This window comes from Oreochromis aureus, linkage group 3, assembly GCF_013358895.1.
Source record: "Oreochromis aureus strain Israel breed Guangdong linkage group 3, ZZ_aureus, whole genome shotgun sequence".
Lineage (NCBI taxonomy): Eukaryota > Metazoa > Chordata > Actinopteri > Cichliformes > Cichlidae > Oreochromis > Oreochromis aureus.
The window spans coordinates 6,448,548-6,691,204 of NC_052944.1; the positions used below are offsets into that span (position 1 = coordinate 6,448,548).

Here is a 242,657-nt window from a genome sequence, read left to right on the forward strand (position 1 = left end):
CAGCTCCAGAAGACTGTACTGCTCATCTGTGATCAGGTTCAGCTCCTGAATGAAAGCAGAACCACCACACTGACATGTTGGTTCTCCAAGCCCTCTGCCCAGTCCAGAGTGAACTTCTGCACTGAGAAGGTTTTTCCAACACCAGCCACGCCGTTGGTCAGAACCACTCTGATGGGTCTCTGTTGGTCAGGAAGGCTTTAAAAATGTCCTGGCACCTGATTGGAGCGTCATGGAGGGCGTCCATCTTGGAAGCTGTCTCCAGCTGCCTCACCTCATGTTGGTATGAACCTCTTCACTCTGTCCCTCTGTGATGTAGAGCTCAGTGTAGATCCTGTTGAGGAGGGTTCTACTTCCTGTTTCATCACTTCCTTCAGTCACACATTCACATCTCCTCCTCAGACTGATCTTATGTTCATCTAAAACCTCCTGCAGACCAACATCTGCTGAAAGAAAGAAAAAACAATGAGACTAAAGAGAAAGAAAACTCTTCAATGTCTGAACAACACAAGAAGTCCAGTTTTCAGAAACGAGTCCATCAGCAGACAGATGTTCAGTCTTACTTTGTACACAGCTGCTCTGACTGGCTGTCTGCAGTCCAGCTCTGCTTCTGGATCTTTCTCCACACTGTGCAGAAGCTCTGATGGTGACACAGAAAAGTCAAAGTGGAGATACTTCTGTCCACCTTTGATTAGACTCATTATAAAAAGGAAAAGTTTGAACACAGTCATGTTTCCAGTTCACTGACTTACATTTATTCCATGGACACTCACTCTAACCTGAACCACAGCTACAACCCAACATTGTTGAGGCCTCATCTCCTCCTTTCCTGACTGTAGAGCTTAAATATGCAACAACCAACAAATAAAAAGAATTTGGTTCATTTCAAAGAAATTCACACGGTGACCAAGTAAAGTAACCGTAGTAAAGGAGACAACATCCCATTGATGGTGGGATTATTTGAAAGATTTGCTTTAGTCACGTCACCAAATGCAGTTGAACCACCCGTGGATCCATGTTTGACCATTCTACCACTCTGAGCTCTGCTTTTTAATCATTTTATTATTATCATCATTCATTCATTCATTCTTTGGAGGGGGGCTATTTCCTAATGCCGCCCTAATAAGGTGATGTTCAAGAGGAAATATAACAGAAACTCTTTCAGTGTTATTCATGAATAAATTAACAGATAAACTGTGAAGAAGAAAAAAACTAGGATTTAAAGGAGAGAGTGAGAAACTTGATCATCCATCCTGATAATCCATGTTTATCAGTATCTGCTGTGACCATCCTGCAGTAATAACTACAAGTCTACATTTCTGTGACTGTTGATCAATCACAGCAGGAATCTGAGCTCATCTCTGCACACAGAGCAGCTTCAGCTCTGGGATAAACTGCTCGCTTCACGTCCTTCTCAGCTCACAGACACTCATCCTGATATTTTCCTTTAACATTTGATGGTATAATTCATCTGAGTTTACACTTTATCTGCATAAATACAGAAAAACAGACCCAAACACCATAAACCATCAGTTTCACCATGTAGAATATATTGTTGTTTCCTTGCTTTTAATCCAGAGAAAAACTCTGACTTTGATTTTCTCTGTTCTCTTTGCCACAGCCCATCCCAGCAGCAGCTGAAGCAGCTGACTGTCACAACACTGAATAACACTTTAGGAGGAATTTCAGAGGTCAGTAAAGCTCCAGTTTCAACATCAGTTAATTCATCATAGTTCATCATAAATGTTAACCTGGCTGGCACACATGTTAATGTTAGCCATTTAAATATTAGCAGTTAGCTGAGGCCACAAGAAGAAGAGGCCCTAGAAGAACAATGGATGATAAGATTAGATTTTCAAGACTAGGCAGAGACGTGTTTTCCTTTACTGTCTCTTACAGAGGAGGGAGCAGATACCAGACGAGGTCACGGAGGTACGGGGAGGATTCGCAGCAGACAGCAAGACTGCCACGTCCATGCGAGAGAGCGATGGCTACCATAATCTCTGTTTTTGTCTCACTATATAATGTTGTACAGCCCATTTGAGGGTTATCCTCTCTGTGGACCAGATGCTTGATTTCACACAGAGGTCCACCAACTCAATTTGATCAGTTATGGAACGATTTACCTCGACAGGCTCCTTCACTCGCTGCTTTTAAACCTCCTTTAAAACACACTTTTACTCCCTGACCTTTGACCCAGTGTGACATGTTGACTCACTGCCTCAGAAAGCTTAAAAATAGTCTTTTTGTTTTTTGGTGCTGCCTAAAAGAACCGTAAAATATCTGTCCTATATACAGTTATGTTCATATATTTTTGTACTACATCAGGAAACTCAAAAATATAGTTTGTAATATTTTAATCCTTATTTTTAAATTGTTTTTGTCATTTTTCTTCTCCCATTGCATCAAAAATCATTATTTACACTGAATAAATGAGTCAGCAGCTCTCTTACATTGTTGCTGCAGGTTTATTACTGAAGTTTGGAGATTTATCTTTGGACCAGTCACTCCTCACAGAGACACAGCTGGATGCTGCAAATCCTGCTCCATCCTTTTCCTCCATCTTCTTGATGTCAGGGTGGAGTTAGTCTGAGAGGCAAACACACACACTCAGAGGTGCTGTTGTACTGGAAGCATCACACTGACGGGTTTCTAAAGTTCTCATTGATCATTTCATGGAGTTTCTGTGGTAAACACTGTCCTGTGACGTATGTGTTATGGTGAGGGTCATGAGGGCTAACCAGCCCCACTCCTTACTCCTCATATTTCAGCCTGAAGCACAAGAACAGCCTCAACCTAACCAGGAGGCTGTAACCTCAAAGGGACTTCATGGTTAGAAATAAAGGTTCAATGAAATGAAGCAGATCATAAAAACATGAGTTCCAACTTTAAAAGAAGCATCCACACGATGACGGCACAGCAGAGGAGCACTTTCTCTAACACACTGATTCAGTTCCACTGACACAAGGACACACACAGGAAGGCACACACACACACACACACACACACACACACACACACACACACACACACACACACACACACACACACACACACACACACACACACACACACAAGCCTCGCTTGACTTGTCAATCCAAGTCCTTAGCCCATGAGCCCGCGGTATCACACCACAGATATTCCCTTACTTTGAAAAAATAAAGACAGTTTTCAGAACAGACCTGATGTTTATGCTACAGACTGTTTACCAATATAATCAATATTTGCCCACTGAATACATTGCAAAGTATTCAGTGGGCACTTGGAGTACACTGGCTTGTGGCCCCTTGTGCCAGCATTAGTGCTTTCCTCCTTTCTGCTGCTCACAATTCACCGATCACACTTTGACTATTTCCATTAAAACAAGAGTCAGAAAATTTAGCAACAGAGCTACGATACTTTAAATGTTAAAGTTTCATGATTCACATGTGGATATTGCATAAGAAAAGCATGATGTATAAAGCATAAGTGTTTTTGACCAGTTGTTCATGTTCCTTCATTTTTCCCTGAAATCTATCAAATGCTGTCCAACAGGCTGATGGCACAGCAGTGCAGAGGCTGCAGAACCTGCGTCTGAAGCCTCTGGTTTAAAATAGTTCAAATAAATAATCCAGCTATAGTTGTCAGTATTTCCACTGCTGCACAGGGAATAACTTTATTATAAAATAAATAATAAGAAATAAACTTTATTTTTCAAACACAAGCTTTACACAACTTGTACATTCACACAAGCACGTTTTCCATGTTTCTAAGTGCTTCCTGTCTAACATTCACACTCTAATGGATGCATCGGAGAGCAACATGGGGTTAGTATCTTGCCCAAGGACATCATGCAGACTGGCATTAAACCACCAACCTTCTGGTTAGCAGGTGACCTGCTCGACCACCCAAGTTACAGCCGCCTCATCAAAGTGACCAATCACATTAGAATCTTGTCCTGCTTTGGGCTCCGCCTCCAAACCATCCAAAGCGGGTTTATTTGCACCATGTATGCAGGTAAACTCAAACATTCATTCAGCTGCTTCAGAAGGAAAATGTCAGCTTGTGGTTTCAATCACAGGAAACTCACAGGTTAGAGTCCAGCCAGAGGGCTGCTGTTGTTTATCTGTAAAGTCTTTACATTTACAGAAATAAATAATTATGTGGACACATCTGGATCATCAGCAAACATGAAACCAGGCGACCACCAGGACCAAGCTGACTGCTGACACAGAGTTCATACTCTAACTGCTAGCTGCTCTGCTAGCTAAGTGAACTGATGTTAAAGGTCAGAGTAAAGAAATGACGTGATGCTGCTGGGAGTGACACCACAGACTAGCAGCGTTTAGTTACTCAGCATATAATGCAGTTAATCTGAAATCTCTTTTTCTCTTTGAAACAAAGTGACAGCAGACTGAGTCAAAGACAGAAACCTTATTTAAACAGCAAATATTCACCGGCTTCACTTCCTGATCCAGGATTCAAAGAGGACGTTGCACTTACTCAGCTTCTTCCCATGAACGTCTTCACTCTGCAGCTCTGCTGTCTGGACCAGGTCTGTGTAGAAACAGAGACAATCTTCTGCTTCATCAGTCCTCTGTGTCTGCAGGCTGAAGTCACATTAAACACTTCACACCAGCAAAGAGTCTGAAGCTCACAGGTCAAAGGTCAGCTGCTGCACCTTGTGTGATATTGTTTGATCAATAATTAACCTGCAGCAGGTTTCTGCTCCAACTCCAACACACTGAACAACCCTGAGAACAAATCAGATGATGTGGGTGTGTCTGCAAGCTTCAATAGTATTAAACACCTCACACCAGCAATGAGTCTGAAGCTCGCAGGTTAAAAGTCAAAGGTTAGCTGCCACACTGTATATAACATTGTAATATGTATACAACCTGACTGTGGGCGTGTGTGCAGCCATAAACAGTTTAAACATTAAACACTGAACCATAAAAGAAGCTTGAGCTGCAGCTCACAGGTCAAAGCTCAGATGCTGCAGCCAGTTATGACTTTACATAAATCATCATGTTTTCCCTCTCAGCACTTGGGCTGTTTTGACTCAGCTACACTATGGGAAATGGCCAATGGTTCCACAGCTGTTCTTGTTCACAGCATCATCCAGTTAGAGAGGAAACTGTATAATGCAATGATGTTGCTCCTCCTCCACATGCTTACCTGCCACAGTTTAACTCCGCCTCTTAAACAGTCATGTCACCTGATCTGCATGTTTTGTTATACGATGACGTCATCTTGACGTTGACGAGGAGGGCGAGAAAAACTAGTTTTGTCCTGCAGATGGCGATCTTGCACCGTGTTCAGAGAGCCGACACTTTGATGGTGCTGGTCTACTCAACTTCCTTTTAGCCTGGGTTGGACTCTATATGAGCTGCTTCCACTCTGGTTTTCACTGTTAAATACACTTGTTTGATTTCACGTGTAAAGTTGGAAAATAAATATTAAATTATTTGTTGGTACATTTTTTTTGCTTCATTTGAGGAATGAACTGTTAAGGTGGAGAAATGAATCAGGTTAAAATAGTCGTCCTTTAAATCACTGCAGATGTATAATGTAATTTAAATGTTGATAATGGTTGTAGTGGGCTTGTAATGTAAATGTGTCTGATTAAATGTGACATTAATGGTGACGCTGCATAAACCTGATAAAACAGGTCTTTTAGTGGGTCTGTGTGAGCAGCATCAGTGGGTTAAGGTCAGGCCTTGACTAGTAGAACGTCATGTTGGTGTATGACAACACATGAGCCAACATCAGACTCCGAGCGCTACGATGCTAAAGATCAGAAGATCCAGTGTGACATCATCGTTACCTGGCAACAGCAGCCCTCATCTGACTTTATTGGAGGATATTTACACCAGCAACACTGTTTAGTTTGATATGACGGATTAACAACATGCTGTGATATCCAGTTCATCTGTAATAGATACTGGATCTAATCAGTCAGCAGATATTTGATCACATTATTTATAACTATACTAGAAACAAATACAACTGTGTTGGTGATTCATGCAAACTTGCATATCAGCCTTTTAAGGTTTTGTAGTATTGAGAACAAAGAGGTTGTGTTAGGGCTGAAAAGCCCGACTTGTTCTCCTCTGCAGGTCATCAAATGCACCACAGAAGTTTGTATTTGCACAGCCTGTATATGTTTGATGGCTTTATTATTCTCTGTTCAAAGACAATAAATGTGGAAAATGTCTCATGTAGTATCATCTTCATTTAAAAATCACTGCAAACATTTAGAGAACATGTGCTGCTGTTTGTCCTACATTTCAACACTGAGTTATCCCTGAAAACGTGATGGCAGGTGGCAGATTGGAGTTCACATGAAATATCGGCTGTATGAAGACTGGAAAATATAGATGATACAAACATGCAGCCAAACATTTGTGGACATGGATAAACTATCTGATCCAAGAAGCAGGAAGTGACACAGCTAGAAAATGAAAGTGTGTAACAGCTGAAGTCAAATGTAATGCAGAGTTGAATCTGCACTTGGATCCATGTGTGAAAGGTCCACATGTAGGGATCACATGAGTCCTGATGTTTGTCAGTCCAGCTTGATGACTCCATCTACTGTGGGCTACATATACTGGGCTGGTAGCTCCATGGTGTTTGACAGAAACTATTCAATGTGCATATTTTAAAATCAGAGGCTCTTCTAACACAGGAGCCATGTTGAGTTTAGATCACAGCCGACCACCAGCAGTCTGAAATGGAATGAAGCCCATTGACAGCCAGCAGGTCTGAACAGGAACGCACCCATGGATAATACACCACTTTATTTGAAGACATCTGTAGCACTGCCTCAGTTCTGGATGTTTCCACAGACTCCTCTGTGCACCTAAAGAAAAGGTCAAAGGTCAGCAGCACATGTAGTTGGGACAATTCTTCATTTACAAACAACAGTCGCACAAACGATACAATTATTTTCCTCAAATGACGACTTTTCACTTGCAGAAATGGTTCTTTGTGATTTCTAGGCTGTGATATAAAAGCTAGTTCCTAATGGCAGCGATTCACTCAGTAAACATGTGTTTCCTTCACCAACCTCACACACAGATCCAATAAGAGCAGGAAGTGGGCAGTATAGTACAATATGTGTTATTTTGTACTGTACTGCCCAAACTAAAGATCTGCTGAAGTGTTGGAAATGATTCAGATGTTTATTTTGGACGATACAGCAGAAGATCAGACATGAAAGTGGAGATAACACAGAAGACCTGCAGCAAAGGGTCAGAGGTCAGACTGGGCCACGTGATTCAACAATGAGCCAATGATCATCAAGTAGTGACTAAAGCAGAGCCCTGACGTTCTGACATTTATCACACAGTTAGAACAAATGTCTGCTGATGACTTCATCTCATGAAACGACTGATAGATGTCAATTCATTGATCAGCTGAGCTGCTGATCTTCATCGTGCACAGAAACATTCAGCTTGTTAAAATCTCTTCCACGGTTTCTGTCTGAAGTCCACTCTCTGTGTCGGATCCACAGGAAACAACAAGATCTTATTAACATGGTTTTCAATGTGTCTCCTTCCAAAAAGTCCAACCAATGAACAAATGTGTATATTTGTGGAGGCCGAACAAAAGCACAACACATTTCTCTGTTTCTATAAACTGGTGTCAAACACAAATATGAAGAGTTTCATTGACAGACTCCAAAATGCCCCCGCAGTGAATCACAGGGAAATCCTACAGTGTGGCAGAGAATCTTAATGGCTCCAACATCAACACATCCACAATGTTGGATCCAGTTCTACCTCACAGAGTTACTAAGACACACCCTCTGCCAGCATTACAACAGCTCCACCTGCTTCACCTGCCTCCTCAGCCTCTGTACACCTGAAGAGAAAAGAAAGGCTCCAAAAGCTCAAATCTACAAAGGATTCATGAAGTTTCATCCAACAAGAACATGTTTGCCTTCCACAGTGTGCTGTTAGACACCACTGTACCTCTGCCATTTCAAAAAGAGCAGCTTGGGAACATTTTGGCTCCAAACACTTTGTGTTTAAGTTCCTAATCTTTGTTTTCTTTGTGAACAACATCTGGAGCTTTTTGACTCATAGAAACATCATTTTGTTCTTTAGATGACAGCAGATTGGGACTGAATAATGTTGGGAAATCAGTTTTACCCCGGTTCTTTTTATTCCTCGGGCCTCCAGAAATGCACCGGAACTCAGTAATTATTTTTACAAAATCTTTATTCATCTTTATTTAAGCATGCACTTCTAGAAGGGAAGACGAGGCCGGTGTCCCTCTGCAAAATCTTCACCCCTTTGTTAGTCACATCCAGCTTTATAGTAGCAGCCCTATCATAAAACCCCCACAGAGTGCTCCAAACTCTGTGTCTGTGTCTGTGTGCACGAGCACGTGAGTGCCTGTGTGTGCGCGTACCATGTGCCTATGTGAGTGCACGTGAATGACTGTGCATGTGGGTGTGGGTGCGTAAATTAAAGCACTGTAGGTGTGTGTCTCAATGTAGTGCCTTCCCGGATGTCATAAAAACCCATCTCCGTTCCAGACCACCGTTATCAAGTCACAAATGTTGAAACCCCCACCTAAGTATACCCTGAGGAATTTCCACTTAACATCAACTCCTCTTTGTCTTAGTTTCACAGCTCAAATGGGGGAGGGCCTCCTAAAATCTACTTCTAAGTTCATGACACAATCAGGCCTTTATTACATTGAGGGCAGTGTCAGTGTCTTTACAATAATTCTACATTCTAACTAACACATTCCTAAACTTCTAAAATAAGCTAAACATTCCTACAATAATCAATCACTATCAAACCAATAAAGACAAAAATGCTGATTTTACAGGAACTTTGTTGGAGAAGCTGTAAAGACATGAAACTGGTGGAGATCCCAAACCAGTTGATAGTGCTGATTATTCCAAATAAAGCTGTTTTCCATTTGAGATGAAATGACTTTCTGTCCTGATATATAATAAAGATGTTAGTTGTTTTTGAGCCCCTGTATTAAAAGTAGATCCAGTTTAAAGTCAGCTTGAGTTTGATGTCTTTATGTCAAAGCTGCTCATGATGTTGAGCTGCTGATGGAATAAAAACAGTGAAAAATCTGCCTCAATATAAAAGCATGTTGTCCAGACTTACATGTAGCCTCTTGTTAGCTGAGGTCCACACACAGTGTTTGACAGTGTAAACTGTGTGAAAGGGCTGCTGGTGGAGCTCACTAGGATGAGCAGGTGACCATGTGCCACGAGGTGGAGAGCAGCTGGCCTGGGTTTGATTCTGACCCGGCCACGTCCCTTTCTCTCCCTCTGCTTTGCTGTCACTTATCTTCACTGCTCTGTCCAATAAAGCTGAAAAAGGCCCCAAATCAAAGAAATCTGCCTGCAGCCTCTGAAATGTCTTCTGTTTCCTTCCAGAGGCCGACGGTGAAAAAGCCGTCGGCCTCTGGAAGGAAACATACATGAAACTATCAAAGCTGACATTCATTTCATTCCAATAACATCTAATGGTACATATATATATATATATATATATAGACACAGGACTACAAGTAAATGGCTCTCAGCATCTGGCTGTGGGAACAAAAGAGTCCCTGTTTGTGTTCAAATTGTGTGCATATTTTAGACGTGTGTCACATGTAGAAACACAAAAATCCCACAATGACACAAAGATTGTTTGACACAATTGTGCAGCTGTAAGTTGTTTCTAATGATTCATTGAAGCTCTTCTAACATTCTGGAGACAATCAGTACATGAATCTGTTCAACACGACAACAATTTGACTTCAATGTGAACGTTTGCCATTAAACAACCTTCTTCATCCAGCTGACAAGCATCCTTCATTCTATGATATTAACAGTTCCTCCTGTTGATGACAAACCTCTGACATGATCTGCTTGAGGAACTTTTTCATGTGAAGCTCTCTGAGCTCACAGCTAAGCTGCTGTGTTTCATCTTTAAGAGCTGCTGCCTCCTCGCCGTACTTGTTCTTCTCTTCTTCTCCTAATGACACCATTTCTGCTTCAGATCTTTCACTGGGCCTAAAAACAGATGCAGAGTATATGTACTGTTGTTCACTGTTTGTGTAAATATGGAGAAATATGAAAAGACAACCAAAGACAAACACAGCACATACAGAGAAATGTAGACAGAATGTTCACCCAGTGCAGTAAATGGCCTCAATATCAGCTCTTTAGAAAATGATCATGATGAACATGAAACTAACATCAACATCATGAGAAACACAGCTTCCTTGTTTCATGTACAATAACAATAAATGAAGAGCTAATAAAGAGCTATTCTATTGTAAAATGCTGAGATGATTATTACACAGAACCCAGCGGCTCATCAAAAGCCTGCATTGAAAATCTATATTAACCCTTTAAAACGTACCATAGAACCAAGTCCGCCAGAGTTATCTTTATATTTTAACATGCTGTAATAATAATAATAATAATGGATTGGATTTCATATTGCGCTTTTCAAGGCACCCAAAGCGCTTTGCAATACCACTATTCATTCACTCTCACATTCACACACTGGTGGAGGCAAGCTACTGTTGTAGCCACAGCTGCCCTGGGGCAGACTGACAGAAGTGCCATTTCTGGGAGCATTTCAAGTTGCTATACATCAATATAACAGTGATAGCCCAAATTTTGATCATATGTATGCATTAAGTCTATAATAACTACATAAATTGCAAAAAAGTGCAATAAACTACAAAAAATTGAAAATCTCTTTGTTTTGTTTACATATATTTCTAGTTAGAGAAATTTAAGAGGTTTGTTCCTCAAAACTGTAAATACAAAAAAGTTGCACAAAATAGTTTCGAACAACAGGAAAGTTATTTTGAGTGTCTTCATAGTTTTATTTTTGAGATGCACCAATTCTTATATACTGCTGGAAAAATGAAAATAAATATTATAATGCAAATTTGCAAAAAAAAGCAGCATGTGCATCAAAATCAACTATTTTCAGCAGTGCAATTTGAGTCCTAAGCATCCCAGAAACTATTCAGAAAAGTATGAAGTCAAACATGACTTTTAAAAACATCAGTACAGACTGATGAGGCCTTGAAGGTAAAAAAACAAACAAACAAAAAACTACATTTTCCGCAAAAATGACATCACTTCCGATTTTGGCCAGGAAATGGTGGACACACGATAGTCCGCGCTGACGTCTGTTCCAACGTAGGAAGTGTTACGAACAGCTGATCAGATCGGCAAATCGTGTTTCTGGAATATTGTGTTTTTGTTGCTGCAAGTGCTTTTTATACAGGGATTTAAAAATAGTTACGCAAAACGGAGCGTGAGAGAACCAAGTCTGTCAAATCTCTTGATCCAACACAAACTATCAAACACATTGGGCCACAGTCGGCTTTGTATGGATGGTGTAACAGGAGGCTGGGAAAGGATGGTGAAAGCTGGATATAATACAAAACAATAACATGAAATATAATAATGTAGCAAACATGATCTTCAACAGGCACACTTCTATTATTCATGATCACAAACACAAAGAACTCGTGCAGCCCTGATATCAGCCCTAATACATGAGTGTGTTTGAAACAGCATCAACATGACAGCTGTAGCACTCTCGTGTGATGCGACGAGCCAATAATCACTCAATATGTTAGTCCGCTATAAAACTTTAATGCGTACTCCAGCACACGGTAAAACACACTGGCCGTACCGGAAGAACAAAACTGCCCCCACCATACTATTCTGGTTGGACTAGTCCCCCACAGTTATGGCAGGTCTGCATAAACAAATGTTGCTTGGTGATCATTTAACCAATGATCTACAACAGCTATAAGAAATCTTCTCTCAGCCTTGTTTGGCAGAAGATCCCTGCAACAAAGATTGTAGCTGAACGATGACGTGTGTAAAGTTTGCTCTTTGGGAGGGTTGAGGCTGTTTTTAGAGCTTTGATAGTTTCCAATCCAGTTCTGAAAGACAGAAATAAACCAAAACAACATCAATAAGATCAGATCATGGAGCTGTTTTCTGCCTTGTTTCTATCTTCAGATTACAAGACTTTACTACAATAAAGATGCTAACATGTATCTGTAGGAACAACATCAAAGAATCTATAACATCCAGAGCCAAACCAGTGGCCTCTGCTGGTATCACTGGTGAGCCAACACTTGTCCTTCCTTGTTGGATGCAGATTTCAGGGCTTCCTTTTGCTCCTCCGTTATAACTGTTCTCTCTTCTCAACACATGACGATGTTGAGACAACGCCGGTCTCTGCGATTCTTTTGGTCCTGGTAGAGATTACTCTGAGATGTTTTCAAGTATCAAGGCATCACTTTATTTCCCAATCCCAATACAAATGCGCATTTGGAGATCAACACTACATCCTATGCAGTCCTATTCTAAAGTTGATCTGAAGAGTTTTACACAGCAGCTACAGTTATAGTCTCTGGTCTCCTCCTCCTACAGTAAACCCCCACAGTGGAAAAACACTGGTACAGTGGCCAGGTATGCTGACACCCTGACCCCCATCTCCTTTTAAGGAAATGTCCATTCACCATTGTCTGCCCCTCACCCTCAGTAACTCTTGCTACTGTCCTGGGGGTTAGATGCCTCACTGCCCTGCACCCCAGTTCTTTGTTCCCCCCTTCCAGGGCCATTTTTATTTTGTAATCCTATTCTATCAACAACAAAATCTTACTATGACACCCACTAATAAACTACATCCCCTATGACCTCAATACCTAATAAACAATCTATTATTTCTACAACGACACAAAAGAATCAGCAGTGACAAAGATGATGCTGAAGAGAAGCACACATTTCACACATATAACAGACCAGTCCAGTTACACACACCTCTGCTTGGCATTAGGCCGAAAACAAAGACACAAAACACTAACTTGACTCTAAATAGAAGAAACTCGCAGCTTTTTCTGGTATGTCCTTATTTATATTTGACGCACATTGTTAAAGTGAATTGTTAAATGTTGTCATTTTTATGCTTACCGTCTCTACATTGTTTCAAACTGTGTGATCAAAGACGTTCCTTTGTCTCTGACCACCTCAAAGCTACTCTGGTGCTGGGGGAGGTTTTTTGTAAGCACATCCTCTCTGAAAGATCTGTTTCTTGTGTGGTAACTTCCTGCTTTTATGAGCCTGTTGGTGAGCAGGAGAACACGCACACACACACACACACACACACACTCTCTCTCTCTCTCTCTCTCTGGCACATGCATACACAAGCACACAGGTGCTTTCACATACACACACATTGTGCCTTGTCTTTGTAACCAAGGGGGGGTTTACGGTGGGAGGTGTCAGTTTGTCAATAAAAGGCTACGAGGAGGGCCGCTCTTTGAAGGAGCTGGGCTGGAGACAGGTGAGGAGCGTTAAGCTTCACGAGCAACCTTCCCTGTCTTGCGAGTAAAAGACCGGTTGAAGATGTTCCGTCTTGTTTTTGTCCTTCACGAGAATACGTTTCTAAACTAGCAGAGCCTGCGGAAACACAGACTCAACATTTATTTGGTCCTTCCGAGCCAGAACCCAACGCATTGCGTCCACCGAGAGGCAGAGGTGGGTAGTAACGAGCTACATTTACTCCGTTACATTTACTTGAGTAAGCTTTTGAAAAAAATGTACTTTTTAAGTACCTTTTTTGCACGATACTTTTTACTTTTACTTGAGTACATTTATGAAGAAGAAACGGTACTTTTACTCCGCTACATTTGCAAAATTCGACTCGTTACTTTAAAATTTTTTTAGTTTAACACATTAGATAACATGCCGTCAGTGGAGTTTCCGGTAACTTTTTTACCAATGATACGTGGCCATACAGTCACATGACCAGTTTGAAACCGTGGCGGGCAGAGCGGCCCAAGCATTTCAAAGTAGCGGACACACGGAAAGAAGAAATATGATGGCAGAGTCTACGCTGGAGCTGAAGAGGCTGAACACCTTTGGCCTCACATACAAAGAATGTTTCGCTTAAAAGCAGCACAAAAGAACAGCTGTCTCTGCAGTGTCGGTGTCTTCAGGGAGAGCCAAAACAAACCAACTTTTCAGCGTGAAACCACTGAGGAAACGGTAAGTTTTCTCTAAATATCTTTTTAGCTGTGGTTAGCTGGATGTCAGTTTTATGTTACAGCAGCTGTGTCGAGGTCGAGCTGCGAGTCATATTTTCGGCGCTACGTTGTAGTGAGATAAGTTTGTGGGTGTTTTGTGCGGCTTCAGCTTTCTTTTGAACTGCTTGCTGGTTAGCTAGCGTGAGCTATAAGCTAACAGCTAGCCTGGTTAATGACGCTAGAGTTCCACGAACATGCAAACAGCTCGTCTCTACTGCTTTAACTGTTAAAACAGACGGCAATACTGCGGCTGACAGGGTTTATTATGTGAAACAGCAGCTTGTTTAGTTTAAACAGTCTGCATTAAGCTGGGCAAACACTGTGCGAGTTTTTTTCAGTCACGTTGTTCCGCTCCTGCTCAAACTGTACAATTAAATCGCAGAGGTTAGATGTTCATAGGTCAAGATGCAGGTCTCACACTATACGGCCTGATCCTCTGATGCGACCTGAGTGCTCAAACTGTGCGTCCATAACATGAAGCTTATCATACAAAATCTGTCCCTCGCTCTCCCTCTCTGTCTTTCACTCACACAGGCACACACACCATCAACTTTGCTAAATTACAAAACATGGACCAGGCAGCTGTGATTGAGCAGCAATGTCCATCCAGCTCTTTTCCTGGTTGTTGTAGTCGTGATAATTTTGTGAGGCCACATTGAAAAGCCTCGGATACGGAAGCGTAGAGCTGCCACCGGGGCAAAAGAAAAATATGTCACGTTATAACGTGAAAGGTTTATTGTTCTAACAATATACTGTTCATGTTTGAACAATATAATATCACGTTATTGCAGTATATACATAATTATCACGTTCGTAGAATATAAATATTGTTCAAACGTGAAAGGTATGTTGTTAGAACAATAAACTGTTTACGTTATAACGTGATATAGCTCTATTTTTCTTTTGCCTGGGTGGCAGCTCTATGCTTGCGTACTCGGATGAGCTTGCCTCATCCTACAAGTTGTGCCTCCATCTCTTGTGTCCAGATCACACGCTGTACTGCCGTGCCGCTCCACCTTTCCTTTGATTTCTGTGTTTGTGCTGCGCAGTGTGAGAGGCGACAGGATTTCAAACCTGTTTGATTATCATGCAACCATACGATTGATGATTGGGAGCTGGTCGTGAGGGGTTTACTGCATATCGTTACAACATGTATACTACACGATGCACACACGATTAAGGCAAAACACGGCCGATCCCCAAAACAGTTGTGCGACTGAAAAATCCGCTCAAAATGGGCCAAAAATCGCACAGTGTATGGGCAGCTTTTGGAGGCTTCCTCCAAACAAACATCTGCAGCTTGGCAGTGTATACAGCACTATAATGACCAGACCTAATTCTTTTGAAACCGTTACATCTGTCCACAGGTCTCCTCTTCATCAGACATCACCTAGACCCCGAGCTGGGTGAGGCCAGCACAAACAGCGGCCTATTCGATGAAGATGATGGATCCATGGGGTCAGGAAAGCCAGTAGCAGAGGAACTGGAGAGGTACCTTTCATGTCACTTCACTGGAGGTGTGGAGCTATTGCATGGCTTTCCTCACATCAAGAAGCTGTCGATCAAAGTTAATACAGCTCTTCCTGCATCTGCAGCCTGTGAGAGACTTTTTAGTCATGCAGGACTCCTGTTCACTGCCAAATGGTCACAGCTTCACAGCAAGAACCTTGAGAGCCAACTGCTGCTGAAGCACCATTTCACTGACTGAAGAAACAATTTATGGTAAAGTGAGCCATACACATATGTACATCCACATAGTGGGAATTTGTATTTGTCTTTTATAATTAGTTTTACTCTGATTTCAGTGTTTATTTGTGAGTGTAGTTTTTACATATTACATTGTGTTAATCCACTGTCTATACTTCAGGGTATTTTAGTATACAAAATAAGTTTTGTTAGAATGCCTATTCCTGTGGAATTTTAGCACAGGTGTGTTGTTTTTTTGTTTTTTTTTTATTCCTGCTGTCCGCCTTGGGAATAAACTTTTCCTGATTATACCTGTTGCATCTCTGTGTCATTTGTTTCTGATTTACTTAATCCCTCCTTGTATTTAAAAGAACCAGCCCTAGTATGACATTCATCAGCTGTAGTCTGTTATGTTGAAGCTGCCTCGTTCTAATGTTTTCTCTGAGGCTGCTGTAAATGCGAATATATTTACTGTGGGTTTTGCTTGAAAAAGCTTCACGTTTTGAAAAACTGAAATCTTGAAATTAGAATTGTTGTGCCTTATTTTGTGGATCTTTTTACGCATATTCCTTTTGAAAATACTAAAATTTGTATATTTATTTATTTTTGTTTGTCTGATAGCATTTATTTATAAAATAAATCGGACATCTCAAACAGTTACTCGCTATTTACTCAGTACTTGAGTAGCCTTTTCACCAAGTACTTTTTTACTCTTACTCGAGTAACTTTTTTGACAACTACTCTTTACTTTTACTTGAGTAATAATATTTTAAAGTAATGATACTCTTACTTGAGTACAATTTTTGGATACTCGACCCACCTCTGCCGAGAGGGAGGGAGATGACGCTGCCGAAGTCTGCTAGCAGCGAGACGTCTGTGACGCCTGATGAAAGACCTGGTGCTTAACTTTGTCGCCAGGCCGGCGAGTTTGCGTCTGAACTCCCCTGAGGTTGGATGGATTGACGGGATCCAAAGACTTTTCCCGTGAACGAAACAACACGAACAGTGGCTGTGTCCAAATTAAGGGTATGCACGCTTGAAGTACGCATTTCAAGTGCGAGTACGTCACCGCCACGCGACGACGGCTGTCCCAATTCGAAGTGTATTTCAAATGCATACTCCAAATGCGCCGTTGATTTCCCCAAATATCAAGCCTGGTCCGGTGCACGCTTCGTGGTCTAATATATCCCACAATCCATAGCGCGGCGGTGGGTGTGGATAAATTTGCCGCAAAATACGGCAGAAAGGAGCGGCCGAAGAGTGAACTGTCAAAAGTAAGTAATGAATATGATGTCACTTATTTATGTGCGAATGTTTAAGAACATTAAAACATTACTGTTGGCCACATGTCGGCAAAGTTATGAGACATTAGTGATGTTTGTACCTTCAGTGGTAACTTGGTTTTAAAGCCTTTAAAATATAATAATACAATAGTTGACCTTAATCTTACAGAGAATGTGATGATTTTATGGATAATTAAAGTCAGTCATATATCCACAAACACAACAAGCTGAAAGTCAGTGATGCTGCTCGGTTTTCAGTCCTGAATATCACGGCACAAGCAGGATTCACTGCACTGTTAATGTTAGCTATGTTATATTGCTGCCTCTGTTCGGTGGTGTCGAGCCAAACGGACTTTAACGTGTGTTTGAACGAGCTGACGGTTCACTTGTTAAGCTGAAAGAAAGATGCTTTAATCACAGGAGTCACACATGTGTCCACTGGACCATCTGGGAACTCTTCTTGTTTAGCACTCGTAATAACACAAACACTAAATCCTCCTTCTCTTGTGCTGTTTTGTAGCAGTGTGTACACCTGAGACCGTCTGTCTGTCTGTCCTGCACTCTCTCTCTGTTTCTTTCTCTCTGATTGTGGAATAAAAGTATGAACATGTATTTATAAGTTACACTTGTGTTTGAATCCTGCAGCTTATCACACATTTGATTTCCATGTGTGACGACTGCAAGTGTCCAGAGTGAGGACAGACTGAGGGACCCACTGCTGCACATCATCTGTGAGGCTTTGCACCCCTGATGATCCACCAGGACAAACTCAGCAGTGTGTGAGGAAGAGGAGGAGGAAGAGCCAGCAGCAGCTGACAGATGGAGAGAATAGACAGACTGTTCCCTGTTTGTGAAGGACTGCTAGGAAAGTTTAACATAACTAATGTCTGTCCTGAATCAGTCTTATTAGGTAATGTTCAAATAATGTTATCATCCCAGTGTTTTCAGTGTGGGAGAAAGTACTCAGCGCCTTCAGGTTACACACTATGAAAGGCAGCAACAAGTTTAATATTCAGAAACCTAAAGTATGTATCAGCAGCAGGATGGAGCTAAAAATAAATGTTTGTTTCCGTTCTATGAAGCTTTTGAGTATTTTGGATTAGTAGTACTGCTGTGTTTGTTGCATCATATTGCTGTAACTGTTTATATGCTTTATATATTCTGAGCTAAGTTGATCTATAGTGTTACATCATATTCTATAAGGATGTTATGTGTTTGTATACTTTCTGCCCAGTTTGACCCATTTAGCAGAAGTCAGCCTGTTTAAGGCTCTGATATCTATTCTGTGTGACTTAAAGCAGTTATGACATGGTCTGATTTTCTCACCCAATAAAGGGATATTTAATATATCAGTCTACTCTTCATTTTATCAGAAACTGTTTTCACAGCTCGTACATTCATTTTCTTTTTACACATATATGTAAGCATTGAGCCAAATTTAGTAATGCCAACATATTAAAAGAACAACATTTGTCTCTTATATATAAAACATCTACATATACACTGTCAAAGATACTTGTTTTTGAGTGAAGATTTAAGGTGATAGGACATATAAATAGCTGCAACTTGAATCTTTACTGAAGCTCAGTGTTAGACACAGAGTTCACTCACATGAATTTCACTCACATGTGCTGTACCAGTGTACCTGCACATGTGATGTGACAATAGAAGTGATTTGATTTGAGAGTTCAAACTCACTGCTGTAATAACTAATAATGATTAATATAATAAGTATAATGTTGGCCATATCATATTTACACTGACTTTAGTCTCATGAACAACATTAACTATTTGTTATTTACTAGCTAATCTTATATGACTGTTCAGTACAGAAATGAAGCCCAACAATCATGTTTTACAGTCCTGTGGTCTCAGCCTCAGATACTTTTCAAATCACACAAAGCTCATGTAGAAACAAACAAAATATGTTCTCCTTCATTTCTGTCGACCACACGTTTCCAGCTATCATGGTTGCTTAGCAAGCTGGGCAGCGCAGCAGAGGCTAGACCGTCCCATTTCACAAGCCTCGCACTTCCGGCCTTAGCGGTCTTTGAGTACGCGGCCCTTGAGGACCGTTGAGGGTGCGTACTTTAAGGCTGCAGACCCTGAATTGGGATACAGCCTATATGTATGTGTTATGAGAGTGTGAGTAATGTGAATGTCTAAGTTGTGGGATAAAATTGAGGCACAGGCAGCCAGAAGGGGACAGAGGGGGGGATGCCTCCCCTGCACCCTGGTGACACACCTTTACCCCAAGGCCCTGCATGTGTGGGTGATTGTGGTGGAGCGGGAAGAGGGAGGCAGCTGGAGATAGGGAGGGGCAAGGGGGCCCAGGCCCATCCGGACCGGGGCCCAGTTCAGCAGCGCCGCCCGGCCCCACAGAGCCCGGGACGGCCCACCCGATCCCACCACAGAGAAAACTGCACCCACCCTGTCATCCACTTATCCTCCAGGCTACACAAGACAATAGACACCCAGGCTGAGTTCTTCCTCCACCTCTCCTGTATCTCCCCCACCTGCAGAGTGAGTTCCTGGAGAGAGGAGACCTCCTGCAAGATGTAACAGCCTCCCCCACCAGTCTTCCATACAAATGTTAGACATGCAAACACTTAACACAGTAACACTGAAAGCATTTGAGTGTAAATTTCTTTCAAATCAAACTTTATACACAATCACAATAATGGAAAAAAGTCTAAATATTAAAACACTACAACCGCCGAAGAAACAAATAAAACCGATCACAATCAACATCAAAATATGATCATAGAAAAATAGAAGAAGAAGATGACAGCTCCAGCACCGCCCACGACCCTGAAAAGGATATGTGGAAGCGAACGGATGGATGGAAAAATAGAAGAAACATATCACACAATTCATATACGTTCATGTGATATCTTTGGGTTCAAAAAACCCAATAACCTTGAATCCTTCTTTTAAATTACATTTAAATTTCAGCTGGTAGCAAAGAAATTAATCAGAAATTAACCACAATTAATCTGCAGCTTCATCAATGTGATGCTGAGTTTCTGACTGAAATTCAGTCTGAACATGTCTGACTCTGTTAAACAGTCAGAGTGTTTCTCTAACAGCAGGAGCCTCTTTACACTCAGCTTCACACAGACGAGCTGAGGAACGATCAAGCAAACTTCTTTTTCTGTCATTTTTAACAGCAGCTTGCATCCAAAGATGTTGAACTACTGCCATCTCCTGGCTTTTACTCTTACTTCTCTTCCAGATCCTCAGATCATCTTGATGAGATCAGTATTTCTCAAAAAATGAAAAACCGCTCCTTTCACCTCATCATGACTTAACTGATTAACCACTTTTTCAAATGTAAGTTTCATTTCACCACCAGTTCCTACCCTCAACACTCTTTGACTTCTATACTTCCTGCAACTAATAACCACATGTTCAACCGTCTCCATAGCATTACACCATCACATAACCCAGTCGGATGTTTCCCCATCATAAAAAGAGAACCATTCAGAAAGCAATGACCTGTTTGTATTCTCCTGCTGCCTATTTAACCCACGACTCCTCTGAACTTCTATTGTGTTTTGTACCCCATGTCTCCCTTTTGTTCCATTATCCCATGCCATTCTCCAGAAATTCTTACTTTGTGTCCAAACTATTCTTTTCCCTCAGATTTCAACAATGGTATCTGCACATCTATGTCTACTGTTTTAACAGCTGCTTTAGCCAACCTATCTGCTCTTTCATTACCCACAATACCTCGGTTGAGGGGGTCAGACCAGCACAGTCTCTTTCAGCACACATGGATAGTTCCTCAGTCTCATAGACACTGAGAACAATTTGTGTGTGAGACTAAAGAAACAGTCCACACATAATTGACCAAAAGGCCTCTAAAGATCTGTGGTTGCCACATTTCCGCATGACTGTTTAATTACAGCAAAAACCATAATTATAATTATCTTGATTGATATTGTAATCTCAGTTTTCAACACAATTGTTCATTAACTTAAACAATGTTACAAGATAAATATATATTCTTAGTGCTTATTTTCTGATTAGATGGTTTTATGTATTTTAATAAGAGAGGCCTTTATAAACCAAGCCCAGATGTGAGAAAAAAATAGGTCAGAGGTTGACAGGTCGCCTAGCAACAGAGGTTTTAGTAAGGGGAAGTTAAGAAACAGGAAGTTTAGTGCAGAGCTGCAGAGGCATATTAATAAAATACAGGAAACCAGACAGAAAAAGCGGAACTAAGTAACACACACATTAGTCAGACCAGAAGGAGTTGTTTTGATGGAAACTGTGTGTGTCTGTGTGCAACACGTTCTCACTCCCTAAGCGTAACATTTTACGCTAGGTGACAAATCGTCAACATATTACGTTTTCGGGCACCCAACGCGTTCCTACGTGACGACATCGGAAAACTGCGGACACATGAGAACCGTTTGCACTCAATCTACACATCTTCGCTTTTTCCCTTAAAATCGCTTGGGAAAACACTATTTCATGTCATTAAAGTGCTGGTTAACGTTAGGAATAAGGTTATGGTTAGGTTTAGGGATAAGGTTATGGTTAGGTTTAGGGATAAGGTTATGGTTAGGGATACGGTTACGGTTAGGCTTACGGATAAGGTTAGGTTTTGAGCTGCAATACAGGGCTGGAACCCGCCGCGTACTATAACAACGTGGAAGGTCACCTTTCGCGTTCCTCAGGAACGCCGCAGGACGTGACAAAACGTCGGGATGTTACGCCTCGGGAGTGAGAACAGGCTCCTGTGTGTGACCTATAGCAGAACTATGTATGCGTATTTTGCCTGGCAATGCTTTTAGAACTGGGGTACGTGCTCGTGGCTGCAGGTGTCCATTTCCGGAAATGTACAATAAAGATCATTTTTTGAGCTTTCACCACTCTGAGTCGGAAGTCTTTCTCTGTCGCCAAAAGAATTCAAAAGAACGGAATTTAATAATTGGTGCCAGTGACCCGGATTCTTTTGCGGCTGAGAGGACAAATTCGGCTTAAGGTGGGATCTGATATGAGGTGAACAGGAGACCGGTCTAAAAAGATTTAAAGGTAGGCACAGCCTGTTCAAAGAAAAAAGCCAATTGTGCACATTGGATGAATTCTAAATTATCTGTTCGCCGAGCTGATGATCTTCACCATTAAATTGGCTCAGTAGTGGTGAAATTAAAGTAAATTATAAAATCTGTTAAGTAGATTTTGGGTGACATGCCCATGGTGATTTTGGGTAATTTGTGATAAATAAAAAGTAAAGTCTGGGGAATATTTGATGAAAACTTATTGTTGTTAATGCTGGGGTGAATTTTAAAGTTGATGTGACGTGTGCTTAAAGTTGATGTGTTAGGGGCGTGTCAATTGTGTTACGTCAGCCAAGAAAAGAGATTAGATTAGGACATTCGGTTAAGGGATTTAATTCCCAAATTGATTATAGGGTTGGACCCGAGCATCAGATAAATAAACTGGCGATTACAGTCCACAGTGCTGCTTCTAAGTGTATTTAAATTGATCTAGGACTGGGGTTGGACTCCTAGGAGCACAGTGTTCAGCGTGTGGTAACGACTCCTGATCGTAGACGCGCGGTCAGGCCTGGCGACGTCCAGTTAGCCCGGGTGGTTCCCGCGGGGATTCAAACTCCTGTTAATAACCAAGTGGTCGAGGATCACTTCTTTCCTGTGGTGTTTGAGCGAAGAGCTTGGCTCAGGCGTGACCATTTCAATGCGGGTGACAGGTAAAGCTTTAAGTAAAGCTTCAGGCGCCAGTTAAATACTGAGACACTGGTTAAGTGGAGCTTCCGGTCAAGCTGCGGGGAGCGCTTTTAAATTAATATAGGGCCTAGAAATTTGACCGTTATCGGTGACGGCGTTCCCGAAGCGGGTTGATTTGACCAGCAAGGTTGGACCTGGGCTTAGAGGCTTTTAAATTTGTCAAAATTGTGTAAGAAAAGTCTGGTATCAGCAGAAGGGGCATAAGGGTTGGACCCGGGTGTTGGACACCAGAAAACCCCCGTAGGGATCATGGTGTTTGTGTCTGTATGTACTTGGGTTGTCTGATTATTGTGTATTGCTGCAAGTGTGCAAGAATTCTGCTAACCATGCTGAGGATTTTGATCTGAAGGGTGTCGTTTGGTTAATGTTTGCAAATGCAAAGAGCTTCGTATATGTGTGTGTGTGTGTGTGCTGAGGGTGCATTCTTTTTATATTAAAATTAGTAGAGTTACAGAGGGTATATAGAGTGTGATTCATAAAATAAGAGCTCGATTAGAAACGGATGAAAATCCAGTAAAGTGAAGAGTGTGTGTGTGTGTGTGTGTGTGTGTGTGTGTGTGTGTGTGTGTGTGTGTGTGTGTGTGTCTGGCAGGAAGTGAAGCAGGAAGTCTGAATATAGCTTGTGAGCTTGTGAGAGACGTTTCAAAATGAAAACAGAGGAATTAGAGAATGAAAGTGCAAAGTAATAGTAATGAAAATGATATTAAATAAATGTCTTAGTACAGGTCTTAATACAGGTGCCCATGGACTTGCTCAACCTCCTGGAAGAATACGGCGGAAAAATGATAGATTAACAGAATTGGGACGAAAACAGGCTTTGGTTTAAAATTTCACAGCTGCACCTCTCATCCTGTCCTTATCCTGAGAAGAAGCTTAAAGGACAGTTAATCTCTTGATGAAGACAGAAGACAGACAGAACAACACCGTGGACTTGAAGAATTAACAGCAGGCAAAAAGACACTGAAGGGTCCAGCAGCATGTATGTTGATGGAAACATGCGCTCTGAATTACAAGCTGGAAAGTGTACCAGTGACATGACTGTGTGAAACCACTGGATGGGACTGTCTGAGTCTCATATTTGCCATGCTGGGAGTTAAGCGCCAAGAAAAGACTGAAAAGAGGAAGAGAGAATGAACAGAGAAGAAGAAACAGCTGATTTGGGCCTGTGTTTGATTTGGGAGGCCACACAGGAAGTTGAGAGAAGAGGGGACGAGGACCGGTGAGAGGTGAAGGCTGGACGTGTTAAAGTGACAGCAGGAAAATTGGGTTGAACATTGAGGCTGAATTTGTGGGGTTTAGAAACATCCAGAGCATCACAACAGATGTTTTAGTATTTGACAGTGACACCAACTGTGCCATGTGTGCAACAGCGAAACCACCCAATCCAGGACCCTCCATCACTGACTGGGTATAGTGTTTTTAAAAAATAGTTTTATGTTATCTACAACAAAGTATTTGACTCTGTGTTGTTAAGGATTGTAATTTATTAAATCATAGAATTATTTACTTCATGTGTTTATGAAAGCTCATATGTTATTTGTTTACAGCTTCAGTGTGATAACTGCAACTGCTGGTTCCATTCTGAATGCCTGGACATGACAAATGAACAGCTCAGCAGTGCTCAGAAGACAGAGTGGAAGTGTGTGCTTTGTGTAACCTAATTCCACATGCAGTGAAAGCTACTAGAATAATCTGCTTATAGTTATTATTGGTGTTTTGAGGAACACATGTGTAAAACACAATATGTATAACATTCTTGCTTTGAGCATGTATTTTAAGTATTTCCTTTTTGAGTTTTTGGGTTGATTTGTGTGATGACAGATAATGAATAATAATATATCAAAACTGTATAATAGTAATCTGAGAAATCAGTAATATGAGAAATGTAATTTGTCACCCCGACCGGTCGCGGCAGATGGCCCCGCCCCTCGCTGAGCCTGGTTCTGCCGGAGGTTTCTTCCTGTTAAAAGGGAGTTTTTCCTTCCCACTGTCGCCAAAGTGCTTGCTCATAGGGGGTCATATGATTGTTGGGTGTTTCTCTATATGTATTATTGTAAGGTTTAACTTATTATGTAAAGTTCCTTGAGGTGACTATTGTTGTGATTAAGCGCTGTATAAATAATGTCTAAAACTAAAGTTGCTACTTGAGGTGGTGTGTGAAAATATTTTCATAATAATGATGTTTTGAAAATTAAAATTTTGTGTGGAAATATATTTCTTGTTTTTAAGCAAATACTTGAATGAACTCATTTTGTTCAGTAATGGATTAGGTTATAATTTTATCAGAAAACAGTAATTTTGGGTGTGGATCACATGGTGAAGAGTGGGGGTCACCCAGAGTCAGAATCCAGTGAGATAACTGTGTCACCTCTGACAGTTTTCCTGTAATCTGAGCTCAAAGATGAGAATATATAGAGTACAGTAGAGTAAATTAGGTAAAGTTTACTGTTGATTTTCTGGAAAACCGTACAGTAATTTGGGGTGTGGATCACAGGGTGAAGAGTGGAGATGGCCTAGAGCAGTGGTGCCCAAACTTTTTTTTTTGCTGGGCCCCCCTTTGTTTTACAAGAAAACTGTTCGCGTGCCCTGCGTGCACGCACGCACGCACACATAGGCACACATCCTCCAACCACACACACCCATATTTTGCTCCATTGCAGTTTATTTCACACCTCTAACATTTAGTAAACAATCAAGCAAATACAAGTAATCTGCAATAAATTACAGGTAGTAAGAAAATAAACTACTAACTAATTTACGCTACGTCGCATAAACGCAGCTGTTTTCGTCCACACGTAAACGGCATTTTGAATCACCGAAAACTCTTTTGCGTTTACGTGTGGACAAGGAATACAGAGTTCATCACACAACGTCAAAGGTATGCGCCTTTTTTCACGTCACGCTGTGCACCACGTTATTGTTTACATGGGATGAATTGCAGAATGGCAGATAGAGACAAAATACTGTTAATCTGACTATCTGCAGGTTTTACACGCTAACATATACACACGCAGTTACTGTCCCTCCGTTTACAAAGGCAGAGGCGTCACGATGTGATTATTTGACGTGTAGTTGTTTTTTCCTGTGTAATAATATTCAACATTGCTATCTTTTCATTTTTCATTTTTCAAAAAATGTCTCTCTGTACAAAATAGGTTTAAAAACATAAACAGCTGTGGGATACTGTTTGTCTGTGATTTGAACCGGGGGAACAAATCGTGGCAGGATCAGCCTGATATTATTTGTATCCCAATGTAACTTTACTGTATAAAGTATAGTAGAGTATGTATATCTCCAAAATGTCAGTAGTTAGTCATTACAAGAAGTCTTTGTGAACTAAAAATCACAAATGTGGGATACTGTTTATCCGTGATTTAAACAGCCCAGCGCTGCTCCCGACTAAGGGAAAGCCAATTCTGCAGGGAGACCTACCTCGGCACCTGTGCAGGTGAAGCCAAAGGGCAGATATGCTTCACCACATTTTCTAGTCTTTGGCTTAGAATGAAGTTGATTTGGAAACATATTCAGCGATGCTTCATCTCCTGCTTTGCGTTTCTGTAGGCGCCCCATGCTAGCAGTGTCCAAGCGTTTTGTTTTTTCTCTCCCTTTTCATCCCGCGCCCCCCCTGCCATGGCTCTGGCCCCAGACTTTGGGAAGGTCTGGCCTAGAGTCAGAATCCAGTGAAATACCTCTGTCACTTCTTACAGTTTTCCTGTAATCTGAGCTCAAATATGAGAATATTCAAAGTACAGTACAGAAATAGTTACGATTGGGGGCGATCGTGGCTCAAGAGTTGGGAGTTCGCCCTGTAATTGGAAGGTTGCAGGTTCGAGCCTCGGCTTGGACAGTCTCAGTCGTTGTGTCCTTGGGCAAGACACTTCACCCGTTGCCTACTGGTGGTGGTCAGAGGGCCCGGTTGCGCCACTGTCCGGCAGCCTCGCCTCTGTCAGTGCGCCCCAGGGTGGCTGTGGCTACAACGTAGCTTGCCATCACCAGTGTGTGAATGGGTGAATGACTGGATATGTAAAGCACTTTGGGGTCCTTAGGGACTAGAAAAGCGCTATATAAATACAGGCCATTTACCATATTTCTTTTGTTTTCTCTGAAATCGTTCTGTACTTTGGGCTGTAAGGCAGAGGAAGAGTGGGGGTCTCCCAGAGTCTGAATCCAGTGAAATATGTTCATCACCTTCAGAAAATCTTTCCAAATTGGAATAATAAGAAGATCAAAAATACAGTAAAACAATTTTATTTAGTTGGGGTAAGATCAGGGTGAGAAGACAATTCTTTGGAAATATATTGTCAGCTCTTACAGAATTTAACATTTGTAGTGTAACAATTATCTCTCTCTATCATATATCTGATATTTCTAAAGTTAAAGTGGATTGAGCAGTAAAATAACAATGACAGGATACAGAGTCGTATTTCTAAGCCAGTCGGCACCCGTACCGTAACTCGCGTAAGAATAGTGCAACAACATTTTAGGTGCGGCTGGCGGTGCGGCTAGCTTGACTGTGACTTCGTAAGTGAGGGTTCACTTGACCGCAGACATACGTGCTATGTAACGATTCGCTAATTCTTTCGCACATCTGTAGGGAAGCCTGCCTATGAAATGGATCAAACAAATCCAGACTGGGTACCAACGTTACACATGGGGCACTCCGAAATCCGAACGTCGCATTCAGACCGTCTCAGGAACAACAAATAGCACTAGTTGGAGGTAAACAACAACCCCACCTCCAACCACAATCCATCATTTTAAAAGTTGCTCTTAGTGTCTGTCAATCAACAAATACATTTTGGAGGATTCATACGGCCTTAATGTGTAAACTGTTTAAAAATTCCCTTGTGTGTTTGCACTCTTTGCGTTGGACAGGCTTTCATAGTGGAGCAGAAGAGTGTGAAGGTGAGGCCTCAGCAGAAGTTATGGCAGAAGAGCAGCCAGAGATGGACACGACAGAAGAGCAACACCATAACAACCCTGTCACTGTGGCTGAGGGCCAGATTTGTGTTGGACATGTAGAGGCAGAGGTAGTGGGTGCAAATGCAGAAAATGGTGATCTGAGAGAGATACAGACAGAAGATCAAAGACCGACAAATGGTTGTGTGCGCTGTGTACAGAGCAGAGCAGAAATAAACCGGCTGCTGGAGGAGAACAGAAAGCTTAAATCACTGTTGGACAAGGCAGAGATGAATGAAAACTTTTTAAAGGGTGACACAGAAAAAGTGAAATATTACACTGGTCTTACTTGTTTCGCTATTTTTATGTCCGTGCTCGACAATGTAAAAGCTTTCCTACCAGCATCAGAGAAACTGTCGCATTTCCAAATGCTTTTACTCACACTTATGCGTCTTAGACTCGATCTTCCTGTCCAGCATCTTAGCATCTCTATTCAATGTCTTCCACAAAACTCTTTCTTCTGTCTTTGCTGATACAATTGACGTTTTGTATGCCCGCTTAGAAGTATTGGTACACTGGCCAGAGAGGCACTGTTTGCAAGCAACAATGCCTCCACGATTTACGGAAACTTTTGGAAATTGGGTAGCCATCATTGTTGACTGTTTTGAAATTCGTACAGAACGACCATCTAATTTAAAGGCTCGTGCTCAAACGTACTCGCACTACAAGGGTACACACACCATGAAATACCTGATCGGGATTACCCCACAAGGTGCAGTTTCATTCATTTCTAAGGGGTGGGGGCGTGCATCAGATAAACACATCACAGAGCAATGTGGCATACTTAACAAGCTGTTACCAGGGGATGTAGTTTTGGCTGACAGAGGCTTTGACATCAGAGATGCTGTGGGAATGATGTGTGTGGAGGTTAAGATCCCAGCATTTACAAGGGCCTCCTGTCAACTAGATGCCAAGGACATTGAAAATACACGAGCCATTGCACACCTAAGAATCCATGTCGAGCGAGTAATCAAGTTCAAAATGCTACACACCACCATGCCAATCCGTTCTCTTCTTCCATGTGAGGGTGAAGACGTTACCTATCTTGGTAAAATTGTGTGTGTGTGTTGAGTTTTGGTTAACATGTGCCCCAGTGTGGTAGTGAAACCAGACACACATGAGACTTGTTCTTGTTAATTAATGATTGTGAAAACTTTGAGTATGTCTCTGGAGACATAGTACTAGGAAAACCTTTTTTTATGTGTAATTGTATGAACACACTGACATTACGTCATGTAACCATTTCTGTATCTGTACACTATAATCGACAGTTTATCATCGCTTTGAACTCTTTGTTTCACTAAAATGATGTTATAATAAAAGCCAGATAAAGACAAATAACTGCATTTGACTCTTTATTTTACACTTTGACAATTGTTACATGGTAAGTGCTGCAGTGTTGAAATCAAGTTATACATATTTCAATGCACTTCTGACAAAAAACTAGACACCAGAAAGAAAAACGTGGCTGCATTTCGCATGGAGAAATGTTTTCCTACTAGTTCAGGAAGGCACACCTTCTGAAAGAACTCCTGAGCTTTCTTTAAACGCGATTCCCAGAAGTGCACATCAGGGAAGATGCGTACAACTGCCATGTCTTTTTGTGTCCATACCACGAGGTCACAGTGCTTTGCGTTGGCCACAAAGACCTGTGTTTGCACTTGTGAGTGAAAGTGGTGTGTCTTCTTCAAGTTAAGTCCATTTGCTGTCAACTCGAGGCAGAAGTCTTTGTCGTGCTCATCCAATGTTTGCTGAATGCTGTCAGAACTGTATTTAAATGGACATTTAATTTCCAGGCAGCCCTTCCCACAACATTCACACGTGGTTAGTCGACCAGGAGATGCTCCTACTTCAGGAAAAGCCGTGTTAACAAGAAAACCACACATACGGACCTGTAGGTTTTTGTGACACGCTGACATTTTCTGGGTGTAGGCGTGTCGAGCGTCCTGTTCACGCTCCAGTCCCCAAGTTGTTTGCACATAATAGACAGAGCTAACAGGGTAGCAAACACGATTAACCACAGTAATGGCGGGTTTTTCTACAGTGGTGGCACACACAGCGTGCATCATTGAAGCTGTGATTCTCCCAGCACGTCACACATACCATTGAGGGCTCCTGTGTTGTAGTCTTCTGCGTACCTCAATAGCTTCTGCCTGTTCATTAGTAACTTTTGCTGCGTTTACGTACTTTACACAGTGCAGTTGTAGCTCGGTAAGGCCAAGGGACTGTGCACCTGTGTTGTGCAAACACGCCAGAGACAGTGGTAATGTGGATGACTGGACAGTGTGTGATGTGCAGTATTTCTCCAATCCAGACAAACACACTGCTTTATTGTGTTTTTGAAGTGTGTCTAACACTGGTGACAACTCCTCAAACGTAGCAGAAGGAATCTTTCTTTTTGAAGGACGGCTTCTTCTGCCTTTCACCACAGACGGTCCGTTTATATTTTCATCAAGAGTCTTTTTTTGTGCTGCTGAAGATGTAAAGTCAATGTTATGGCCAACCTCTGGCTGTATCTTGATTGTGACAGTCTTTGTGCCACGGATCCTCACTGTTGCCTCCACTTTAAACAGAAGTGCAGCGACATGGGTGCAGGTCTCCGCAACTCCGGCCATACAGGTGCAGTGTGCGGCTTCGACCTTCCCCGTGGTGCTTACAATTACCCATGGCCGTAATGCAGGTTCATTCAATCTTTGGGAGTGCAGTACCTGGAACATACAAGGACAAGGTTGATGTAAAGACAATAAATGAAATGAGACAGGGAGGACACAAATTGGCTTTAAGTAATAATTTGCCCGATTATCAATGTGTTAGTTTGAATCTACTTTACATTTATGGGCACATGATATGATAACGATATTTTAGCAGTTCAATGATAAAAGTATAACATTAATTATGGTGGGGGGTGGACAATGGCTATTACACTCGATGCACTCCAGCTGACTTACCTTGGTATGAATGACGACGTACTCACAGTTTGGTGGCTTGAAAATAGCCAAATCTTGCACCCAGCCATTTGTAAATTGGATGTGCGCCTCCAGTGACTTGTAATTATGAAACTGGTTCGCAGTGTAAGCGCTTACTCCACTAACAAGATACGTGAAGATATCAGGGTAGGACAGTGGCGGTAAGTCGTCTGGGTCTTTACTCCACTGCTGTATTTCATATGGGTCCAGATTTGCGATGCACTCTAATTTTTTCAAGTACTGCTGCTTCGCCTCAGGACGCAATTGGTCTCTATACCGTCTGTTTTCTTTTGAGCTGCTTTTAAGCATGTTTCTTGTCGTCGTCATTCCAACACGGAGCATTTGTTTTGATTCGTGGACCCGGAAAATGGCGCAATACATTGCGGCGTGAACCAGGTGTAGGACTGAACTCTCCCACACACACCACATCACTATAAGACTGGACTCTCACACACATCACATCACCACACACACTCTGGTTTTTCTTCATGTACACTTCCTTATAATCTCTTTCTGCTATTTGCACATTTTTACTGTAAATTTCTAAGTTAAATCTGTAAATTTTGTAATAACCTGTAAATTGTAAATACTGTAAAACCACTGTCATTTAATGGTCGGGCATTGCACAGCTACAAGCATTTCACCTCATGTCATACTGGGTATGGTTGCGTGTGTGACAAATATAATTTGAATTTGAATTTGAAAGTCTTTCCAGGTGAGTTTGATCCAGGAGGGTCTGAAGCCAGAGTCAGACAGAGACTGTGCAGAGACTGTAGAAGGACAGAGCAGCAGCAGAGCAGTCCAGATACACTGATGATCCTCTGTCAGATCCAGAGGGACACACAGGGATGATGCTGGACTCTACAGTGGAGCTGTTCTCAGAGCAGTTCACTCTGCAGCACTGACAGTCATCTGCACTTCATTCCTCTGTCAGTCACTGCTGGATGAAGCTCTCCTCTCCACCTCCCAGTAACATGGCCCAGTCAGAGCGTCTCTACACACAAGCTGCTGCTGCTTCAACCTCTCTGGATCATCAGGACACAGCTGCTCCTCTCTCAGCACACACACCGTCCTGTTTACCATCAGCACCTCCACCTGCAGAGAGAAGACGGAAGAGCAGAGGAGATAAACGAGTGTTTCCAGAGACTCTTCATCAGCTGTCAGTCAGTGATGCTGCACATCCAGTACAAAGAGCAGCAGGGACTTCAGTGCTGGGACTGTACTAGGACTCATTGTTGCTTCACCTAAGATTTTTATTGAAGTTGATGAAAATGTTTTTCCCTCCTAGTTTGAGTTTGGACTTTCATTCATTAGAAGAACCTTGGTGTGTCCACTCTGAGCTCTGTAGGAACCCCAACAACAAGCCCAACAATCCAGATGGACGGTTCCAGCTGTTAACTGGAGGAATTCCATCCAAACATCTGCTCTCACTAAATTCTTCCTCACTTACAGACTGTGTTCTTCACTGCTTTAAACTTGGAAATGAATGCAGTCATTGGTCTGCGTGCTGCTTTGTTCAGAGAGCTGATTGGCTGTTGACAGCGTTTGATCAGAGCGTGTCAGCCGTTACTATGGTGACCATAAACGTGACAAAAAGGCAGAAACAGGAAGTGTTTGTGTCCAATCCTGAAGCCTGTCACCATTCTCCTCTCACAGCTTCACTGAGAAGCTGCAGCTTTACAGGAAACACTGGATCTTTGTTTCATACTGACTGTGTTTAGTACAATACTGCTGACAGCACCACCCACTCACTCCATCACTCTACTGACCTCAGAGTCTCCAGTCTGTAGTCTGGACTCTGCTGAAGATCAGACAGCTGCTTCACATCTGGATCCTTCATGTTGTTTCCGTGCAGCTCCAGCTGTCTCAGATGGGAGGGGTTGGACTTCAGCGCTGCTGCCAGATAATCACAGCTGATCTCTGACAAACCACAGCTCATCAATCTGTATAAAGAATGAAAGATGTAAGTTTATTAGACAAAGTGTAAGCTTGAAATCATTCAGTGTTTCATCATCTGTTCAGAGCTGAAGAAGGTTCAGAATGTAGAAGTTTAGAAAATGGAAACTCCAAACAGCTGAAGCCAACAGGAAGCAGCTTCAAACAGGAAACTGTGCAGAGTTTCAGACTATATGTCCTGATGCAGCCAGTTGGATTTTGGAGATTTTAATCTCTGTTCTGTGTGCAAGTCCTTGAATCATTTCTTCCAGTTGTTCCAACAAGACAGACTAAGTATTGGACATGTGTTGTGGCTCCATTAGGGGAGCTTCTACATGTGATGTGATGGCCCCTCTGGGTCTGTCAGGTCACAGGACTGAAGAGAGCTCAAACTGGGCACACCGTTGTTCCAGTCTGGACCAAAGACTCTATACTGGGACTGAGGGACTGCTTTGACTGCACCCACTGGGACCTTTTAAAGGCTCATGTTCTCACTTAGATCATCGATTTCTACTTACATTTCTTTCTGGGAAAAATGGGGATTACTTTGAAAAAAGGAAGTATTTTCCCCAATAAGCAGCCCTGGATTAGTAAATCACTCCAACATGTTCTCAGGCAGAAGAAGCTGTCTTGTTATGAGGGAGAGAAGAAAAAGACTGAGGCACAGAAACTTGTTGAAAGAGAGATAAAGCAGCTAAAATCAGGTGTAAAAGTAAAGCAGAGGATGAGCTGAATAAAGGACACTCAAGTCTGGCTTGGAAAGGAATGAAGTCCATGGTGGGGATGCAGAACAAGGAGCAAAGATGAATGTGATGCTGAATCAGCAGAAGACTTGGACTCATTTGATTCCAGCTTTGATATCATTGATTTTGTGGAGGTAAGCATCAACGACACAGAGCTCTCAGTTCTCACTCCTTCTTTATTCGTCTCCAACATCAACTGAACATATCGCGCCACAAAACACAGGAACACACTTCCTCAACACTGGGTGTGAGTGGAGCCCTCTAGTGGTCCACCACACATGCCCCCCCCGAACACCCAGCAAAACTAGTCCAGGACCCGGGGCTTAAGCAAACGGCCGGAACGGCTGAACCAGGGGGGTGGGGAACTGACAGAGGGCAACCCAGCCCGCAAGCGAGGCTGGCACTGGCGGTCAGAAAAAGCTGCAGGCGACTCAGACTCCGTTGATTGTGCATCGTTCCTGGGGGAAAAAAACAGAATCCATCAGCCCGGTGGCAGGTGGGCGGCCGCGGCGAGGGGCCTGGGCTGGGACCACCTGATCCTCTTGCATAACATGTGCAGGCTTAAGTCTGTCAACAGAGACAACCTCCTGCCGACCGCCAAAGTCCAAAATGAAATGTTTGCTGCCTGGTTTAAGAACCTTGTATGGCCCGTCATATGGTGGACGCAGCGGAGTCCTATGGGCTTCATGCCTGACGAAAACGAAACGAGCAGAGTCCAATGAACTCGGATCAAAAGTGTCAGGCAGGCAGTGGTGCACAGGACCGGGAACAGGAAATGAGTCTCTCGGGGGGCGAAAAGGCAACAAAGAGGCATCAAAACATGGGGGAGGGCGAAAAGGCAAGAATTCCCCGGGGACCCGGAGGGGCTGGCCGAGGACCAGTTCAGCCGGGGAAACCCCGAGGTCTTCTTTAACCGTGCTACGCAATCCCAGCAAAACCCACGGAAGACGGTCGACCCAGTCGCCACCTGTTAAGGAAGCCCGGAGCGCGGCCTTAAGAGACCGGTGAAACCATTCGCACATCCCGTTAGCCTGCGGGTGGTATGCTGTGGTGCGGTGGACCTTGACCCCCAGGCCGTCAGCCATAGCAGACCAAAGCTCAGAAACAAACTGGGGGCCCCTGTCCGAGGTAATGTCAGCAGGGGGACCGAAACGGGAAACCCACGTCGACGCTGTCGTGGACGCCAGGGGTACCGCCTCTGGCCACCTGGTCGTGCGGTCCACCACAGTCAAAAGGTGCGTGAAACCCTGTGACTGCGGCAAGGGACCAACCAGGTCCACATGAACGTGATCGAAACGCCTACCGGGGATACGGAAAGGTTCGAGGGGTGCCTGCGTGTGCCAGTGGATTTTCGAGCGTTGGCATGGGATACAAACCGCCGCCCATTCTTTCACCGTCTTGCGAAGGCCCGGCCAAACGAACCTGGCGCTGACCAGCTTGACCGAGGCCCGGACGCCGGGATGAGAGAGGGCATGCACCGAGTCAAAAACACGACGACGCCACGAAAGGGGAACCACCGGGCGGGGGTGGCCGGTGGAAACGTCGCAAAGAAGGCGCGGACCGCCGTCCCACACTGGGGTGTCCTCCAGGACGAGGCCCGTTTTCGTTGACTGAAGGGCCAGGATGTCCGGGTCAGCACGTTGCTCGGCGGCCATAGCAGCATAGTCGACGCCGACATACACCGGAGAAACCAACACACGTGACAGACAGTCAGCGACGTGATTGGACTTACCAGCCACGTGCTGAATGTCTGTGGTAAACTCCGAAATGGCCGCCAAATGGCGCTGCTGGCTTGCGCTGCATGGGTCAGAGACCTTGGACATCGCAAACGTTAAAGGTTTGTGGTCAACGTATGCAATAAAGTTGCGACCCTCGAGGAAAAAACGAAAATGTCGTGTCGCGAGGTGCAGGGCCAGCAACTCCCTGTCAAAAACACTGTACTTGCGTTCGGCATCCCGTAGCGTACAACTGAAAAAGGCGAGCGGTTGCCAGAGACCTGAAACCCGCTGTTCCAACACCCCACCCACTGCCACGTCAGACGCGTCGGTGGTCAGCGCGATCTCCGCCGACGGAAGCGGGTGTGGCAGTAGGGCGGCATCAGCCAGTGCAGACTTGGCTGCGGAAAACGCATGGACGCGTTCTGGCAGCCAGTCAACCGGATCTTTGGCTGTCTTACCTTTTAAGGCAGCATAGAGTGGCTGTAGCAGGTGGGCAGCTCTGGGGAGAAAGCCGTTTTAAAAATTTATCATCCCCAAGAACTCCTGCAACGCTTTAACCGACGTGGGGCGCGAAAAAAGCTGAAACGGCCTGGACTCTGTCGGGCAACGGAACCACACCTTCAGCGGAAATGCGGTGCCCGAGGAAATCCAGAACAGGCAACCCAAACTGGCACTTGGAAGGGTTGATGATCAGGCCGTGTGCTGCCAAACGCTGGAAAACCTGGCGCAGATGGGACTCGTGCTGGCTCGCTGAGCAGCTGGCCACCAATATATCGTCCAGATAAACAAAAACGAACGGCAGCCCACGCAAAACTGAGTCCATCAGCCGCTGAAAGGTCTGGGCGGCACCTTTCAGGCCAAACGGCATGCGCAAAAACTCGAACAAGCCGAACGGGGTAATGACAGCGGTCTTAGGAACGTCTTCGGCGCGCACGTCAACTTGGTGATACCCCCGCACCAAGTCAATTTTAGAAAAAAAATCGACGTTCCGGCGAGATTGGCAGAAAAATCCTGAATGTGGGGGATGGGGTAACGATCATTCTCCGTGGCATTATAAACGGCGGAAATCTGCGCACGGCCGCCACCGACCGTCCAATTTGGGCACCGTGTGAAGCGGAGAGGCCCATGCACTGTTCGAACGCTGTACAATGCCAAGGCGCTCCATGGCAGCAAACTCTTCCCGAGCGATGGACAGTTTCGCGGGGTCGAGGCGACGCGCGCGCGCGAACACCGGGGGCCCGACCATGGGAATATAATGCTCAACCCCATGCTTCGTTACCGTGCCAGAGAAATCAGGGACAGACAGCGATGGAAACTCTGAAAGCAAACGCTGAAAAGCATCCCCGGAGGTCACTACATTAGCCCGAATTACGGGTTCGGCGGCCCGAGTAAAACACGGTAGGGAAGAAAACGAGAGAGCATCAATTAAACATCTGTTAGCAACATCGACAAGCAGTCCATGAGCGCACAGAAAATCAGCACCTAAAATAGGTACAGAGCTAGCGGCAACAACAAAGTTCCACTGGAAATCCCGGCCATGAAAACAAACAGTCACCAACCTTTCCCCAAATGATTTGATGGGAGAGCCATTAGCTGCCATGAGCTGCGGCCCACAGTTCGCTGCTAGTCCGTCGGCAGCGGTAGGGGGAAGGAGGCTCTTCTGGGAGCCGGAGTCCACGAGAAAACATCTCCCAGAGCGCGAGTCCTCTATGAAGAGCAGCCTTTCTGTGTCGCCAGTGGTCGCGGCTGCTACGGCGCGCTGGCGGGTCCGTTTCCCTGGGCTGTGAAAGCGCAAGGCGGCAGGCAGCGACGCGCTCTGTCGCCAAAACGCTGATGGTAGAAACAGATGTTCTTTCCGCGGTGCCGGCGTGTAGGTGGAGCAGTGGAAGGCGCCGCCGGCGAGTCCGTAGCCAGGGCGTGAACGTTGAAAGTGCGGCTAGCCAGGAGAATGCGATCCGCTTCTTCAGCCAGGGAGCGATAATCCTTCACAGGCAGAAGCGGGGAGTTTGCGAGGACAGCTCTCACGGCGGCCGGTAGCTGGCGGAGGAAGAGGTGGGCGAAGAGGAATCCCCCGTCATCCGGCCCGAGCAACGATAGCATGTTTTCCATGAGCTCGAGCGCGGTACCGCCACCCAAGCCTGACAAGTTGAGGAGCTTTTCGGCTCGTTCAGCGTCGGAGAAGCAGCTCTTTAAGGGCGGCGTATTTCCCTTGGGCGGGTGGGTCCCGGAGGAGCGTCATCGCGCGACGGGTGGCCAGCGGGTCGAGCGAGGCCACTACATGGTGATACTTCGTGTCGTCAGCCGAGATGCCGCGAAGGGCGAACTGAGCCTCCACGTGTACGAACCACGACGGGGGGTCATGGAGCCAAAAGTCCGTCAGTTTCAGCGCCACAGCGAACGTAGCTGCAACAGGAGGCGGAGGTCCAGCGGCCGCTGATGCCTCCATAGCGGAGTCTGCGTTATCTGCGGTCACCAATGTGGAGGTAAGCATCAACGACACAGAGCTCTCAGTTCTCACTCCTTCATTATTCGTCTCCAACATCAACTGAACATATCGCGCCACAAAACACAGGAACACACTTCCTCAACACTGGGTGTGAGTGGAGCCCTCTAGTGGTCCACCACAATTTCAATGAAGAGCTTTGTGATTGTAGCAAAGGGCTGGTAGCTCTGAGAGTCCCACTGATGAGGTGTTTGTGTGGAAATCTCTTAGTGGGATCAAAGAGAGAAAAAGCCCTGGTCCTGATGCTGTGGGAGGGGAATGAAGTGTGCTGTGAGGAACTGACTGGGAGGGTTTCACACATTTTCCAGTGCTCCTTGGAACAACAGGAAGTTCCCAGCATATGGAAACAAAGGTTAAGTGTCCTATGGCACTCAGTAGGTATGTGTACCGGTATCCGGTGCCATTATGGCACCAGTTCTGACTTAAACGGTAGTAATGTTGGGATTTAAATATATATTCTTAGTGCTTATTTGCTGATTATATTGTTTTATGTATTTTAATAAGAGAGGGCCAGCTCTGAGTAGAGTCTGAGCCAAAAATAAAGATCATTTTTCGAGCTTTGACCACCCTGGGTCCAGTCTTTCTTTGCCACCAAAAGAATTCAAAGAACGAAATTTAATAGTAACCAGACTGAAAAGCAGCGCACATTTTGGTGCTTTTTTTCCTGAGCTGTGATACACTTTAGATTCTAGCCAATCATTTTACCTTTCCAAGGATAGTAGGCGGGTCCAGGTACATAAGTTCTTTTAGAGCAGAGCTAAAGATTAAAAATGCCCAAGGCGAAGTCTGGCTGTACTTCACAGCAAAAGATGCAAACAAAGCATCCTGCAACAAGTGCTGATACTGTGCAAAGGAGGTAACACCTTGAATCTGATGAAACACCTGGCGACGCATAGCGTTTTTTTAAAAGCCGAGAAATGCACCGTATTTGATAGCTTGCTGCAAGACCGAGTGCATCTACTGCGGGTGTGGTGCCTGTTATCGGTCCCGGAGTTAGCAACATCCCCCAAAAACCCAAAGAGGAGAGTCCTGGCCCCTAGCCCTGCCAGTGTAGCAGAAATGATGAGGATGATGATGGCAGCAGCAGCCGTTCTTCTCTGTGTGAGTAGCTTTATGTTGTTCGTGTGTAATTTATACTGAGTAGGCTAACCACGTTATTACATTAATGCATGTACGGTGAACTAGCAAACACCGTTGTAGTTACATGCGGCTGTCTTCTTGTTTGATGGCAGATACTCCCTTCACCCTGGCCAAAAAGTCTAAAATGACCAAAGAAAAAGTGGAAAACAGCTAAACATGAGAGGTTTTTGGACAAAGTCTGTGTTCTCCATTCTTTAAGCACTGGCACCGTTTCAAAAGTACCGGGTTGGCACCAGTATTGGATAAAACCTAAACAATACCCATCCCTAGCTGTGTTCCCCACCACCTCCACCTCTTTGTAAAGGAACTAACTGTCATCCGAAGCTTCAAATGGAACTAAGACTTCCTCCACTAGGTGGCAGTGTCTGATGAGAAAGTTTTAGTGGAGCTGGCCTGGAGTCAGAAACAGGAAGATGCAGGATTTGGGCTGAAATGGGGAAAAGTGGTTGGCACTAGTGCCTTAAAGCAAGAAGGTTGTAGGTTGAAGCTTGTTGGCCTTTCTGTGGAGGTTGGATGTTCTCCCACAGTCCAATGAAATGCTGCTTAGGTTCATTGGTGCTTCTAAATCGGCTGTAGGTGTGGATGTGAGAGAGTGCTTCTCTGTCTCTCTCTGTTGGCCCTGTGATGGACTGCTCACCTGTGCAGGTGGACCACGCCTCTTGCCCTATGACAGCTAGGGCACAGGCTGCAGCCCTGTGAGCCTAAGCTGAATAAACAGTTAGCAAAAATGATCCATAGATGGCCTGAAATCCCCAGTTAGCAGTTTGGTAGATAGCAATGACATGCTAATCCCATCCAGCAGCTGTATTCTACCTGTAAGCTGATCCCTGCTGAGCCAAAGCACTTTTTCAGATACAAATTACAACCTTTAATAGAAACCTATTGGTCAGCATCTTATAAGCCTGCTGTTAGCTTCATTCAACAGAAAACTGAGAGAAACTAACAGAGTTGATAAAGAATAAAGAGAAATGTGCTGATTTAAAGCCTTTGAAGTGCTTCAGATGATCTGTGTCCACTTCTGTCCACTCATTCATTCATGTAAGCTTCTAATGCAGCTTTGATCTTCACAGTCTGCTTCATGAAACTCATTCTAACCCTGAATGTCAGAGTGTTCCTCCTTCTCTTCCCATCATTCATGCTGGCAGTGGAGGAGATTTGGATGTTGGACTGTGTTTTGGATGATGTGTGTATGTTTGTGTTGGACTGCTGTCTGTAAAGCAAACGCACATTTTGCTTTGGATTTCAGTGTCACACAGACTTTAAGTTGGAATGAAGAGTTTGAGCGTTTCACAGTGAATTATCCAGTGGAGGATTTTTCTTCTTCTTTGAAGGTTTGAAATGTGAACATTGCTCTGCTGCAGTCAATGGACTAAACCAGAGAAGAAGAAAACAGACTTTACCATGAAGATGCTCAGTGTGGATCAGTATAATATCAGCCTGATGTCTGCAGTTTAGTGTCAGCACAACTTTCACATCATATTCATCTCAGCACAACTAAAACATGCTGACTGACCTCAGAGTTTCAAGTCCACATCCTGGACTCTCCAGGAAACCACACAGATGCTTCACTCCTGAATCCTGCAGCTTGTTGTTGTCACTCAGCTCCAGCTGTCTCAGATGGGAGGGGTTGGACTTCAGTGCTGCTGCCAGATAATCACAGCTGATCTCTGACAAACCACAGAGACTCAATCTGTATAAAGAATGAAAGATGTAAGTTTATTAGACAAAGTGTGAGCTTGAAATCATTCAGTGTTTCATCATCTGTTCAGAGCTGAAGAAGGTTCAGAATGTAGAAGTTTAGAAAATGGAAACTCCAAACAGCTGAAGCCAACAGGAAGCAGCTTCAAACAAACACAACAAGAGAAAAAACTCTGAATGTTTCACATTAAAGTCGTACATTTATCATAAAAACAGGAAAAAGACTTGAAAAAGTCGTGTTTTTCCTTCCAGGAACCACAAGGCTTCACTTTTAAAGGTGAAGTGTGAAAGAAATGGACATATTTGAAGTCCAACACCTTTTTCCAGTCACATGATTAAAGCAGACAAACTACAAGCTCATTTTCATTCCAACAAGTCATCTTCTGACCTGGACTAACAACACTGGTCTCTATGTGCAGCTGGCTGTGAGACCAGTGCTCAGGGAGCGTCTACAAAGTGCAACACTGAAAGAACATCACACACTCATTTGCTTCCATCATCCAACCTGAAGAGGAAACAGAGACGGCTCCCTTCAAAGTAAAAGCTGCTCCTTTTGGACACAGTATCAAAGAAAGTCTACAGTATAACATAGAAAAGACAGAACAAAGTTTTGGTTGTTTTTAAATTGTGCAGAAATGAAACTACACTAAGCTCAATTATGTGACAGACATTTCATCCCATGTCAGTTTGGCCTCATCCTGGGCCGGATTATCCAGCACACACTCTGACCACAGGCCCAGGGGCCACGCACAGCTGGGCTCCATCCAAGAGACAGGAAACAAACCAACACAATAATAAAAAGCACCATTTGATCTTCTTACATCTTCAAGACAAACATAGTAAAAACATGAGCACATTTGTTTCCTGATAAAATGATGTGACAGGTAGAACAGAGTACAGTGGTGGTGTTACAGCCTTTCTCCCCTCTGCTGCCGAGGGTGTTAGTCTCTCCCAAACTCAGCTACAGGACTTCCAAAAGAATGAAAGCAGCAGAAGTGGCTTTACAAATGAAAGAGGAAGAGGAGAAGAAGAGCAGAGGGAGGCCACCTTGACCATCACTCCAGCTGAAAACATCACACTTCCATTAAAGTTGGTGAGAAAATGTTGAGCAGGATGAGCTGCTGGCTAATCTGGAGGCTGTAGCAGCAGCTCACAGTCACAGTGGATTTCCACTCATGAAAAAGCTCTGGCTGCTTCATTTCTCATCTCATATCAGAGACTTTAGTGAAGCTGTACTGTGATGCTTCCATATTCCAGTGAGGCCTCCAGAATGATTTCAGCTGCTCTGTACACACACTGTGTGCCCTGTATGGCTCAAAGTCTCTGCAGCCTGTTTTTATCTGCTATCATCAGATCTTCATCATCCTCATTCACATCCCTCACACACTCTACAGCCTCATCAGCACTGACTTCATCTTCACTGACTGATGGAGCACAACATGAACCTGTGGAGGCTGAAACACTGTCCTGTCAAACATCTCCCCGTCACCACTCCACTTCTGTCAGCCTTTAAATGAACCCTGCTCAAGTCTGTCACTTCTGTTTGGAGCCAAAAGGAAAAACTGTTGTTCAGTCGTTTGGAAAGACACAACATTTCTGAAAGCACTCAAACTTCTTCACATTTGTCTTCAGACACATCCTAAACATTTAGGAACTAAAGAAAGTTTCAAACATCAATCAAAGACCTGAAATATAGAAAAACAACAACAGCCGCAGTCAGTGAACTCACCTCAGAGACTCTAGTCGACAGTTTGGACTCTCCAGTCCAGCACACAGAAGCTTCACTGATGGATCCTGCAGGTTGTTCTCACTCATGTCCAGCTGTGTCAGATGGGAGGGGTTGGACTTCAGAGCTGAGGCCACAACTTCACAGTGAGACTCTGAGAGTCGACACTGAGTCAGTCTGTGATGATAGAAAATATAAATGTGTTATTATAAAAGCAGAAAATCTGCATTATAAACACAGACTGAATGTATATGAAGACAAAACAGAGTGAGGTCATAATCTGATGAATCTGCTCTTCACATCTGTGCTTCAGCTCCTCTTACTGTGTTTGACATGACACAACGATTGAGTCTCTCTCAGACCTGCAGACTTTTAATGAGAATCTTTGTTTGGCTTTAATCTGCAGATGAAGGAGGAAGATGGTGTTAAGTCTAATTGTGGAATGTTGCCATTGTGTTTCTTAAATTTCTACAGTTTTAGTTCAAGCACTAGGATCAAAAGCCATTCCTTTGATCCTAACCACCTCTAACCACTTTGTGCTGGGGGAGGTTTTATTGTAGATACATCCTATCTGAAAGATCTGTTTCTTGTGTTGTAAGCTTCCTGCTTTTATGGCCCTTTTGGTCAGCAGGAGGTCACACAAATGCACCCCCAAAACACACACAAACACACATATGCATACAGTGCCTTGTCTTTGTAACCAAGGGGGTTTTGAGGGGAGGTACTATTGTTTTGTGTGAACTGTGTTCTCAATAAAAGGAGGCGAGAGGAGGCTGAATTTGGGGTCATTTTTGTGTTGGACACAGATGAGGCCTCCCTTGTGCAAGTAATCGATCGATCGCGGACTATCTTGTTTTCTTTCATGATGAATAAGTCTCTAGAATTAGCGGGTTTGTGGGAACAGACCCAACAGATGGTGTCACATTTAGGCTTCCATAACGTCCACAGTCTGTCACTGAGATCTGATCCAGAGTCAGAGTGAAGACACACATTTGGACTGTTTCCTGTTTTGACTCCAGAACATTTTGAATGAGTTCAGCTCAGTGAAGAGTTCCAGCTGGAAAGATGATCTCTGTTTGCTACCTGCTGTCAGGTACGACTGTTCACGTCCACACGCAGGAAAAACCTGCTGACTGTTACCAAACGGAGCAGAAATCTCATCACTGGACAATAATGATGAATGAACTCAGAGCTGCTGATATCAGATCTGATTTCAGGGGAACTAAACACAGGAATGATTGGCTCATTTTAACTTTCTGAGCCATTATCTGCTGGTGTGTCGCTGGTTGGCAGAAAATGATTTGTATTCCTGTTCAGGGCTTCAGTGTTTATGAGTCCAGATCCAGGTGACAGCAAGTCAAAATGTCTGTGTCACACCTGTCTGTGTCCAGCAGCAGCCTGTATTCACTTTGAATATTGTTATAACCTGACATGGATCAGTTTGTCTTTGATTGGTTTGTGTAGAATATAGGGATATTTTGCTGCTATTTTTTATAATCATCATTACCATTCTATTAATAACACTATGGATATTGCATTCAGATGTTTAAATATATTGGTATCATATAAGTCTTTATGACAGGTCCAGTGAGAACCACTTTAAACTGTTGGGCTGATTACATTGCAGTATTTGATTATTTGAATATAATCTGGGCCTAAAAGTCTTCACAGGAAACTGTAGGTTTGCAGAGTGTGCAGGGCAGGAAGTGAAACCGAAAGCAGAGTCTGAGTGGAAGTATTTTGAGTAGGTTATGAATCTTTAGTTTCTTTTATGTATCTATATCTTTTGATTAAGCTTTTAGTAGAGGTTCTTGATTAAAACATGTATTCGATATATTACATATATAGTTTCAGTTGTGTACGTGCTGGCCTTCTGTCCAGTGGAAAAGTTACAAGGTCTAGCTGGTGAGGTGAGAGGTCAGAAGTGCAACGGGTGAGATGAGAGAGCATTTAAGGACGAGACACACAAACACACACATACAGTTAGAGAGGTTCATTTATAGGTGCAAGTTTAATCATGTTTTGCTTGCAACTGCAAAATTGTGCGTGCATATGTGACAGTTTGTGCAGAACGTGGGCCTGATGTTCCAGAAGATAACCCCGGGCAGGATGGTGACAGGAAGCACCTGGCTTCGACGCGAAGACAATGTTCTAAACTGTGTTAAAAGTTGTCTACAGAACATTTGTGGTTTTGAAACTGATGCATGTACTGACGTAGAGAGGGCGTCATTAAACATACCTGGTTGATATAAAAGCATTACTGTGTCATTACTGGGCGGAGATCTGACTGCTGTTTGCATGCAGTGTCACATCTCCCCACGCTGCATGTGTTCATTAAAACCTATCGTCTGTATTCACCCGGCCGGACCAGTGTTGTTATTTGGATTTCCAGTATATCTCCCCGTAACTTTTGAATCTTAACATTTGTAAATGTCACTGTCTCCATTGGACCTGAGTGACGGTACAAAGACAGAGAGGGAGAAAAAGGAGAGAGAGGATGGAGACAGCAAAGAGAGAGCAAACACAAACAGGTGAGAGTGGACAGGTGACCAAGGTCAGCAACCAATCAGAGAGCTTCTGTTTGACCCACAGTCACTGATGATGACTGCACATAACCAAGCAGTGTGTTACTCTGATATCAAATATGGATCCTGCTCTTATAATAATGATCATCAGATGATATTATTGTGTTATTTTGTAGCTGAATACGATGTTTGTGTGATTATCAGTGAAAGAAGCAGTGAGGAGGATGGAGAGAGAGAGAGGACAGAGGGTGAAGTTAGAAACACTAAAAGGATTTTTCATGGATTTCATGGATGATTTGAGTGATTTCCAGCAGGACACTTAAACATGTCAGTGGACGTCCTAAAGAACATATTCACTGATATGAAACGTGTCATTGAACAGGATTAATATCAGTGGAAACATGGTGGAAACAGCTGTGACTGCATGGATGTGACACACTTCAAATCTGTTCTCCACTCTTGGATTTGGGATCCATTGAGCTGCTGCTGAGTCTGTACAATAAAGGATGATGTGGAAGGTTGCAGCGTACGGACACAAACACTTTGTGCTTACAATCTGATTTTATTTTCAAAGTTAAACTACTAACCTACACTGATCAATGATGTTAATGATCACATCTGGACTCACCCAGCCTTTCTGCAGTTCCTCACAGCTGGAATCAGTCTCTGTCGTCCCCGCTCTGATGTTTTGTACTTCTGCAGGTCCAACTCATCCAGAACCTCCTCTGACATCTGCAGCATGAAGACCAGAGCTGAGCACTGGATCTCAGAGAGTTCCTTCTTTGATCTGTTCTCTGACTTCAGGAACTCTTGGATCTCCTGATGTACTGAGAGGTCGTTCATCTCCATCAGACAGTGGAAGATGTTGATGCTTCTGTCAGGAGAGATTTCATCACTGTTCATCTCCTTCAGATTGTTGATGACTCTCTGGATGGTTCCTGGACTGATCTTTGTCTGACCCAGCAGACCTACTAAGAGTTTCTGGTTGGACTCCAGACAGAGGCCATGAAGGAAGCGAACAAACAGGTCCAGGTGGCCATTTTTACTCTGGAGGGATTTATACATGGCTTGTTTAAGAAAATCATCCAGAGATGACCCACTGTACTTTTGTCCCAGGAAGTCCTCCAACACCTCTGTCTTCCTGTTGGTGTGACAGTGGAACATGTAGACTGCAGCCAGAAACTCCTGAATGCTCAGATGAACAAAGCAGTAGACTGGTTTCTGGAAGATCACACACTCTCTTTTGAAGATCTCTGTACAAACTCCTGAGTACACCGAGGCCTCTGTCACATCCAGACCACACTGCTCCAGGTCTTCTTGGTAGAACATGACGTTTCCTTTCTCCAGATGTTCAAACGCCAGCCTCCCCAGCTTCAGAAGAACTTCCCTGTCAGCCTCCGTCAGCTCCTGAGGACTCGTCTCATGTCCCTCATGGTACTTGTTCTTCTTCCTCTTTGTCTGAACCAGCAGGAAGTGTGAGTACATGTCAGTCAGAGTCTTGGGGAGCTCTCCTCTCTGCTCTGTAGTCAACATGTGCTCCAGAACTGTAGCAGTGATCCAGCAGAAGACTGGGATACTACACATGATGTGGAGGCTCCTGGATGTCTTCATGTGGGAGATGATTCTGCTGGACAGCTCTTCATCACTGAATCTCCTCCTGAAGTACTCCTCCTTCTGGGCGTCAGTGAAGCCTCGTACTTCTGTTAGCCTGTCAACACATGTAGGAGGGATCTGATTGGCTGCTGCAGGTCGGGAAGTTATCCAGACGAGAGCCGAGGGAAGCAGATTCCCTGGATGAGGTTTGTCAGCAGCTGGCTGACTGATGACTTCTGTGTGACATCAGACAGCAGCTTCCTGTTGGTGAAATCCAATGAAAGTCTGCTTTCATCCAGGCCGTCAAAGATGAACAAAAGCTGAGAGACAGCCAGCTTCTCTGCTGTGACCTTCTGTAATGTTGGATGGAAAACATGGAGCAGCTCCAGAAGACTGTACTGCTCATCTCTGATCAGGTTCAGCTCCTGAATGAAAGCAGAACCACCACACTGACATGTTGGTTCTCCAAGCCCTCTGCCCAGTCCAGAGTGAACTTCTGCACTGAGAAGGTTTTTCCAACACCAGCCACGCCGCTGGTCAGAACCACTCTGATGGGTCTCTGTTGGTCAGGGAAGGCTTTAAGATGTCCTGGCACCTGATTGGAGCGTCATGGAGGGCGTCCATCTTGGAAGCTGTCTCCAGCTGCCTCACCTCATGTTGGGTATGAACCTCTTCACTCTGTCCCTCTGTGATGTAGAGCTCAGTGTAGATCCTGTTGAGGAGGGTTCTACTTCCTGTTTCATCACTTCCTTCAGTCACACGTTCACATCTCCTCCTCAGACTGATCTTATGTTCATCTAAAACCTCCTGCAGACCAACATCTGCTGAAAGAAAGAAAACAATGAGACTAAAGAGAAAGAAAACTCTTCAATGTCTGAACAACACAAGAAGTCCAGTTTTCAGAAACGAGTCCATCAGCAGACAGATGTTCAGTCTTACTTTGTACACAGCTGCTCTGACTGGCTGTCTGCAGTCCAGCTCTGCTTCTGGATCTTTCTCCACACTGTGCAGAAGCTCTGATGGTGACACAGAAAAGTCAAAGTGGAGATACTTCTGTCCACCTTTGATTAGACTCATTATAAAAAGGAAAAGTTTGAACACAGTCATGTTTCCAGTTCACTGACTTACATTTATTCCATGGACACTCACTCTAACCTGAACCACAGCTACAACCCAACATTGTTGAGGCCTCATCTCCTCCTTTCCTGACTGTAGAGCTTAAATATGCAACAACCAACAAATAAAAAAATTTGGTTCATTTCAAAGAAATTCACACGGTGACCAAGTAAAGTAACCGTAGTAAAGGAGACAACATCCCGTTGATGGTGGGATTATTTGAAAGATTTGCTTTAGTCACGTCACCAAATGCAGTTGAACCACCCGTGGATCCATGTTTGACCATCTACCACTCTGAGCTCTGCTTTTAATCATTTATTATTATCATCATTCATTTATTCATTCTTTGGAGGGGGCTATTTCCTAATGCCGCCCTAATAAGGTGATGTTCAAGGGGAAATATAACAGAAACTCTTTCAGTGTTATTCATGAATGAATTAACAGATAAACTGTGAAGAAGAAAAAAACTGAGATTTAAAGGAGAGAGTGAGAAACTTGATCATCCATCCTCATAATCCATGTTTATCAGTATCTGCTGTGACCATCCTGCAGTAATAACTACAAGTCTACATTTCTGTGACTGTTGATCAATCACAGCAGGAATCTGAGCTCATCTCTGCACACAGAGCAGCTTCAGCTCTGGGATAAACTGCTCGCTTCACGTCCTTCTCAGCTCACAGACACTCATCCTCATATTTTCCTTTAACATTTGATGGTATAATTCATCTGAGTTTACACTTTATCTGCATAAATACAGAAAAACAGGCCCAAACACCATAAACCATCAGTTTCACCATGTAGAATATATTGTTGTTTCCTTGCTTTTAATCCAGAGAAAAACTCTGATTTTGATTTTCTCTGTTCTCTTTGCCACAGCCCATCCCAGCAGCAGCTGAAGCAGCTGACTGTCACAACACTGAATAACACTTTAGGAGGAATTTCAGAGGTCAGTAAAGCTCCAGTTTCAACATCAGTTAATTCATCATAGTTCATCATAAATGTTAACCTGGCTGGCACACATGTTAATGTTAGCCATTTAAATATTAGCAGTTAGCTGAGGCCACAAGAAGAAGAGGCCCTAGAAGAACAATGGATGATAAGATTAGATTTTCAAGACTAGGCAGAGACGTGTTTTCCTTTACTGTCTCTTACAGAGGAGGGAGCAGATACCAGACGAGGTCACGGAGGTACGGGGAGGATTCGCAGCAGACAGCAAGACTGCCACGTCCATGCGAGAGAGCGATGGCTACGATAATCTCTGTTTTTGTCTCACTATATAATGTTGTACAGCCCATTTGAGGGTTATCCTCTCTGTGAACCAGATGCTTGATTTCACACAGAGGTCCACCAACTCAATTTGATCAGTTATGGAACGATTTACCTCGACAGGCTCCTTCACTCGCTGCTTTTAAACCTCCTTTAAAACACACTTTTACTCCCTGACCTTTGACCCAGTGTGACATGTTGACTCACTACCTCAGAAAGCTTAAAAATAGTCTTTTTGTTTTTTGGTGCTGCCTAAAAGAACCGTAAAATATCTGTCCTATATACAGTTATGTTCATATATTTTTGTACTACATCAGGAAACTCAAAAATATAGTTTGTAATATTTTAATCCTTATTTTTAAAATTGTTTTTGTCATTTTTCTTCTCCCATTGCATCAAAAATCATTATTTACACTGAATAAATGAGTCAGCAGCTCTCTTACATTGTTGCTGCAGGTTCATTACTGAAGTCTGGAACTCCTCCTTTGGACCAGTCACTCCTCACAGACACACAGCTGGATGCTGCAGATTCTGCTCCATCCTTTTCCTCCATCTTCTTGATGTCAGGGTGGAGTTAGTCTGGGAGGTAAACACACACACTCAGAGGTGCTGTTGTTCTGGAAGCTGTCATGTAATTAATATATTCTTAGTGCTTATTTTCTGATTATATTGTTTTATGTACTTTAATAATGAAGGTTTGTAAAGCAAGGCCACTTTTGACTCACAAACTAAGTGCTCAGCCAGACTGAAAAACAGGAAGTTAGTGTAGAGCTATATGTAACAGAGTTAGAAAATAGCTTAATGAATTTCCTCAAAATTGATGTGCTTTGTGAATAGTTGGAGCCACCTGGTGGACAAATACCGCAACTGCAACTGTTAAGGTTCCAAATTGCTGCACAGCGCATGCCTCAGCAAAGGAAAATACTCCCGAGCTGGTGGTAGGTGCTTGTGAGCGACACTGTTGTCAATTGTGTATGTGTATTAATTAAAACATTCTTATAGTGGTAATTGTCACTTATGACATGAAATGCTGTGGTCAGCAGCTCAGCTCATAAACCAAGGGACTGGGAGCAGCTGCTACTGAGTGTTGCTGGACTTCCTGTGCTGTTAGATCCTCATCCTCTCCACGCAGCTTGGAAGTAGGTGAAGTTGTGCCAGAAGATTTTTTGTTGTGGTCAACAGTGTCAAAGGCTTTTGATAGATCAATAAAAAGAGCTGCACAGTAGTTCTTTGCATCCAGCGCTTCATAGACTTTGAGAACTTTTATCGAAGCAGTTCCAGTACTGTGCAGTTTCCTAAAACCAGACTGGAAGGGAGATGAAATCATATTTTCATCCAGATAACTTTGAAGTTGATTATTTACCAGCCTTTGAAGAACCTTAGATGAGACACAGAGTTTGGAAATTGGCCTGTAATTATTAACTGTTGAAGAATCACCAGCTTTCAGTGGGGGAGTACAGAGGCACGCTTCCACATCTGTGGTAAAGCCTTCTGTTGTAGAGAAAGATTAAAAATATAAGACACTGGCTCAGCTATGATATTTGCAGCCAAGTGCAAGAAGGAAGGAGAACGATTGTGAGGACGGGCCGAGTTTCTGGTGTTGTGGCTGTTCAAAGCCTTACAAACCTCTTCTACTGTGACAGGTGTGAAGGAAAAGGTCTCAGTAACCAGGAACTACGAGCAGAGTTGTGTGCAAGAGGTTTACCATCAGATACTGTGCTGAACAAAGAACAAGAAGCAACAAAGTGTTTGTTAAAGCAACATTTCAGTTTTGTGTGACACAGGAGTGGAGTCGATATTTAAGTGAGGAGGCAGCTCTGAGGAGTCACAGCTGGCAGAGACACTTTATAGTTTGCCAAAACCTCCTACGGCCGTTTGGATGTCAGTCGTTAAAGTAAAAAATAGTCACATTGGATCTTGATGATGGAGGCAGTAATCTGATTACACAGCTAATGGAAACGTAGCCAATCAGCATCAGAGCCAGACTTCCTGCCCAGGTTTCTCTCATGTAGGAGATCGGCCGGTACTGAAACAAACCAGGCCTGTCCCGACCTTTCACCCTGACCTGGCAAAAAGGGGCGTGTCTGTCCACAAAGTAGACACAACTCTCCTGTAAATATTCCCAAACTGACATTGTCAGCCTGTTTAATACGACCCCAGTTAAAGCTGATGCGGGGCTCGGAGCGTGAGATTTTAGTGTTTCTCACAGCACCAACTATGCAGTGATCACTCAGCTCGTTGGCAAAAACTGCAGATGTGGAAAACTTACGCAGCATATTAGTTAAAAAAGGTCAATAAGAGCAGATTTATCTGGGTGTTTAGGATCAAGGTGTGTGAGGCTTTAAATAATTTGAGTTAGTTTTAAAAACAAGCAGCGTGCCTTAAAATCATCAGACACAGAAGAAAGCCAGTCCCAATGAAAATCATCCATCTGAAAGACGTCGTTCAAATGCAGTTCAGATGAAAGTTGAACCAGAGACGGTGATGTGCTGGGGAAAGCAGATGGAGGCTGATAGCAGCCAACAACAGTCTGATTTCCAAACAGATCAATAGTTAAGGCCAAGATTTCAAATCGCTGAGGTGCAGATCGAGAGAACAAGACTTGAGCAACAAGACAGAGCTTCACATAAACTTCCAGACCTCCGCCTTTTCTGGGACAGTCTGAGCGCTAAATGTTAAATCCATCAGTTGCTACGTTTTCATCCAGTAAAGATTTGGAAAGTCTCAGAAACAACAATGATACCAGCACCGGTTGAACAGGCCCAGATTCCAATCATATCCATGTTAGGAAGCACACACGCCGTGATGCACGTGTAACCCAGACAGTTTTAACATCTGCTGGTGTTTCACATTCAGCCAGAGGCCCAGGGTTAGGTTGGATACCAGACAATAATAAAAGCATCGTTATTAGACTCTAGAGCTCGTATTATAGCTGACACCACATGTAGAGTTTAAGTTCACACAGAGACGATGACATTTTTCTAAAACCAGCAAACAATGAACAAGAAATGTAACAAGAGTTTCAGAAGAAGCTGTTTTACAGAGAAATGATTCCCTGAAGACAAAATTATTATTATCATCCTTTATTTCTCCAGGTGAAAATTTAATTGAGATTAAAAATGTTGTTTTCAAGAGAGACCTGGCATCATGGCAGAAAGAGTCAAAAATACATAATAATTCAAACAAATACAAAATAGGAAAAACATAAACTTCATAAAGTTTTTATTAACAGACTTTGAACAATGGACTTCAAACTTCCCCCCAAAACAACAGACACACATTTGAAGATAATGAAAGACATTTATCCCTCTAAAGAATGACTTAGACTACGATTTAATATGAATGAGAACATGTTCATAAATGGATGAAACCAAAGATTTCATCAATCCCTGATTTAGAAACAACAGAACATTTGGTTTGATTTCACAAGATAAGAATGACGACTGAGTTGGAAGATTGTTTTATGCTTAGTCAAATCTTTCATACATAAAGTCGGATTACAAAATCATCCCCTAAGTTTGTTGTTTTATTCAAGGAATTGAAATTATAGAGAAAATCTGTGAAATGACTTAAAGTAAACAAACCACACAAACTCTATGATACTCTAAACCCCCTGGTTTAGGTCGGCAACCTTTCTGATGACGAGTGCATCTAAAATTTCCTCAGAAGTCAATGTGCCATATGATTGCATTAGCAATAAATTACACACTATATAGCATTATATTTATTGACAGATGTTTGCAGCTATCAGCGAATAGTTATCAGCTACTTTAAAACAAAAAAAGACTTTTTATCCATAACAGCAAATGAACTGTACAACAGAAAATACAAATGCTATTTATGGTCTCCTCACAACAATGATAAGAAAAATAAACTGGGCCAATATGGCATGTTTGTTAATACAGAGACACACATGTTAATGTGATCTCTGGTCTCCCACTCAGAGACACAGGTCTCCGAGTGTCCAGCATTCAGACCTGAGGACTCTCTTCATGTGAGGATCTGCTCACACAGATCCTAAAAGCTAAACCTGTTTCTCCATCACCTGTTCAGCTCTGATGATTCAGTAAGGACATCTCCTGGTTTCATCTGCAAGATTAAAGAAAGCAGAATCGGCTGTTCAAAACCCCACAAGGCTGCCCGCTGGGATTGAATCGATGGGACGAGTGGTGAGCTCTCAAAATGGGCTCATTGAGTGCAGCACAGATAAGATCTTGGAGAAGCTTACGGCTGCCGTGAACACTCAGAATAACACCTCTGAGCGAAAATTGGATCACATCTTGGAGCAGCTCACTGCGGTCGTGAGTTCTCAGAATCGGCTCTTTGAGCACAAGAATGACAACATCATGGAGCGTAAGTTTGATAACATCATGGAGAAGCTCGCGGCTCTCCAACGGGAGATTGAGAGACCAGTGTTGGACTGTTAGAACAGCTTTGAAATTCATATGAGTTGTTTGCACTAAAGTTAAAACCATCATCACTTCATGTGGCTATCCCTTCGGCTCCAGCTGTGGTCTCAAGGCTGGAGCTGAACAACAACACCCTGATAACAGACTGTGTTTAGACTGTTTCTTCCCATTCTATGCAAGGCCACCTGGGTTGGCTGGAAGACTGTTTACTTAGCCTGGCAGGGCGAAGGACACTGTCTCAGCTGAACTCAGCTGAGTAAACGAAGATGGCGCCTGTGTGTTTGGCATGCCGTCAACCGCTCTTTTTTACCTGTTTGATTTTATTGTTTTTAGCTAATGTTGTGCAACATGTCAGTTCAATACTGTCGTATGATCGCCAGACTTTATTGGAAATCGGCTCATCCACCAAAGTTTCAGTTTGGTTTGGTAAAGATAGCCAGGGTTTTCTGCCTCCCTACCTGGAAGCAGTACCATTGCGCTGCCATCCCCTACCACTGCCACCAGATATGCGGAAGCGACGCAGGAGACGGGGTACCCGTGGAGGTCGCCTCGTTAAGCTGAGAATCCGGATTTCTTACTTTCCTCACGATCTACGCTCCGTTCGTCAATCTTTCCCACGACTCCTGGTACCATTGCGTGCTCTGGATCCTGTGGATTCCTGGTTGGTTCCGTTGTCGGCTCTATCGGGAGCAGCCCTGTTAAATCATTCCCTCTTCGGCATCTGCGTTGGAGGGAATCGACCGATCAAACCTTCGATCGGTGGATCTGGTTGTCACTACCCGGAGGTCTCGAACCAGCTCCCCTCAGGTTGGGCTTAATAAATGCCAGATCGGTGGCGAATAAGACCTTCATCCTGAAGGATTTCTTTTCTTCCCATGCATTGGATTTCCTCTGTTTGACTGAAACCTGGACTTCACCCGGTGAGTTAAGCGTTTTTTTGAACTGCTGCCCGCCGGGCTGTGCTTATTTTAGCGCTCGAGAGTTTCTGGTCGTGGCGGGGGGTTAGCTGTTGTTTTTAAATCACACTTTGAGTTTAAGCAACTATCCTCATGGACACGCCACACCAGTTTTGAACTTTGCCTGTGTGAACTGGGCCACTCGCCTTCATTGCTGTGTGCAATAGTTTATCGGCCTCCTAAATATAAAAAGGAGTTTTTATCTGAGTTTTCGGAGTTTCTCGCTGACTGTGCATCCCGGTATGACCAGGTCCTGCTACTCGGTGATTTTAATATACACGTATGTTGCCCAGGGAAGCCCCTGGCTAAGGAATTCATGGACCTGGTGAACTCTTTTAATCTTGTTCAATCTGTTAAATGTGCCACTCAAGAACGTGGTCACACATTGGATTTGGTGTTGTCATATGGGTTATCTGTCTGTAACTTACATGTGGAGGATGCTGTATTCTCTGATCATATGCCCATTTTATTTGACGTTGTTCCTCTTAGTCCTGTTGTTAAACGGGCTGCACCGACGCGATGCTATCGTGCCTTCGGCTCAGATACTGCTGAAGATTTTCAACACTATTTGAACAACTTATGTCCAGTCCCTCTGAGTCGTCCTCCGTAGATGGATTACTCTCTCATCTGGACTCTGTTTGTAAATCTGCCCTTGATGTTGTTGCACCTCTAAGACTCAGGCAGTGTAAACCCAAGGCCAGCCCTTGGCTAACCGATTTTACTCGAGCCATTAGAAGAGAATGTAGGAGATGTGAAAGACGATGGAAAAAGGACAGGCTGTACGTCTCTTTGGAAGCTCTTAAGACGAGCTGGAAAGCTTACCAGAGGGCAGTAAAGACCGCCAAAAACTCCTATTTTTCACAACTTATTGCTGCTAATTCACATAACCCTCGTGTTCTGTATAATACCATTAATTCTGTACTGAATGCAGAGGATCATGTTCTTTTGCAATCTTCTGAGGTTATGTGTAATAGGTTTCTCAATTTCTTTGTGGATAAGGTTGCTAGTTTGAGACCCTCCACTGTAGCTTCTGTTGACCCGGCTGTGCATGTTCCCTGTTTAAATTTGCTTATTGCTTTCCAACCAGTTGTTCTACCTGAACTAGAGAAGCTTGTGTTAACTGCTAAACCGTGTGGTTCTCCGAATGATGTCGTTCATCCCCGTTTTCTGAAAGAGGTGTTTCCTACTGTTGGACCACATATTCTGAACATAATCAATACCAGCCTCTTGTCAGGTCAAGTACCAAGTGAGTTTAAGCATGCAGTTATTCATCCCTTACTTAAGAAACCAGGCTCAGATATTTCAGTAATGTCAAATTTTAGACCCATCTCTAAACTTCCTTTTCTGAGTAAGATCTTGGAAAAGGTTGTTCACACTCAGCTGATGGATTATCTAAACAACTTTCAAATCTTTGAAGTTTTCCAGTCCGGCTTTAGGCCGCTTCATAGCACAGAGACAGCTCTCATAAAGGTTATGAATGATATTCTGGTAGCGACAGACTGTGGTAAACACGTAGTGCTTATACTACTAGATATGACTGCTGCATTTGATACAGTGGATCACAACCTGCTGATCTCTCGATTACAGCATTGTGTGGGCATTTCTGGCTTGGCACTCCTGTGGATAAAATCATATCTCTCAAACAGGAGCTTCTGTGTTAAGTTGGGCTCGTCATCGCCTTCTGTGGCCCCTCTGTCATGGGGTGTACCACAGGGATCTATTCTTGGGCCATTACTGTTTTCATTGTATCTCCTGCCACTGGGTGCGATCTTTCGTAAACACAATGTTTCATTTCATCTATATGCTGATGATTGCCAGCTCTATTTTCCTTTCAGTCATTCTGATAGCTCCTCAATTAGACTCCTGCTTGATTGCCTTAGTGATGTTAAGTCATGGATGGCTCAAAACTTTTAAATTTTAATGAACGTAAACGGAAGCAATTGTGTTTGGCCCGAATCGTTCCTCTGATATCCCTGATGTTGACCTTGCTGCTCTGACCCTCACCTGAAGAGCTCGATTACCAATCTTGGGTTAAAAATCGATTCTGCTCTTACCTTTGATGGCCACGTGAATGGGGTGGTGAAATCGTCATTCTATCACCTCAGGCGTCTGTCGAAGGTTAAACCTTTCCTTTCAAGGCGTGACTTGGAGACTGTCATCCACGCTTTTATAACCTCACGCTTGGATCATTGTAACTCCCTTTTAATTGGGGTTGGACTGGGCACTCTGACACGCCTGCAATTAGTACAGAATGCTGCGGCACGGTTTTTATCTGGTAAAAGGAAATTTGAGCACATTACTCCAGTTCTGGCCTCCTGCACTGGCTTCCAATTGAATTTAGGATTCATTTTAAAGTTCTTTTATTGGTTTTAAATCTTTAAATGGTCTGGCACCTGCATATATGTCTGATTTGCTGAAGCCCTATGTCCCCACTCGTTCGCTCCGGTCAGCTGAGCAGCTGTTGCTCTCAGTCCCCAAATCACGGCTGAAACTGAGAGGCGACCGAGCGTTCTCTATTGTGGCTCCTAAGCTTTGGAATAACCTTCCTCTTCACATTAGGCAATCGACATCAGTGCTGGTTTTAAATCCAGATTGAAAACGCATTTTATTCACTGGCTTTTGACTCAGTGGTTGACTGACTTGTATTTACTTATATTTTATTGTTTTTGCTATGTTTATTATGTTTATTATTTTTATCGTATTTATTATTCTTATGGTATCTATTATGTTTCTATTGTTCAGCACTTTGGTCAGCCTTGTGTGTTTTTAAAGTGCTATATAAATAAACGATGATGATGATGATGATGATGATGATGAACTCTGGACACACACACACACACACACACACACACACACACACACTGATACACACTCATCCTCCCTCCCTTTCCAAACGCCTTCGATGCTTGTCCCCTCCCGGGGAAGATGGCGGTCGACTGGACCAGCGCAGACATGCTGCAGGACTGGATGCGCTGTCTACACCGGCTCTCTCTTACCCTTTACCCGCCCCTGTTGCCTGTCTTGTGTTTCTATGGTGTGTTGACAGTCATGTGCTTTTGGTGCTGAGGTGTTTTTTTCTGTTATCAAACTGTTCTCCCACTAGGAGCTCAGTCTGAGTGGAGTTTTTTCTCCTCCTCTCACCTCATGTTATGTATTTTTGTTGTTTTTTTCCTATCAGCCTACCTCTCTGACATGTCTTCCCAATGTGATGTTTGTGTAAAGTTTGGTCAGAGGGTTCCTTTGTAAGTGCGCGTGCGCCATTAGCGTGCTGCCTGCTGTAACCCTGATTTCCTTCGGGATTAATAAAGTATTCTGATTCTGATGATTCTGAAGTTGCAACAGCAGAGAGAGGGGGAGAGAATGAGAGGAGAAGAGTACGGTGGCCCTGAAGTGCAAACCACAAAAACAAATCACAAAACGCACAACAAATTGAAAAGCGCAAAAACAAATTGAAAAGCGCAAAAACAAATTGAAAAGCGCAAAAACAAATTGAAAAGCGCAACAACAAATTGAAAAGCGCAAAAACAAATTCACTTAACGCAAAAACAAATTGAAAAGCGCAAAAACAAATTGAAAAGCGCAAAAACAAATTCACTTAACGCAAAAACAAATTGAAAAGCGCAAAAGCAAATCACAAAACGCACAACAAATTGAAAAGCGCAAAAACAAATTGAAAAGCGCAAAAACAAATTGAAAAGCGCAAAAACAAATTGAAAAGCGCAAAAACAAATTGAAAAGCGCAACAACAAATCACTTAACGCAAAAACAAATTGAAAAGCGCAAAAACAAATTCACTTAACGCAAAAACAAATTCACTTAACGCAAAAACAAATTGAAAAGCGCAAAAACAAATTGAAAAGCGCAAAAACAAAAACCAAACCGGAAGAGGTAGGTACCAATGCTGCAACAACAGGCATCACTGATTGGATGATGGATCCGGTAGCCTTTTGAACCGGAAGTTGTTCTGTTCGGAAGTTTGGTGACTGCTCTACCAACTTTTTCCACAACTTGGACAAAACATGTTGGCTGTATCCCAATTCAGGGTCTGCAGCCTTAAAGGCTGCATTTTAAGGCCGACACGCCACAGCGGCGCTACCAAGGCTGTCCCAATTCAAAGGCTGCTCAAATGCGGCCCTCAAATTCGACCTTCATTTCCTGAATTTTAAGGCTGTGGCGGTGTAGACTTCGTGGCCCAACATATCCCACAATTCATAGCGGCAGCAGTCACTGTGGATAATTTTGCTGCAGACGGCAGAAGCGTAGCGGCAAGAGTAAACTGTTAAACGTAAGTACTGAATATGATGTCACTTATTTATGTGCAAATGTTTAATAATGAGGAACATTAAAACATTACTGTTGGCCACATGTCGGCAAAGTTATTTGCCATTAGCGATGTTTGTACTTTCAGCGTTTACTTTGTTTTAAAGCATTTAAAATATAATAATACAATAGTTGACCTTAATCTTACAGAGAATGTGATGATTTTATGGATAATTAAAGTCAGTCATATATCTACAAACACAACAAGCTGAAAGTCAGTGATGCTGCTCGGTTTGCAGTCCTGAATATCACGGCACAAGCAGGATTCACTGCACTGTTAATGTTAGCTATGTTATATTGCTGCCTCTGTTCGGTGGTGTCGAGCTAAACGGACTTTAACGTGTGTTTGAACGAGCTGACGGTTCACTCGTTAAGCTGAAAGAAAGATGCTTTAATCACAGGAGTCACACATGTGTCCACTGTACCATCTGGGAACTCTTCTTGTTTAGCACTCGTAATAACACAAACACTAAATCCTCCTTCTCTTGTGCTGTTTTGTAGCAGTGTGTACACCTGAGACTGTCACCTGTCTGTCTGTCCTGCACTCTCTCTCTGTTTCTTTCTCTCTGATTGTGGAATAAAAGTATGAACATGTATTTATAAGTTACACTTGTGTTTGAATCCTGCAGCTTATCACACATTTGATTTCCATGTGTGACAACTGCAAGTGTCCAGAGTGAGGACAGACTGAGGGACCCACTGCTGCACATCATCTGTGAGGCTTTGCACCCTGATGATCCACCAGGACAAACTCAGCAGTGTGTGAGGAAGAGGAGGAGGAAGAGCCAGCAGCAGCTGACAGATGGGGAGAATAGACAGACTGTTCCCTGTTTGTGAAGGACTGCTAGAAACATTTAAAATAACTAATTATCTGTCCTGAATCATTATTAGGTAATGTTCAGATAATTTGATCATTCCAGTGTTTTCAGTGTGGGAGAAAGTACTCAGGGCCTTCAAGTTACACACTATGAAAGGCAGCAACAAGTTTAATATTCAGAAACCTAAAGTATGTATCAGCAGCAGAATGGAGCTAAAAATAAATGTTTGTTTCAGTTCTATGAAGCTTTGAGTATTTTGGATTAGTAGCACTGCTGTGTTTGTTGCATCATATTGCTGTAATTGTTTATATGCTTTATATATTCTGAGGTAAGTTGATCTATAGTGTTACATCATATTCTATAAGGATGTTATGTGTTTGTATACTTTCTGCCCAGTTTGACCCATTTAGCAGAAGTCAGCCTGTTTAAGGCTCTGATATCTATTCTGTATGACTTAAAGCAGTTATGACATGGTCTGATTTTCTCACCCAATAAAGGGATATTTAATGTATCAGTCTACTCTTCATTCTATCAGACACAGTTATCACAGCTCGTACATTTTCTTTTTACACATATATGTAAGCATTGAGCCAAATTTAGTAATGCCAACATATTACACGGACAATATTTGTCTCTTATATATAATACATCTACATATACACTGTCAAAGATACTTGAGTGTCTTTGAGTGAAGATTTAAGGTGATAGGACATATAAATAACTGCAACTTGAATCTTTACTGAAGCTCAGTATTAGACACAGAGTTCACTCACATGAATTTCACTCACATGTGCTGTACCAGTGTACCTGCACATGTGATGTGACAATAGAAGTGATTTGATTTGAGAGTTCAAACTCACTGCTGTAATAACTTATGATTAATATAATAACTATAATATTGGCCATATCATATTTACACTGACTTTAGTCTCATGAACAACATTAGCTAATTGTTATTTACTAGCTAATCTTAAATGACTGTTCAGTACAGATATGAAGGCCAACAATCGTGTTTTACAGTCCTGTGGTCTCAGCCTCAGATACTTATTAAATCACACAAAGCTCGTGTAGAAACAAACACACGAACAAAATATGTTCTCCTTCATTTCCGTCAAAGCTGTATGAAACGTTTCCAGCGGTTGGTGTTATGGTTGCTAGGCAACCTGGGCAGCGCGACGGAGGCTAGACCGTCCCATTTCACAAGCCTCGCACTTCCGGCCTTAGCGGTCTTTGAGTACGCGGCCCTTGAGGATCGTTGAGGCTGCGTACTTAAAGGCTGCAGACCCTGAATTGGGATACAGCCGTTGACTGCTCTTTCTCATAACCACGTTCGGCAGAACAACTTCCGGTTCAAAAGGCTACCGGATCCATCATCCAATCAGTGATGCCTGTTGTTGCAGCATTGGTACCTACCTCTTCCGGTTTGGTTTTTGTTGTTGCGCTTTTCAATTTGTTTTTGCGCTTTTCAATTTGTTTTTGCGTTAAGTGAATTTGTTTTTGCGCTTTTCAATTTGTTTTTGCGCTTTTCAATTTGTTGTGCGTTTTGTGATTTGTTTTTGCGCTTTTCAATTTGTTTTTGCGCTTTTCAATTTGTTGTGCGTTTTGTGATTTGTTTTTGCGCTTTTCAATTTGTTTTTGCGCTTTTCAATTTGTTTTTGCGCTTTTCAATTTGTTGTGCGTTTTGTGATTTGTTTTTGCGCTTTTCAATTTGTTGTGCGTTTTGTGATTTGTTTTTGCGCTTTTCAATTTGTTTTTGCGTTAAGTGAATTTGTTTTTGCGCTTTTCAATTTGTTTTTGCGCTTTTCAATTTGTTTTTGCGTTAAGTGAATTTGTTGTTGCGCTTTTCAATTTGTTTTTGCGCTTTTCAATTTGTTGTGCGTTTTGTGATTTGTTTTTGCGCTTTTCAATTTGTTTTTGCGCTTTTCAATTTGTTTTTGCGCTTTTCAATTTGTTGTGCGTTTTGTGATTTGTTTTTGCGCTTTTCAATTTGTTGTGCGTTTTGTGATTTGTTTTTGCGCTTTTCAATTTGTTTTTGCGTTAAGTGAATTTGTTTTTGCGCTTTTCAATTTGTTTTTGCGCTTTTCAATTTGTTTTTGCGTTAAGTGAATTTGTTGTTGCGCTTTTCAATTTGTTTTTGCGCTTTTCAATTTGTTGTGCGTTTTGTGATTTGTTTTTGTGGTTTGCACTTCAGGGCCACCGTAGAAGAGGCAGAAGACACAGAATAAATCCAGCTTTGTGTCTTTTTTCCATTCTAGCTGAAGTCCGGGACAAACTGCATTCCCTTTCAGCTCAATAGGAAACGCGTAATATTTTCTCTGAATACGAGACGATTCCGATTTTTACAGGACGGTTAGCAACTCTACTAAAATAAAGTTCACTATCAGTAACATCATAGCACCACCCAGCTGTATAGAAACTCCGTCATGCTAGCTAGTACGCAGTACGAGTTATTGTAACTGACAGTAAAAAGTCAGCATAACGAAAATAAACTCCACCTAAACTTGGTTTATATCTGACCCGGACAGACTGCAGGTCATAACTTCTTACCTGAAGTTCAGTTCACCTGACACTCGGACCGGCGGCCGCCTCTGGTCTCTCCTCCTCCTGCCTCCCCTTTCCCTCATCAACACGTTCTCACTCCCAAAGTGTAACATTTTACGGTACGTGACAAATCGTCAACATATTACGTTTTCGGGCACCCAACGCGTTCCTACATGACTACATCGGAAAAGTGAGGACACATGAGAACCATTTGGACTCAATCCACACATCTTTGCTCGCTTGGGAAAACACTATTTCACGTCATTAAAGTGCTGGTTAAGGTTAGGCATAAGGTTATGGTTAAGGAAAGGGATTATATCGGGTTTTTGTGTGCTTGTGGGAGTAAATGCATTGACTTCATTATATTAAGGCCTGTCTGCTTCCTTCTTAAATGCAGTACTTGTTTTTAACCAATGCCTGCAAAGCTGTTCAGCCACAGGAGCAGCACGCATGTCACACATGTCAAATAAAAGCTGAGTGTCTCTCTTTAGAAACACTAAGCTGTGGATCTGCATGGAGTACTGCGGTGGAGGCTCCCTGCAGGATATCTACCATGGTAAAAACACACACATCTAAAATTCATGTCAGAACACGACGCATCTACTGTCCTCATAAAACTTTGACAGGGAGCAGTCACAGTGCAAACGAGCATTTTTGTGCAAGTTTTTATTGCACTTAACAAGTAAAGTCAGCAGTTTGTCCTCGATCAGCTGAATTCACAGCTATGACATTGGCAATGACAATAAGCATGTGATTAAATTAGTGTCGTCCATTGTTAGTAATGAGGGCCAGAATGTACCTCACGTGGATTGGATACGAGAAAGGATTGTCATTAAGGGAACTGTAATTAAATAATTAGCAGTCATAGATTTTAGTTTGTCCTTCTGTGAACTAACTAATATGTATTAAAATAAAAACAAAGACTGCTAGCCTAACATATAAGTGGTGAACTACTCAAAGAGAGAGGAATAAGAGGAAATGTTTCCTTTCCAGGACCAGGAATTATTTTTAGGCACTGCAAAGCAAGAAACAACTAAAAATCTAAAATCAAAAACTAAAGCTATATGTTCCATTTCTTTCTGTCTTTGCACTTTCCAAATGAGCCAATAAGGATGAATAAGACCATAGTGGAGCTGTGTAAACATAACTATATGAGTACTGTTTCCACCCGATGAGTCTGAGCGAGACAGCTGAAGTATTTCCCTGCATCTCCAACTGTAACTACCACTTTGACGCTCAGTCATTTGAATAGTTGGTATAAAGCAGATGTGGAAGTAGGCACAATGATCCCTGACAGCCAGTTCCACTCTTACTCTCATGTCTCACAGCTGTTAATCAGACTCTTTTCCACAGTGACGGGCCCACTGAAGGAGAAGCAGATAGCATTTGTGTGCAGGGAAACTCTCCAGGTAAGGCTTTTCAGTCCAGGAAGCTTGTTACTGTTGCACTGCAAAGTCTTTACAGACACCCTGCTGACACAATGAGTCATGTGTTTTTTCCCAACTTCAGAGCAGCTTCAGTCGTGCCAGACCACTAAGTGCACTGTAGATGTTCTGTATCTGCCTCTGCAGTAGAACATGATAAATGGTCTGGTCCTGATATAGCTCTTTTCTTTCTAACGAAGTGCTTTTTGCTACAAGCCACTTTCCCCTATATACAGTTGTACTGAAAGCTTTGTTGGATGATCAGCTTTGCAGACTGACAGCAAAAAACACCAGAAAAAGTGCTGCCAAAACTTTCACCAGTGTTGTTCACGATCAGTGTACTAGTCTGCATTCAAAGCACATAAAGGTTACAAAAATCAAACTAAGGAAACATAGAGGTATTGTTTCTGATTCATACAAGACTAGATGAAGATGGGGATCGCACCTCTGTGGAGAGCATGCTCTCCTGCTGCCTGGGTGGAAGGCTGCAGAGGGTCATTAACACCGCCCAAATCATTGGCTGCCCTCTGCCACCCCTGGAGGCCATCCCCGCCCCTACCCACTCACTTCACCAATCAGAGCCATGGTGTGAGTAACCCTCATCATTTAGGCCATTTGAATCCTTTATTTAACCCAAATGCTGCACAGGTAGCAATGCTCCTCACCATTTATTGAAACTCAATTTGAATTTGATGCCACTTTTCTGGAAACAGAGTCGTGCTTGTATTTTACGTTCAGCCCTTGCATTTCATACCAGCACATCTCACTGAGTCTGACCCTGTGGTTATAGGTGTGTCAGCAGGTCAGTAGAGAATTACACAGTGTCATAGTTTATTAATGTTCAATACCTCAATGTCAGTCTGATCCTATGTTACAAATTACTAATGTTAGTCAGTCAGTTCAGCTGTATTTTCTCTCTCTTCCTGGCTACACCTCTTCCCAGTTCAGTGTTGTAAACCATGACTTAAGCAGTAATTAAATACATTCTCACAGTAATCAGCTGATTTCCATCTTTTCCAGGGCCTGTATCACTTGCACGAAACTGGTAAAATGCACAGGGACATAAAGGTACAGCTGTTTAGTTGTTACTGTTAAATAGTGACGCTCAGACTGTGGATCTTGTGAACAAGCTTGGATCTGTGTGTATTGTCTTTGCAGGGAGCCAATATCCTTTTGACCGAGCGTGGAGATGTGAAACTGGGTCAGTGTGATTTGCAGTACTCATGTAGGCTTAGGTAAGCACGATGTTGGATTTTAGCTGCACTGTGACCCTGCGTCTCTCCTCTGTGTCTCAGCTGATTTTGGGATCGCAGCAGAGATCAGTGCCTCTGTGGCCAAGAGGAAGTCCTTTATTGGAACTCCTTACTGGTAAGATGAATATATCACCACTAACCCAAACCTTACCAAACCCTGAGCAAACAGTGTCTGTCTGTGGATGGTGACACAGACCTCTCTGTTTTTCTACAGTGCTGCTATCACTGTGAGCTTGTATGCTGCCAGTGCTCTTTGTCTTTATGCTCAGCTGTAGGTTCATCTGTTGTGCTTTTGTGTAACAATATCAGTCAAGTGTTCTGCTTTCACTTTAGCTGAATTCAGGTCTGTTTTATAGCCTCAGTTCAATACATCAGCCTATTTAAGGTTAGTGTTTTTAACCTCATACGTTATCAGAATTAACCAGACAAATCGATCCTCATAAGAGCGGGCTTGCATCAGCAGCCACAGAATGGAGGCGGAGCATCAGTCCCGTCTGTGTCTGCTGGGATGAGCTTTCCTGTGCTCGTACTTTTATGGCATGTCTGTCAGTCTTTGAGTTACCTACTCAGAAAAGCCTCTACTAAACCAGAGTCCATGAAAAAAAAATGTGCAAAGGACAAATTTGTTCTAGTTCGATTTACAATAAAGTGATAAAAAACGCACGACCTGTCTTTCTCTATATGGGTAAACATATTTATCTTTAGGTGAAGAACTGCACTGCTAAACTAAAGAGACTACAATTATTGCAACGATACCCGATCACTTCAAAGATCAGGTTTCTAACAAAGCCACAGACCACTCGCAGTCAGCTGCCATCTTCAAATATTGATGTTTCACATATTTATCATTGGATGTAAAACAGAATAGACCTGTTTGTGAATACGGCCAACTATCTCTTCCTTTCTGAGCAGGATGGCTCCAGAGGTGGCTGCGGTGGAGAAGAAGGGTGGATATAATCACCTGTGTGATATCTGGGCCGTCGGCATCACTGCCATCGAGCTGGCAGAGCTGCAGCCGCCCATGTTTGACCTGCACCCAATGAGGTGAGTCAGCATTAACAATGGGGACTGGACAAACAGTTGGAGACAGACAGACTTGGCAGACTCTGGGTGATTGCTGCTTGGACATTTTCCAGTCCAGTGACGTCTCTAACAATGTTTTTCAGAGCGCTGATGCTGATGTCCAAGAGCAGCTTCCAGCCTCCAAAACTTAAGGATAAAACCAAGTGGTAAATGTGCTGCTGATGGTCTGAAATTCAAGTGCATAAGCACCTGTGATCTGATCAGTGTCTTTTTCATTGCTGATACATGTATCTTTGTCTTCCTCTGTCTGCAGGTCTGCTGGCTTCCATAGCTTTGTGAAGATGGCTCTCATTAAAAGCACTCGTAAGCGGCCCTCAGCTGAGACACTGCTGCAGGTTAGTTTGTCACTAAAAAAGGAAAAACGAACCAACCGTCCGTCTTCACATTGGCACTGTTGTGTGTGCAGTAGCTGTAAGCGCATCTTTCTCTTCTGTTTTTAACATGAGCACAAAGGGAGGTGGTTGGCCGAGGCTGGCTGTTTGGAGAATGACTGGAAATGATTGCATTGCATTTGTACAGTTTATACTGGGAGCTATTCAGTAAAATTTCACATGCTGATAAACATGTGATATTACACAAAACCTAAATGTCACATTTTGCTACAAATATTACAGAGCTCTCAAATCAGCGTAAACAGATATCAAATGATGTACCATCAAAAACATCCGAGCCCTCAGTACGTGGGTCGCTTGCTCTGCTGGTGCAGTTATAGTTCTGTCCATCTCCATCCAGTTAAGGGCTGTGGGGAATGGGAGGTGGGGAGCACCCGTACAGGAAGGAAGCTGGAGTACCCAGAGCCAGAAAGGCCACAGCTGCCCAGCTGATCTGAGCCCAGGACCTTCTTGCTGTATGGCCACAGTACCCCAAAATGACATTTATAGCTAATTGAGGTTTTTCTATGTAGCATGTTTTGCAATGAGACTGGCTGCTGTCACCTGTTACCAAAGTACTTTTTACAACATTCACCTGCAAACATGCTCATACCATTTGTGTTATGTCTTTAATTTCTTTCATACACAGTCGCATATGTCCTGCTTTTTTAATTGGACCTCATAGTCGGTTTTGAAATAATACAGAAGTGCACAGATTTATGAAAATTTCATTTTTTAAATGTTCCCATTTCCCATTTTGGGAACATTTAAATGTTTTAAATGTTCCCAAGTGCTGTTAAACAGAGTAAGGGCTTTAATACAGCATTTCCAAAAATCCTAGTTTCATTGTTACATTATTTGCATGTTTGCATTTGTTACATTGTTACATTACTTGCACACAGAAACATAATGTCTTAGGCTTTAATCTTAGTCTTTGATTTTGCACGTGTTTCTCAGTGAGTCTAGCAATCTAAACTATTTGTAACAATTAACAGTGTCAATGTTACGGCCATGTAGAGTTCAAATATGGACTCAAGGGCTTCAGGCTTTATTAGAATTTCAAATAAGTGTACGTGTGACAAGAGATTTCTGAAATGTATCGAAAGTCGACCGCAGGTTTGCAGTGGTCAAAGGGCAGAGCCAGTGTTATGTAAAATGCTGCTCTCTTTCACTTGTTGCTGCACATCAGACATACGAAACTTTATTTTCTTTGTACTGTAAGACAAAAACAAAGCGAAAGAGAGACCTGGGATTAGCGCCATCATTTCCCGTTTAAGGTGTGTGCCTTCTTTCTTTAGCATCCGTTTGTGACACAGCTGTTGACCCGTAACTTGATCATTGAGCTGCTGGACATGGCCAACAACCCCGAGCTCCACGCTCCCCACACAAACACCATGGATGACATTGAGCTGGAGGTCAGTTCTCAGAGCGTAGCTAAACTCACTGGATAAGTACATTTGATTTTGTACACTGTGGATTTGAAACCAAACAATCAAGATGTTATCAAGATGTTACCTGTTTAGGGTTAGTGTCATTTTTAAACATAGTGTTCCATTTCAGATGCTTAAGAGTGATTGAACACATGTGTTTCCACACTATTTCACAATGAGTTAAACAGATTAAATATCTGGAGTTTTCAACATGGAGCATTTGGGTTCCCTTCACTGGAAATCAACAATCTGGTACTTTGGTAAAAGGAAACCTACCCTCTGCAAGAACACTATCGAAGAGGTCGTCTTAACATTGTTTTCAAGAGAAGCCTTCACGAATGGAAATACAGAGTTTACAACAAGATGCAATCCACTGGTTACACTCAGGAACATGAAGGCCAGATTAGACTTTGTCTGAAAACACATTTGGAGCATGTCCAGTCTGGAAAGATGAACTTGTACCAGAACAATGAGAAGATGAAAGTATAGAGAAGGAGATCGGTTGCAGTTGAGTTTATTGATGATGTGACTGCTGGATGAATTCAGAAGTGCACACGCTGCAAAACTAACCAGACAGAGCTTCACAGTGCACATAATAACACCGAGCAAACTGCTAAACCCAAGAATTCTCAAAGTAAAAAAAAAAAACAGGAAAGATTTCTAATGGTCAAGTCAGTCACCTGATATCAGCCCCACAGAGCGTGCTTGTCAGTGACTGAAAACAAAACTACACGTAGAGAGTGAGCAGCAAAGCAGCAGCAGAACGTGGCTGCAGTAAAGGGCTGACAGAGCATTGGAGGGAGGAAACCTGCATTTAGTCTCAACTTCATCCAAGAATTCCAAACAGTCACTGTGAGCCTCTGAAGATGGGGACTGAAAATCTGCACTTTAATCACATCTTGATTGTTTGATTCCACTGTGATGATGTACAGAGGTGAACTTACAAAAATGCTGGGATTGACTTGTTTCCACAGTGATTTGTGTCTGTACGGTTTCTGCTGTCTTGACAGGTTGGGGTAATGGGTCCTGACAAGATCCAGTCAGCAGGGAAACACCTGTCTGTGGAAAGGACCCCGTCTGAACAACAATGTGAGTCCCACCCCTTCCACACACACGGCACACAGTGGGTGGTTCCTTACATATAGCAGGATGAGATTCCTGGCGTCTCGTCATTACAGTGAGGTCACCGGCTTTGTGCTAGAATGGAAACAAAGGAAATAAAAACTGTGCAGCTTGTCTGTGATGTACTACAGTGTGCAGTGCACTCGATGGCTGAATGTGTGCCTGTGTGTACATATGTGTACATATAGTATATGTTGGTTGTACTGGGAGAGTGGTTTCATTGTCTCATTGTATTCAGCGAAGCAGCTTGTAGAATATGAATAGAAACAAAAGCCCCTCAGTGAGCGTGCTGACGGCCGCTCTCGCTCTGTAACCATCCACACGTGTGGGACGGAGGCCTCGTCAGAGGATGGCGCTGGGAACATGCCTGCTGTCTGACTTCATACTGCTCAGATGCCAAAGGGCTGCTTGTGTTCCTGGTGTGACAGACTGTGTTCACACACCAAATCATAAATCAGTCTGGTGTTGACCTCAACTTCCCTTACTAGTGTAGTCTAGTGTGCTAGACGCAGCCCGTAAGCCACAGACACCTGCACTGCCCTTTGACCAGTATGGTTTTAGAGGCTTACACTGCTGCTACAAGGTATCATATACTGTATATGCCATTGTCAACACTGATACAATGTATATTGTTAGCGGAATGGTCTGTGTATTACACCTCTGTGCTTTTAGTATTGATTAAATAGTATCAGAAACAAGATTACTGTTTTATTTAGTACAGCTAGTTCATGTACATGAGTCTGGGGAAGTATAGGAAGGTCATTCAGTCTTACTGCTACACTGTGTCCCTCCGGCTTTTGCATATTTGAATGTAAGTTGTGTCGATAAGCGTGCAGTTTCTAATGTATTTACAACTGACGAGCCTGAAAGGACTTTAAGAGAAAGTGTAACAACTGAAAACCAATTTTCTCGACTTTGTTCATCCTCTTCTTGTTGCTGCCGTCCTTTGCTGAGCTTGGAGAAATCTCCTACATTACTCAATACAAATAATGAGTTGAAAATACAGTAATGCAGTAATTAGCCTTCACCAAGCCCTGCTCTGCAACAGTAAGGTGTTGGTGTTCTGCTGCATGTTTCTGCACGATGATCTTCATGCAGTAACATGACTAACCATGACCGTTAGGTATGTGGAAAAATTGTTTCCAAAGTATTCACTTTGTTGAGGTGATTGAGTCAGAAGATGAACTTTTGAAATATTGAGAGCATTTTTTTAGACCTCTCCTTTGATCTTATTTTAAACAGAAAAAACTTTGGACTTCTTATTCTAATTCACTTGCAGGCGTTCAGCAACACCTTATGAAGTAACTGAGCCGAAACGTATCAGCAGCTTCTGCTTTCTGGTTGAGTCATTTCCTCATCTTCTGCTTCAAAGCGAAATGATCATGTGATCGCTGTGCTTCCTCCTTTCACATCACAGTGAAGTCATTAGAGAAACTGAGGCAAGATGCTAATAAAAGCTGTTCTGCAGATCCTAGTCGCAGACCTTGCACGCTGCCAAATGTGTGCAATTTATAATTTCTTTACAAACAAACTAATGACTAGCTTAAAAGGATATTAAAAGAAAGCGCTGCTAACTAACTATCTGATTACTATGGAAACCAGTGTTTTCAACTTGTTCCATCCTGTACAGTAATGAGACATCGGTGTCATCACAGTACTGCGTACCACATGTACAGCAGTAGTAGCTGAGATTCTCCACTTGAATTGGGAGATATAAAAAGACAGATTTCAGTTAACTGCAATCTAATGACACCTAGTGGTGAGATTTTATACATATCGTGCCATTACTTGATGTTTTGACCTGTTGGCTGTTGGTATTCCTATCATCTTGGACTTTTAGTTTAAATTGCAAACACCCTAAAACTGACTGAATACCATCAGTGAAAACATTCTGTCTTCAGTCCACTGCCCTTTTCTTTGTACCTCACATTTCTATTTCTTATCATAATTTCAGTGTGATTTTTACTATTTTTGAATTTGATGTTTAATTTTTGGATTTCTTTGGCTGGTGATAATGTTTTTTGCACCTGGCTCCATCCCTGTTTGGGCCCTGACTCAATATCAGTGTACATTTGATACATTCTGTAATCACAGAGCAAGCATATGGTATGTCCATTCGATATGTTACTTTGCCTGACCTGCAATCAAAAATGTCACTTTGACTGAGCATAAAGACTCACACATACTTGGTAATACAAATACTTCTATTGAATTGAAGGAGGCGTGTCTTCTTCCAGCGGTACTGTGATGCATGTCAGCTTTCACTCCCCACACACAGGCGTGTTCCAGGCTTTAACATTAATGATAAATGTCATACTCTGATATACTACAGGAAGAATAAGCCATCTAATGTCATTTTTAAAAGCTTTACTATGGGAGCTTCTAAAGTAGCTGTTATCTTGTCTCCCATTTAAAACCAGTAACTACGATTTATCAGCTTATAAACCTTATGATTCTTCCAGATGTTTTTGATGGTGCTTTGTTTATGGTGTTGTTCTCAGACGTCTCTTCTCATTGACACTTTCTCATCGAGTAAAAATGTAGTTATTCTCTGATATCTGTGCTCAGCTGATGTGTGGGGTCAGGGCTGCAGACTGCACTCAGCCCTTGTTCACTGCTGATGTCACAGATGGTCTCCAGAGTGCACTCCGATGGGAATCAGTGCACTGTAAACACTGTGGAAGTACCAGGATTGTGTGTAAATGTGTTGGTCTGCCATTGTTAGCGTGCTAAGCCCAGTGTTGTTCTTTTTGCAGTTGACCAGGTGAAGTTTGGGCCTCCACTGAGGAAAGTGACAGAGCCTTATCCTGACTTGGTAATGCATGTTTCCTGCAGGTATACTGATGGCATACAGTCCATGACAGCACATGGATTTGACCAAAGGTTGTGTTTGGGTTTTTCTTTCTGCAGGCCTGTTATGATGACTGGAGTCTGTCTGGAGATGAAGGAACCTCACCGTAAGACCTTTGTATCATCTTTCTTCAGTTTCTTATGAAATATCGTTGTTTTTTGCTGTTGAGGTGTCACATTGGCACACTGCACACTGTAATACAACAAGATGCATTTAAAAAGTTGCTAGATTGGATCAGCTGGGTGGAAGTTGTGTTCTGCTGTGGTTGATTGTTACTCTGTCAGGTGCTGATGATCCTATTAAGAATGGGAAAAGATCGTGTGGTAGCCAAATCAGTCATTTGTAGACTGAGCTAGGCTAACTTGACTGGATTTTTATGTTTTTGTTTGGTTTTTTGGGGTTTTTTACAAAATCCTTTGCAGCTGATGGGCAGCATATATAACTTTCAAAACTTCAGAATTGCAATTTTTAAAAAACTTTGATATGAAGCATGAATGGTTTAGCAGGTGTTTGCTTTGTTCAGCCCAAACCTCTACATTTTTCTACATAAAAAGAAAAGGAGCAAATTCACAGAAGTAAAAGCTGGAATCATGTCGGTATTTTTTCCAGGATGCAGCACCATAAATGGAAACTCATAAAAGTATACATGTGGTTCCTATGTGGTCAGAATGCCAGCGTATCCATACAGTATGAGAACAGTATTACTGCAGGTTCAGCCACGGCCAAAATTACCAAGAGAACATCTGGGAGTATCCTCCCAGAGTAATGAGGAGTAACCTGTAGTAAAAACAAATAAACAAAAAGAAATTTAGTATGATTTATTCTAACTGCATAACTTTAAAAAATTTAACTCTTTGCAGTAAGAGTGGATGAATCGATTTACACCAACAAACAAACAAAACACAAATCAGCTGCAGACTCTGTTTAGTTAGTTTGTGCCTCTGCCCTCCAGCTGATCCAATCTAACTGTGCGTTTATTCACAGATTGTGGGAATGAAGTAATGCTACGTATGTCTGGATACTTCCAGGTGCCAGTTAAAATAATGGAGAATATACTATTGGCCCTTTATCACGTACACGTTGGTAGTGCTGTGTTGGACTTCATGCCAAAGATTCAACAAGGTGCTGAAAACATTCCTCGGAGACTTTGGTTCATACTGACATGATAGCATTACATGGACTGCTGCTGCACATCCATGATTGCACTGATTGCACTTTGATAGTGGAGCACAGTGAACTCGCTGTCATTTATAAGACAGTTATCCTGCTGAAGCAGCTAAAAATGGGTGCACTCGTTTCACACGTCACTTCTCTTCCTGATGCTCAGTTTGAACTTCAAGCCCAACAGATGTTTGAATTAATGAGCAACGACTGGTGAAAATTGAGTGTACCCACGAGTGTACCTAATAAAGTGGCCAATAAATGTATATTTATGAAAAAAAGATGGTTGCATAATCTATTTAATTTCTTTTTCATAATTTAATGGTTTTTAAAATGTGCACATAGGAGTCATTTACAGTTGTGATCAGATGTTTACGTCCACTTTGGGCTTTTAATGATTTCTTTGTTCTTTTGGAAGATTGTACAACACAACACAACAACATCTTTAATGACTTAAAAAACAAACAAACTTGGATTAATTTTTTATTTTCACTAATCCACATAGAGTCAAAGTATATATGCTGGCTGCATACACAGTTGTGTTTAAATATTCCTTAACAAGTTGTGACTGGACACGTTTGGTTGCCATCAACAAGCTTCTGGTGTAATTCTATCTAACCACTGTTCTTGGAAAAATTGATAAATTGATTGGTTTCCTGTTGCGGACCCGACCTCGGTTGAGGTCAGAGCTTTGGAAAGGTGATTTCATAAACTTCGTGTTTGTTTTAATTCTAAAACCAGTTTTCATGTGTGTTTGGGATCATTGTCCTGCTGTCTTTAATTCTCAACCATCTTGCTGTTGATTTGATGTGAAGTAGAAGAATTTGGGGATAGTCTACCTCGTTCATTATTCCATCCGCTTTGTGTAGCAGACCATTAGCACTGGCAGCAAAACAGCCCCAAAGCATGATGCTATCACCACTACACTTGACAGTATTCTCGGGTTTGAAAGACTCAACTTTACTTCTCCAAACATACCAAACTACCTTTCTCTAGAAGGCGTTTGGCTTGTTCATGTGTGCAGCTGCAAATTCCCTCAAGCTTGTGTTGATTTTGGAGCAGGAGCTTCTTGCTTGAAGATTCCTTGAAGGGTTGAATTTTGCTGTGATGCTGAAACAAATCCCGCTAGTGGAACTGATCACAGCCACAGAAACAGCAATTCGAAACGACAACATTGCAGACATGGAGAGGAACTGGTTTCAGCCACCAACATCCAACATCAGCACGGAGGAGAGGAAGGCACTCACATCACTTAGTAATGACAACAACATTGTCATCCTTGCAGCAGACAAGGGTAGGTGCACAGCTCTGCTAAACCAGAAAGACTACCATGAGAAAATTTTTGTCACTGCTCAGTGACGAAAATACTTACGAGCCCCTGAAGCGAGACCCAGGAAGTGGCTACAGGAAGAGGGTGATAGACTGTTTGAAGCAGTTAGAACAACACAATGCAACTGACCAGACCTCATACCACAGGTCACAGGCTCTCTGTGAATGGTACTCATGGTCTTTGACCAGTGGTTGTTGATCAAGGAACTGACCTCCCAGCCCATTGTTCCTTCAGTGCTGCTGGTTTCAGTCATTGTGCAAATGTGCTGTTTATACGTTTGGGGAAATCTGCAGTCAGCTGAGACTGAAGATGATGACGAAACGTTTCTCCCACTGAAAACATCCAGATGAACAGAATCAACTTTTTGGGATTTCCTTACCCGGATGATTGAGCATGCATCAAGACCACTTTGTTTCAGGCGGCCACATCATGAAGCTCATTGAGAGAAAGCCAAGTGTTTGCAGCACTGTCAACAAAGCAGGGTGGCTACTTTCAGAAATCTAAAATATAAGACATATTTAGAATTTTTTATCAATTTTTTTCTTTGCGACATAATTCCATGTATCTTGCTTCGTATATTTGATGTTTTCAGTTTGTAACTACAATGTAGAAAGTCGTAAAAATAAAGGAAAAACATCAGATGAGAAGATGTGTCCAAACTTTTGCCTGGTAGTGTATAAACTCTGACTCTGTGTGCATCTGCGAAAATCCAAAGATTCAAACTTGTACGCCCAAATCTTCTTTTTTTTTTTTAAGTCATTAAAGAAAAGAAATCATTAAAAGTCCATTAAAAGGCATTCATGCAAGAGATGGGCACGTGTAAACGTTTGACCACAACTGTATATAATCCCTGCTGCAACTCTTCAAGCATATAACTGGGTGAGTTGTGTTTGATGGTAGGTAAACTGGAAATAACCCTTGGCACAAAAACGAGTGCTCTAAGCCTGAGTTTGAAATGATAAAAGGTGATGTAAGTGGACCTTGGGTTAATTCCTTCTTGGGCCATTCAGGCCTGTAGTCAGATAAACACCAGGTCTTCCTGTTGCAGGAGCCTGTTGGAATGTGTGGAGCAAGCTCTCGAGCTGAGGTAGGCCATGTCCATTAACTCTAGCCTTTCCTAACACCAATGTCTCCCCATCCCACCTGAATTCACCTGAAATAAGCTGCTTGCCATGGAATTATTCTTGATGTGAAAATCAACCATTGTCTGTATGTTGGGTTTAATCAACAGGTTTGTGTTCAATCTTATCTAATCCCAACCTCCATGATCTGGAGTTTGGGAGCACTTTTGATTTAGCACAAATGTACATGTTTTGTTTTGTTAACTTCTTTGGGTTTGTGTTACTTGTCACTGATGTGGTGCTTGTGCTGATTCCCTCACATTATGTGGAAAACTGACTAGTGCTAGATTTCAGACAGTGCGGGTTTTTTCTTTTTCTTTTCTTCCAGAACCATGATGTCATTGGGTTTAACAGGGGAACCGCACGTTACCTACATAGTGTTTGGTTCTAAAATGTTTCCACACCAGCACCGCGTCAGTGAAAGTCTGGTGTTTGCTTGCTTTGTTGTAATGTTTCCTTCAGATTTTTGTTCATGTCCTGCTCTTAGCCAACCCTCAGCATCTCCAGCACCTGCCTTTATGTCCGGCTTGTTTCCGTTATGCTTGATATGGATTTCATTATAAGACGTCTTAGCCTTTTAGAGCATGACCATTGTTGCTCCTTTGTCTTTCAGGAGTTTAACCATCAAAAGAGTGCCATGTGCTGATGTGAGTGTGAATCATTCTACCATAAACAAAATCTCTGTCGCAGTTAGTAGTTCATATATACTGTCTGTGTGTATCTTCAACTTTTATATACTAGTTTATATATTGCCAAAGGTATTCACTCACCTGTCCAGATCATTAAATTCAGCTGTTCCAATCACTTGTATAGAATCAAGCACCTAGTTGTGCTTCTACCAACATCTGTGAAAGGATGGATCACTCTCAGGATCTCAGTGAATGCCAGTGTGGTGCCGTAATAAGATGAAGGTCTGGTCTTCATGCCAAATCTCCTTGGGCAAGACAAGTTACTCTCCCATCCATTGGAGTGTGAATTCAATTCAGTTCTATTTATAAAGCACCAAATCACAACAACGATTGCCTTAAGCCGCCTCAATGTTAGATAGAAAGCACAAGTGCTTGTGAATGGGTAAATGTGGCGTGTTATATACAGCGCTTTGAGTACTCAGGTAGAAAAGTGCTATATAAGAACCAGTCCATTTAATATTTACACCTGTGCAACACTGCCAGTTGTGAAGTTTCCTCTGGAGTGACAAATCATGATTCTCTGATGGCAATCCAATGGAGCAGTGCTGTTTTGGTGGTTAACAGGAGAACAGTACTCAACTGACTGACTGTGACGAGTGTAACGTTGGATGGAGGACGGCATTGTGGTGTGGGGTTGTTTTTCAGCCCCGTAGCCGGGCTCGGCCCTGAGATTCCAGTGAAAGGAACTCTTAATGCTTTGGCATACCGAGACATTTCATGCTGCCACCATTGTGGGAGGTTTGAGCATGACGGCGTCCTGTTCCAGCATGAGCAGACGTGGCAAAAGTACAGACATTCTGTGCTTGAGTAGAAGTACAGATAGTGTTAAAAATACTTCAGTAAAAGTTCAAGTACTGGTGCAGCTTATTTACTCAAGTACAAGTAAAAAGTACCTGTTTGGAGGATGTTTCTGTTTCTAACAGCTATTCTTGTGCAAAGCTAAGAGCCTTGTGCTATATTAATTTAATAATACAATGATATTCTAAGATGGGAATACTAACTTTAGTCTAATTTTTAATTCAAATAGTGCTCCTGATTAGAAGGAAAAAGAAGGACCATAAAAAAATCTTGATTTTCTTATGCCTACATTAGAGAGTGTGAACAGGAAAACGAGCACAGTCAGGGGTTAAAGTAGGATTCAGCAGGTGGGGGAACCCTAAAATCAGTTGTCGCTGTAAAAATGTCGGGAGTAAAAGTAAAAAACCAGGAAAAAAACTACTCAAGTACAAATACCTGAAAATTCTACCTAAACAAAGTATTCCTACTTCGTTACTTCCCACCTCTGAAAATGACTGAGCCCCAGTGCACAAAGCAACGTCCAAAAAGACATGGATGAACTCGTCCTGGCCTCAACCCCACAGAGCAGAGAAGCCAGGCCTTCTCGTCAAACATCGGGTCTGATCTCACAGATGTGTTTATGGAAGAATGGTCAAAATTTCCCCCAAACACTCCTAAACTCTGAGGAAAGACTTCCCAGAATAATTGAAGCTGTTTCAGCTGCTGACATCACATTAAACTCAATGCATGAAAAATTGGATGTCACTCAAGTCGATATGCGTGTGAAGGCAGATGAGCAAATACTTTTGGCAATATAGTATATGCAGGTTCTACTCTTCTATACTAGATTATATATGTGTTCACCTAAAGATTACAAAAAATGCTCTAAATGCAAAGTAGCATAAATGTTTTAATGGAAGATGAAAATTGTGCAATTTAAACTAAACAGTGTAAAGTTTAAATATGACTTCCCATCAGTTTCCTGCCTGTTTTCTACTAACTTTAAAATTAAATTAGCCTTCCTCAAATTCTACGTTTGCCTCAGTACAGTATTATTCATACAGAAGCAGGTTATTTGTTCCAACCAGCCTCTAGGTGGCGTAGTTTTACAGTGGGTAATGCTTGTTCAGACCCCACCTGGGGTCTTTCTGTGTGGCACTGGTGCGCTCTCCTCCTGCCTCTTGGGGTAACTGGCTTCCTCCCAACATAAAGACATGCACGTTAGATTAACTGGCAGTTCTAAATTGGCCATAGATGTAAAGGAGATAAAGAGTAAAGAAGGCTTACTTAGCCAGCTACTTACCCCCTCAACCAGCTAAACCTACTCCCATGTACTGAATCTGTAAATGCTTGGGAATGTCTCTCAGTGATCAAACCACGTGTCAGTCCAAATGTATTGTTGCTTGTCTAGCAACGGTTCAATTCAGTTCCAGTCCAGCAGGATCCAGTCCAGTACCCTAGCACAGACCTTCACAGGGAGGCTAGGGACTCAGAGGCCCCTGAATTTTGAACATACCCTAGGGTGCCCTAATCTCCCAATCCAGAGGCACCTTCTCAGCTGTATCAACTAGGATGGCTCCAAATATCCACCCCCACCCCCCAGGAGTTGACCACTGCCCAATCCACTTGCCACTGAACCCGTTGGCTTGACTACCCCCCTCCTCCCTAGCATTGGCTGCACCTCTCATAGGGTTTTTAATCACTTATCGTCTGGTCCAGTTTTAGCAGCGGTAAAATGCTCTTGACAGCTAAGGTCCTGGGAACAACCTCTAATGCCAATTGAGAAGGGGGGAAACACCATTACTCATTACAGACCTTTTAGTTTTGGTTGTAATTATTGGCAACAGAGGCATTATTCCATCTGATGAACATGCAGAAATGTGTTCAGTATAAAACCCTGGGAGCAACATTCCCAAGCACATCAGCCTTGTCACATACAGTAATGTGTATTTGTAGTTAGTAACATGTTTGATGGTGTTTCTCAGGGAGGCAGAAAGAGCAGTGTGTTCAGTCCGTCTACGGCCTCACTGCCAGCCTTCAGCTCGTTGACTCCCAACACAGAGGACAAAGATCTTACACCGAGACCGACCTGTACACTGGGCCCAGACAGCGCTGTCACGGCCGACTCCACCACAGGTACTCATCACAACATTAGACCTCAGCTATGCCTTTAAACAGACACTTTTTCTTCTAACTTCTGTTCTGTCCCATATAATGTTGCAGTTTCAGATGTTTGTATCAGACTATTTCAGACAGTGAGGTAAACATATGTGATCCCGGTGATGTCTTTATATACTGGGTAGTGCGTCTTGTTAGGCTTCTGTAAACGTCCGCAGCTTTAAATAAAGCTCCTTCAGAGGGGAAAGTTATACTAACTACTATATTAACTTTTGACTGTGCAGTTGTTAAGGATTATTTAATGAACGTCATACAACATGTCAAAGTAAAAGAGCTCTCTGTAGTTAAAGTATCCAGTCAATGATTCCAGAACGGTCACAATCAATGACATAAACTACCAGTCAAAAGTTTGAGAACACCCCAGTTCTTCCAGTTTGTTATTGAAAATTATGCAGTTTAATGTCTGATTACACTCTGAAATGAAAGCATAGTATAAATAAGCAACTGGACTTAAAAAAAGAAATCATGGAATAAAGTAATAGACCAAAATGTGTTCTAAACTTTGACTCATCAGTCGCCCCCTTTGGCAGATAACAGCTGAACACAGCCGTGGCATTCTTTCTACAATAGAAATCAAATATTCTCCCATATCTGCTGCAGAAGGTCCCATAAATGTGGACCTTGTAGGTTGCTTTGCTTTCCCAAACCAGCTCATCCCAAACCAGTTACATGGGGTTTAAATCTGGAGACTGTGCTGGAGACTCCATTGTTTCCAAGCTTTCAAGTCTTCTAAATAAAGAGAGGGGCAGAATATCCCATCGTGTTATATCTTTGTTTGTCTAATGAGCTTATTGTAATTGGCTTCAAATAATTGCTTGGATTTTGCTGTGAGTGTAATTCCCAGATACCTAAATCCTTGTCTGGGCCAGCAGAAGGAAACCCTTTCATTCATTTGCATAGGCCAGTCCCCAGATATCATCATTGCCTCTGATTCATTGTATCCTGAGACTGAACCATACATATGTAGATTTCATAAGTGTTGGAATAGAAAGAAGTTGGTTATTCCTCCTTCCTCCTCTGTTCTTTGGATTTGTTTATTACAGCGTATGGCTTCGGCCAGGGCTTCTATACTTATCGCAAAGAGGATGAGTGATAAAGAATCCCCCTGCCTCATGCTCCTTTCTATTTTGAAGAAATCAGAGTAGCATTCGTTAACTGTGACCTTTGACCCCCTAGGATCTTTATATAGAGAGTGTTGATCCATGTAGCAAATGTTTCTCCAAATCCCATTGTTATCAGTGTTTGTTCCAGCAATACCCAGCCCACTCAGTCGAATGTTTCTCAGCATCCAAGCTAAGAAACATTAAAGGCGATTTGTAAATTAGAGCTTTCCTTATATTGTTGGCAACTTGATGGCTGTTAATGAATCCCATTTAGTCCCGTTTCAGTAGTTTCTTTATATAGTTTTGAGTTCTGGCTTAGATGGATGTTAAAACTTTGTAGTCCATACATAACAGGCTCATTGGTCCCACATAACCTGCTAAAGCTTTATAATACATGTGTGGAGGGTTATATGTGGGCAGGCAAAAGGCCGTCCTTCAATCAGTCCAACGTATATGCTGTCAGAGATAGTGGCGGGTTACCATTATTCAAGGTGGACTGGTACCATTATCCATTTTCTCTCTCTGTTAGTTAAGATGAATAACTCTCCTGAGGGGAAGTCGTCATAGGTGGTGATTGAGGAAAGCTTAGTGCCTAGTGACCTTTAGAGGCCTTTTTCACTCAGAGGGGAAGACCAGCAACGTTTAAAGATCCAGTTTAGGCTTTTGTACAAGAGGCTTAGTTTAGAGCTCACCAGTACATCAACACTAATCCCTGTCTTACCTCTCGAGCCTCTGTCTGGTATAACAAGAAATGATTAATTGGCAAGAAAGCGTTCAAGTGGGATGCGTGGGCTAGGGCAGGAATTCATCAGCTGGACCTTGATCTAATCTGAACACTAACCCAGACCCTCCATCGAGTATCCAGGAGTTATTCCAGCACCTGCTGGAAATGTCAGAAAGAAGCCAGGACTTTAGTTCATATGCTGTATGCATGTGGAAAACACATGTTAACCTTTTGAATGATCTTTTTCATCCTAATCTCTCTAAGTCTCCAGCTTTGTGTGTCCGGGGTCTGTTACCTGACAGCATTAATCTTTCTGGAAGACGAAGGCTCTGGGTGCGTCTGGCTGTTATGACAGGTTGCAGGATAATACTGCATCATCTAACTCGTGTTGTTTTAAGGAATGGACTGAACAAACTACTAAAATGGCTTCATATGAACAGGACACGTACAGAGTTAAGGGGAGAGAAGATGTCTTTAATCAGGTCTGGGGTCCCTTTTTGCGGTACATGATGTTCTGTTTCAGATAATACTTATTCCACAAATAACACAGGTCTGCAAAAAAATAATAATAATTTCAGCTGCGTGGGATATTTCTGGTAAATTTTTCTGTTTTTTAGGGTGCTGAATCCAAAAATGGTCTCCATTTCCCTCCATCACGTAGAGTTTTTTTGCAAAGCATCAGGAGTCTTGTCAATTCGGCTCCATCTTTAAAAAGGCCTAAACCTAAACTAGATCATTAAGCTCGCTCTGAGAAAATGTTTGGGGTCCCTCATCAACAGAAAAATCTGAGTTAGATTCGTCCAAACTTGAAGGTGGGCGTGGAACAGGTATTTCTGAGGTATGAGGCACTGGACGGATAGCTGAACTAAGGTTTGGGTAAGATATGTTCTATTTATTTTTAGTGTTAAAGCCTCTTACATCTACCAATCAGTAGTGTGGTTCTGCTGTTCTCAACACATCATAGTTTTTCTTACCCTTAAACCACAAACGAGGATCTTCCTCACGTCTTCTGCACACCTTGTGAGGAGCCTGTGGTTTGTCTCATTCCCAAAGTTTCAGCTTGAAGTAAGCAAAATAAACTTTCTTCACAAAATCCCTTATGTTCCTTTGTTGACTTTTAACAGTGTATTCAGCACAAATAAAAGAAAAGTTGTCTGGAGAAATGACACAACCTTGGAGCCATAAAACAGAACTAAAACACGAGTGTGGCTGATACAGATGCATGAACAAATCTGATAGAGGAGTGTTTATACTCACTCCTAATGCCACAGCAAACACGTCAAAACATGCTTATAGCAGCCAGTGAGTCCTTACCTTTCACTATGAACAAAATAAACCTGTTGGCACGTGACCATCTGAGCTCCTCCCACCGCCAAACCCCCCGACTGACACCCCTCAATTCCTCGCATTTTCTGTTTGTATTTCTCTTGAGTCTCACGCTTAGAAATATTAAATAAATGTACAAAATCATTATTGGATATGGTTTTTGACTCAAGTATAGGATACCAGATTTCAGTTTAAAAAGGAAATTGTACAAGAAAACCTGACATGATGGAATTTTTAAATATTTTCCGGTTTCAGTGAGTAAAAATCTATAAGAAACAGTCAAAAATCCTATGCAGTTTTTGGGTACAGACCTGTGTAACCAGTATCACACTGCTGTGTTAAAGAGGTCTCGTTGAGTGTAATCCACTCATATTAAACCTAAACGTCTCCTCCGTCTGGACTTTATGAAATATATCGTTTGTTAATATGGGACATTTTAGTATCTGAGACGTATCTACATCGATGTTTTGGCAGAAACAAAACATCCATTGTATGTTGTGTGCGTCTTACTTCTTTGTCTCGATTTCTTCTTTCTTTTGTCCCTTTCTACATATCAATCAACATATATTCAAGTCACTCTGGAATTTAGTTAATTTAGAGTTCTTCCTGCATAAGGCCCTGAGGATCTGATGCTGACAACGCTGCCTCCCTGTTGCTTCTCCAGCCTTCCTTCAGCTCCTCTTCGATGCACTCTCTTTCTCCACGCCCTGTTCTGACTCCGAGCTCTTTCAGCGGCGGTGCGGCCTCTGTTAATGTTGCAAAGGTTTTCTCTCGGTATCCAGTTTTATTCTCAGCTTTGCGGATATAGACTATTTGCCGCCACATTTATCCTTTTAAGTTGGCTTCTCTCTCCCAACCGGTGGCAGCAGATGGCCCCGCCCTCCCTGAGCCTGGTTCTGTCGGAGGTTTCTTCCTGTTAAAGGGAGTTTTTCCTTCCCACTGTTGCCAAAGTGCTTGCTCATAGGGGGTCATCTGATTGTTGGGGTTTTCTGTTTTATCTGTATTATTGTAGGGTTTTTTTACCTTACACTATTAAGCACCTTGAGGCAAATGTTGGGATGATTTGTTGATATACAAATTAAATTGAATTGTTACAATGTGGCTGCATCAGCAGAGTTAGACTGCAAAGCAGTGACACAGAATTAGACAAATCTAAGGACGAAAGTATCCTAAGAAAACTCAAAACATAACATATAACACTTTAACAAAAAAGTAAATCAACCTTCTAACTCCACAATATCATCACATAATAAAAAGGTTTTTTTCTACCTGGGATGTTGTATCTTAAAGTCCTGCTTTACCACAAAGTAATCGTATCACCATCGTTTGCCTTTCCGTCACATGGTGCGCAGCTAGTGATGCTTGGTTGAGTCATTTGTTTGGTTTACGTCTCAGATTCCAAACCGCTGGAGTCTGCTCCTTGTGGGCCATCGTAATCTGGTTGTACTCGAGCTAAAGGTGCTAAAGGTTTTTCCACCTTTAGCAGGAGCAGTTTTCTTACGTATTTTAGTAAACTCTGTACTTTGTCAGAGTATCTGCTTTTTCAGGTTGACACACTGTGCTTTCTTGTTGTTTTGTACACTAATGTTGTATTTATTATTGTGCGATCTATTGTACAATATAAAGCGCCTTGAGGCGACTTTTGTTGTGATTTGGCGCTATATAAATAAAATTGAATTGAATTGAATTGAATTGAATTAATGAATGTAAATGCATGGTTTTGCTATATCACTGATGTCGTGATGTGGAACTTTAATATTGCTATTATTGCAGACAGTTTGATAGGGCACAGAGTCAGTAGTTGCTACACACCAACACTGGAAACGTCATCACACTGTTCACATTTAAAACCCTCCAAATGTACAATTAAGTTCAGCTATGGTAAATGGACCCCTTTCATCTTATTCGTCCAAGCAGTTTTCTCTACCCTGTGCTGTCTGTGTAACATTCACACTCTGATGAACACATCAGAGAGCAACTTTGGGTTTAGTATCTTGCCTAATCAGAGTGGAGCATCAATCCTCCAATTAGTGAATGGCGTGCGCTACGTCCTGAACATGCTGACCTCAATATGCAAGTAAACGTTGAATCCAACTATTAAATACGTTCGCAAATATAAGATGAGTAAACGCACTGTTGTTCTCCTGTAGGGGAGACAGGAGGACCTCAAAGAGACGAGAGCTAACAGGTGTTTTTTCAGATACACTATAAAGTGGTGGTCTACATCAAGGCGCCGTAAAATAAGATAGAACTGGAAACGTCCGTAATAGTTCCACTTTAAGCTGACCAAGCTCAGGATGAGTCCCACAAAAATCTCTTTCTCTTTTTAGCCTTGGCCAGGTGCTCGGCCACTCAGGACATCACAAAGGGCTGCAGTGAACCGTGTCGGCCAGCGGAGGGCGCTGTCACAGCAGAGTTGGTTACTACTGCTTCCTCACCCAAACGAGAGACCCCACTGTCACCAGAGTGGAGCACACTGAGGAGGAAGACGAAGGACGATGTAAGTGGAAGCCAAACGTCTCCCTCGGCATATCAGCCCGTGTGATTTGCTAACCTTATAACTTCCTAATGGTCGGATCCTTTAAAGGTGTCAGACTACACACCGTGTAACAGTCAAAATGCTGATTTGTGACAAAAAAATAATAACATTTTTTATGTGTAACCTTTGACATTTTAGAGCGCTGATTGTCATGGCCTTCCTCCCACCCCTCAAGTCCATGTAAGTGTGAAGTTTAACATTTTATGCCCTTCAACAAAGCTCTCATGACTAACGTGATGTGCTTCCTCACATATAACAGTGTGTTTTAATGGCTGCGCCCTGCCAGCAGATTCCACAAACCTCTGCACCTTCTCACTACTTCCTCACTTTTAGAGTAACTCATGTGCAAACTGGTTTGTGATCTAAGGAGCTTGAAAAACAAAGAGTTGTGATGTTGCATCTCTCATCTGAGAAGCTTCTTCAGTTCTAAGAGCAGTTGATGGAGAGTCCCAGATTTTTAAGCCCTATTGGGAGACAAAGCTCCTTAGATTACCATGACCTGGATGACTGTGAACCTTCACAGACAAAATAACTTGTGCAACTTTGAATAAAAGCATAATACAGTTTGGTTTTGTTGGAAAGATAACATACCTGAACTCAGTCAGTCTAAACATGCCAGACCATACGTGATTCAGTTGCTCTGCTGCTTCTGTAGATGGGAGCCTGCTTCTCTAAAGTCTTCAATGGCTGCCCTCTAAAAATCAACTGCGCCGTCACCTGGATTTTTCCCAAAACAAGAGGTCAGTGGTTTGGTCTATGGTTCTATTTTTACTTCATAGTGGAGTAATGAGAGCTTTTTCTCAGAAATCTTACAGCAGCAGGTTTATTGCAGGTTTACATTAATGTGAGGAGACAGTTCATTTATGCAAGGTACGATGAAACAGAGACTTCTTATTGAAAGGAAAAGTGTAAGTGACTTAAATGTGGCTGTGTTCTCTTTAAAGATGGTCTTGTTGTGCAGAGATGCTCTTTAATAAAGTCACTTTCTTACCAGTTACGTGTGCACGTTTGACACATGCACTGAACTCCTTCAATATGTCACAATAAATGTGATGTGACACTGTGGCCAGGTGCTGGCACACACCATGGGTCATGTGCGTGCTGTTGTCTGACATTGTAGCACAAAGAGACAGTCTTAATGGGGATAGCAGCCAAAGTGAAAGCAGGTCTGGTGTCTGTTTCTGAACCTGGTGTGATGGTAATGGTGTCTGTGTTTGGTGCTGATGGAAATTTCTTTATATAAACACTTTTCCTACTTAGATCAGTATCTTATTCTTGGGGCAGAAGAAGGCATCTACACACTGAACCTTAATGAACTTCATGAAGATACATTAGAGAAGGTAAGTTTGTAATTCTCTCACATGTGTTTAATGCTTTTACAGCCATGCTGTCCACTCAAGTTAACTGGCCTTAATCCTTTATTACATGTCCTGTGTTTAATGAGTATAACTGGTAACATTTTAATACTTTTCATTGTTCTCCATTCTGGTCAAGTTATTGGAAAGACGACTTATTTGCAAAGCACCAAGGGAAAGGCAGCAAAGCAAAACCAAGGCTTTAACTTTAGCTGTCCACAAAATTAGCCAACAACAAAACAGAATCCCAAAATGAGCACAGAGGCAGGAGCTGTGTGTGGAAGACACGCTACATGCTACAAAACAGGGATTAGAACAAAGATGAACAGATGGGGATCAAGATACTGGCTAAAATGATTGGACACAGATGACGGTGATGAGAGGAAAAGGAGGGAAGACGGACAAAAACAAGACACACCAGAAAACCGAGTAACACATAGACGAGACAGAGATCAGACAGGGGAAACATCGGGGCTACTAGTAACACAAGAACATTAGAAACACGAAGGAAAGTCAGCTAAGACTAATACTTTCACAATATCTTATACTGAAATGGGTCAAAGGTCAAGTGGCTAGATTCATAGCCGACTATCTGTGCACAGACATGCAGGAGGAATAACTCAGTCCAGAGCAGGTTAGGTCTGCAGCATAAGTTACTATGACAATATAACCCCAGTAAGGAGCGACCCTCCTTAAAACCAGTCTATGCTTCGCTGACTTGTGACAGTAGTAACTGTGGTAATGTTAGAAACAAGCCAGAACACAAACATGTGAACAAATAACACTGCAAACCCTAAATCTGGAAAACTTCTCCCGATGCTTCCACTGAAGGGGTTGGAAGTTAAAAAGCACTGAAGGTTAGGTTTGGAGTAAATCATGGATATGTGCACGAGAGTGTGCGCATGTGTGTGCACGTGTTTGTGTGCAGTTTGTAGTGCAAACGTGCGTGCAGAATTCATGCAGACATGTGTAACTGGATGTGAATGTGAAGTAGAATAGAGTGATGTGCGGTTAAGCTGGTAGTTCAAAAGTGTCAGTCAGAGTAGAAGAGCATTGTATAAAAATGCAAGTAATAACAGAAAAGTGCAAGTCATTAATTGCATCACCCTGAAAAATCTGAGTAAGGAGTGCAGCTCCTGATGAAAGGAGGAGCACTGAAAACCAGGAAATGGTGTTTCTGGAACAGTCTGATGAGTGAAGCTGGATGTTTGAAGTGTCAGTGAACTGCTTGTCTTTTCCCTCTCCCCACAGCTCCTCCCGCAGCGATGTATATGGCTATATGTTATGAACAATGTGCTGATGTCCGTATCAGGTAACAAACAGCGTGACACAAACGGAGAACATTGTGTCCACTCGATAATATGCTGCTCTAAAAAGGCTCCATCCTGCAGGGAAGTCGTCCCAGCTTTACTCGCACAGCCTGCCAGCTCTGTTTGAACAGAAAGGACATCTGCACAAGAAACACAGCAGCCTGTCGCTCAGCACCAACCGCCTCACGGAGCGGATGAGTCTCAGGTACGACACGCCATCACAGATGCAGGGAAACAGGAGCTGTAGGTGCAGCAGTATTAATTATGTGATGTATGATTTTGAGGAAGGAGGATACTGTAAACCCAAATAGTGGGATTTGTCTGCTTGTTCTGACCTGGATATTCTCTGTTGGCCACAGAAAGTTTGCCATATCTGTAAAGATTCCTGACACTAAAGGTTGTAGGAGGTGCAGTGTAGGTAAGCAGTGCTGAGTTACTCTGGTCAGTCTGTTTGTTCACGGAGAACAACTGCAGACACTTAGTCCTGCTCTCTGTGTTTCAGCAAGAAACCCATACACAGATAGCACATTTCTGTGCGGGGCTGTCCCATCTGGCCTGGTTTTACTCTTGTGGTACGAGCCTCTTCAGAAGTTCATGCATCTAAAGGTTTGTAAAGATATGTTGAACTTGCCACCTGAATAAATGTCTTCCTTTCTAACTCTAACCCTATTTCCACAATGCAAACCAGTCATTAGACCTGAATACATAAAAGCAGACAGACAGCATATCAGAATCTGAAGCTGAAGAATGTCATTGTTTTTTTTAATAACATATGCATACTTTTTATTCAAGCCCAACAAGATTTTAGAGACTAAATAAAAGAAACGCTGTATAAACGCTGTCCAAAAACACCAACAGCACCTTCTCTGGGTCCAAGCTCGTGTAACTGAATGGTTACCATGTGTTTTCTGGGCTACAGGAACAGTGTTATCAGCACACAGTTCAAAGCCAGCATGCACCATTAGGTCACATAGCAGACTAAATGACAGGTTTTTTGTGCATGTCTTGCATATTTCATGAAGACAACGTATGTATTGTGAGAACAGAGCTCTGTGGTAAGCCTGTCTGCAGTCCTAACACAGTGCTGCTAGGAGAAACACGCCTGTGTCACAACATTATGGCAAAGTGGCATCAGTCCAAAGACGTGCAGTTAGTGGGGACAGGTTCATTGGAAACGCTAAATTGCCCATAGGTGTGAATGTGTGCGAATGGTTGTCTGTGTCTATGTGTTAGCCCTGCCACAATCTGGCTACCTGTCCAGGGTGCACCCCGCCTCTCACCCTAAGACAGCAGGGACAAGCTCCAGCCCCCCGCCACCCTGAAAAAGGATAAGTGGAAGTAGATGGACAGACAGACGGATGGATGGATGGTCGGACGGATGGATGGACGGATGGATGGATGGATGGACGGACGGACGGATGGATGGATGGATGGATGGACGGACGGACGGATGGATGGATGGACGGACGGACGGATGCATGGACGGACGGATGCATGGACGGACGGATGCATGGATGGATGGATGGACGGACGGATGCATGGATGGACGGACGGATGCATGGATGGACGGACGGATGGACGGACGGATGCATGGACGGACGGACGGACGGATGGATGGATGGATGGACGGATGGATGCATGATGGATGGATGGGTGGATGGATGGGTGGATGGACGGGGTGGATGGGTGGATGGACGGACAGATGCATGCATGGATGGATGGACGGACGGACGGATGGATGACAGACAGATGGATGGATGGATGGATGGGCGGACGGGGTGGATGGGTGGATGGACGGGTGGATGGATGGGTGGATGGACGGGGTGGATGGATGGATGAACGGGTGGATGGACGTACGGGGTGGATGGATGGATGGATGGATGGTTGGATGGATGGATGGATGAATGGACGGACAGAAGGATGGATGGATGAATGGATGGGCGGACGGGTGGATGGACGTACGGGGTGGATGGATCGATGGATGGATGGATGGACGGACGGATGCATGGATGGATGGACGGACAGATGGATGGATGGATGGATGGATGGATGAATGGATGGGCGGATGGGTGGATGGATGGATGGATGGATGGCATCGGTTTATCTTTAATCTCAAGATTTACTAATCATACAAGAATTCTGTTGTGCTGTTTTGGAAGGTTGTATGAACAGGTTCAGCTCAGGTTTAACAAGCATCACTTAACCATCCATGAGAATTTATTTAGTTTTTCTTGTTTTGTTTCTTGTTTTTTCTTCATGACTGTTTCACAGCAACTCGCCATCAGGCTCCCAGATTCTCTTCCGATATTTGAACTGCTGGTGTTGGCAACAGATGAGTTTCCTCAGCTGTGTGTTGGAGTTAGAGACTGTAGTAATGATAAACCACCAACCGGCCAACAGCTCAGGTTTGATATTATAGAGCTGAACGGCGCTCCTGTTCCAGTGCCAGGTAGGACCGTTTCTGTGTTTCTCTGCTGACTTCCTGAAGCTTCAACCTTCAACTTGTTTCAACAAGCTTCCTTGTTTCCGTGCGTCAGGAGATAGTGGAGCACTCAGAGCTGTGCAGGTAACCCAGCTGGACCGAGACACTGTTCTCATCACCTTGGAAAGTAAGTCCCCTCACATATTGTGAATCCTTCAAATGTCTTTCGTGCTCATTCTCAATCCGTGTACCGTTTGGACAGGAACTGTAAAGATCGTGAACCTGCAAGGCCTTCCATCCAGACAGCTGGCTGCAGAAATAGTCTTTGACTTCCCCATTGAAACACTAGGTAGAAATAATGATGTGACAAACAGAGTGAATGAGAGCTGATGTCTGTCCTGAAAGCTGAGTGACACCTCCTGTTCTGTCAGTCTGCTTGCAGGACAGTGTGCTGGCGTTCTGGAAGCATGGCCTCAAAGGGAGGAGTTTCCATTCAGATGAGGTGATGAACTAGTAAATTCATCTAACGTTGGCTGAGCTCGTATCATGTGCTTATCATATTTGTTCTAAGTCATTACACATGTGAATTTTCACTTTATGTGCAGGTAACACAAGAAATTACAGATGAGAGTCGTGTGTTCAGAGTTCTGGGAACAAACAGGTATGTTAACAGTATGCTGACGAGAGTTATCAATCACTGTGACAAACTAGTAATCCTAGTACATCAGAAGTAATCAGGATAGTATTTTTCTTGATACTATTGTTAAGTGACCTGGAAGTGATTTTCAGAGTAGCATGTGGAAGAAGCATGAATACTCCTAGCATTAATGGTAGCATTAAAGCAGGAGTCACGCTAGAGTGTTTGTTCTGTTGGTTACTCAGATCCAAGGATTTAGGAAATGCAGCCTATGTGTTTGCATGCAGCCCTCCAAAAAAAACCCAGCCATTAAAGTTACCAACTACCGTCTACCTGACACTTTGTACAGAAAACTACTTTCCTTAGTGCTAATTTTCTTTATGCTAGTGCCAAATCACAACAATAGCCACTTCAAGACACTGTGTATTGAAGAAGAGAGGAAGAGAGCCAGAGAATATTCTCAACTAATGATTGAATGCAGAGAGGTGTATAAACAGATAGTGAGTGAAAAGGGTGATTGAAGAATAAACACTTGGTGCATCACGGGAACCCGCCAGCAGCCTAGACTTAGGCTGACTAAGGGAGGATTCAGGGAAGAAAGGAAAGTTTTAATCCTAGTCTTAAAAGTAGAGAGGGTGTCTGTCTCCCAAACCCAAACTGGAAGCTGGTTCCACAGAAGTGGTGGCTGTAGCTCAGGTGGGGGAGCAGGTCACCTACTCCCCGTCTGCATGCCAGATATCCTGCATACAAGTTGCTCTCCGGTGCATCCGTCAGAGTATGAATGGGTGTGAACGGGTGAATGAGGCAAGCGCTTTGAGTGCTCAGAGTAGAAAAGCACTATATAAGAACCGGTCCGTTTACCATTTACCAAGAGGGGAAACCGAAGGGTCTGGCTCCCATTTTACTTTTAAATACTCAGAGCGAAGTGCTCTAATGGGCTGATATGGTACTATAAGGTCATTAAGATAAGACAGGGGCTGATTATTTAAGACCTTGTGTGTGAGGATTTTGACTCTTTCATTCTGGATAAAACAGGGAGCCAATAAATGTTCTGTTTCTAGTTCCTGTCAGGACTCTCGCTGCAGCATTTTGGATTAACTGAGAGCTTTTAGGACATCCTGATAATACCCTCAGCACTTTGTGGGGAGGGACATTAACACCAGGTTCTCTCAAACAATTGACACACAACCTGTGAAAATGAATAATTCCAGTAACTACAAGTGTGTGTGTTTACATTTGGATCGTATAGATATCTGGCATTAAAACTCAGTCTTCAGAAAATGTCCTTTTCTTTTTGATTTCTTTCAGAGCAGTCTGGAATTGATTTTTGACTAAACAATTAAAACTAATAATAATATATTACTATATTATATTACTAAAAAATCCAGGACAGCCCTGTTGATCCAGTAGCTTTTAATGAAGTTTGAAATAAGAATCGTGGTGAGTTCATTAGAAATATTTCACTTTTTTTTTTTTTAAATCAGTCATTACTGGAATCATCTGAAGTGCAAAAACGGTGGGATTATATATGAGAAGGACAGACTCAAAGACGGTCGTGCATCACATATATATTACATAGATGTCCAAAATCAATGCATCATTAATGAAACTGAAACAAAAGTACTGAATTTCACGTGGAAGACCAAACCTTAGCATTCAGGAAAGTCTTATACAGGAGCAAAGATAATGGAAGTTACCCGGAGTTTTCCACTGTGAAACCAGGAATAACAGCTTAAACATGTTGTTGGATTTCTGTGATCTAAATCATTGTCAGCCTGGCAGGCAAATAGCGTGGACACCAAAGTTTGTGAACGTGATAACCTGAGAACAAAGACATGTAGGATTTTAAATCGGTACCATAGGTGTGTCTACTGGGAGGCTGAGGCTTAGCGCTGGTGGCTGCCAGTACTAAGTATTATTGTACAACTGTGCCAACCCTTATTTAGTGGATCTTATCTTCTTTCCTTGTGTTTCAGTTAATTTTTACTCAAACTGGGTGTAGAAGGAATCCTCGCAAAGGTTTATTTTGCTTCTGTGTTATGTTTTAAGTATTTCTCAGCTCTTTGCTTCCTTTTTTCTACTTTAAACTTGTTTGTATGCTGTTGTGTAAATGTTCACACTTATCATAAAGTTTAAAAAAGTAGTAGGCGTGGTGATGAGCAGGAAAAGGAGTAAAACACGAGAGTAGACCCAGTAAGTGTACCAGTACTGTACCAGTGTGTAGCATTAAAAGTCAAACTAGAGTGGTTGTAGTATCAGTAGAGTAGTGTTAGTACTAGAGGTGGGAGGAGTAGCAGCAGGTGGAGGCACTGGCTTTAGGTTAGTACTGCCTTTCTCTGGTTCTGCTTTACAACTTCTCTCCTTCTCATTTGCTGATAATGTGCAGAGACATCATCCTTCAGAGCACACCGACTGATGACCCGTCAGCACTGAGCAGCCTGTACATCCTGACAGGACACGAAAGCAGCTACTGAGAGAGGAGGCGGGGCTTCTCCTTGGACGGTGTTACCAAAGAAAAGCACAGCCTGTCTGTAACTGCGGGGTAGAAACGATGCTCTGTTTCACTGAGGCTGTGCCAGAAAACGGTTCAATGCTGGGAATGACAAATGTTAGGAAGGGATCCTGCTGACTGTCCAGCCTTCACCTGTACACAAGACACCTGTCAAGGTCCTCGTTGGGGTTATAGTTGATAACGTTTTCTAGCTTTTCTTGTCTATTCATCTTACCTGCTTAAATCAGACCTTTCTGTTAAAGCTAATGCAGACTCCACTCATCTGCCCGCTCAGTGTGGACGGGAGAATAACCTGAACATGGCCTCGGGACATCATCGTACTGAGTCAGGTTTTCTTCTTGATCAGACTGAGTGGGGCAGACTGACACTGCACAGAAATGACTGAGTGTGTTTTGGTGCCTCAACATTCAGTCATATTCTGTAAAGCCATTTTCTGTCTGCATGCTGCACATAAACTATTTGGACCGGAGTGCTGTGACACCTACACCTTACACCTGCAGGAGCTGCTCGGCCATAGAAAGCTGTTCTGTGAAGTGCACGGCTTTTTTGCCAGTGTTGATTTTATGGGTTTAATGTAATAACTAATTTTTCACATCATCGTCTGAGTCGTAATCCCAACGAGGAAACCTGGAATGTAAAACTTGATGGACGCTCCAGCTGAAGAGTGAAGTGTCAGACTTTTAATGTGTCTTTCGAGCTTTAGCATACTTACAACGGCAGAAACAGTGCCATGTCTAAAACATAGGAGCCATCTTCATCTCATTCTTCCCATTTCATGCAAGTTTTTTCTCATCCTCAGATGGCCAGAATTTGGTTTGCTGACTTCATTCAGTCACACCATACTAGAGCATAAAAAGTGGAAATAAACTGGTCAGTAAGAAAGTGTGATGCTTGAAAGTATAGCGTAAGGACAGCAGCTGTGTTCCATGTGCTGTGTAACGCTGCATTTACAGCTGATATGATGACTTCAGCATCTTTAAAGAACTGTGAAGGAATTATCAGTGCTAACACAACCTTAAGCACGTGATGTGACCGTATTCCACTGCTTACACTTTCAGTATCCTTACTTAAAGAGAAAAAAGTACAGTTAGCAAGAAGCTTTGAGATCAAGGCAGTGTTATTGTATGCTAACCACCTGGGTGGTGCAGCTTGTCCTGATAAAAAGTGAATGTGGTCACATTATACTTGTGCTCGTTTAACTAAAATGAAAAGATAAACATTCCACTACATGGGTAAAGATATTTATATTTATGGAAAGGATACTATAAAAGTAACACTGGCCTTTCCATGAGAGAAACTTGAAGTACAGTATGCATATTGAGATTAATGTTTTTTAATATGTTTTGCTACTATGTGAAGATGTGATGTTATTAACAACACAGAATAGACAGAAATAAAGATTTTCATATCTCTTGGAGTTTTATGAAGAGTTTGTTGGGTTGTTCTTCTTTGAATGTGTGGATCGATGCTTCTACGATTTATATCTTAATCCTTCAATTTGTAAAAAACATTTTGAATTCCGTTTGAGAAGATAATGAAGGTTCTTGCGTTCAAGTGGAGGCTCTAGCAGACTGAGAAAGTAACTGCATAACTGTGTTATTCCTGCACCCATAGCAGCAAGTAAATGAAGGCAGTGATGTTCTCAGATCACTCAGTCAGTCTCTGAACGTCACCTTTATTGTGATCACGCACTTTAAGCTTTCATGCCTGTATTTTTGCACAATTGTGATAATACTGTATTGAAAGAAATCTGTGCACAGACGAACATGGGGCGGCTTTGCTCAGGTAGTAGAGGAAGGTGCTTCAATCCCTGTCTGCATGCCACATATCCCTGGGCAAGATACCAACCCAGAGTTGCTCTCCGAATGTGTGTGAACATTACACAGAAAGTGCTTACAGAGAAAAGTGCTTGCGTACACCTGAATGAGGCAAGTTGTTTAATGTGCTATGAGTACTATATAAGAACCAGTCCATTTACCATTTACGTCGCCAAAGCACTCAATACTCTCTTTACGAAGTTCTCTGTAGTTTGTTTCTCCAGCACCATATTTGACCGCGGTCAAGTGAGCCCTCACTTACGAAGACAGTCAAGCTAGCCGCACCGCCAGCTGCACCTAAAATGTTGTTGCACTATTCTTATGCATATTACGGTACGGGTGCCGACTGGCTTAGAAACGCAGTCTTTTGTTTCCTGACACTATTGTACTTCACAATCCACTCCCAGTTTTGGTTCATCTCCACTCTTCACCCTGTGATCCACAGCCCAAATTACTGTACGATTCAGAGAAAATCAACAGTAAAATTTACCCAATATACAGTACTGTACTTTTAATATCCTCATCTTTGAGCTCAGATTACAGGAAAACTGTACGAGGTGACACTGATATTTCACTGGATTCTGACTCTGGGTGACCCCCACTCTTCACATGTGATCCACACCCAAAATTACTGTACAGTTTCTGAGATTGCTGTGTTAACCCTCTCAAGGCAGGCGTTGCAGATTTGCAACAGTTAAAAGCTAACAACCTGATTACCCCACATACATATTTTATGAGGGGTTTTTTTACTCAGAAGTACCACTGCAGGTATTCTTTTGTGCATTAGCAACAAAAACTTAATTTGAGCCTGAGAGGGTTAAGCATGAGTATGACAAAGGCTAAGAAAATATACTGCCTAAAATAATATCAAATTTAAACAACAAATTACAAAATTGCCACACCTGCTGTTATTGCCAGGTAGGTTCAATAGAGCATTATTTAGTCATAAAAAATACATATCATTGAAATATCATCAGTAAAAGAAATACTCTCACTATGTAAGACATGTTAGCAAATTCAGTTAATAAATAATGTATCAAATCTATACAGATGTTTGAAGGTATAATGCAAAGCATGTTTGTTTCTTATGGCTTACAAATGTGTTTGCCTTTAACATAATTTACATTTCATTTCAGTTTCACAGACGAAACAATAAACTAGGTTTCCTGAACTGTTCTTCATGGCCCAAATTTTGAATCCTTTTGAGGGTGATGCATTATCCATGAAGGTGGGCAATTTGTTCATTGACCTCTGACCCTCGCTGACTCTGACGCCTCCTAATTCTGCTGCCAGCCTTGATGATTAATTTGTTGTCACTGATGCTGTCACCAGTTGTACACAACATCTCTGTTTGTCCACCAGTCTAATCTGTAATTCAGGTGAACCCAGAATTACCTGTATCTTTGTAATGTTTCAGAAAATATACACTATATGTTGATGGGCATTGTCCCACTTTTCTTTGCTTTATAAGTAAGAATCTCTATGGTCTTAATGACAATTCATATACAGATTGTGGAGGACATTTTATTCAACACTCAAAAAAGTTCCTCGCCAGCAGACTGTAGCACAATTTCAGCCCACCGTTAATAAACCCATCCAATGCAGCGTTATCAGAGAAATTATGCAAGTGTTATGTTTGTATGTACTGGTAATCTATTTATCATTTATCATGATTCCTGCTCTAATGATTACTTTCTTCTCCTTCTGTAATTTTAATAGATAAAGGATGTTGAACATCAAGCTCCAAACAGGATGAATGAGGAGGACCACAGAGGAGAATCGTGGATGTAGTGAAAGAATACATGCAGATGGTTTTTTTCATGGTGGAGGAGCAACTTCTGATACCATCTTAAAGAAAAAACACATAAAATTGAAGAGTAAAAATAATGACAACAATATGTCAAAATTTTTTATTAATTTTTTTTTTAGAGCAAATGCAGTCTTATCATGGTCAGAGTTGCCCACTCATATTTAACTAATTCAAATACAATTACTGCATTTAAATGCTTATGATCTAATAAAAGGCATTGTTTAATATTTCTGCCATGACAACCCAAATAAATGAATGAGAGGGAAACGGGAAGATTAGTCATCAGGTGAGGTTTACTGTTCATTTACCATGCCTTGATAACAGGAAGCTTAACAAAAGAAAAATGTTGGGGACGAGAACCGCTGTTCTGTCAAAACATCCTACCGTAGCGTAAATTTATAGTCTTGTCTATCAATCCGTGCTACCTTATCAGAATATGTTACCTTACGTGGGTAATGGCTCCATCGTATAGGTAGGATGTTCAGATGGCCCAATCACACTATTAAAACATGCTTCCTGCTTGGATTTATTTAGGTAGCATGTTCAGTGTGCGGCTTCGACCTTCCCCGTGGTGCTTACAATTACCCATGGCCGTAATGCAGGTTCATTCAATCTTTGGGAGTGCAGTACCTGGAACATACAAGGACAAGGTTATTATGGGCACATGATATGATAACGATATTTTAGCAGTTCAATGATAAAAGTATAACATTAATTATGGTGGGGGGTGGACAATGGCTATTACACTCGATGCACTCCAGCTGACTTACCTTGGTATGAATGACGACGTACTCACAGTTTGGCGGCTTGAAAATAGCCAAATCTTGCACCCAGCCATTTGTAAATTGGATGTGCGCCTCCGGTGACTTGTAATTATGAAACTGGTTCACAGTGTAAGCGCTTACTCCACAAACAAGATACGTGAAGATATCAGGGTAGGACAGTGGCGGTAAGTCGTCTGGGTCTTTACTCCACTGCCGTATTTCATATGGGTCCAGATTTGCGATGCACTCTAATTTTTTCAAGTGCTGCTGCTTCGCATCAGGACGCAATCGGTCTCTATACCGTCTGTTTTCTTTTGAGCTGCTTTTAAGCATGTTTCTTGTCGTCGTCGTTCCAACACGGAGCGTTTGTTTTGATTTGTGGACCCGGAAAATGGCGCAATACATTGCGGCGTGAACCAGGTGTAGGACTGAACTCTCCCACACACACCACATCACTATAAGACTGGACTCTCACACATCACATCACCACACACACTCTGGTTTTTCTTCATGTACACTTCCTTATAATCTCTTTCTGCTATTTGCACATTTTACTGTAAATTTCTAAGTTAAATCTGTAAATTTTGTAATAACCTGTAAATTGTAAATACTGTAAAACCACTGTCATTTAATGGTCGGGCATTGCACAGCTACAAGCATTTCACCTCATGTCATACTGGGTATGGTTGTGTGTGTGACAAATAAAATTTGAATTTGAATTTGAAAGTCTTTCCAGGTGAGTTTGATCCAGGAGGGTCTGAAGCCACAGTCAGACAGAGACTGTGCAGAGACTGTAGAAGGACAGAGCAGCAGCAGAGCAGTCCAGATACACTGATGATCCTCTGTCAGATCCAGAGGGACACACAGGGATGATGCTGGACTCTACATTGTGTCTGACAGTGGAGCTGTTCTCAGAGCAGTTCACTCTGCAGCACTGACAGTCATCTGCACTTCATTCCTCTGTCAGTCACTGCTGGATGAAGCTCTCCTCTCCACCTCCCAGTAACATGGCCCAGTCAGGCGTCTCTACACACAAGCTGCTGCTGCTTCAACCTCTCTGGATCATCAGGACACAGCTGCTCCTCTCTCAGCACACACACCGTCCTGTTTACCATCATCGCCTCCACCTGCAGAGAGAAGGAGGAAGAGCAGAGGAGATAAACGAGTGTTTCCAGAGACTCTTCATCAGCTGTCAGTCAGTGATGCAGCACATCCAGTATAAAGAGCAGCAGGGACTTCAGTGCTGGGACTGTACTAGGACTCATTGTTACTTCACTTTTTCTAATCTTTGGATTTTTATTGAAGTTGATGAAAATGTTTTTCCCTCCTAGTTTGAGTTTGGACTTTCATTCATTAGAAGAAGCTTGGTGTGTCCACTCTGAGCTCTGTAGGAACCCCAACAACAAGCCCAACAATCCAGATGGACGGTTCCAGCTGTTAACTGGAGGAATTCCATCTAAACATCTGCTCTCACTAAAGTCTTCCTCACCTACAGACTGTGTTCTTCACTGCTTTAAACTTGGAAATGAATGCAGTCATTGGTCTGCGTGCTGCTTTGTTCAGAGAGCTGATTGGCTGTTGACAGTGTTTGATCAGAGCGTGTCAGTCGTTACCATGGTGACCATAAAGGTCAGAAACAGGAAGTGTTTGTGTCCAATCCTGAAGCCTGTCACCATTCTCCTCTCACAGCTTCACTGAGAAGCTGCAGCTTTACAGGAAACACTGGATCTTTGTTTCATCCTGACTGTGTTTAGTACAATACTGCTGACAGCACCACCCACTCACTCCATCACTCTACTGACCTCAGACTCTCCAGTCTGTAGTCTGGACTCTGCTGAAGATCAGACAGCTGGTTCACATCTGGATCCTTCAGGTTGTTTCCTCTCAGCTCCAGCTGTCTCAGATGGGAGGGGTTGGACTTCAGTGCTGCTGCCAGATAATCACAGCTGATCTCTGACAAACCACAGCCCATCAATCTGTATAAAGAATGAAAGATGTAAGTTTATTAGACAAAGTGTGAGCTTGAAATCATTCAGTGTTTCATCATCTGTTCAGAGCTGAAGAAGGTTCAGAATGTAAAAGTTTAGAAAATGGAAACTCCAAACAGCTGAAGCCAACAGGAAGCAGCTTCAAACAGGAAACTGTGCAGAGTTTCAGACTATATGTCCTGATGCAGCCAGTTGGATTTTGGAGATTTGAATCTCTGTTCTGTGACTAAGTCCTTGAATCATTTCTTCCAGTTGGTCCAACAAGACAGACTAAGTATTGGACATGTGTTGTGGCTCCATTAGGGGAGCTTCTACATGTGATGTGATGGCCCTCTGGGTCTGTCAGGTCACAGCACTGAAGAGAGCTCAAACTGGGCACACAGTTGTTCCAGTCTGGACCAAAGACTCTATACTGGGACTGAGGGACTGCTTTGACTGCACCCACTGGGACGTTTTAAAGGCTCATGTTCTCACTTAGATCATCGATTTCTACTTACATTTCTTTCTGGGAAAAATGGGGATTACTTTGAAAACAGGAAGTATTTCCCCCAATAAGCAGCCCTGGATTAGTAAATCACTCCAACATGTTCTCAGGCAGAAGAAGCTGTCTTGTTATGAGGGAGAGAAGAAAAAGATTGAGGCACAGAAACTTGTTGAAAGAGAGATAAAGCAGCTAAAATCAGATGTAAAAGTAAAGCAGAGGATGAGCTGAATAAAGGACACTCAAGGCTGGCTTGGAAAGGAATGAAGTCCATGGTGGGGATGCAGAACAAGGAGCAAAGATGAATGAGATGCTGAATCAGCAGAAGACTTGGACTCATTGGATTCCAGCTTTGATATCATTGATTTCAATGAAGAGCTTTGTGATTGTAGCAAAGGGCTGGTAGCTCTGAGAGTCCCACTGATGAGGTGTTTGTGTGGAAATCTCTTAGTGGGACCAAAGAGAAAAAAGCCCTGGTCCTGATGCTGTGGGAGGAAATGATTGAAGAGTGCTGTGAGGAACTGACTGGGAGGTTTTCACACATTTTCCAGTCCTCCTTGGAACAACAGGAAGTTCCCAGCATATGGAAACAAAGGTTAAGTGTCCTATGGCACTCAGTGATGATGGTGCTGTGGCCCCATCACCTCCACCTCTTTGTAAAGGAACTAACTGTAATCTGAAGCTTCAAATGGAACTATGACTTCCTCCACTAGGTGGCAGTGTCTGATGAGAAAGTGTTAGTGGAGCTGGCCTGGAGTCAGAAACAGGAAGATGCAGGATTTGGGCTGAAATGGGGAAAAGTGGTTGGCACTAGTGCCTTAAAGCAAGAAGGTTGTAGGTTGAAGCTTGTTGGCCTTTCTGTGGAGGTTGGATGTTCTCCCACAGTCCAATGAAATGCTGCTTAGGTTCATTGGTGCTTCTAAATTGGCTGTAGGTGTGGATGTGAGAGAGTGCTTCTCTGTCTCTCTCTGTTGGCCCTGTGATGGACTGCTCACCTGTGCAGCTGGACCACGCCTCTTGCCCTATGACAGCTAGGGCACAGGCTGCAGCCCTGTGAGCCTAAGCTGAATAAACAGTTAGCAAAAATGATCCATAGATGGCCTGAAATCCCCCAGTTAGCAGTTTGGTAGATAGCTATGACATGCTAATCCCATCCAGCAGCTGTATTCTACCTGTAAGCTGATCCCTGCTGAGCCAAAGCACTTTTTCAGATACAATTTACAACCTTTAATAGAAACCTATTGGTCAGCATCTTATTAGCCTGCTGTTAGCTTCATTCCACAGAAAACTGAGAGAAACTAACAGAGTTGATAAAGAATAAAGAGAAATGTGCTGATTTAAAGCCTTTGAAGTGCTTCAGATGATCTCTGTCCACTTCTGTCCACTCATTCATTCATGTAAGCTTCTAATGCAGCTTTGATCTTCACAGTCTGCTTCATGAAACTCATTCTAACCCTGAATGTCAGAGTGTTCCTCCTTCTCTTTCCCATCATTCATGCTGGCAGTGGAGGAGATGTGGATGTTGGACTGTGTTTTGGATGATGTGTGTATGTTTGTGTTGGACTGCTGTCTGTAAAGCAAACGCACATTTTGCTTTAGTTTCAGTGTCAGACAGACTTTAAGGTGGAATGAAGAGTTGGAGAGTTTCAGAGTGAATTATCCAGTGGAGGATTTTTCTTCTTCGTTGAAGGTTTGAAATGTGAACATTGTTCTGCTGCAGTCAATGGACTAAACCAGAGAAGAAGAAAACAGACTTTACCATGAAGATCCTCAGTGTGGATCAGTATAATATCAGCCTGATTTCTGCAGTTTAGTGTCAGCACAACTTTCACATCATATTCATCTCAGCACAACTAAAACATGCTGACTGACCTCAGAGTTTCAAGTCCACATCCTGGACTCTCCAGGAAACCACACAGATGCTTCACTCCTGAATCCTGCAGCTTGTTGGAGCTCAGGTCCAGCTCTCTCAGATGGGAGGGGTTGGACTTCAGTGCTGCTGCCAGATAATCACAGCTGATCTCTGACAAACCACAGCTCCTCAATCTGTATAAAGAATGAAAGATGTAAGTTTATTAGACAAAGTGTGAGCTTGAAATCATTCAGTGTTTCATCATCTGTTCAGAGCTGAAGAAGGTTCAGAATGTAGATGTTTAGCAAATGGAAACTCCAAACAGCTGAAGCCAACAGGAAGCAGCTTCAAACAAACACAACAAGAGAAAAAACTCTGAATGTTTCACATTAAAGTCGTACATTTATCATAAAAACAGGACAGACTTGAAAAAGTCGTGTTTTTCCTTCCAGGAACCACAAGGCTTCACTTTTAAAGGTGAAGTGTGAAAGAAATGGACATATTTGAAGTCCAACACCTTTTTCCAGTCACACGATTAAAGCAGACAAACTACAAGCTCATTTTCATTCCAACAAGTCATCTTCTGACCTGGACTAACAACACTGGTCTCTATGTGCAGCTGGCTGTGAGACCAGTGCTCAGGGAGCGTCTACAAAGTGCAACACTGAAAGAACATCACACACTCATTTGCTTCCAGCACTTTCACACAAACATCTACTGTCATTATTGTCACCAAACTCTGTGGATCCTTTATTGCAAATTCAAATGGGATCAAATGGTCAGACAAAAGAGGGTTATGAGGAAATATGATGAAATGTTGTGTATTAGCAGCAAGTTATTGAATCATTTTCCTCAGAAACCAAACAAAATGATTGACAAACATGTTTTACAAACTCAGTGTTGGACTTGGATCAGCAGGATAAGCTGATGTTTAAAGGCATTTGAGTCTCGCTGTATGAGAGTCCAGTTATTCCTCAATATTTATGGATGATGTTCTTTCAGTGTTGCACTTTGTAGACGCTCCTGAGCCTCACAGCCAGCTGCACATGGACCAGCTGACATTACCCAGCATTAGAGGCGGCTGTAAAAATGGATTTTCCTATTTAAATGGTTTTAATTTGAATAAAGCGATGTTGATTCATTCAATCCTGAAAGGATTTTTAATATAAATGTATTTTGCCAGAATCTCAGGTTAAAGCTCCCAAAAGTATTTCAACAACAAGCAAACAGATAAAACAGTAAATGAGAGCAGCTAAACACACAAAGATGGAAACACAGAGCGTGGATCGTTCACTCGACGGCACGCATACGGACACGCCGTCGGGGCTGAAAGTGGACAGCTCACAGATCCTGAAGCTGCAGGTTTCATCTGTCTCCAACCAAAACTGAGTGAACCAGCAGCAAAAGAAGATCCAAACTACGCTTTCGTTTGATGAACATCGTCATGAATTCTCTCTGACTTTGACCTTTACTTCCTGCACAGCTCTCTCTCTCAGTGTAATTCAAGAACAGTTTACCTTCAAAAATCTGTTTTCTGCATTATTCACTGCTTATTACGCACCAGTCTGCTGTTGTCTTCACTGCTGTCGGCCTCCGAAAACAAAGCCTCATTTCTGCTGTTCAATACTGAAGAAATTGAAACCTTTTAAAATGATGACAGATTACAAACTCTCAGCTGTGTCTGTAATCAAACCTCTGTAACTTTGCTTCACTTCAGCAGCATCAGCTCATGTTCACATGTTGATTCATGGTTTGCTTCAGTTTTTGATCGACTGCAGAATATTTTGAAGGTTATCTGCTATAAAAAGCCAGAAGAGGAAAATCTGCTTCATGTGTTTGTTTGATCCTCAGTGACTTTGACACAAAGGCCTCTGCTGTGATGATCACACCTCTGATCAAGTCTCACAGTGTTTGTTTTTATACATATGGATATGTGCTGATAAATGATCAGAATTAGAATATTTCCCACTGTCTGCTGTGTGCCGTGACCTTTGACCTGCTAAAGACAGTCAGCTGTGGATTATTCATTGTTGTGTCTGATACTTAGAACTGTGAGGAAGAACACTACACAGTTAATCAGGGTCCCCTCTCTCTGAATCAGGAAAGGTGGGCAGGCCGCGTGTGGGCCGCGGGCCATACTTTGAGTCTCACTGTTTGAAATGTGAACATTGTTCTGCTGCAGTCAATGGACTAAACCAGAGAAGAAGAAAACAGACTTTACCATGAAGATCCTCAGTGTGGATCAGTATAATATCAGCCTGATGTCTGCAGTTTAGTGTCATTACAACTTTCACATCATATTCATCTCAGCACAACTAAAACATGCTGACTGACCTCAGAGTTTCAAGTCCACATCCTGGACTCTCCAGGAAACCACACAGATGCTTCACTCCTGAATCCTGCAGCTTGTAGTTGTAGCTCAGGTCCAGCTGTCTCAGATGGGAGGGGTTGGACTTCAGTCCTGCTGCCAGATAATCACAGCTGATCTCTGACAAACTACACCACCTCAATCTGTATAAAGAATGAAAGATGTAAGTTTATTAGACAAAGTGTGAGCTTGAAATCATTCAGTGTTTCATCATCTGTTCAGAGCTGAAGAAGGTTCAGAATGTAGAAGTTTAGAAAATGGAAACTCCAAACAGCTGAAGCCAACAGGAAGCAGCTTCAAACAAACACGACAAGAGAAAAAACTCTGAATGTTTCACATTAAAGTCGTACATTTATCATAAAAACAGGACAAAGACTTGAAAAAGTCGTGTTTTTACTTCCAGGAACCACAAGGCTTCACTTTTAAAGGTGAAGTGTGAAAGAAATGGACATATTTGAAGTCCAACACCTTTTTCCAGTCACATGATTAAAGCAGACAAACTTCAAGCTCATTTTCATTCCAACAAGTCATCTTCTGACCTGGACTAACAACACTGGTCTCTATGTGCAGCTGGCTGTGAGACCAGTGCTCAGGGAGCGTCTACAAAGTGCGACACTGAAAGAACATCACACACTCATTAGCTTCCATCATCCAACCTGAAGAGGAAACAGAGACGGCTCCCCTTCAAAGTAAAAGCTGCTCCTTTTGGACACAGTATCAAAGAAAGTCTACAGTATAACATAGAAAAGACAGAACAAAGTTTTGGTTGTTTTTAAATTGTGCAGAAATGAAACTACACTAAGCTCAATTATGTGACAGACATTTCATCCCATGTCAGTTTGGCCTCATCCTGGGCCGGATTATCCAGCACACACTCTGACCACAGGCCCAGGGGCCACGCACAGCTGGGCTCCATCCAAGAGACAGGAAACAAACCAACACAATAATAAAAAGCACCATGTGATCTTCTTACATCTTCAAGACAAACATAGTAAAAACATGAGCATATTTGTTTCCTGATAAAATGATGTGACAGGTAGAACAGAGTAAAGTGGTGGTGTTACAGCCTTTCTCCCCTCTGCTGCCGAGGCTGTTAGTCTCTCCCAAACTCAGCTACAGGACTTCAAATGAATGAAAGCAGCAGAAGTGGCTTTACAAATGAAAGAGGAAGAGGAGAAGAAGAGGAGAGGAGGCCACCCTGACCATCACTCCAGCTAAAAACATCACACTTCCATTAAAGTTGGTGAGAAAATGTTGAGCAGGATGAGCTGCTGGCTAATCTGGAGGCTGTAGCAGCAGCTCACAGTCACAGTGGATTTCCACTCATGAAAAAGCTCTGGCTGCTTCATTTCTCATCTCATATCAGAGACTTTAGTGAAGCTGTACTGTGATGCTTCCATATTCCAGTGAGGCCTCCAGAATGATTTCAGCTGTTCTGTACACACACTGTGTGCCCTGTATGGCTCAAAGTCTCTGCAGCCTGTTTTTATCTGCTATCATCAGATCTTCATCATCCTCATTCACATCCCTCACACACTCTACAGCCTCATCAGCACTGACTTCATCTTCACTGACTGATGGAGCACAACATGAACCTGTGGAGGCTGAAACACTGTCCTGTCAAACATCTCCCCGTCACCACTCCACTTCTGTCAGCCTTTAAATGAACCCTGCTCAAGTCTGTCACTTCTGTTTGGAGCCAAAAGGAAAAACTGTTGTTCAGTCGTTTGGAAAGACACAACATTTCTGAAAGCACTCAAACTTCTTCACATTTGTCTTCAGACACATCCTGAACATTTAGGAACTAAAGAAAGTTTCAAACATCAATCATAGACCTGAAATATAGAAAAACTACAACAGCCGCAGTCAGTGAACTCACCTCAGAGTCTCCAGTCGACAGTTTGGACTCTCCAGTCCAGCACACAGAAGCTTCACTCCTGAATCCTGGAGCTTGTAGTTGTTACTCATGTCCAGCTCTGTCAGATGGGAGGGGTTGGACTTCAGAGCTGAGGCCACAACTTCACAGTGAGACTCTGAGAGTCGACACTGAGTCAGTCTGTGATGATAGAAAATATAAATGTGTTATTATAAAAGCAGAAAATCTGCATTATAAACACAGACTGAATGTATATGAAGACAAAACAGAGTGAGGTCATAATCTGATGAATCTGCTCTTCACATCTGTGCTTCAGCTCCTCTTACTGTGTTTGACATGACACAACGATTGAGTCTCTCTCAGACCTGCAGACTTTTAATGAGAATCTTTGTTTGGCTTTAATCTGCAGATGAAGGAGGAAGATGGTGTCACATTTAGGCTTCCATAATGTCCACAGTCTGTCACTGAGATCTGATCCAGAGTCAGAGTGAAGACACACATTTGGACTGTTTCCTGTTTTGACTCCAGAACATTTTGAATGAGTTCAGCTCAGTGAAGAGTTCCAGCTGGAAAGATGATCTCTGTTTGCTACCTGCTGTCAGGTACGACTGTTCACGTCCACACGCAGGAAAAAACCTGCTGACTGTTACCAAACGGAGCAGAAATCTCATCACTGGACAATAATGATGAATGAACTCAGAGCTGCTGATATCACATCTGATTTCAGGGAACTAAACACAGAAATGATTGGCTCATTTTAGCTTTCTGAGCCATTATCTGCTGGTGTGTCGCTAGTTGGCAGAAAATGATTTGTATTCCTGTTCAGGGCTTCAGTGTTTATGAGTCCAGATCCAGATGACAGCAAGTCAAAATGATGTTACCTGTCTGTGTCCAGCAGCAGCCTGTATTCACTTTGAATATTGTTATAACCTGACATGGATCAGTTTGTCTTTGATTGGTTTGTAAATGTCACTGTTTCCATTGGACCTGAGTGACGGTACAAAGACAGAGAGGAGAGAAAGGAGAGAGAGGATGGAGACAGCAAAGAGAGAGCAAACACAAACAGGTGAGAGTGGACAGGTGACCAAGGTCAGCAACCAATCAGAGAGCTTCTGTTTGACCCACAGTCACTGATGATGACTGCACATAACCAAGCAGTGTGTTACTCTGATATCAAATATGGATCCTGCTCTTCTAATAATGATCATCAGATGATATTATTGTGTTATTTTGTAGCTGAATACGATGTTTGTGTGATTATCAGTGAAAGAAGCAGTGAGGAGGATGGAGAGAGAGAGGGACAGAGGGTGAAGTTAGAAACACTAAAAGGATTTTTCATGGATTTCATGGATGATTTGAGTGATTTCCAGCAGGACACTCAAACATGTCAGTGGACGTCCTAAAGAACATATTCACTGATATGAAACGTGTCATTGAACAAGATTAATATCAGTGGAAACATGGTGGAAACAGCTGTGACTGCATGGATGTGACACACTTCAAATCTGTTCTCCACTCTTGGATTTGGGATCCATGGAGCTGCTGCTGAGTCTGTACAATAAAGGATGGTGTGGAAGGTTGCAGCGTACGGACACAAACACTTTGTGCTTACAATCTGATTTTATTTTCAAAGTTAAACTACTAACCTACACTGATCAGTGATGTTAATGATCACATCTGGACTCACCGAGCCTTTCTGCAGTTCCTCACAGCTGGAATCAGTCTCAGTCGTCCCCGCACTGATGTGTTGTACTTCTGCAGGTCCAACTCATCCAGAACCTCCTCTGACATCTGCAGCATGAAGGCCAGAGCTGAGCACTGGATCTCAGAGAGTTCCTTCTCTGATCTGTTCTCTGACTTCAGGAACTCTTGGATCTCCTGAAATAATGAGAGGTGGTTCATCTCCATCAGACAGTGGAAGATGTTGATGCTTCTGTCAGGAGAGATTTCATCACTGTTCATCTCCTTCAGGTTGTTGATGACTCTCTGGATGGTTTCTGGACTGATCTCTGTCTGACCCAGCAGACCTACTAAGAGTCTCTGGTTGGACTCCAGACAGAGGCCATGAAGGAAGCGAACAAACAGGTCCAGGTGGCCATTTTTACTCTGGAGGGATTTATACATGGCTCGTTTAAGGAAATCATCCAGAGATGACCGACTGTACTTTTGTACCAGGAAGTCCTCCAACACCTCTGTCTTCCTGTTGGTGTGACAGTGGAACATGTAGACTGCAGCCAGAAACTCCTGAATGCTCAGATGAACAAAGCAGTAGACTGGTTTCTGGAAGATCACACACTCTCTTTTGAAGATCTCTGTACAAACTCCTGAGTACACCGAGGCCTCTGTCACATCCAGACCACACTTCTCCAGGTCTTCTTGGTAGAACATGATGTTTCCTTTCTCCAGATGTTCAAACGCCAGCCTCCCCAGCTTCAGAAGAACTTCCCTGTCAGCCTCCGTCAGCTCCTGTGGACTCGTCTCATGTCCCTCATGGTACTTGATCTTCTTCCTCTTTGTCTGAACCAGCAGGAAGTGTGAGTACATGTCAGTCAGGGTCTTGGGCAGCTCTCCTCTCTGCTCTGTAGTCAACATGTGCTCCAGAACTGTAGCAGTGATCCAGCAGAAGACTGGGATACTACACATGATGTGGAGGCTCCTGGATGTCTTCATGTGGGAGATGATTCTGCTGGACAGCTCTTCATCACTGAATCTCCTCCTGAAGTACTCCTCCTTCTGGGCGTCAGTGAAGCCTCGTACTTCTGTTAGCCTGTCAACACATGTAGGAGGGATCTGATTGGCTGCTGCAGGTCGGGAAGTTATCCAGGCGAGAGCCGAGGGAAGCAGATTCCCTGGATGAGGTTTGTCAGCAGCTGGCTGACTGATGACTTCTGTGTGACATCAGACAGCAGCTTCCTGTTGGTGAAATCCAATGAAAGTCTGCTTTCATCCAGGCCGTCAAAGATGAACAAAAGCTGAGAGACAGCCAGCTTCTCTGCTGTGACCTTCTGTAATGTTGGATGGAAAACATGGAGCAGCTCCAGAAGACTGTACTGCTCATCTCTGATCAGGTTCAGCTCCCTGAATGAAAGCAGAACCACCACACTGACATGTTGGTTCTCCAAGCCCTCTGCCCAGTCCAGAGTGAACTTCTGCACTGAGAAGGTTTTTCCAACACCAGCCACGCCGTTGGTCAGAACCACTCTGATGGGTCTCTGTTGGTCAGGAAGGCTTTAAAGATGTCCTGGCACCTGATTGGAGCGTCATGGAGGGCGTCCATCTTGGAAGCTGTCTCCAGCTGCCTCACCTCATGTTGGGTATGAACCTCTTCACTCTGTCCCTCTGTGATGTAGAGCTCAGTGTAGATCCTGTTGAGGAGGGTTCTACTTCCTGTTTCATCACTTCCTTCAGTCACACGTTCACATCTCCTCCTCAGACTGATCTTATGTTCATCTAAAACCTCCTGCAGACCAACATCTGCTGAAAGAAAGAAAAACAATGAGACTAAAGAGAAAGAAAACTCTTCAATGTCTGAACAACACAAGAAGTCCAGTTTTCAGAAATGAGTCCATCAGCAGACAGATGTTCAGTCTTACTTTGTACACAGCTGCTCTGACTGGCTGTCTGCAGTCCAGCTCTGCTTCTGGATCTTTCTCCACACTGTGCAGAAGCTCTGATGGTGACACAGAAAAGTCAAAGTGGAGATACTTCTGTGCACCTTTGATTAGACTCATTATAAAAGGAAAAGTTTGAACACAGTCATGTTTCCAGTTCACTGACTTACATTTATTCCATGGACACTCACTCTAACCTGAACCACAGCTACAACCCAACATTGTTGAGGCCTCATCTCCTCCTTTCCTGACTGTAGAGCTTAAATATGCAACAACCAACAAATAAAAGAATTTGGTTCATTTCAAAGAAATTCACACGGTGACCAAGTAAAGTAACCGTAGTAGTAAAGGAGACAACATCCCGTTGATGGTGGGATTATTTGAAAGATTTGCTTTAGTCACGTCACCAAATGCAGTTGAACCACCCGTGGATCCATGTTTGACCATCTACCACTCTGAGCTCTGCTTTTTAATCATTTTATTATTATCATCATTCATTTATTCATTCTTTGGAGGGGGCTATTTCCTAATGCCACCCTAATAAGGTGATGTTCAAGGGAAATATAACAGAAACTCTTTCAGTGTTATTCATGAATAAATTAACAGATAAACTGTGAAGAAGAAAAAAACTGAGATTTAAAGGAGAGAGTGAGAAACTTGATCATCCATCCTCATAATCCATGTTTATCAGTATCTGCTGTGACCATCCTGCAGTAATAACTACAAGTCTACATTTCTGTGACTGTTGATCAATCACAGCAGGAATCTGAGCTCATCTCTGCACACAGAGCAGCTTCAGCTCTGGGATAAACTGCTCGCTTCACGTCCTTCTCAGCTCACAGACACTCATCCTGATATTTTCCTTTAACATTTGATGGTATAATTCATCTGAGTTTACACTTTATCTGCATGAATACAGAAAAACAGACCCAAACACCATAAACCATCAGTTTCACCATGTAGAATATATTGTTGTTTCCTTGCTTTTAATCCAGAGAAAAACTCTGATTTGGATTTTCTCTGTTCTCTTTGCCACAGCCCATCCCAGCAGCAGCTGAAGCAGCTGACTGTCACAACACTGATTAACACTTTAGGAGGAATTTCAGAGGTCAGTAAAGCTCCAGTTTCAACATCAGTTAATTCATCATAGTTCATCATAAATGTTAACCTGGCTGGCACACATGTTAATGTTAGCCATTTAAATATTAGCAGTTAGCTGAGGCCACAAGAAGAAGAGGCCCTAGAAGAACAATGGATGATAAGATTAGATTTTCAAGACTAGGCAGAGACGTGTTTTCCTTTACTGTCTCTTACAGAGGAGGGAGCAGATACCAGACGGGGTCACGGAGGTGCGGGAGGATTCGCAGCAGACAGCAAGACTGCCACGTCCATGCGAGAGAGCGATGGCTACGATAATCTCTGTTTTGTCTCACTATATAATGTTGTACAGCCCATTTGAGGGTTATCCTCTCTGAACCAGATGCTTGATTTCACACAGAGGTCCACCAACTCAATTTGATCAGTTATGGAACGATTTACCTCGACAGGCTCCTTCACTCGCTGCTTTTAAACCTCCTTTAAAACACACTTTTACTCCCTGACCTTTGACCCAGTGTGACATGTTGACTCACTACCTCAGACAGCTTAAAAATAGTCTTTTTGTTTTTTGGTGCTGCCTAAAAGAACCGTAAAATATCTGTCCTATATACAGTTATGTTCATATATTTTTGTACTACGTCAGGAAACTCAAAAATATAGTTTGTAATATTTTAATCCTTATTTTTAAAACTGTTTTTGTCATTTTTCTTCTCCCATTGCATCAAAAATCATTATTTACCCTGAATAAATGAGTCAGTAGCTCTCTTACATTGTTGCTGCAGGTTCATTACTGAAGTTTGGAGGTTTTTCTTTGGACCAGTCACTCCTCACAGACACACAGCTGGATGCTGCAGATTCTGCTCCATCCTTTTCCTCCATCTTCTTGATGTCAGGGTGGAGTTAGTCTGGGAGGTAAACACACACACACTCAGAGGTGCTGTTGTTCTGGAAGCTGTCATGTAATTAATATATTCTTAGTGCTTATTTTCTGATTATATTGTTTTATGTACTTTAATAATGAAGGTTTGTAAAGCAAGGCCACTTTTGACTCACAAACTAAGTGCTCAGCCAGACTGAAAAACAGGAAGTTAGTGTAGAGCTATACAAGCATATTAATAAATACAGGAAGCCAGACAGAAAAAGAGGAACTAGTAACATATAAGGAGTTGTTGAAACTGTGTGACGTGTAAAGTACCAAAATAACACCTATATGAGACACATTTTTAGATTCTAATGTTAGAGATCCTGCAACTGCCGTTGGGCTGTGCAGGGCTCTCTCTTCCTGAAGATGATTGAATAAAGAATTATAAATGTTTTGACCACTCTGAGTCGGGTTTTCTCTGTTCTATCATGGGGATCAAAGAATCGGGTTTAATACGGCACAGCAGAGGAGCACTTTCTCTAACACACTGATTCAGTTCCACTGACACAAGGACACACACAGGAAGGCACACACACACAAGCCTTTATAAGAAACAACACAATCATCTGCGCTTGACTTGTCAATCCAAGTCCTTAGCCCATGAGCCCGCGGTATCACACCACAGATATTCCCTTTGAAAAAATAAAGACAGTTTTCAGAACAGACCTGATGTTTATGCTACAGCCTGTTTACCAATATAATCAATATCAGATATCAGAGCAACAGAAACCTCGGTGATCAGGACGCTGGGACTGAGAACAGGAAGTGGCTCAAACGTCACAGTTTCATGACGTCAGCCTGAACTCCACTCACCGAGTTTCTGTCGCCATTGTAGTTTTTAAAGTCCCGTGATAAAGGCGGGGCTTTCTGTGAATCCGCACGCTCATTGGCTAATAGCTCGAGATTGACACATCGTTATCCAATGAGCGTGCGGGAACTTCCGACATAAAGTTGTTTCCTTTGAAAAACCAAAGTCTGATTATTTTTGCCTCCACTGACGGAGCCTGTTGTTCCCGCCACAGAGACACAGTAATGTCAGAGCGGTGTTAACACTCACCCTGCCTCAGCACAGCTCTCACTCTCCTCCTGCTCTCTCACACTAAACGGAGGCTCAGCTAAACTCACTTCCTCTCTACTTACAGGAAACCAGCGCTCAGAGGAGCCGAGCGGCCTCACGTTTCACCCACAGACACGAACAGCGTGGAATTATTTTATGTCATAAGAAGAAACATATTCATGTTAACACTCACCTGCCTCAGCTCCACCTTCCTCCTCCTGCTTTTACTTTCACTACTGCTCCCTAAACACAGAGGATGCTGGGACTTGTAGTTTTTTCCTTCCGGTTCGGTCTTCCTCTTTGTTTGTGTTTGTGTTCAAGTTATTTCGATCATGTAAACATCAACAGAACACGTGAAGCCACACATAGTTTCTATGTCGAGGTGGGTAGGAGGGTTTGAGGGTTTGGGGAGGGGTCAGAGGGAAGAGGTCTCTCAGTCTGGACAATCCACATTGATGGCGTTGCATCTTTCAACGTGTTTGTGGGTTGATTTGGATGCTCCAGGTGTGAGAGCAGCCACTCAGCCTCTACTGCAGATGTGTGTCACAAGTTCATCTAGTAGTAGGCTATGGCACTTGGCCACAGGTGGCAGCAGTGGACTGGCCTCCATTTGAGACTGCTCCAGCTGCTATGTGATAGTCCAGCTGCAAACTGAAGATCATATGCAAGTTTTGGAAATTAAACTGTACAATATAAAGCGCCTCGAGGTGACTGTTGTTGTGATTTGGTGCTATATAAATAAAATTGAATTGAAATTTAGAATATTTATATTTATAGAAATATAAATTCAGGTATTAAATTGCGTTCTTATGGATTCTTTTGGCGACAGAGAAAGACTTCCAACTCAGAGTGGTCAAGTTCAAAAAATGATCTTTATTGTACATTTCTGGAAATGGAGACCTGTACCCACTAACACACGCTCAGGTCTGAAAGCATTAGAAGCCAGAATGGGTAACATAGTTCTGCTATAGGTCGCACACAGACACACACAGTTTCCATCAAAACAACTCCGTCTGCTCTGACTAATGTGTGTGTTACTTAGTTCTGCGTTTTCTGTCTGGTTTCCTGTATTTTATTAATATGCCTCTGCAGCTCTGCACTAAACTTCCTGTTTTTTAACCTCCCCTTACTAAAGCCTCTGTTGCTAAGCGACCTGTCACCCTCTGACCTAGTTCTCTCTCACAGACTTTATTACAAAGTACAAAAAACAATATAGTCAGAAAATAAGCACTAAGAATATATATTTATTTGGTAACAGTCTCCCCCTTTTGAACTCATTTTATGAGTTAACCTAATTAACTGACTCCCTCAATAACTACTGTAAACTAAAAGCAGATATAATTAACTTTGTCCTGGTAAAAAGGTCCAACATTACTTTTGTCACTCTATGGAAACGATCTCTACACAGTTAACCCGTTTCCTCACTTCATTGTCCCTTCGCCCCCTTTAACGGGTGGAGCATATCCGGCCTGAACACTGTGTTTGGGCAATTTACATAACATAGAAATCCTACAAACTATTCCTAAACTCCCTCTCATTACTCTTCATTACTTTACACTCACATTATAACCTCTGTCTAACAAGCTTTTAATCTTTTTTCAATCTAAACAACACATTTTCTGAGAGCTTTGGGTCCTGGATTCTCACCAACCCCTTCGTGGTTTTGCTGTGGTTCTGGAATCTTCTCCTGTAAAGGACAGAAAAGGAAAACACCTCTCTCTGCTACGCCTCAATAATCTAATATGTTCATCGATTGTTCTTTTAATTATTCAAAGTTGGTTCAAAATATCATATTCTGGGCTCTATCATATATTAATTAATCTCAATATTTTTTATCTGTGTAAGCAACACTGTTGATTTTATTAAACACACACCTGGTAAGAATGGGAGGCAGAGCCTTCAGTTTTCAGGCCCCTCTTCTGTGGAACCAGCTTCCAGTTTGGATTCAGGAGACAGACACTATCTCTACTTTCAAGATTAGGCTTCAAACTTTCCTTTTTGCTAAAGCATATAGTTAGGGCTGGACCAGGTGACCCTGAATCCTCCCTTAGTTATGCTGCAATAGACGTAGGCTGCTGGGGATTCCCATGATGCATTGAGTTTTTCCTTTCCAGTCACCTTTCTCACTCACTATGTGTTAATAGACCTCTCTGCACTGAATCATACTTGTTATTAATCTCTGTCTCTCTTCCACAGCATGTCTTTGTCCTGTCTTCCTTCTCTCACCCCAACCAATCACAGCAAATGGCCCCGCCCCTCCCTGAGCCTGGTTCTGCCGGAGGTTTTGTTAAAAAAGGGTTTAAATATTGAGGATGAGCACAAAAACAACAATGGTCCAGAAGAGTTAAGTCAAACGATGATTTATCCTTTTATACTGGTATGTATATTTATACCTATATTTCTCTATTTCTCTTGTGAGTACAAGAAAATAATTATTAGAATGTAATGTGTTAAATTTGATTAGATCAGATGAATAGGAAAGGATTTGTCTCTGTGTTTCAGTTTGGCTTAGCTGTAGGCCCGAGAGTGTGTAACTGTTTAGAGAGAAAGGAATTTATTGACACTGGGGGTTAGGTTGGATACCAGACAATAATAAAAGCATCGTTATTGGACTCTAGAGCTCGTATTATAGCTGACACCACATGTAGAGTTTAAGTTCACACAGAGACGATGACATTTTTCTAAAACCAGCAAACAATGAACAAGAAATGTAACAAGAGTTTCAGAAGAAGCTGTTTTACAGAGAAATGATTCCCTGAAGACAAAATTATTATTATTATCATACCAAATTGGCGGACGCCGTTTGCTGTCCGCCAATTTGGTGTTTGGCGGACAGCACTCCTGCACACGGCCCTGTCATTACCCCAAACCGACACCACCTGCTGATCTGTCCTCCACTGACTGATGTCCCCCTGGTCCCAGCTCCTACATTTGTTCCACTTTTAACAGTAATATACAAAACCCTGGACTCGGACCTCTCTCTCCCACAGTCAACACAATACCCATCATAATCACAAACAGAGAGCAACACAATTATCATAAATCCAGTAACTCCAAAAACATTAATAACCTCCGGCCTCTTCAAAAATCTCAGACTTCATTGAACTCTACTGTCAAAAATCCACCAGTCTCAATTAGTATGGCACTTTTAAATGTCCGCTCTCTGTTGAATAAGTCTTTTATTATTTAATTTTAGATAATAAACTTGATTGTTTATTTTTAACTGAAACATGGCTGGGTTCGGCTGCACCAGTTGTTCTCACTGAGGCCTCCCCACCAAATTTTAATTCCTCTTTTTCCTTAAAAGTGGTAAGAGAGGTGGTGGGACTGCATCTTTAACCAATAACACACTCACCACCAAACAAATTTTATTTGATCATTTTACCACTTTCGAATTCCACGCTATTGTTTTTAGCAGCCGTCCAGTTTTATCTGTAATTTATAGACCACCTAAAGACAGTGCTGCTTTTATCAAGGAATTCTCAGAATTTTTAACAAACATACATTCAAAATATAACATGATAAGTGATTTTAATCTGCACATAGATAATCCTTCTGACCCTACATCAAAAGAATTCTTAAACATTCTTCACTGTATGGATTTTACCCAGCACGTCACGCAGCCGACTCACAACAGAGGACACACTCTGGACCTGGTCATCACCCATGGGCTGTCCACCAGTGTGTCCTCTGTTGTTGACTTGGCTGTCTCTGACCACTACTGTGTGTTTTTTAACATCACCGGTTTTATTCAGCGGGAGACCTCGGTGCGAACTGTGAGGAGGCACTATCTGACCTCTGAAGTGGCTGCAAATTTTACCAAGGTTTTAGATGAATGCCCCCCTGTGATTCTACCTGCACCCTGTGATTTTATTTTTAATCATTTTAACCTCAAACTGAAGAAAAGCCTTGACTCCGTTACTCCACTCACCACCAAAAAGATTAACGTAAAATGTGTGTCACCCTGGAGAAACGAAGAAGTCAAAAAACTCAAAAGAAATTGCAGGTCAGCAGAAAGGAGATGGAGGAAAAATAAAAATGAAATCAACTATCAAATACTTTGCGAGCAACTTAAAATTTACAATAATACACTAAGGAATTCAAGAAATTCATACTTCGCCAAAATAATCAGTAATAACAAAAATAATCCCAAGGACCTCTTCTCCACCATAGATCACTTATTTAACCCTGATTTTAACAGCTCCCAAAGAACCCCCACAGACTCACTCTGTGAGCAGTTTGCAGACCACTTCAGGGGAAAAATCAACACCATCAGATGTGATATTTTATCTTCTCGTGTTATGATTTTAAACAAATCCTCATTCGGAGTGTATTACCATAAAATGCAATTCATTGTGAGAGTAGTATCACATGTAAACTACAATATACAGCATCATTTTTTAACTTAAGGAGTATCCTTATAGATATCTCTATATATTAAAACAGGGGCCAATGTAGGTGACGTATACTTAGACTGATTTCCTTTCTATATGTTACATTTAAAGTAATGTTTAAAAGTTACTTCATTTAGCAAGGTGTAGCTTTTTACTCTTCTTATTATTTTTTATACTGGAACTTCATTGTTTCTGTATAAGGTGGTACTTTTAAAACACCTCTGCCTAACTACAGTGAACTAACCAGAAGTCTCGGAATATGCTCTGGTGGTCATTTTACACAAGTTGGTGTCACACCTATGAAACCTACACCACTAACCAGCATCAGTCCTACAACTTCACTCTCAAATTTAATAAATTCTGGGACAAGCAGAAAATGTATTTTTAGCGGTGCATTTTGTGGCAGGCCAGACTGCTATAAAATGCACTCTCCTTGTAGCACCACTTCATCTTGGTTCAGAAGAGATGTCCTGGATATACATGATAATGTAATACGGGTGTTTTTGTTTGTTCATGTTTAGCACGTTGGGTTGTGTTTTTAAAGCCAATGTTACGTTTTTAAAGCGTGTTATGCGACAGGTGTGTGTAGCACTGGTTACACATCTCAGAGCAATAGTCGAGACCACACCTTTACCTGACGTAATACGTGACGTATGGCGCACACTTTCAAAACTACAATGGCGTATAGAAGATATTGATCGAGGCGGCTAATGCTCCTGTCGCTGGTTGCCAACCACCATTAAATAACAAGAAGAAGAAAATATTGATCTGCTTTTCTTAGCTTTGCACGTTTAAGACGCAATTCAGACTCAAACAAAGCTGCAAAGGAGAACAACATGACCATCAACTATTCTGTGCCACATATCCAGTTCGCTGCAGCACAGAGTGATGATGAGATGGTGGAAGAACAACAGAGACAATTTACGGACCGTTAACATGCGCAACTTAGAAGTAGTCAGAGGTAACTGGATGGAGTTCAGTCAGGTTAAATGCACGGTTGATTGGATTATAGCTGAAGATCGTATGCTATTCGTGACAACTCTGCTAGACTCCAAATTTCTCGTCCATGCGGGAGTATCTCAAAGTAAATGAAACAACTAAACTTAACACTTTTCCCTAAAACGGACTGACATGGGAAACATTAAAGTTGGATTGACACCAGCTAATCAGTCTAAAGGTAAGTGCTTTTTCACTTATTCAAGAGAAGTCAGAAATGCGTTCTTATTACTGTTTGTTTTGACTTTTAAGCTACCGTGCCAGGTTATTTTCATTCAAATGCTAAGACAAAATATCAATATCTATGAATGTGGAGACTCAAAAGACTAGTTAGGTAATAGTTGCCGATGGATTTATGAGACTTGATAGAAAGTTGGACGTTTGCAACAGGTGAATCGGTGAACTAACGAGGTTGCGCCCAAATGCTTAAAGCTGTTAGCTGGTCAGTGTTTTCAGGTGTGCTTGTACTACCTGTACGGTGCGGAGTGCTGACTTAGTCGTGTTAAACCCATTAAAGCGTCGAGCTCAAATATCTTTTCATTTTTGTGCACTGCTCTCTGGTCTTTTGTCAGCACACATTTTCTATTTATTGAAGCCTTTTGTTATTAATTTTGATTATGTAAAAACTGGGAATTGGTCCCTATTGACAATATTCTTATTTTTCTTTCTGGGTTTTTTTTCATTTAGGAAAGGTAATTGGTCATTGAACTTTTTGCAACTATGTGTATTTATAAATTATGTGGCTTCCGTGCACACAAATTTATATTGTTCAGTTTGCATGTTAAAAGCCACAAACATGTAGCTAACTATAGGCTTTCTTGTGGAACTGAGAACTGCCCTGCCACTTTCAGAGCATTTTCCACCTTTCATTCACATATGCATAGGAATCATAAAACTCCTCCTCAGTGGTCTCCCTTCTTGTTCTGTAAGTTCACTGGTGACCTCAGCTGTCAAGTTTCTGGATGTGGGTATGCTGCACAAAACTTTACAACTCTGTGCCCATCTCAGATTTCACATCAAAGACGGGAAAAAAGTATTATGTCCATTTGAAGATTGCTCTAAATACTTCAGTGTCCGAACATCATTTTCCAGCCGTATTTCTCGAAAGCATAAGTAGACAGTTCAGCAGTCAAGGCAACAAGAAATTGGGGAACTTGCCATAATACAAGGACAGGACACAGTTAATCTATTAGGAGACAGTTGGCTTTGTGTAATGCAGGCTAAAATGCTCTTACCAACCAGCACTATACAGAGCATCATAGAGGAATTTCAGGATCTTCTCAGCTGTGCAATGCACGATGTTCTTGCAATACTGTCTGATAAACTGTCTTCATTTAATATTCCACAAGCAGAAGTGGACAAAATCAATCAAGAACTTTTTTCATAGAGGACTATATATATCTGAGTAAACTACTATGTAAACTACTTCTTGCATTTAAAGGAGGTTTGTGTAGGTTCTGTACAACTCATAGACTTGAGTCTATGATTTGAAGGTCACTCATAGACTCATATGTCACTGATTAGCTTGATTAGCTTTTTTTTTCTCTTCACCATACTACACATGTACTTTGCCATTACTACTCAATCCTAATTGAACGGTTCATCTTTTAGTGAGGACATATTTGTTGACATAGTAGCTTTTTAAGGTAGCTTTTCCAATGATCTTTATTTATTTATTTTTTAGATGGCAACAGACCAGAGAACCTGAATGACACCATTACTCTGGAGCTTTGCCCTGCTGCATCAGCTGAAACATCCACCACGTCCACCACTATGTACAACCATTACTCCAGCTCTTGGGTCTCACACTTACAGATTCCTTGGGAAAGATTTCCACTGCGACTGTCGCATGCAATCACAAGAGGAGACAGAGCTCAACCAGAGGACAGGCGAAGTATGGTTAGAATTGTTGTGGAGGCCATGCAAGTTCACTGCAGGAACCCTAAACGTGCATCTTGTGAAGAAGTTGCTAAAATCATTGTAAACAGATACCCTCAAACATTTGCAGATTTCACTGAAAAGGGAGAAAGACTGGGTTGTGGACATTATTCACTACTGAGAAGCATCAAATCTAGAGTTGAATATGTTATTCGAGATAATACAACACATAGACTTCATCAAACAAAGAGAACCAGGAATGAGGAAGACTGCAGTCCCAACAGTAGTGCAACCCCACCTAAAAAAGTTAGATGCCTTATTGATAGCTATGGTTGTATAAATTGGCAACCAGTTGAACTTCCTGAGGGGGAAACGCCAGCTTCTTTAGAGGAAAAGAAGCACATCTTGTTAACAATTTTTAATTCAGAAGGACCTGAGCCCTTAGGTCAGGCCCTCATAACCAAAGGCAGAAGTATTATTAACTATTTCTCCAGCCAGAAGCTCAAATGGAACCTTGGTATAAGGACACTCATCCAGCAGATAGAAAGTGAGGGAGTTTTGACCAACAACAAGGTTGGCACAGCAGCCATATTTCTCATGATGAAGTATTACAAGGAAGATGAAGACTCCCTCTTTGTCTTAGCAGATCTAAGCTTTTTTCATACAGCTCTATGTTTAATGCTGTTGCTTGCTGTCCTGTTTTTGTTTTGTTTTTTGTTACATAAAATGTCCTGGTCCTTTTTCTGGCAGGAAACATCTACCAGGATGTCCCTTGAAGCAGAGAGCAACCTGCCAATTGCTCCAAGGCTGATTATGCTTGGTAAGAAGTCACTCATGAAATAGAGCTGATTAAACCATATTAAAATTTCTGTTTGGCACAGGAGCTTTTCGTGGACACAGGTGTCCAGTCTCTGTTATGTTAGCTCAAATTTCTGTAATTTCCTTTATAAACCAAGGTTGTTGGACATGTGTCTCAGTGAACCCAGCAAGGTAGCAATATCAAATTTCACATTACATATTACTAATCAACATAGTAGTCTAGCTACACCAACAGCAGAAATACTGAAATCAATACTGTAAAGTTTAACAGCAGCACAAACTATAAGCTCCAAAATAACCATACAGTTGATTCATCTGCGGTAATTTAATTGGGTTAACTCTTTGTTAGGTGTGTTTAATGTGCAGAATAATTCCCAATTATGTACAATTCTAATATGTTAAAGCGGACTTATGTACATAAGGCCATTAATAATTAACTGTACGCAGCTATTTGCTTTATGACTATCTACAGTGTGAAGAAGTGACGTATTGAAATTATTTTATGTTGCATAATGACAACATGTTGCCCCTATACATTTAAGGACAAAGTTTAATGACCGCCACCTGCTGGATGGTGAGTGCAGAGGGCCGTGTAATTGTTGAGCTGGACAAAGAGAACACCTTTGCTCTTGCGATGTCAGTCTTCTTTGGTTCATTCTATGTATTGAACCTAGAATACCAGGAGTCAGCGTGTGCAACATTGGAACTAATTCAGAGATATGTTTGAACAGGTAGCTAATAGTGATAGATGATGAATAAATTATCCCTAAGTAGGTCATTTTTTCACATCACAACTCAATGTTACTGTATGTTACTATTTATTGTGGCATGTTTTAAGATTTTTTGTAAGGATAAACCCTGAAGAGGGAACAAAATGTACCTCCAAGGTTGAGACAAGCAGAAAGACTGGGACCACTGTGAAGCGAAGGGTTGTTCACATTAACCCTCATGTCACAACTTTCCTCCAGCGGCTTACTGAATTTGAGTGGAAAACTTCAAATTAGGTAACTGTTTTTGCCATTTAAGTGAATTTCTTGTATAATTTAAGTGACCAATGTGTTGTTACCTGTGTCTCCACAGATGATCCATGTCCCATGCTTTCTGGACATTTACACAAGACGAACAACAATGAAGATAAGCTCTCTCGCCATCTTGCAAGACGCTGTCTCTGTCCAATAGGTTTTTTGAGTGCAAACAAAATGAATGCCAAGGCACTTCACATTGTAGGTTTAAGACCCTACAAAAATATAACTGAGAAAACCCAACACTTGAGCATATGTTGTCTGCCATGATATGGATATGACATAATATCGTTAGTGTTTGTACAACCATCTGAGAAAATAATGGCTTACATTGTTTAGTAAAAACAAGTGCTTCCTCAATGAAAATATGTTTTCAGTTCTTTTCAGTTTTTGATTTTGGAAATGTGCATTTCAGCAGGGAAAAATCAGAACAGAAATAAAAACTGGTGTGAAGCACATGAATTATTTTGTATCTATCTATCTATCTATCTATCTCGATCAATCGATCTTTAGTGGGTATATATATGTTTTTATATAATTATAAATAAATAAATGGTACCTTTTTTTATACAATACAATTTTTTTGAACCCTCCAGTCTCTTACAGTATGTTACTGTTTCCTTAAATTACGACGTGTTAAACAGTAAATGACCGCCTGTAGGAACACGGTATCCTCTAGCAGAGATGAATATTTTTGGTACTGGTGATACGTGATAACGGTAGGTTGCTGGTAAATATATTGCAGTTTATTACCTTGCAGCGGGCTTGCAGTGACATACGGTGAATAAACGGTAGTATACCAATTTCTTAATCACAGTATAATGTTACTTTGTTGACGTAATTTACGACATAACGATATAACGGTATCTCACTGGCGACACTGACGCCAGTGAGATACCGTAAAAAAAGCTACGGTGCGTTACCATAATTTGTCCAAGAGTATTATACCACAACAGCAAAAAACGGTATCATCCTGCAGAACGGTAAGCTACAGTAATACGGCGTCACGGTATGACGCTGGCAACAGTGACGCCAGTATGTTACCGTAAAGTGGAGATGAAAAGTCTATCAGTGTACATTTGATACATTCCAGTTAATACTCTGTAGTCACAGAGCAAGCATATGTATGTTCATTCGATTTGTTACTTTGCCTGACCTGCAATCAAAAATGTCACTTTGACTGAGCATTAAGACACACACACATACTTAGGAATACAAATACTTCTATTGAATTGAAGGAGGCGTGTCTTCTTCCAGCGGTACTGTGATGCATGTCAGCTTTCACTCCCCACACACAGGCGTGTTCCAGGCTTTAACATTAATGACAAATGTCGTACTCTGATATACTACAGGAAGAATAAGCCGTCTAATGTCATTTTTAAAGCTTTACGGTGGGAGCTTCTAAACTAGCTGTTTCTTGTCTCTCATTTAAAACCAGTAACTACGATTTATCAGCCCCTAAATGCTTATATACCTTTTGATTCTTCCAGATGATTTTGATGGTACTTTGTTTATTGTTCTCAGACGTCTCTTCTCATTGACACTTTCTCATCGAGTAAAAATGTAGTTATTCTCTGATATCTGTGCTCAGCTGATGTGTGGGGTCAGGGCTGCGGACGTCACTCAGCCCTTGTTCACTGCTGATGTCACAGATGATCTCCAGAGTGCACACTGATGGGGATCGGTGCAGTGTAAACACTGTGAAAGTACCAGGATTGTGTGTGAATGTGTTGGTCTGCCATTGTTAGCGTGCTAAGCCCAGTGTTGTGTTCTTTTTGCAGTTGACCAGGTGAAGTTTGGGCCTCCACTGAGGAAAGTGACAGAGCCTTATCCTGACTTGGTAATGCATGTTTCCTGCAGGTATACTGATGGCATACAGTCCATGACAGCACATGGATTTGACCAAAGGTTGTTTGTGTTTTCCTTTCTGCAGGCCTGTTATGATGACTGGAGTCTGTCTGGAGATGAAGGAACCTCACCGTAAGACCTTTGTTTCATCTTTCTTCAGTTGCTTATTAAATATCGTTGTTTTTGGCTGTTGAGATGTCACATTGGCACACTGCACACTGTAATATAACAAGGTGCATTTAAAAAGTTGCTAGATTGGATCAGCTGGAAGGAAGTTGTGTTCTGCTGTGGTTGATTGTTACTCTGTCAGGTAGCAGGGAAAAGGTCGTGTGGTAGCCACATCAGTCATTTGTAGACTGGGCTAGTCTAACTTAACTGGATTTTTATGTGTTTGTTTGTTTTGTTTTTATTTACAATATCCAGCTGATGGGTAGCATATATAACTTTCAAAACTTCAGAATTGCAATTTTGAAAAAACTTTGATATGAAGCATGAATTATTTTAGCAGGTGTTTGCTTTGTTCAGCCAACATGGAGTGATTTCGGTATTTTTTCCAGGATGTAGCTCCATAAATCGTAACTCATAAAAGTATACATGTGGTTCCTATGTGGCCAGAATGCCAGCTTATCCATACAGTATGAGAACAGTATTACTGCAGGTACCAAGAGAACAGAGTGTCCTCGCAGAGCAATGAGGAGTAACCTGTAGTAAACACAAACAAACAAAAAGAAATTTGGTATGATTGATTCTAACTGCATAACTTTAAAAAAGTTAACTGTTTGCAGTAAGAGTGGAGGAATCGATTTACACCAATAAACAAACAAAACTGCAGACTCTGTTTAGTTAGTTTGTGCCTCTGCCCTCCAGCTGATCCAATCTAACTGCGTTTATTCACAGATTGTGGGAATGAAGTAATGCTCCGTATGTCTGGATACTTCCAGGTGCCAGTTAAAATAATGGAGACTATACTATTGGCCCCTTTATCAGGTACACGTTGGTAGTGCTGTGTTGGACCCTTTTGCCTTCATGCCAAAGATTCAACAAGGTGCCGAAAACATTCCTTAGAGACATGATAGCATTACATGGACTGCTGCTGCACATCCAGGATTGCACTGAGACCTTTGACCGTGGAACACAGTGAACTCGCTGTCATTTTTAAGACAGTTATCCTGCTGAAGCAGCTACCAGAAAATGGGTACACTTGTTTCACACGTCACTTCTCTTCCTGATGCTCAGTTTGAACTTCAAGTCAAACAGATGTTTGCATTAATGAGCAACGACCGGTGGAAATTGAGTGTACCCACGAGTGTACCTAATAAAGTGGCCAATAAATGTATAGTTATGAAAAAAAGATGGTTGCATAATCTATTTAATTTATTTTATTTTGTTTTTAAAATGATGACATGTGCACAAAGGAGTCGTTTACAGTTGTGATCAGACGTTTGCGTCCACTCTGGGCTTTTAATGATTTCTTTGTTCTTTTGGAAGATTGTACAAGACAACAACGTCTTTAATGACTTAAAAAACCACCAAACTTTAAATTAATTTTTGATTTTCACTAATCCACATAGAGTCAAAGTATATATGCTGGCTGCATACACAGTTTTGTTTAAATATTTCTTAAAGAGTTGTGACTGGACACTTTTGGTAGTCATCAACAAGCTTCTGGTGTAATTCTATCTAACCACTGTTCTTGGAAAACTTGGTAAATTGGTTTGTTTCCTGGTACGGACCCGACCTCAGTTGAGGTCAGAGCTTTGGAAAGGTGATGTCATAAGCTTCATGTTTGTTTTATCCATTCTAGAACCAGTGATGTGTGTTGATGTGTGTTTGGGATCGTGTCCTGCAGTGTTTAATTTTCAACCATCTTGCTGTTGATTTGATGTGAAGTAGAAGAATTTGGGGATAGTCTTCGTTGTTCATTATTCAATCCACTTTGTGTAGCCTACCATTACCACTGGCAGCAAAACAGCCCCAAAGCATGATGCTATCACCACTACGATTGACAGTATTCTCAGGTTTGAAAGGCTCACCTTTACTCCTCCAAACATACCAAACTACCTTTCTCTAGAAGGCGTTTGGCTCGTCCATGTGGGCAGCTGCAAATTTCCCTCAAGCTTGTGTTGATTTTGGAGCAGGAGCTTCTTGCTTGGAGACTCTTTCTTGGTTAGCACCCTCTCAGGCTATGGTGATTTAAAACTGTCTTCATTGTTGACAGTGATGCTGGTGTTACAGCAGTTTCTGGTCCATGTCTTGAGCCTTGGTTATTGGTGGGTTGTTCTTTAACGCCCCGGCTCATTTCCTGTCATCCAAGGGTAACTGTTTGTCAAAGTCTGGAAGAAAACCCAAAGTGGTATAACTTGTACTAATGTACAAGTTTGAACTGATGACCTTTGAATCTGCAGAGACCCCGACAATTTGCGTAAACCTACAATTCTCCTTCTTAGATCTTGACTGAGTTCCTTGGACTTCCACATTGTTCTGAGTATTGGTCAGTCCAGTGAGTGCCACACTGAGGATGTGGAGAAGTGGGTGAAGAATTTGTCTGACAAACATCTTACCCAAGCGGAGAAAACCATCCATCCCACTAGTCGAACTGATCACGAGCCCCTGAAACGAGACCCAGGAAGTGTTTACAGTAAGAGGGTGATAGACTGTCTGAAACAGTTAGAACAGGACAATGCTACTGACCGGACCTCATACCACAGGTCACAGGCTCTCTGTGAATGGTACTCATGGTCTTTAATCAGTGGTTGTTGTTCCTTCAGTGGTGCTGGTTTCAGTCATTATGCAAATGTCCTGTTTATAAGGTTGGAAACCTGCAGTCAGCTGAGACTGAAGAAGTCACCTGGATGAGTGACGAAACGTTTCTCCCACTGAAAACGTCCAGATGAACAGAATCAACCTTTGTGGATTTCCTTACCTGGATGATTGAGCATGCATCAAGATGACTGTTTCAGGCATCTACATCATGAAGCTCATTGAGAGAAGGTCAAGGGTTTGCAGCATTGTCGACAAAGCAAAGTCTACTTTGAGAATTGTAAAATATAAGATGTATTTAGAATTATTTATCAATTTTTTCTTTGCGACATGATTCCATATATCTTGCTTCGTATATTTGTAGTTACAAACTGAAAACATCATTGTAGAAAGTCGTAAAAATAAAGGAAAAACATCAAATGAGAAGATGTGTCCAAACTTTTGCCTGGTAGTGCATAAACTCTGACTCTGTGTGGATCTGCAAAAATCCAAATTAAATTCAAACTTGTACGCCCAGATCTTGTTTTGTTTTTAAATCATTAAAGAAAAGAAATCATTAAAAGTCCATTAAAAGGCATTCATGCCAGAGATGAGCGTTTGTAAGCGTTTGACCACAACTGTATATAATCCCTGCTGCAACTCTTCCAGCATATGACTGGGTGAGTTGTGTTTGATGGTAGGTAAACTGGAAATAACCCTTGGCACAAAAGCGAGTGCTCTAAGCCTGAGTTTGAAATGATAGAAAGTGATCAAACCCTGGGTTAATTCCTTCTTGGGCCATTCAGGCCTGTAGTCAGATAAACATCAGGTCTTCCTGTTGCAGGAGCCTGTTGGAATGTGTGGAGCAAGCTCTCGAGCTGAGGTAGGCCATGTCCATTAACTCTAGCCTTTCCTAACACCAATGTCTCCCCATCCCACCTGAATTCACCTGAAATAAGCTGCTTGTCATGGACTTATTCTTGATGTGAAAATCAACCATTGTCTGTATGTTGGGTTTAATCAACAGGTTTGTGTTCAATCTTATCTAATCCCAACCTCCATGAACTGGAGTTTGGGAGCACTTTTGATTTAGCACAAATGTACGTGTTTTGTTAACTTCTGTGGGTTTGTGTTACTTGTCACTGATGTGGTGCTTGTGCTGATTCCCTCACATAATGTGGAAAACTGACTAGTGCTAGATTTCGGACAGTGCGGGTTTTTTCCTATTTCTTCTTTTTATCTAGAACCATGATGTCATTGGATATAGGAGGGGAGCTGTTACCTCCTACATAGTGTTTGATTCTAAAAAGTTTCCACACCAGCACCGCGTCAGTGAAAGTCTGGTGTTTGCTTGCTTTGTTGTAATGTTTCCTTCAGATTTTTGTTCATGTCCTGCTCTTAGCCAACCCTCAGCATCTCCAGCATCTGCCTTTATGTCCAGCTTGTTTCTATTATGCTTGATGTGGATTTCATCATAAGACGTCTTCGCCTTTTAGAGCATGACCATTATTGCTCCTTTGTCTTTCAGGAGTTTAACCATCAAGAGAGTGCCATGTGCTGATGTGAGTGTGAGTCATTCTACCATAAACAAAATCTCTGTCGCAGTTAGTAGTTCATCTATACTGTGTCTGTGTGTATCTTCAACTTTTATATACTAGTTTATATGTTGCTAAAGGTATTCACTCGCCTGTCCAGATCATTAAATTCAGCTGTTCCAACTTGTATAGAATCAATTGGCTTCAAGTCGATGTGTGTGTGAAGGCAGATGAGCAAATACTTTTGGCAGTGTAGTATGTGCAGTTTCTACTCTTCTATACTAGTTTAATATGTGTACACCTTAAGATTACAAAAATGCTTAAAATGCAAAGTAGCATAAATGTTTTAATGGAAGGTGAAAAGCTTTAATTATGACTTTCCATCAGTTTCCTGCCTGTGCTTCTACTAACTTTAAAATTAAATTAGCCTTCCTCAAATTCTACATTTGCCTCAGTACAGTATTATTCATACAGAAGCAGGTTATTTGTTCCAACCAGCCTCTAGGTGGCGTGGTTTTACAGTGGGCAGTGCTTGTTCAGACCCCACCTGGGCCCTTTCTGTGTGGCACTTGTGCGCTCTCCTCCTGCCTCTTGGGGTTTTGCTGGGTAACTGGCTTCGTCCCAGTGTAAAGACGTGCACGTTACATTAACTGGCAGTTCTAAATTGGCCGTAGATGTAAAGGAGATAAAGAGTAAAGAAGGCTTACTTAGCCAGCTATTTAACCCCCTCAACCAGCTAAACCTGCTCCCATGTACTGACTCTGTAAATGCTTGGGAATGTCTCTGAGTGATCAAACCACGCCCAGCCACCAGGCGCTCACCCTTGACTACCCCCCTCCTCTCTAGCATTGGCTGCACCTCTCATGGGGTTTTTAATCGCTTATAGTCTGGTCCAGTTGTTGCAGGGGTAAAATGCCCTCGACAGCTAAGGTCCTGGGAACACCCTCTAATGCCAATGGAGAAGGGTGGAAACACCACTACTCACTACAGAGGCATTATTCCATCTGATGAACATGCAGAAATGTGTTCAGTATAAAACCATGGGAGCAACATTCCCATGCACATCAGCCTTGTCACATACAGTAATGTGTATTTGTATTTAGTAACATGTTTGATGGTGTTTCTCAGGGAGGCAGAAAGAGCGGTGTGTTCAGTCCATCTACGGCCTCACTGCCAGCCTTCAGCTCTTTGACTCCCAACACAGAGGACAAAGATCTTACACCGAGACCGACCTGTACACTGGGCCCAGACAGCGCTGTCACAGCCGACTCCACCACAGGTACTCATCACAACATTAGACCTCAGCTATGTCTGCCTTTAAACAGACACGTTTCTTTTAACTTCTGTTCTGTCCCATATAACGTTGCAGTTTTAAATAAAGCTCCTTCAGAGGGGAAGTTATTCTAACTACTATATTAACTTTAGACTGTGCAGTTGTTAAGGATTATTTACATGAACGTCATACAGCATGTCAAAGTAAAAGAGCTCTGTGTAGTTAAAGTATCCAGTCAGTGATTCCAGAATGGTCACAATGAACGACCTAAACTACCAGTCAAAAGTTTTAGAACACCCCAGTTCTTCCAGTTTGTTATTGAAAATGATGCAGTTTAATGTCTGATTGCACTCTGAAATGAAAGCATAGTACAACTGGAGTTAAAAAAGAAACCATGGAATCAGTTTTAGACCAAAACATATTCTAAACTTTGGCTCATCAAAGTCGACCCTTTGGCAGCTGCAGAGCACTGCAGTCTCTGTGACCCAGGATTTGTTTCTCTTAGTCAGGTTATTAATTCCTTTTATGTTATAACTAACAAAGTGCATATGTGTCATTTTCTCTATATGATTGCATATTCCCCTTTGCTTTCTAAGAGGTGTGTAGTATATACATGCTTAGTCTGTACGTGAGAATGGATATTTTTGGTAAATTTTATGTTTTTTAGGAAGCTGAATCCAAAAATGTTTTTTTTTTGCAAAAAATCAGGGTGTTTTCTCTCGTTCCCAAAGTTTCATCTTGAAGTAAGCAAAATAAACTTTCTTCACAAAATCCCTTATGTTCCTTTGTTGACTTTTAACAGTGTATTCAGCACAAATAAAACAAAAGTCGTCTGGAGCAATGACACAACCTCTTGGAGCCATAAAACACGAGTGTGGCTGACACAGCATCAAAATCCTGAATGTTGAAGCATGAACAAATCTGATAGCAGAGTGTTTATACTCACTGCTAATGCCACAGAAAACACGTCAAAACATGCTTATACTGTAGCAGCCAGTGAGAGTCCTTACCTTTCACTATGAACAAAATAAACCTGTTGGGACGTGACCATCTGAGCTCCTCCCACCGCCAAAACCCCCCTACTGACACCCCTCAATTCCTCGCATTTTCTATTTGTATTTCTCTTGAGTCTCACGCTGAGAAATATTAAATAAATGTACAAAATCATTATTGGATATGGTTTTTTGACTCAAGTATAGGAGACCAGATTTCAGTTTAAAAAGGGAAATTGTACAAGACAACCTGACATGATGGAATTTTAAGTGAGTGAAAATCAATAAGAAACAGTCAAAAACAGTTTTTGGGTACAGACCTATATAACCAATATCACACTGTTGTTAAAGAGGTCTAGGTGAGTGTAATCCACTCATATTAAACCTAAACGCGTCCTCCACCTGGACTTTATGAAATATATCGTTTGTTAATATGGAATATTTTACACTCTGAAACGTATCTACATCGATATTTTGGCAGAAACAAAACATCCATTGTATGTTGTGTGCATCTACTTCTTTGTCTCGATTTCTTCTTTGTTTTGTCCCTTTCTACGTATCAATCAACACATATTCAAGTCACTCTAGAATTGAGTTAATTTAGAGTTCTTCCTGCATAAGAGCCCTGAGGTCTGATGCTGACAACGCTGCCTTCCTTCAGCTCCTCTTCGATGCACTCTCTTTCTCCACACCCTGTTCTGACTCTCTCAGAGCTCTTTCAGTGAGGTCTTCTCTCCGGTATCCAGTTTTATTCTCAGCTTTGCTGGATATAAACAATTTGCCTGCACATTTATCCTTATAAGTTGCTTGATGTGTCTTTATCTTGTCTTCCTTCTCTCACCCCAACCGGTCGCAGCAGATGGCCCCGCCCCTCCCTGAGCCTGAGCCAGAGGTTTCTTCCTGTTAAAAGGGAGTTTTTCCTTCCCGCTGTCGCCAAAGTGCTTGCTCACAGGGGGTCAAATGATTGTTGGGTTTTTCTGTTTTACCTGTATTATTGTAGGGTTTTTTTTTACCTTACACTATTAACACTAGAAGTCCCAGAGAAGAGCCATTTGGCTTTTCTACCTATAAAACCCACCGTCGAGCCAAATGGCTGGTAGGCTTTTAGCTAATATCCTTAATCACCTGTGAACAGCTGCTTTTGTTATGTAAATAAGGTGGGGCCATGCTGAACCACTTGGAGTGGTTAGTTTCCTGAGCCACAAGGAAACTTGTGTTTCAGTTTGCCTTAGGGAGAAATCAACACACATGGGTGTATTTCCTTTGTTGCTGAGATTTATTGATAAAACAGTACAAAAAAACAAAAATAAAAAAACAACCATTTGTACACATATTTACAAATAACAATATAAGGTGAGTGAGTACATTTCAACATTTTCAGCAATCACTCACAATCCTGGCACTGCCATGGTATCTGTAGTCTGCATTTACCACATGTGTATCTGTAGCAGTGAACACATCGCACAGTGGCATGATTGTTCTTGCATTTGTGTTTGACCTGACACGTGGCTCTTTTTGCAGGGCTTGGTGTGGAGGGTTGTGTCCGAAGCAACTGTTCTTTTCTTGCCTTCTTCCCAGCCATATGAGAGTTAGCCAACTCTCTTGCAAGCTCCACCAGGAAGTCCACCCGTCTTTCCTGCGTCCCGTTGCATGCTTGATACAGCACATGTGCATTCAGTGCTGCCATGTCAATCATGTTATAGAACACGGCAACTGGCCAGCACCGTGTTCCTCTGCGGACCGTGTACTCCCGCACCATCTGGTCCATCACATCCACGCCACACTTTGTGGTGTTGTAAAGGGTGACAGTGTTTGGCTTCCTTTTGGTGGTGTTATCAGTCTGAACCACGCTGTGCATGCTGCTAAGAATATAGACTGTCTTCTTCCGTTTGGCGCATCACGCCATCAGCGTGGCAGCAGAGGTTGAAAACACCTAAGAAATAAGATAAATTGTTATTTCCATAGCACTTTTACACACAATGAAACACATAAACATAGAACCACAAAAGACCTGCAGCCTACCTGAGTGGTGAATTCATTGCGATTTGTGTATCTAGCGGATTGAGGAATTTCCCGGCGAATCTTGCTGACTGTGCCGAGGATGGTGGTTTTCCGTCTAAGAAGTTTTTGCGCAAGTGAAAGTGATGTGAAGAAATTGTCCGTGGTAACATTTCTGCCCTTGTCTAGGAATGGTTCCATCAGCCTCATCACTACATTTTCAGACAGTCTCTCCCACTGGGACGATTGGGGTCCTTGCCAAGATATAGGAGGACATTGCAAATGTACTTGGATTTTAGGTCGCAGGCCACCCAAAACTTGATCCCAAACCTGTCAGGTTTACTTGCAATATACTGCAGGAAACAGCACCGAGGAAGAGCTGTTCATCAACGGTGATATGTAGACCAGGGTAGCACGTGATGCAGTTGGTGACAAATGATCCCCACACACTGGAAACTGCAGCGAACTTATCAGTCTTTGCTCGATCACTGCGGGTGGACCTGTCATCAAAGCGTAGGTGTTGCATGATGTCTTGGAAGGGGTTACGCGGCACAGTTCCAATGATCTGTGGGTTTCCCAGGTTTGCTGACCAGCAGTCACGTAGTGATGGAACCCTAGTACCCCCCGCAAGATCAAGATCTTTGATCAAGATCAAGATCAAAGACTCGGTGCTGTTTCCTGCAGTATATTGCAAGTAAACCTGACAAGTTTGGGATCAAGTTTTGGGTGGCCTGCGACCTAAAATCCAAGTACATTTGCAATGTCCTCACATATCTTGGCAAGGACCCCAATTGTGCCAGTGGGGAGAGACCGTCTGAAAATGATGAGGCTGATGGAACCATTCCTAGACAAGGGCAGAAATGTTACCACGGACAATTTCTTCACATCACTTTCACTTGCGCAAAAACTTCTTAGACGGAAAACCACCATCCTCGGCACAGTCAGCAAGATTCGCCGGGAAATTCCTCAATCCGCTAGATACACAAATCGCAATGAATTCACCACTCAGGTAGGCTGCAGGTCTTTGTGGTTCTATGTTTATGTGTTTCATTGTGTGTAAAAGTGCTATGGAAATAACAATTTATCTTATTTCTTAGGTGTTTTCAACCTCTGCTGCCACGCTGACGGCGTATGCAGCCAAACGGAAGAAGACAGTCTATATTCTTAGCAGCATGCACAGCGTGGTTCAGACTGATAACACCACCAAAAGGAAGCCAAACACTGTCACCCTTTACAACACCACAAAGTGTGGCGTGGATGTGATGGACCAGATGGTGCGGGAGTACACGGTCCTATAACATGATTGACATGGCAGCACTGAATGCACATGTGCTGTATCAAGCATGCAACGGGACGCAGGAAAGACGGGTGGACTTCCTGGTGGAGCTTGCAAGAGAGTTGGCTAACTCTCATATGGCTGGGAAGAAGGCAAGAAAAGAACAGTTGCTTCGGACACAACCCTCCACACCTAGCCCTGGAAAAAGAGCCACGTGTCAGGTCAAACACAAATGCAAGAACAATCATGCCACTGTGCAATGTGTTCACTGCTACAGATACACATGTGGTAAATGCAGTCTACAGATACCATGGCAGTGCCAGGATTGTGAGTGATTGAAATGAACTCACTCACTTTTTATTATTATCTGTAAATATGTGTACAAATGGTTGTTTTGTAGAAATATTTTTTGGTTTTTTTGTACTGTTTTTATCAATAAATCTTTTGGAGATTTATTTTCCTGGATGATTGAGAATGCATCAAGACGAACACAAAATGAAGTTCACAGCTTTTAGCAGTTCCCCCTCCCCACACACAAACAAAGAGGCAGTTTGCAGTTAGACATTCGCAATCATTCACACACCCCCACTCCCCTCCACAATTCTCAGGTAACGACCCAATTTACATATGAATTCATGCTAACAGACTAGCCAAGTTAGCTTCCACTTGGCTGACAGAGGGTTAGAAAAGCCTGGGACTTCTAGTGTTAAGCACCTTGAGGCAAATGTTGTGATGATTTGTTGAAATATAAATTAAATTGAATTGTTACAATGCGCCTGCATCAGCAGAGTTATAGTGCAAAGCAGTGACACAGAATTAGACAAATGTAAGGACGAAAGTATCGTAGAAAACTCAAAACATAACATATAACACTTTAACAAAAAAGTAAATCAACCTTCTAACTCCACAATATCATCACATAAAATAAAAAGTTATCTTCCACCTGGGATGTTGGATCTTGGCTCAGGCTTTTTGAACAACTGCTTAAAGTTCTTTACGTCTTCTCCTCGTGTGCCATCGTAATCTGCTTGTACTCGTTTTTGGCTCAAGTGGTGAAACACGTTTGTTGTTTATTGTTTCCACCTTCAGCAGGAGCAGTTTTCTTGCATATTTTAGTTTGTACTTTGTTAGAGGTCAAAGTATCTGCTTTTTCTGGTTGACACACTGCACTTGCTTGTTGTTTTGTACGCTAATAAATGTAAATGCATCGTTTTGCTGTATCACTGTTGTAGTGATGTGGAACTTTAATACCACGTAATAATTTATATTGCAGTTATTGCAGACATGACTTAATGCATGCATTGACTTCAGCTATGGCCGTAATAGTTCCACTTTAAGCTGACCGAGCTCAGAATGAGTCCCACAAAAATCTCTTTCTCTTTTTAGCCTTGGCCAGGTGCTCGGCCACTCAGGACATCACAAAGGGCTGCAGTGAAACGTGTCGGCCAGCGGAGGGCGCTGTGACAGCAGAGTTGGTTACTACTGCTTCCTCACCCAAACGAGAGACCCCACTAAAACCAGAATGGAGCACACTGAGGAGGAAGACGAAGGATGATGTAAGTGGAAGCGTCTGCCTCAGCATATCAGCCCGTGTGATTTGCTAACCTTATAACTTCCTAATGATTGGATCCTTTAAAGGTGTCAGACTACACACCGTGTAACAGTCAAAATGCTGATTTGGGACATTTACAAAAAATAATAACATTTTTTATGTGTAACCTTTGACATTTTTAGAGCGCTGATTGTCATGGCCTTCCTCCCACCCCTCAAGTCCATGTAAGTGTGAAGTTTAACATTTTATGCCCAAAGCTCTCATGACTAACATGACATGCTTCCTCACGTACAACCGTGTGTTTTAATGGCTGCGTCCTGCCAACGGATTCCACAAACCTCTGCACCTTCTCACTACTTCCTCACTTTTAGAGTAACTCTTGTGCAAACTGGTCTGTGATCTAAGGAGCTTTGAAAGATAAAGAGTCGGGATGTTTCATCTCTTATCTGAGAAGCTCCTTCAGTTCTAAGAGCGATAGGTGGAGAGTCCCAGATTTTAAGGCCTATTTGGAGACAAAGCTCCTCAGATTACCATGACCTGGATGACTGTGAACAGAAAAATTACTTGTGCAACTTTGAATAAAAGTATAACAGCCAGTTTGGTTTTGTTGGAAAGATAACATACCTAAACTGAAGAGTCAGTCTAACCGTACATGATTCAGTTGCTCTGCTGCTTCTGTAGATGGGAGCCTGCTTCTCTAAAGTCTTCAATGGCTGCCCACTAAAAATCAACTGCGCCGTCACCTGGATTTTTCCCAAAACAAGAGGTCAGTGGTTTGGTCTATGGTTCTATTTTTACTTCATAGTGGAGTAATGAGAGCTTGTTCTCAGGAATCTCACAGCAGCAGGTTTATTGCAGGTTTACATTAATGTGAGGAGACAGTTCATTTATGCAAGGTGCGATGAAAAGGAGACTTTATTTGAAAGGAAAGCTGTAACTGATTTAAATGTGGCTGTGTTCTCTTTAAGATGGTCTTGTTGTGCAGAGATGCTCTTTGTTGCGTGTGCACATTTGACGCGCACAATAAATGTGATGTGACACTGTAGTGGCCAGGTGCTAGCACACAGCATGGGTCATGTGTGCGCTGTTGTCTGACATTGTAGCACAAAGAGGCACTCTTAATGGGGATAGCAGCCAAAGTGAAAGCAGGTCTGGTGTCTGAACCTTGTGATGTGATGGTAATGGTGTCTGTGTTTGGTGCTGATGGAAATTTCTTTATATAAACACTTTTCCTACTTAGATCAGCATCTTATTCTTGGGGCAGAAGAAGGCATCTACACACTGAACCTTAATGAACTTCATGAAGATACATTAAAGAAGGTAAGATCGTACTTCTCTCACATCTGTATAATGCTTTAACAGCCATCCACTCCACTTAACCTGCCTTAATCCTTTATTACATGTCCTGTGCTTAATGAGTATAATTGGTAACATTTTAATGCTTTTCATTGTCCTCCATTCTGGTGAAATTATTGGAAAGACGACTTATTTGCAAAGCACCAAGGGAAAGACAGCAAAGCAAAACCAAGGCTTTAACTTTAGCTGTCCACAAAATTAGCCAACAACAAAACAGAATCCCAAAATGAGCACAGAGGCAGGAGCTGTGTGTGGAAGACACGCTACATGCTACAAAACAGGGATTAGAATGAAGATGAACAGATGGGGATCAAGATACTGGCTAAAATGATTGGACACAGGTGACGGCGATGAGAGGAAAAGGAGGGAAGACGGACAAAAACGCGACACACCAGAAAACTGAGCAACACATAGACGAGACAGAGGTCAGACAGGGGAAACATCGGGGCTACTAGTAACACAAGAACATTAGAAACACGAAGGAAAGTCAGCTAAGACTAATACTTTCACAATATCTTATACTGAAATGGGTCAAAGGTCAAGTTGCTAGATTCATAAGATGCTCGACTATCCGTGCACAGACGTGCAGGAGGAATAACTCGGTACAGAGCAGGTTAGGTCTGCAGCATAAGTTACTATGACAATATAACCCCAGTAAGGAGCGACCCTCCTTAAAACCAGTCTATGCTTCGCTGACTTGTGACAGTAGTAACTGTGGTAATGTTAGAAACAAGCCAGAACACAAACATGTGAACAAATAACACTGCAAACCCTAAATCTGGCAAACTTCTCCCGATGCTTCCACTGAAGGGGTTGGAAGTTAAAAAGCACTGAAGGTTAGGTTTGGAGTAAATCATGGATATGTGCACGAGAGTGTGCGCATGTGTGTGCACGTGTTTGTGTGCAGTTTGTAGTGCAAACGTGCGTGCAGAATTCATGCAGACATGTGTAACTGGACGTGAATGTGAAGTAGAATAGAGTGATGTGTGGTTAAGCTGGTAGTTGAAAGTGTCAGTCAGAGTAGAAGAGCATTGTATAAAAATGCAAGTAATAACAGAAAAGTGCAAGTCATTGATCGCATCACCCTGAAAAATGTGAGTAAGGAGTGCAGCTCCTGATGAAAGGAGGAGCACTGAAAACCAGGAAATGGTGTTTCTGGAACAGCCTGATGAGTGAAGCTGGATGTTTGAAGTGTCAGTGAACTGCTTGTCTTTTCCCTCTCCCCACAGCTCCTCCCCCAGCGATGTATATGGCTATATGTTATGAACAATGTGCTGATGTCCGTATCAGGTAACAAACAGCGTGACACAAACGGAGAACATTGTGTCCACTCGATAATATGCTGCTCTAAAAAGGCTCCATCCTGCAGGGAAGTCGTCCCAGCTTTACTCGCACAGCCTGCCAGCTCTGTTTGAACAGAAAGGACATCTGCACAAGAAACACAGCAGCCTGTCGCTCAGCACCAACCGCCTCACGGAGCGGATGAGTCTCAGGTACGACACGCCATCACAGATGCAGGGAAACAGGAGCTGTAGGTGCAGCAGTATTAATTATGTGATGTATGATTTTGAGGAAGGAGGATACTGTAAACCCAAATAGTGGGATTTGTCTGCTTGTTCTGACCTGGATATTCTCTGTTGGCCACAGAAAGTTTGCCATATCTGTAAAGATTCCTGACACTAAAGGTTGTAGGAGGTGCAGTGTAGGTAAGCAGTGCTGAGTTACTCTGGTCAGTCTGTTTGTTCACGGAGAACAACTGCAGACACTTAGTCCTGCTCTCTCTGTTTCAGCGAGAAACCCATACACAGATAGCACATTTCTGTGCGGGGCTGTCCCATCTGGCCTGGTTTTACTCTTGTGGTACGAGCCTCTTCAGAAGTTCATGCATCTAAAGGTTTGTACAGATATGTTGAACTTGCCACCTGAATAAATGTCTTCCTTTCTAACTCTAACCCTATTTCCACAATGCAAACCAGCCATTAGACCTGAATTACATAAAAGCAGACAGACATCATATCAGAATCTGAAGCTGAAGAATGTCATTGTTTTTTTTAATAACATATGCATACTTTTTATTCAAGCGCAACAAGATTTTAGAGACTAAATAAAAGAAACGCTGTATAAACGCTGTCCAAAAACACCAACAGCACCTTCTCTGGGTCCAAGCTCGTGTAACTGAATGGTTACCATGTGTTTTCTGGGCTACAGGAACAGTGTTATCAGCACACAGTTCAACACCAGCATGCACCATTAGGTCACATAGCAGACTAATTGACAGGTTTTTTTGTGAATGTCTTGCACATTTCATGAAGACAACGTATGTATTGTGAGAACAGAGCTCTGTGGTAAGCCTGTCTGCAGTCCTAACACAGTGCTGCTAGGAGAAACATGCCTGTGTCACAACATTATGGCAAAGTGGCATCAGTCCAAAGACGTGCAGTTAGTGGGGACATGTTCACTGGAAACGCTAAATTGCCCATAGGTGTGAATGTGTGCGAATGGTTCAATTCAATTCAATTTTATTTATATAGCGCCAAATCACAACAAAAGTCGCCTCAAGGCGCTTTATATTGTACAGTAGATCGCACAATAATAAATACAGAGAAAACCCCAACAATCATATCATATGACCCCCTATGAGCAAGCACTTTGGCGACAGTGGGAAGGAAAACTCCTTTTAACAGGAAGAAACCTCCGGCAGAACCAGGCTCAGGGAGGGGCGGGGCCATCTGCTGCGACCGGTTGGGGTGAAGAAGGAAAACAGGATGAAAGACATGCTGTGGGAGAGAAACAGAAATTAATAACAGATATGATTCGATGCAGAGAGGTCTATTAACACATAGTGAGTGGCTGGAAAGGAAAAACTCAATGCATCATGGGAATCCCCGGCAGCCTACGTCTATTGCAGCATAACTAAGGGAGGATTCAGGGTCACCTGGTCCAGCCCTAACTATATGCTTTAGCAAAAAGGAAAGTTTGAAGCCTAATCTTAAAAGTAGAGATAGTGTCTGTCTCCTGAATCCAAACTGGAAGCTGGTTCCACAGAAGAGGGGCCTGAAAACTGAAGGCTCTCCCTCCCATTCTACTTTTAAATACTCTAGGAACAGCAAGTAGGCCTGGAGAGCGAGAGCGAAGTGCTCTAATAGGGTGATATGGTACTACAAGGTCATTAAGATAAGATGGGGCCTGATTATTTAAGACCTTGTATGTGAGGAGCAGGATTTTGAATTCAATTCTGGATTTAACAGGAAGCCAATGAAGGGAAGCCAAAACAGGAGAAATATGCTCTCTCTTTCTAGTCCCTGTCAGTACTCTTGCTGCAGCATTTTGGATCAGCTGAAGACTTTTCAGTGAGTTTTTAGGACATCCTGATAATAGTGAATTACAGTAGTCCAGCCTGGAAGTAATAAATGCATGAACTAGTTTTTCAGCATCACTCTGAGACAGGATATTTCTAATTTTAGAGATGTTGTGCAAATGGAAGAAAGCAGTCTTACATATTTGTTTAATATGTGCATTGAAGGACATGTCCTGGTCAAAAATGACTCCAAGGTTCCTCACAGTGTTAGTGGAGGCCAAGGTAATGCCATCCAGAGTAAGAATCTGGTTAGATACCATATTTCTAAGATTTTCAGGGCCAAGTACAATAACCTCAGTTTTATCTGAATTAAGAAGCAGAAAGTTAGCGGCCATCCAGGTCTTTATGTCTTTAAGACATTCCTGCAGTTTAACTAATTGGTGTGTGTTACCTGGCTTCATGGACAGATAGAGCTGCGTGTCATCTGCATAGCAGTGAAAATTTATGCTATGTCTTCTAATGATGCTGCCTAGGGGAAGCATGTATAATGTAAATAGAACTGGTCCTAGCACTGAGCCCTGTGGAACTCCATAATTGACCTTAGTGGGTGAAGAGGACTCTTCATTTACTTGAACAAATTGGAGTCTATTAGATAGATATGATACAAACCACTGCAGTGCAGTACCTGTAATACCTACAGCATGTTCTAATCGCTCTAATAGGATATTATGGTCAACAGTATCGAACGCAGCACTGAGGTCTAGCAGGACAAGCACAGAGATGAGTCCACTGTCAGAGGCCATAAGAAGATCATTTGTAACCTTCACTAAAGCTGTTTCTGTGCTGTGATGAGCTCTGAAACCTGACTGAAACTCTTCAAATAAGCCATTCCTCTGCAGATGATCTGTTAGCTGTTTGACAACTACTCTTTCAAGGATTTTTGATATGAAAGGAAGGTTGGAGATTGGCCTATAATTAGCTAAGACAGCTGGGTCTAGAGACGGCTTTTCAAGTAAAGGTTTAACTACAGCCAGCTTGAAGGCCTGTGGTACATAGCCGATTATTAGAGATAGGTTGATCATATTTAAGATTGAAGAATTAATTAATGGCAGGACTTCTTTGAGCAGTTTTGTAGGAATGGGGTCTAAAAGACACGTTGATGGTTTGGAGGAAGTAATTATTGAAGTTAACTCAGAAAGATCAATTGGAGAAAAAGAGTCTAAATGAATAGCAATGGTACTAAGAGTAGCTGTAGACGATATTACATCTGTCGGATGATTATTGGTAATTTTTTCTCTAATGATAAAAATTTTATTTGTGAAGAAGTTCATGAAGTCATTACTAGTTAACGTTAAAGGGATGGTTTGCTCAGTAGAGCTCTGACTTTTTGTCAGCCTGGCTACAGTGCTGAAGAGAAACCTGGGGTTGTTCTTATTTTCTTCAATCAGTGATGAATAGTAAGATGTTCTGGCTTTGCGGAGGGCTTTCTTATAAAGCAGCAAACTATTTCTCCAGGCTAAATGATGATCCTCTAAATTTGTGACATGCCATTTCCTCTCCAGCTTACGAGTCATCTGCTTTAGGCTACGTGTTTGAGAATTATACCACGGAGTCAGGTACTTCTGATTTGAGACCTTAGTTTTCACAGGAGCTACAGTATCCAGAGTCGTACGTAGTGAGGAGGTAAAATTATTAACAAGATAATCGACCTCTGTTGGAGTAGCGTTCAGATAGCTGCTCTGCTCTGTGTTGGTACAGGGCATTGAAGATGATAACAGTGGGTGGATTATATTCTTAAACTTAGTTACAGCACTTTCAGAAAGACATCTACTGTGATAAAGTCTACTCTCCACTGCTGTGTAATCAATTATTGTAAATGTAAATGTTATCAGGAAATGATCAGACAGGAGAGGGTTTTCAGGAAACACTGTTAAATGTTCAGTTTCTATGCCATATGTTAAAACAAGATCTAGAGTGTGATTAAAGTGGTGGGTGGGTTCTTTTACATTTTGAGAGAAGCCAATTGAGTCTAATAACAGATTAAATGCCATGTTGAGGCTGTCATTTTTAGCATCTACATGGATGTTAAAATCACCCACAATAATTATTTTATCTGAGCTGAGCACTAAATCAGATAAAAAGTCTGAGAAATCAGAGAGAAACTCTGTGTAAGGCCCAGGTGGACGATAGATGATAACAAGTAAGACTGGTTTCTGAGTTTTACAGCTGGGTTGGACGAGGCTAAGCATCAGGCTTTCAAATGAATTAAAAGTCTGTCTTGGTCTTTCGTTAATTAATAGACTGGTGTGAAAAATTGCTGCCACACCGCCCCTCGGCCTGTGCTTCGAGGTTTCTGGTAGTTAGAATGACTCGGGGTGTTGATTCATTTAAACTAACATAATCATCCGGCTGCAACCAGGTTTCTGTAAGGCAGAGTAAATCGATTTGTTGATCAATTATTAAGTCATGTGCTAACAGAGACTTGGAGGAGAGAGACCTAATATTTAATAATCCACATTTCACTGTTTTACTCTTTGGTTCAGATGTGGATACTGTATTGTTCTTTCTTTTTGATTTTTATGTTTAAGTTGTTTATTGCTGGTTTTAGTTTGTTTTTGTCTGTTTGGGAGCTGACACAGTCTCAATGAAGATGGGTTTTTGGGGGTAGCAGGAGGAGAGAAGCTGCAGAGAGGAGTGTAAGACTGCAACTCTGCTTCCTGGTCCCAACTCTGGATAGTCATATTTTGGGGGATTTAATAAATTGGTCCATATTTCTAGAAATGAGAGCTGCTCCATCCAAAGTGGGATGGATGCCGTCTCTCCTAACAAGACCAGGTTTCCTCTAGAAGGTTTGCCAATTATCTATGAAGCCCACATCGTTTCTGGGACACCACTCAGACAGCCAGCAATTTAAGGAGAACATGCGGCTACATGTCACTCCTGGTCTGATTGGGGAGGGACCAGAGAAAACTACAGAGTCCGACATTGTTTTGGCAAAGTTGCACACCGATTCAATATTGATTTTAGTGACCTCCGATTGGCGTAACCGGGTGTCATTACTGCCGACGTGAATTATGATCTTACTGTATTTACGTTTACCCTTAGCCAGCAGTTTTAAATTTCCCTCAATGTCGCCTGCTCTGGCCCCTGGAAGACAATTGACTATGGTTGCCGGTGTCTCTAGCTTCACATGTCTGAGAACAGAATCACCAATTACCAGAGTTTGACCCCGGCGGGTGTGTCGCCGAGTGGGGAAAAAACGCAGTTAGACACATGAACAGGTTGGTGGTGTACCTGGGGCTTCTGTTTAAGACTATGCTTCCTCCTCACCGTCACCCAACCGCCTCTTTTCCCAGCTGCTTGGGGTCTGCCGGGGAACAGCTAGCGGGGCCTACGCTATCTTCGGCTGCACCAGCTACAGGGACCTGGCTAGCTACGGGTGAATGAAGGGTGCGAAGCCGAGTCTCCAATTCAGTAATCCTGGCCTCCAGAGCTGCAAATATGCTACATTTGTTACAGGTATCATTACTGCTAAAGGAGGCCGAGGAGTAACTAAACATCTGACACAATGAGCAGGAAAGTGCAGGAGGGACAGGTGAAGTAGCCATGGTGCTAACGAGTCGGCTACGAGCTAAGCTAGCGAAACAGTAAAGAGACAGTGAGTGAATACTTTGGCTATAAATTAGGTAGTGAGCACACAGAAAGGGTGATTCAGATGAAGCACGTGAAGATTATACTATGAAAAAGGGATGTATCAAAAGATTTAAATTAAATTGCTAAGCAGAAAAGCTACTCAGAAACACCACTGTGTTTGAGCAGGAACAGGAAGTGATACTCTACCGCAGAGCGAGCGAACACCAAGTGGAGGACGGATGCATGGATGGATGGATGGATGGACGGGGTGGATGGTTGTCTGTGTCTATGTGTTAGCCCTGCCACAATCTGGCTACCTGTCCAGGGTGCACCCCGCCTCTCGCCCTAAGACAGCAGGGACAGGCTCCAGCCCCCTGCAACCCTGAAAAAGGATAAGCGGAAGTAGACGGACAGACAGACGGATGGATGGATGGACGGACGGATGCATGGATGGATGGATGGACGGACGGATGGATGGATGCATGGATGGACGGATGGATGGATGGATGGACGGACAGATGCATGGATGGACGGACGGATGCATGGAAGGACGGATGGATGGACGGATGGATGGACGGACGGATGGATGCATGGACGGATGGATGGACGGAGGGATGCATGGACGGATGGATGCATGGATGGACGGATGGATGCATGGATGGACGGACGGATGCATGGATGGACGGATGCATGGATGGATGGATGCATGGACGGACGGATGCATGGATGGACGGACGGATGCATGGATGGACGGACGGATGGATGGATGGATGCATGGACGGATGGATGGATGGATGGACGGACGGATGCATGGACGGACGGACCGATGGATGCATGGATGGATGGACGGACGGATGCATGGATGGATGGACGGACGGATGCATGGATGGATGGACGGACGGATGCATGATGGATGGACGGACGGATGGAAGGACGGATGGATGGACGGATGCATGGATGGACGGGTGGATGGACGGGGTGGATGGATGGATGGACGTACGGGGTGGACGGATGGATGGATGGATGGATGGATGGATGGATGGATGGATGGACGGACGGATGCATGGATGGATGGACGGACAGATGGATGGATGGGTGGGCGGACGGGTGGATGGATGGATCGATGGATGGATGGCATCGGTTTATCTTTAATCTCAAGATTTACTAATCATACAAGAATTCTGTTGTGCTGTTTTGGAAGGTTGTATGAACAGGTTCAGCTCAGGTTTAACAAGCATCACTTAACCATCCATGAGAATTTATTTAGTTTTTCTTGTTTTGTTTCTTGTTTTTTCTTTATGACTGTTTCACAGCAACTCGCCATCAGGCTCCCAGATTCTCTTCCGATATTTGAACTGCTGGTGTTGGCAACAGATGAGTTTCCTCAGCTGTGTGTTGGAGTTAGAGACTGTAGTAATGATAAACCACCAACCGGCCAACAGCTCAGGTTTGATATTATAGAGCTGAACGGTGCTCCTGTTCCAGTGCCAGGTAGGACCGTTTCTGAATTTCTCTGCTGACTTCCTGAAGCTTCAAGCTTCAACTTGTTTCAACAGGCTTCCTTGTTTCCATGCGTCAGGAGATAGTGGAGCACTCAGAGCTGTGCAGGTAACCCAGCTGGACCGAGACACTGTTCTCATCACCTTGGAAAGTAAGTCCCCTCGCATATTGTCAATACTTCAAATGTCTTTCGTGCTCATTCTCAATCCGTGTACCGTTTGGACAGGAACTGTAAAGATCGTGAACCTGCAAGGCCTTCCATCCAGACAGCTGGCTGCAGAAATAGTCTTTGACTTCCCCATTGAAACACTAGGTAGAAATAATGATGTGACAAACAGAGTGAATGAGAGCTGATGTCTGTCCTGAAAGCTGAGTGACACCTCCTGTTCTGTCAGTCTGCTTGCAGGACAGTGTGCTGGCGTTCTGGAAGCATGGCCTCAAAGGGAGGAGTTTCCATTCAGATGAGGTGATGAACTAGTAAATTCATCCAACGTTGGCTGAGCTCGTATCATGTGCTTATCATATTTGTTCTAAGTCATTACACATGTGAATTTTCACTTTATGTGCAGGTAACACAAGAAATTACAGATGAGAGTCGTGTGTTCAGAGTTCTGGGAACAAACAGGTATGTTAACAGTATGCTGACAAGAGTTATCAATCACTGTGAGAAACTAGTAATCCTAGTACATCAGAAGTAATCAGGATAGTATTTTTCTTGATACTATTGTTAAGTGACCTGGAAGCGGTTTTTCAGAGTAGCATGTGGAAGTAGCATGAATACTCCTAGCATTAATGGTAGCATTAAAGCAGGAGTCACACTAGAGTGTTTGTTCTGTTGATTACTCAAATCCAAGGATTAAGGAAATGCAGCCTATGTGTTTGCATGCAGCCCTCCAAAAAAAACCCCAGCCATTAAAGTTACCAACTACCGTCTACAGAAAACTACTTTCCTTAGTGCTAATTTTCTTTATGCTAGTGCCAAATCACAACAATAGCCACTTCAACACACTGTATATTGTAAGGTAAAGACCCTGTAATTATGGTGCACAAAGGTGAAAAACGCCCTTTTAGCAGGAGGAAACCTGAACCAGGCTCGGGGAGGGGCGGGTATCTGCTGCGATCGGTTGGGGGGTGAGAGGAGGAAGACGGGACAAAGACAATCTGGGGAAGAGAGCCAGAGAATATTCTCAACTAATGATTCAATGCAGAGAGGTGTATAAACAGATAGTGAGTGAAAAGGGTGACTGAAGAATAAACACTTGGTGCATCACGGGAACCCGCCAGCTGCCTAGACTTAGGCTAACTAAGGGAGGATTCAGGGAAGAAAGGAAAGTTGTAATCCTAATCTTAAAAGTAGAGAGGGTGTCTGTCTCCCAAACCCAAACTTGAAGCTGGTTCCACAGAAGTGGTGGCTGTAGCTCAGGTGGGGGAGCAGGTCACCTACTCCCCGTCTGCATGCCAGATATCCTGCATGAAAGTTGCTCTCCGGTGCATCCGTCAGAGTATGAATGGGTGTGAACGGGTGAATGAGGCAAGTGCTTTGAGTGCTCAGAGTAGAAAAGCACTATATAAGAACCGGTCCATTTACCATTTACCAAGAGGGGCCTGGAAACCGAAGGGTCTGGCTCCCATTTTACTTTTAAATACTCAGAGCGAAGTGCTCTAATGGGGTGATATGGTACTATAAGGTCATTAAGATAAGACAGGGGCTGATTATTTAAGACCTTGTGTGTGAGGATTTTGACTCTTCCATTCTGGATAAAACAGGGAGCCAATAAATGTTCTGTTTCTAGTCAATGTCAGGACTCTCGCTGCAGCATTTTGGATTAACTGAGAGCTTTTAGGACATCCTGATAATACCCTCAGCACTTTGTGGGGGGAGGGGACATTAACACCAGGTTCTCTCAAACAATTGACACATAACCTGCCAAAATGAATAATTCCAGTAACTACAAGTGTGTGTGTTTACATTTGGATCGTATAGATATCTGGCATTAAAACTCAGTCTTCAGAAAATGTCCTTTTCTTTTTGATTTCTTTCAGAGCAGTCTGGAATAGATTTTTGACTAGATAATTAAAACTAATAATAATATATTACTATATTATATTACTAAAAAATCCAGGACACCCCTGTTGATCCAGTAGCTTTTAATGAAGTTTGAAATAAGAATCGTGGTGAGTTCATTAGAAATATTTCCCCCTTTTGTTTTTTAAATCAGTCATTACTAGAATCATCTGAAGTGCAAAAACGGTGGGATTATATATGAGAAGGACGGACTCAAAGACGGTCGTGCATCACATATATATTACATAGATGTCCAAAATCAATGCATCATTAATGAAACTGAAACAAAAGTACTGAATTTCACGTGGAAGACCAAACCTTAGCATTCAGGAAAGTCTTATACAGGAGCAAAGATAATGGAAGTTACCCGGAGTTTTCCACTGTGGAACCAGGAATAACAGCTTAAACATGTTGTTGGATTTCTGTGATCTAAATCATTGTCAGCCTGGCAGGCAAATAGCGTGGACACCAAAGTTTGTGAACGTGATAACCTGAGAACAAAGACATGTAGGATTTTAAATCTGTACCATAGGTGTGTCTACTGGGAGGCTGAGGCTTAGCACTGGTGGCTGCCAGTACTAAGTATTATTGTACAACTGTGCCAACCCTTATTTAGTGGATCTTATCTTCTTTCCTTGTGTTTCAGTTAATTTTTACTCAAACTGGGTGTAGAAGGAATCCTCGCAAAGGTTTCTTTTGCTTCTGTGTTATGTTTGATGTATTTCTCAGCTCTTTGCTTCCTTTTTTCTACTTTAAACTTGTTTGTATGCTGTTGTGTAAATGTTCACACTTATCATAAAGTTTAAAAAAGTAGTAGGCGTGGTAATGAGCAGGAACAGGAGTAAAACACGAGAGTAGACCCAGTAAGTGTACCAGTACTGTACCAGTGTGTAGCATTAAAAGTCAAACTAGAGTGGTTGTAGTATCAGTAGTGTTAGTACTAGAGGTGGGAGGAGTAGCAGCAGGTGGAGGCACTGGCTTTAGGTTAGTACTGCCTTTCTCTGGTTCTGCTTTACAACTTCTCTCCTTCTCATTTGCTGATAATGTGCAGAGACATCATCCTTCAGAGCACACCGACTGATGACCCGTCAGCACTGAGCAGCCTGTACATCCTGACAGGACACGAAAGCAGCTACTGAGAGAGGACGCGGGGCTTCTCCTTGGACGGTGTTACCAAAGAAAAGCACAGCCTGTCTGTAACTGCGGGGTAGAAACGATGCTCTGTTTCACCGAGGCTGTGCCAGAAAACGGTTCAATGCTGGGAATGACAAATGTTAGGAAGGGATCCTGCTGACTGTCCAGCCTTCACCTGTACACAAGACACCTGTCAAGGTCCTCGTTGGGGTTATAGTTGATAAAGTTTTCTAGCTTTTCTTGTCTATTCATCTTACCTGCGTAAATCAGACCTTTCTGTTAAAGCTAATGCAGACTCCACTGATCTGCCCGCTCAGTTTGGACAGGAGAATAACCTGAACATGGCCTCGGGACATCGTCGTACTGAGTCAGGTTTTCTTCTTGATCAGACTGAGTGGGGCAGACTGACACTGCACAGAAATGACTGAGTGTGTTTTGGTGCCTCAACATTCAGTCATATTCTGTAAAGCCATTTTCTGTCTGCATGCTGCACATAAACTATTTGGACCGGAGTGCTGTGACACCTACACCTTACACCTGCAGGAGCTGCTCAGCCATAGAAAGCTGTTCTGTGAAGTGCACGGCTTTTTTGCCAGTGTTGATTTTATGGGTTTAATGTAATAACTAATTTTTCACATCATCGTCTGAGTCGTAATCCCAACGAGGAAACCTGGAATGTAAAACTCGATGGACGCTCCAGCTGAAGAGTGAAGTGTCAGACTTTTAATGTGTCTTTCGAGCTTTAGCATACTTACAACGGCAGAAACAGTGCCACGTCTAAAACATAGGAGCCATCTTCATCTCATTCTTCACATTTCATGCAAGTTTTTTCTCATCCTCAGATGACCAGAATTTGGTTTGCTGACTTCATTCAGTCACACCATACTAGAGCATAAAAAGTGGAAATAAACTGGTCAGTAAGAAAGTGTGATGCTTGAAAGTATAGCGTAAGGACAGCAGCTGTGTTCCATGTGCTGTGTAACGCTGCATTAACAGCTGATATGATGACATCTTTAAAGAGCTGTGAAGGAATTATCAGTGCTAACACAACCTTAAGCACGTGATGTGACCGTATTCCACTCCTTACACTTTCCTTACTTAAAGACAAAAAAGTACAGTTAGCAAGAAGCTTTGAGATCAAGGCAGTGTTATTGTATGCTAACCACCTGGGTGGTGCAGCCTGTCCTGATAAAAAGTGAATGTGGTCACATTATACTTGTGCTCGTTTAACTAAAATGAAAAAATAAAATAAACATTCCACTACATGGGTAAAGATATTTATATTTATGGAAAGGATACTATAAAAGTAACACTGGCCTTTCCATGAGAGAAACTTGAAGTACAGTATGCATATTGAGATTAATGTTTTTTTAATATGTTTTTGCTACTATGTGAAGATGTGATGTTATTAACAACACAGAATAGACAGAAATAAAGATTTTCATATCTCTTGGAGTTTTATGAAGAGTTTGTTGGGTTGTTCTTCTTTGAATGTGTGGATCGATGCTTCTACGATTTATATCTTAATCCTTCAATTTGTAAAAAACATTTTGAATTCCGTTTGAGAAGATAAATGAAGGTTCTTGCGTTCAAGTGGAGGCTCTAGCAGACTGAGAAAGTAACTGCATTTAACACTTTTACCACCGGCTTGTGTAATAAAACCCACCTTATGCCTTCGGGTGAAGTCTTAACCCTGGTTAAACATTCTGTGATAAAAGATACATCTCGAAAAGTAAATATCAGTCTAGGGTATCATATGATTCTCACATCTAAATAATCAATTGGAGGCTATGGGAAATACACTGGGCCTGTAAACGCTTATGTATCTGCGTACTTAAATGTTAAAACACCATGCAATAAAACCAACACAAGATCTCAGTTTTAAATACCACTGATATTTATCAGAGTATTACACTCTCCCCCCACCAAATAAAAGCATGCCCTTATGACTTTGCACCTTGAAAACATAAACCATTATGGCACAACTGGTGAGTAAAACACACAACTAAGCAAAGATGGGTGTACCTATCCACTTGTAAATACAAGAGACATATTTCACTGTAGGGGCTGCTACAACACTGGGATGACCTGGTTCATCATAAGTTAACCTTAAAGGAGCCCTCCTTAACCTCTGAGGTCTGGTCTTAACGTCAAAGTCAGGATTAGTCTCAGAGTTGAGTTCAGTGTCTTCTTCTGGCAAGAGAATGTCTTCAGTCAGTGTTTTGTCCTTGTCAGTCTCTTCGTGATTCTCGCAAGTCTCTGGTAGTTCAGTTTCGGTTGTCTCAGTAGACTCAAATTCATTTATACTGTCCATTTCAGGTTCCTCCACACATTCCTGTGTTACTCCCAGCTCAACTGTTTTTGGTCGTTCAGTCAAGTCGCTTAAGGAAATATCCAAATCCAGACTGAACGGTTCCAGAGTATCATCATCCATGTTGTTTCTGAGAGGTTCAACAGTTGAATCATACCAAAGTCCGTAGTCCTCATCCTCTGAGTCAGTGTACTCTTTCCCAACTTGAACATAGATCCACAGGTAATCTGGCTTCACGCCCAAACATAAGAAAATAGGGAGAGAATCCTGTAGCTTCATTAGAAGTGCAATTATAAGCATGAACCAAATGAACAATGTGCTGACTCCATTTTTTCTTTTTGTTCATGTCCAACAATGTCCTATTAAACCTCTCGGGTTGGGGGTCTCCTTGAGGATGATAGGGCGTCGTTCTTGATTTTTCAACTCCAAGTGAACTCAAAACTTCATGGACAAGACGACTTTCAAAATCTCTGCCCTGATCACTGTGCATCCTCTGTGGCAATCCATAATGAACAAAATACTTCTCCAGCAGCACTTTTGCAACTGTAGAGGCTTTCTGGTCTTTTGTTGGAAAAGCCTGAGCATAGCGAGTGTAGTGATCAGTAATGACCAGAACATTTTCTGTGTTGCTCGAATCAGGCTCAATGGACAGAAAGTCCATACAAACGAGGTCAAATGGTCCATCACTTTGCAAATGCGACAAAGGTGCACTCTCTTGGGTAGAGTCTTTCTTTTATGCACCTCTCACAAGACTTGCAATACTCTTCAATCTCTGACTTCATCCGAGGCCAGTAAAACCGATCTTTAATCAGGCCGTATGTCTTGTCGAGGCCCAAATGACCTGAGTCATCGTGCAGTGATTTCAGTACGGTGGTTCTGTACTTTACCTGGTAGTACCAACTGAGAACAGCGTGATTTACCTGGAGGAGTTACAATGCGATACATCACTCCTTTCTGCATCTTTAACCTGTCCCACTCTCTCAACAGCAAAGAGCAAGTTGGATGCTTGGTCTTGTCAACTTGGTTGCTATTGCCATTACTCAGAGCTGACCACACTTGTCCTATGCCAGGATCTTCCCGCTGAGCGGTTGACAACTCAGTAAGACTCACAAAGGGCATATTTTTAACACTCAAAGAAGCCAGATTGCAATAAGCTTGTGGGATAGCTTGTAGAGAAATGCCCAAAGGGTCAATGGCTCTTTCAGAGTTTGGATTTCTGTGCTTTATCACCACAGACATTTGACACATGGCTCTCACGCCTGCTGCAGGAATGTCGTTCCACTCTGACTTGTGTATTGAACTCGGATGTGGGCGGTGAGAGAGAGCGTCGGCATCAATGTTTTGGACTCCTGATCTGTACTTGAGACTGAAGTCATATGTGGATAGGGCAGCAAGCCAACGGTGACCCGTCGCGTCTAGCTTGGCAGACGTTAGCACATATGTCAGAGGGTTGTTGTCTGTCCTCACCTCAAACTTGGTCCCATACAGATAGTCATGCAGTTTGTCCACTACCGCCCACTTCAGCGCCAAAAATTCCAATTTATGAGCTGGGTAATTCTTCTCTGAAGGAGTCAAACTCCGACTGACGAAAGCCACAGGTCTTAATCCTTCACCCTGATCCTGGTACAACACTCCTCCTAGCCCTTCCCGGCTAGCGTCTACATGTAGCACATAAGGTAGCTGAGGATTCGCAAAAGCCAACACAGGAGCTTGGGTAAGTCGTCGCTTCAGCTCCTCGAAGGCGGCTTCACATTCTTCACTCCATCGACTACCAAAAGGCTCGGAGGGGTTAAGGTAAGTGCTATCCTGCTTTTCCTTTGTTTTCTTCTTTGCAGCTGGGGGGTAACCGGACAACAGTTGGTTCAATGGGTGAGCTACCTTGGAATAATCCTTCACGAAGCGCCTGTACTACCCACAGAATCCAAGAAATGACCATAATGCAGTCACAGTGTTGGGTCTCGGCCATGTGGTTACAGCTTCAGTCTTCTTTGGATCGGTAGATACCCCATCTTGAGATATAATGTGTCCAACATAAGTTACTGATGGCTGACAAAACTGGCATTTATCCAGTGACAACTTCAGTCTTTCGTCCCTCAAACGGTCAAGCACCTTTAGCAACCTGATCTCATGCTCCTCAAGCGTTGCTCCAAACACAGTGAGATCGTCGAGATAAACCAATACCTCAAGCAGGTTCATGTCTCCAACAGTCTGTTCCATTACCCGCTGAAATGTAGCAGGAGCCCCTGTCACTCCCTGTGGCATTCTTTCAAATTGGAAGAATCCAGCCGGGCAAATGAATGCTGTCTTGTCTTTGTCGGAGTCTGCCATAGGCACTTGATAATATCCACTCCGAAGATCAAGCACACTAAACCACTTGCTTCCACTGAGACAGGCCAAAGCATCTTCGATTCTTGGCACCGTGTATTGGTCTGGGACAGTGCGGCGGTTTAGAGTCCGGAAATCCACACACATCCTTATTTTCCCATTCTTCTTCCTCACGACCACAATGGGTGAGGCATAAGGACTGCGTGACTCTGTAACAACACCAGCGTTTTTTAGCTGCGATAGATGCTGTCTCAATGCCTCCACGTCTGCAGGCGGCAGCCGACGAGACCTCTCGCAAAATGGTTTGTCCTCTGTGGTTTGGATAGTGTGCTGGGTGCTCTTACTGCATCCTACATCAAACTCATGCAGAGAGAAAACCTCACTCCGTTCCATCATTTTTGTCACCAATCTTTCTTTCCACTCCTTAGGAACTGGTGAGTCTCCAAAGTTAAAAGAAGAGGAGCTCAACTTTCCAGGTGACTCAACTTCAGACTCTTCCTTCCCAGGTGGAGATGACACAACGTCGACGGGAAACAGATGAGCTACTGGCGTACCTCTGGTCAAGGTAATTTCCCGCGCTGACATGTTTCTAACTAGAACAGTGATTCTTTTAGCCGTCACACCAGCGGAGGTCTGCAACTCTGGTCTCACCAGGAGTCCATCGGGAAACCGTGACTCATTCGCAGGGTCATCAGGTGAGTCTACAAGGATTGTCTGAGTGCTCAGCGCTCCCTGAAACTTTGGTGCCCCAGTCACTTTGGCGACTCCCCCAGGCCGTATGGTGACAGGTTTGGTTTGAGTGAACCACACGGTTCCTCTCTGGTTATTGTCAGTATCAGGTGGTAGAACTGAGATCTCACTGAAAACTTTTCTGAAGACTGGGTGAATGTGCATGGATCTCACAAAGTTTTCTCCTCCCTTTTCCCTGCAGTGGCTAAGCAATCGCCTCACAGTGGGTGTGTTTGTGCCAACAAGCAGGGAAGCTTCACCTCTCACAACTGGGTCAGGACATACCAACACAAGTGCATCAATGGTCTCACTCACGCCTACGTCTGCTTCCAAAAACTCCAGCCTAAGTGACAAATAGCCATCATAAGGGTACTCGGCGGAACTAAGACCCCATATTGCCAAAGTGTCGATAGACGTCAATGGCAGGTGTGTCAAATATCTGTCGTAGAAGGATCTGTACAGCAGGGTTACTTGAGAACCAGAATCGAGTATGGCTTTAGAGTAGATGCCTTCGATCTGTACTGACACTACAGAGCTAGGGCCCACTAAGCCTGCAGGTACAGTGTCGTTCACTTTTCCATCTACGTTGCTGCACTTGGTGGAACGCTTTACAACCACCGGGATGCCAGGCCGTTCCTCTACTGGATCCCGCGGTAGTTTCCCGATTTCTTTGTCAGTTTAATGAGGCGCTTATTGACTTTGAGTAGGTTTTCTTCACCTTCACATTCTCTCTTAAAATGTCCATCCTCCCCACATCTATAGCAAAATATTCCAGGTTTATCCTCTTGATAGCCAGACCTTTGTGGGGTAGCATTTTTTTTATAAGGTGTCTTGGCAGGGATTTCTAGTTGTGGGATCTGGGTGTCTGGATGGGAGGCAACTGTAGCAGCTTTAAGACTAAGCATCTCAGCTTTCATGACACTTATCTCTTTTTTCAGCTTTGCTACTTCAGGATCGACTTCTTGTTCAGGTGCCGACTTGGAAACAGGAGTTACAGACTGTGGTTCGTAATATCGTTTCTGCTTTGGAGCATATCCTCTTCCTCCCTTACTTCTTTTAGCAACTCACTGAAAGAAGGGGGTTCTCGCAGCTTGTGAGTCATACGAAGACGAAGTGCAATCATGTCTTGTTGCAGTGCTCCTCTCACAACCTGCTCCATCCGTAATCGATTCATGTCAGACAGTGCCACGCCTCCTTTTCTGAAAATACAGTGCAGCAGTTTATCCAGCCTCAACAGGTAAGTAGACAGTTTTTCGCCAACATTTTGGTATGTATGTCTAAACTTCACCAGAAGATCAGATGCACTCTCCGTTGTTCCAAAAGCTGTCTCCAAAACTTGCATGTAGTCATATGAAGTTGCAGTGGGCTTCTGCACTCTTAGGAATCTTACAATGTCAGCAGCTGGACCTTTCAGACTTTCCACTATACTCTGTTTCTTTATATTGTCACTGCACTGCCACTCTTCTAGCAGATGTGTTGTCTGCTCTGCCCAGGCATCATACTCTTCCTCCCCGTTGGGTGTAGGTTTCACACCAGAGAACATGCGCAGCTTACGATAGCTCTGAGAATCAACAGATGTGGTGTTACATTTATCCACTAAGGAACTGATGGTATGTATCAGGGCAGTGTTCACGTCAAGGGGTGAGGGCTGAAGTAAGCCACTAACATTAGTAAGAGTTTTACCTTTAGTCTTCGGGAATAACATTAGCTTAGATTGAAACCCGTCATTATCTGTAGGAGCAGTGAGCACATGAGCTGGCCATGGACCGGCCTCCCCAGGAAGTCCAACAACACCAGGTAAGGTTTAATTGGTCAAGTCAGTTGAAGTCTTTATCAGTACAAACTGTGTCTTAGAAGCTACGTCAAGACAACGGTCAACTATCTCGGATTTCCCAAATACTTTGACCTGACTCAAAGCTGATAGCAGAACTGCATCTGTGACATCTGGGTCCACATCACTCAAGACAACTGCATGTTGATAAGCTAACTGCTTCTTTTTGCACCAGGCTTCAATTTCAACGGCTGCCATTTCTCTTTTTTTCAAACAGTACAAGACCTCACAATAAATGTAACCACACTTGACAATTCCCTGTTATTAGCAATGAAAATAATTAAATAATTTCCTTAGCAATCTCAAAAAAAAATAATTGGAAATTAATTCCCTCTCTTTGTTGAATAAAGGAAAACCAGGTCAGTCATAACAAAAATACATCAATCCCGGACGAGCCCCCAAAAATGTAACACTTTTACCACCGGCTCGTGTAATAAAACCCACCTTATGCCTTCAGGTGAAGTCTTAACCCTGGTTAAACATTCTGTGATAAAAGATACATCTCGAAAAGTAAATATCAGTCTAGGGTATCGTATGATTCTCACATCTAAATAATCAATTGGAGGCTATGGGAAATACACTGGGCCTGTAAACGCTTATGTATCTGCGTACTTAAATGTTAAAACACCATGCAATAAAACCAACACAAGATCTCAGTTTTAGAAACTGTATTAAACATTTGCAGGAAACTCACATTCAAACCCTTTTTTTTATGAAGAAGAACGAATATAGAAAATAAAATAGAACCCCCGGGGGATAGGTTTTAGTCTTTCTCTTTTCAACTGTATAATTTTATTTTGAGTGCACTCTTAGTCTATTTCTGTTGGCGCGCTTTAGTTGGAGCTCTTTTTAATAACGATACCTCCGTGTATACATGAAGTCTTGGCCGCATCCGATGAATCACTCGCTCGTTGCGGTAGCAACCGTCTCCGCTCTCAGCAGCTAGCAACGAATCTCCGGTTCCCTCGGTAGTAGCGAGACGTCCTCCGTCAACGTCTCTCTCCCGAGACGACTCTCAAAACTCCTTCTGTCCGTTCAGGCGGTATCTCCTTCAGCAAGGACCGGGGCGTTAGCCTAGCTCCGGCTAGCTAGCGTAACCAAGCTTGCCTCGTGTTCACCAAGCACAAAAGGATACGGGAAGTCCAGCTCAAACGCTCCGATCAATCACCGGAAAGTCCACAGTCTGGTGGTTTGTTGTTGCTGAACAACCTCAACATTGGCGACATACGCAGTCCCGGAGTCTTTGCTCTGTCTACACCATTTTTCACATTCCTCCTTTCCTCCTCTCTTGTTTTCAAGTCTTCTCCCAGAAGTGAAAAAAACTCAAGGCCATGAACTCACGTAACGTAGCGTAAGAAAATAATTTTTAAACCTCTTCTCTTTTTAAAGACATTCACATAATTAAATTATGTTTCAAAGTAACTGATTTTAAACACAACTATTTATGCATTTTCATACATTTATTTATATCAAATATTTATGCAAATTTTAGCTTCACCATGAACTGTAATTTTATCTTTAACTTATTCCCATGAAAAAAAATACAAAATAAATACCACTGATATTTATCAGAGTATTACATGCATAACTGTGTTATTCCTGCACCCATAGCAGCAAGTAAATGAAGGCAGTGATGTTCTCAGATCACTCAGTCAGTCTCTGAACGTCACCTTTATTGTGATCACGCACTTTAAGCTTTCATGCCTGTATTTTTGCACAATTGTGATAATACTGTATTGAAAGAAATCTGTGCACAGACGCACATGGGGTGGCTTTGCTCAGGTAGTAGAGGAAGGTGCTTCAATCCCTGTCTGCATGCCACATATCCCTGGGCAAGATACCAACCCAGAGTTGCTCTCCGAATGTGTGTGAACATTACACAGAAAGTGCTTACAGAGAAAAGTGCTTGCGTACACCTGAATGAGGCAAGTTGTTTAATGTGCTATGAGTACTGTATAAGAACCAGTCCATTTACCATTTACGTCGCCAAAGCACTCAATACTCTCTTTACGAAGTTCTCTGTAGTTTGTTTCTCCAGCACCATATTTGACCGCGGTCAAGTGAGCCCTCACTTACGAAGACAGTCAAGCTAGCCGCATCGCCAGCTGCACCTAAAATGTTGTTGCACTATTCTTATGCATATTACGGTACGGGTGCCGACTGGCTTAGAAACGCAGTCTTTTGTTTCCTGACACTATTGTACTTCACAATCCACTCCCAGTTTTGGTTCATCTCCACTTTTCACCCTGTGATCCACAGCCCAAATTACTGTACGATTCAGAGAAAATTAACAGTAAAATTTACCCAATATACAGTACTGTACTTTTAATATCCTCATCTTTGAGCTCAGATTACAGGAAAACTGTACGAGGTGACACTGATATTTCACTAGATTCTGACTCTGGGTGACCCCCACTCTTCACCCTGTGATCCACACCCAAAATTACTGTACAGTTTCTGAGATTGCTGTGTTAACCCTCTCAAGGCAGGCGTTGCAGATTTGCAACAGTTAAAAGCTAACAACCTGATTACCCCACATACATATTTTATGAGTTTTTTTTACACAGAAGTACCACTGCAGGTATTCTTTTGTGCATTAGCAACAAAAACTTAATTTGAGCCTGAGAGGGTTAAGCATGAGTATGACAAAGGCTAAGAAAATATACTGCCTAAAATAATATCAAATTTAAACAACAAATTACAAAATTGCCACACCTGCTGTTATTGCCAGGTAGGTTCAATAGAGCATTATTTAGTCATAAAAAATACATATCATTGAAATGTCATCAGTAAAAGAAATACTCTCACTATGTAAGACATGTTAGCAAATTCAGTTAATAAATAATGTATCAAATCTATACAGATGTTTGAAGGTATAATGCAATGCATGTTTGTTTCTTATGGCTTACAAATGTGTTTGCCTTTAACATCATTTACATTTCATTTATACAGTTTCACAGACGAAACAATAAAATAAGTTTCCTGAACTGTTCTTCATGGCCAAGATTTTGAATCCTTTTGAGGGTGATGCATTATCCATGAAGGTGGGCAATTTGTTCATTGATCTCTGACCCGCTGACTCTGGACGCCTCCCTAATTCTGCTGCCAGCCTTGATGATTAATTTGTTGTCACTGATGCTGTCACCAGTTGTACACAACATCTCTGTTTGTCCACCAGTCTAATCTGTAATTCAGGTGAACCCAGAATTACCTGTATCTTTGTAATGTTTCAGAAAATATACACTATATGTTGATGGGCATTGTCCCACTTTTCTTTCCTTTATAAGTAAGAATCTCTATGGTCTTAATGACAATTCATATACAGATTGTGGAGGACATTTTATTCAACACTCAAAAAAGTTCCTCGCCAGCAGACTGTAGCACAATTTCAGCCCACCGTTAATAAACCCATCCAATGCAGCGTTATCAGAGAAATTATGCAAGTGTTATGTTTGTATGTACTGGTAATCTATTTATCATTTATCATGATTCCTGCTCTGATGATTACTTTCTTCTCCTTCTGTAATTTTAATAGATAAAGGATGTTGAACATCAAGCTCCAAACAGGTTGAATGAGGAAGACCACAGAGGAGAATCATGGATGTAGTGAAAGAATACATGCAGATGGTTTTTTTCATGGTGGAGGAGCAACTTCTGATACCATCTTAATGAAAAAACACATAATAATTAAAAATATGTCAAAATTTTTTATTAATTTTTTTAGAGCAAATGCAGCCTTATCATGGTCAGAGTTGCCCACTCATATTTAACTAATTCAAATACAATTACTGCATTTAAATGCTTATGTTCTAATAAAACGCATTGTTTAATATTTCTGCCATGACAACCCAAATAAATGAATGACAGGGAAACGGGAAGATTAGTCATCAGGTGAGGTTTACTGTTCATTTACCATGCCTTGATAACAGGAAGCTTAACAAAAGAAAAATGTTGGGGACGAGAACCGGTGTTCTGTCAAAACATCCTACCGTAGCGTAAATTTATAGTCTTGTCTATCAATCCGTGCTAGCTTATCAGAATATGTTACCTTACGTGGTTAATGGCTCCGTCGTATAGGTAGGATGTTCAGATGGCCCAATCACACTATTAAAACATGCTTCCTGCTTGGATTTATTTAGGTAGGATGTTCAGATGGCCCAATCACACTATTAAAACATGCTTCCTGCTTGGATTTATATAGGTAGGATGTTCAGATGGCCCAATCACACTATTAAAACATGCTTCCTGCTTGGATTTATATAGGTAGGATGTTCAGATGGCCCAATCACACTATTAAAACATGCTTCCTGCTTGGATTTATATAGGTAGCATGTTTGGATGACCCAATCACACTATTAAAACATGCTTCCTGCTTGGATTTATATAGGTAGCATGTTCGGATGGCCCAATCACACTATTAAAACATGCTTCCTGCTTGGAGACAGGGAGGACACAAATTGGCGTTAAGTAATAATTTGCCCGATTATCAATGTGTTAGTTTGCATCTACTTTACAATTATGGGCACATGATATGATAACGATATTTTAGCAGTTCAATGATAAATATATAACATTAATTATGGTGGGGGGTGGACAATGGCTATTACACTCGATGCACTCCAGCTGACTTACCTTGGTATGAATGACGACGTACTCACAGTTTGGCGGCTTGAAAATAGTCAAATCTTGCACCCAGCCATTTGTAAATTGGATGTGCGCCTCCAGTGACTTGTAATTATGAAACTGGTTCGCAGTGTAAGCGCTTACTCCACAAACAAGATACGTGAAGGTAGGACAGTGGCGGTAAGTCGTCTGGGTCTTTACTCCACTGCCGTATTTCATATGGGTCCAGATTTGCGATGCACTCTAGTTTTTTCAAGTGCTGCTGCTTCGCCTCAGGACGCAATCGGTCTCTATACCGTCTGTTTTCTTTTGAGCTGCTTTTAAGCATGTTTCTTGTCGTTGTCGTTCCAACACGGAGCGTTTGTTTTGATTTGTGGACCCGGAAAATGGCGCAATACATTGCGGCGTGAACCAGGTGTAGGACTGAACTCTCCCACACACACCACATCACTATAAGACTGGACTCTCACACACATCACATCACCACACACACTCTGGTTTTTCTTCATGTACACTTCCTTATAATCTCTTTCTGCTATTTGCACATTTTTACTGTAAATTTCTAAGTTAAATCTGTAAATTTTGAAATAACCTGCAAATTGTAAATACTGTAAAACCACTGTCATTTAATGGTCGGGCATTGCACAGCTACAAGCATTTCACCTCATGTCATACTGGGTATGGTTGTGTGTGTGACAAATAAAATTTGAATTTGAAAGTCTTTCCAGGTGAGTTTGATCCAGGAGGGTCTGAAGCCAGAGTCAGACAGAGACTGTGCAGAGACTGTAGAAGGACAGAGCAGCAGCAGAGCAGTCCAGATACACTGATGATCCTCTGTCAGATCCAGAGGGACACACAGGGATGATGCTGGACTCTACATTGTGTCTGACAGTGGAGCTGTTCTCAGAGCAGTTCACTCTGCAGTACTGACAGTCATCTGCACTTCATTCCTCTGTCAGTCACTGCTGGATGAAGCTCTCCTCTCCACCTCCCAGTAACATGGCCCAGTCAGAGCGTCTCTACACACAAGCTGCTGCTGCTTCAACCTCTCTGGATCATCAGGACACAGCTGCTCCTCTCTCAGCACACACACCGTCCTGTTTACCATCATCAGCTCCACCTGCAGAGAGAAGAAGGAAGAGCAGAGGAGATAAACGAGTGTTTCCACAGACTCTTCATCAGCTGTCAGTCAGTGATGCAGCACATCCAGTATAAAGAGCAGCAGGGACTTCAGTGCTGGGACTGTACTAGGACTCATTGTTGCTTCACTTTTTCTAATCTTTGGATTTTTATTGAAGTTGATGAAAATGTTTTTCCCTCCTAGTTTGAGTTTGGACTTTCATTCATTAGAAGAAGCTTGGTGTGTCCACTCTGAGCTCTGTAGGAACCCCAACAACAAGCCCAACAGTCCAGATGGACGGTTCCAGCTGTTAACTGGAGGAATTCCATCCAAACATCTGCTCTCACTAAAGTCTTCCTCACCTACAGACTGTGTTCTTCACTGCTTTAAACTTGGAAATGAATGCAGTCATTGGTCTGCGTGCTGCTTTGTTCAGAGAGCTGATTGGCTGTTGACAGTGTTTGATCAGAGCGTGTCAGCCGTTACTATGGTGACCATAAAGGTAAGAAACAGGAAGTGTTTGTGTCCAATCCTGAAGCCTGTCACCATTCTCCTCTCACAGCTTCACTGAGAAGCTGCAGCTTTACAGGAAACACTGGATCTTTGTTTCATACTGACTGTGTTTAGTACAATACTGCTGACAGCACCACCCACTCACTCCATCACTCTACTTACACCAGTTTCTCCAGTCTGTAGTCTGGACTCTGCTGAAGATCAGACAGCTGCTTCACATCTGGATCCTTCAGGTTGTTTCCCCACAGGTCCAGCTGTCTCAGATGGGAGGGGTTGGACTTCAGTGCTGCTGCCAGATAATCACAGCTGATCTCTGACAAACCACCGAACCACAATCTGTATAAAGAATGAAAGATGTAAGTTTATTAGACAAAGTGTGAGCTTGAAATCATTCAGTGTTTCATCATCTGTTCAGAGCTGAAGAAGGTTCAGAATGTAGAAGTTTAGAAAATGGAAACTCCAAACAGCTGAAGCCAACAGGAAGCAGCTTCAAACAGGAAACTGTGCAGAGTTTCAGACTATATGTCCTGATGCAGCCAGTTGGATTTTGGAGATTTGAATCTCTGTTCTGTGACTAAGTCCTTGAATCATTTCTTCCAGTTGGTCCAACAAGACAGACTAAGTATTGGACATGTGTTGTGGCTCCATTAGGGGAGCTTCTACATGTGATGTGATGGCCCCTCTGGGTCTGTCAGGTCACAGCACTGAAGAGAGCTCAAACTGGGCACACAGTTGTTCCAGTCTGGACCAAAGACTCTATACTGGGACTGAGGGACTGCTTTGACTGCACCCACTGGGACTTTTAAAGGCTCATGTTCTCACCTAGATCATCGATTTCTACTGATATTTCTTTCTGGGAAAATGGGGATTACTTTGGAAACAGGAAGTATTTTCCCAATAAGCAGCCCTGGATTAGTAAATCACTCCAACATGTTCTCAGGCAGAAGAAGCTGTCTTGTTATGAGGGAGAGAAGAAAAGATTGAGGCACAGAAACTTGTTGAAAGAGAGATAAAGCAGCTAAAATCAGGTGTAAAAGTAAAGCAGAGGATGAGCTGAATAAAGGACACTCAAGGCTGGCTTGGAAAGGAATGAAGTCCATGGTGGGGATGCAGAACAAGGAGCAAAGATGAATGTGATGCTGAATCAGCAGAAGACTTGGACTCATTTGATTCCAGCTTTGATATCATTGATTTCAATGAAGAGCTTTGTGATTGTAGCAAAGGGCTGGTAGCTCTGAGAGTCCCACTGATGAAGTGTTTGTGTGGAAATCTCTTAGTGGGACCAAAGAGAGAAAAAGCCCTGGTCCTGATGCTGTGGGAGGGAAATGATTGAAGTGTGCTGTGAAGAACTGACTGGGAGGTTTTCACACATTTTCCAGTCCTCCTTGGAACAACAGGAAGTTCCCAGCATATGGACACAAAGGTTAAGTGTCCTATGGCACTCAGTAGGTATGGGTACCAGTATCCGGTGCCATTATGGCACCAGTTCTGACTTAAACGGTAGTAATGTTGGGATTTAAATATATATTCTTAGTGCTTATTTGCTGATTATATTGTTTTATGTATTTTAATAAGAGAGGGCCAGCTCTGAGTAGAGTCTGAGCCAAACGTACTGACAGGAAACTGCATGCTTTTGCAGAGCACTGGAGGTGCAGACAGAAAGTGAAACTAAGCAGAGTGTTTTGATCAAAACTTAGAGTGTGTGACGTGCTGCAGAAATATATAAATAACCATGCTGGCTGCTGCTGCTTTCAGACCTGAGCGTGTGTGTTCCTGTGTTCAGGTCTCCGTTCCCGGGAATGTAAAATAAAGATCATTTTTTGAGCTTTGAGCACCCTGGGTCCAGTCTTTCTTTGCCGCCAAAAGAATTCAAAGAACGAAATTTAATAGTAACCAGACCGAAAAGCAGCGCACATTTTGGTGCTATTTTTCCTGAGCTGTGATACACTTTAGATTCTAGCCAATCATTTTACCTTTCCAAGGATAGTAGGCGGGCCCAGGTACGTACGTTCTTTTAAAGCAGAGCTACAGATTAAAAATGTCCAAGGCGAAGCGGTCAAAGTCTGGCTGTACTTCACAGCAAAAGATGCAAACTCAGCAGCTGCAACAAGTGCTGATACTGTGCAAAGGAGGTAACACCTCGAATCTGATGAAACACCTGGCGACGCATAGCGTTTTTTTAAAAGCCGGGAAATGCACCGTATTTGATAGCTTGCTGCAAGACCGAGCACATCTACTGCGGGTGTGGTGCCTGTTATCGGACCCGGAGTTAGAAACATCCCCCAAAAACCCGAAGAGGAGAGTCCTGGCCCCTAGCCCTTCCAGTGTAGCAGAAATGATGAGGATGATGATGGCAGCAACAGCCGTTCTTCTCTGCGTGTCTGCGTTCTCTGTCTCTCTCTGTTGGCCCTGTGATGAACTGCTCACCTGTGCAGGTGGACCATGCCTCTTGCCCTATGACAGCTAGGGCACAGGCTGCAGCCCTGTGAGGCTAAGCTGAATAAACAGTTAGCAAAAATGATCCATAGATGGCCTGAAATCCCCCAGTTAGCAGTTTGGTAGATAGCTATGACATGCTAATCCCATCCAGCAGCTGTATTCTACCTGTAAGCTGATCCCTGCTGAGCCAAAGCACTTTTTCAGATACAAATTACAACCTTTAATAGAAACCTATTGGTCAGCATCTTATTAGCCTGCTGTTAGCTTCATTCCACAGAAAACTGAGAGAAACTGAAAGAGTTGATAAAGAATAAAGAGAAATGTGCTGATTTAAAGCCTTTGAAGTGCTTCAGATGATCTCTGTCCACTTCTGTCCACTCATTCATTCATGTAAGCTTCTAATGCAGCTTTGATCTTCACAGTCTGCTTCATGAAACTCATTCTAACCCTGAATGTCAGAGTGTTCCTCCGTCTCTTTCCCATCATTCATGCTGGCAGTGGAGGAGATTTGGATGTTGGACTGTGTTTTGGATGATGTGTGTATGTTTGTGGTGGACTGCTGTCTGTAAAGCAAACGCACATTTCGCTTTGGATTTCAGTGTCAGACAGACTTTAAGGTGGAATGAAGAGTTGGAGAGTTTCACAGTGAATTATCCAGTGGAGGATTTTTCTTCTTCTTTGAAGGTTTGAAATGTGAACATTGTTCTGCTGCAGTCAATGGACTAAACCAGAGAAGAAGAAAACAGACTTTACCATGAAGATCCTCAGTGTGGATCAGTATAATATCAGCCTGATGTCTGCAGTTTAGTGTCAGCACAACTTTCACATCATATTCATCTCAGCACAACTAAAACATGCTAACTGACCTCAGAGCTTCAAGTCCACATCCTGGACTCTCCAGGAAACCACACAGATGCTTCACTCCTGAATCCTGCAGCTTGTAGTTGCAGCTAAGGTCCAGCTGTCTCAGATGGGAGGGGTTGGACTTCAGTGCTGCTGCCAGATAATCACAGCTGATCTTTGACAAACCACAGCCCCTCAATCTGTATAAAGAATGAAAGATGTAAGTTTATTAGACAAAGTGTGAGCTTGAAATCATTCAGTGTTTCATCATCTGTTCAGAGCTGAAGAAGGTTCAGAATGTAGAAGTTTAGAAAATGGAAACTCCAAACAGCTGAAGCCAACAGGAAGCAGCTTCAAACAGAAAACTGTGCAGAGTTTCAGACTATATGTCCTGATGCAGCCAGTTGGATTTTGGAGATTTGAATCTCTGTTCTGTGACTAAGTCCTTGAATCATTTCTTCCAGTTGGTCCAACAAGACAGACTAAGTATTGGACATGTGTTGTGGCTCCATTAGGGGAGCTTCTACATGTGATGTGATGGCCCCTCTGGGTCTGTCAGGTCACAGGACTGAAGAGAGCTCAAACTGGGCACACAGTTGTTCCAGTCTGGACTCTATACTGGGACTGAGGGACTGCTTTGACTGCACTCACTGGGACTTTTTAAAGGCTCATGTTCTCACTTAGATCATCGATTTCTACTGACATTTCTTTCTGGGAAAAATGGGGATTACTTTGGAAACAGGAAGTATTTTCCCCAATAAGCAGCCCTGGATTAGTAAATCACTCCAACATGTTCTCAGGCAGAAGAAGCTGTCTTGTTATGAGGGAGAGAAGAAAAAGATTGAGGCACAGAAACTTGTTGAAAGAGAGATATAGCAGCTAAAATCAGGTGTAAAAGTAAAGCAGAGGATGAGCTGAATAAAGGACACTCAAGGCTGGCTTGGAAAGGAATGAAGTCCATGGTGGGGATGCAGAACAAGGAGCAAAGATGAATGTGATGCTGAATCAGCAGAAGACTTGGACTCATTGGATTCCAGCTTTGATATCATTGGTTTCAATGAAGAGCTTTGTGATTGTAGCAAAGGGCTGGTAGCTCTGAGAGTCCCACTGATGAGGTGTTTGTGTGGAAATCTCTTAGTGGGACCAAAGAGAGAAAAAGCCCTGGTCCTGATGCTGTGGGAGGAAATGATTGAAGTGTGCTGTGAGGAACTGACTGGGAGATTTTCACACATTTTCCAGTCCTCCTTGAACAACAGGAAGTTCCCAGCATATGGAAACAAAGGTTAAGTGTCCTATGGCACTCAGTGATGATGGTGCTGTGTCCCCACCACCTCCACCTCTTTGTAAAGGAACTAACTGTCATCTGAAGCTTCAAATGGAACTAAGACTTCCTCCACTAGGTGGCAGTGTCTGATGAGAAAGTGTTAGTGGAGCTGGCCTGGAGTCAGAAACAGGAAGATGCAGGATTTGGGCTGAAATGGGGAAAAGTGGTTGGCACTAGTGCCTTAAAGCAAGAAGGTTGTAGGTTGAAGCTTGTTGGCCTTTCTGTGGAGGTTGGATGTTCTCCCACAGTCCAATGAAATGCTGCTTAGGTTCATTGGTGCTTCTAAATTGGCTGTAGGTGTGGATGTGAGAGAGTGCTTCTCTGTCTCTCTCTGTTGGCCCTGTGATGGACTGCTCACCTGTGCAGGTGGACCACGCCTCTTGCCCTATGTCAGCTAGAGCACAGGCTGCAGCCCTGTGAGCCTAAGCTGAATAAACAGTTAGCAAAAATGATCCATAGATGGCCTGAAATCCCCCAGTTAGCAGTTTGGTAGATAGCTAGATTTGGATGTTGGACTGTGTTTTGGATGATGTGTGTATGTTTGTGTTGGACTGCTGTCTGTAAAGCAAACGCACATTTTGCTTTGGATTTCAGTGTCACACAGACTTTAAGGTGGAATGAAGAGTTGGAGAGTTTCACAGTGAATTATCCAGTGGAGGATTTTTCTTCTTCTTTGAAGGTTTGAAATGTGAACATTGTTCTGCTACAGTCAATGGACTAAACCAGAGAAGAAGAAAACAGACTTTACCATGAAGATCCTCAGTGTGGATCAGTATAATATCAGCCTGATGTCTGCAGTTTAGTGTCAGCACAACTTTCACATCATATTCATCTCAGCACAACTAAAACATGCTGACTGACCTCAGAGTTTCAAGTCCACATCCTGGACTCTCCAGGAAACCACACAGATGCTTCACTCCTGAATCCTGCAGGTTGTAGTTGTAGCTCAGCTCCAGCTGTCTCAGATGGGAGGGGTTGGACTTCAGTGCTGCTGCCAGATAATCACTGCTGATCTTTGACAAACCACAGAAACTCAATCTGTATAAAGAATGAAAGATGTAAGTTTATTAGACAAAGTGTGTCAAAGGAAAATTGTACTACATGCCCAGCACGTCGACACACCCCACACTATATGGTAAATATATGAACAACACTCAAGCCAAGTGTGCCGCTAGCTTCGCTGGCATTGGATTCAACACAGCCAAATCATCATTGAAGAGACAAACCCATCTACCTTTTACACTCTTCATGTCAACCTTCTAGGAGGGTTACAACACAAGAACATCACCGTTGAAGACGTTGTACTTGATAAAGGAGCATGTGATCAACTTTTCTGGATCAACTTCAATGTGACAAACCGGAATACATCCATCCATTTCCCAGTGTTCTTGGACCAAACTCCAGGGAAGAACCACTCCATGTGCTATCAACAAAGCAAAGGTAGCAGGCTGCTTGGAAACACCACCAACTGCAACCGGACCGCTGGAGGAGGAGAAGGTGCCCCTGTGAACACGACTGGACCATCTAATGGTACATACTGGGTGCAAGGAATGGCCTGGCTATGTGGACAACGGGCATATTTCATAGTGCCCCCAGGCTGGACAGGAACATGTGCTCCTATATTCCTGTCAGACCACACTTTCAGGATAACCGCAGTAAACACCACTTCTACAGCACACCGGAAAAGAAGATCAACGCTCCCCAAAATTCAGCCACATGACCCGATATGGTGGAGCGACGTACCCAAGGAATTCAAATTATGGACTACCGGACAGAAAGTATTCCATACATTGTTCTCCTGGGTGGGAACTGGAAAAAACATGCTGAGGATTAAAACTCTGGACTACTGTTTTGGACTCTTCTTGAATGCTTCTTGCAAAATCGACGAACAGCAGAATCAGGAAATCAATGCATTACAGATCGCAGTGATGAAACATCGAGTAGCTCTGGACATGATACTGCCAGAGAAAGGGGGACTTTGCGTCCTCTTCAACAACACCTGCTGCACTTACATACCAGACAAAGTACACTCATCAAACATGACTGACGCCCTGAACGCCTTGAAACAGATCCAGCAGGCCCAAAATCAGGACTATGTAAGTGATACAAGTGACTGGTTTTCTTGGCTTTACACTGGCTACAGGTACTAAAAAGACTACTCATCGGAGTTGGAGTATTTTTACTTTTATTTTGTGTTTTTGTAACATGTATACTGCCATGTTTAAAGCTCATGATTAACTGCATAATTGTTTCCACTGTTGCTGCATACAAACTGTGACAAATGATGATGATGACCCCGACCTGTTGGAATATGAAGACTCTTCGTGATTAATGATGGACAGAAAATGTACATCAAGATGTTACATACTGATATCTCACTTACAAGTTATACGTGACAACAGGAGGGAATGTCAATGGAAAATTGTACTTAGTAGTCAGTATAAGCTTGATATGATAGAATACTGCATGATGACCCTCTCCACTACAAGACTTGTTTCTGTTTTATAAATTCTTTCTTACAGCGATAATAGCTGAACAAGCTATTATTATTTCACTCCTGCCAGGAAGACGAGAGCTGGACACTTTTATCTGCGCTCCCTAACAAGAAGAGGAGCCGCGTCCTTCTGAATCCCACAACACACACACATACACGTGAAACACTCTTATCTTCACTCCCTTCTGCATACGCACATACATACGCACCAACATTCCTCTGTCTATTCACTATTGTATTATTTTGTGTATAAATAAAGACAAGTGCAAGAACAGAGAGCTCATCACAGAACGCTCCCACTCTAGTGGGAGCGTTCTGTGATCGCCCTTCCAAGTAAAAACTGCAGCGCGTGTGTCTCCACTCTCTGACTCTCAGCTGAAGAAGTGTCTTTTAGAATAAATCTCTTGACAAAGTGTGAGCTTGAAATCATTCAGTGTTTCATCATCTGTTCAGAGCTGAAGAAGGTTCAGAATGTAGAAGTTTAGAAAATGGAAACTCCAAACAGCTGAAGCCAACAGGAAGCAAGCAGCTTCAAACAAACACAACAAGAGAAAAACTCTGAATGTTTCACATTAAAGTCGTACATTTATCATAAAAACAGGACAAAGACTTGAAAAAGTCGTGTTTTTCCTTCCAGGAACCACAAGGCTTCACTTTTAAAGGTGAAGTGTGAAAGAAACGGACATATTTGAAGTCCAACACCTTTTTCCAGTCACATGATTAAAGCAGACAAACTACAAGCTCATCTTCATTCCAACAAGTCATCTTCTGACCTGGACTAACAACACTGGTCTCTATGTGCAGCTGGCTGTGAGACCAGTGCTCAGGGAGCGTCTACAAAGTGCAACACTGAAAGAACATCACACACTCATTTGCTTCCAGCACTTTCACACAAACATCTACTGTCATTATTGTCACCAAACTCTGTGGATCCTTTATTGCAAATTCAAATGGGATCAAATGGTCAGACAAAAGAGGGTTATGAGGAAATATGATGAAATGTTGTGTATTAGCAGCAAGTTATTGAATCATTTTCCTCAGAAACCAAACAAAATGATTGACAAACATGTTTTTACAAACTCAGTGTTGGACTTGGATCAGCAGGATAAGCTGATGTTTAAAGGCATTTGAGTCTCGCTGTATGAGAGTCCAGTTATTCCTCAATATTTATGGATGATGTTCTTTCAGTGTTGCACTTTGTAGACGCTCCCTGAGCCTCACAGCCAGCTGCACATGGACCAGCTGACATTACCCAGCATTAGAGGCGGCTGTAAAAATGGATTTTCCTATTTAAATGGTTTTAATTTGAATAAAGCGATGTTGATTCATTCAATCCTGAATGGATTTTTAATATAAATGTATTTTGCCAGAATCTCAGGTTAAAGCTCCCAAAAGTATTTCAACAACAAGCAAACAGATAAAACAGTAAATGAGAGCAGCTAAACACACAAAGATGGAAACACAGAGTGTGGATCGTTCACTCGACGGCACGTACACGGACACGCCGTCGGGGCTGAAAGTGGACAGCTCACAGATCCTGAAGCTGCAGGTTTCATCTGTCTCCAACCAAAACTGAGTGAACCAGCAGCAAAAGAAGATCCAAACTACGCTTTATGTTTGATGAACATCCTCATGAATTCTCTCTGACTTTGACCTTTACTTCCTGCACAGCTCTCTCTCTCTCAGTGTACTTCAAGAACAGTTTACCTTCAAAAATCTGTTTTCTGCATTATTCACTGCTTATTATGCACCAGTCTGCTGTTGTGTTCACTGCTGTCGGCCTCCGAAAACAAAGCCTCATTTCTGCTGTTCAATACTGAAGAAATTGAAACCTTTAAAATGATGACAGATTACAAACTCTCAGCTGTGTCTGTAATCAAACCTCTGTAACTTTGCTTCACTTCAGCAGCATCAGCTCATGTTCACATGTTGATTCATGGTTTGCTTCAGCTTTTGATGGACTGCAGAATATTTTGAAGGTTATCTGCTATAAAAAGCCAGAAGAGGAAAATCTGCTTCATGTGTTTCTGTTTGATCCTCAGTGACTTTGACACAAAGGCCTCTGCTGTGATGATCACACCTCTGATCAAGTCTCACAGTGTTTGTTTTATACATATGGATATGTGCTGATAAATGATCAGAATTAGAATATTTCCCACTGTCTGCTGTGTGCCGTGACCTTTGACCTGCTAAAGACAGTCAGCTGTGGATTATTCATTGTTGTGTCTGATACTTAGAACTGTGAGGAAGAACACTACACAGTTAATCAGGGTCCCTCTCTGAATCAGGAAAGGTGGGCAGGCTGCGTGTGGGCATGGGCCATACGTTGAGTCTCACTGTTTGAAATGTGAACATTGTTCTGCTGCAGTCAATGGACTAAACCAGAGAAGAAGAAAACAGACTTTACCATGAAGATCCTCAGTGTGGATCAGTATAATATCAGCCTGATGTCTGCAGTTTAGTGTCAGCACAACTTTCACATCATATTCATCTCAGCACAACTAAAACATGCTGACTGACCTCAGAGTTTCAAGTCCACATCCTGGACTCTCCAGGAAACCACACAGATGCTTCACTCCTGAATCCTGCAGGTTGTTGTTGTTACTCAGGTCCAGCTCTCTCAGATGGGAGGGGTTGGACTTCAGTGCTGCTGCCAGATAATCACAGCTGATCTTTGACAAACCACAGCTCTCCAATCTGTATAAAGAATGAAAGATGTAAGTTTATTAGACAAAGTGTGAGCTTGAAATCATTCAGTGTTTCATCATCTGTTCAGAGCTGAAGAAGGTTCAGAATGTAGAAGTTTAGAAAACCTCTTCAGGTTGGATGCTTCCATCATCCAACCTGAAGAGGAAACAGAGACGGCTCCCATTCAAAGTAAAAGCTGCTCCTTTTGGACACAGTATCAAAGAAAGTCTACAGTATAACATAGAAAAGACAGAACAAAGTTTTGGTTGTTTTTAAATTGTGCAGAAATGAAACTACACTAAGCTCAATTATGTGACAGACATTTCATCCCGTGTCAGTTTGGCCTCATCCTGGGCCGGATTATCCAGCACACACTCTGACCACAGGCCCAGGGGCCACGCACAGCTGGGCTCCATCCAAGAGACAGGAAACAAACCAACACACAATAATAAAAGCACCATGTGATCTTCTTCCATCTTCAAGACAAACATAGTAAAAACATGAGCATATTTGTTTCCTGATAAAATGATGTGACAGGTAGAACAGAGTAAAGTGGTGGTGTTACAGCCTTTCTCCCCTCTGCTGCCGAGGCTGTTAGTCTCTCCCAAACTCAGCTACAGGACTTCAAATGAATGAAAGCAGCAGAAGTGGCTTTACAAATGAAAGAGGAAGAGGAGAAGAAGAGGAGAGGGAGGCCACCCTCACCATCACTCCAGCTGAAAACATCACACTTCCATTAAAGTTGGTGAGAAAATGTTGAGCAGGATGAGCTGCTGGCTAATCTGGAGGCTGTAGCAGCAGCTCACAGTCACAGTGGATTTCCACTCATGAAAAAGCTCTGGCTGCTTCATTTCTCATCTCATATCAGAGACTTTAGTGAAGCTGTACTGTGATGCTTCCATATTCCAGTGAGGCCTCCAGAATGATTTCAGCTGTTCTGTACACACACTGTGTGCCCTGTATGGCTCAAAGTCTCTGCAGCCTGTTTTTATCTGCTATCATCAGATCTTCATCATCCTCATTCACATCCCTCACACACTCTACAGCCTCATCAGCACTGACTTCATCTTCACTGACTGATGGAGCACAACATGAACCTGTGGAGGCTGAAACACTGTCCTGTCAAACATCTCCCGTCACCACTCCACTTCTGTCAGCCTTTAAATGAACCCTGCTCAAGTCTGTCACTTCTGTTTGGAGCCAAAAGGAAAAACTGTTGTTCAGTCGTTTGGAAAGACACAACATTTCTGAAAGCACTCAAACTTCTTCACATTTGTCTTCAGACACATCCTGAACATTTAGGAACTAAAGAAAGTTTCAAACATCAATCAAAGACCTGAGATATAGAAAAACAACAACAGCCGCAGTCAGTGAACTCACCTCAGAGTCTCCAGTCGACAGTTTGGACTCTCCAGTCCAGCACACAGAAGCTTCATCCCTGAATTCTGCAGGTAGTTGAAACTCATGTCCAGCTCTGTCAGATGGGAGGGGTTGGACTTCAGAGCTGAGGCCACAACTTCACAGTGAGACTCTGAGAGTCGACACCGAGTCAGTCTGTGATGACAGAAAATATAAAATGTGTTATTATAAAAGCAGAAAATCTGCATTATAAACACAGACTGAATGTATATGAAGACAAAACAGAGTGAGGTCATAATCTGATGAATCTGCTCTTCACATCTGTGCTTCAGCTCCTCTTACTGTGTTTGACATGACACAACGACTGAGTCTCTCTCAGACCTGCAGACTTTTAATGAGAATCTTTGTTTGGCTTTAATCTGCAGATGAAGGAGGAAGATGGTGTCACATTTAGGCTTCCATAATGTCCACAGTCTGTCACTGAGATCTGATCCAGAGTCAGAGTGAAGACACACATTTGGACTGTTTCCTGTTTTGACTCCAGAACATTTTGAATGAGTTCAGCTCAGTGAAGAGTTCCAGCTGGAAAGATGATCTCTGTTTGCTACCTGCTGTCAGGTACGACTGTTCACGTCCACACGCAGGAAAAACCTGCTGACTGTTACCAAACGGAGCAGAAATCTCATCACTGGACAATAATGATGAACAAACTCAGAGCTGCTGATATCAGATCTGATTTCAGGGGAACTAAACACAGAAATGATTGGCTCATTTTAGCTTTCTGAGCCATTATCTGCTGGTGTGTCGCTAGTTGGCAGAAAATGATTTGTATTCCTGTTCAGGGCTTCAGTGTTTATGAGTCCAGATCCAGGTGACAGCAAGTCAAAATGATGTTACCTGTCTGTGTCCAGCAGCAGCCTGTATTCACTTTGAATATTGTTATAACCTGACATGGATCAGTTTGTCTTTGATTGGTTTGTAAATGTCACTGTTTCCATTGGACCTGAGTGACGGTACAAAGACAGAGAGGGAGAGAAAGGAGAGAGAGGATGGAGACAGCAAAGAGAGAGCAAACACAAACAGGTGAGAGTGGACAGGTGACCAAGGTCAGCAACCAATCAGAGAGCTACTGTTTGACCCACAGTCACTGATGATGACTGCACATAACCAAGCAGTGTGTTACTCTGATATCAAATATGGATCCTGCTCTTCTAATATTGATCATCAGATGATATTATTGTGTTATTTTGTAGCTGAATACGATGTTTGTGTGATTATCAGTGAAAGAAGCAGTGAGGAGGATGGAGAGAGAGAGAGGACAGAGGGTGAAGTTAGAAACACTAAAAGGATTTTTCATGGATTTCATGGATGATTTGAGTGATTTCCAGCAGGACACTTAAACATGTCAGTGGACGTCCTAAAGAACATATTCACTGATATGAAACGTGTCATTGAACAGGATTAATATCAGTGAAAACATGGTGGAAACAGCTGTGACTGCATGGATGTGACACACTTCAAATCTGTTCTCCACTCTTGGATTTGGGATCCATGGAGCTGCTGCTGAGTCTGTACAATAAAGGATGGTGTGGAAGGTTGCAGCGTACGGACACAAACACTTTGTGCTTACAATCTGATTTTATTTTCAAAGTTAAACTACTAACCTACACTGATCAATGATGTTAATGATCACATCTGGACTCACCCAGCCTTTCTGCAGTTCCTCACAGCTGGAATCAGTCTCTGTCGTCCCCGCTCTGATGTTTTGTACTTCAGCAGGTCCAACTCATCCAGAACCTTCTCTGACATCTGCAGCATGAAGGCCAGAGCTGAGCACTGGATCTCAGAGAGTTTCTTCTCTGATCTGTTCTCTGACTTCAGGAACTCTTGGATCTCCTGATGTACTGAGAGGTGGTTCATCTCCATCAGACAGTGGAAGATGTTGATGCTTCTGTCAGGAGAGATTTCATCACTGTTCATCCACTTCAGGTTGTTGATGACTCTCTGGATGGTTCCTGGACTGATCTTTGTCTGACCCAGCAGACCTACTAAGAGTCTCTGGTTGGACTCCAGACAGAGGCCATGAAGGAAGCGAACAAACAGGTCCAGGTGGCCATTTTTACTCTGGAGGGATTTATACATGGCTCGTTTAAGGAAATCATCCAAAGAGGACTCTTTATACTTTTTCCCAAAGAAGTCCCTCAGCACCTCTGTCTTCCTGTTGGTGAAACAGTGGAACATGTAGACAGCAGCCAGAAACTCCTGAATGCTCAGATGAACAAAGCAGTAGACTGGTTTCTGGAAGATCACACACTCTCTTTTGAAGATCTCTGTACAAACTCCTGAGTACACCGAGGCCTCTGTCACATCCAGACCACACTGCTCCAGGTCTTCTTGGTAGAACATGATGTTTCCTTTCTCCAGATGTTCAAACGCCAGCCTCCCCAGCTTCAGAAGAACTTCCCTGTCAGCCTCCGTCAGCTCCTGTGGACTCGTCTCATGTCCCTCATGGTACTTGTTCTTCTTCCTCTTTGTCTGAACCAGCAGGAAGTGTGACTACATGTCAGTCAGGGTCTTGGGCAGCTCTCCTCTCTGCTCTGTAGTCAACATGTGCTCCAGAACTGTAGCAGTGATCCAGCAGAAGACTGGGATACTACACATGATGTGGAGGCTCCTGGATGTCTTCATGTGGAGATGATTCTGCTGGACAGCTCTTCATCACTGAATCTGCTCCTGAAGTACTCCTCCTTCTGGGCGCCAGTGAAGCCTCGTACTTCTGTTAGCCTGTCAACACATGTAGGAGGGATCTGATTGGCTGCTGCGGGTCGGGAAGTTATCCAGACGAGAGCCGAGGGAAGCAGATTCCCTGGATGAGGTTTGTCAGCAGCTGGCTGACTGATGACTTCTGTGTGACATCAGACAGCAGCTTCCTGTTGGTGAAATCCAATGAAAGTCTGCTTTCATCCAGGCCGTCAAAGATGAACAAAGCTGAGAGACAGCCAGCTTCTCTGCTGTGACCTTCTGTAATGTTGGATGGAAAACATGGAGCAGCTCCAGAAGACTGTACTGCTCATCTCTGATCAGGTTCAACTCTCTGAATGAAAGCAGAACCACCACACTGACATGTTGGTTCTCCAAGCCCTCTGCCCAGTCCAGAGTGAACTTCTGCACTGAGAAGGTTTTTCCAACACCAGCCACGCCGTTGGTCAGAACCACTCTGATGGGTCTCTGTTGGTCAGGGAAGGCTTTAAAGATGTCCTGGCACCTGATTGGAGCGTCATGGAGGGCGTCCATCTTGGAAGCTGTCTCCAGCTGCCTCACCTCATGTTGGGTATGAACCTCTTCACTCTGTCCCTCTGTGATGTAGAGCTCAGTGTAGATCCTGTTGAGGAGGGTTCTACTTCCTGTTTCATCACTTCCTTCAGTCACACGTTCACATCTCCTCCTCAGACTGATCTTATGTTCATCTAAAACCTCCTGCAGACCAACATCTGCTGAAAGAAAGAAAAACAATGAGACTAAAGAGAAAGAAAACTCTTCAATGTCTGAACAACACAAGAAGTCCAGTTTTCAGAAATGAGTCCATCAGCAGACAGATGTTCAGTCTTACTTTGTACACAGCTGCTCTGACTGGCTGTCTGCAGTCCAGCTCTGCTTCTGGATCTTTCTCCACACTGTGCAGAAGCTCTGATGGTGACACAGAAAAGTCAAAGTGGAGATACTTCTGTGCATCTTTGATTAGACTCATTATAAAAGGAAAAGTTTGAACACAGTCATGTTTCCAGTTCACTGACTTACATTTATTCCATGGACACTCACTCTAACCTGAACCACAGCTACAACCCAACATTGTTGAGGCCTCATCTCCTCCTTTCCTGACTGTAGAGCTTAAATATGCAACAACCAACAAATAAAAGAATTTGGTTCATTTCAAAGAAATTCACACGGTGACCAAGTAAAGTAACCGTAGTAAAGGAGACAACATCCCGTTGATGGTGGGATTATTTGAAAGATTTGCTTTAGTCACGTCACCAAATGCAGTTGAACCACCCGTGGATCCATGTTTGACCATCTACCACTCTGAGCTCTGCTTTTTAATCATTTTATTATTATCATCATTCATTTATTCATTCTTTGGAGGGGGGCTATTTCCTAATGCCACCCTAATAAGGTGATGTTCAAGAGGAAATATAACAGAAACTCTTTCAGTGTTATTCATGAATAAATTAACAGATAAACTGTGAAGAAGAAAAAAACTGAGATTTAAAGGAGAGAGTGAGAAACTTGATCATCCATTCTCATAATCCATGTTTATCAGTATCTGCTGTGACCATCCTGCAGTAATAACTACAAGTCTACATTTCTGTGACTGTTGATCAATCACAGCAGGAATCTGAGCTCATCTCTGCACACAGAGCAGCTTCAGCTCTGGGATAAACTGCTCGCTTCACGTCCTTCTCAGCTCACAGACACTCATCCTGATATTTTCCTTTAACATTTGATGGTATAATTCATCTGAGTTTACACTTTATCTGCATAAATACAGAAAAACAGACCCAAACACCATAAACCATCAGTTTCACCATGTAGAATATATTGTTGTTTCCTTGCTTTTAATCCAGAGAAAAACTCTGATTTTGATTTTCTCTGTTCTCTTTGCCACAGCCCATCCCAGCAGCAGCTGAAGCAGCTGACTGTCACAACACTGAATAACACTTTAGGAGGAATTTCAGAGGTCAGTAAAGCTCCAGTTTCAACATCAGTTAATTCATCATAGTTCATCATAAATGTTAACCTGGCTGGCACACATGTTAATGTTAGCCATTTAAATATTAGCAGTTAGCTGAGGCCACAAGAAGAAGAGGCCCTAGAAGAACAATGGATGATAAGATTAGATTTTTAAGACTAGGCAGAGACGTGTTTTCCTTTACTGTCTCTTACAGAGGAGGGAGCAGATACCAGACGAGGTCACGGAGGTACGGGGAGGATTCGCAGCAGACAGCAAGACTGCCACGTCCATGCGAGAGAGCGATGGCTACGATAATCTCTGTTTTGTCTCACTATATAATGTTGTACAGCCCATTTGAGGGTTATCCTCTCTGTGAACCAGATGCTTGATTTCACACAGAGGTCCACCAACTCAATTTGATCAGTTATGGAACGATTTACCTCGACAGGCTCCTTCACTCGCTGCTTTTAAACCTCCTTTAAAACACACTTTTACTCCCTGACCTTTGACCCAGTGTGACATGTTGACTCACTACCCCAGACAGCTTAAAAATAGTCTTTTTGTTTTTTGGTGCTGCCTAAAAGAACCGTAGAATATCTGTCCTATATACAGTTATGTTCATATATTTTTGTACTACATCAGGAAACTCAAAAATATAGTTTGTAATATTTTAATCCTTATTTTTAAAATTGTTTTTGTCATTTTTCTTCTCCCATTGCATCAAAAATCATTATTTACACTGAATAAATGAGTCAGCAGCTCTCTTACATTGTTGCTGCAGGTTCATTACTGAACTCTGGAGGTTCTTCTTTGGACCAGTCACTCCTCACAGACACACAGCTGGATGCTGCAGATCCTGCTCCATCCTTTTCCTCCATCTTCTTGATGTCAGGGTGGAGTTAGTCTGGGAGGTAAACACACACACTCAGAGGTGCTGTTGTTCTGGAAGCTGTCATGTAATTAATATATTCTTAGTGCTTATTTTCTGATTATATTGTTTTATGTACTTTAATAATGAAGGTTTGTAAAGCAAGGCCACTTTTGACTCACAAACTAAGTGCTCAGCCAGACTGAAAAACAGGAAGTTAGTGTAGAGCTATACAAGCATATTAATAAATACAGGAAGCCAGACAGAAAAAGAGGAACTAGTAACATATAAGGAGTTGTTGAAACTGTGTGACGTGTAAAGTACCAAAATAACACCTAAATGAGACACATTTTTAGATTCTAATGTTAGAGATCCTGCAACTGCCGTTGGGCTGTGCAGGACTCTCTCTTCCGGAAGATGATTGAATAAAGAATTATAAATGTTTATAAGCATTTATAAGAAACAACACAATCATCTGCGCTTGTCAATCCAAGTCCTTAGCCCATGAGCCCGCGGTATCACACCACAGATATTCTCTTACTTTGAAAAAATAAAGACAGTTTTCAGAACAGACCTGATGTTTATGCTACAGCCTGTTTACCAATATAATCAATATCAGATATCAGAGCAACAGAAACCTCGGTGATCAGGACGCTGGGACTGAGAACAGGAAGTGGCTCAAACGTCACAGTTTCATGACGTCAGCCTGAACGCCACTCACGGAGTTTCTGTCGCCATTGTAGTTTTTAAAGTCCCGTGATAAAGGCGGGTCTTTCTGTGAATCCGCAGCTCGAGACTGACACATCGTGATCCAATGAGCGTGCGGGAACTTCCGACATAAAGTTGTTTCCTTTGAAAAACCAAAGTCTGATTATTTTTGCCTCCACTGACGGAGCCTGTTGTTCCCGCCACAGAGACACAGTAATGTCAGAGCGGTGTTAACACTCACCCTGCCTCAGCACAGCTCTCACTCTCCTCCTGCTCTCTCACACTAAACGGAGGCTCAGCTAAACTCACTTCCTCTCTACTTACAGGAAACCAGCGCTCAGAGGAGCCGACCGGCCTCACGTTTCACCCACAGACACGAACAGCGTGGAATTATTTTATGTCATAAGAAGAAACATATTCATGTTAACACTCACCTGCCTCAGCTCCACCTTCCTCCTCCTGCTTTCACTTTCACTACTGCGCCCCAAACACAGAGGATGCTGGGACTTGTAGTTTTTTCCTTTCTCTTTGTTTGTTTGTGTTCAAGTTATTTCGATCATGTAAACATCAACAGAACACGTGAAGCCACACAGAGTTTGTATGTCGAGGTGGGTAGGAGGGTTTGAGGGTTTGGGAGGGGTCAGAGGAAGAGGTCTCTCACTCTGGACAATCCACATTGATGGCGTTGCATCTTTCAACGTGTTTGTGGGTCGATTTGGATGCTCCAGGTGTGAGAGCAGCCACTCAGCCTCTACTGCAGATGTGTGTCACAAGTTCATCTAGTAGTAGGCTATGGCACTTGGCCACAGGTGGCAGCAGTGGACTGGCCTCCATTGGAGACTGCTCCAGCTGCTATGTGATAGTCCAGCTGCAAACTGAAGATCATATGCAAGTTTTGGAAATTAAACTGTACAATATAAAGCGCCTTGAGGCGACTGTTGTTGTGATTTGGTGCTATATAAATGAAATTGAATTGAAATTTAGAATATTTATATTTATAGAAATATAAATTCAGGTATTAAATTGCGTTCTTATGAATTCTTTTGGCAACAGAGAAAGACTTCCGACTCAGAGCGGTCAAGTTCAAAAAATGATCTTTATTGTACATTTCTGGAAATGGAGACCTGTACCCACTAACACACGCTCAGGTCTGAAAGCATTAGAAGCCAGAATGGGTAACATAGTTCTGCTATAGGTCACACACAGACACACACAGTTTCCATCAAAACAACTCCGTCTGCTCTGACTAATGTGTGTGTTACTTAGTTCTGCTTTTCTGTCTGGTTTCCTGTATTTTATTAATATGCCTCTGCAGCTCTGCACTAAACTTCCTGTTTTTAACCTCCCCTTACTAAAGCCTCTGTTGCTAGGCGACCTGTCACCCTCTGACCTCTCTCACAGACTTTATTAAAAAGTACAAAAAACAATATAATCAGAAAATAAGCACTAAGAATATATATTTATTTGGTAACAGTCTCCACCTTTTGAACTCATTTTATGAGTTAACCTAATTAACTGACTCCCTCAATAACTACTGTGAACTAAAAACAGATATAATTAACTTTGTCCTGGTAAAAAGGTCCAACATTACTTTTGTCACTCTATGGAAACGATCTCTACACAGTTAACCCGCTTTCCTCACTTCATTGTCCCTTCGCCCCTTTAACGGGTGGAGCATATCCGCCTGAACACTGTGTTTGGGCAATTTACATAACATAGAAATCCTACAAACTATTCCTAAACTCCCTCTCATTACTCTTCATTACTTTACGCTCACATTATAACCTCTGTCTAACAAGCTTTTAATCTTTTTTCAATCTAAACAACACATTTTCTGAGAGGTTTGGGTCCTGGATTCTCACCAACACCTTCGTGGTTTTGCTGTGGTTCTGGAATCTTCTCCTGTAAAGGACAGAAAAGGAAAACACCTCTCTCTGCTACGCCTCAATAATCTAATATGTTCATCGATTGTTCTTTTAATTATTCAAAGTTGGTTCAAAATATCATATTCTGGGCTCTATCATATATTAATTAATCTCAAGCTTGGATTCAGGAGACAGACACTATCTCTACTTTCAAGATTAGGCTTCAAACTTTCCTTTTTGCTAAAGCATATAGTTAGGGCTGGACCAGGTGACCCTGAATCCTCCCTTAGTTATGCTGCAATAGGTGTAGGCTGCTGGGGATTCCCATGATGCATTGAGTTTTTCCTTTCCAGTCACCTTTCTCACTCACTATGTGTTAATAGACCTCTCTGCACTGAATCATACCTGTTATTAATCTCTGTCTCTCTTCCACAGCATGTCTTTGTCCTGTCTTCCTTCTCTCACCCCAACCAATCACAGCAAATGGCCCCGCCCCTCCCTGAGCCTGGTTCTGCCGGAGGTTTTGTTAAAAAAGGGTTTAAATATTGAGGATGAGCACAAAAACAACAATGGTCCAGAAGAGTTAAGTCAAACGATGATTTTTAATGAACACACGCGTGTGGGAGATGTACGCTGCAACATCAGCTGTAAATCTCAAAATGATGGAGCATTACTCAAACTCTTATAGCCTCTAGTGGCCCCCACCTAGTCGTAAAAGCCTAAACATTCACATTCTTTCTCTCACACGGCGCCTAAGTGGCCTTGGCTCCCTGTTCTATCTCCTCCTGATGAGATGGGGCAGAAAACCTCTCCGGTATGTTCTGTTCTAATCAGACGAATAAAGCCATGATGCTCTAAACACAGTATTTCCTCTAACTCAGCAGTATAATGCATCATAAAACAATATCATTCTTTCACAATAAATCAGCAGTCTAATGTGATACAAATCAGTTTAACAAATGTAATAGTTATCACCTTCTTCTAATTCAGGAGAATAATGCAAACGAAACTACATAATAATTTCACAATCTTTAATTAGGGGTATAACATGGCATAAGGTAATATTATAATCCCACAGTTTCTTCATGTTAAAAGGGAGTTTTTCCTTCCCACTGTTGCCAAAGTGCTGCTCATAGGGGTCATATGATTGTTGGTTTTTTGTCTCTGTATCTACTGTACAATATAAAGCGCCTTGAGGCAACTTTTGTTGTGATTTGGTGCTATATAAATAAAATTGAATTGAATTGAATCCTTTAAGTATCTGGGAGTTCATCTGGATCACAAGCTGGAGTGGTCTGCCAACATGGACGCTGCCTACAAAAAGGGTCTGAGCCAGCTTTACTTTCTACGAAGGCTCAGATGGTAAAAGGTAAATGGAATGGTTCTTATATAGCGCTTTTCTACTCTCATTGAGCACTCAAAGCACTTTGTACAACTTGTGCATTCACCCAATCATACCCATTCACACAAGCACTTTATCTAAGGTTTTTAGTGCTTCTATTTAACATTCACTCGCATTCACACTCCGATGGATGCATCGGAGGGCAACATGGGGTTAGTATCTTGCCCAGGGACATTTGGCATGTAGACTGGAGGAGCCTGGGATGAAACCACTAACCTTCCGGTGAGTAGGTGACCCGCTCTACAACCTGAGCTACAGCCACCCCCAGGAGGTCCTTCAACATATGCAGCAGCTGCTCTCTATGTTTTATCAGTCTGTTGTTGGCATGAAGCTCTCCACCCTGGAGGAGGTGATCTGTGACACACTGCTGTCAATCATGGACAATGACTCTCACCCCCTCCATGATACACTGGACAATCTGCACAGCAGTTTCAGCAACAGGTTCCTTCAACCCCGCTGTCTGAGGGAACGTTACAGGAGATCGTTCCTTCTGCTGCCTTCAGACTCTTCAATTCATCCACTTGGGTCAGATCCACACATGTGGAACAGAAATAATCACACCTCAATGCAGCCTGTCACTTTGTACACCACAATATATTTGCACACATACTTATCCTTTTATACTGGTATGTATATTTATACCTATATTTCTCTGAATATTTATCTATCATAACTCTGTTTCTACACTCACTTTATATGAGTGCTTGTTGTTTCTTGTATATTTGCTGCTATGACAACTCAGTTTCCCTCCTGGATTAATAAAGTTTCTCTGATTCTGAAATACAGTGAGCCATTATATTTGTAGTTTCTAACTAACAATATAAAGGCTCAGCAACCGATAGAGACACAGCACGTCCCACTGGCAGCTGAAGGAACTTTTAAACAAAGGACTTTGTAATTGAAGCTTTATTTATACAGGTCGGCTCATTGAGACTCAACGTCTCATTTACAAGAGAGACCTGTTCCAGACAAACATATAATAATTACAACAATAAAAGAAAAGTTTGTATAATGTGCTCAGTCATATTAAAAACGAGAACAAGTTCCCAGAGATGGTTTCACAAAAACATGTGTACGTCTTTTGAAGTCTGCAAGTGAAATCAACTGAGAGCCTTAAATCCTTCGGTTCTGTTTTCCATGAAGACGGAGCAGAAAAGGAGAACGCCTTCTTCCCAAGCTCTGCATGAACTGATGGAACAGTGAATGTAATGATGTCCTGAGACTGCAGGCTGTGACTAAACTGTTTGCCTGACATGTACTCTGATAAATAGGAGGCAGTAAACCAGAAACAGATTTATAGATAAAATGATACTAATGGACCATCCTGTGTAAGACCAATGAGGACCAGTTAACCAGAGAACACAGAGTACAGTGGTGTGTTAAAGGTTTACAGACAGTTATAAATCTTAATGCCCCATGATGGACAAAATCCAGCAGATGAAGAGAGCGAGCAGAGTCATTCATATAAATCATGTCACTGTAATCCAGGGCAGGTAAAAAAAAGGTGGCAGCAACAAGCTTTTTCCTGTGAAACATGATCTGTTCCTGTAAGAGAAGCCCAACTTCAGCCTCAGTGTCTTTATTAGATGTTCAATGTGTGGCTCATAGGAACGACTGTCATCAATCACAATACCGAGGTATGTGTACGAGGCCACAGTTTCAATAGAAATACTTTGAGCAGATACAGGAGAAGGAAATAAAGCCGGACCCTCTTTCTGTTTGTGAACAACATGACTTTGGTTTTTTCTACATTTAAAGCCAGTCTGAGCCAGCTGAGACTGAATACTATCAACAGCTGTAATGGTTTGAAAACTATGTTGATGGTATAAAATGAACAGATGCATCTAGATTTTGTGCCACACCGTTGACATAAGTAGCCCAGGACAGAACCCTGTGCACTCGTTTAGTGACATTTAAAAAGCTGGAAGAGAGACCATTGAGCTGAACGCACTGCTGATGTCCACAAGAACATTAGAGAACCAGCCAGCTGCTCGGTCTAAAAGGCCTATTTCCAGTAATCTATGACATAAAATGCTGTGGTCAGCAGCTCAGCTCATAAACCAAGGGACTGGGAGCAGCTGCTACTGAGTGTTGCTGGACTTCCTGTGCTGTTAGATCCTCATCCTCTCCACGCAGCTGGGAAGTAGGTGAAGTTGTGCCAGAAGATTTTTTGTTGTGGTCGACAGTGTCAAAGGCTTTTGATAGATCAATAAAAAGAGCAGCACAGTAGTTCTTTGCATCCAGCGCTTCATAGACGTCTTTGAGAACTTTTATCGAAGCAGTTTCCTAATACCAGACTGGAAGGGAGATAAAATCATATATTCATCCAGATAACTTTGAAGTTGATTATTTACCAGCCTTTGAAGAACCTTAGATGAGACACAGAGTTTGGAAATTGGCCTGTAATTATTAACTGTTGAAGAATCACCAGCTTTCAGTGGGGGAGTACAGAGGCACGCTTCCACATCTGTGGTAAAGCCTTCTGTTGTAGAGAAAGATTCAAAATATAAGACACTGGCTCAGCTATGATATTTGCAGCCAAGTGCAAGAAGGAAGGAGAACGATTGTGAGGACGGGCCGAGTTTCTGGTGTTGTGGCTGTTCAAAGCCTTACAAACCTCTTCTACTGTGACAGGTGTGAAGGAAAAGGTCTCAGTAACCAGGAACTACGAGCAGAGTTGTGTGCAAGAGGTTTACCATCAGATACTGTGCTGAACAAAGAACAAGAAGCAACAAAGTGTTTGTTAAAGCAACATTTCAGTTTTGTCTGACACAGGAGTGGAGTCGATATGTAAGTGAGGAGGCAGCTCTGAGGAGTCACAGCTGGCAGAGACACTTTATAGTTTGCCAAAACCTCCTACGGTCGTTTGGATGTCAGCCGTTAAAGTAAAAAATAGTCACATTGGATCTTGATGATGGAGGCAGTAATCTGATTACACAGCTAATGGAAACGTAGCCAATCAGCATCAGAGCCAGACTTCCTGCCCAGGTTTCTCTCATGTAGGAGATCGGCCGGTACTGAACCAAACCAGGCCTGTCCCGACCTTTCACCCTGACCTGGCAAAAAGGGGCGTGTCTGTCCACAAAGTAGACACAACTCTCCTGTAAATATTCCCAAACTGACATTGTCAGCCTGTTTATCGACCCCAGTTAAAGCTGATGCGGGGCTCGGAGCGTGAGATTTTAGTGTTTCTCACAGCACCAACTATGCAGTGATCACTCAGCTCGTTGGCAAAAACTGCAGATGTGGAAAACTTACGCAGCATATTGATTAAAAAAGGTCAATAAGAGCAGATTTATCTGGGTGTTTAGGATCAAGGCGTGTGAGGCTTTAAATAATTTGAGTCAGTTTTAAAAACAAGCAGCGTGCCTTAAAATCATCAGACACAGAAGAAAGCCAGTCCCAATGAAAATCATCCATCTGAAAGACGTCATTAAAATGCAGTTCAGATAAAAGTTGAACCAGAGACGGTGATGTGCTGGGGGAAGCAGATGGAGGCTGATAGCAGCCAACAACAGTCTGATTTCCAAACAGATCAATAGTTAAGGCCAAGATTTCAAATCGCTGAGGTGCAGATCGAGAGAACAAGACTTGAGCAGCAAGACAGAGCTTCACATAAACTTCCAGACCTCCGCCTTTTCTGGGACAGTCTGAGCGCTAAATGTTAAATCCATCAGTTGCTACGTTTTTATCCAGTAAAGATTTGGAAAGTCTCAGAAACAACAATGATACCAGCACCGGTTGAACAGGCCCAGATTCCAATCATATCCATGTTAGGAAGCACACGACGTGATGCACGTGTAACCCAGACAGTTTTTAACATCTGCTGGTGTTTCACATTCAGCCAGAGGCCCAGGGTTAGGTTGGATACCAGACAATAATAAAAGCATCGTTATTAGACTCTAGAGCTCGTATTATAGCTGACACCACATGTAGAGTTTAAGTTCACACAGAGACGATGACATTTTTCTAAAACCAGCAAACAATGAACAAGAAATGTAACAAGAGTTTCAGAAGAAGCTGTTTTACAGAGAAATGATTCCCTGAAGACAAAATTATTATTATCATACCAAATTGGCAGACGCCATTTGCTGTCCGCCAATTTGGTATTTGGCGTACAACACTCCCGCACACGGCCCTGTCATTACCCCAAACCGACACTACCCGCTGATCTGTCCTCCACTGACTGATGTCCCCCTGGTCCCAGCTCCTACATTTGTTCCACTTTTAACAGTAATACACGAAACTCTGGACTCGGACCTCTCTCTCCCACAGTCAACACAATACCCGTCATAATCACAAACAGAGAGCAACACAATTATCATAAATCCAGTAACTCCAAAAACATTAATAACCTCCGGCCTCTTCAAAAATCTCAGACTTTATTGAACTCTACTGTCAAAAATCCACCAGTCTCAATTAGTATGGCACTTTTAAATGTCCGCTCTCTGTTGAATAAGTCTTTTATTATTAATGATTTAATTTTAGATAATAAACTTGATTGTTTATTTTTAACTGAAACATGGCTGGGTTCGGCTGCACCAGTTGTTCTCACTGAGGCCTCCCCACCAAATTTTAATTTCTCTTTTTCCTTAAAAGTGGTAAGAGAGGTGGTGGGACTGCATCTTTAACCAATAACACACTCACCACCAAACAAATTTTATTTGATCATTTTACCACTTTTGAATTCCACGCTATTGTTTTTAGCAGCCCTCCAGTTTTATCTGTCACAATTTAGAGACCACCTAAAGACAGTGCTGCTTTTATCAAGGAATTCTCAGAATTTTTAACAAACATACATTCAAAATATAATATGATAATTTTAACCGGTGATTTTAATCTGCACATAGATAATCCTTCTGACCCTACATCAAAAGAATTCTTAAACATTCTTCACTGTATGGATCTTACCCAGCACGTCACGCAGCCGACTCACAACAGAGGACACACTCTGGACCTGGTCATCACCCATGTGAAAAGATTTTGTTTATTATTCAAATATGCTTTGCTTGTGATTGTGTAAACTCTGAATGATGATTCACCCTGATAAAACATGAAGCCTTGCCTATGCTTATCAAATGCCTGTGAAGACAAGTTCCTGTGTAAAGAGGAACGGAAAATGCCACTTAAGCAGACGTTTAGTAAAGTACGGACAGAATGTTTAGAAAGATATGCATTTGTCAGTTAAGCAATATATATTCTGAGAACAGGCGGAGACTGTCTCCGTCTGCTGTGTAACCTACGTGCCTATATAACCTGCAATAAAGAAGAGTACTGTGTGACTCTCTCTCGAGACGTTCACCCATGTACATATGATTGTTTATATTGTCTCACTGTATCTCTGTTTTACTTTGGCAGCCTTCTATTTGGGAAATTTTCCCCTGACAATTCTTGGTCCTTCGAAGCCGGATGAGACGGCCTATTTAAAGCAGCTCTCACAGAAAGCACCTCACCAGGTCCCGTCGGTACGAGAAGCCCACGTTGCAACGTTTTACAAGCGGTCCGCACCGTCGGGGGCTGATCAGGTGCGTCTGAAGAAACCAGCGCCAAGGTAGGACAGACTACTTTGAGATAATAAAGGTTTGCGCAAAAACGAAAACGAAACTGAAGACTCGTCCAAGACAGACTGGAAGCATTAAGCTCGTCCTGAGGTCTGGTAGTCAGCTCGCCCGCAGAGGGTTGGAAGCAGTAAAATAAATATTGAGCTCGCCTAAGAAAGGCTGGAAGTCAGAGACTCGCCTGTAAGATGGAATTGGTAGTCCTGCATGGACTCATTCCGCAGTTTAAAAGGCTGGAAGCACTAAGCTGGTAGCGTGAACGCTCGCCTAAGAAAGGCTGGAAGCACTACGCTTGTGAACGTGCGTTAAAACTGTCTGTCTTTTATTGTTTTTTTGGTGGAATAAGTTGATTTCTACAGCACAATAAGGAGGCTGAACAATTCCACTGATTTGTTTACTGTCGGTTGCTGAAGTACTGGTGAATCGAGAGGAAGGTCGTGTTTTATCACGTAAAGTTGACACCGCTTTTGAGAATAGCTCAAAAGTAGAAGGGCGTGTCAGCCACCTCTCTCTGTTCTCGTGCCAGCGAAAGCGCCGCAGGTGTGTGTGTGTACTACTAAGCGCTAAATACATAAAGAAATAAATAAAATAAATAAAAAATAAACAAAGAACTATAAAATAAAATAAATCAAAATTAAATATGGGAAATAAATCAACAAAACCCGAATTGACTGCAGATGAACAATGGTTAGAGAAAAAATGCCCTGGTGCAGGACAGATAAGCACAAATAGGTGGAGAAATCCCCAAAAAACAAACTGCACCGCCTGGGAGGGGAACTGTAGCCCTGGCCAAATACAGCAATTAAGTAAATGCCTACACGCAGAGATAGAAAAGACTAGTGGTAAAAAGAAAGTCCTGCGCATGTTCGAATACGTAAGTTTCTTTGTACCATGGCAGGAGGAAAGTAAGAAGCGTGAAGAGAAAAGAAACAAAAAGCAAAATAAACAAAGCGAAAAGCCACCTACCGAAACCACCAATCCTCCTCCTTATCAACCACCTCCCTCAGCCCCGGGTCCCCCTGATACTGAGAAACCATACCCCCCAAATCCTTATTCCCCTGTTTCAAAAAATCCCTTTGTAAAACCACAAGACCCTTATGTCTCAGCGAGACAACAACTAAACCTAATGACCCGCGAAGACCCACCGCCATGGCCTCCAGGCCCGTTAGGGCAATTTCCGTTAATTCAGGCGCCAAACCCAAATTACGAGAGAATTAGAACAACATTAGCGCCTAGGCCAGATTACGAAAAAGTAGGAGAAACAAAGCAAAAAGAAAACGAGTCTGCCTCTGACTTCCTAGACAGACTACGACCAGTCTTTAGACAAAACTCAGGTCTAGAATATGATGAGGGCGTGAACACCCCTTTCGAACAACAACTAAAAAACACGTTTCTAAAAGGCCTCCTCCCAAAGGTCCGCGCCCACGTAGATAAACATTGGGTCACTCAAAATACCGGAAGTCTAGCTGATGCTTTACAACATGCAGAGCATGCAGTAAAGGTACAGAAAAACAAAACAGCACTGCCAGACTATGAGAAACCATTCCATTTGCATATGAATGGCAGCTCAGGCTATATGAAAGCAGTATTGACCCAAGCTTTTGGTGACAAACAACGACCGTTAGCCTTTCACTCATGTGAACTAGATTCAGTGGCCTCAGGCCTAACGACATGTGTACGGGTATGTGCAGCAGCCGCGGAGGCAATCAAAAAGTCGGCAGACATTGTGTTAGGACACTCTCTGATAGTGAAGGTCCCGCACGCCGTAACCTCTATACTACTACAAGCCAACCTGACATACTTAACACATGCAAGACAACTGTCTTATGTAGGCATCCTGCTCTCACAGTCACACATCACTGTTGAAAAGTGTGGTCAGCTAAACCAAGGCACCCTGCCCCCAACAGAAGCAGATGGTGACACACATAGCTGCCTGCATAAACTAGATGAGGAAACAAAACCAAGGGCAGATATACATAGCCTGCCACAACCAGGCTTTACAGACATCTTTCTGGACGGCTCAGCAACAAAAGACAAAACAGTCTCTTCCAGGTCCTGCTCACAACACCCACAGCATGCAAGATTGCTGAACGACCCTCGTGGATTCATCAAAGCCACACAAAGAAGGTTGAACCAATCCAAGACCCACCAACATCTCCTTAAAGTGAGTGATAAGTTTAGACTCTGGTCCTCCCCAACCTCTAGTGTTCGCTCGGTGGGGGGTCAAGACAAGTTCCTGTGTAAAGAGGAACGGAAAATGCCACTTAAGCAGACGTTTAGTAAAGTACTTTATTGCAGGTTATATAGGCACGTAGGTTACACAGCAGACGGAGACAGTCTCCGCCTGTTCTCAGAATATATATTGCTTAACTGACAAATGCATATCTTTCTAAACATTCTGTCCGTACTTTTTACTAAACGTCTGCTTATGGCATTTTCCGTTCCTCTTTACACAGGAACTTGTCTTCACAGGCATTTGATAAGCATAGGCAAGGCTTCATGTTTTATCAGGGTGAATCGTCATTCAGAGTTTACACAATCACAAGCAAAGCATATTTGAATAATAAACAAAATCTTTTCACATGGGTGATGACCAGGTCCAGAGTGTGTCCTCTGTTGTGAGTCGGCTGCGTGACGTGCTGGGTAAGATCCATACAGTGAAGAATGTTTAAGAATTCTTTTGATGTAGGGTCAGAAGGATTATCTATGTGCAGATTAAAATCACCGGTTAAAATTATCATATTATAGTATTAGTACTGTGTGACTCTCTCTCGAGATGTTCACCCATGTACATATGATTGTTTATATTGTCTCACTGTATCTCTGTTTTACTTTGGCAGCCTTCTATTTGGGAAATTTTCCCCTGACAACACATGGGCTGTCCACCAGTGTGTCCTCTGTTGTTGACTTGGCTGTCTCTGACCACTACTGTGTGTTTTTTAACATCACTGGTTTTATTCAGCGGGAGACCTCGGTGCGAACTGTGAGGAGGCGCTATCTAACCTCTGAAGTGGCTGCAAATTTTACCAGGGTTTTAGACGAATGCCCCCCTGTGATTCTACCTGCACCCTGTGATTTTATTTTTAATCATTTTAACCTCAAACTGAAGAAAAGCCTTGACTCCGTTACTCCACTCACCACCAAAAAGATTAACGTAAAATGTGTATCACCCTGGAGAAACGAAGAAGTCAAAAAACTCAAAAGAAATTGCAGGGCAGCAGAAAGGAGATGGAGGAAAAATAAAAATGAAATCAACTATCAAATACTTTGCGAGCAACTTAAAATTTACAATAATACACTAAGGAATTCAAGAAATTCATACTTCGCCAAAATAATCAGTAATAACAAAAATAATCCCAAGGACCTCTTCTCCACCATAGATCAGTTATTTAACCCTGATTTTAACAGCTCCCAAAGAACCCCCACAGACTCACTCTGTGAGCAGTTTGCAGACCACTTCAGGGGAAAAATCAACACCATCAGATGTGATATTTTATCTTCTCGTGATATGATTTTAAACACATCTGAGGGCTCGATTGTACCTGAGGAGACACTGGACAGCTTTGTCCTGGTTAATGCTGAGAACCTTAAGAAAGTTTTCTCCACAGTGAGACCCACCACATGTCTTTTAGATCCAATCCCCTCTCCACTTTTTAAAACACTTTATGGATTTTTTGAAGCTGAGCTTTTATACATGATGAATTGCTCTCTTCAGTTGGGTGTCTTCCCTGATTTCACTGTATCTAACACAGCTGATAACACTGAGCACCACATGGGTGTGCAGTATTTTTTTTCCACTAAAAAAAATTCCCAGATTCGCTATATCCCTTGCTCCATGGAGAAGCTACCAGTTCTCCCAGATGTCTAGCTTTGCTTTGCTGTAACTGTGTGAAGTTAGCTGTCATGAGTCAGTAAACCCTCGCTGTGCTGTCTGTGTGCTCAGGTGATGACATCACCCCCATCCAGCAGGAGATTACCATGATGAAGGAGTGCAAGCACAAAAACATCGTGGCCTACTTTGGGAGCTACCACAGGTGCTGGGTGTTTTCTGATGTGTGGAATTCCTCGGATTGTTGGTGGACTGAAATATGTGGAATTTGACTTTTATCGTGCACGCGCTGCTGCTGAATTCCTCTCCCACTCCCTTTACTTCTTAGTTACATTGTTGGCCCACCAGCTCATGCATGATACTGTGTGCTTGTGGGAGTAAATGCATTGACTTCATTATATTAAGGCCTGTCTGCCTCCTTCTTAAATGCAGTACTTGTTTTTAACCAATGCCTGCAAAGCTGTTCAGCCACAGAAGAGCAGCACGCATGTCACACATGTCAAATAAAAGCTGAGTGTCTCTCTTTAGAAACACCAAGCTGTGGATCTGCATGGAGTACTGCGGTGAGGCTCCTGCAGGATATCTACCATGGTAAAAACACACACATCTAAAATTCATGTCAGAACACGACGCATCTACTGTCCTCATAAAACTTTGACTGGGAGCAGTCACAGTGCAAACGAGCATTTTTGTGCAAGTTTTTATTGCACTTAACAAGTAAAGTCAGCAGTTTGTCCTCGATCAGCTGAATTCACAGCTATGACAATGGCAATGACAATAAGCATGCGATTAAATTAGTGTCGTCCATTGTTAGTAATGAGGGCCAGAATGTACCTCACGTGGATTGGATACTAAAAATCTAAAATCAAAAACTAAAGCTATATGTTCCATTTCTTTCTGTCTTTGCACTTTCCAAATGAGCCAATAAGGATGAATAAGACCATAGTGGAGCTGTGTAAACATAACTATATGAGTACTGTTTCCACCCGATGAGTCTGAGCGAGACAGCTGAAGTATTTCCCAGCATCTCCAACTGTAACTACCACTTTAACGCTCAGTCATTTGAATAGTTGGTATAAAGCAGATGTGGAAGTAGGCACAATGATCCCTGACAGCCAGTTCCACTCTTACTCTCATGTCTCACAGCTGTTAATCAGACTCTTTTCCACAGTGACGGGCCCACTGAAGGAGAAGCAGATAGCATTTGTGTGCAGGGAAACTCTCCAGGTAAGGCTTTTCAGTCCAGGAAGCTTGTTACTGTTGCACTGCAAAGTCTTTACAGACACCCTGCTGACACAATGAGTCATGTGTTTTTTCCCAACTTCAGAGCAGCTTCAGTCGTGCCAGACCACTAAGTGCACTGTAGATGTTCTGAAGCTGCCTCTGCAGTAGAACATGATAAATGGTCTGGTCCTGATATAGCTCTTTTCTTTCTAACGAAGTGCTTTTTGCTACAAGCCCATTTCACCTATATACAGTTGTACTCACACTGCAATTCATTTAATCCCTTTAATTCCCTTTAAACAATCACACACACACACCGCAATGAATGCATAGGATGCGGTTCAGTGTCTTTACCAGGGACGAGTGGATACGCAGGTGGGAGGAGCTGCCAACGTTCTGGCGGTGCTGGAAAACCCATCTGACCTCTTGAGCCACAGCAGCCATACGGCACACTGTGTTTTCATGGACCGTGACCTTCTGCCCACTCAAAGCTTTTGTTGGATGATCAGCTTTGCAGACTGACAGCAAAAAACACCAGAAAAAGTGCTACCAAAAATCATACTTCTAAAAATAGCACTACTTTCTCCAGTGTTGTACACGATCAGTGTACTAGTCTGCATTCAAAGCACATAAAGGTTACAAAACTCAAACTAAGGAAACATAGAGGTATTGTCCTGATTCATGCTCCTCAGTGGAGTGCATGCTCTCCTACTGCCTGGGTGGAGTGCTGTGCAGTGGGTCATTAACACCGCCCAAATCGTTGGCTGCCCTCTGCCACCCCTGGAGGCCATCCTCCTGTCTCAGCAAAACCAGCGCCATCACAGGTGACCCGTTGCACCGCGCCAATCAGATCCCACACCTCCAGACACACTAACAGCTTCTTCCCCTGGGCCGTTCAGACTGTCAGCAAACACTATCTCCCCACACACCACCCCTACCCACTCACTTCACCAATCTGAGCCATGGTCTGAGTAACCCTCATCACTCAGACCATTTGAATCCTTTATTTAACCCAAGTGCTGCACAGGTAGCAATGCTAGCAAACCGTTTATTAAAAGTCATTTTGAATTTGATGCCACTTTTCTGGAAACAGAGTTGTGCTTGTATTTTACGTTCAGCCGTTGCATTTCATACCAGCACATCTCACTGAGGCTGACCCTGTGGTCATAGGTGTGTCAGCAGGTTTTCTGGAGAGTTACACAGTGTCATAGTTTATTAATGTTCAATACCTCAATGTCCGTCTGATCTTACATTACAAATTACTAATGTTAGTCAGTCAGTTCAGCTGTATTTTCTCTCTCTTCCTGGCTATACCTCTTCACAGTTCAGTGTTGTAAACCATGACTTAAGCAGTAATTAAATACATTCTCACAGTAATCAGCTGATTTCCATCTTTTCCAGGGCCTGTATCACTTGCACGAAACTGGTAAAATGCACAGGGACATAAAGGTACAGCTGTTTAGTTGTTACTGTTTAATAGTGACGCTCAGACTGTGGATCTTGTGAACAAGCTTGGATCTGTGTGTATTGTCTTTGCAGGGAGCCAATATCCTTTTGACCGAGCGTGGAGATGTGAAACTGGGTCAGTGTGATTTGCAGTACTTATGTAGGCTTAGGTAAGCATGATGTTGGATTTTAGCTGCACTGTGACCCTGCGTCTCTCCTCTGTGTCTCAGCTGATTTTGGAATCGCAGCAGAGATCAGTGCCTCTGTGGCCAAGAGGAAGTCGTTTATTGGAACTCCTTACTGGTAAGATGAATACATCACCACTAACCCTAACCTTGCCAAACCCTGAGCAAACAGTGTCTGTCTGTGGATGGTGACACAGACCTCTCTGTTTTCTACAGTGCTGCTATCACTGTGAGCTTGGTATGCTGCCAGCGCTCTTTGTCTTTATGCTCAGCTGTAGGTTCATCTGTTGTGCTTTTGTGTAACAATATCAGTTAAGTTTTCTGCTTTCCCTTTAGCTGAATTCAGGTCTGTTTTATAGCCTCAGTTCAATATATCAGCCTATTTAAGGTTAGGGCTTTTAACCTCATACGTTATCAGAATTAACCAGACAAATCGATCCACCTCATAAGAGCGGGCTTGCATCAGCAGCCACAGAATGGAGGCGGGGGATCAGTCCCATCTGTGTCTGCTGGGATGAGCTTTCCTGTGCTCGTACTTTCATGGCATGTCTATGTCTGTCAGTCTATGAGTTACCTACTAACCCTCAGAAAGCATCTACTAAACCAAAGTCCATGAAAGAAAATGTGCAAAGGACAGATTTGTTCTAGTTTGATTGATCTTCGAGATTTACACGTAAAAACACTCGACCTGTCTTTCTCCATATAGGTAAACATATTTATCTTTAGGTGAAGCACCGCACTGCTACAGTTATTGCAATGATACCCGATCACTTCAAGGATCAAGTTTCTAACAAAGCCACAGACCAGTCGCAGTCAGCTGCCATCTTCAAATATTGATGTTTCACAGATTTGTCATTGAAAGTTCAGCTGAGTGGTTGACTCCTGGACACACCTGTTTGTGAATCAGGCCCACTATCTCTTCCTCTCTGAGCAGGATGGCTCCAGAGGTGGCTGCGGTGGAGAAGAAGGGTGGCTATAACCACCTCTGCGATATCTGGGCCGTCGGCATCACTGCCATCGAGCTGGCAGAGCTGCAGCCGCCCATGTTTGACCTGCACCCAATGAGGTGAGTCAGCACTAACAATGGGGACTGGACAAACAGTTGGAGACAGACAGACTTGGCAGACTCTGGGTGATTGCTGCTTGGACATTTTCCAGTCCAGTGATGTCTCTCACACTGTTTTTCAGAGCGCTGATGCTGATGTCCAAGAGCAGCTTCCAGCCTCCAAAACTTAAGGATAAAGCCAAGTGGTAAATGTGCTGCTGATGGTCTGAAATTCAAGTGCATAAGCACCTGTGATCTGATCAGTATCTTCCTCACTGCTGATACATGTATCTTTGTCTTCCTCTGTCTGCAGGTCTGCTGGCTTCCATAGCTTTGTGAAGATGGCTCTCATTAAAAGCACCCGTAAGCGGCCCTCAGCTGAGACACTGCTGCAGGTTAGTTTGTCACTAAACAAGGAAAAACGAACCAACCGTCCGTCTTCACACTGTTGTGTGTACAGTAGCTGTAAGCGCATCTTTCTCTTCTGTTTTTAACATTAGCACAAAGGGAGGTGGTTGGCTGAGGCTGGCTGTTAGGAGAACGACTGGAAATGATTGCGTTTGTACAGTTTATACTGGGAGCTATTCAGTAAAATTTCACATGCTGATGAACATGTGATATTACACAAAATCTAAATGTCACATTTTACTACAAATACTACAGAGCTGTCAAATCAGCGTAAACAGATATCAAATGATGTTCGATCAAAAACATCTGAGGCCTCAGTACGTGGGTCGCTTGCTTTGCTGGTGGAGTTATAGTTCTGTCCATCGCTATCCAGTTAGGGCTGTGGGGAATGGGAGGTGGGGTGCACCTTGGACAGGAAGGAAGCTGGAGTACCCAGACACAGAAAGGCCACCAGCTGATCTGAGCCCAGGACCTTCTTGCTGTATGGCCACAGTACCCCAAATTACATTTATAGCTAATTGTTTGTTTCTTTTCCTATGTAGCATGTTTTGCAATGAGACTGGCTGCTATCAGCTGTTGTCAAAGTACTTTCTACAACATTAACCTGCAAACATGCTCATACCGTTTGTGTTATGCTTTTAATTTCTTTCATACACAGTCGCACGTCCTGCTTTTTGATTGGACTTCATAGTCAGTTTAGAAATAATACAGAAGTGGACAGATTTAGGAAAATTTCATATTTTTTAAATGTATCTCCCAAGTGCTGTTAAACAGAGTAAGGGCTTTAATACAGCATTTCCAAAAATCTAGTTTCATTGTTACATTATTTGCATGTTTGCATTTGTTACATTGTTACATGATTTGCATGTTTGCATTTGTTACATTGTTACATGATTTGCATGTTTGCATTTGTTACATTGTTACATTATTTGCACACAGAAACATAATGTCTTTGATTTTCCATGTCTTCCATGTGTTTCTCAGCGAGTTGAGCAATCTTAAGTATTTGTAACAATTAACAGTGTCAATGTCACAGCCATGAAGGGTTTCAATATGGACTCTAGGGCTTCAGGCTTCTTCAGACAAGAGATTTCTGAAATGTATCGAAAGTGGACCGCAGGTTTGCAGTGGTCAAAGTGCAGAGCCAGTGTTATGTAAAATGCTGCTCTCTTTCACTTGTTGCTGCACATCAGACATAAGAAACTTTATTTTCTTTGTACTGTAAGACAAAAACAAAGCGAAAGAGAAACCTGAGATTAGCGCCATCATTTCCTGTTTAAGGTGTGTGCCTTCTTTCTTTAGCATCCGTTTGTGACACAGCTGTTGACCCGTAACTTGATCATTGAGCTGCTGGACATGGCCAACAACCCCGAGCTCCACGCTCCCCATACAAACACCATGGATGACATTGAGCTGGAGGTCAGTTCTCAGAGCGTAGCTAAACTCACTGGATAAGGACATTTGATTTTGTACACTGTGGATTTGAAACCAAACAATTAAGATGTTATCAACATGCAGCTTCATTCGAGTATTGTGTTACCTGTTTAGGATTAGTGTCACTTTTAAACATAGTGTTCTATTTAAGACGCTTAAAAGTGATTGAACACTCGTGTTTCCACTCTATTTCACAAGGAGTTAAACGGATTAAATATCTGGAGTTTTCAACATGGATCATTTGGGTTCTTTTCTCTGGAAATCAACAATCTGGTACTTTGGTAAAAGGAAACCTACCCTCTACAAAAACACGATCGATGAGGTCGTCTTAACATTGTTTTCAAGAGAAGCCTTCACAAATGGAAATACGGAGTTTACAACAAGGTGCAATCCACTGGTTACACTCAGGAACATGAAGGCCAGATTAGACTTTGTCTGAAAACACATTTGGAGCATGTCCAGTCTGGAAAGATGAACTTGTACCAGAACAATGAGAAGATAAAAGTATAGAGAAGGAGATCGGTTGCATGCATGGCTGCCAGTGAAGCCAGGTCAGTAGAGTTTATTGATGATGTGACTGCTGGATGAATTCAGAAGTGCACAGGGCGATAATCTCACGCTGCAAAACTAACCAGACAGAGCTTCACTGTGCACATAATAACACCGAGCAAACTGCTAAACCCAAGAATTCTCAAAGTAAAAAAAAAACCAGGAAAGTTTTCCAATGGTCAAGTCAGTCACCTGATATCAGCCCCACAGAGCGTGTTTGTCAGTGACTGAAAACAAAACTACACGTAGAGAGTGACCAGCAAACCAGCAGCAGTGGGAGGTGGCTGCAGTGAAGGCCTGACAGAGCATTGAAGGGAGGAAACCTGCATTTAGCCTAAAGTTCATCCAAGAATTCCAAACAGTCACTGTGAGCCTCTGAAGATGGGGACTGAAAATCTGCACTTTAATCACATCTTGATTGTTTGATTTCAAGTCCACTGTGATGATGTACAGAGGTGAACTTACAGAAATGCTCTTCTTTGGAAAAGCTGGGATTGACTTGTTTCCGCAGTGATTTGTGTCTGTACGGTTTTTGCTGTCTTGACAGGTTGGGGTAATTTGCTTTGTTCAGCCAACATGGAGTGATTTCGGTATTTTTTCCAGGATGTAGCTCCATAAATCATAACTCATAAAAGTATACATGTGGTTCCTATGTGGCCAGAATGCCAGCTTATCCATGCAGTATGAGAACAGTGTTACTGCAGGTACCAAGAGAACAGAGTGTCCTCCCAGAGCAATGAGGAGTAACCTGTAGTAAACACAAACAAACAAAAAGAAATTTGGTATGATTGATTCTAACTGCATAACTTTAAAAAAGTTAACTGTTTGCAGTAAGAGTGGAGGAATCGATTTACACCAATAAACAAACAAAACTGCAGACTCTGTTTAGTTAGTTTGTGCCTCTGCCCTCCAGCTGATCCAATCTAACTGCGTTTATTCACAGATTCTGGGAATGAAGTAATGCTCCGTATGTCCGGATACTTCCAGGTGCCAGTTAAAATAATGGAGACTATACTATTGGCCCCTTTATCAGGTACACGTTGGTAGTGCTGTGTTGGACCCTTTTGCCTTCATGCCAAAGACTCAACAAGGTGCCGAAAACATTCCTTAGAGACATGATAGCATTACATGGACTGCTGCTGCACATCCAGGATTGCACTGAGACCTTTGACCGTGGAGCACAGTGAACTCACTGTCATTTTTAAGACTGTTATCCTGCTGAAGCAGCTACCAGAAAATGGGTACACTCGTTTCACACGTCACTTCTCTTCCTGATGCTCAGTTTGAACTTCAAGTCCAACAGATGTTTGCATTAATGAGCAACGGCCGGTGGAAATTGAGTGTACCCACGAGTGTACCTAATAAAGTGGCCAATAAATGTATATTTATGAAAAAAAGATGGTTGCATAATCTATTTAATTTCTTTTATTTTGTTTTTAAAATGATGACATGTGCACAAAGGAGTCGTTTACAGTTGTGATCAGACGTTTGCGTCCACTCTGGGCTTTTAATGATTTCTTTGTTCTTTTGGAAGATTGTACAAGACAACAACATCTTTAATGACTTAAAAAAACACCAAACTTTAAATTAATTTTTGATTTGATGTGGGCAGCTGCAAATTTCCCTCAAGCTTGTGTTGATTTTGAAGTAGGAGCTTCTTGCTTGGAGACTCTTTCTTGGTTAGCACCCTCTCAGGCTATGGCGATTTAAAACTGTCTTCATTGTTGACAGTGATGCTGGTGTTACAGCAGTTTCTGGTCCATGCCAGTCTTGAGTCTTGAGCCTTGGTGATTTGTGGGTTGTTCTTTAACGCCTCGGCTCATTTCCTGTCATCCAATGGTAACTGTTTGTCAAAGTCTGGAAGAAAACCCAAAGTGGCATAACTTGTACTAATGTACAAGTTTGAACTGATGACCTTTGAATCTGCCGAGACCCCGACAATTTGCGTAAACCTACAATTCTCCTTCTTAGATCTTGAATGAGTTCCTTGGACTTCCACATTGTTCTGAGTATTGGTCAGTCCAGTGAGTGCCACACTGAGGATGTGGAGAAGTGGGTGAAGAATTTGTCTGACAAACAGCTTACCCAAGCGGAGAAAACCATCCATCCCGCTTCCACTGATCACGAGCCCCTGAAACGAGACCTAGGAAGTGTTTACAGTAAGAGGGTGATAGACTGTCTGAAACAGTTAGAACAGGACAATGCTACTGACCAGACCTCATACCACAGGTCACAGGCTCTCTGTGAATGGTACTCATGGTCTTTGATCAGTGGTTGTTGTTCCTTCAGTGGTGCTGGTTTCAGTCATTATGCAAATGTCCTGTTTATAAGGTTGGAAACCTGCAGTCAGCTGAGACTGAAGAACCTGGATGACGAGGAAACGTTTCTCCCACTGAAAACGTCCAGATGAACAGAATCAACCTTTGTGGATTTCATTAGGTGGATGATTGACCGTGCATCAACACGACTTTGTTTCAGGCATCTACATCATGAATCTCATTGAGAGAAGGCCAAGGGTTTGCAGCATTGTCGACAGAGCAAAGTCTACTTTGAAGAACCTTAAATATCAGATGTATTTAGAATCATTTAATAACTTTTTTCTTTGCGACATGATTCCATATATCTTGCTTCGTATATTTGTAGTTACAAACTGAAAACATCAGTGTAGAAAGTCGTAAAAATAAAGGAAAAACATTAAATGAGAAGATGTGTCCAAACTTTTGCCTGGTAGTGCATAAACTCTGACTCTGTGTGGATCTGCGAAAATCCAAATTAAATTCAAACTTGTACACCCAGATCTTGTTTTTTTTTTAAGTCCTTAAAGAAAATAAATCATTAAAAGTCCATTAAAAGGCATTCATGTCAGAGATGAGCGTTTGTAAGCATTTGACCACAACTGTATATAATCCCTGCTGCAACTCTTCCAGCATATGACTGGGTGAGTTGTGTTTGATGGTAGGTAAACTGGAAATAACCCTTGGCACAAAAACGAGTGCTCTAAGCCTGAGTTTGAAATGATAGAAAGTGATCAAACCTTGGGTTGATTCCTTCTTGGGCCATTCAGGCCTGTAGTCAGATAAACATCAGGTCTTCCTGTTGCAGGAGCCTGTTGGAATGTGTGGAGCAAGCTCTCGAGCTGAGGTAGGCCATGTCCATTAACTCTAGCCTTTCCTAACACCAATGTCTCCCCATCCCACCTGAATTCACCTGAAATAAGCTGCTTGTCATGGAATTATTCTTGATGTGAAAATCAACCATTGTCTGTATGTTGGGTTTAATCAAAAGGTTTGTGTTCAATCTTATCTAATCCCAACCTCCATGAACTGGAGTTTGGGAGCACTTTTGATTTAGCACAAATGTACGTGTTTCCTTTGGGTTTGTGTTACTTGTCACTGATGTGGTGCTTGTGCTGATTCCCTCACATTATGTGGAAAACTGACTAGTGCTAGATTTCGGACAGTGCGGGTTTTTTCCTATTTCTTCTTTTTATCCAGAACCATGATGTCATTGGATATAGGAGGGGAACTGTTACCTCCTACATAGTGTTTGATTCTAAAAAGTTTCCACACCAGCACCGCGTCAGTGAAAGTCTGGTGTTTGCTTGCTTTGTTGTAATGTTTCCTTCAGATTTTTGTTCATGTCCTGCTCTTAGCCAACTCTCAGCATCTCCAGCACCTGCCTTTATGTCCGGCTTGTTTCTATTATGCTTGATGTGGATTTCATTATAAGACGTCTTCACCTTTTAGAGCATGGCCATTATTGCTCCTTTGTCTTTCAGGAGTTTAACCATCAAGAGAGTGCCATGTGCTGATGTGAGTGTGAGTCATTCTACCATAAACAAAATCTCTGTCGCAGTTAGTAGTTCATCTAAACTGTGTCTGTGTGTATCTTCAACTTTTATATACTAGTTTATATATTGCTAAAGGTGTTCACTCGCCTGTCCAGATCATTAAATTCAGCTGTTCCAACTTGTATAGAATCAATTGGCTTCAAGTCGATGTGTGTGTGAAGGCAGATGAGCAAATACTTTTGGCAGTGTAGTATGTGCAGTTTCTACTCTTCTATACTAGTTTAATATGTGTACACCTAAAGATTACAAAAAATAATTAAAATGCAAAGTAACATAAGTGTTTTAATGGAAGGTGGAAATTGTGCGGAAAGTTTTAATTATGACTTTCCATCAGTTTCCTGCCTGTGCTTCTACTAACTTTAAAATTAAATTAGCCTTCCTCAAATTCTACGTTTGCCTCAGTACAGTATTATTCATACAGAAGCAGGTTATTTGTTCCAACCAGCCTCTTGGTGGCGTGGTTTTACAGTGGGTAGTGCTTGTTCAGACCCCACCTGGGCCCTTTCTGTGTGGCACTGGTGCGCTCTCCTCCTGCCTCTTGGGGTTTTGCTGGGTAACTGGCTTCGTCCCAGTGTAAATACATGCACGTTAGATTAACTGGCAGTTCTAAATTGGCTGTAGATGTAAAGGAGATAAAGGGTAAAGAAGGCTTACTTAGCCAGCTATTTAACCCCCTCAACCACCTAAACCTGCTCCCATGTACTGACTCTGTAAATGCTTGGGAATGTCTCTGAGTGATCAAACCACATGTGAGTCCAAATTTAGTGTTGCTTGTCTAGCAGCAGTTCAGTTCCAGTCCAGCAGGATCTAGTGTGTCAAAGACAAAGTGGATTCTTCATTATTTTCATTCCAATCTGATAATCATCAACACTATAATAGGACACTTCAAGGGAGGCCTTGAATGCCCAATTTGAGTCCAAAAACACATGTTGAGTTTTTGAGGAAACTTCAATGTCCCCAGGAGAATAAGGATTTGGTGCAGCCTTCCATGACCAGGGTAAAAATTGCTTTATTCTTCCTGGATCCAAGATTGCACTAACTGCTGGACTCTTCCTTCCTGTACCCTAGCACAGACCTTCACAGGGAGGCCCCTGAATTTTGAACATACCCTAGGGTGCCCTAATCTTCCAATCCACAGGCACCTTCTCAGTAAGCCATCCTAAACCTTAAGGAACTCCCCCCCCCCCCTCCAAGGAGGTGACCACTGCCCAATCTATTTGCCACTGAATCCCTTTGGCCGCCTCCTGCAGGTGGTGGATCCAAAGGAGTGCAGGCTTCTTTTGGGCTGTTGCTGGCCAGGCACCATTGGCTGGGGCCCAGCCACCAGGCGCTCACCCTTGACTACCCCCCTCCTCTCTACCATTGGCTGCACCTCTCATGGGGTTTTTAATCGCTTATATTCTGGTCCAGTTGTTGCAGGGGTAAAATGCCCTCGACAGCTAAGGTCCTGGGAACACCCTCTAATGCCAATGGAGAAGGGTGGAAACACCACTACTCACTACAGAGGCATTATTCCATCTGATGAACATGCAGAAATGTGTTCAGTATAAAACCATGGGAGCAACATTCCCATGCACATCAGCCTGGTCACATACAGTAATGTGTATTTGTATTTAGTAACATGTTTGATGGTGTTTCTCAGGGAGGCAGAAAGAGCAGTGTGTTCAGTCCATCTACGGCCTCACTGCCAGCCTTCAGCTCTTTGACTCCCAACACAGAGGACAAAGATCTTACACCGAGACTGACCTGTACACTGGGCCCAGACAGCGCTGTCACAGCCGACTCCACCACAGGTACTCATCACAACATTAGACCTCAGCTATGTCTGCCTTTAAACAGGCACTTTTCTTTTAACTTCTGTTCTGTCCCATATAACGTTGCACTTTCAGATGTTTGTATTGGACTATTTCAGACAGTGAGGTAAACATATGTGATCACAGCGATGTCTTCATATTCTTGATACTTCACCAGGCGCAGCATACTGTTGATGCACAGGTCATAAGCACTGGGTAGTGCTCCTTGGTAGGCTTCTGTAAACGTCCTCAGCTTTAAATAAAGCTCCTTCAGAGGGGAAAGTTATGCTAACTACTATATTAGTATAGTAGTTACAACTGGAGTTAAAAAAGAAACCATGGAATCAGTTTTAGACCAAAACATGTTTTAAACTTTGGCTCATCAAAGTCGACCCTTTGGCAGATATAACAGCTGAACACAGCCGTGACATTCTTTCCACAACAGAAACCAAATATTCTCCCATATCTGCTGCAGAAGTTCCCATAAATGTGGACCTTGTAGGTTGCTTTGCTTTGCTTCTGTCCAGTTCATCCCAAACCAGTTACATGGGGTTTACGTCTGGAGACACTGCTGGACACTCCATGTTTTCAATCTTACCGTTTTCAAGCTTTCGAGTCTTCCAAATAAAGAGAGGGGCAGAATATCCCATCGTGTTATATCTTTGTTTGTTTGTCTAATGAGCTTTTTGTAATTGGTTTCAAACAATTGCTTGGATTTTGCTGTGAGTGTAAAGGAAACCCTTTCATTCATTTGCATAGGCCAGTCCCCAGTTATCATCATTGCCTCTGATTAATTAATTAATCTTGTATCCTGAGACTGAACCATACATATGTAGATTTCATAAGTGTTGGAATGGAAAGAAGTGGGTTATTCTTCCTTCCTCCTCTGTGCTTTGGATTTGTATATTACAGCGTATTCATCCAGGGGTTCGATACTTATCCCAAAGAGGATGGGTGATAAAGAATCCCCCTGCCTCACGCCCCTTTCTATTTTGAAGAAATCAGAGTAGCATCTGTTAACTGTGACCTTTGACCCCCTATGATCTTTATATAGAGAGTGTTGATCCGTGTAGCAAATATTTCTCCAAATCCCATTGTTATCAGTGTTTGTTCCAGGAATACCCAGCCCACTCAGTCGAATGTTTCTCAGCATCCAAGCTAAGAAACATTAAAGGCCATTTGTAAATTTAGAGCTTTCCTTATATTGTTGGCAACTTGATGGCTGTTAATGAATCCCATTTAGTCACGTTTCAATAGTTGCTTTATATAGTTTTGAGCTCTACTGGCTTAGATGGATGTTAAAATGTTGTAGTCCCAACATAAGAAGCTTACTGGTCCCACATAACCTGCTAAAGCTTTATAATACATGTTATATATGAGTTATATGTGGGCAGGCAAAAAGCCATCCTTCAATCGGTTTAACGTATATGCTGTCAGAGATAGAAAATGGATCCTATGCCACTATCTCTCAGTTAGTTAAGATGAATAACTCTCCTGCCGTTATAGGTGGCGACTGAGGAAAGCCTAGTGGCTCCTACACCTTTAGAGGCCTTTTTCACTCAGAGGGGAAGATCAGCATCGTTTAAAGGTCCAGTTTTTGGCTTTTGTACAAGAGACTTAGTTTAGAGCTCACCAGTTCATCAACACTAATCCCTCTCTTACCTCTCGAGCCTCTGTCTGGTATAACAAGAAAGTATTAATTGGTAAGAAAGCGTTCAAGTGGGATGCGTGTGCTAGGGCAGGAATTCATCAGCTGGGGGATGTTTGGTCAAACTGGCATGAATTCATTTACTGAAATCAGACAAGATTCTAATGTTGATCTAATCTGAAGACCAACCCAGACCCTCCATCTAGTATCCAGGAGTTATTCCAGAACCTGCTGGAAATGTCAGAAACTGTATGCATGTGGAAAATACATGTTAACCTTATGAATGATCTTTTTCATCTTAATCTCTCTAAGTCTCCAGCGTTGTGTGTCCGGGGTCTGTTACCTGACAGCATGAATCTTTCTGGCTCTGGGTGTGTCTGGCTGTTCTGACAGGTTGCAGGATAATACTGCAGCATCTAACTCTTGTTGCATATGAACAGGTCATGTACAGAGTTAAGGGAAGAGGTGTCTTTAATCAGGTCTGAGGTCCCCTTTGTGGTACATGATGTTCTGTGTCAGATAGGTCGGTTTCTAGAATCAAAGCTGCAGAGCACTGCAGTCTCTGTGACTGTCCCAGGATTTGTTTCTCTTAATCAGGTTATTAATTCCTTTTATGTTATAACTAACAAAGTGCATATGTGTCATTTTCTCTATATGATTGCATATTCCCCTTTGCTTTCTAAGAGGTGTGTAATATATACATGCTTAGTCTGTATGTGAGAATGGATATTTTTTTGTAAATTTTATGTTTTTCAGGGTGCTGAATCCAAAAATGTTTTTTTGCAAAGCATCAGGAGTCTTGACCCTGTCAATTCAGCTCCATCTTTAGAAAGGCCTAAATCTCTAACTAGATCATTAAGCTCGCTCTGAGAAAATGTTTGGGGTCATCAGCAGAAAAATCTGAGCTAGATTCATCCAAACTTGAAGGTGTGAGGTATGAGGCACTGGACGAATAGCTGAACTAAGGTTTGGGTAAGATATGTTCTATTTATTTTTAGTATTAAAGCCTCTTACATCTACCAAACAGAAATAGCAATCAGTAGTGTGGTTCTGCTGTTCTCACCACATCATAGTTTTTCTTACCCTTAAACCACAAACGAGGATCTTCCTCACATCTTCTTCTTCAACTTTCTTCACAACATCCCTTATGTTCCTTTGTTGACTTTTAACAGTGTATTCAGCACAAATAAAACAGAAGTCGTCTGGAGAAATGACACAACCTCTCGGAGCCATAAAACACGAGTGTGGCTGATACAGCATCAAAATCCTGAATGTTGAAGCATGAACAAATCTGATAGCAGAGTGTTTATACTCACTGCTAATGCCACAGAAAACACGTCAAAACATGCTTATAGCAGCCAGTGAGAGTCCTTACCTTTCACTATGAACAAAATAAACCTGTTGGGACGTGACCATCTGAGCTCCTCCCACCGCCAAAACCCCCCTACTGACACCCCTCAATTCCTCGCATTTTCTATTTGTATTTCTCTTGAGTCTCACGCTGAGAAATATTAATTAAATGTACAAAATCATTATTGGATATGGTTTTTTGACTCAAGTATAGGATACCAGATTTCAATTTAAAAAGGGAAATTGTACAAGACAACCTGACATGATGGAATTTTAAGTGAGTGAAAATCAATAAGAAACAGTCAAAAACAGTTTTTGGGTACAGACCTATATAACCAATATCACACTGTTGTGTTAAAGAGGTCTAGGTGAGTGTAATCCACTCATATTAAACCTAAACGCGTCCTCCATCTGGACTTTATGAAATATATCGTTTGTTAATATGGAATATTTTACACTCTGAAACGTATCTACATCGATATTTTGGCAGAAACAAAACATCCATTGTATGTTGTGTGCATCTACTTCTTTGTCTCGATTTCTTCTTTCTTTTGTCCCTTTCTACGTATCAATCAACACATATTCAAGTCACTCTAGAATTGAGTTAATTTAGAGTTCTTCCTGCATAAGAGCCCTGAGGTCTGATGCTGACAACGCTGCCTTCCTTCAGCTCCTCTTCGATGCACTCTCTTTCTCCACACCCTGTTCTGACTCTCTCAGAGCTCTTTCAGTGAGGTCTTCTCTCCGGTATCCAGTTTTATTCTCAGCTTTGCTGGATATAAACAATTTGCCTGCACATTTATCCTTGTAAGTTGCTTGATGTGTCTTTATCCTGTCTTCCTTCTCTTACCCCAACTGGTCGCAGCAGATGGCCCCGCCCCTTCCTGAGCCTGAGCCGGAGGTTTCTTCCTGTTAAAAGGGAGTTTTTCCTTCCCGCTGTCGCCAAAGTGCTTGCTCACAGGGGGTCATATGATTGTTGGGTTTTTCTGTTTTATCTGTATTATTGTAGGGTTTTTTTACCTTACACTATTGAGCACCTTGAGGCAAATGTTGTGATGATTTGTTGATATATAAATTAAATTGAATTGTTACAATGCGCCTGCATCAGCAGAGTTAGAGTGCAAAGCAGTGACACAGAATTAGACAAATGTAAGGACGAAAGTATCGTAGAAAACTCAAAACATAACATATAACACTTTAACAAAAAAGTAAATCAACCTTCTAACTCCACAATATCATCACATAAAATAAAAAGTTATCTTCCACCTGGGATGTTGGATCTTGGCTCAGGCTTTTTGAACAACTGCTTAAAGTTCTTTGCGTCTTCTCCTCGTGTGCCATTGTAATCTGGTTGTACTCGTTTTTGGCTCAAGTGGTGAAACACGTTTGTTGTTTATTGTTTCCACCTTCAGCAGGAGCAGTTTTCTTGCATATTTTAGTTTGTACTTTGTTAGAAGTTGTCAAAGTATCTGCTTTTTCTGGTTGACACGCTGCACTTGCTTGTTGTTTTGTACGCTAATAAATGTAAATGCATGGTTTTGCTATATCACTGTTGTAGTGATGTGGAACTTTAACACCACGTAATAATTTATATTGCAGTTATTGCAGACATGACTTAATGCATGCATTGACTTCAGCTATGGCCGTAATAGTTCCACTTTAAGCTGACCGAGCTCAGAATGAGTCCCACAAAAATCTCTTTCTCTTTTTAGCCTTGGCCAGGTGCTCGGCCACTCAGGACATCACAAAGGGCTGCAGTGAAACGTGTCGGCCAGCGGAGGGCGCTGTGACAGCAGAGTTGGTTACTACTGCTTCCTCACCCAAACGAGAGACCCCACTATCACCAGAATGGAGCACACTGAGGAGGAAGACGAAGGATGATGTAAGTGGAAGCCACGCGTCTGCCTCAGCATATCAGCCCGTGTGATTTGCTAACCTTATAACTTCCTAATGATTGGATCCTTTAAAGGTGTCAGACTACACACCGTGTAACAGTCAAAATGCTGATTTGTGACATTTACAAAAAATAATAAAATTTTTTATGTGTAACCTTTGACATTTTTAGAGCGCTGATTGTCATGGCCTTCCTCCCACCCCTCAAGTCCATGTAAGTGTGAAGTTTAACATTTTATGCCCAAAGCTCTCATGACTAACATGACATGCTTCCTCACATACAACCGTGTGTTTTAATGGCTGCGTCCTGCCAACGGATTCCACAAACCTCTGCACCTTCTCACTACTTCCTCACTTTTAGAGTAACTCTTGTGCAAACTGGTCTGTGATCTAAGGAGCTTTGAAAGACAAAGAGTCGGGACGTTTCATCAATTATCTGAGAAGCTCCTTCAGTTCTAAGAGCGATAGGTGGAGAGTCCCAGATTTTAAGGCCTATTTGGAGACAAAGCTCCTCAGATTACCATGACCTGGATGACTGTGAACAGAAAAATTACTTGTGCAACTTTGAATAAAAGTATAACAGCCAGTTTGGTTTTGTTGGAAAGATAACATACCTAAACTGAAGAGTCAGTCTAACCGTACATGATTCAGTTGCTCTGCTGCTTCTGTAGATGGGAGCCTGCTTCTCTAAAGTCTTCAATGGCTGCCCTCTAAAAATCAACTGCGCCGTCACCTGGATTTTTCCCAAAACAAGAGGTCAGTGGTTTGGTCTATGGTTCTATTTTTACTTCATAGTGGAGTAATGAGAGCTTGTTCTCAGGAATCTCACAGCAGCAGGTTTATAACAGGTTTATATTAATGTGAGGAGACAGTTCATTTATGCAAGGTACGATGAAAAGGAGACTTTATTTGAAAGGAAAGCTGTAACTGATTTAAATGTGGCTGTGTTCTCTTTAAGATGGTCTTGTTGTGCAGAGATGCTCTTTGTTGCGTGTGCACATTTGACGCGCACAATAAATGTGATGTGACACTGTAGTGGCCAGGTGCTGGCACACAGCATGGGTCATGTGCGTGCTGCTGTCTGACATTGTAGCACAAAGAGGCACTCTTAATGGGGATAGCAGCCAAAGTGAAAGCAGGTCTGGTGTCTGAACCTTGTGATGTGATGGTAATGGTGTCTGTGTTTGGTGCTGATGGAAATTTCTTTATATAAACACTTTTCCTACTTAGATCAGCATCTTATTCTTGGGGCAGAAGAAGGCATCTACACACTGAACCTTAATGAACTTCATGAAGATACATTAGAGAAGGTAAGATCGTAATTCTCTCACATCTGTATAATGCTTTAACAGCCATCCACTCCACTTAACCTGCCTTAATCCTTTATTACATGTCCTGTGCTTAATGAGTATAATTGGTAACATTTTAATGCTTTTTATTGTCCTCCATTCTGGTGAAGTTATTGGAAAGACGACTTATTTGCAAAGCACCAAGGGAAAGTCAGCAAAGCAAAACCAAGGCTTTAACTTTAGCTGTCCACAAAATTAGCCAACAACAAAACAGAATCTCAAAATGAGCACAGAGGCAGGAGCTGTGTGTGGAAGACACGCTACATGCTACAAAACAGGGATTAGAACAAAGATGAACAGATGGGGATCAAGATACTGGCTAAAATGATTGGACACAGGTGACGGCGATGAGAGGAAAAGGAGGGAAGACGGACAAAAACACGACACACCAGAAAACTGAGCAACACATAGACGAGACAGAGGTCAGACAGGGGAAACATCGGGGCTACTAGTAACACAAGAACATTAGAAACACAAAGGAAAGTCAGCTAAGACTAATACTGTCACAATATCTTATACTGAAATGGGTCAAAGGTCAAGTGGCTAGATTCATAAGATGCTCGACTGTCTGTGCACAGACGTGCAGGAGGAATAACTCGGTCCAGAGCAGGTTAGGTCTGCAGCATGAGTTACTATGACAATATAACCCCAGTAAGGAGCGACCCTCCTTAAAACCAGTCGATGCTTCGCTGACTTGTGACAGTAGTAACTGTGGTAATGTTAGAAACAAGCCACAACACAAACATGTGAACAAATAACACTGCAAACCCTAAATCTGGCAAACTTCTCCCGATGCTTCCACTGAAGGGGTTGGAAGTTAAACAGCGCTGAAGGTTAGGTTTGGAGTAAATCATGGATATGTGCACGAGAGTGTGCGCATGTGTGTGCACGTGTTTGTGTGCAGTTTGTAGTGCAAACGTGTGTGCAGAATTCATGCAGACATGTGTAACTGGATGTGAATGTGAAGTAGAATAGAGTGATGTGCATTTAAGCTGGTAGTTGAAAGTGTCAGTCAGAGTAGAAGAGCATTTTATAAAAATGCAAGTAATAACAGAAAAGTGCAAGTCGTTAATCGCATCACCCTGAAAAATCTGAGTAAGGAGTGCAGCTCCTGATGAAAGGAGGAGCACTGAAAACCAGGAAATGGTGTTTCTGGAACAGTCTGATGAGTGAAGCTGGATGTTTGAAGTGTCAGTGAACTGCTTGTCTTTTCCCTCTCCCCACAGCTCCTCCCTCAGCGATGTATATGGCTATATGTTATGAACAATGTGCTGATGTCCGTATCAGGTAACAAACAGCGCGACACAAACGGAGAACATTGTGTCCACTCGATAATATGCTGCTCTAAAAAGGCTCCATCCTGCAGGGAAGTCGTCCCAGCTTTACTCGCACAGCCTGCCAGCTCTGTTTGAACAGAAAGGACATCTGCACAAGAAACACGGCAGCCTGTCGCTCAGCACCAACCGCCTCACGGAGCGGATGAGTCTCAGGTACGACACGCCATCACAGATGCAGGGAAACAGGAGCTGTAGCAGTATTAATTATGTGATGTATGATGCTACCACCTGATTTTGAGGAGGGAGGATACTGTAAACCCAAATAGTGGGATTTGTCTGCTTGTTCTGACCTGGATATTCTCTGTTGGCCACAGAAAGTTTGCCATATCTGTAAAGATTCCTGACACTAAAGGTTGTAGGAGGTGCAGTGTAGGTAAGCAGTGCTGAGTTACTCTGGTCAGTCTGTTTGTTCACGGAGAACAACTGCAGACACTTAGTCCTGCTCTCTCTGTTTCAGCAAGAAACCCATACACAGATAGCACATTTCTGTGCGGGGCTGTCCCCTCTGGCCTGGTTTTACTCTTGTGGTACGAGCCTCTTCAGAAGTTCATGCATCTAAAGGTTTGTACAGATATGTTGAACTTGCCACCTGAATAAATGTCTTCCTTTCTAACTCTAACCCTATTTCCACAATGCAAACCAGTCATTAGACCTGAATTACATAAAAGCAGACAGACAGCATATCAGAATCTGAAGCTGAAGAATGTCATTGTTTTTTTAATAACATATGCATACTTTTTATTCAAGCCCAACAAGATTTTAGAGACTAAATAAAAGAAACGCTGTATAAACGCTGTCCAAAAACACCAACAGCACCTTCTCTGGGTCCAAGCTCGTGTAACTGAATGGTTAGCATGTGTTTTCTGGGCTACAGGAACAGTGTTATCAGCACACAGTTCAACGCCAGCATGCACCATCAGGTCACATAGCAGACTAATTGACAGGTTTTTTGTGAATGTCTCGCACATTTCATGAAGACAACGTATGTATAGTGAGAACAGAGATCTGTGGTAAGCCTGTCTGCAGTCCTAACACAGTGCTGCTAGGAGAAACACGCCTGTGTCACAACATTATGGCAAAGTGGCATCACTCCAAAGACGTGCAGTTAGTGGGGAAATGTTCACTGGAAACTTTAAATTGCCCATAGGTGTGAATGTGTGCGAATGGTTGTCTGTGTCTATGTGTTAGTCCTGCCACAATCTGGCTACCTGTCCAGGGTGCACCCCGCCTCTCGCCCTAAGACAGCAGGGACAGGCTCCAGCCCCCCGCCACCCTGAAAAAGGATAAGCGGAAGTAGACGGACGGATGGATGGATGGACGGACGGATGCATGAATGGACGGACGGATGCATGAATGGACGGACGGACGGATGCACGGATGGATGGATGGATGGACGGATGCATGGATGGATGGATGCATGGATGGATGGACGGATGCATGGACGGACGGATGGATGGATGCATGGATGGACGGACGGATGGGTGGATGGATGGACGGATGGTTGGATCAATGGATGGATGGATGGACGGACGGATGGATGGATGGATGGATGGCATACTAATCATACAAGAATTCTGTTGTGCTGTTTTGGAAGGTTGTATGAACAGGTTCAGCTCAGGTTTAACAAGCATCACTTAACCATCATTAGAATTTATTTAGTTTTTCTTGTTTTGTTTCTTGTTTGTTCTTGATGACTGTTTCACAGCAACTCGCCATCAGGCTCCCAGATTCTCTTCCAATATTTGAACTGCTGGTGTTGGCAACAGATGAGTTTCCTCAGCTGTGTGTTGGAGTGAGAGACTGTAGTAATGATAAACCACCAACCGGCCAACAGCTCAGGTTTGATATTATAGAGCTGAACGGCGCTCCTGTTCCAGTGCCAGGTAGGACCGTTTCTGTGTTTCTCTGCTGACTTCCTGAAGCTTCAACCTTCAACTTGTTTCAACAAGCTTCCTTGTTTCCGTGCATCAGGAGATAGTGGAGCACTCAGAGCCGTGCAGGTAACCCAGCTGGACCGAGACACTGTTCTCATCACCTTGGAAAGTAAGTCCCCTCACATATTGTAAATCCTTCAAATGTCTTTCGTGCTCATTCTCAATCCGTGTACCGTTTGGACAGGAACTGTAAAGATCGTGAACCTGCAAGGCCTTCCATCCAGACAACTGGCTGCAGAAATAGTCTTTGACTTCCCCATTGAAACACTAGGTAGAAATAATGTGACAAACAGAGTGAATGAGAGCTGATGTCTGTCCTGAAAGCTGAGTGACACCTCCTGTTCTGTCAGTCTGCTTGCAGGACAGTGTGCTGGCGTTCTGGAAGCATGGCCTCAAAGGGAGGAGTTTCCATTCAGATGAGGTGATGAACTAGTAAATTCATCCAACGTTGGCTGAGCTCGTATCATGTGCTTATCATATTTGTTCTAAGTCATTACACATGTGAATTTTCACTTTATGTGCAGGTAACACAAGAAATTACAGATGAGAGTCGTGTGTTCAGAGTTCTGGGAACAAACAGGTATGTTAACAGTATGCTGACGAGAGCTATCAATCACTGTGAGAAACTAGTAATCCTAGTACATCGGAAGTAATCAGGATAGTATTTTTCTTGATACTATTGTTAAGTGACCTGGAAGTGATTTTCAGAGTAGCATGTGGAAGAAGCATGAATACTCCTAGCATTAATGCTAGCATTAAAGCAGGAGTCACGCTAGAGTGTTTGTTCTGTTGGTCACTCAGATCCAAGGATTTAGGAAATGCAGCCTATGTGTTTGAACTCAGCCCTCAAAAAAACCCCAGCCATCAAAGTTACCAACTACCGTCTACCTGACACTTTGTACAGAAAACTACTTTCCTTAGTGCTAATTTTCTTTATGCTAGTGCCAAATCACAACAATAGCCACTTCAACACACTGTATATTGTAAGGTAAAGACCCTGCAATTATGGTGCACAAAGGTGAAAAACGCCCTTTTAGCAGGAGGAAACCTGAACCAGGCTCGGGGAGGGGCGGGCATCTGCTGCGATCGGTTGGGGGGTGAGAGGAGGAAGACGGGACAAAGACAATTGGGGAAGAGAGCCAGAGAATATTCTCAACTAATGATTCAATGGAGAGAGGTGTATAAACAGATAGTGAGTGAAAAGGGCGACTGAAGAAGAAACACATCAGGGGCTGGTGGCGCTGTCACTTGGTGTTCGCTCGCTTTGTGGTAGAGTATCACTTCCTGTTCCTGCTCAAACACAGTGGTGTTTCTGAGTAGCATTTCTGCTTAGCAATTTAATTTAAATCTTTTGATACATCCCTTTTTCATAGTATAATCTTAACGTGCTTCATCTGAATCACCCTTTCTGTGTACTCACTACCTAATTTATAGCCAAAGTATTCACTCACTGTCTCTTTACTGTTTCGCTAGCTTAGCTTAGCTCGTAGCCGACTCGTTAGCACCATGGCTACTTCACCTGTCCCTCCTGCACTTTCCTGCTCATTGTGTCAGATGTTTAGTTACTCCTCGGCCTCCTTTAGCAGTAATGATACCTGTAATAAATGTAGCATATTTGCAGCTCTGGAGGCCAGGATTACTGAATTGGAGACTCGGCCGCACCCTTCATTCACCCGTAGCTAGCCAGGCCCCTGTAGCTGGTGCAGTCGAAGATAGCGTGAGGCCCCGCTAGCTGTTCCCCGGCAGACCCCAAGCAGCTGGGGAAAGAGGGCGGCTGGGTGACGGTGAGGAGGAAGCATAGTCTTAAACTGAAGCCCCAGGTACACCACCAACCTGTTCATGTGTCTAACTGCTTTTCCCCACTGGCGACACACCGCCGGGGTCAAACTCTGGTAATTGGTGATTCTGTTCTCAGACATGTGAAGCTAGAGACACCGGCAACCATAGTCAATTGTCTTCCAGGGGCCAGAGCAGGCGACATTGAAGGAAATTTAAAACTGCTGGCTAAGGGTAAACGTAAATACAGTAAGATCATAATTCACGTCGGCAGTAATGACACCCGGTACGCCAATCGGAGGTCACTAAAATCAATATTGAATCGGTGTGTAACTTTGCAAAAACAATGTCGGACTCTGTAGTTTTCTCTGGTCCCTCCCCAATCAGACCAGGAGTGACATGTTTAGCCGCATGTTCTCCTTAAATTGCTGGCTGTCTGAGTGGTGTCCCAGAAACGATGTGGGCTTCATAGATAATTGGCAAACCTTCTGGAGGAAACCTGGTCTTGTTAGGGAGACGGCATCCATCCCACTTTGGATGGAGCAGCTCTCATTTCTAGAAATATGGACAAATTCATTAAACCCCCAAAATATGACTATCCAGAGTTGGGACCAGGAAGCAGAGTTGCAGTCTTACACGCCTCTCTGCAGCTTCTCTCCTCCTGCTACCCCCCAAAAACCATCTCCATTGAGACTGTGTCAGCTCCCAAAAAGACAAAAACAAACTAAAACCAGCAATAAACAACTTAAACATAAAAATCACAAAGAAAGAACAATACAGTATCCACATCTGAACCAAAGAGTAAAACAGTGAAATGTGGATTATTAAATATTAGGTCTCTCTCCTCCAAGTCTCTGTTAGTACATGACTTAATAATTGATCAACAAATCGATTTACTCTGCCTTACAGAAACCTGGTTGCAGCAGGATGAGTATGTTAGTTTAAATGAATCAACACCCCGAGTCATTCTAACTACCAGAAATCCCGAAGCACAGGCCGAGGGGCGTGTGGCAGCAATTTTTCACACCAGCCTATTAATTAACGAAAGACCAAGACAGACTTTTAATTCATTTGAAAGCCTGATGCTTAGCCTCGCCCACCCCAGCTGTAAAACTCAGAAACCAGTCTTACTTGTTATCATCTATCGTCCACCTGGGCCTTACACAGAGTTTCTCTCTGATTTCTCAGACTTTTATCTGATTTAGTGCTCAGCTCTGATAAAATAATTATTGTGGGTGATTTTAACATCCATGTAGATGCTAAAATGACAGCCTCAACATCGCATTTAATCTGTTACTAGACTCAATTGGCTTCTCTCAAAATGTAAAAGAACCCACCCACCACTTTAATCACACTCTAGATCTTGTTTTAACGTATGGCATAGAAACTGAATATTTAACAGTGTTTCCTGAAAACCCTCTGCTGTCTGATCATTTCCTGATAACATTTACATTTACAATAATTGATTACACAGCAGTGGAGAGTAGACTTTATCAAAGTAGATGTCTTTCTGAAAGTGCTGTAACTAAGTTTAAGAATATAATCCACCCACTGTTATCATCTTCAATGCCCTGTACCAACATAGAGCAGAGCAGCTATCTGAACGCTACTCCAACAGAGGTCGATTATCTTGTTAATAATTTTACCTCCTCACTACGTGCGACTCTGGATACTGTAGCTCCTGTGAAAACTAAGGCCTCAAATCAGAAGTACCTGACTCCGTGGTATAATTCTCAAACTCGTAGCCTAAAAGCAGATAACTCGTAAGCTGGAGAGGAAATGGCGTGTCACAAATTTAGAGGATCATCATTTAGCCTGGAGAAATAGTTTGCTGCTTTATAAGAAAGCCCTCCGCAAAGCCAGAACATCTTACTATTCGTCACTGATTGAAGAAAATAAGAACAACCCCAGGTTTCTCTTCAGCACTGTAGCCAGGCTGACAAAAGTCAGAGCTCTACTGAGCCAACCATCCCTTTAACGTTAACTAGTAATGACTTCATGAACTTCTTCACAAATAAAATTTTTATCATTAGAGAAAAATTACCAATAATCATCCCACAGATGTAATATTATCTACAGCTACTCTTAGTACCATCGATGTTAAGTTAGACTCTTTTTCTCCAATTGATCTTTCTGAGTTAACTTCAATAATTAATTCCTCCAAACCATCAACGTGTCTTTTAGACCCCATTCCTACAAAACTGCTCAAAGAAGTCCTGCCATTAATTAATTCTTCGATCTTAAATATGATCAACCTATCTCTAATAATCGGCTATGTACCACAGGCCTTCAAGCTGGCTGTAGTTAAACCTTTACTTAAAAAGCCATCTCTAGACCCAGCTGTCTTAGCTAATTATAGGCCAATCTCCAACCTTCCTTTCATATCAAAAATCCTTGAAAGAGTAGTTGTCAAACAGCTAACAGATCATCTGCAGAGGAATGGCTTATTTGAAGAGTTTCAGTCAGGTTTCAGAGCTCATCACAGCACAGAAACAGCTTTAGTGAAGGTTACAAATGATCTTCTTATGGCCTCTGATAGTGGACTCATCTCTGTGCTTGTCCTGCTAGACCTCAGTGCTGCGTTCGATACTGTTGACCATAATATCCTATTAGAGCGATTAGAACATGCTGTAGGTATTACAGGTACTGCACTGCAGTGGTTTGTATCATATCTATCTAATAGACTCCAGTTTGTACATGTAAATGGAGAGTCCTCTTCAGACACTAAGGTCAATTATGGTGTTCCACAGGGTTCAGTGCTAGGACCAATTCTATTTACATTATACATGCTTCCCCTAGGCAACATCATTAGAAGACATAGCATAAATTTTCACTGCTATGCAGATGACACGCAGCTCTATCTATCCATGAAGCCAGGTAACACACACACCAATTAGTTAAACTGCAGGAATGTCTTAAAGACATAAAGACCTGGATGGCCGCTAACTTTCTGCTTCTTAATTCAGATAAAACTGAGGTTATTGTACTCGGCCCTGAAAATCTTAGAAATATGGTATCTAAGCAGATTCTTACTCTGGATGGCATTACCTTGGCCTCCAGTAACACTGTGAGAAACCTTGAGTCATTTTTGACCAGGACATGTCCTTCAATGCACATATTAAACAAATATGTAAGACTGCTTTCTTCCATTTGCGCAACATCTCTAAAATTAGAAATATCCTGTCTCAGAGTGATGCTGAAAAACTAGTTCATGCATTTATTACTTCCAGGCTGGACTACTGTAATTCACTATTATCAGGAAGTCCTAAAAACTCGCTGAGAAGCCTTCAGCTAATCCAAAATGCTGCAGCAAGAGTACTGACAGGGACTAGAAAGAGAGCATATTTCTCCTGTTTTGGCTTCCTTCATTGGCTTCCTGTTAAATCCAGAATTGATTTCAAAATCCTGCTCCTCACATACAAGGTCTTAAATAATCAGGCCCCATCTTATCTTAATGACCTTGTAGTACCATATCACCCTATTAGAGCACTTCGCTCTTGCACTGCAGGCCTACTTGTTGTTCCTAGAGTATTTAAAAGTAGAATGGGAGGCAGAGCCTTCAGTTTTCAGGCCCCTCTTCTGTGGAACCAACTTCCAGTTTGGATTCGGGAGACAGACACTATCTCTACTTTCAAGATTAGGCTTAAAACTTTCCTTTTGCTAAAGCATATAGTTAGGGCTGGACCAGGTGACCCTGAATCCTCCCTTAGTTATGCTGCAATAGACGTGAGGCTGCCGGGGATTCCCATGATGCATTGAGTTTTTCCTTCCAGTCACCTTTCTCACTCACTATGTGCTAATAGACCTCTCTGCATCGAATCATATCTGTTATTAATCTCTGTCTCTCTTCCACAGCATGTCTTTCATCCTGTTTTCCTTCTTTCACCCCAACCGGTCGCAGCAGATGGCCCCCTCCTGAGCCTGGTTCTGCCGGAGGTTTCTTCCTGTTAAAGGGAGTTTTTCCTTCCCACTGTCGCCAAAGTGCTTGCTCATAGGGGGTCATATGATTGTTGGGTTTTTCTCTGTATTTATTATTGTGCGATCTACTGTACAATATAAAGCGCCTTGAGGCGACTTTTGTTGTGATTTGGCGCTATATAAATAAAATTGAATTGAATTGAATTGAACCCGCTAGCAGCCTAGACTTAGGCTAACTAAGGGAGGATTCAGGGAAGAAAGGAAAGTTATCCTTTCTTAAAAGGAAATCCTAATCTTAAAAGTAGAGAGGGTGTCTGTCTCCCAAACCCAAACTGGAAGCTGGTTCCACAGAAGTGGTGGCTGTAGCTCAGGTGGGGGAGCAGGTCACCTACTCCCCGTCTGCATGCCAGATATCCTGCATGAAAGCTGCTCTCCGGTGCATCCGTCAGAGTATGAATGGGTGTGAACGGGTGAATGAGGCAAGCGCTTTGAGTGCTCAGAGTAGGAAAGTACTATATAAGAACCGGTCCATTTACCAAGAGTTGGTAAATGGACCGTTAGTTATGGTACCATAAGGTCATTAAGATAAGACAGGGGCTGATTATTCAAAAACCTTGTGTGTGAGGATTTTGAATCTTTTATTCTGGATAAAACAGGGAGCCAATAAATGTTCTGTTTCTAGTTCCTGTCAGGACTCTCGCTGCAGCATGTCGGATTAACTGAGAGCTTTTAGGACATCCTGATAATAACCTCAGCACTTCCTTTTGATCATTTTTGTGGGGGGAGGGGACATTAACACCAGGTTCTCTCAAACAATTGACACACAACCTGCCAAAATGAATAATTCCAGTAACTACAAGTGTGTGTTTACATTTGGATCGTATAGATATCTGGCATTAAAACTCAGTCTTCAGAAAATGTCCTTTTCTTTTTGATTTCTTTCAGAGCAGTCTGGAATTGATTTTTAACTAAATAATTAAAACTAATAATAATATATTACTATATTATATTACTAACAAATCCAGGACAGCCCTGTTGATCCAGTAGCTCTTAATGAAGTTTGAAATAAGAATCGTGGTGAGTTCATTAGAAATATTTCACTTTTTTTTTTTAAATAAGTCATTACTGGAATCATCTGAAGTGCAAAAACGGTGGGATTATATGTGAGAAGGACGGACTCAAAGACGGTCGTGTATCACATATATATTACATAGATGTCCAAAATCAATGCATCATTAATGAAACTGAAACAAAAGTACTGAATTTCACGTGGAAGACCAAACATTAGCATTCAGGAAAGTCTTATACAGGAGCAAAGATAATGGAAGTTACCCGGAGTTTTCCACTGTGGAACCAGGAATAACAGCTTAAAATGTTGTTGTGTAAATGTTCACACTTATCTTAAAGTTTAAAAAAGTAGTAGGTGTGGTGATGAGCAGGAGTAAAACACGAGAGTAGACCCAGTAAGTGTACCAGTACTGTACCAGTGTGTAGCATTAAAGTCAAACTAGAGTGGTTGTAGTATCAGTAGAGTAGTGTTAGTACTAGAGGTGGGAGGAGTAGCAGCAGGTGGAGGCACTGGCTTTAGGTTAGTTCTGCCTTTCTCTGGTTTACAACTTCTCTCCTTCTCATTTGCTGACAATGTGCAGAGACATCATCCTTCAGAGCACACCGACTGATGACCCGTCAGCACTGAGCAGCCTGTACATCCTGACAGGACACGAAAGCAGCTACTGAGAGAGGAGGCGGGGCTTCTCCTTCGACTGTGTTACCAAAGAAAAGCACAGCCTGTCTGTAACTGTGGGGTAGAAACGATGCTCTGTTTCAGTGAGGCTGTGCCAGAAAACGGTTCAATGCTGGGAATGACAAATGTTAGGAAGGGATCCTGCTGACTGTCCAGCCTTCACCTGTACACAAGACACCTGTCAAGGTCCTCGTTGGGGTTATAGTTGATAAAGTTTTCTAGCTTTTCTTGTCTATTCATCTTACCTGCTTAAATCAGACCTTTCTGTTAAAGCTAATGCAGACTCCACTGATCTGCCCGCTCAGTGTGGACGGGAGAATAACCTGAACACGGCCTCGGGACATCATCGTACTGAGTCAGGTTTTCTTCTTGATCAGACTGAGTGGGGCAGACTGACACTGCACAGAAATGACTGAGTGTGTTTTGGTGTCTCAACATTCAGTCATATTCTGTAAAGCCATTTTCTGTCTGCATGCTGCACATAAACTATTTGGACCGGAGTGCTGTGACACCTACACCTTACACCTGCAGGAGCTGCTCGGCCATAGAAAGCTGTTCTGTGAAGTGCACGGCTTTTTGCCAGTGTTGATTTTATGGGTTTATTGTAATAACTAATTTTTCACATCATCGTCTGAGTCGTAATCCCAACGAGGAAACCTGGAATGTAAAACTCGATGGACGCTCCAGCTGAAGAGTGAAGTGTCAGACTTTTAATGTATCTTTGAGCTTTAGCATACTTACAACGGCAGAAACAGTGCCACGTCTAAAACATAGGAGCCATCTTCATCTCATTCTTCCCATTTCATGAAAGTTTTTTCTCATCCTCAATGGCCAGAATTTGGTTTGCTGACTTCATTCAGTCACACCATACTAGAGCATAAAAAGTTGAAATAAACTGGTCAGTAAGAAAGTGTGATGCTTGAAAGTATAGCGTAAGGACAGCAGCTGTGTTCCATGTGCTGTGTAACGCTGCATTTACAGCTGATATGATGACTTCAGCATCTTTAAAGAACTGTGAAGGAATTATCAGTGCTAACACAACCTTAAGCACGTGATGTGACCGTATTCCACTGCTTACACTTTCAGTATCCTTACTTAAAGAGAAAAAAGTACAGTTAGCAAGAAGCTTTGAGAACAAGGCAGTGTTATTGTATGCTAACCACCTGGGTGGTGCAGCTTGTCCTGATAAAAAGTGAATGTGGTCACATTATACTTGTGCTCGTTTAACTAAAATGAAAAGATAAAATAAACATTCCACTACATGGGTAAAGATATTTATATTTATGGAAAGGATACTATAAAAGTAACACTGGCCTTTCCATGAGAGAAACTTGAAGTACAGTATGCATATTGAGATTCATGTTTTTTTAATATGTTTTTGCTACTATGTGAAGATGTGATGTTATTAACAACACAGAATAGACAGAAATAAAGATTTTCATATCTCTTGGAGTTTTATGAAGAGTTTGTTGGGTTGTTCTTCTTTGAATGTGTGGATCGATGCTTCTACGATTTATATCTTAATCCTTCAATTTGTAAAAAACTTTTTGAATTCCGTTTGAGAAGATAAATGAAGGTTCTTGCGTTCAAGTGGAGGCTCTAGCAGACTGAGAAAGTAACTGCATCACTGTGTTATTCCTGCACCCATAGCAGCAAGTAAATGAAGGCAGTGATGTTCTCAGATCACTCAGTCAGTCTCTGAACGTCACCTTTATTGTGATCACGCACTTTAAGCTTTCATGCCTGTATTTTTGCACAATTGTGATAAAACTGTATTGAAAGAAATCTGTGCACAGACGAACATGGGGCAGCTTTGCTCAGGTAGTAGAGGAAGGTGCTTCAATCCCCGTCTGCATGCCACATATCCCCGGGCAAGATACCAACCCAGAGTTGCTCTCCGAATGTGTGTGAACATTACACAGAAAGTGCTTACAGAGAAAAGTGCTTGCGTACACCTGAATGAGGCAAGTTGTTTAACGTGCTATGAGTACAATATAAGAACCAGTCCATTTACCATTTACGTCGCCAAAGCACTCAATACTCTCTTTACGAAGTTCTCTGTAGTTTGTTTCTCCAGCACCATATTTGACCGCGGTCAAGTGAGCCCTCACTTACGAAGACAGTCAAGCTAGCCGCACCGCCAGCTGCACCTAAAATGTTGTTGCACTATTCTTATGCATATTACGGTGCGGGTGCCGACTGGCTTAGAAACGCAGTCTTTGTTTCCTGACACTATTGTACTTCACAATCCACTCCCAGTTTTGGTTCATCTCCACTCTTCACCCTGTGATCCACAGCCCAAATTACTGTATGATTCAGAGAAAATCAACAGTAAAATTTACCCAATATACAGTACTGTACTTTTAATATCCTCATCTTTGAGCTCAGATTACAGGAAAACTGTACGAGGTGACACTGATATTTCACTGGATTCTGACTCTGGGTGACCCCCACTCTTCACATGTGATCCACACCCAAAATTACTGTACAGTTTCTGAGATTGCTGTGTTAACCCTCTCAAGGCAGGCGTTGCAGATTTGCAACAGTTAAAAGCTAACAACCTGATTACCCCACATACATATTTTATGAGTTTTTTTTTACTCAGAAGTACCACTGCAGGTATTCTTTTGTGCATTAGCAACAAAAACTTAATTTGAGCCTGAGAGGGTTAAGCATGAGTATGACAAAGGCTAAGAAAATATACTGCTTAAAATAATATCAAATTTAAACAACAAATTACAAAATTGCCACACCTGCTGTTATTGCCAGGTAGGTTCAATAGAGCATTATTTAGTCATAAAAAATACATATGATTGAAATATCATCAGTAAAAGAAATACTCTCACTATGTAAGACATGTTAGCAAATTCAGTTAATAAATAATGTATCAAATCTATACAGATGTTTGAAGGTATAATGCAAAGCATGTTTCTTTCTTATGGCTTACAAATGTGTTTGCCTTTAACATAATTTACATTTCATTTATACAGTTTCACAGACGAAACAATAAAATAGGTTTCCTGAACTGTTCTTCATGGCCCAAATTTTGAATCCTTGAAGGTGGGCAATTTGTTCATTGACCTCTGACCCTCGCTGACTCTGACGCCTCCTAATTCTGCTGCCAGCCTTGATGATTAATTTGTTGTCACTGATGCTGTCACCAGTTGTACACAACATCTCTGTTTGTCCACCAGTCTAATCTGTAATTCAGGTGAACCCAGAATTACCTGTATCTTTGTAATGTTTCAGAAAATATACACTATATGTTGATGGGCATTGTCCCACTTTTCTTTCCTTTATAAGTAAGAATCTCTATGGTCTTAATGACAATTCATATACAGATTGTGGAGGACAGGGGCGATCGTGGCTCAAGAGTTGGGAGTTCGCCTTGTAATCGGAAGGTTACCGGTTCGAGCCCCGGCTCGGACAGTCTCGGTCGTTGTGTCCTTGGGCAAGACACTTCACCCGTTGCCTACTGGTGGTGGTCAGAGGGCCCGGTGGCGCCAGTGTCCGGCAGCCTTGCCTCTGTCAGTGCGCCCCAGGGTGGCTGTGGCTATAACGTAGCTTGCCATCACCAGTGTATGAATGTGTGTGTGAATGACTGGATATGTAAAGCGCTTTGGGGTCCTTAGGGACCATAAAAGCGCTATATAAATACAGGCCATTTACTATTTTATTCAACACTCAAAAAAGTTCCTCGCCAGCAGACTGTAGCACAATTTCAGCCTACCGTTAATAAACCCATCCAATGCAGCGTTATCAGAGAAATTATACAAGTGTTATGTTTGTATGTACTGGTAATCTATTTATCATTTATCATGATTCCTGCTCTAATGATTACTTTCTTCTCCTTCTGTAATTTTAATAGATAAAGGATGTTGAACATCAAGCTCTAAACAGGATGAATGAGGAGGACCACAGAGGAGAATCGTGGATGTAGTGAAAGAATACATGCAGATGGTTTTTTTCATGGTGGAGGAGCAACTTCTGATACCATCTTAAAGAAAAAACACATAAAATTGAAGAGTAAAAATAATGACAACAATATGTCAAAATCTTTTATTAATTTTTTTAGAGCAAATGCAGTCTTATCATGGTCAGAGTTGCCCACTCATATTTAACTATTTCAAATACAATTACTGCATTTAAATGCTTATGTTTTAATAAAAGGCATTGTTTAATATTTCTGCCATGACAACCCAAATAAATGAATGAGAGGGAAACGGGAAGATTAGTCATCAGGTGAGGTTTACTGTAGAGGTCTGCATTCCCGCGGCTGTCCCGCGGGAGCCGCGGGACCCGACCAGATTTCTTGCGGCGCGGGAATAAATTTCCAAATAAAATGCGGTAGCGGTCGGTAACTCTGGTGTAATTTGAACGGGAGCGGGCGGTCTGAAAATATAGCGTGCCCGACATTTTTTCGGAACAGCATATCTGTGATTTCCTCATTCTAATTGAGCACTGGTACAGCCAGTGCTCACGCCTGTTACACGCACTGAGCGCATGGATCAGTGCTTTTTGCACGTGCATTTTACTTGCACAGTCTGTGACTCTGTGCGCGCATCACCTGCATCAGAGCGCGCTTTACCAACATGGCAGAGCAAACTGAAGATGCAATTTCCTTGAAGGACGTTCAGCTGGGATTAGACAACGGTCAGTTTACTTTAAGGAAACCCACATCAGGCAAGTCTGATGTATGGGAGTCTTTTTCATGCGTCATAGACGCAAATGGAAAAAATTACCCTTTGTACAATGCGATAAATGCCTCAAAGTTTTACCCTTTTGCAGTCACAAGACTGGAACCTCAGGTTTAAAGGCGGCACTCATGTCCCATCACAAAGGGGCAAACAAAACTGGCATTTACTAAATCTTTGCTGGTGCCAGAGAAGTTTAAAAAGAAACCAGAGACAAATGTGTTCAGTTTGTTTGCCAAGACATTCGACCGTATGATACCATCTCTGGAAAAGGCTTCACACAGCTGGCCCAACATTTGGTCGACACAGCAGCAAGAATAGGAAAATTCGATGTCTGTGAGATACTACCACACCCCACAACGGTGTCAAGAAATGTTGAAATGAGGGCTCAGAGTCTACGTAAACATGTTGTGGAGGAAATCACTGCAACAATATCGAAGTTTGGATGCGCTGTTACAGCAGACATATGGACAGAAACATATCGAAAAACATCCTTTTGTCTGCAACCATCCATTACGTTAATGAGCAATCTGAGCTACATTCAAGAGTGCTTTTGCTGCCCTTTGACCCAAGCACCTCAAAGACAGGTGAAAACATTCGAAGGCACCTGCTGCAGAATCTCAGAGTGTTTGGCATTGATGCGACAGACATGGGCAAAAAGATTATTTTTGTCACAGATCGTGGAGCCAACATGATCAGTGCCTTACGAGAATACACGAGGCTAAACTGCACAGCGCACATACTAAACGTGACTCTCTCCAGTGCGTTTGGTCCTGCCATAATCGAAAAGTCTCCAGAGATCGCTAGCCTTCTGACTGATGTTAAAAAGTTGGTTACATATTTCAAACACTCAGGACAGCAGGGCAAGCTTAAAAAGTCACTGAAACAATCCATAGAGACACGATGGAACTCTAACTTTGACATGTTAAATTCTGTCTTGGAACAGTACGAAGACATTGCATCTGTGCTGACTGAGAGCAATAATTATGACAAGATCGGACGCATTAGCATCAGTACTCTTAAGTTACTAGTATCATTCCTAAAACCCTTCAAAGAGGCAACTGACGACTTGGAAACTGATAACACAGCTCCCAGTGCCTCACTTGTTCTTCCGTGGTCTGTGCGATTAATTGAGCACTGTACATCAGCCACAAAAGACCCTCTGCTCTCTGAAATTGCAACCGTCTGTGTAACACGGCTGAAAGAATTACTGTCAGCAGACAGCACTTCATCCCATTCTGTTCACATGCTTTATAAAATAGCAACCTTTCTGACACCAAATCTGCGAGGTCTGAGAATGTTAGATGAAAGAGGGCGACAGAATGTGATACAGGGAGTCAAGGAGATGATCGAAGATTTAAAGTTTGATCATGCACATGATGAGGATGTTGAACCAACACCTGCCAAAAGGCCTACTGTTCTTCATAAATTTTCAGATTGGGAGGAAGAGGAAGAATCATGTGGATCAAAATCACTAGATGTTCAGATTCAGGAGTACAGGACCATGAAACTTGAATTATCAAGTCAACAAAACATTTTGCAGTGGTGGAATTCCAACAGTTCCCAGTTCCCTGCCCTGAGCAACCTTGCAAGATTTGTCCTCTGCATCCCGGCAACGAGTGCACCTTCCGAGAGAGCATTCAGCCTTTGTGGTCGGATTTTGGAGGAGAGACGTTCAGTACTGAAACCCTCATCAGTCAGTGACATTCTTTTCCTGCATGGAAATTTAAAATAATTTGGATTTTTTAAGTAAGTTTCGTTCATTTGATTAATAGTTTATAATTTTGAGATGTCGTTTATTGTTGTATTTATATATGCATATTTTCTTTTGTAGGAGAGACCTTGAATTCGACATTGGGACATTTTTTCGTTAAACTGATAGTTTAAACAATCATTTAATTTCGCAGTGGCCAACTATTTTGTTCTTTTGTTTACAATTTTAAGTGACTTTTTTTTTTTTCGCGACACTTTCCCTACTGTGTTGACAGAAAAATGTTACGTTTGTATTTTACATAAAAATAATAAATAGGCCACAATGCTGTATTCGTTTTTATTTATTTTATTTTTGTAACACGTTTTCCATGTTAAAAGATAAATGTTGCATCTTGACAGATAAATGCATCTTGTTTAAGAAAAATAAATACAATCATTGCACAACCTGCAGTTTTATCTGTTATCTCTATTTTTTGGTGGTACCCCATTTAAATGTGAGATTTTGGAAACCAGATCTAAATTTAGCGGGAACGGTCGGGTCGGGTAGAAAATTATTCTAAGCGGGCAGCGGGTGAACAAAGACTGAATATACAGCGGGAGCGGTCGGGTGCGGTACAAAACCTTGCGGGAGCGGGCGGGAGCGGGACTAAAAAAACATTCCCGCGCAGACCTCTAGTTTACTGTTCATTTACCATGCCTTGATAACAGTGAGCTTAACAAAAGAAAAATGTTGGGGACGAGAACCGGTGTTCTGTCAAAACATCCTACCATAGCGTAAATTTATAGTCTTGTCTATCAATCCATGCTACCTTATCAGAATATGCTACCTTACGTGGTTAATGGCTCCGTCGTATAGGTAGGATGTTCAGATGGCCCAATCACACTATTAAAACATGCTTCCTGCTGGGATTTATTTAGGCAGCATGTTCAGCATGTTCAGTGTGCGGCTTCGACCTTCCCCGTGGTGCTTACAATTACCCATGGCCGTAATGCAGGTTCATTCAATCTTTGGGAGTGCAGTACCTGGAACATACAAGGACAAGGTTGATGTAAAGACAATAAATGAAATGAGACAGGGAGGACACAAATTGGCGTTAAGTAATAATTTGCCCGATTATCAGTGTGTTAGTTTGCATCTACTTTACAATTATGGGCACATGATATGATAACGATATTTTAGCAGTTCAATGATAAAAGTATAACATTAATTATGGTGGGGGGTGGACAATGGCTATTACACTCGATGCACTCCAGCTGACTTACCTTGGTATGAATGACGACGTACTCACAGTTTGGCGGCTTGAAAATAGCCAAATCTTGCACCCAGCCATTTGTAAATTGGATGTGCGCCTCCAGTGACTTGTAATTACGAAACTGGTTCGCAGTGTAAGCGCTTACTCCACAAACAAGATACGTGAAGATATCAGGGTAGGACAGTGGCGGTAAGTCGTCTGGGTCTTTACTCCACTGCCGTATTTCATATGGGTCCAGATTTGCGATGCACTCTAATTTTTTCAAGTACAGCTGCTTCACACACCACATCACTATAAGACTGGACTCTCACACACATCACATCACCACACACACTCTGGTTTTTCTTCATGTACACTTCCTTATAATCTCTTTCTGCTATTTGCACATTTTTACTGTAAATTTCTAAGTTAAACCTGTAAATTTTGTAATAACCTGTAAATTGTAAATACTGTAAAACCACTGTCATTTAATGGTCGGGCATTGCACAGCTACAAGCATTTCACCTCATGTCATACTGGGTATGGTTGCGTGTGTGACAAATAAAATTTGAATTTGAATTTGAAAGTCTTTCCAGGTGAGTTTGATCCAGGAGGGTCTGAAGCCAGAGTCAGACAGAGACTGTGCAGAGACTGTAGAAGGACAGAGCAGCAGCAGAGCAGTCCAGATACACTGATGATCCTCTGTCAGATCCAGAGGGACACACAGGGATGATGCTGGACTCTACATTGTGTCTGACAGTGGAGCTGTTCTCAGAGCAGTTCACTCTGCAGCACTGACAGTCATCTGCACTTCATTCCTCTGTCAGTCACTGCTGGATGAAGCTCTCCTCTCCACCTCCCAGTAACATGGCCCAGTCAGAGCGTCTCTACACACAAGCTGCTGCTGCTTCAACCTCTCTGGATCATCAGGACACAGCTGCTCCTCTCTCAGCACACACACCGTCCTGTTTACCATCACCACCTCCACCTGCAGAGAGAAGAAGGAAGAGCAGAGGAGATAAACAAGTGTTTCCAGAGACTCTTCATCAGCTGTCAGTCAGTGATGCAGCACATCCAGTATAAAGAGCAGCAGGGACTTCAGTGCTGGGACTGTACTAGGACTCATTGTTGCTTCACTTTTTCTAATCTTTGGATTTTTATTGAAGTTGATGAAAATGTTTTTCCCTCCTAGTTTGAGTTTGGACTTTCATTCATTAGAAGAAGCTTGGTGTGTCCACTCTGAGCTCTGTAGGAACCCCAACAACAAACCCAACAATCCAGATGGACGGTTCCAGCTGTTAACTGGAGGAATTCCATCCAAACATCTGCTCTCACTAAAGTCTTCCTCACCTACAGACTGTGTTCTTCACTGCTTTAAACTTGGAAATGAATGCAGTCATTGGTCTGCGTGCTGCTTTGTTCAGAGAGCTGATTGGCTGTAGACAGTGTTTGATCAGAGCGTGTCAGCCGTTACAATGGTAAACATAAAGGTCAGAAACAGGAAGTGTTTGTGTCCAATCCTGAAGCCTGTCACCATTCTCCTCTCACAGCTTCACTGAGAAGCTGCAGCTTTACAGGAAACACTGGATCTTTGTTTCATACTGACTGTGTTTAGTACAATACTGCTGACAGCACCACCCACTCACTCCATCACTCTACTTACAGCAGAGTCTCCAGTCTGTAGTCTGGACTCTGCTGAAGATCAGACAGCTGCTTCACATCTGGATCCTTCAGGTTGTTTCCATACAGCTCCAGCTCTCTCAGATGGGAGGGGTTGGACTTCAGTGCTGCTGCCAGATAATCACAGCTGATCTTTGACAAACCACAGCGCCTCAATCTGTATAAAGAATGAAAGATGTAAGTTTATTAGACAAAGTGTGAGCTTGAAATCATTCAGTGTTTCATCATCTGTTCAGAGCTGAAGAAGGTTCAGAATGTAGAAGTTTAGAAAATGGAAACTCCAAACAGCTGAAGCCAACAGGAAGCAGCTTCAAACAGGAAACTGTGCAGAGTTTCAGACTATATGTCCTGATGCAGCCAGTTGGATTTTGGAGATTTGAATCTCTGTTCTGTGACTAAGTCCTTGAATCATTTCTTCCAGTTGGTCCAACAAGACAGACTAAGTATTGGACATGTGTTGTGGCTCCATTAGTGGAGCTTCTACATGTGATGTGATGGTCCCTCTGGGTCTGTCAGGTCACAGCACTGAAGAGAGCTCAAACTGGGCACACAGTTGTTCCAGTCTGGACCAAAGACTCTATACTGGGACTGCTTTGACTGCACCCACTGGGACTTTTTAAAGGCTCATGTTCTCACTTAGATCATCGATTTCTACTTACATTTCTTTCTGGGAAAAATGGGGATTACTTTGAAAACAGGAAGTATTTTCCCCAATAAGCAGCCCTGGATTAGTAAATCACTCCAACATGTTCTCAGGCAGAAGAAGCTGTCTTGTTATGAGGGAGAAAGAAAAGACTGAGGCACAGAAACTTGTTGAAAGAGAGATAAAGCAGCTAAAATCAGGTGTAAAAAGTAAAGCAGAGGATGAGCTGAATAAAGGACACTCAAGGCTGGCTTGGAAAGGAATGAAGTCCATGGTGGGGATGCAGAACAAGGAGCAAAGATGAATGTGATGCTGAATCAGCAGAAGACTTGGACTCATTTGATTCCAGCTTTGATATCATTGATTTCAATGAAGAGCTTTGTGATTGTAGCAAAGAGCTGGTAGCTCTGAGAGTCCCACTGATGAGGTGTTCGTGTGGAAATCTCTTAGTGGGACCAAAGAGAGAAAAAGCCCTGGTCCTGATGCTGTGGGAGGGAAATGATTGAAGTGTGCTGTGAGGAACTGACTGGGAGGTTTTCACACATTTTCCAGTCCTCCTTGGAACAACAGGACGTTCCCAGCATATGGAAACAAAGGTTAAGTGTCCTATGGCACTCAGTAGCTTTGGGTACCGGTATCCAGTGCCATTATGGCACCAGTTCTAACATAAACGGTAGTAATGTTGGGATTTAAATATATATTCTTAGTGCTTCTTTGCTGATTATATTGTTTTATGTATTTTAATAAGAGAGGGCCAGCTCTGAGTAGAGTCTGAGCCAAAAGTACTGACAGGGAACTGCATGCTTTTGCAGAGCACTGGAGGTGCAGACAGAAAGTGAAACTAAACCGCGTGTTTTGATCAAAACCTAGAGTGTGTGACGTGCTGCGGAAATATATAAATAACCATGCTGGCTGCTGCTGCTTTCAGACCTGAGCGTGTGTGTTCGTGTGTTCAGGTCTCCGTTCCCGGGAATGTAAAATAAAGATCATTTTTTGAGCTTTGACCACCCTGGGTCCAGTCTTTCTTTGCCGCCAAAAGAATTCAAAGAACGAAATGTAATAGTAACCAGACCGAAAAGCAGCGCACATTTTGGTGCTTTTTTTTCCTGAGCTGTGATACACTTTAGATTCTAGCCAATCATTTTACCTTTCCAAGGATAGTAGGCGGGCCCAGGTACGTACATCCTTTTAGAGCAGAGCTACAGATTAAAAATGCCCAAGGCGAAGCGGTCAAAGTCTGGCTGTACTTCACAGCAAAAGATGCAAACTCAGCAGCCTGCAACAAGTGCTGATACTGTGCAAAGGAGGTAACACCTTGAACCTGATGAAACACCTGGCGACGCATAGCGTTTTTTTAAAAGCCGAGAAATGCACCGTATTTGATAGCTTGCTGCAAGACCGAGAGCATCTATTGCGGGTGTGGTGACTGTTATCGGACCCGGAGTTAGCAACATCCCCCAAAAACCCGAAGAGGTGAGTCCTGGTCCCTAGCCCTGCCAGTGTAGCAGAAATGATGAGGATGATGATGGCAGCAGCAGCCGTTCTTCTCTGTGTGAGTAGCTTGATGTTGTTCGTGTGTAATTTACGTTGAGTAGGCTAATCACGTTATTACATTAATGCATGTAAGGTGAACTAGCAAACACCGTCGTAGTTACATGCGGCTGTCTTCTTGTTTGATGGCAGATACTCCCTTCACCCTGGAAAAAAAGGCTAAAATGACCAAAGAAAAAGTGGAAAACAGCTAAACATGAGAGGTTTTTGTACAAAGTTTGTGTTCTCCATTTTTTAAGCACCGTTTAAGCACCGGCACCGTTTCAAAAGTAGTTGGCACCGGTATTGGATAAAACCTAAACGATACCCATCCCTAGCACTCAGTGATGATGGTGCTGTGGCCCCACCACCTCCACCTCTTTGTAAAGGAACTAACTGTCATCTGAAGCTTCAAATGGAACTAAGACTTCCTCCACTAGGTGGCAGTGTCTGATGAGAAAGTGTTAGTGGAGCTGGCCTGGAGTCAGAAACAGGAAGATGCAGGATTTGGGCTGAAATGGGGAAAAGTGGTTGGCACTAGTGCCTTAAAGCAAGAAGGTTGTAGGTTGAAGCTTGTTGGCCTTTCTGTGGAGGTTGGATGTTCTCCCACAGTCCAATGAAATGCTGCTTAGGTTCATTGGTGCTTCTAAATTGGCTGTAGGTGTGGATGTGAGAGAGTGCTTCTCTGTCTCTCTCTGTTGGCCCTGTGATGGACTGCTCACCTGTGCAGGTGGACCACACCTCTTGCCCTATGACAGCTAGGGCACAGGCTGCAGCCCTGTGAGCCTAAGCTGAATAAACAGTTAGCAAAAATGATCCATAGATGGCCTGAAATCCCCCAGTTAGCAGTTTGGTAGATAGCTATGACATGCTAATCCCATCCAGCAGCTGTATTCTACCTGTAAGCTGATCCCTGCTGAGCCAAAGCACTTTTTCAGATACAAATTACAACCTTTAATAGAAACCTATTGGTCAGCAGCTTATTAGCCTGCTGTTAGCTTCATTCCACAGAAAACTGAGAGAAACTAACAGAGTTGATAAAGAATAAAGAGAAATGTGCTGATTTAAAGCCTTTGAAGTGCTTCAGATGATCTCTGTCCACTTCTGTCCACTCATTCATTCATGTAAGCTTCTAATGCAGCTTTGATCTTCACAGTCTGCTTCATGAAACTCATTCTAACCCTGAATGTCAGAGTGTTCCTCCTTCTCTTTCCCATCATTCATGCTGGCAGTGGAGGAGATTTGGATGTTGGACTGTGTTTTGGATGATGTGTGTATGTTTGTGTTGGACTGCTGTCTGTAAAGCAAACGCACATTTTGCTTTAGGATTTCAGTGTCAGACAGACTTTAAGGTGGAATGAAGAGTTGGAGAGTTTCACAGTGAATTATCCAGTGGAGGATTTTTCTTCTTCTTTGAAGGTTTGAAATGTGAACATTGTTCTGCTGCAGTCAATGGACTAAACCAGAGAAGAAGGAAACAGACTTTACCATGAAGATCCTCAGTGTGGATCAGTATAATATCAGCCTGATGTCTGCAGTTTAGTGTCAGCACAACTTTCACATCATATTCATCTCAGCACAACTAAAACATGCTGACTGACCTCACAGTTTCAAGTCCACATCCTGGACTCTCCAGGAAACCACACAGATGCTTCACTCCTGAATCCTGCAGCTTGTTGTTGTAGCTCAGCTTCAGCTGTCTCAGATGGGAGGGGTTGGACTTCAGTGCTGCTGCCAGATAATCACAGCTGATCTCTGACAAACCACAGTTCATCAATCTGTATAAAGAATGAAAGATGTAAGTTTATTAGACAAAGTGTGAGCTTGAAATCATTCCGTGTTTCATCATCTGTTCAGAGCTGAAGAAGGTTCAGAATGTAGAAGTTTAGAAAATGGAAACTCCAAACAGCTGAAGCCAACAGGAAGCAGCTTCAAACAAACACAACAAGAGAAAAAACTCTGAATGTTTCACATTAAAGTCGTACATTTCTCATAAAAACAGGACAAAGACTTGAAAAAGTCGTGTTTTTCCTTCCAGGAACCACAAGGCTTCACTTTTAAAGGTGAAGTGTGAAAGAAACGGACATATTTGAAGTCCAACAGCTTTTTCCAGTCACATGATTAAAGCAGACAAACTACAAGCTCATTTTCATTCCAACAAGTCATTTTCTGACCTGGACTAACAACACTGGTCTCTATGTGCAGCTGGCTGTGAGACCAGTGCTCAGGGAGCGTCTACAAAGTGCAACACTGAAAGAACATCACACACTCATTTGCTTCCAGCACACAAACATCTACTGTCATTATTGTCACCAGACTCTGTGGATCCTTTATTGCAAATTTAAATGGGATCAAATGGTCAGACAAAAGAGGGTTATGAGGAAATATGATGAAATGTTGTGTATTAGCAGCAAGTTATTGAATCATTTTCCTCAGAAACCAAACAAAATGATTGACAAACATGTTTTTACAAACTCAGTGTTGGACTTGGATCAGCAGGATAAGCTGATGTTTAAAGGCATTTGAGTCTCGCTGTATGAGAGTCCAGTTATTCCTCAATATTTATGGATGATGCTCTTTCAGTGTTGCACTTTGTAGACGCTCCCTGAACCTCACAGCCAGCTGCACATGGACCAGCTGACATTAGCCAGCATTAGAGGCGGCTGTAAAAAAATGGATTGTCCTATTTAAATGGTTTTAATTTGAATAAAGCGATTGTAACCCAGTGTTAAAAACGGGATTAAAAGCATAAATATGAATACTCATTTGATTAAAACACTAATTTCATAATGGTAATAAATATTGATAAAAAGAACTTAAGTATAATAAGTACTGATAAAAAGCATGTAAACATAAGTTTAATTAATATGTACGTATGTATATGTAATATATAAATGGTGTGGAGGCAGGACTTAGTCCTGTGGAGTTTGTTTGTTAGATCCACTGAGCGACCAATCATTGGCCTGTCTGACCCTTCCCCCAGTCTGTGTGCGCTGCTCAGACACCTGTGTGTGCCTGCGTGTGCCAGTCAGAAACGCCAGAGACACAGACGGTGAAAGATTCGGTTACCCGTGCGGTGAAGAAGCTAGCTGGATAGTAAAAGTCCTGTTTTCGGTGGAAATAATAAGAGTGATACCATATTCCAGAGGCCGTGAGCCAGTGTGAGCACTGTGAAGCCCCGTGTAGCATTTGTTGCTTCACATGGTCAGGTTTTTTTCCTTTGCTTATTTGGATTGGATTGGTTTTGAGGACCTGAGAAGAATCGAGGATCCCTTTTCCAGTACTGGATGGCGAGCCCAGCCCAAAGAGCCGGATGAACTGGCAGATTGTAACCCGACTGGTTACAAACACACTGAGTGACTGTTGAACATTGACAGACTGAAATTGACTTTAAAAAAAAAGGACACAAAAGACAATATATCCTTGGGTCGACCATTTGTGGGGTTTATTTTATTTTATTTTGTTTTCAAAAGCGCGCTCTACTTTTGTTAAATGTGCACAACCTGCTAAATTTTAATAATTGCTAATAAATACAATTGTGTTTTCTACACCTACTGTGTACAAGTCCTCTGTTGTCATACACCCTTGGCTCCTACGAATCTAGAACCTGTCTGATCTGGCCCATATTTCCCTTCTGTCCTCGTACTGTGATTAAAGGTAACTACACTGCTGTAGTACATGCAAAGAAGGCAAGAAGTAGCACCACCAGTGTTACATGAGTTACAAAAGTGGCGAGCCAGCCAGGAGCCTAGAGTGTTGTGTGACAACATTGGAATCCTCTTTGACCTTTGATCAGACGCGCACATATGGTGAAAATGGATTTTGTCGAGAAGTATGCCGTTAAAGTACCAAATGCCATTATTGTTAGCGGTGTTACAGATAGAGAGGAAGACAAAGAGGTATTTGAGTTTCTGGAGCAACATTGTACTATTCGTAGAGTGCTCGCTGTCGATGATGACTCTTCTGCATTCCACAAAAGTCAGATTGTAGAGTTTGAGTCTGGTGCATCCGTTGAAATATTAGCACCTAAGCTGCCTTACCTCTTACAGTCCACTGACAATCCAGATGTCAGTTACCGCATTCGAGCCTTAACGGACGTCTATACTAAGACCGTAGGGGGCAGTGTTACTGAGGCTTACATTAGCAACCTGAAGGGTTTAGCCAAGTTAAGTGGGAAGGATTTCGAAGAAGTGTTGCGGGAGGCCATGTCCACAATAGGGAAGACCATCGAAGCTGCTGAGACAGCTGAGATAAACCCCGAAAATGATACTGCTGATCAGACTTGCCCTGTGGTAGGATCCACACAACTTGGAGCCTCACCTTCAGTCTTAACTGAACTGCCTCACCCTCCTGAACCCATTCAGGGCACATTCCAACGCCCCATGGGACCAAACTTGACACCTCAAATGTTGAGTCCAACTGACCTCAACCCACCAGAGGTTCAGAAAATAGTAGTTGAGCATGTTGTCAAGAGTGTTGAGAAGACATCACATGCTCACTCCACATTAAGACTGAGAGCTTTCTCTGGCAAGATGCCCAGACCTTACAGCGAAGCTGACTATGAAACATGGCGTTCTCACGTTGACTTGTTGATGGGAGATGCTTCTTTGTCTGAGTTGGAAAAAACTCGTAGGATTCTTGAAAGTCTCCTTGCTCCCGCTTCTGATGTCATCCGCCCTCTTGGGCCAGAAGCCGCTCCTGCAGACTATCTTAAACTTCTGGATTCAGCTTTTGGCACCGTCGAAGACGGTGAGGAACTGTTTGTACGCTTTATGAACACCCTCCAAGATCACGGTGAAAAGCCCTCTGCTTATCTGCTTCGTTTGCAGGTGGCGCTCAATCACACCGTGCGCAGAGGTGGGCTTGAACCACATGAAGTAAACAAGCAGCTTCTTAAACAGTTTTACAGAGGCTGCTGGGATGATAACTTGCTAACGGAGTTGCAGTTGGAGCTAAAGCATAAGGAGCCACCCACTTATGCAGAGCTATTGCTTCTCCTGCGTACTGCAGAAAACCGACAAGAAGTTAAAAGCACACGAATGAAGAAACACTTTAGTGCCACAAAACCAAAAGCAGTGTCTCATGAATAGACGGTCACTCAAACAAATGCAGATATTCGTCAAGCAGAGTCAGATAGTCTAGAAGAGCTCAAAAAACAAGTTGCCGATCTAAAAAGCCAATTAGCTGCCGTCGTGAAGCCAAAGAAACAAGCAACAATGAAGACATTTCGAACAAGGAAACCTGAAAATTAAAAACCTGACCATGCCAAACCTGAAAACTCACCTCCACCCAGCCGCCCCAGTACTAGGCCCAAGCCCTGGTATTGCTTCCGCTGTGGGGAGGATGGACATATAGTAGCCACTTGTGAATCAGAGCCCAATCCTGCCCTTGTAGTTGCAAAACGAAAGGAACTAAGAGTGAGAAGGCAGATATGGGACCGGCAGAATGACCAGCTTTCTTTAAACTAAATTCTGCCTCCGTTGCGGGACAAATGGAGGCTGATGCTTTGTTAACCCGTCCCACCCAGGTTAAACAAAAAGCTTCACCTAAAAACCGTGCCAGCCTAAAGTCACACACAAGAACAGATTCCTTTGACCTTCTTAAAGGTCTAATTGGTACAAAGAGTACTGCACAAGTGAAAGTTAATGGTCACACAGTGAGTTGTTTGCTAGATACTGGTTCCCAGGTGACTACAGTCCCCGAGTCCTACTATCGTCAGCATTTGTCCTCTCATGAGATTAAGCCATTGTTTGAACTTTTAGAAGTTGAAGGTGCCAACGGTCAGTCTGTGCCTTACTTAGGCTACATTGAACTGCATGTCACTTTCCCAAAAGAATTCCTTGGCATTGAAGCTGAAGTGCCGACACTTGCCTTAGTTGTCCCCGATGTGCGCACAGCTTCTCAGTCCTTAGTGCTAATTGGGACAAACACATTAGATGTACTTTATGAGCTGTACTCTGATGCATGCCATGAACTGCAGCTGAACCTGCCATATGGCTATAGGGCAGTTCTAAAGTTCTTGAGTCACGTCACAAACAGTCCAAAGACAGTAGTCTTGGTTTAGTGACGATGCACAACAAACAGCCACAGTTGATTCCAGCAGGCCAAACTGTTGTTCTAGATGGTGCTGTAGCTGTGTCAGCCGGTAACGGTGAAAAGTCAGTCTTGTTAGAGTATCCACGAATGTCAGCCTTACCTGGTGACATCCTTGTGAAACCTTGTCTCATAGACCTACCTGAACGAGCACCTTACCTTGTCCCAGTTGTACTTACCAATGAATCCGAACATGATGTGACGATCCCTCTAAATTGTGTCATCGGAGAAGTCAGTGCATATCAAAGAGTTCTATCTCACGAACACTCAGTGAGAACTCCGAGATCCCGAACTGAGCAGAAGTCAAATGTAACATTTAACTTTGACTCTTCCCCTCTTAGCGCTGAATGGAAGGAGCGCATAACCGAAAAGCTAAGCCAAATGCCCGAAGTCTCGCACAAAATGATCTCGACTTTGGAAAGACAGGTCAAGTGAAACACACAATCAGATTGTCAGATGAAACACCGTTCAAGCATAGAGCGCGTCCCATCCATCCGAACGACCTGGAAGCAGTCCGTAAGCACCTCAAAGAATTGCAAGAAGCTGGTGTGATCAGGGAATCTACCTCCCCTTTCTCTTCACCCATTGTAGTCGTGCGGAAGAAAAATGGTGAAGTCCGCCTCTGTATCGACTACAGAAAGCTTAACGCGCAGACTATAAAGGATGCTTACGCTCTCCCCAATTTGGAGGAAACGTTTTCCACCTTGATCGGGTCACAATGGTTCTCTGTCCTGGATTTAAAATCGGGGTACTACCAAATTGAGATGGAGGAGCTGGACAAACCCAAGACGGCGTTCGTATGCCCCATCGGCTTTTGGGAATTTAATAGAATGCCCCAAGGCATTACAAACGCCCCCAGCACGTTCCAGCGACTCATGGAAAAATGTATGGGCGACATGAACCTGCGTGAAGTGATCGTGTTTCTTGATGACATCATTGTGTTTTCCAAGACACTCGAAGAACATGAGGCTCGCTTAATGAAAGTTCTTGATCGCCTGAAAGAATATGGGCTCAAACTCTCACCCGAGAAATGCAAGTTTTTCCAAACTTCTGTCAGATATCTCGGGCACATTGTGTCCAGCAAGGGAGTGGAGACTGACCCTGAAAAGGTGGAAGCCTTAAGTACCTGGCCTGTGCCTCGTGATCTTAAACAGCTCCGCTCATTCTTAGGTTTTTCAGGGTACTACAGGCGGTTCATTAAGAACTATTCGAGTATCGTTAAGCCCCTCACTGACTTAACATCAGGCTACCCTCCTTTGCGCAAAAGCAGAAAGTATAAAGCTAAGTCTGTAAAGTACCATGACCCCAAGACACCTTTTCGTGACGATGGACTCCCTCTTGTGATCTTGCTTTCAAAACCATCATTGAAAAGCTCAGTACTGCGCCTGTATTGGGTTTTGCTGACCCTAAACTGCCATATACGCTCCATACCGACGCCAGCACTACAGGGCTTGGCGCCGTGCTCTATCAAGAGCAGAATGGCCAGACCAGGGTGATAGCTTATGCAAGCCGTGGGTTGTCCAGGAGTGAATCTCGTTATCCCGCCCATAAGCTAGAGTTCTTAGCCTTGAAGTGGGCAGTGACGGAAAAGTTTGCAGATTACTTATATGGAAATCAGTTTACTGTCGTGACAGACAGTAATCCTCTGACGTACATATTAACTACTGCAAAGATGGATGCCATGAGTTACAGATGGCTAGCTGCCCTGTCAATGTTTAGCTTTAAGCTCCAGTACAGAGCAGGCAAGCTTAACTCAGATGCAGATGGCCTTTCTAGACGGCCACATGGCGAGTTGCTTAACGATGCAGTGTCCCAAAAAGAGTTTGACCGCATACAGCAGTTCACACAGACTCACCTGTCCCTACCTGACAGCAGTTTGAGTCCTGAAGTAGTGTCTGCTATTTGTGAGAAACACCTTGTATGCAGCTCTCAAAATGACACCATCCCTTTGGTTCACTCGCTAGCCATTTCTGCAGCTGCCATTCCAGGTGACTTTGTCAATGAAAATGACTGTGGTGGTCTTCCTGTTATACCCCATATGTCCCCTGAACAGATCACAAAAGAACAAAGAACAGACCCTTGTCTGAGGGAAGTCATTGCACAAATTGAAACTGGAGAGAAAGTCCCACCAACTGTGCGAGCCGAACTTCCTGACATCAACCTTCTACTCCGAGAGCTCAATCGATTGGCGATGCACAATAACATCCTGTACCGAACTCGCCAAGATGGAGGAGATGTTACTTACCAGCTTGTCTTACCTGAACAGCTCCGTGACTCAGTCTTCCAAAGCCTCCACTGTGACATGGGCCATTTAGGCACTGAGCGTACCTTAAGTCTTGCCCGAACAAGGTTCTATTGGCCTCGCATGGCAGCATATATAGAACACAAGATCAAAACATGCAACCGCTGTGTAAGACGCAAAACTCCTCCAGAAAAGGCAGCTCCACTTGTGAATATCAAATCCAGCAGACCCCTCGAATTAGTCTGCATGGACTTCCTGTCCATTGAGCGTGATCGAAGTAATGTAAAGGATGTGCTTGTATTAACTGATCATTTCACGAAATATTCATTAGCCATCCCTACCAGCAATCAGAAAGCTCAGACCGTTGCAAAAGCCCTTTGGGACAACTTCATAGTCCACTACGGGATACCCGAACGATTGCATAGCGATCAAGGTCCCGACTTCGAGTCCCACCTTATCCAAGAGCTTTGCAAGATCATGGGCATTCGCAAAATTCGGACAACACCCTATCATACCAGAGGGAACCCGGTAGAATGTTTCAATAGAACGTTACTAGGTATGCTAGGTACTCTTGAGGAAAAGGACAAAACTCAGTGGCACAACTATGTCAAACCACTCGTTCATGCATACAATTGTACGAAAAATGATACAACTGGTTTTGCCCCATATCAGTTGATGTTTGGCCATCAGCCAAGATTGCCAGTCGATCTAGCATTTGGGCTGCCCTTTAACAACAAAAGTTTCAAGTCGCATTCTCAGTACATAACAAAACTAAAGGCAACCCTACAAGAGACCTACAAACTAGCAACAGACCATGCTAACAAAATAGCAGAAAGAAACAAAACAAGGTTTGATATGCGAGTGAAACCCTCAAAACTAGAGCCAGGTGACAGAGTTTTGGTGCGTGCAGTCCGTCTCAGAGGCAAGCACAAGCTAGCCGACAAGTGGGAGACTGATATTCACGTTGTGGTGAACCAAGCAGGTGACTTGCCTGTCTACAGTATAAAACCCCTAACGAAAGAGGGCCCAGTCCGCACAGTCCACCGCGATCTCTTGCTCCCTTGTGGTTTTCTTGCCCCTGTTGAGGAGAAACCTGTCCAACCAACTCATGTACGCAAACCAAAAACAAGGCAATCACCTAAACAACATGAGGAATGTGATCATTCGGAGCTGGAGGATGAGGATGTCTGTTGGTTCAGAGAGGAACCTATTCAAGAGCCCATAAAGGTCACTCGAGTCTATGAGATTCCCCAGCCAAAGACACACCCTAATGATCACAATCATGCTGACACTCACTTGCCCGGAGGAGACAACTTACATGAACATGACAACTTGCCTGGACGTGACAACTTACATGAACATGACAACTTGCCTGGACGTGACAACTTACATGAACATGACAACTTGCCTGGAGGAGACAATTTACATGAACGTGACAACTTGTCTGGAGGTGACAATTTAACCGGATGTGACAACTTACCTGAATGTGGAAATCCACTTGTTCACTGCTGTCGGCCTCCGAAAACAAAGCCTCATTTCTGCTGTTCAACACTGAAGAAATTGAAACCTTTTAAAATGATGACAGATTACAAACTCTCAGCTGTGTCTGTAATCAAACCTCTGTAACTTTGCTTCACTTCAGCAGCATCAGCTCATGTTCACATGTTGATTCATGGTTTGCTTCAGTTTTTGATCGACTGCAGAATATTTTGAAGGTTATCTGCTATAAAAAGCCAGAAGAGGAAAATCTGCTTCATGTGTTTCTGTTTGATCCTCAGTGACTTTGACACAAAGGCCTCTGCTGTGATGATCAAACCTCTGATCAAGTCTCACAGTGTTTGTTTTTATACATATGGATATGTGCTGATAAATGATCAGAATTAGAATATTTCCACTGTCTGCTGTGTGCCGTGACCTTTGACCTGCTAAAGACAGTCACCTGTGGATTATTCATTGTTGTGTCTGATACTTAGAACTGTGAGGAAGAACACTACACAGTTAATCAGGGTCCCTCTCTCTGAATCAGGAAAGGTGGGCAGGCCGCGTGTGGGCCGCGGGCCATACGTTGAGTCTCACTGTTTGAAATGTGAACATTGTTCTGCTGCAGTCAATGGACTAAACCAGAGAAGAAGAAAACAGACTTTACCATGAAGATCCTCAGTGTGGATCAGTATAATATCAGCCTGATGTCTGCAGTTTAGTGTCAGCACAACTTTCACATCATATTCATCTCAGCACAACTAAAACATGCTGACTGACCTCAGAGTTTCAAGTCCACATCCTGGACTCTCCAGGAAACCACACAGATGCTTCACTCCTGAATCCTGCAGCTTGTTGTTGTAGTTCAGGTCCAGCTCTCTCAGATGGGAGGGGTTGGACTTCAGTGCTGCTGCCAGATAATCACAGCTGATCTCTGACAAACCACAGTAACTCAATCTGTATAAAGAATGAAAGATGTAAGTTTATTAGACAAAGTGTGAGCTTGAAATCATTCAGTGTTTCATCATCTGTTCAGAGCTGAAGAAGGTTCAGAATGTAGATGTTTAGAAAATGGAAACTCCAAACAGCTGAAGCCAACAGGAAGCAGCTTCAAACAAACACAACAAGAGAAAAAACTCTGAATGTTTCACATTAAAGTCGTACATTTATCATAAAAACAGGACAAAGACTTGAAAAAGTCGTGTTTTTCCTTCCAGGAACCACAAGGCTTCACTTTTAAAGGTGAAGTGTGAAAGAAACGGACATATTTGAAGTCCAACAGCTTTTTCCAGTCACATGATTAAAGCAGACAAACTACAAGCTCATTTTCATTCCAACAAGTCATCTTCTGACCTGGACTAACAACACTGGTCTCTATGTGCAGCTGGCTGTGAGACCAGTGCTCAGGAGCGTCTACAAAGTGCAACACTGAAAGAACATCACACACTCATTTGCTTCCATCATCCAACCTGAAGAGGAAACAGAGACGGCTCCCCTTCAAAGTAAAAGCTGC

At 42.5% G+C, this 242,657-nt stretch overlaps 1 protein-coding gene, 7 long non-coding RNA genes and 2 pseudogenes across 20 annotated transcripts; 3 read left to right on the plus strand and 7 right to left on the minus strand.

Moving 5' to 3' along the window:
* The first annotated feature begins 13,756 nt into the window (after window positions 1-13,756).
* Window positions 13,757-16,067, plus strand: LOC120438839. Its single transcript, XR_005612196.1, has 2 exons — window positions 13,757-14,032; window positions 15,438-16,067. It is a non-coding gene; the product is annotated as an uncharacterized LOC120438839 (long non-coding RNA).
* Window positions 16,068-42,257: 26,190 nt separating this feature from the next.
* Window positions 42,258-46,925, minus strand: LOC120439033 (annotated as a pseudogene).
* A 145-nt stretch (window positions 46,926-47,070) lies between these two features.
* On the minus strand, window positions 47,071-49,446 carry LOC120438837. The gene is made up of 3 exons (XR_005612194.1): window positions 49,127-49,446; window positions 47,241-47,317; window positions 47,071-47,125 (listed from the first exon to the last, which is right to left on the minus strand). It is a non-coding gene; the product is annotated as an uncharacterized LOC120438837 (long non-coding RNA).
* Window positions 49,447-53,896: 4,450 nt separating this feature from the next.
* On the plus strand, window positions 53,897-148,862 carry LOC120438826 (mitogen-activated protein kinase kinase kinase kinase 2-like). 12 transcript variants are annotated; one of them, XM_039609258.1, is made up of 30 exons: window positions 53,897-54,012; window positions 62,219-62,283; window positions 63,081-63,136; window positions 64,172-64,219; window positions 64,310-64,352; window positions 64,447-64,519; window positions 65,317-65,448; window positions 65,571-65,633; window positions 65,741-65,822; window positions 67,157-67,273; window positions 68,299-68,377; window positions 71,167-71,225; window positions 71,321-71,367; window positions 74,801-74,839; window positions 75,487-75,526; window positions 128,449-128,599; window positions 134,246-134,415; window positions 134,594-134,635; window positions 135,093-135,177; window positions 135,652-135,731; window positions 136,997-137,057; window positions 137,137-137,260; window positions 137,415-137,473; window positions 137,558-137,661; window positions 144,012-144,189; window positions 144,278-144,349; window positions 144,425-144,511; window positions 144,594-144,664; window positions 144,768-144,823; window positions 147,315-148,862. In XM_039609258.1, the coding sequence occupies exons 2-30, from the start codon at window positions 62,241-62,243 to the stop codon at window positions 147,400-147,402; spliced, it is 2,349 nt and encodes a 782-aa protein (XP_039465192.1). In that variant the 5' UTR covers window positions 53,897-54,012; window positions 62,219-62,240; the 3' UTR covers window positions 147,403-148,862. The 12 variants fall into 12 exon arrangements, with proteins under 12 accessions (XP_039465192.1, XP_039465194.1, XP_039465193.1 ...); XM_039609260.1 differs by having other exon boundaries at window positions 75,487-75,520; XM_039609259.1 differs by lacking the exons at window positions 128,449-128,599; window positions 134,246-134,415; window positions 134,594-134,635; ... (10 more) ...; window positions 144,768-144,823; window positions 147,315-148,862 and adding exons at window positions 78,325-78,475; window positions 84,001-84,170; window positions 84,348-84,389; ... (10 more) ...; window positions 89,902-89,957; window positions 92,320-93,772 and having other exon boundaries at window positions 75,487-75,520.
* On the minus strand, window positions 97,902-103,537 carry LOC120438832. Its single transcript, XR_005612187.1, has 3 exons — window positions 103,492-103,537; window positions 98,639-98,812; window positions 97,902-97,963 (listed from the first exon to the last, which is right to left on the minus strand). It is a non-coding gene; the product is annotated as an uncharacterized LOC120438832 (long non-coding RNA).
* On the minus strand, window positions 108,824-112,386 carry LOC120438833. Its single transcript, XR_005612188.1, has 4 exons — window positions 112,283-112,386; window positions 110,880-111,015; window positions 108,995-109,071; window positions 108,824-108,878 (listed from the first exon to the last, which is right to left on the minus strand). It is a non-coding gene; the product is annotated as an uncharacterized LOC120438833 (long non-coding RNA).
* An 11,416-nt stretch (window positions 148,863-160,278) lies between the features above and the next one.
* LOC120438835 lies at window positions 160,279-164,197 on the minus strand. Its single transcript, XR_005612191.1, has 3 exons — window positions 164,155-164,197; window positions 161,012-161,185; window positions 160,279-160,336 (listed from the first exon to the last, which is right to left on the minus strand). It is a non-coding gene; the product is annotated as an uncharacterized LOC120438835 (long non-coding RNA).
* Window positions 164,198-175,435: 11,238 nt separating this feature from the next.
* Window positions 175,436-178,786, minus strand: LOC120438836. 2 transcript variants are annotated; one of them, XR_005612192.1, is made up of 4 exons: window positions 178,736-178,786; window positions 177,494-177,629; window positions 175,607-175,683; window positions 175,436-175,490 (listed from the first exon to the last, which is right to left on the minus strand). It is a non-coding gene; the product is annotated as an uncharacterized LOC120438836 (long non-coding RNA). The 2 variants fall into 2 exon arrangements; XR_005612193.1 differs by lacking the exon at window positions 178,736-178,786 and adding an exon at window positions 178,543-178,729.
* A 10,922-nt stretch (window positions 178,787-189,708) lies between these two features.
* Window positions 189,709-221,300, plus strand: LOC116333505 (annotated as a pseudogene).
* A 7,103-nt stretch (window positions 221,301-228,403) lies between these two features.
* Window positions 228,404-232,974, minus strand: LOC120438843. Its single transcript, XR_005612200.1, has 3 exons — window positions 232,932-232,974; window positions 229,141-229,314; window positions 228,404-228,465 (listed from the first exon to the last, which is right to left on the minus strand). It is a non-coding gene; the product is annotated as an uncharacterized LOC120438843 (long non-coding RNA).
* Window positions 232,975-242,657: the final 9,683 nt, after the last annotated feature.

What these genes read in the sequence shown, in the direction of transcription:
- LOC120438826 (XM_039609254.1), top strand. Translation starts at nt 117,615, where the DNA reads ATGGGAAACATTAAAGTTGGATTGACACCAGCTAATCAGTCTAAAG. An exon ending in GGAGATGAAGGAACCTCACC is followed by an intron (nt 123,179 to 126,629) that starts GTAAGACCTTTG and finishes TTCCTGTTGCAG; the next exon opens with GAGCCTGTTGGAATGTGTGG. An exon ending in TGTGCTGATGTCCGTATCAG is followed by an intron (nt 137,058 to 137,136) that starts GTAACAAACAGC and finishes TCCATCCTGCAG; the next exon opens with GGAAGTCGTCCCAGCTTTAC.